The sequence below is a fragment of the Rattus norvegicus genome, chromosome 7 (assembly GCF_021556685.1).
Source record: "Rattus norvegicus strain SHRSP/BbbUtx chromosome 7, alternate assembly SHRSP_T2T, whole genome shotgun sequence".
Classification (NCBI taxonomy): domain Eukaryota; kingdom Metazoa; phylum Chordata; class Mammalia; order Rodentia; family Muridae; genus Rattus; species Rattus norvegicus.
This window is the reverse complement of record NC_141540.1, coordinates 130223776-130474881: the sequence shown is the minus strand read 5'-3', so window position 1 is coordinate 130474881 and position 251106 is coordinate 130223776. Positions and strand designations below refer to the sequence as shown.

Genomic DNA, 251106 nt, shown 5'->3' with positions numbered 1-251106 from the left:
ATGTCAAGAGTCAGAGGACTAGATAACCCTGATCTGACCAACAAGAAAAGAAAGAAAGAGACAGGAAGGGGGAAGGAGAGAAGGAAGGAGGGAGGGAGGAGGGAGGAGGGAGGGAGGGAGAGAGAGAGGGAGGGAGGAGGGAGAGAGGGAGAGACAGAATGAAAAAGAGAGGGAAGAAGAGAGAGGGATAAAATGAAAGAAAGGAAAGGGACAGAGAGAAAAAGGAGGGAGGGAGGGAGGAAGGAAGGAAGGAAGGAAGGAAGGAGAAATTTTTTTAAAAAACTGTACACTGTGCCCAGTAAAATCAAAACCAAGATACACATTGGTCACATTTCATTTTAATTTTTATTGCTACCTTTTTCATTCTTTGCAATCCCTTCACTGTGTTTTCCTATATGCACCTTGGGAAGTAATGCAAAAGTATTGGTAAGCATTCTCGGAATTCCCATAGACAGATTCTGTAAAGCACAGCCCTACGCCTATGGATACCCCATAAGCCTCCTCCCCTGACTTTAACTGGTTTTAGATGAGTGAAGTGGTAGGAGACCGGCTGGAAGTCTGAAAACGTAAAACAGTCTGAACTTTGACGCTCCTCTAACAGGCACACAAGGGGCTGGGGATTTAGCTCAATGGTAGAGCGCTTACCTAGGAAGCGCAAGGCCCTGGGTTCGGTCCCCAGCTCCGAAAAAAAGAACCAAAAAAAAAAAAAAAAAACAGGCACACAAAATTAACTCTGTGTGCATCCCTCAGCCCACCCCTCCACTCCCACCCATCGATTCCAAGCTGACCCGGTAGTTTCACTGCAGGGATTTTGGAAAGCCATTTTCCTCCCCTCCCCCTTCTCACAGCCCCTCTCTTCTCACTTCCTGCCACCCTCTCAAAAACTCCATTCTTACAGTCTCATCTAAAAATAAAATTAAAAAAAAAAAACAACACGGTTTTAAAGGAAGGAAGGAAGAACACTAGGGACTGGACCTGTGAGGAGTTTGGAGTTGTGAATGTGACTATAATCAAAATATATTGTATACATTTATCAAAGAATTAACAAAATACATTATTTAAAACACAGTAACACTCTGTGGTCAGGTTTCTAAAGACCTTATTGTTTAAACGGGAAGTTATTCCTAAGGAAAGTTGCAACCGTCAGGGTATCCTTCGTGCTCAGGAATGTGAGCACCCTTCTCCCTCTCTGACCTTGCCCAGGTTTGAGTGACTATGAGTTCACGACTCTGTGAAATGTCTTTTGTTTTAATGAAGTTGACTATGTGCTAGTACTACACACATGTTACAGTCCTGCAGTCTGTCCTGCACCGTTCTTTCCAGAACATCTATGTTATTCCTCTATCATGTTGGAATAAAACTGAGGCAACGGCCAACCAATAACCGGCCCAACTTCAGACCCATCCCACGGACAAGTAACAATCCCTGACACGATTAATGCTACTCTGTTATACTTGGCAGATAAGAGTCTAGCATGGCTGACCTCTGAAAGGCTCCACCCAACCACACACTCAGGAGGATGCAGATACTCACAGTCAAACAGTGGATGGAGCTTGGAGACTCTTATGGAAGAGTAGGGGGAAAGATTGTGGGCCCAGAAGGGGATAGGAACTCCACGGGAAGACCAACAGAGTCAACTAACCTGGACCCTTGAGGCTCTCAGAGACTGAGCCGCCAACCAAAGAAAATACATGGGCTGGACCTAGGCCTCCCCAAACATATGTAGCAGATGGGCAGCTTGGTCTTCATGTGGGTCCTGAACAACTGGAACAAGGGCTATTCCAAAGGCTGTTGCCTGTCTTGGGTATGTTCTTCTAGCTGGGCTGCCTTGTCTGGGCTCAGTGGGAGAGGATGTGCCTAGCCTCACAGAGACTTTATGTCCCAGAGTGATGGGATATGCTGGTGGGGGTGGGGTGTCACCAATTGCTCAGAGGTCAAGGGGGAAGGGGGAAGGATTACGGGAGGAGGTGACCAGGAAGGGGCTGCAGTTCATGAGATAGAACGCGAATAAAGAAAAACCCACATCTAGGCTCTGGGGTTGACTCTTGCAGACTGTCTCCATATCCAGATCTCTACCACGCCCTGCTAGAAAGCAAGCAGCCTCCCCTACCAGCGCTAAGTAGAATTACCTTGACTACTCCCTGAGCGGGTGCTTGTACCACATTCCCTTGCCTTTCTGATCCAGGGTCAGATCCAAGGAATTACCCAGAGGGTTGATGAAAGCCCAGAACCTTTTATGACGTGAATTACAGATGCTATCCTTAGAAATACCAATCTAGAACTTGCCTCTGAGTCCATTAGGCTGTACTTGTGTGCTCACTTTGTCTCCCAGTCCTCCCTAGATATTATAAAAAAAATAAATTAATTAAATTAAAACGTAAAAAAAAATAAACCACTAGAAGGCGCTAGCTCGGGTTTAATGGAGGCGGCTGGAAATAAAACAAAGCACACGGGCATTTCCAGAAGCAGAAATGTCCATTAATCAGAAGGACGGAAGCGCCACGGTCTCTCTGCGGAAGGGCGTTGTGGTCTTGGGGTCTCATGAGATGGAAACGAGGGAAACATAGGGATGGAAGAACCCACCTTCAGGTCGGTGCCCCTGCAGTCTGAAAGTGGTTGATCCCAGCTTGTTTGGTATGGGGATCTCGACAGAAGCTTCCACCGGCTTCGTCAGTAGAGTCAACCTTGCTGTCTGGAGTTTCTCAGTGAACCTGTGCTTCTCTGGTAGTTAGCCCTTCATTCCGGACCCTGAGGACAAATAAAAAGAAGGGGGATGATATATTCTCTTATTGGCTACTTCCTAAGGAAGGATCGTGATGGGGGAAGAGACTAGATTCGCTACCCAAAAATCTAAGGGAACATAGGTTGGATTGATTTCATACAGTAGGAGGAGGAGAGCACTAACTTGGTCAACTGCAGTGGATCATATCATTTCCAGTGTACGTTTATAAAGAAACTTCTAAACTAATCATTAGAGGGCTGAAAATGACGATGTCATCACAGAGTTAACTGAGAGACTGCCCAGGTAGGTGGAGAAGTAGAAACAGGAGACAGAGGATCCAGTATGAAGAGGTGAGTAGGAGCCCCCCCTATAGGGGACAGAGGGCCGTTGTACTGTGTCTCAAAGGGTTGTGGGTATTTGGCGGGGGTGAGTAGAGCCAGATGCCAGTAGAGTTAATAAGTTACAGTTAATATGGTAGTAAAGATAGTAAGTTGCCATTCTTGATTGTAAGAACAGCAGAAAGCGGTAAGAGGCTAGAAAAATCGGAGTGTCTTCTGAGATCGGTTACAGATATAGGACCTGGGAGAGGGCCCATCACTGTGTAAAGATACAGCCTGAAAAGAATGTTAGCTCTAGTGATGGGGGAGGTGGACAATGACAAGTCAGGAGTGCTAGACTTTAGTGGACAGACAGACCCAGTAGTTGATGAGTACAATTGGCCAATTTTAGAAGACGGTGGATTCTGTCTAAGAAGGACATTGAGTTCACTTGTGCCAAGATTAAAGGGAGAGGAAGGAGCACAGTCCATAGAAGGATCCTGGGGAGAAGGGGAAAATAAAGAGAGAAAGGATGCTCACTGTGAAAAGGGAGGGCGGGCCACCCAGTCAGGAGTGAGTAAGGGTGACAGTGTATGAAGCCAAGGACTGCAATACAAGTAAGTCTTTTTTTTTTCTTTTTTTTTTTATTATTGACTTGAGTACTTCTTATATACATTTCGAGTGTTATTCCCTTTCCCAGTTTCCGGGCAAACATCCCCCTCCCCCCTCCCCTTTCTTATCGGTGTTCCCCTCCCCACCCTCCCCCCATTGTCCCCCTCCCCCCAACAGTCTAGTTCACTGGGGGTTCAGTCTTAGCAGGACCCAGGGCTTCCCCTTCCACTGGTGCTCTTACTAGGATATTCATTGCTACCTATGAGGTCAGAGTCCAGGGTCAGTCCATGTATAGTCTTTAGGTAGTGGCTTAGTCCCTGGAAGCTCTGGTTGCTTGGCATTGTTGTACATATGGGGTCTCGAGCCCCTTCAAGCTCTTCCAGTTCTTTCTCTGATTCCTTCAACGGGGGTCCTATTCTCAGTTCAGTGGTTTGCTGCTGGTATTCGCCTCTGTATTTGCTGTATTCTGGCTGTGTCTCTCAGGAGCGATCTACATCCGGCTCCTGTCGGTCTGCACTTCTTTGCTTCATCCATCTTGTCTAATTGGATGGCTGTATATGCATGGGCCACATGTGGGGCAGACTCTGAATGGGTGTTCCTTCAGTCTCTGTTTTAATCTTTGCCTCTCTCTTCCCTGCCAAGGGTATTCTTGTTCCCCTTTTAAAGAAGGAGTGAACCATTCACATTTTGATCATCTGTCTTGAGTTTCATTTGTTCTAGGCATTTAGGGTAATTCAAGCATTTGGGCTAATAGCCACTTATCAGTGAGTGCATACCATGTATGTCTTTCTGTGTTTGGGTTAGCTCACTCAGGATGATATTTTCCAGTTCCAGCCATTTGCCTACGAATTTCATAAAGTCGTTGTTTTTGATAGCTGAGTAATATTCCATTGTGTAGATGTACCACATTTTCTGTATCCATTCCTCTGTTGAAGGGCATCTGGGTTCTTTCCAGCTTCTGGCTATTATAAATAAGGCTGCAATGAACATAGTGGAGCACGTGTCTTTTTTATATGTTGGGGCATCTTTTGGGTATATGCCCAAGAGAGGTATAGCTGGATCCTCAGGCAGTTCAATGTCCAATTTTCTGAGGATCCTCCAGACTGATTTCCAGAATGGTTGTACCAGTTTGCAATCCCACCAACAATGGAGGAGTGTTCCTCTTTCTCCACATCCTCGCCAGCATCTGTTGTCCCCTGAGTTTTTGATCTTAGCCATTCTCACTGGTGTGAGGTGAAATCTCAGGGTTGTTTTGATTTGCATTTCCCTTATGACTAAAGATGTTGAACATTTCTTTAGGTGTTTCTCCGCCATTCGGCATTCCTCAGCTGTGAATTCTTTGTTTAGCTCTGAACCCCATTTTTTAATAGGATTATTTGTCTCCCTGCGGTCTAACTTCTTGAGTTCTTTGTATATTTTGGATATAAGGCCTCTATCTGTTGTAGGATTGGTAAAGATCTTTTCCCAATCTGTTGGTTGCTGTTTTGTCCTAACCACAGTGTCCTTTGCCTTACAGAAGCTTTGCAGTTTTATGAGATCCCATTTGTCAATTCTTGATCTTAGAGCGTAAGCCATTGGTGTTTTGTTCAGGAAATTTTACAAGTAAGTCTTAAAATAAAATGTCCTCCCAGGTACAGTCATTTGGGGGTGACAGTGAGTAGTCCCTCATCTAGGAGAGTTGCACCAAAACAAGCTAGCAGAAACAACATGGGAGTGCAGAGCATTGAAGACCAGGGACAGGTGACTTAAGTGGACTGGACCAAGTACCAGAATTCTCTAGAAGGATAAGGTCTCTGTAATCCGCTGTCTGTTGCATGAGGAACAAGCACCTGGGGGCTTTGTGAGAGAACTGAGTTAAAGTCAGCCAGCCTCATGTTGACAATTTAAAAGACAAGTAGAATCCTATTGGATCCTTCTTTAAGGACTATCTAGCAAACTTCCAAGGGCACTACTTGGTTATTCTAAATAATTTCCCAAGCCTGTAAGTCTGATGTAGGACTGTTTTTCTCGGCTGTGGATGGACACCGTAGTTGCTAATGTAATCCAAGGTCTCAGCCTACATCATATAAACATATATATATGGAAGATTATCATTAGTGAGAGGTAGTCACTGAATTAACATTTGTTTGGAGATTGCATTCCCTTGAGCTCTTAAAGAAACACACTGATCATTTTCATCTTGGCTTATACTTTCCTGCTGGGTGTTTAAGACCATGTATGTCACCAAAATTATTTTCCGTCGTCACACTGGTAGGGCCAGTTGAGGAAGGTCCAGTGCTTGGGAGTCCTGTGGGCTTGTGAGGTCTCTCTGACTCCCTACAGCTTTCTTTTACTAGTTGTCCATCTGGGAGGCTATGTCAAAGTCTTGGCTTCCTCCGGAAGCTCTGAGGAAAATTTTCCCATGTGTAGACCCTCCTCTTTATAAACCAGATGCTGGTTAGAATTCTTTGAGTGGAGCTCCATCGCCTCACTGAAGAAGAGAACAGGTGACTCTCCACAGTTACAGAACATTTCTAGAGTGGCCGACAGACCCCACTGACCTTAGAGGGAAAAGGAGAAAAATACTCTCCCTTTCAGACCCTCTGACCGCATTAGAATAGACTCAAGAAATGGTTACTAAACACCCAGAAGATCAGTTACAACCGTCTGGTATTTATAGTTACCATGGAATATTTTAATAGCCAGATACTTCTAAGTTGACATACATTTTTTATAATTGCTGAACTTAAACCTTAAGCACTTTAATATAAATTATTTCTAAATCTCATCCTCTATGTCCCTTACATAACTTACTCAGACCGTCACAGCTTGCAAAACCTTCTGAGTTTTTTGGTTTTGGTTTTCCATTCTGTAAACATTCGTGCATCTTAATCTTTGTGTGTAAATACTTCTCTAATAAAGCAATTTCTATCCCTACGTCCTTACAGCCTTCTTTTTCTTTCTTACATGAGATATAACAGTACTAACAAATGAATCTGCTAGCTGTTGTAAGAGTTTTCTCCCTGGGGGAGGTGACACGGAGCAATATCTATCCCCTCTATGTAAGGTTCGAATGGCAAACCAAATCTTAACTTCATCGAAGTTCACCTGAGGGAACCAACAAGTTTACTGAGCTTACTTAGAGCAAATTGATGAGGGGTGATTGATGGGACCGTGGGTGTCCCAGAATCAACCACGCTGAAATCCTTCCTTGGTACATAGAGGACATTTTATAATCACATAGACATTATTTATCGTCTGCTGGGGTGGCCTGGATTATTGAAGCCTTCCTGTGATCTCAGGAGACCAGCACAGTTGAAGGCATATAGTTGACCGTTTAACTTAGAAGACGGGACGGAAACCCCGCATTGGATCTTGAAAAACTCATCTGTTTATTTGTTCATTTTTAAAAACGCTATAGTGGTCAAAATTATCCTTAAAATCATTAAAAAGTATGCGTATTTATATATCCATTCATTTACATGTAAAACACACTTAAAAACATAGACATTCAAGTTATTCTTATACAAAGGAAAGGCTATTGTCCGGTACCAAAAAAAAAAAAAAAAACCCATAGCTTACAATAGGAACAATCATCTCTTAACATTAATTTATATCCTCAAGATAAGGAGCAGGTGCCATGTGGCAGAGTCAGAATTGGGATAAACATCAAGGAGGTTACGTTTTGACCAGAACGGTATGACTTTGTATGTCTTGTCATTAGATACAGATTTAAATATCTTAAGCTTAAAAACTCACGTTAATTGTTCCAGATAAATATTTAGGACCATTCTCCATTATCATTATTACTTTTCTATTTTAGTTTCACTTGAATAAGATGAAATTGAGCCAGGTTATCAACTTTAGTTTACATGATGTATAAGTCAATTTGGTTCTAAGTGATATATATATATATACATATATATACATATACATATATATAAACCACAATTATATGTAGACAGTCTATATATACATAATCATATATAAGACATTTTCATAAACCAAGATTCTGAGCATTATTGTTTGCTGGGTTTATATTGCTATCATTTCCACTGTGAAAATGGAAACGACACAGAGATCTTTAGTAAACATTTTATTAGACTGGGCAGAGACAAAAGCTGACACATGTAGAACAAAAAAAGAGTGAAGATGGGAAAGTACATTTTCTTTCAGTTAGAGGAAAATGGACCTGGAGATCCGAGGCAGAAATAACACCCACTGAGAGCAGAACAGCTCTTCACTGGCGAAAGCTTGACTAGCCCTTGTCAATTTACCCTTTGAGTCCCTGTCGGGGTCTGTGAATCGCAAAGCATTCGCTCCCTGTGTTAGGATGCCAGTGGTGGAAGCGTGTGGCAGGAAGAAGTTTTAGGTCTTCCACAGAAGCCAGTGATACATCCTTAAGAGCTGCGTCAAAATTAAAATAAAACATTAAAATCACAAAATATATACCTTAAAGGCTTGAGGTTGCCTCTTTAGTTTAATATAAGAGGGGTACAGTGATTCCCCAGAGGACTCGGTGAGACCGTGAAGTTGTAAGGGCGCTAACACTTTGGCTTGTGCCTCGTGGTGATATTAACTAAGACGATGGCCAAGTCACATGGTTGTTTCCGTCTTGGTGAGGTTCCTGCTCACACACACCCTCTTATAAAGTGGCCCCACCCCCACATTCCAAATCCCTGTGGAATCCATCATTTCACGGGTGGAATATGGACCGCAATACCCTTTTCTTTTTAAAAGGACACTCCATTTGCATCCATTAGTATTGATTTAGGAGGAGATGGTGCTTATGACCTAGGGAAGTAGGCCCCAAAGAGCGAATTAAAGAAACAGAGGAAGGATTTCATGGGCTCAGCTCAAAGAAGCTGAGCGTGTTAAGTAGCCTGGAATCACAGCATGAGGTTTCTCTCAGTTACAGAAACGGGGAAAGAGCACTAAGCCGGGGTCTCCTTTTACCAGTCCAGAGTCGGGGGTCCACCCGACCCAGGACAGGGGTTTGGAGGATAGGCACGAAAGGGTCTGGAGTGGGAGGCCAAATCCCATTAAGAACCGCGGTGCTTAAACAGCGTCGGAGAATTCGATAACATAACTTAATATGCTCTGCTTGATAGGGAGGGACTTGTAAGCCAAATCAGGATCTGAGAGAAAGTTTGGGGAATGGGGTTTAGATGTTTGAGCAGTAAAACCTGAAATGCAGAGATGGGGGAGTAAAGCATGGAGCAGGGGTCAAAGTAGAAAAGACAGGAAGATAGGGGCTTTGTTGCCATCCTGAGTCAGTGAGACTTTGAAAGGCTAAGTGCTACCCAATATGTACTGGCTCCAGACCTCAGACAACAGGCATACAAATTCCTTGAGTTTGGTTTTCAGGCAAATCAAACATGCGCCGGAACGGAGATCCTGGACCGGGCAAGGTAAGGGTGACACTAGTTTCTGATTATAAAAGTCACCACCTACAACCAGAAAGTGACCGGAAAAGGAGTGCCCAGGAGCTGAAATGGGTGTCCTCAATTCCAGTGACCTAGTAGGCAAAGCTAAAGGACTCCTGGGTCAGGACAAGTATGTCAGTGTAATGCACCTTCAGTTGAACTGAACTCGGACCTTCCCATGGTGTGTGGATTGAACATGCTGTGATTGAAAGTAAAAGGCCTCTCCTCTGGGGACCACATAAAAGAAAGAGGTGGGGGGCAGAGCCAAAATGAGAATGCATGACATATCCAAACCACAGAGAGGTTTCAAGCCATTGCTGGCAGCCGAAAAGCCCTAGTAAGCTTGGGCAGAGGGTCTTGGGGTTTTATAGGACAGAAGGGGGGAGGATTTGGTAATGGAAGAGTCAGTCCGTCTGCAGGCTACTTCCTCTGTCTGAGAGTGTTGGACTCCAGCTGTTTGGTATGTGGATCTCCTTAACAGCACCCTTCATGGGTATCAGTCAAGTCAGCCTTTCTATCCAAACTTCTTGGTCCACTCAGGCTTTTTGGTAATTAACTCTTCAGAAGATGGCCCTCGGAATGATGTAATCTCCAAAGTGTTAAGACCTTTAATGACAGAGAAGATTGGGAACTACTAATCTGGCTCAGGACACAATAGAGCCTGCTGCTGAGCCTTTCAACCCGAGTTGGATACCCAGGACTTCCATAGCGTGAAACCAGGAGCTCGATTCCCTGGTAGCAGGCAGACAGGGAGATGAGCTATGGTGAGGTCTTAAAGGTGGCTCCCTTTCCAGGTGGCTACTAACCTAGTACAGAGACTTGCAGCCTGAAACAAAGAGCAGCCATTCTGTCTTTCTGCAAACTAACCAACCCTAAATTGGGAAAGGGAAACTCTCCAGAGAGTTTAGACCTCGTCCTCTGAAAATATTTCTCCTCTCCTACCTGTCCAGTGTAAGATTTTTTTCCCCTGCCTTTGAGTTCTTTTACTGGCAGAGAAAACAACTCTGATCAAGATCCTTAGACTATAACAGTGGAAGAAGAGAACTGACCCCCTCTAGTTTGTCCTCTGACCCCCATAACGTATGCAGTGTCATTTGCACATGCCCACACATGTACACAAATACAATAAATGAACAAGTGTAATTTTTAAGAAAGAAAAAAAATTGAACATCTTACAGAGGCTAGGGGTGGATCTGTCTATCTCCCTTGGGTTTTAGTATCTGCACCAGCTTACCTTGATCCTTGACACTGTGACCACTGTCTCTACCTTCAAAGGGCCCAGCGTTATGTGGCTATGATAAACACCAAGACCAAAAGAATTAGAAGGGCAAAGAATTTAATGTGGCTTGCACACCCCAGGTCACATCCATCATTGAGGAAAGTCTAGATAGGAGCTCAAGGGGGGAACCTGAAAGCAGAAACTAGAAGCAGAGGTCATGGAGAAAGGCAGATTACTGGCTTCTCAGCTTGGTGTATGTATGTATGTATGTATGTATGTTGTGGTTTGCCCTGGAATTATCTGTATTTTGATGCTAATTCCACTGCCCCAAGGACAGCTGCCTACTCTCGTACTCAGGAATCAGGTGACTTCACCAAAACCTTCTCCCCTTTGAATTTGTAAAATACAGGTGAGGGGCAGGTACAAGATAGAAGGAGGGCTGTCATTGGAGAAGGAAGAATGGGTAGGAGAGACATTTGAAGGAAGAGGAGGAGACACACACACACACACACACACACACACACACACAATCAGGACCATCTAAACAGGGATACATCTCACAGCAGGCTCAGCTCTCTCACATCAATCATAATCAAGAAAACTCTTTCAGAGAATTCGTATGGGCCAGTCTAGAAGAGGCATTTTCTCAATTGAATGTCTCTCTTCCCGGATGACCGCAGCTTGTCTCAAACTAACAAAAACACTAGCTGGCACAGAACCCAACAGTAAGAAGAGCTCCCTGGTTTTGTAGACTCAGGGTTCTGAGGACAGTTATTTATTAGTTTTGGGTGAACCGACAGACAGCCTGCACAGAAGAAATGGCCCGTAGCATCTCCTGACATCTAAAGAAAGAAATCCTGTATCTTGCACTAAGTCACTAGCGTACAGCAAGTCCCATGGTATTAGGAAAGATTAGGGTCAGTCAGACCACAGAGGACTAACTTGTCTGAAGAAAGCTCTGGAGGTTTCTGGATCGTAGGGTTGGGTGTGTGTGTGTGTGTGTGTGTGTGTGTGTGTGTGTGTGTGTGTGTGTGTGTGTGTGTGTGACAGTCACAGGTCTCATGCTCATGTAGCCTAAGCTAGCAATAATTTAGCTGAAGACGACTATGAACTTCTGGTCTTGCATCCACCTCTGGAACGTTGAGAACAATAAATGTGGGCACAGGCTTCCAAGCGAACCCAGGGGAAAGAAGTCTTTGCCTGTTGCTTCTGTGCCCGGCTCAGTGGTTCTAGAGCCAAGCCTCTCTATAGGCTGCCGCTTGGTGGTAAGCCTTGAGTTAATTCCTACTTCCAGAACCTGGATTGTTTTCTCCACGCTTGTGAACTTCGCGACTTGGGCTTCACTGCACACCGTTTATGTTTGTTTCATTCTTTTTAAAGCCCTTACACACAAAAAAAGAAAAGACAAGGAACTAAACATAAAAAAATGAAAAGAGGTCAGCCTAAATACTAAGTAATTTAAGCCGCAGCATCGATGTCACGCTAAGGAGTGAGAACAAAGTAAATTCCCCTCATATTAGGTTGGCCAACCGTGAATTTTCCACTTCTCTTCCAGGGTCGTACATCTGTCTGCAGTTTGTGGTTACTGGCTTGCCTTAGCTAATCTGTTGTGTGTGTGTGTCTGATCTGTCGGTCCTTGTGTCTGCTCTGAATCTGCACAGAAACCATTACATGAGAGAAGAGATAAGGAGTTCTTTACAGAAATGATTAAAAGAATTTTACAAGGGAAGAATTTACTTCATTGACGCCAATTTCTGGAAAATGTCACTCAAGACCACAAACAGATGCTATCAACCTGAATCTACATGCTGTTTGTAACACTTACGGGTTATTTATTGTATGAGGTTGCTTTTAACACACTGAATCATTTCAGCAAACGATTGTCATAACACACACATATGCATGCACATATGACAATGACAGCCCTTATTCTGGTCAAGGGCATGGAAGAACACATAACTCAAAGTTAAAGCCATATGTTCAGTTTGGGTTGTAAACACTGATTACATGGGAAATCTAAGGCATAGTAATGTTGACCATATGGTATGGTGGTGTAGCAGTGAATTAGTTATTCTGCTCTATGCTCCTGGGCGGGAGGGAATGCAGGGAAGGAGGTCATGCCTCCAGCCACCCACCAGAGCCCTCTGGATTCATGAATGAAACACACCACACACACACACACACACACACACACACACACACACACACACACACACACACACCAGCTTAATTTTTTTTTTATTAACTTGAGTATTTCTTATATACATTTCGAGTGTTATTCCCTTTCCCGGTTTCCGGGCAAACATCCCCCTCCCCCCTCCCCTTCCTTATGGGTGTTCCCCTCCCAACCCTCCCCCCATTGCCGCCCTCCCCCCATAGACTAGTTCACTGGGGGTTCAGTCTTAGCAGGACCCAGGGCTTCCCCTTCCACTGGTGCTCTTACTAGGATATTCATTGCTACCTATGGGGTCAGAGTCCAGGGTCAGTCCATGTATAGTCTTTAGGTAGTGGCTTAGTCCCTGGAAGCTCTGGTTGCTTGGCATTGTTGTACTTTTGGGGTCTCGAGCCCCTTCAAGCTCTTCCAGTTCTTTCTCTGATTCCTTCAATAGGGGACCTATTCTCAGTTCAGTGGTTTGCTGCTGGCATTCGCCTCTATATTTGCTGTATTCTGGCTGTGTCTCTCAGGAGCGATCTACATCCGGCTCCTGTCGGTCTGCACTTCTTTGCTTCATCCATCTTGTCTAATTGGGTGGCTGTATATGTATGGGCCACATGTGGGGCAGGCTCTGAATGGGTGTTCCTTCAGTCTCTGTTTTAATCTTTGCCTCTCCCTTCCCTGCCAAGGGTATTCTTTTTCCTCATTTAAAGAAGGAGTGAAGCATTCACATTTTGATCATCCGTCTTGAGTTTCGTTTGTTCTAGGGATCTAGGGTAATTCAAGCATTTGGGCTAATAGCCACTTATCAATGAGTGCATACCATGTATGTCTTTCTGTGATTGGGTTAGCTCACTCAGGATGATATTTTCCAGTTCCAACCATTTGCCTACGAATTTCATAAACTCGTTGTTTTTGATAGCTGAGTAATATTCCATTGTGTAGATGTACCACATTTTCTGTATCCATTCCTCTGTTGAAGGGCATCTGGGTTCTTTCCATTTTCTGGCTATTATAAATAAGGCTGCGATGAACATAGTGGAGCACGTGTCTCTTTTATATGTTGAGGCATCTTTTGGGTATATGCCCAAGAGAGGTATAGCTGGATCCTCAGGCAGTTCAATGTCCAATTTTCTGAGGAACCTCCAGACTGATTTCCAGAATGGTTTTACCAGTCTGCAATCCCACCAACAATGGAGGAGTGTTCCTCTTTCTCCACATCCTCGCCAGCATCTGCTGTCACCTGAGTTTTTGATCTTAGCCAATCGCACTGGTGTGAGGTGAAATCTCAGGGTTGTTTTGATTTGCATTTCCCTTATGACTAAAGATGTTGAACATTTCTTTAGGTGTTTCTCAGCCATTCGGCATTCCTCAGCTGTGAATTCTTTGTTTAGCTCTGAACCCCATTTTTTAATAGGGTTATTTGTTTCCCTGCGGTCTAACTTCTTGAGTTCTTTGTATATTTTGGAAATAAGGCCTCTATCTGTTGTAGGATTGGTAAAGATCTTTTCCCAATCTGTTGGTTGCCGTTTTGTCCTAACCACAGTGTCCTTTGCCTTACAGAAGCTTTGCAGTTTTATGAGATCCCATTTGTCGATTCTTGATCTTAGAGCATAAGCCATTGGTGTTTTGTTCAGGAAATTTTTTCCAGTGCCCATGTGTTCCAGATGCTTCCCTAGTTTTTCTTCTATTAGTTTGAGTGTGTCTGGTTTGATGTGGAGGTCCTTGATCCACTTGGACTTAAGCTTTGTACAGGGTGATAAGCATGGATCGATCTGCATTCTTCTACATGTTGCCCTCCAGTTGAACCAGCACCATTTGTTGAAAATGCTATCTTTTTTCCATTGGATGGTTTTGGCTCCTTTGTCAAAAATCAAGTGACCATAGGTGTGTGTGTGGGTTCATTTCTGGGTCTTCAATTCTATTCCATTGGTCTATCTGTCTGTCTCTGTACCAATACCATGCAGTTTTCATCACTATTGCTCTGTAATACTGCTTGAGTTCAGGGATAGTGATTCCCCCTGAAGTTCTTTTATTGTTGAGGATAGCTTTAGCTATCCTGGGTTTTTTGTTATTCCAGATGAATTTGCAAATTGTTCTGTCTAACTCTTTGAAGAATTGGATTGGTATTTTGATGGGGATTGCATTGAATCTGTAGATTGCTTTTGGTAAAATGGCCATTTTTACTATATTAATCCTGCCAATCCATGAGCATGGGAGATCTTTCCATCTTCTGAGGTCTTCTTCAATTTCTTTCCTCAGTGTCTTGAAGTTCTTATTGTACAGATCTTTTACTTGCTTGGTTAAAGTCACACCGAGGTACTTTATATTATTTGGGTCTATTATGAAGGGTGTCGTTTCCCTAATTTCTTTCTCGGCTTGTTTCTCTTTTGTATAGAGGAAGGCAACTGATTTATTTGAGTTAATTTTATACCCAGCCACTTTGCTGAAGTTGTTTATCAGGTTTAGTAGTTCTCTGGTGGAACTTTTGGGATCACTTAAATATACTATCATGTCGTCTGCAAATAGTGATATTTTGACCTCTTCTTTTCCGATCTGTATCCCTTTGATCTCCTTTTGTTGTCTGATTGCTCTGGCTAGAACTTCAAGAACTATATTGAATAAGTAGGGAGAGAGTGGGCAGCCTTGTCTAGTCCCTGATTTTAGTGGGATTGCTTCAAGTTTCTCTCCATTTAGTTTAATGTTAGCAACTGGTTTGCTGTATATGGCTTTTACTATGTTTAGGTATGGGCCTTGAATTCCTATTCTTTCCAGGACTTTTATCATGAAGGGGTGTTGAATTTTGTCAAATGCTTTCTCAGCATCTAATGAAATGATCATGTGGTTCTGTTCTTTCAGTTTGTTTATATGATGGATCACGTTGATGGTTTTCCGTATATTAAACCATCCCTGCATGCCTGGGATGAAGCCTACTTGATCATGGTGGATGATTGTTTTGATGTGCTCTTGAATTCGGTTTGCCAGAATTTTATTGAGTATTTTTGCGTCGATATTCATAAGGGAAATTGGTCTGAAGTTCTCTTTCTTTGTTGTGTCTTTGTGTGGTTTAGGTATAAGAGTAATTGTGGCTTCGTAGAAGGAATTCGGTAGGGCTCCATCTGTTTCAATTTTGTGGAATAGTTTGGATAATATTGGTATGAGTTCTTCTATGAAGGTTTGATAGAATTCTGCACTAAACCCGTCTGGACCTGGGCTCTTTTTGGTTGGGAGACCTTTAATGACTGCTTCTATTTCCTTAGGAGTTATGGGGTTGTTTAACTGGTTTATCTGTTCCTGATTTAACCTCGATACCTGGTATCTGTCTAGGAAATTGTCCATTTCCTGAAGATTTTCAAATTTTGTTGAATATAGGTTTTTATAGTAAGATCTGATGATTTTTTGAATTTCCTCCGAATCTGTAGTTATGTCTCCCTTTTCATTTCTGATTTTGTTAATTTTGACACACTCTCTGTGTCCTCTCGTTAGTCTGGCTAAGGGTTTATCTATCTTGTTGATTTTCTCAAAGAACCAACTTTTGGTTCTGTTGATTCTTTCTATGGTCCTTTTTGTTTCTACTTGGTTGATTTCAGCTCTGAGTTTGATTATTTCCTGCCTTCTACTCCTCCTGGGTGTAATTGCTTCTTTTTGTTCTAGAGCTTTTAGGTGTGCTGTCAGGCTGCTGACATATGCTCTTTCCTGTTTCTTTCTGCAGGCACTCAGCGCTATGAGTTTTCCTCTTAGCACAGCTTTCATTGTGTCCCATAAGTTTGAGTATGTTGTATCTTCATTTTCATTAAATTCTAAAAAGTTTTTAATTTCTTTCTTTATTTCTTCCTTGACCAGGTTATCATTGAGTAGAGCATTGTTCAATTTCCACGTATCTGTGGGCATTCTTCCCTTATTGTTATTGAAGACCAGTTTTAGGCCGTGGTGGTCCGATAGCACGCATGGGATTATTTCTATCTTTCTGTACCTGTTGAGGCCCGTTTTTTGACCAATTATATGGTCAATTTTGGAGAAAGTACCATGAGGAGCTGAGAAGAAGGTATATCCTTTTGCTTTAGGATAGAATGTTCTATAAATATCCGTTAAGTCCATTTGGCTCATGACTTCTCTTAGTCTGTCTACATCACTGTTTAATTTCTGTTTCCATGATCTGTCCATTGATGAGAGTGGGGTGTTGAAATCTCCCACTATTATTGTGTGAGGTGCAATGTGTGTTTTGAGCTTTAGTAAGGTTTCTTTTACGTATGTAGGTGCCCTTGTATTTGGGGCATAGATATTTAGGATTGAGAGTTCATCTTGGTTGATTTTTCCTTTGATGAATATGAAGTGTCCTTCCTTATCTTTTTTGATGACTTTTAGTTGGAAATTGATTTTATTTGATATTAGAATGGCTACTCCAGCTTGCTTCTTCTGACCATTTGCTTGGAAAGTTGTTTTCCAGCCTTTCACTCTGAGGTGGTGTCTGTCTTTGTCTCTGAGGTGTGTACCTGTAGGCAGCAGAATGCAGGGTCCTCGTTGCGTATCCAGTTTGTTAATCTATGTCTTTTTATTGGGGAGTTGAGGCCATTGATATTGAGAGATATTAAGGAATAGTGATTATTGCTTCCCGTTATATTCATATTTGATGTGAGGTTATGTTTGTGTGCTTTCATTCTCTTTGTTTTGTTGCCAAGACGATTAGTTTCTTGCTTCTTCTAGGGTATAGCTTGCCTCCTTATGTTGGGCTTTACCATTTATTATCCTTTGTAGTGCTGGATTTGTAGAAAGATATTGTGTAAATTTGGTTTTGTCATGGAATATCTTGGTTTCTCCATCAATGTTAATTGAGAGTTTTGCTGGATACAGTAACCTGGGCTGGCATTTGTGTTCTCTTAGGGTCTGTATAACATCAGTCCAGGATCTTCTGGCCTTCATAGTTTCTGGCGAGAAGTCTGGTGTGATTCTGATAGGTCTCCCTTTATATGTTACTTGACCTTTTTCCCTTACTGCTTTTAATATTCTTTCTTTATTTTGTGCGTTTGGTGTTTTGACAATTATGTGACGGGAGGTGTTTCTTTTCTGGTCCAATCTGTTTGGAGTTCTGTAGGCTTCTTGCATGTCTATGGGTATCTCTTTTTTTAGGTTAGGGAAGTTTTCTTCTATGATTTTGTTGAAGATATTTACTGGTCCTTTGAGCTGGTAGTCTTCACTCTCTTCTATACCTATTATCCTTAGGTTTGATCTTCTCATTGAGTCCTGGATTTCCTGTATGTTTTGGACCATTAGCTTTTTCCGCTTTACATTATCTTTGACAGTTGAGTCAATGATTTCTATGGAATCTTCTGCTCCTGAGATTCTCTCTTCCATCTCTTGTATTCTGTTGGTGAAGCTTGTATCTACAGCTCCTTGTCTCTTCTTTTAGTTTTCTATATCCAGGGTTGTTTCCATGTGTTCTTTCTTGATTGCTTCTATTTCCATTTTTAATTCCTTCAACTGTTTGATTGTGTTTTCCTGGAATTCTTTCAGGGATTTTTGCGATTCCTCTCTGTAGGCTTTTACTTGTTTATTAATGTTTTCCTGTGCTTCCCTAAGTGTGTTCATGTCTTTCTTGAAGTCCTCCAGCATCATGATCAAATATGATTTTGAAACTAGATCTTGCTTTTCTGGTGTGTTTGGATATTCCATGTTTGTTTTGGTGGGAGAATTGGGCTCCGATGATGGCATGTAGTCTTGGTTTCTGTTGCTTGGGTTCCTGCGCTTGCCTCTCGCCATCAGATTATCTCTAGTGTTACTTTGTTCTGCTATTTCTGACAGTGGCTAGACTGTCCTATAAGCCTGTGTGTCAGGAGTGCTGTAGACCTGTTTTCCTCTCTTTCAGTCAGTTATGGGGACAGAGTGTTCTGCTTTCGGGCGTGTAGTTTTTCCTCTCTACAGGTCTTCAGCTGTTCCTGTGGGCCTGTGTCTTGAGTTCACCAGGCAGCTTTCTTGCAGCAGAAAATTTGGTCTTACCTGTGGTCCCGAGGCTCAGGTTCGCTCGTGGGGTGCTGCCCAGGGGCTCTCTGCAGCGGCAGCAACCAGGAAGACCTGTGCCGCCCCTTCCGGGAGCTTCAGTGCACCAGGGTTCCAGATGGTCTTTGGCTTTTTCCTCTGGCGTCCGAGATGTGTGTGCAGGGAGCAGTCTCTTCTGGTTTCCCAGGCTTGTCTGCCTCTCTGAAGGTTTAGCTCTCCCTCCCACGGGATTTGGGTGCAGAGAACTGTTTATCCGGTCTGTTTCCTTCAGGGTCCGGCGGTGTCTCTGGCAGGTGTCCTGCTGCTCCTGGGCCCTCCCCCACGGGAGCCCAGAGGCCTTATACAGTTTCCTCTTGGGACAGGGATGTGGGCAGGGGTGAGCAGTGTTGGTGGTCTCTTCCGCTCTGCAGCCTCAGGAGTGCCCACCTGACCAGGCGGTTGGGTCTGGAATACCATTTCTATCCCTTTACCTTGAGGCGATGTCTATTCTTGATGACAAAGCATGTTTCTTAGATGCAGCAGAAAGTTGGATTTATTCCATTTGTGTTGTTTGATTGGAAAGTTGAGACCATTGGTATTGAATGTTATCAACGAGCAGTGTTTTTTGCTGGTAGGATGTGAATTTTCCTCTCTCTTTTTTTTTTTTTATTTTTTTTTTTATTTTTTATTAACTTGAGTATTTCTTATATACATTTCGAGTGTTATTCCCTTTCCCGGTTTCCGGGCAAACATCCCCCTCCCCCCTCCCCTTCCTTATGGGTGTTCCCCTCCCAACCCTCCCACCATTGCCGCCCTCCCCCCATAGACTAGTTCACTGGGGGTTCAGTCTTAGCAGGACCCAGGGCTTCCCCTTCCACTGGTGCTCTTACTAGGATATTCATTGCTACCTATGGGGTCAGAGTCCAGGGTCAGTCCATGTATAGTCTTTAGGTAGTGGTTTATTCCCTGGAAGCTCTGGTTGCTTGGCATTGTTGTACTTTTGGGGTCTCGAGCCCCTTCAAGCTCTTCCAGTTCTTTCTCTGATTCCTTCAATAGGGGACCTATTCTCAGTTCAGTGGTTTGCTGCTGGCATTCGCCTCTGTATTTGCTGTATTCTGGCTGTGTCTCTCAGGAGCGATCTACATCCGGCTCCTGTCGGTCTGCACTTCTTTGCTTCATCCATCTAGTCCAATTGGGTGGCTGTATATGTATGGGCCAAATGTGGGGCAGGCTCTGAATGGGTGTTCCTTCAGTCTCTGTTTTAATCTTTGCCTCTCCCTTCCCTGCCAAGGGTATTCTTTTTCCTCATTTAAAGAAGGAGTGAAGCATTCACATTTTGATCATCCGTCTTGAGTTTCGTTTGTTCTAGGGATCTAGGGTAATTCAAGCATTTGGGCTAATAGCCACTTATCAATGAGTGCATACCATGTATGTCTTTCTGTGATTGGGTTAGTTCACTCAGGATGATATTTTCCAGTTCCAACCATTTGCCTACGAATTTCATAAACTCGTTGTTTTTGATAGCTGAGTAGTATTCCATTGTGTAGATGTACCACATTTTCTGTATCCATTCCTCTGTTGAAGGGCATCTGGGTTCTTTCCATTTTCTGGCTATTATAAATAAGGCTGCGATGAACATAGTGGAGCACGTGTCTCTTTTATATGTTGAGGCATCTTTTGGGTATATGCCCAAGAGAGGTATAGCTGGATCCTCAGGCAGTTCAATGTCCAATTTTCTGAGGAACCACCAGACTGATTTCCAGAATGGTTTTACCAGTCTGCAATCCCACCAACAATGGAGGAGTGTTCCTCTTTCTCCACAACCTCGCCAGCATCTGCTGTCACCTGAGTTTCTTAGCCAATCGCACTGGTGTGAGGTGAAATCTCAGGGTTGTTTTGATTTGCATTTCCCTTATGACTAAAGATGTTGAACATTTCTTTAGGTGTTTCTCAGCCATTCGGTATTCCTCAGCTGTGAATTCTTTGTTTAGCTCTGAACCCCATTTTTTAATAGGGTTATTTGTTTCCCTGCGGTCTAACTTCTTGAGTTCTTTGTATATTTTGGATATAAGGCCTCTATCTGTTGTAGGGTTGGTAAAGATCTTTTCCCAATCTGTTGGTTGCCGTTTTGTCCTAACCACAGTGTCCTTTGCCTTACAGAAGCTTTGCAGTTTTATGAGATCCCATTTGTCAATTCTTGATCTTAGAGCATAAGCCATTGGTGTTTTGTTCAGGAAATTTTTTCCAGTGCCCATGTGTTCCAGATGCTTCCCTAGTTTTTCTTCTATTAATTTGAGTGTGTCTGGTTTGATGTGGAGGTCCTTGATCCACTTCGACTTAAGCTTTGTACAGGGTGATAAGCATGGATCGATCTGCATTCTTCTACATGTTGCCCTCCAGTTGAACCAGCACCATTTGCTGAAAATGCTATCTATTTTCCATTGGATGGTTTTGGCTCCTTTGTCAAAAATCAAGTGACCATAGGTGTGTGGGTTCATTTCTGGGTCTTCAATTCTATTCCATTGGTCTATCTGTCTGTCTCTGTACCAATACCATGCAGTTTTTATCACTATTGCTCTGTAATACTGCTTGAGTTCAGGGATAGTGATTCCCCCTGAAGTCCTTTTATTGTTGAGGATAGCTTTAGCTATCCTGGGTTTTTTGTTATTCCAGATGAATTTGCAAATTGTTCTGTCTAACTCTTTGAAGAATTGGATTGGTATTTTGATGGGGATTGCATTGAATCTGTAGATTGCTTTTGGTAAAATGGCCATTTTTACTATATTAATCCTGCCAATCCATGAGCATGGGAGATCTTTCCATCTTCTGAGGTCTTCTTCAATTTCTTTCTTCAGTGTCTTGAAGTTCTTATTGTACAGATCTTTTACTTGCTTGGTTAAAGTCACACCGAGGTACTTTATATTATTTGGGTCTATTATGAAGGGTGTCGTTTCCCTAATTTCTTTCTCGGCTTGTTTCTCTTTTGTATAGAGGAAGGCAACTGATTTATTTGAGTTAATTTTATACCCAGCCACTTTGCTGAAGTTGTTTATCAGGTTTAGTAGTTCTCTGGTGGAACTTTTGGGATCACTTAAATATACTATCATGTCGTCTGCAAATAGTGATATTTTGACCTCTTCTTTTCCGATCTGTATCCCTTTGATCTCCTTTTGTTGTCTGATTGCTCTGGCTAGAACTTCAAGAACTATATTGAATAAGTAGGGAGAGAGTGGGCAGCCTTGTCTAGTCCCTGATTTTAGTGGGATTGCTTCAAGTTTCTCTCCATTTAGTTTAATGTTAGCAACTGGTTTGCTGTATATGGCTTTTACTATGTTTAGGTATGGGCCTTGAATTCCTATTCTTTCCAGGACTTTTATCATGAAGGGGTGTTGAATTTTGTCAAATGCTTTCTCAGCATCTAATGAAATGATCATGTGGTTCTGTTCTTTCAGTTTGTTTATATGATGGATCACGTTGATGGTTTTCCGTATATTAAACCATCCCTGCATGCCTGGGATGAAGCCTACTTGATCATGGTGGATGATTGTTTTGATGTGCTCTTGAATTCGGTTTGCCAGAATTTTATTGAGTATTTTTGCGTCGATATTCATAAGGGAAATTGGTCTGAAGTTCTCTTTCTTTGTTGTGTCTTTGTGTGGTTTAGGTATAAGAGTAATTGTGGCTTCGTAGAAGGAATTCGGTAGGGCTCCATCTGTTTCAATTTTGTGGAATAGTTTGGATAATATTGGTATGAGTTCTTCTATGAAGGTTTGATAGAATTCTGCACTAAACCCGTCTGGACCTGGGCTCTTTTTGGTTGGGAGACCTTTAATGACTGCTTCTATTTCCTTAGGAGTTATGGGGTTGTTTAACTGGTTTATCTGTTCCTGATTTAACCTCGATACCTGGTATCTGTCTAGGAAATTGTCCATTTCCTGAAGATTTTCAAATTTTGTTGAATATAGGTTTTTATAGTAAGATCTGATGATTTTTTGAATTTCCTCCGAATCTGTAGTTATGTCTCCCTTTTCATTTCTGATTTTGTTAATTTTGACACACTCTCTGTGTCCTCTCGTTAGTCTGGCTAAGGGTTTATCTATCTTGTTGATTTTCTCAAAGAACCAACTTTTGGTTCTGTTGATTCTTTCTATGGTCCTTTTTGTTTCTACTTGGTTGATTTCAGCTCTGAGTTTGATTATTTCCTGCCTTCTACTCCTCCTGGGTGTAATTGCTTCTTTTTGTTCTAGAGCTTTTAGGTGTGCTGTCAGGCTGCTGACATATGCTCTTTCCTGTTTCTTTCTGCAGGCACTCAGCGCTATGAGTTTTCCTCTTAGCACAGCTTTCATTGTGTCCCATAAGTTTGAGTATGTTGTATCTTCATTTTCATTAAATTCTAAAAAGTTTTTAATTTCTTTCTTTATTTCTTCCTTGACCAGGTTATCATTGAGTAGAGCATTGTTCAATTTCCACGTATATGTGGGCATTCTTCCCTTATTGTTATTGAAGACCAGTTTTAGGCCGTGGTGGTCCGATAGCACGCATGGGATTATTTCTATCTTTCTGTACCTGTTCAGGCCCGTTTTTTGACCAATTATATGGTCAATTTTGGAGAAAGTACCATGAGGAGCTGAGAAGAAGGTATATCCTTTTGCTTTAGGATAGAATGTTCTATAAATATCCGTTAAGTCCATTTGGCTCATGACTTCTCTTAGTCTGTCGACATCACTGTTTAATTTCTGTTTCCATGATCTGTCCATTGATGAGAGTGGGGTGTTGAAATTTCCCCCTATTATTGTGTGAGGTGCAATGTGTGTTTTGAGCTTTAGTAAGGTTTCTTTTACGTATGCAGGTGCCCTTGTATTTGGGGCATAGATATTTAGGATTGAGAGTTCATCTTGGTTGATTTTTCCTTTGATGAATATGAAGTGTCCTTCCTTATCTTTTTTGATGACTTTTAGTTGGAAATTGATTTTATTTGATATTAGAATGGCTACTCCAGCTTGCTTCTTCTGACCATTTGCTTGGAAAGTTGTTTTCCAGCCTTTCACTCTGAGGTAGTGTCTGTCTTTGTCTCTGAGGTGTGTTTCCTGTAGGCAGCAGAATGCAGGGTCCTCGTTGCGTATCCAGTTTGTCAATCTATGCCTTTTTATTGGGGAGTTGAGGCCATTGATATTGAGAGATATTAAGGAATAGTGATTATTGCTTCCCGTTATATTCATATTTGGATGTGAGGTTATGTTTGTGTGCTTTCATTCTCTTTGTTTTGTTGCCAAGACGATTAGTTTCTTGCTTCTTCTAGGGTATAGCTTGCCTCCTTATGTTGGGCTTTACCATTTATTATCCTTTGTAGTGCTGGATTTGTAGAAAGATATTGTGTAAATTTGGTTTTGTCATGGAATATCTTGGTTTCTCCATCAATGTTAATTGAGAGTTTTGCTGGATACAGTAACCTGGGCTGGCATTTGTGTTCTCTTAGGGTCTGTATAACATCAGTCCAGGATCTTCTGGCCTTCATAGTTTCTGGCGAGAAGTCTGGTGTGATTCTGATAGGTCTCCCTTTATATGTTACTTGACCTTTTTCCCTTACTGCTTTTAATATTCTTTCTTTATTTTGTGCGTTTGGTGTTTTGACAATTATGTGACGGGAGGTGTTTCTTTTCTGGTCCAATCTGTTTGGAGTTCTGTAGGCTTCTTGCATGTCTATGGGTATCTCTTTTTTTAGGTTAGGGAAGTTTTCTTCTATGATTTTGTTGAAGATATTTACTGGTCCTTTGAGCTGGGAGTCTTCACTCTCTTCTATACCTATTATCCTTAGGTTTGATCTTCTCATTGAGTCCTGGATTTCCTGTATGTTTTGGACCATTAGCTTTTTCCGCTTTACATTATCTTTGACAGTTGAGTCAATGATTTCTATGGAATCTTCTGCTCCTGAGATTCTCTCTTCCATCTCTTGTATTCTGTTGGTGAAGCTTGTATCTACAGCTCCTTGTCTCTTCTTTTGGTTTTCTATATCCAGGGTTGTTTCCATGTGTTCTTTCTTGATTGCTTCTATTTCCATTTTTAATTCCTTCAACTGTTTGATTGTGTTTTCCTGGAATTCTTTCAGGGATTTTTGCGATTCCTCTCTGTAGGCTTTTACTTGTTTATTAATGTTTTCCTGTGCTTCCCTAAGTGTGTTCATGTCTTTCTTGAAGTCCTCCAGCATCATGATCAAATATGATTTTGAAACTAGATCTTGCTTTTCTGGTGTGTTTGGATATTCCATGTTTGTTTTGGTGGGAGAATTGGGCTCCGATGATGGCATGAAGTCTTGGTTTCTGTTGCTTGGGTTCCTGCGCTTGCCTCTCGCCATCAGATTATCTCTAGTGTTACTTTGTTCTGCTATTTCTGACAGTGGCTAGACTGTCCTATAAGCCTGTGTGTCAGGAGTGCTGTAGACCTGTTTTCCTCTCTTTCAGTCAGTTATGGGGACAGAGTGTTCTGCTTTCGGGCGTGTAGTTTTTCCTCTCTACAGGTCTTCAGCTGTTCCTGTGGGCCTGTGTCTTGAGTTCACCAGGCAGCTTTCTTGCAGCAGAAAATTTGGTCTTACCTGTGGTCCCGAGGCTCAGGTTCGCTCGTGGGGTGCTGCCCAGGGGCTCTCTGCAGCGGCAGCAACCAGGAAGACCTGTGCCGCCCCTTCCGGGAGCTTCAGTGCACCAGGGTTCCAGATGGTCTTTGGCTTTTTCCTCTGGCGTCCGAGATGTGTGTGCAGGGAGCAGTCTCTTCTGGTTTCCCAGGCTTGTCTGCCTCTCTGAAGGTTTAGCTCTCCCTCCCACGGGATTTGGGTGCAGAGAACTGTTTATCCGGTCTGTTTCCTTCAGGGTCCGGCGGTGTCTCTGGCAGGTGTCCTGCTGCTCCTGGGCCCTCCCCCACGGGAGCCCAGAGGCCTTATACAGTTTCCTCTTGGGACAGGGATGTGGGCAGGGGTGAGCAGTGTTGGTGGTCTCTTCCGCTCTGCAGCCTCAGGAGTGCCCACCTGACCAGGCGGTTGGGTCTGGAATACCATTTCTATCCCTTTACCTTGAGGCGATGTCTATTCTTGATGACAAAGCATGTTTCTTAGATGCAGCAGAAAGTTGGATTTATTCCATTTGTGTTGTTTGATTGGAAAGTTGAGACCATTGGTATTGAATGTTATCAACGAGCAGTGTTTTTTGCTGGTAGGATGTGAATTTTCCTCTCTCTTTTTTTTTTTTTTATTTTTTTTTTTTATTTTTTATTAACTTGAGTATTTCTTATATACATTTCGAGTGTTATTCCCTTTCCCGGTTTCCGGGCAAACATCCCCCTCCCCCCTCCCCTTCCTTATGGGTGTTCCCCTCCCAACCCTCCCACCATTGCCGCCCTCCCCCCATAGACTAGTTCACTGGGGGTTCAGTCTTAGCAGGACCCAGGGCTTCCCCTTCCACTGGTGCTCTTACTAGGATATTCATTGCTACCTATGGGGTCAGAGTCCAGGGTCAGTCCATGTATAGTCTTTAGGTAGTGGTTTATTCCCTGGAAGCTCTGGTTGCTTGGCATTGTTGTACTTTTGGGGTCTCGAGCCCCTTCAAGCTCTTCCAGTTCTTTCTCTGATTCCTTCAATAGGGGACCTATTCTCAGTTCAGTGGTTTGCTGCTGGCATTCGCCTCTGTATTTGCTGTATTCTGGCTGTGTCTCTCAGGAGCGATCTACATCCGGCTCCTGTCGGTCTGCACTTCTTTGCTTCATCCATCTAGTCCAATTGGGTGGCTGTATATGTATGGGCCAAATGTGGGGCAGGCTCTGAATGGGTGTTCCTTCAGTCTCTGTTTTAATCTTTGCCTCTCCCTTCCCTGCCAAGGGTATTCTTTTTCCTCATTTAAAGAAGGAGTGAAGCATTCACATTTTGATCATCCGTCTTGAGTTTCGTTTGTTCTAGGGATCTAGGGTAATTCAAGCATTTGGGCTAATAGCCACTTATCAATGAGTGCATACCATGTATGTCTTTCTGTGATTGGGTTAGTTCACTCAGGATGATATTTTCCAGTTCCAACCATTTGCCTACGAATTTCATAAACTCGTTGTTTTTGATAGCTGAGTAATATTCCATTGTGTAGATGTACCACATTTTCTGTATCCATTCCTCTGTTGAAGGGCATCTGGGTTCTTTCCATTTTCTGGCTATTATAAATAAGGCTGCGATGAACATAGTGGAGCACGTGTCTCTTTTATATGTTGAGGCATCTTTTGGGTATATGCCCAAGAGAGGTATAGCTGGATCCTCAGGCAGTTCAATGTCCAATTTTCTGAGGAACCACCAGACTGATTTCCAGAATGGTTTTACCAGTCTGCAATCCCACCAACAATGGAGGAGTGTTCCTCTTTCTCCACAACCTCGCCAGCATCTGCTGTCACCTGAGTTTCTTAGCCAATCGCACTGGTGTGAGGTGAAATCTCAGGGTTGTTTTGATTTGCATTTCCCTTATGACTAAAGATGTTGAACATTTCTTTAGGTGTTTCTCAGCCATTCGGTATTCCTCAGCTGTGAATTCTTTGTTTAGCTCTGAACCCCATTTTTTAATAGGGTTATTTGTTTCCCTGCGGTCTAACTTCTTGAGTTCTTTGTATATTTTGGATATAAGGCCTCTATCTGTTGTAGGGTTGGTAAAGATCTTTTCCCAATCTGTTGGTTGCCGTTTTGTCCTAACCACAGTGTCCTTTGCCTTACAGAAGCTTTGCAGTTTTATGAGATCCCATTTGTCAATTCTTGATCTTAGAGCATAAGCCATTGGTGTTTTGTTCAGGAAATTTTTTCCAGTGCCCATGTGTTCCAGATGCTTCCCTAGTTTTTCTTCTATTAATTTGAGTGTGTCTGGTTTGATGTGGAGGTCCTTGATCCACTTCGACTTAAGCTTTGTACAGGGTGATAAGCATGGATCGATCTGCATTCTTCTACATGTTGCCCTCCAGTTGAACCAGCACCATTTGCTGAAAATGCTATCTATTTTCCATTGGATGGTTTTGGCTCCTTTGTCAAAAATCAAGTGACCATAGGTGTGTGGGTTCATTTCTGGGTCTTCAATTCTATTCCATTGGTCTATCTGTCTGTCTCTGTACCAATACCATGCAGTTTTTATCACTATTGCTCTGTAATACTGCTTGAGTTCAGGGATAGTGATTCCCCCTGAAGTCCTTTTATTGTTGAGGATAGCTTTAGCTATCCTGGGTTTTTTGTTATTCCAGATGAATTTGCAAATTGTTCTGTCTAACTCTTTGAAGAATTGGATTGGTATTTTGATGGGGATTGCATTGAATCTGTAGATTGCTTTTGGTAAAATGGCCATTTTTACTATATTAATCCTGCCAATCCATGAGCATGGGAGATCTTTCCATCTTCTGAGGTCTTCTTCAATTTCTTTCTTCAGTGTCTTGAAGTTCTTATTGTACAGATCTTTTACTTGCTTGGTTAAAGTCACACCGAGGTACTTTATATTATTTGGGTCTATTATGAAGGGTGTCGTTTCCCTAATTTCTTTCTCGGCTTGTTTCTCTTTTGTATAGAGGAAGGCAACTGATTTATTTGAGTTAATTTTATACCCAGCCACTTTGCTGAAGTTGTTTATCAGCTTTAGTAGTTCTCTGGTGGAACTTTTGGGATCACTTAAATATACTATCATATCATCTGCAAATAGTGATATTTTGACCTCTTCTTTTCCGATCTGTATCCCTTTGATCTCCTTTTGTTGTCTGATTGCTCTGGCTAGAACTTCAAGAACTATATTGAATAAGTAGGGAGAGAGTGGGCAGCCTTGTCTAGTCCCTGATTTTAGTGGGATTGCTTCAAGTTTCTCTCCATTTAGTTTAATGTTAGCAACTGGTTTGCTGTATATGGCTTTTACTATGTTTAGGTATGGGCCTTGAATTCCTATTCTTTCCAGGACTTTGATCATGAAGGGGTGTTGAATTTTGTCAAATGCTTTCTCAGCATCTAATGAAATGATCATGTGGTTCTGTTCTTTCAGTTTGTTTATATAATGGATCACGTTGATGGTTTTCCGTATATTAAACCATCCCTGCATGCCTGGGATGAAGCCTACTTGATCATGGTGGATGATTGTTTTGATGTGCTCTTGAATTCGGTTTGCCAGAATTTTATTGAGTATTTTTGCGTCGATATTCATAAGGGAAATTGGTCTGAAGTTCTCTTTCTTTGTTGTGTCTTTCTGTGGTTTAGGTATAAGAGTAATTGTAGAATCGTAGAAGGAATTCGGTAGGGCTCCATCTGTTTCAATTTTGTGGAATAGTTTGGATAATATTGGTATGAGGTCTTCTATGAAGGTTTGATAGAATTCTGCACTAAACCCATCTGGACCTGGGCTCTTTTTGGTTGGGAGACCTTTAATGACTGCTTCTATTTCCTTAGGAGTTATGGGGTTGTTTAACTGGTTTATCTGTTCCTGATTTAACTTTGATACCTGGTATCTGTCTAGGAAATTGTCCATTTCCTGGAGATTTTCAAATTTTGTTGAATATAGGTTTTTATAGTAAGATCTGATGATTTTTTGAATTTCCTCTGAATCTGTAGTTATGTCTCCCTTTTCATTTCTGATTTTGTTAATTTGGACGCACTCTCTGTGTCCTCTCGTTAGTCTGGCTAAGGGTTTATCTATCTTGTTGATTTTCTCAAAGAACCAACTTTTGGTCCTGTTGATTCTTTCTATGGTCCTTTTTGTTTCTACTTGGTTGATTTCAGCTCTGAGTTTGATTATTTCCTGCCTTCTACTCCTCCTGGGTGTATTTGCTTCTTTTTGTTCTAGAGCTTTTAGGTGTGCTGTCAAGCTGCTGACATATGCTCTTTCCTGTTTCTTTCTGCAGGCACTCAGCGCTATGAGTTTTCCTCTTAGCACAGCTTTCATTGTGTCCCATAAGTTTGAGTATGTTGTATCTTCATTTTCATTAAATTCTAAAAAGTTTTTAATTTCTTTCTTTATTTCTTCCTTGACCAGGTTATCATTGAGTAGAGCATTGTTCAATTTCCACGTATATGTGGGCATTCTTCCCTTATTGTTATTGAAGACCAGTTTTAGGCCGTGGTGGTCCGATAGCACGCATGGGATTATTTCTATCTTTCTGTACCTGTTGAGGCCCGTTTTTTGACCAATTATATGGTCAATTTTGGAGAAAGTACCATGAGGAGCTGAGAAGAAGGTATATCCTTTTGCTTTAGGATAGAATGTTCTATAAATATCCGTTAAGTCCATTTGGCTCATGACTTCTCTTAGTCTGCCTACGTCTCTGTTTAATTTCTGTTTCCATGATCTGTCCATTGATGAGAGTGGGGTGTTGAAATCTCCTACTATTATTGTGTGAGGTGCTATATGTGTTTTGAGCTTTAGTAAGGTTTCTTTTATGTATGTAGGTGCTCTTGTATTTGGGGCATAGATATTTAGGATTGAGAGCTCATCTTGGCGGATTTTTCCTTTGATGAATATGAAGTGTCCTTCCTTATCTTTTTTAATGACTTTTAGTTGAAAATTGATTTTATTTGATATTAGAATGGCTACTCCAGCTTGCTTCTTCCGACCATTTGCTTGGAAAGTTGTTTTCCAGCCTTTCACTCTGAGGTAGTGTCTGTCTTTGTCTCTGAGGTGTGTTTCCTGTAGGCAGCAGAATGCAGGGTCCTCGTTGCGTATCCAGTTTGTTAATCTATGTCTTTTTATTGGGGAGTTGAGGCCATTGGTGTTGAGAGATATTAAGGAATAGTGATTATTGCTTCCTGTTATATTCATATTTGGATGTGAGGTTATGTTTGTGTGCTTTCATTCTCTTTGTTTTTTTGCCAAGACGATTAGTTTCTTGCTTCTTCTAGGGTATAGCTTGCCTCCTTATGTTGGGCTTTACCATTTATTATCCTTTGTAGTGCTGGATTTGTAGAAAGATATTGTGTAAATTTGGTTTTGTCATGGAATATCTTGGTTTCTCCATCAATGTTAATTGAGAGTTTTGCTGGATACAGTAACCTGGGCTGGCATTTGTGTTCTCTTAGGGTCTGTATAACATCAGTCCAGAATCTTCTGGCCTTCATAGTTTCTGGCGAGAAGTCTGGTGTGATTCTGATAGGTCTGCCTTTATATGTTACTTGACCTTTTTCCCTTACTGCTTTTAATATTCTTTCTTTATTTTGTGCGTTTGGTGTTTTGACAATTATGTGACGGGAGGTGTTTCTTTTCTGGTCCAATCTATTTGGAGTTCTGTAGGCTTCTTGTATGTCTATGGGTATCTCTTTTTTTAGGTTAGGGAAGTTTTCTTCTATGATTTTGTTGAAGATATTTACTGGTCCTTTGAGCTGGGAGTCTTCACTCTCTTCTATACCTATTATCCTTAGGTTTGATCTTCTCATTGAGTCCTGGATTTCCTGTATGTTTTGGACCAGTAGCTTTTTCCGCTTTACATTATCTTTGACAGTTGAGTCAATGATTTCTATGGAATCTTCTGCTCCTGAGATTCTCTCTTCCATCTCTTGTATTCTGTTGGTGAAGTTTGTATCTACAGCTCCTTGTCTCTTCTTTTGGTTTTCTATATCCAGGGTTGTTTCCATGTGTTCTTTCTTGATTGCTTCTATTTCCATTTTTAATTCCTTCAACTGTTTGATTGTGTTTTCCTGGAATTCTTTCAGGGATTTTTGCGATTCCTCTCTGTAGGCTTTTACTTGTTTATTAATGTTTTCCTGTGCTTCCCTAAGTGTGTTCATGTCTTTCTTGAAGTCCTCCAGCATCATGATCAAATATGATTTTGAAACTAGATCTTGCTTTTCTGGTGTGTTTGGATATTCCATGTTTGTTTTGGTGGGAGAATTGGGCTCCGATGATGGCATGTAGTCTTGGTTTCTGTTGCTTGGGTTCCTGTGCTTGCCTCTCGCCATCAGATTATCTCTAGTGTTACTTTGTTCTGCTATTTCTGACAGTGGCTAGACTGTCCTATAAGCCTGTGTGTCAGGAGTGCTGTAGACCTGTTTCCTCTCTTTCAGTCAGTTATGGGGACAGAGTGTTCTGCTTTGGGCGTGTAGTTTTTCCTCTCTACAGGTCTTCAGCTGTTCCTGTGGGCCTGTGTCTTGAGTTCACCAGGCAGCTTTCTTGCAGCAGAAAATTTGGTCTTACCTGTGGTCCCGAGGCTCAGGTTCGCTCGTGGGGTGCTGCCCAGGGGCTCTCTGCAGCGGCAGCAACCAGGAAGACCTGTGCCGCCCCTTCCAGGAGCTTCAGTGCACCAGGGTTCCAGATGGTCTTTGGCTTTTTCCTCTGGCGTCCGAGATGTGTGTGCAGGGAGCAGTCTCTTCTGGTTTTCCAGGCTTGTCTGCCTCTCTGAAGGTTTAGCTCTCCCTCCCACGGGATTTGGGTGCAGAGAACTGTTTATCCGGTCTGTTTCCTTCAGGGTCCGGCAGTGTCTCTACACCAGCTTAATTTTAATATGCCCTGACTAGCTCAACGGCTGCATACTTTTAAAACTCCTTGCAGCCAGCAAACACCCCCCTCCAGTACTCCTGGCTTAACAACTCCTAAATCCATATTTTATCTTTGCTTCCTTGACTCCTTCTGGGTGGCCCCCTATCTTTGCTGCCCAAGACACTTCTGGGCAGCCCTTCTTGGGGCCACTTTCCTTCTTGTACCTACATCTTGGCCCTTACTCCCAACTGTTCCTTCCCAGTGTGGTTCATTCTACCTCTTCTCCTAGCAGACCCTCTCTTCCTCCTTTCTTCCCACAGACCTCAGAAGCCTCACCTCTCTCATCCTGCCCAGCCATTGGTCATTGACTCTTTATTGATCAGTCAAAAACAAATTGAAGACAGGGACCTTCAGTATTTAGACATTTAGATTCCCAATTTTGGGGGCCGAATTAATACAAGGCATTAGGAGTTCCCAACATGGTGGTTTGAATAAGAATGGTTTCCATAAGCTCATATACCCCAATGCTTGGTCATTAGGGAGTAGAATTAATTATTTAAGAGGGATTAGGAGGTGTGGCAGTACCATGTCTGTCTGTGTGACACCATGCTCCCTACCCTGATAACAACAAACTAAACTTCTAAACTTTAAGCCAGCCCCCCAATTAACCGTTTTCCTTTATAAGAGTTGCGGTGGTCATGGTGTCTCTTCACGGCAAATGGGACGCTGACTAATACACACTGTTATCTTAAATGCAAGTTAAGCTTTAAAATCCTGAATACACAGTAGGTTATCAGGCTAAGTATATACACCAAATGATCTCAAGGGATATCATTCGCTTGACTGCAAGGTCCAGAAAACCTCATTCTCTTTGGTGTCAAGAGATAATTTCAGGGGAAAAAAATGTACTTTTATGTGCCACTCACTATCCATAAGAACGAAAGGCTACCGGGACATTGCTTCTTTTATTTTTTTATTCTGAATTTTTAATAATTTTAATCCATGAAATAAAATAATTTTAATCCATGAAATAAGTTGATAATAGAAGAGGAACACTTCCTCTAAGAAGAGCAAAACTATCTGGAACGTATGTAGAGCGAAGTAAAGGGACACGAGGCAGGGAGGGAAAAGGTGCGGTTCTGACAGACTGGGACAGGAGCCGCACCCTGTGCAAGAGCTGTTCATTTTGCCTATGAAGCTTCCTGTGGGGCAGCGGGCTGTGAAAGGTACCTTGATTCCTGGTTGAGATAGGTCGAATCCCTGGAAGACCCTAAAAGGGACGGCAGGTGCATTCCCAGTCTCCCAGGATATCAGGGCCTCACGTAGGTGCGCCCCACCATGAACCCCTGTAGAGAGGTTTGAGACAGATCAGTCACAGAGGACAATGCCCCAAACCCCTCCTCCACAGGTCATGTAGGCTCAAGACAGATCAGTCATAGAAACAGGACCACGCCCCCGAATATGTAGATGAGGTCTTCCCAAGCTCTCAGGCCAAACCGATAGGAAGTACCTGCTGTCAGACACTGACCTGTCCCAAAACTGTATTTAAGAGTCACGTTCAGGATTAAAAGTGTGCAGGAATTATTCCTTCATCTGAGAGCTTCTGCCATAAGAGCTGTAACACCACCGCTTGGGGAAGAGATCTGCTCTCCCAAAATGGCCACCTGAAGCTCCCCTGCACCCCTCTCTGGCTAGTTAGTCCCCTGCTAGTTCTGCCGGCCGACCGAGCAACTGAAGCGGCAGCAGTGGCCGAAAGGAGCAGAATCAGCAGCTGAGGCTGAGGCGGCAGAAGCCATCCCCCCTCCCTGAGTGAGTTCTCTCCCCCTCACCTGAACCCGCACACCGAGATCAAGATCGCTGTGAACAGCCCCCTGGCACCAGAGCCCCACAGCTTCCCAAGTAACTGTCACCTATGCTCACTTCTGCCGTGGCTATGTCTCATCTACTCAATTCTTCTAGTCAAGTATAAGCATTCTTCTCTAGGTAGAAGAACAGAAAGAGGGAGTATAAATAAAATAGTTCCTGCCTCTACATATCATTTACTAACAGAAATGAGTCCAACTCATTTCTAGGAAAAGGTTGCTTTTCAGTGCCATTTTTCTGTGTCTTCAAAAGTCTTCAGTGTCTCTGGTGAATCAGCGCATCCACTGAATACATTTACACTGAATACTTTATGTCCATACTCCAAAAGGAGACTCATACATTTATCAATATCTGGATCCACTAAAGAAATATAAAACAGCATCTATTCCAATGTCATAAAGAACTCAAACTCTTAATCTTTCATACTGAATTTGCATGCCAGGGTTGAGCCCACAGAGGCAGAGAGCTTGCCTAAAACATCCTCAAAGCTGGGAGTTTAGTGTGAGTACTGTGAGGGCTGGGAAGAAGTGTTTTTTTTTTTTTTACCTGAATGCCCAGGTGGATACAAAAGTTTACCCACATTAATAAAAAGGACACAATCCACATAGAATTGAAAGACTAATAATTTGTTTATACTCCAGACGAAACCAGGAGAGAGATTCTCAGCCTGTCTGTTTGTTTCTCCATTGCAGAGAAAAGACAAAACATAAGTTACACATCTGAAAATGTAACTCTCACCCTAACTAGGAGAGAAGGCTTTCACCTGGCACCAGGAAAAAGACTCTTCTGTTGGACCCTTTTCACTCTCATCCTGGTATTTCTTCAAATTATTCTAATTCTTCAGCCCTATTATGTTGTGAACTAATAATAACAGAGGGCCATATTCACAATGATCTAAATTATTTTAGGTCTATACATGGTCATCCAGATAAAGTTGTTTCCTATAAATTTTAAGAGCCTTTTATTTTTCCAATGTGTTGGGACCGGATATTTTCTTTTTCTTGGGGTCTAGGGAATGCGTAGTTCTTTCTCAAGCACAGATTATATTCCAGATGTGGATCTCTACTGTGGGAGACTTCAGGCATAGGAAAGAAAATGCCTAGGCAAGGCCACAAGAGCAGGGGGGTGTAAAAAAAAAAAAAAGAAGGCAGTCAAAGATACTGTTTCATTTCTGCTTGCAAGACTGTCTCTGGTATCTATCTAAACAATGCATAAGCACCAGTGTGGGGCGGTGGAGAGGGGAATAAGAGCTGTTCATTCTTGACAGGAACCCAGAGTCTTTTGTCTCTGTCTACTCTAACCCTCCTTTCCAGGATGTCCCTGTGACACTGTTGACTGCACCAGCCATAAAGAGTGGTACCCACCATAGGAATACTCAAAGTTGCAAAGCCATTTAGATTTGGAAACAGAATGTATAAAGTCAGGGAACACGCTGCTTTGTGAGCCATAAGGACCAAGAACATGAGGAATTCTGAAAGTGTTCAGGAACATCACTTCTCTTTATTTAATCATGTGTTGAAGAGCAGTTAGGTAAGTGAGGGTGGCTGAGGTCAAAGTCTAGTCACTATTACTGAGCACAGTACATGGTCTCTAGGAAAGGGAACATTAGATCCTGAGAATTGAGAGAAAATAGGAAGAACTATAAGACAGACGAATGAGCAGAGTGAACTGGGTCCTGAGAAATCCTTTAGTATTCAGTGTGTTGTTACTGTTGCTTTGGAGCCCCTGAGAAACAAATTAAAGTTGCCTTCCAGTAGCGGGATAATACAGAGATTGCTGCCACCTTGTTTGTTTTGTTGACTTACCAAAAGACAAATTCTGGTGAGACCTCTAAGTAGGAGTCAAATATAAAAAAAAAAAAAATAAGACCTTGTCTTTTGCTGGAGGTAACAGGCTTCCTACTGCGGTAAGTAAAGCTCATTAACAGAGTTCAAGAAGAGAACACTCAAATCACCACGCTCTTATCACTGGTTTAAAATTGATTTTACCATTCCTTTTTGCTCCATTGGTGATAAAAAAAAAATAAATAGACACCTATGTCTTGTGATATTAAAAAGCAGTAAATAAAAAGGTTAAATAAACAAAATATAGAAGATTTTAACATAAAAGGATGGATATATGTATATATATATATATATATATATATATATATATATATGAAGATTTAAATCTGTGGTTCTCAACCTGTGGCTCGTGATCCCTTTGCCGGGGGCATATCAGATGTCCTGAATATCAGTATTTACATTATGATTCATAACAGTAGCAAAATTATAGTTGTAAAGTAGCAACATTATGGTTAGGAGTAACAACACAAGGAATGAGGAACTGTATTAAAGGGTCATAGCATTGGTAAGGTTGAAAACCACTGGTTTAAATGGATGTATGGTATGCCCAGATTTAAATTCATGTATTTATTAATTAAATATAAATTATATAGTATATAATATACATTTACACATACAGGGGTTCTGAAGGCCATAATAAAGTTGAAAATGACTGGGTGTTTCCAGAATGCAAAGAAAAACATTTATAGATGTGGCAAGGATGTTAGTTATGTAGTTTAAGGTATGTGAAAGGTAAGACTTGTTGATGATACATGTAACAGTAAAACTTCACAATTTCAAGGCTAGCATATCTATGTTAAACCTCTACTTGAGTTAATGAAGTTCTTGTAAGTTATTAACCTACTCTTGGTAATGGTTTTAAGAACTGGCTATTAATGCTTTATAAAAATTAATTAAAATTATTGTAGCTAAAGACTCAAAGTTTGAACCTCCTTTGGTCATTTTAAATTTGTTGATGTCATGCTCCTAGCTTTTGAGGCTGTATTTTGCTGCCACTCAGACTTCTGAACCTTCTTGTACTGCTTGCGGACACTTACGGACAGCCTTCTCTGCCGTGCAGATCTCAAAGCAGATGAGAACACATGATGGTCCTGCTTATACCAACCAAATTCTCATTTCCTTCTGCCAACTTCAGGAAAGTCATATCTCCCATGGCGTGCTCTATAACTCCCAAAGACAAACCATAATTGAATAAGCTCATTTATTACTAAAAAAAAATCAAATATGTAGACAAGAAGGGAGCATTGATAAGACTTAACCGCTCAGGAGTAACATGCTTAAGCAATGTATGCAATGAAATTGAAAATCTTTTCCTCTTAACTTTATCCCGACAATTACAGTTCATTATAATTATAATGAATATAATTTAGTGTTATAATCTATAGTGATATGTTAACATAATAATTACATTATGTGATATATAATATTAGTATATTGATATTTATTGGTATAATTAACTATAGCAATTGCATTATTATAATCATAACAATTCTGTCAAAAAATTTGAATTCTAGCATTAATTGAACTGATTTTTTTATCTTTATTAACTTGAGTATTTCTTATTTACATTTCAATTGTTATTCCCCTTCCCTATTTCCCGGCCAACATCCCCTAACCCCTCTCCCTCCCCTTCGCTATGGGTGTTCCCCTCCCCATCCTCCCCGCATTACCACCCTCCCCCCAACAATCACATTCACTGGGGGTTCAGTCTTGGCAGGACCAAGGGCTTCCCCTTCCACTGGTGCTCTTACTAGGATATTCATTGCTACCTATGAGGTCAGAGTCCAGGGTCAGTCCATGTATAGTCTTTAGGTAGTGGCTTAGTCCCTGGAAGCTCTGGTTGCTTGGCATTGTTGTTCATATGGGGTCTCGAGCCCCTTCAAGCTCTTCCAGTCCTTTCTCTGATTTCTTCAACGGGGGTCCCGTTCTCAGTTCAGTGGTTTGCTGCTGGCATTCGCCTCTGTATTTGCTGTATTCTGGCTGTGTCTCTCAGGAGAGATCTACATCCGGTTCGTGTCGGCCTGCACTTCTTTGCTTCATTCATCTTGTCTAATTGGGTGGCTGTATATGTAGGGGCCACATGTGGGGCAGGCTCTGAATGGGCGTACCTTCTGCCTCTGTTCTAAACTTTGCCTCCCTATTCCCTCCCAAGGGTATTCTTGTTCCCCATTTAAAGGAGTGAAGCATTTGCATTTTGGTCATCCTTCTTGAGTTTCATGTGAATTGAACTGATTTTAGATGTATTTGAGAGTCACAGACATTCTGACAAGTCCAAATCTGTGTCCAGTTTGGCTGTAACAGTGGCACCACTCACAGCCCTGTAAATATATCCATCAAACGTACATGTTTGTCCACTAAGCTGTGGACCAGTAGCCAGAGCTAGCCACTCACTCTTTTCCTTAGACTGTCAGCGCTCCTGGGATTAACCCATGTTTACTCCCAACATGTGATTTCCTGTGGCAGTACTAACTGCTAGATGCCCCATCGCAGTGGAGGTTTGAGACAATAAATTATGAAACAGGCTGCCTTAAAAATAATTCTTCATTCTGTACGCATGCCACACATTCTTTACTTACTGAACTCAATGGACTCTCAGATTGTTTTGTGGGTAACGCCGCCATGATATTTTGTGGGTAACGCTGCCGTGATGTTTCGTGGGTAATGCGGCCATGAACACGGCAGCGCAGATATCTTAGGAGGTGAAGGTGCACCCTCCCTTGAGTATGTACCCAGAAACAGATCGCTGAGTCATACTGAAGTTCTACTTTGTCATCTCTTAGGAAATTCTGTACTCTTTCCTCTAAAGGCGTCACCAACCTACATCCCACCAACTGCGTACTAGAGTGCTCAGTGCATTTTTTATCATAGCTGTCGTGATGGGGATGAGTCGAAGCAGCAGATGAGAAGTATGATGTGAGACACAGGACTTGAAGAGGTGTGGAGCCTGAGAGGATAACGTAGCAGACATGCGGAACAGGCAGATCTGGAGCTCTAGCGCACAGCACAACACCATAGATACTCTTGTTAAATAAATGATTTGGAACTAGGCGAGATGAGAGATTATTAACTTTATTGCAGTAACCAACCATTTTGCTACCAGTGAGCATCCTATAATATCATGTCTTAGCCATTTCCTCTGTGTTATCACAATTTTTCCTAGTTTCACTGTTATTACTAACATTATATACAAACATGAGTGTATCTTTTTTGTCTTTTTCTTTTTTCACTGCTACTATGTCCACATTGGAAAAGGAAACAAATATCAACTAAGAAAGAGGGTCACAAAGGAAGTATTCAATGTATGTAAGGGAAAAAAGAGAAAAGAGAAAGTGGTCTGCAGGATATGAGGTCTAGAAATGAATATCAAGTGGGAGTTGGGAGGAGGGTTCCCACGGGACAGTAGGTGGGAATGCTGAGAATTGGAGCCCAGCTAGAAGGCTGACCCCACTTTGGCCAAACCAAGCTTCCCCCAGGAGAGCAGTAGAAACCCTAAGGCCTCTACTACTCTTTCCCTTCGGGGAAAAAAATGTAAGATGCAGTCCAGGCATCTGAAAGACTACCCTGAAAAGTTTTACAGCTTTCTCTCCATCATAGGACACAGGCATGTGAAATATAGAGGCAATTCTTCCCCCTCACTGCTCCTGCTGCAAGAATCAGGAGCATCTGAGAGATACACCGTTCAATTCAGGGCAGAAATTAACTCTCACACTCATTTAATCTCCACTCTTGCAAATGTGTCTCGTGATGGTTTTGCTCATGTGTACATTTTGCAGTTAGATCTTGGAATTGTTGCTTCTCTGCCCAGTCTACTTACAACATCCTTTTTTAAAAATCATTTTAATTTTTTTATTTTAATTTTTATTCATTTACATTCTACTCATTGCTCTCCTCGTTTTCCCACACTTCCTCATCCCATTCCTCCTCCTTGCCTCTGAGAGGGTGCTTCCTGCACCAGGTCTCCGCCTTCCCTGGGGCCTCAAGTGTCCTGAGGATTAAGCACATCTTCTCCCACCGAGGCCAGACCAGCAGTCCTCTGCTATGTATGTGCCAGAGGCCTCAGACCAGCCCATGTATGCTCTCAGTTGGTGGCTCCGTCTCTGGGAGCTCCCTGAGGTCTGGGTAAGTTGAGACTGCTGGTCTTCCTATGGGGTCACTCTTCCCTTCAGCTTCTTCAATCCTTCCTCTAATTTAACCATAGGGGTCCCAACTTCAGTCCAATGACTGGTGTAAGTATCTGCGTCTGTCTCAGTCAGCTGTTGGTAGGGCCTCTCAGAGGACAGCCATGCCAGGCTCCCATCTGTAAGCACATACCTTTTTAAGTTTTTGAGATTACAACGTATTTATGACATTTCCTCCTTCCCTCTCCTCCCTCCAAGGACTCCATATACTCCTTCTTTCAAATTTATAGTCTCTTTTCATTATGTTATTACATACAAACCAGCCAAACTAAACAAAAAAAGAGGCAATCCAAAGTTACGATTAGAGATGAAAAGAGAGACATTATGATAGATTCTGAAGAAATTCGGAGATTCATAAAAATGTACTTTTAAAATCTGTATTCCACCAAACTGCAAAACCTAAAAGAAATGGGTAGATTCATTGACAGAGACAACCCACCAAGGTTAATTAAGATAAAGTAAAAAATTTAAATAGACTTATAACACTCAGTGAGAAAGAAGTAGTCGTTTAAAATCTCCCAGTAAGATGTGGCCAGAGGCAGGTGCATTCCATGCAGAATTCTATCAGGCTTTCAGAGAAGATGTCATCAATCAATGTGGCTCAAACTTTACTGCAAAATAAAAAAGAGAGGAACCTTTATAATTTTTTTATGAAATCAGCATTGTTCATACTAAAGATAATGCACCACCAACAAAATAAAATTATAGACAACTATCTCTAATGAACATAGACATGAAAATTTTATACATAGCATTTGCAAACTATGCAAGTACACATCAAATAATTATCTGAATGTTCAAGTCAGCTCCATTCCAGAGATACAGGGATAATTCAACATACATAAATCAATGTGTGATCCACCACACACTAAAGGACAGAAATCACATGATTTTCCTCATTAGATACATGAAAAGTCTTTGATTAAAATCTAACATCCATTCATGAGAAAAAAATCTCAGAGAGATTAGGGATACAGAAGACATAGCTCAATACATTAAAAGCATATACAGGAAGCCTACTGCCAATATCATCAAAACATTTCCACTAAAATCAGAAACAAGAAAAGGCTGTCCATGCTCCTCATTACTGTTCAACACAGTGCTTAAAGTCTTAGCCAAGCAACAAGACAGATAAAGGAAATAAAGGAGGCACAAACAGGAAAGGAAGAAGTCGAGATTGGAGCATCTTTATTTGCAAACAGCCTGATTCTTTATATGAAACAGCCTGAAAAACTCAACCAGAAAGGTGCTACATCTGATAAATACAATGTATCAGCAATATAACAGGATACTAAGTTAACCCTCAAAACCAACAGCTTTCAGATATATAAGTAAGAACCTGTTTAGAAACAAAACTAAGAAAGAATACCATTCCACTCTCTTAAAAAATAAATATCGGAATATATCTAACTAAAGAAGCAAAATAATTGCAGAATGAAAACTTCAGAACACTAAAAAAAAGAAATTACCACAGCATGGAGAAATCTCTCATGCTCATACATGGGCAGGTTTACTGTTGTGAAAATAGCCATCTTACCAAAAGCTATCTACATGTTCAATACATTCTACATCAAAACCCCAATGCAATTATCCTCAGAAATTGAAAAAGATCAATACTAAATTTTATATGGGATTACAAAATATGTGGGATTGCCAAAATAATACTGAAAAACAACAAAATCACTGGAGGCCTCATCATTCTAGATTTCAAGTTATGTTACAGAGCTACAGTAGTGAAACAGTGTGGCACTGGAAAAAAATCAGGCTTGGTGAATTGAGGACTCACTTATAAACCCATAATTCATTATCTCCTACCCTTGGCACTGAACAAAATTCTTTGATGACACTGTTTATTAACCATGAGTAAATAATACAGTATAGAAGGAAATGTTCTGTAAGTTGTTTCTTTAAAGGAGTAAGGCTAGGCACATCTGTGGGGATGGGAGGAATTTTTTTATACCTGTATAATCTAGAGTCTCATGTACTTCTCTTCTTCAACCGGGATGCTAGAATGGGTCTTTCTTGAATTTTTTAACCTCAATGGAATTCACTAAGCCTTTCAGCCTGGCCCCGGGACAAGGGGAAGTGGGTCTCTATTCTGGTAAATTGTACCCATTGTTCAGGAAAGCTGGCTAAAACCCTGCTATTATCTCTCCTCAGTCATGCCTAGCTGCTGAGAAGACACTGTATTGAGTAACAGTACTTGTTCATTATTTTAGATGCTTTGTGTGGATTTAACTCTGTAAAATTTTTATTATATATACCCAGCTAACTACATTTTAGTCACATATACATTGAACATTAAATCTGCCAAAAATCACTTTAACATAATTACTTGCAGAGAAGTTGTTTAAAAGATGTTAACAAAGATCAATACTTAAATAATTACTTAAATGAAATAATTACTTAAGTGAACCTTAGCTTTGAAAAGTCAATTTTCTAAGTAGCCAAGTCTGAAACACAAGCAGCAGAAAACACAAAACAATTTACTTAACCAAACATAATAAGATAATCATAGAATGTCACTACTAGCAGATGTTCTGTAAGGACATCTTATTGCTGCAGACGAGAAGAAATTTGCTTCTGTTTTATGTTGTCTTTACTCTGGAACTTTCTGAAAAAATGGACTTGTTTTTATGAGGATCCCAAACTGTAGGGTTTTATAACTGAGGTGAGAGACTAATTTCTCTTGTATATACCCTTATCAGTTCTGGGCTAAATGTGTGTTAAAGATAGACTAAGTTCTCAAAATTGATACAGAGCAACTCAAGGGTATCGAATGGTTCAGTGTCCAAAAATCTTGACCTTTCACATTTTTTGCATTTTTACAATGAGACCTGGATGTGTGGGGTTCTTTTGCTCATTCTGTGTCTGACATGAATATACATCAGAGCCCAAGATGGGTTAACTGGGTTGCGTCTGAAAGTTGGATATGATCTGGGTGAGGTAAAGTCAGTTGTATACAGGGGATTAGGTTAACATGAGGGATTTATGTTCTTGTCCAAGTCTCAGATTGGGGACAGCACGGGATTGCTCAGAATAGGCTAGAGCAGTGGATGCGGGACCCTGTTGAGGAAAATATTTAATAATACCTGAACCTTTTATCCCGTGCTAGCGTCGGCACCCGTAGAGCCACGTGGCACTGCAAGGTACTTTTATCTCAGCAGCTCTATGCTGCCCCCAAGTACTTTCAGACCCAGGCAGCCCCCAAACCATTCCAGTGTGGCAAGGTACCACACTGGTCCCTAGAGTTAGTTCCGGCACCAGAGGGCCATATGGAACTAACCATAATTTATCTCTGGTTAGTATCTCTCCCAGCGGTTCTCTACTAGCCTCGAACTCTCTGGTTCCAGCTACCCAGTAAAATCTTGTGCCAGCTCTCATCTGCATATGGACGTCAACCTACAGGACCCAGGATAGATCTAGGGGTTGGAGATTGTCTGTGGCGGGGAGGATCAGGCAGACTCACCTGCATGGGGCTTACTACAAGATATGCAGGACCTGACAGAACATAGAGGCTGCATATAGCAGAAGAGAAATGAAGTCAATTGGTAGGAGAATGAATATGATAGATTTATTTTATTTTGTCTTATGAGTATGAGCGTTTAGTTGCATGTATGTCTTTGTAAAATGTAAGTGTTTGGTGCAGGTTAGCAGTCAGAAGAGGCTGTTGGATACCCTGCAACTAGAAGTAAAAACAGTGGGGACCTGAGCTCTCTGAAACCAGCAAGTGTTCTTAACCACTGAGCAGTCTCTCCAGTCCTATGAATAGTTTTAAACTCCTCAGGTAAATTCAACAGAGCCAGATCCTAATAAATTGAGGCTTAGTCTGCAGGTGGCAAACAGACAACAATCATGAATGCAACAGCATTTTAATATACTGGATTAACAGGGAGGCCTAAATTAGCCTAGGAGAGGTCTCAGCCAGCAGAAAATTCATGGGAAGAATGAGTGTCTTAGCTGAACAAGAAGAACAAGAAGTTCTAAGACAATTTTCAGATGTAACAGAGTCATGGTTTGAATATAAAGTGACCCCTTTAAAAAAAGGCCCTTTTTTAAAATATCTGTTCACTAACTGGTGGCAATGTTGAAAAGCGATTGGTTTGATGAAGCATCAGTTTTCACCAGTGGAATAATCCAGTCATGTGTTTATACTGAAGGTACTATTAGGAGACAGGGTCCATTTGATGGTGGGAAGTAGGTAGCTGGGTATGTGCCTTTGAAGGCTATGCATTTTTCCATGACTAAAATGTATCAGCTTCCTGGTTGCCATGAGGTGAGTAACTTTCCTCTACCATGCTCTTGCACTAAATTGTTTCCACCTTGCCACTGCCCTGTAAACAACAGAGCCAGCAGGCTGTGAACAGACATCTTTAAACTGTGAACTAAAATATGTAGCTCGTAAATTCACTCAAGCGTCTCGTCACAGTGGTGATAAGTAACATGAGTGGCACACTGAAGCGCGCAAAGCTCCTGAGATCTGTGAAATTATTGAAATTGCTGCTCGAGAATGTAATGTAAAAGCTGTCAGTGTAAGGAGCACAGGGGGCAAACTATGAAGGACTTGGACTGCCTTCTTCACCTTCTTCTCTCTTACTCTTTGCATTATTCTCTTGAAAGAGGGTCTCTCAATGAACCAGAATTTTGCTGTTTTGACTAAACAGCAAGCTTACGGGATCCACCCACTTCCATCCCCAAACAGTGAAGTTATTGGCGTACACAGCCATGCCCAGCATTTATTATTCATTTTAATGTGGCAATAGAAATTTTAACGTGGGTTCTTATGCTTCTTTTTTTGCAAAGTCTCTTTAACCATGGAGTCATCTCCCAAATCTAAGACTTGGAATTTCTAACAGGTGAATGAGTTGTCTGTAGACAGAGCTCTTGGTTATAATTCTAAACGCTTGCTAAAATTACAGATGTGACTTAATGAGAAGAGGATGCAAAAGGAAGAACATTGTTGATTTAGGAAGATGATTCGGAAGAGCTTGTCCACATATTGAATCTAAGCAACTGAGAATCTGAATAATTATGACAAGCAGATACATATCAAATACAAATCATTCGTTCAGATTAGTGCAGACTAAAGAGGTTGAATCATTGGGTCTTGCAAGGAAGGTTCTGAAATAGTTATGGGAATGGTACATAAGCTAAGATTAATCCTGAGGAGCCAAATCATAAAAATAAAATATGATAACCAGTTATATGTGACAATATAAACATACATTTCAATAAATGCATGTCCTAAGGATTTAAGGTAGAATGATGTGGCCTGACAGAAGGTACAAGTTATACTTGTGAATAGTGAGAATCTTGAATGAAGAAGAGATAACCATCCAAAGCAGTCAGCACAAGAATTAACAGCCCAAAGATTCCCTTGATCTGACCCAGAGATGAGTGTGATGTGAATAGATGTCCAATCCCTGATAACATGTGAACGGCCGTAGGAGGTTACAGCAAGTATTCGGAGAAAGCCGAGGCTCTTTGAGACTACTGACTATCGGCCTAGAATACAAATATCACAGTGGAAAGGTTTAGCAAAACAAAAAGAATGAAAGATTTCATCAGAGAAGAGGTACCCCAGAGTGTGGTTGACTGTAAATCTGGGGTTTATTGATAAGATCTCAGCAGAGCAATAACACACAGTAGATTCTGCTTTATATCTGCCAACTGGTAAACCCACAGCCCAAGGGCTGCTGCAGACTAGAAAAGGTGCCTGATGCATAACGATGAGAGTGAGGTGAGGCAAGTTTCTAGATCTGATGACAGCAACAGGATATTCCCAATGAGTTATCCTCTTATTCAACTGCATTATCCAGCATGCATAATGATGCTGAATTTCTTTGACAACGTTAACAGCTTTCTGAAAATGGAAGACTAATAGCTCTTAGTCAGGGCTGGGAACATGAGTCAGTTCACTGCCAAAGTGTCACTCCCATCTTCTGTGGGCCCGTCTTCAAAGCAAGCTCTTCAATATAAACTATGTTTTCCATTTCCTGTGCTAAATGGCATTTAATTTTGGGGGGAAATGGTATGTGTTTCTGCCATATATGGAGACTTCAAATGAGATAGCCAGCCTTCGATTAATCAGCTCTCCTAAGTAGTTTCTGACAAAAGTCAATTTATGCCACCCATTTGGGCTCAGTGAATCATTGCTGCACTCTTTTAAGTTTTACCTATATCAGGAAGGCAAGGATTGACAGGATTAACACTGTTCAGCATTACTTTACATAATAGCAATTGTTCACCTCAAATAAGTAAAGTTTTGTAATGTCAGACAATAAAGATACTAGGTTATAGAGAATATCAGAAGAAAGTTATCATCCAAGCTTCTCAAAGGAAACAGCACTAAACGGAACTTTGTCCCAGGGCTCAGTGGATAAACTGATGCCAGGGTCTCTAATTTGAATAATAAAAACAACTTAAGGAAGGAAGGGATTTAGCTCACAATTTACAGTACAGTCCATCATGGTAGGGAAGTCAAGGTAGTAGGTGGTTGAAGTGTAAGACTCTCAGAGAGAATCTTCCCTCAGGAGGGAGATCCTCGAGCCCAATGACCAGTCCAAGTCCACAGGCTGCAATCTGCAAGAGGATTTTTATTGATCAGGATACACAGGTATCTGTGGGCGTCCCAGTCAATTCGGAAGACTGGCGCGCCTAGCAGAACCAGGGACGGGTTTTTATAGGGCATTAGGGAGCAGAAGCAGGCTTACAGAAGCAGATGCATGGTTACAGGGATGTGACAGGATGTGGAGTAAATGAGGCATACGTGTATGTTACCTATTTTGGCTATAATCATAACAGTGAGTTAGCAAAAAGTACATGGTGGTCAGGGCTTCTGGGGGGGTCAGGGACTGTTTTTTTTCTTGTCAGGTGGCCCATGGAGCAATGTCCATAATTTAGTCTGGTTTCTGTATTTTGTTTTCTTTTATGGTCTGTTTCGTCTAAATGATGGGTCAGCTTGTCCCACAAAGCTTGGACACATCTGAACTTTCCCAGGCTCATTTTAGTTCTGAGTCTGTGTATCTAAAAACTTACTTTTTACTTTTATAGTTGAGGGCCTTGGGCCCCTCCTTTCTGGGAGGGGGTCTTTCAGAAGCACCTGGTCAGAAGAAAACAATTCACCTTGTGCAAAACTTCTTCCGTTTTTCAGTCCAGGATCCTCCTTCCCATGGAATGTGGCCACCCACAGTGGGTGGTGAGTATAATCATGATAATTCCCAGAAGAAATGCAAAGAGGCCCATCTCTCTGTTAAGTTAAGACTAGTGGCTACAGAAGCTCATACCAGTTTTAACTCATCCAGGACTCCTGCTATTTCAGCACACCAAGGAGAGTCAACCTAGACGTACATAAACTTCTTACAATACCCAACGCACAAAACATTCATGGTCCCAGAAATTTTTTAATTAATCATTTTTCTTGAAGACTTCAGCAAGCATTACAAAAGAAGTTGGAATGAGACAAATTGAGAAATGAAGAGAAAATAAAGAATCGGGATGTACAGAACATGATCCTGCCTGGATGGCACAAAAGTAGAAACTAAAAATGTGATGACCAACAGGGGATGTGTAATAGGAACAATGCTCAACTTCTTAGTGACATGTGGAGAAGGAAAGGAGGAAAGAATGGAGTATGTAACTCCAGATCACTGGGGTGTTAGCTGACAATTGAAAGGTCGGCCTAAGAAAGTACAACAGGAGGTACTAGCAAGAGGGAGTAGCAAGCTTTAGAACCTGAATACATCAGGTAATAGACTCATTCAGAATTAAGTTAGAGCATGGTTCTGCTAGAAGGAGAGAGTTAAAGGGAGCAGCTCTGTTATAGTTGATGTAGTAAAAAAAAGGCTGAACTAATTTCATGGTCTGCTCTTGCAGCTAACACATTTGGAAAAATATGATAAATATAAGGGCAAGAGTTTCTATAAACTTTACCTTTTACGAGAGATTTTGTAGGGAGCCCGTTGTGTGTTCTGCTCTACAGTCACAATCAGGGGTCATAGCTTAGTGATTAAAAAAAAAAACTTTCTGAATAGACAATCCTCAGATAAACCACGTGATTGAATATACACATACAAGCTAGAAAAACACCAATCCATATTAGATAGATAGATAGATAGATAGATAGATAGATAGATAGATAGATAGATAGATAGATAGATAGACAGATAGATAGATACATAGATACATAGATAGATACATAGATACATAGATAGATACATAGATAGATACATAGATAGATAGATGATACATAGACACATAGATAGATACATAGATACATAGATAGATACATAGATACATAAAGTATAATTGTATGATAAAAGTCATTCTATAAGTACATCTGTCACACCTGCCTGTACAATGCTGCACCTTCCAATAGAAAGGCCAATGTGTCTAATAGATGCAATACACACAAAAAGGGAGTGATTTTTCTTTCACACAAAACAGGTAGATGCCCAGTTTCATCACCTTATTGAAGTTCACATGAACACTAAAATTGTTTTGGATGTTATACGATAAAACTTTCTAAATTCCCTCAGAGCCTTATTTTAAATAGCAAACACTGGCATCCACAGTTCGTGCTTCCTACAAAACTGCAGAGCCCTGCCTGACTTCATGGATGCCTTCGCCTCTTGGTGCTAGACTAAGATTTTCCAACCCCTTCTCTCTATCCTCCACTTGGCCGTTTGCTATGTCAACAATCAGCCTACAGACTTTCGGTGTCTGTGTTCCGATCCCCAAACATCAGGGCTCCTATAGGCAGAAATGAGACAGCCTATTAAACTCAAGGCCCACTTCTTTGTTAGAAGTGGGCAGAACAAATGGCTTTAGAGAGGAGAGAAAAATAAAAAAGTGTAACACAAATGATAATTTCCCCCTTTGTTTCTACAATATAATTATCTGTAGAATAAAAAGACCCTTGAGAAGGGAAGAGGAGAGGAGGCAAAAGGATAGCAAGATACTTATATTCATAACATTCAAAAGGATAATATTCCTATTCCTAAGAATAACATAATAATGCCTAAAAGCTTGGGTGTGGCTCATTGGTATTTGCCAGCCCAGGCTTTGATCCTTTTTTTTTTTTTTTTTTTTTTTTTTTTTTTTTTTTTTTTTATTAACTTGAGTATTTCTTATATACATTTCGAGTGTTATTCCCTTTCCCGGTTTCCGGGCAAACATCCCCCTCCCCCCTCCCCTTCCTTATGGGTGTTCCCCTCCCAACCCTCCCCCCATTGCCGCCCTCCCCCCATAGACTAGTTCACTGTGGGTTCAGTCTTAGCAGGACCCAGGGCTTCCCCTTCCACTGGTGCTCTTACCAGGATATTCATTGCTACCTATGGGGTCAGAGTCCAGGGTCAGTCCATGTATAGTCTTTAGGTAGTGGCTTAGTCCCTGGAAGCTCTGGTTGCTTGGCATTGTTGTACTTTTGGGGTCTCGAGCCCCTTCAAGCTCTTCCAGTTCTTTCTCTGATTCCTTCAATAGGGGACCTATTCTCAGTTCAGTGGTTTGCTGCTGGCATTCGCCTCTATATTTGCTGTATTCTGGCTGTGTCTCTCAGGAGCGATCTACATCCGGCTCCTGTCGGTCTGCACTTCTTTGCTTCATCCATCTTGTCTAATTGGGTGGCTGTATATGTATGGGCCACATGTGGGGCAGGCTCTGAATGGGTGTTCCTTCAGTCTCTGTTTTAATCTTTGCCAGGCTTTGATCCTTAGCACCACAAGACTTGTTTTCTATTGATCTGGTCACCATATAAGTCCTTTTACAGTACTGAATGATGAACTTTGTGTTCACATCAAAAAAATTCTTTTTTGATATATTCAACCACGAAGTATAGTGAAATATAATAGATGGTATTTGTCCAGGACAAAGTTGATTATAACCATGGAACTCATTCATAGAGTGCCCTAGAAAAATTCCTCAGAGAGATTCCTGGTGACTCTGGGTTCCCGCCATTTACAGAGACCACTTCCTCCCGTTATTTACTTTGTGAGTCTTGGGAAACTGCATACACTACAGTCCTCAATTATTTGGGCTTAGAGTAATTGGCTGCAGATGGTGATCATCTACACTGGATCTCTCCTGACCCTCGGGAAACTGGCATGTGTGGAATGGGGGTCTGAATGAGGGTAGATCCCAATCATTTCCAACTCTGTATTAGTTACTTTCCTTAAGGGAGGAAGCTTATCTGGGTAAATAGTTTCAAGGGGTTGTTGTCCATCATTCTGGCCTCCTATGCCAGTAGAAGATGATGGAAGAGATTTCATATTGACTGGAAAGAAGACAGTAGCAAAGACATACACTCAAAGACCTGCTTTCACCAGCTATTCTCCACCTCCTGAAGAACCCCACCATCTTCAAACGAGCACCACCAACCAGGGCCCAAGCACACCAAACATGACCTCTAGGGAGCATTTCACAGTTGGCCCACAATAAACTCCAAGTGTTATTTTTGCTAGTTCATTGGGAGCAAATCATTGTTGACAGGGGTTAACAGCAAACCAACCATCAATCTTAGAGTGAAACTAAGAAAGGTTTCCTTAGCACCTAGACACTGACTGGCTGAGTCACTTAAAAGCAAAAGTTCTGTTGTTCTTTTAATTAAAAATAGTCCTCCATCTGCTTCTTGAACCTGTCTTATAAAGTTGGTTACCTTTGGCAGTAATCTTCACTGTCATAACAAATAAGCTGTCTTCTAAATTTCATTCACTAATTTCTAGCCTTGTCTCCCGCTGTAGACAATTGCTACAAAACCCAGTTAAATGAGTAAATACTTCTCTCTAAAAACTCAAGAAGCGCAGTTACTCTTGCTGGGACTCCTTAGCTTGTTATTTGCTTTTGGTTTGGCTGGCAAACACTCTGTGCAAACAACTTTTAGCATATTAAAAACATATATTCTTTATGGACTCTTGGCTCATTATAGAAAGATGTCGAGAGAGGGAGACATACAATTGCTAATAATCATAGGCCCTTATTTTACGCTTCAGACCTATACTCAACAAAAGGCTTCGGAAACCCCCTTTGGCAAGAGTTTACATTTCGTGTAAACTCCATTGTCATGTTTTTAGGATGCACACGTGAAGGGGAGACCTCATGCTCCAGAGGCAAGCATGATCCAAAAGGGAGAGACACAGCAAAACACCTGTGCATTCTGCTGTGCCTTGCTGACGGATAAACCTCAAATGGAGTATGATGCAATGGCTAAAGCTTTTTATTCTTTGTGGCTCAATTCACCATCATCTGCAGAACAATCCTTTTGATAAATAAGTGTCAATGTTTTGAAAACATAATTACTCAGAATTACCCAAGTAGAACCCACAGTTTTTGAGCATTCGCTATGTACCAAAACTATGCTGTGTGTGCTCTCAAGAACACACATTTTTTTCTTCCAGAAACTCAGAATCTAATGTAGAAGAGGAACGTAAGTAAGCCATGCAAGACAAACTTAATAAATTGCATAATAAGGTAAAAATGAAGGAGTTCCGGGAAAACACAATGGTGACCTGCCCCAACAGTTTAGAAAATGGCTTGCCAAAGAGAATCTACTAAAGCTAGCTCTAAGCAAAATGACTAAGAGGGCCATTATGGGTCCCAGTTTTATTTGTTTTAAGTACACACATTTGCAAACCTTTTGTTGCCAAGCAGCATCCACACACAATACTGGGATATTCATTAGATATTTAAATGCAAAGTGACATTAATTCTGAGAAAAAAATGAAAGGTCAAGTGGATATAGAGATGCACTAGCACAACGGAACAGATAAGTCTGGTCACCTGGCCTGGCTTGCAGAACTTTTGTTTTCCATGGCAGATGTCCAGGATCCATGGGCATCAAGCCACCACCATGAACACTGTCGCCTACTTCAACCACCAATCTGAAAAATATGATAATCGTATACTAATGAGGATAAACAAACAAAAAATTTAATCAACACAAAACTATTACCAGTCTTAAATTTTTAATTATGCTAGACTTTGTTATATAAAAGAAAAGTTTCACAGCAAATGTCTTTTCTTTCCCTGTTGTTGAAAATGGTTTTTTTTTTCATACAACATATTGTGATTATGGCCTCCTCTTCTCCTACTCCACATAGCTCCTCCCTTCCCATTTGGATCCACCCCCTTTCTTTCTATCCTTAAAGAACAGATAAGCATATAAGGAATAAAAATATCATAAAATAAACCAAAAACAGACAAATCAGGATATGACAAAACAAGAAAAAGAACCAAAGGAAAAAATCCTCAAGAAATATATATAGAATCAAACACCCACACAATGACCAACAAAAAAATCCCATAAAAAAAACAAACAAACATGGAAATCATACTGAATATGCAAAGAACCTGTAAGGTTAAGAATTAAAACAAACAGAATATGTGAACAACAACAATAAAAAATGCCCTGACTTAACATTAAGAAACAAAGAACCTCCAAAAAAATTCCTCTGAGTTGTTTCGTGTCATCTACTACTGGGCATGGAAGTCACCCATGGGAGAGCTTTGTTTCCTGAGTTGACTCCCTTGGAGAAAACAAATTTTTTTATTTGCAGGTAGTTATCAACAGGAGATGATTTCTGGTTTAGAGATGGGGAAGTGTGTCCACCTCCTTCAGCTCCAAGACCCCATCCGGTGTCCTGTGCGTGTTGTCACACTCTGTGTGTTCATATGTGTGCCAAACCTGTTGTGTCTGGAAGATTATTATACCCTGATGCCCTCTGCCTCCTCTTCCACATAAGTCATTGAACTCTGAGGGGTGGGGTTTGATGGAGACATCCCTTTTAGATCTCTTTCTCTGTATATTGTCTGGTTACGGGTCTCTGTATTTTTCCATGTGTTGTAGAAGAAAGTTGCTTTAATGGCTGAGCTAGGCACTGTTCTATGAGTATAGAAGAACATCATTGAGTTATTTTATTGCTATATTCCTATCACAGAATAATAGTATTTAGTTTTACCCTAGATCCCTGTCCTATTAAATCCCATGTTCTTACCACTCAGGAAATACTAGGTATGGACGGGTTTGCCCATCCCATAAAGTAGGCAGAATTCAAATCAGATATCGATTGGTTATTTTCAAGAACTTTGTGCTACGATTATAGCAGTGTATCTTGCGGGCACACCACTCGTAGTTCAAAGGGTGTGTAGCTGGCTTGGTATTTACCCTTATACGTGGGTAGCACGCAGAGTACCTTTCAGTACCGTGAATACTAGTCTGTAGAGATGAAGGCGTTTACTAGGCACCAGCTCAACTTCTCCATGTCCAGTGAGTTGTCTGGGTGCTGTCATCTGTAATAGAGTCCTGTCATCCATTTGAGAAGAGACCCCAGGGTTGGGGACTTAGCTCAGTGGTAGAGCGCTTGCCTAGCAAGCGCAAGGCCCTGGGTTCGGTCCCCCGCTCCGAAAAAAAAGAAAAAAAAAAAAGAAGAAACCCCAATAGCTATGGCAATAGCTTAGGTTATTTGGTGGGTTCCTATAGAACTCCCATGTCCAATAAAATGATTAGATGTAAATGATTCCTGCTATTAAAATTTTCATTGCTGATGAGAGATATCCAACTAGAGTCCCATCTCCCCTATTGATCTCATTTAGATAATCTTCCTATATATTATTATGTTATATAGAGAGATAATAGATAAATAATGCATATATTATTTATATATTGTTATATGTATTATATTTTATTCTATATATAATATATGATTCGTGTATATTATAGAAAGCTTCTACTATACTGTTTCCATCTGACTCCCCAAGTGGCCATTAGTTTAAGCTGTCCTACCTGTATTGTCTCCATCACTCCCTTTTTCTCCCCCTTCTTGTCGTCCCTCCGATTCCAATTCCTCCCCCATGGCCATCCATAACTATCTGTTTTATTTCACTTTTCTGGGGAGATCCATCCCTCACCCTAGTCTCTTCCTCTGTACCTAATGTCTGTGGTTATACAGACTGTCTTGTCAAAGACTTAACAGATAACATCCATAAATAAGCATATACACACCATAACAAATGTTACCTCGTTCAGGATGTTTTTCTATTTTTATCCACTTACTATCTATTTCACGATTTCATTGTTTTAACTGCCGAGTGGTACTCCACATTTTTATCTATTCATCTGTTGACAACATCTACACTGTCTCCAATTCTTGCTATTATGAATAGAGAAGAAATAAACATGGTTTATTGAGTGTCTCTGTAGTAGAATGAGGTTTTCTCTGTGAATATGCCCAGAGTGCTCTAGCTTGATCTTGAGGTAGATTGATTTCTATCTTTCTGAGGAACCACTAAACTGATTTCCTTAGTGGCTATACAGATTTGCACTCCCGCCAGCAATGGATGAATGCCCCCCTTACTCTACATCCTCACCTTCATAAGCTGTCATCTGTGACATTGATCATGGCCATTCTGTTGGGTGCAAAATGAAATCTCAAAATAATATCGATTTGCATTTCCCTGATGGCTAAAAGTGCTGAACACTTTTTTCAGTGCTTCTCAGCCATTCGAGTTTCCTCTTTTGAGAATGCAGTTTAGATCTGTACCCCATTTTTTAAATGGATTACTGTTTTCTTGACAATTTTTATTTCTTTATATAATTTACATATTAGACCTCTGTCCAATGTGTAGTTGGTAAAGCTCTTTCCGCATTCTGTAGATTACAAGTGTCCGAATGATGCTTTACAGTTCCATGACTTGTCATTTACTAATCATTGATCTTAGAGCCTGAGCTATTGATGTCCTGTTCCGAAAGTCTTTTCCTATCCCACTGAGCTCCAGCCTATGCCCTACATCCTCTTCTATCAAGTTCAGGATAATATTTTATGTTGAGGTCTTTGAGCGATTGGAGTTAAAATTTGTGAACACTGATAAGTTTGGATTTATTTACCTGTAGAATCCAGCCATTCAGTTGGACTGGCACCCTTTGTTGAAGCAGCTGTCTTTGCTCTAGTGTGTATTTCCAGCTTCTTTATCAAAAACCAGGTGTACATATATGTGTGGATTTGTAGCAGGTCCTCGATTCTATTCCATGGGCCAGCATGTCTGTTTCAGTGCCAATACTATGCTGTTTTATTGCTATAGATCTTTATACAATTTGATACTGAGATAGCAATACTTATTAATAGTTCCTTATCATCCAAATGTGGTTTTGCAATCACGTGTATTCCTGTTCTTATAAAAAGCTGAAAATCGTCCTTCCAAGTTCTGTGAAGAATTGAGTTGGAATTTTCATGAGGATTGCACTGAACCTGTAGATTGCTCTCGGTAAGGATGATCATTTTTTTTACTGCATCAATCCTACCAATGCACCAGCATGGACAATCTTTCCATCTTCTGATACCTTCTTCTATTTCTTTCTTCAACATCTTAAAGGTTTTATCATACATGTTTTTAACTTGCTTGGCTAGAATTACTCCCCAAGATATTTTATACTTTTGGACGTTATTGTGAAAGGCATTTGCACCCTAATTTATTTCTCAGTCTGTCTTTCGTATTTACAAAGGCTACCGATTTATATGTCTTAATTTGAATCCCAATACATTGTAGAAAGTGTTGATCAGCTATAAGATTTTTCCAGTAGAATTTTATGGTCATTAATGCATAATATCATATCATCTGCCAATAGTCTATTTTGACTCCTTCCCATCCTACTTGTATCCCCTCGATCTCCTTCAGTTGTCTCGCTGCTCTAGCCAAGAATGCAAGTCCTATACTGAATAGGAATGAAGAGTGGACAACCTTATCTTGTTCCTTATTTTAATGGAAATATTCCAATTGATGTTGGCTGTGGGTTTGCTATAAGCTGCCTTTATCATGTTGAACTATGTCCCTTGAATCCCTAAACTTTACAGGACTTTTATCACGAAGGAGCATTGGTTTTTGTCAAAGACCTTTCCTGCAGTTAATGGGAGGATGATGAGGCTTTTCTCTCAGTCTGTTTATGTGATGAACAGCATTAATCAATTTACATATGTTGAACCCATCCATGCATCACTGGGATGAAGCCTACTCGATCATGGTGGATGATCTTTTCATGTGTTCCTGGGAGACCATCTTTTCATGTGATCTTTCATGTATTCGTATAGTATAGTATAGTATAGTATAGTATAGTATAGTATAGTATAGTATAGTATAGTATAGTAGTCTGGGCTAACATCTGTGGTATCTTGGGGTTTGTAAAATATCTGTTCAGGTCTTTCTGGCTTTTAGAGTCTCCACTGACATGTCAGGTGTTATTCTAATAAGTCTGCCTTATTAGATTATACCCTTTTCCCCTTGCAGTTTATATAGCATTCTCTCTCTCTCTCTCTCTCTCTCTCTCTCTCTCTCTCTCTCTCTCTCTCTGTGTGTGTGTGTGTGTGTGTGTGTGTGTGTGTGTGTGTGTGTGTGTAGTGTATATGTACATTTAGTGTTTTGATTATTAAGGGATATACTTTTAACTTACAGAGCCCTGATGACTGTCATTAGTATCTCTCCCTTTTGGAGCTGTCTATTCAGTTCACTGATTGGAAGATTTAGGTTTTTGTGGTTTCCTTTGTGCACTCCTAGGTATCAGCCCCTGTTATAGTCAGGTTTTTATCGCTGTGATAAGAACCATGATTAAAAGTAACTTGTTGAGGAAAGGGATTTTTTTTTTTTTTGGCTTACACTTTCAGATGATAATCCATCACTGAACGAAGTCTAAACAGGACCTGAAGCAGACAGGAACCTGAAGGCAGGAACTGAAACAGAGGCCATGAAGGAGCACTGCTTACAGACTTGCTTCTGTTATTTGTCCAGTCTGCCTTCTCATACTACCCAGCATCACCTGCCCATGCACAGGTGTCAATATCTCCAGTGGACTAGGCTATCCCACACCAACCATCCATCAAGAAATTTTCCTTCAGACTTGCCTAAAGCTCACTCTGATGGACATTATTTTTTATCTTCAAGGTTCCCCTTCATATACCCTCAAGCTTGGGTCAAGTTGACAATAAAACAAACCAAGACAGCCCCTGTCTGAGATATACATGGAAAAGATTTTCTCACATCTTCTAGCTGACAATTTCTCTTGCTGGGCAAAAGCTTCGTAATATCAGTTAATCCAATTTGTCAATTCATCGGGTTATATCCTGTGCTACTAGAGATTTTTTCTAAAAGAAATTCTTGCCTGGACTTATCTTGAAGTATTTTCTTTGTATTTTCTTCTAGTACTTTCTACATGTTGGGTTTTATATTAAAGTATTTTTCCAGTTTCAATTACCTTGTGAAGGGTAGGTAATGCCAATGTAATTTTATTCTTTTGGCATAGATTCAATTTTCCCAATACCATTTGATGAAGAAACTTTTCTCAAAATGTATGGTTTTTCAAGCTTTTGTCAAAACTTAGGTTGCCAAATAAATATTTTAAAATTTGTTCAAAACCACTGAAGATAAGAAAAATGAAAATTAAAACTACCTTGGATTCCATATCATCTCAATGAGGTTAGCTATTGTCAAGGAAATAAATAAATAACAACAAATGCTGGAGAGGCTGGGAGGAAATAGGACTCCTTATTCGCTACTGGTTGGACTTTAAACTTATGTGTATTAAATGAGTAAATGTCGAGATTTCCCAAAACGGAAAAATGTAGTCGTTCTGTGAGATCTTCTTCGTGACAAAGGACAACAGAAGTATTAGAAAGGATTCTCCAGGATACACAATTTGAAGTTTTCCTTGTAGATCACCCAATCCTGCAGGCTATGCTTATGATTATGTATTATGCTGTGCATAAAAGAATGGAAAATATATGATAGAATCTACTAATTAGAGACATGGACACATCTTGTGTTGTAAAGTGGTATTTCTATTACCCCAAACTCTGCCAATATTTGTGTGGCTTTTTTGTAAGAAGAAATTGATATCAGCCAAGACATTCCACAGCAGGTCTCAGTTTCTTTCTGCAAACCACCTCAAAGATACTCTCAGCCACCAGCAACTTGAGTAAAATGAACTTTGGAATCCAGGTAAATTAAAAGTCAGTGAACGTCTAAGTACGTTTTGGCTTATAGATGCAGGCTCGTTTGGAATGAAGTTTAAGTCGAGGGGCTTAAACTTAAATTGACAATCCAGAAAGAGGCGGTCAATGGTGCTATCCTTCATCAAGTGTTCATGGTGAATTATGTTTTCAGTCCCTAGTGTGTGTAGGTAACTGAAACCTACACATATAAGCCCATAGAGCACAAACTATGGATTTCTGGAAGTTTCTATTCAAGTCAGTAGAAGACTGCGCACGTGCGCACACACACGCACACACGCACACACACACACACACACACACACACACACACACACACAATCTGGACAGTTGATAGAATACAAATTATTAAAGAGATTCATGATCATCTGCGCATCTGGATTTCTATTATATTTCAAGACAACAGACTCAGGAGATAGTAGCATCTCTTCAGTGTATAGTGCAGATCAAAAGCATCACAGAGGACTGGAGAGATGGCTCAGTGGTTAAGCACACTGACTGCTCTTCCAGAGGTCCTGAGTTCAATCCCAGCAACCTCATGGTGGCTCACAAAAGCATCACAGAGGTTGATTCTTATAACAGATCTTCCCCTTCCTCATCCTCCTGCTCTTCTTTTTATCTTATTTTGGCAGTGGCGTTCATTACCTTTCCTGTTTCTGTGTGAAAAAAAAAAAAAAAAAAAAAAAAAAAAAAAAAACCCTGACAATCACTTCTTTTTCTTTTACTGGATTTTTTAAATTTACATTTTAAATGTTATCCCATTTCCCTGTTTCCCCTCCAGAAACCCACTATCCCACCCCTCCCACTTCTATAAGGGTGATCCCCCACCCACCCACTCACTCCCTTCCACCTCCCAACCCTAGCATTCCCATACACTGGAGCATCGAGCCTTGACAGGACCAAGGGCCTGACAAGGCCATCCTCTGCTACGTATGCAGATGAAGTCATAGGTCCATCCCTGTGGATGGTGGCTTAGTCCCTGGGAGCTCTGGGGTGTCTGGTTGGGTGATATTGTTGTTCTTCTTTTGGGGTTGCAAACTCCTTCAGCTACTTTGGTTCTTTCTCTAACTACTCTATTGTGGACCCTGTTCTCAATGATTAGCTACACACATACACCTCTGTATTTGTTAGGCTTTTGCAGAGAGAGGTGACAACTATATCAGGCTCCTATCAGCTTGCACTTCTTGCACCTGCAATATTGTCTGGATTTAGTATCTGTATATGGGATGGATTCCCCCAGGTGGGACAGTCTCTGGATGGTCCTTCCTTCAGTCTCTGCTCCAAACTTTGTCTCTATATCTCTTCCTGTGACTGTTTTTGTACCCCCTTCTAAGAAAGTCTGAAGCATTCACATTTTGGTCTTCCTTATTCTTGAGCTTCATGTGGTCTGTGGATTATATTTTGGGTAATTCGAGCTTTGGGGCTAATATTCGCTTATCAGTGAGTGTGTACCATGTGTGCTCTTTTGTGATTGTGTTACCTCACTCAGAATATTTTCTAGCTCCATCCATTTGCCTATGAATTTCATGAAGTCACTGTTTTTAATAGCTGAGAAGTATTCCATTGTGTAGACGTACCATATTTTCTGTATCCATTCCTTTATTGAAGGACATCTGGGCTCTTTCCAGCTTCTAGCTATTATAAAGAAAGCTGCTATGAACATAGTGAGCATGTTTCCTTGTTGTATGTTGGAGCATCTTTTGGGTATATTCCCAGGAGTGGTAGAGCTGAGTCTTCAGGTAGTATGATGTCCAATTTTCTGTGGAAACTCCAAACTGATTTCCAAAGTGGTTGTACCAGCTTGCAATCCCACCAACAATAAAAGAGTGCTCCTCTTTCTCCACATCCTTACTAGATTCTGTTGTCACCTGAGTTTTAGATCTTAGCCATTCTGACTGGTGTGAGGTGGAATCTCAGTGTTGTTTTGATTTGAATTTCCCCGATGGCTAAGAATGTTGAACAATTCTTTAGGTACTTCTCAGACATTCGATAGTTCTCAGCTGGGAATTCTTTGGTTAGCTCTGTACCCCATTTTTAATAGGGTTATTTGATTCTCTGGAGTCGAACTTCTTCAGTTCTTTGTATGTTTTAGACATTAGACCTCTATCAGATGTAAGATTGGAGAAGTTCTTTTCCCAATCTGTTGGTTGCAGTTTTGTCCTATTGACAGCGTCCTTTGCCTTACAGAAGCTTTGCAGTTTTATGAGGCCCCATTCGTCAATTCTTGATCTTGGAGCATAAGCCATTAGTGTACTGTTGAGGAAATTTTTCCCTGTACCCATGTATTCAAGGCGCTGACTCACATTCTATTCTATTAGTTTCAATATATCTGTTATTATGTGGAGGTCCAAGATCCACATGGACTTGAGCTTTTTACAAGGAGATAAGAATGAATGAATTTGCATTCTTCTACGTACTCCAATGAACCAGCACCATTTGTTGAAAATGTTGCCCTATTTTTCACTAGATGGTTTTAGCTCCTTTGTCAGACATCAAGTGACCATAGGTATGTGGGTTCATTCCTGTCTTCAATGCTATTCCATTGATCTGCCTGCCTGTCTCTGTACTAATACCATACAGTTTTTATCACTATTGCTCTGTAATACAGCTGGAAGGGATGGTAATTCCCCCAGATGTTCTTCTATTGTTGAGGATAGTTTTGGCTATCCTTGGGTTTTTGTTATTCCAAGAGAATTTGGGAATTGTTATTTCTAACTCTGGGAAGAATTGACTTGAGAATTTGATGAGGATTGCATTGAATCTGTAGATTGCTTTCAACAAGATAGCCAGTTTTACTATATTAATCCTACCAATCCATGAGCATGAGAGATCTTGCCTTCTCTTGAAATCTTCAATTTCTTTCTTCAGAGACTTGAAGTCCTTCTCATACAGATCTTTCACTTGCTTGGATAGAGTCACCCCAAGGTAATTTACATTATTTGTGACTATTTTGAAGGGTTTCATTTTCCTAATTTTGTTCTCAGTCTGTTTATCCTTTGAGTAGAGGAAGGCTACTGATTTGCTTGAGTTAATTTTATATTCAGCCATTTTGCTGAAGGTGTTTATCAGGTTTAGGAGGTCTCTGATGGAATTTTTGGGGTCATTTAAGTATACTATCACATCATCTGCAAATAATGATATTTTGACTTCTTCCTTCCAAATTTGTATCTCTTTGATGTCTTTTTATTATCTAATTGCTCTAGCTATAACTTCAAGTACTATATTGAATAGTAGGGAGAGAGTGGGCGGCCTTATCTAGTCCCTGATTTTAGTGGGATTACTTCAAACTTCTCTCCGTTTAGCTTGATGTTGGCTACTCGTTTGCTGTATATGGCTTTTACTATGTTTAGGTATGGGCCTTGAATTCCTGATCTTTCCAAGACTTTTATCATGAAGATGTGTTGAATTTTGTCAAATGCTTTCTCAGCATCTAATGAAATGATCATGTGGGGTTTTTTTCGTTGAGTTTATTTATATAGTGGATTACATTGATGGATTTCCATATTTTGAACCATCCTTCCATCCCTGGGATGAAGCTTTCTTGATCATGATAGATGATCATTTTGATGTGTTCTTGGATTTGGTTTGCAAGAATTTTATTGAATATTTTGTGTCAATATTCATAAAGGAAATTGTTCTGAAGTTCTCTTTCTTTGTTGGGTCTTTGTGTGGCTTAGGTATAAGCATAATTGTCACTTCAAAAGAAGAATTAGGTAGTGTTCCTTCTGTTTCTATTTTGCAGAATAGTTTGAACAGTATTGGTATGAGGTCTTCTATGAAGGTCTAAAAGAATTCTGCACTGAATCCATCTGATCCTGGGATTTTTTTGTTCGGGAGACTTTTAGTAAGGTTTCTTTTATGTATGTAGGTGCCCATGTATTTGAAGCATAGATATTTAGGGTTGAGAGTTCATCTTGGTGGATTTTTCCTTTGATGAATATGAAGTGTCCTTCCTTATCTTTTTTGATGACTTTTAGTTGAAAATCAATTTTATTCGATATTAGAATGGCTACTCTAGCTTGCTTCTTCAGACCATTTGCTTGGAAACTTCTTTTCCAGTCTTTCACTCTGAGGTGGTGTCTGCCTTTGTCTCAGAGGTGTGTTTCCTGTAGGCAACAGAATGCAGGGTCCTCATTGCGTATCCAGTTTGTTAATCTATGTCTTTTTATTGTAGAGTTGAGACCATTGATGTTGAGAGATATTAAGGAATAGTGATTATTGCTTCCTGTTACATTCATATTTGGATGTGAGATTATGTTTGTGTGCTTTTCTTCTCTTTGTTTTGCTGCCAAGACAATTAGTTTCTTGCTTTTTCTAGTGTGTATCTTGCCTCCTTATGTTGGGCTATACCATTTATTATCCTTTGTAGGGCTGGATTTGTAGAAAGATATTGTGTAAATTTGGTTTTGTCATGGAATATCTTGGTTTCTCCATCTATGTTAATTGAGAGTTTTGCAGGATACAGTAACCTGGGTTGGCATTTGTGTTCTCTTAGGGTCTGTATGACATCTGTCCATGATCTTCTGGCTTTCATAGTCTCTAGTGAAAAGTCTGATGTGATTCCGATAGGTCTGCCTTTATATGTTACTTGACCTTTTTCTCTTACTGCTTTTAATATTCTTTATTTTGTGCATTTGGTGTTTTGACTATTATGTGAGGGAAGGAGTTTCTTTTCTGGTTCAATCTATTTGGAGTTCTGTAGGCTTCTTGTATGTTTATGGGCATCTCTTTCTTTAGGTTAGAGAAGTTTTCTTCTATGATTTTGTTGAAGATATTTACTGGTCCTTTGAGCTGGGAGTCTTCACTCTCTTCTATACCTATTACCCTTAGGTTTGATCTCATTGAGTCCTGGATTTCCTGTATGTTTTGGACCAGTAGCTTTTTCCGTTTTACATTTTCTTTGACAGTTGAGTCAATGATTTCTATGGAATCTTCTGCTCCTGAGATTCTCTCTTCTATCTCTTGTATTCTGTTTGTGATGCTTGTATCTGCGGCTCCTGTCTCTTCCTTTGGTTTTCTATATCCAGGGTTGTTTCCCTTTGTGCTTTCTTTATTGCTTCTATTTCCATTTTAATTTCTTTACCTGTTCGATTGTGTTTTCCTGGAATTCTTTCAAGGATTTTTGTGATTCCTCTCTATAGGCTTCTACTTCTTTATTTATGTTTTCCGCCATTTCTCTAAGGGAGTTCTTCATGTCTTTCTTGAATTCCTCCAGCATCATGATCAAATGTGATTTTAAATCTAGAGCTTGCTTTTCTGGTGTGTTTGAATATTCAGTGTTTGCTTTGGTGGGAGAATTGGGCTCCGATGATGCCATGTAGTCTTCGTTTCTGTTGCTTGGATTCCTGCGCTTGCCTCTCGCCATCAGATTATCTCTGGTGTTATTTTGTTCTGCTCTTTCTGACAGTGGCTAGACTGTCCTATAAGCCTGTGTGTCAGGAGTGCTGTAGACCTGTTTTCCTGTTTTCTTTCAGCCAGTCATGGGAACAGAGTGTTCTGCTTTCAGGCATGTAGTCTTTCCTGTCTACTGGTCTCCAGCTGTTCCTGTGGGCCTGTGTCCTAAGTCGACCAGGCAGGTCGCTTGAAGCAGAAAAGTTGGTTTTACCTGTAGTCCTGTGGCTCAAGTTGCTCGTCGGGGGCTGCTTTTGAGCTCTCTGTGAGGGCAGCAACCAGGAGGGCCTCCGACACCTTTTCCCAGGGCCCCCGTGCAACAGGGTCCTAGATGGCGTTAGGTATTTTCCTCTGGAGTCAGAAATGTGGGCAGAGTGTAGTCTCTTCTGGCTTCCCAGGCGTGTCTGCCCCTCTCAAGGCTTAGCTTTCCCTCCCATGGGATTTGGATGCAGAGAACTGTTGACCGGTTCCCTTCAGGTCCAGGCAGTGTCTGGACTGCGGGGGATCTGCCGTTCGAGTGCCCCATCTTCCGGTTCCCAGAGGCCATATACAGTTTCCTCTTGGGCCAGGGATGTGGGCAGGGGTGGGCAGTATTGGTGGTCTCTCCTACTCTGCAGTCTCAGGAGTGCCCACCTGTCCGGGCAGTGAGCTCTCTCTCCCAAGGGGTTTGGGAGCAATGAGCTGTGGGCAGGGATCAGTGAGGTTGGGGCTCCAGCTTGGTCGGGAGACTTTTAATGAATGTTTATATTTCTTTAGGGATTATGAGAATGTTTAGATAGTTTATCTGATGTTGATTTACCTTTAGTATCTGATATCTTTCAAGAAAATTGTCCATTTCATCCAGATTTTCCAGTTTTAGTGAAGATAGGCTTTTGAGGTAGGATTCTTTTAATTTCCTCAGATTCTGTTGTTATGTCTTCCTTTTCATTTTTGATTTTGTTAATTTGGATACTCTCTCTGTGCCCTCTGGTTACTCTGGCTAAGGGTTTACTATCTTGTTGAGTTTCTCAAAGAACCAGCTCCTGGTCTTGTTGATTCTTTGTATATTCTTTTTTTTTTTTCTACTTGGTGGATTTCAGCCCTGAGTTTGATTCTTTCCTGCCATCTACTCCTCTTAGGTGTATTTGCTTCTTTTTGTTCTAGAGCTTTCAGCTGTGCTGTCAACCTGCTAGTTTATGCTCTCTCCAGTTTCTTTTTGGAGGCACTAAAAACTACGAGTATTCCTCTTAGCACTGCTATCATTGTATCCCATAAGTTTGGGTATGTTGTGCCTTGATTTTCAATAATTCTAAAAAGTCTTTAATTTCTTTTTTTATTTCTTCTTTGACCAAGTTATCATTGAGTAGAGCATTGTTCAGCTTCCATGTATATGTGGGCTTTAGTCTTTTTTGTTGTTATTGAAGACAAGCCTTAGTCCATAGTGATCTCATAGGATGCATGGGATTATTTCTATTATCTTGTATCTGTTGAGACCTGTTTTGTGATCAATTATATGGTCAATTTTGGAAACAGTACCCTGAGGTGCTAAGAAGAAAGGAAGAAGTCAAAATATCACTATTTGCAGATGATACGATAGTATACTTAAGTGATTCCAAAAATTCCACCAGAGAACTCCTAAACCTGATAAACAATTTAGGGAAATTAGGGAAATGACACCTTTCACAATAGTCACAAATAATATAAAATACCTTGGTATGACTCTAACCAAGCAAGTGAAAGATCTGTATGGCAAGAACTTCAAGTCTCTGAAGAAAAAAATCAAAGAAGATCTCAGAAGATAGAAAGACCTTCCATGCTCATGGATTGGCAGGATTGATATTGTAAAAATGGCCATTTTGCCAAAATCAATCTACAGATTCAATGCAATCCCCCATCAAAATGCCAACTCAATTCTTCATAGAGTTAAACAGAGCAACTTGCAAATTCATTTGGAATAACAAGAAACCCAGGATATCAACTTCTGGGGAAGTCACCATCCCTGGCCTCAAACTGTATTACAGAACAATAGTGATAAAAACTGTATGGTATTGGTACAGAGACAGGCAGGTAGATCAAAACAATAGAATAGACACAGAAATGAACCCACATACCTATGGTCACTTGATCTTTAACAAAGGAAGTAAAACCATCCAGTAGAAAAAAGACAGCATTTTCAACATATGGTGCTGCTTGAACTGGAGGTCAGCATGTAGAAGAATGCAAATTGAACCATTCTTATCGTGCTGTATAAATCTCTCAAGTCCAAATGGATCACGGACCTCCATGTAATACCAGATACACTGAAACTAATAGAAGAAAAAGTGGGGAAGAGCCTCAAACACATGGGCACTGGGGACAATTTCCTGAACAGAATACCAATGGTTTATGCTCTAAGATCAAGAATTGACAAATGGGACCTCATAAATTTGTAAAGCTTCTGTAAGGCAAAGAATATTGTCAATAGGACAAAATTGCAACCAACAGATTGGGAAAAGATCTTCTCCAATCTTACATTTGATAGAGGGCTAATATCCAAAATATACAAAGAACTCAAGAAGTTACACTCCAGAGAATCAAATAACCCTATTTTAAAAATGGGGTACAGAGTGAAACAAAGAATTCTCAGCTGAGGACTATCGAATGTCTGAGAAGTACCTAAAGAATTGTTCAACATACTTAGCCATCAAGAAAATGCAAATCAAAACAACCCTGAGATTTCACCTCATGCCAGTCAGAATGGCTAAGATCAAAAACTCAGGTGACAACAGAATCTAGCAAGGATGTGTACAGAGAGAAACACTCTTCTATTGTTGGTGGGATTGCAAGCTGGTATAACACACTCTGGAAATCAGTCTGGAGTTTCCTCAGAAAATTGGACATCATACTACCTGAGGACACAGCTATACCACTCCTGGGCATATACCCAAGAGATGCTCCAACACAGAGCAAGGAAACATGCCCCACTATGTTCATAGCAGTCTTATTTATAATAGCCAGAAGCTGGAAAGAGCCCAGATGCCCTTCAACAGAGGAATGGATACAGAAAATGTGGTATATCTACACAATGGAGTACTACTCAGCTATTAAAAACAGTGACTTCATTTCATAGGCAAATGGATGGAACTAGAAAATATCGTCCTGAGTAAGGTAACCCAATCACAAAAAGTACACATGGTATGCCCTCTTTGATAAGTGGACGTTAGCCTAAAAGCTATAATCTACAGACCATATGAAGCTCAAGAATAATGAAGATGAAAATGTGGATGCTTCAGTCCTTCTTAGAAAGAGGAAACAAAAAATATTCCTAGGAGGAGATATAAAGACAATTTTGGAGCAGAGACTGAAGGAATGGCCATTCAGAGACTGCCCCACCTGGGGATCCAGCCAATATACATACATCCCACCAAGCCCAGACCACATTGCTGATACCAAGTGCATGCTGACAGGAACCTGATATAGCTGTCTCCTGAGAGGCTCTGCAAGAGCATGTCAAATACAGAGATGAATGCTAGCAACCAACCATTGAACTGAGAATGGGGTCCCAATTGGAGAAGTTACAGAAAGGATTGAAAGAGCTGAAGTGGTTTGCAACCCCATAAGAACAATACCAACCCACCAGAGCTCCCAGGGACTAAAGCACCACCCACAGAGTACACATGGACAGACCCATGGCTCCTGCTGCATATGTAGCAGAGAATGGCCTTGTTGGACACCAAAAGGAGGGGTAGCCCTTGGTTCTGCCAAGTCTGGATCCCCCAGTAAAAGAGAATGTCAGAGCAGAGAGGCAGGAAGGGATGGGTGGTTGGGTGGGGGAAAGGGGCTAACATTTGAAATGTAAATAAAAAAAATATCCCCCCCCCAAAAAATGGCTGTTTCAGCTTGTTTCTTGGAACCATTTGCTTGGAAAATTGTTTCCCAGCCATTTACTCTGAGGAATTGTCTGTCTTTGTCACTGAGGTGTGTTTCCTGTATGCAGCAAAATGTTAGGTCCTGTTTATGTATCCAGTCTGCTAGTCTATGTCTTTTTATTGGGGAATTGAGTCCATTGATGTCGATAGATGTTAGGTACCAATGATTGTTGTTTCCTCTTATTTTTGTTGTTAGAGATGGGATTATGTTTGTGTGGATATATTCTTTTGTGTTTGTTGAAAGAAGGTTAGTTTTATGCTTTTTCTAGCGTATAGTTTCCTTTCTTGTGTTGGAGTTTTCCATCTATTATCCTTTGTAGGACTGGATTTGTGAAAATATATTTTGTAAACCAAGTTTTGTTATGTAATATCTTGGTTTCTCCACCTATGTTCATTGAGACTTTTACTGGATATAGTAGCCTTGGCTGACATTTCGCTCTCTTAAAGTTTGTATGACATCTGCCCAGGACCTTCTTGCTTTCATAGTCTTTGGTGTAATTCTGATAGGTCTGCCTTTATATGTTACTTGACCTTTTTCCCTTACTTCTTTTAATATTCTTTCTTTGTTTTGTGCATGTGGTGTTTTGACTATTGTGTAACAGGAGGAATTTCTTTTCTGATCCAATGTATTTGGAGTTCTATAAGCTTTTTTATGCTTATGGGCATCTCTTTCTTCAGGTTAGGCAAGTTTTCTTTTATAATTTTGTTGAAGATATTTACAAGACAACAATTGGGAGTCTTCATTCTCTTCTATACCTATTATCCTTAAGTTTGTTCTTCTCATTTTGTCCTAGATTTCCTGGATGTTTTGGGTTAGGATCTTGTTGTGTTTTGCATTTTCTTTGATGGTTGTGTCAATGTTTTCTATGGTATCTTCTGCCCCTAAGATTCTCTCCTCTATCTCTTGTATTCTGTTGGTGATGTTTGCATCTATGACTCCTGACCTCTTTCCTAGGTTTTCTATTTCCAAGATTGTCTCCTTTTATGATTTCTTTATTGTTTCTATTTCCATTTTTAGATCCTGGGTGGTTTTGTTCAATTCCTTCACCTGTTTGGTTGTGTTTTCCTGTAATTCTTTAAGGAATTTTTGTGTTTCCTCTTTAAGTGTTTTTACCTGTTTGCCTGTGTTGTCCTGTATTTTTTCAAGGAGTTATTTATGTCCTTCTTAAAGTCCTCTAAAATCATCATTGAGATGTGATTTTTTAAATCAGAATCTTGCTGTTCCAGTGTGTTGGGGTGTCCGGGACTTGCTGTGGTGGAAGAACTGGGTTCTGAAGATGCCAAATGACCTTGATTTCTGTTGCTTAGTTTCTTGCACTTGCCTCTCAGCATCTGGTTATCTCTGGTGTAGCTGCTCTTGCTGTCTCTGACAGTGTTTGACCCTCCTGTAAATCTGTGTGTCAGCACTCCTGGGAAACAAGTTCTCTCCCAGCAGGATTTGGGTATGGAGAGCTGTGGCACAGGGAAATGGAAGGATCCTGTCCCAGAGGTCTCCTTGGCTCTGGCATCCCAAGGGCTCCTAGTGGGTCTCTCTGAGCAGAAGAGTCCTACCTGTGCTCTCAGGTGAGTCAGCACTCCTGGAATACCAGCCCTCTCCCAGCAGGATCCAGGCACAGAAAGCCGTGGCATAGAGTCAGCTCTCGGTGCAGATGGAAACCGGACAATCACTTCTTAATAGAGAAAGCCTTATATTGGCTCACAGCTCAGTAATAATGCATCAGGGTGTAGTATATATGAGGTTGTCACTGTAACTAGGAGGCAGAGACACCCAAACAACCTAATTTCTCTTGAGTCTCAGTAGCTGTTTCTACTTTACTCTCATTCCTTACAATAGCAAAGTCAAATTCATCTTACAGATAAATTTTCAAAGTACTCATTGTAAATTGTTTGTAAATATCAAAATCCCAGTGTAAAAGTATCCCTTGGGTAATAGTATAACTTAAATCAGTCCCAAAACATTTTTTTTGGTTCTTTTTTTCAGAGCTGGGGACCAAACCCAGGGCCTTGCGCTTCCTAGGCAAACGCTCTACCACTGAGCTAAATCCCCAACCCCCCAAAACATTCTTATATTCAAAATGTGGCCAACAATGCAACAGTGTTCAGACCTGGGGCTTCTGAGATGTAATCAATAGACTAACAAGCTCGTACATCACTGCAGAAGCAGCTTTAATACAAAATAAAGTTCAGTATGACAGGTTTACCCTGTCTCTCTATAAGATGTCCTTAAACATTTTAATGTAGGCAAGGGGCCTTTATTAGGTCTTCTCGCCTTTGGAATCATGGGTTAAGTTCATCTCCATTCTTTATAAATTGTCTGGTGTGAATTATTAGGCTCTAACACTATAAAATTGGGGATGCTATAAAATGCCCTAGTTATAAGCACTCTCTCACACACTTGTGTGCTGTTCTCTTTATTCTCTCTCTCTCTCTCTCCCTCTCTCTCGCTCTCACTCTCGCTCTTGCTCTCTCTCCCCATCTCCCCCCTCTCCCCTCTCCCTCATTTCTTCATTCTCTGAAAAACCACACTTCTGCTGGAGACATTGACTATCATGGCATCCTGGCATATCAGGAGAATTAATGTTCCCCTTCCTTTTCAACAGGAGGCATGTTCTGCAGTGATAGTGTCAATAATGTGTCCCCTTTGGGGGCTACGGGTTAAGTAACTGTATAGATCTACCGCAGATTTAGTTGGTCTATTTTATTTAATTTTTATTTTTTGGCAACTACCCAAACCTCTTTCTTTTAATTTGTATGAGACGTTTCATGGTCACCCATACCATTGTAACCATTTTAATAGGTGTTCAGCAATAGCTCACTGCTGTTCATTTTCATCCCCATGCATGACAGCTGATGATAACAAACATCTTTTCATGTTATGTACCACATACCAAAAAAAGCTAAAAAAAAAAATAGAGAGAGCTGAAGGTCCTCTGGATGCTGACCTAAATCACAATGACACGACCAAACACAAGAAGATGAGAATGCTGGGACCTAATATGATGCTTCTGTCTGAGAATGAAGATGAAAACTGAAGCTAATCAGCTTGTCAAGTTTACTTCCTCCTTTCTCTGTCAAAGCAAGATGAAGAGAGGCTATAAGGGATCTGGAAGTATGGTTTCTACATGGAAACAAAGCCCAGTGGTACCTAGAGCTACAACATACTTCCTCAGTTAGGAGAGACTGGAGGAACTGAAAAGCCAAGAGCATCTCTAATACTGAACACAACCTTAGCCTATGGTAAATGGTTTGGCTTACATTGAGAAAGAGACACATTAAAGTCACTTATCTTCAAATTTAGAGATAACGTTTTGTGTCTTTTTTACTTCTCAGGTATTCTTCAGTGTTCTGAAAGTCCTTGCATGGATTTTGACGGAAAGAATCTACTTAAAGCTCTTTGGGGGAAGAGATTTTAGGAATTACTCTGAAGTATGTCAGAATATATCAGTTTTAGTTAATTGAATCAAATGTGTTTAATTGGAATAATTCGGCACCCTGTGTGTCTTCTCTCTCCCCCAAGCCTCAAAAAAAATGAGTTAAAAGAATCTCTTGGCCCTAGAGGCTAACATAAAAAATTCATGCTTCTGTCTACTTTAACTATCATTCCTTAGAGTGGTTGATTTTTTTGTTTAGGATGATGTCAGTTCTCTCATTCGCATTTAAAAACAGGCACATGTGGCTATGAGGTGTAATGCTCATTGAAAGCGTGCGTGACTCACATTAAATTAACACTGTTGAGGAGTAAAAGTGACCGCCCCCACACATCGTTTTCAGATTCCTACAAACACACTGGTATGGAAGCAAGAGACTCCACTGTCATCTAGGAACAATCCTAGAACCCAGAGTAGACAATGGAAGCTTTACCCTAAGATACTGTCAAGTGCATGAGGTTTAAGGTGGGGGACACTTAGCTGTTTGGGTACGTACTGTATCTAGAGATAAACTTGTTCATTATTTGCTCATTGAGCTGCGTGGCTATACAAAGGACTAAGGTGGTGAGCTGCTCACAATGTGTGAAGTGAGCCTGATACACGTGTGGCTATTTTCAGTATAATAGCTTGCTACCCATCACCTAACTGCTACCTATCAGATGCTCTAATTGTCTCCTTGAGCTTGTTGTACATAATGTGCTCTCTGCTGAAATAGCTGTGTTTAATCAAGTACAGTATGCACATGTGTGCTTTCTTTTATAGACTTTGGGAGCCCAGTGAAAAACTGTTGAAAACATTACAATGAGAATAGGTATTTCTTACCATTACCATGCAAGCCTGTGTTTGAAAGAACATAAAAATGGTGTAGTTTCATGGTATAAATGAATCAGTGTAATATTTGTCTCCACTACAGGAAAAAATAAGAGCTCTTTTAGATAGAACATTTAAATTCTCATAAATTCTGAGAAAATAAAAATAGCATTGCTCGGTAAATTGCAATTATATAATGCCCTGGTGAGTTATCTCTCTTTTCTGTATATGGAAATGAATTATTTAAAGATAAACCAATAAGTTGTATTTATTGTCAGGCACTTGGACAACTAATCAAAATAAAGAAAAAGGTGACCCAAATAAACATAAACGATCATGGAAACTTTAAAACAGACATCAAAGGAATTCAGAATCTCATAAGGGAATGCTTTAAAAACCTGTACTCTGTGCTCATCTCAGCAGCACATAGAGAGAATGACCCTTGCACATGGATGACGTAAAAATTCATAACAGTCCAGAGTTTTGCTGGCAACCCTATTGCAATAGGCCCCAAGAAAAAGCCCTGAGACAAGGACTACTGAATATCAAGGATGAATTCCTTCAAGGACTGCAAAAAGAATATGAATAAATATTTAATAAAGACCATGGGGACATAAAAATAAATTAAATAATGAAAACTTTTCAAGATATTAAAGTATGATTTGACAAAGAAAAGAATCTCTAAGGAAAACAACCTAAAATAAAACTAGAAAGGCAGGAGGGAGAAGGAGAGAAGCCACAGCAGGTGACATTAAGATTCCACTTGTGTATTTACAGGTTGTTACGAATGTTCTTAAGGGATGGATGGTACTAGGCTTTGTATGTTTAGGTGGGCAATTATATCTTACCAATTGGGTCAAAGATTATTGTGTTGTGTGTTCTTTTATATGATGGTTTGAGTATAGGAAAGTGTGTGGCGGCAGGAGACACTGGGCTGCCATGGAATTGGAATGTGTTTCCACCAAGATATCTAGCAGATATCTTGGGGCACTACAGTGCTGATTCTAGTGGGGGATAAAAGACAACCTTACTTAAACGACAGCACTTTTATTTTTATATTTTTACAACAACAGATGGATGGCGAACCAATGTGATGGGCAAGAATCTACTAGTAATCCTAAGAGTTGAGAGAAAGTTTTTATTTTCTAAGTAAGAGGAGGCCAGTGCCATGTTAAGTCATGTGATATCTCAAGCATGGGAATTTAAAAAAAAAACAGGGAAGTAGCCTAGGCTGGAGGCTGGAGGTCTCAGGCTGTGTTATAAGTAATGGCAGATCAGAGAGTTAGAGATTAAAAGCTACTTTTAAAAGAAAGTTGTTTAGAAAGTCTTTCAGGATACTCATATTCCTTCTAACGTGGGTTCCACGGGAATTTTGGGTTGAAATTCTAGTCAGACAAGCTACTCCTTAATAACAGGTATGATTAAAAGGTGATTAAGTTTGTTTTTAGAAAGAAGAGAGTAAAGAGATTACCTGAATCACATGGGGATTTTGATCCATTGTTCGGAACTTAGATAGGGAAACATTGGTCACTAACTTCAAGTAGAGGGTTGTGATAAACGTCTGTGACACTGGACAGAGTGAATGCAGACATATATTATAGAAGTTATTAAGGTTAAAGAAAAAACTGTGGCTCCGGGTAGAGAGCTTAACAGATGGATATATTTTGAGCTAAAGTCCTGAGTTTTTAGTTGCTTATTGGTATTAGAATTGATAGAAGGTGTTTAAGTTTGTTTTAAGGAGAGTTCAGAGATTACTGGAATCACGTGGGGATTTTCATCCATGGTTCAGAACTTAGATAGGGAAACATTAGTCACTAACTCCAAGTAGAGAGTTGTGATAAATGTCTGTAACACCAGGCAGAGTGAATGCAGACATATATTAAAGAAGTTATTAAGGTTAAAGAAAAATCTGTGGCTCTAGGTAGAGAGCTTGACAGATGGATATATTTTGGGCTAAAGTCCTGGTTTGATATGTTGCTTATTGATATTAGAATTGATAGAAGATATTTGGTTTGTTTCATGAATTACCCTGCTAAAGGCCATATGGCTCACTGATGCCGGCTAGCAAGGGTTTGTGGTTATGTTTGATATTTACCACAACAGGAAGCTCGGATTCTCTTAATGTGGGCTCCACGGAAATTTTAGGTTCATTTCCTGATATCATAGAGTACAAAAGCCTATCAGGCTCATTGTTTAGCTTACTTCCTGTTTTAAAAAATTGTTTAATCTTCATAATGGGTGTGACTTTGAGTTTTATGGTTATATTATTACTCTAGAGAGAGAGCAAGATACAAGGTTTTCTAGTTACAGACTGAGGAACTCAGTATTTTGGGAGAAAGATTTTGTCTTTGTGTTTTTAAAGGGTGTGATTAGGCTCTGGAAACCTCACAGAGTCATACTGATCAGATTTGATAGAGGTAGACCACCTGAAAAAATTGATTCAGGAGAATCAAACAAAAAGATATCTCTATTCTAAACTTTTGTCTTGAGAGTTGTATTTTACAGAGTGTGCCTACTTGGATTCCTGGGCTCAAGGACTTTCAGCTGGGTCCAGTCAGGACACATCGGCTACAGCATTTGCTTCATTCTTCCTACCCCCTACCCCCAAGGACATCTCAACGCCCATGTACAGCTTGAAGAAGTTATGGAGGAGGAGTCTCCCCAAAGTCCCTGGACTTTTGGGGGGCTGAAAGCTGTTATTCTAAAGTTGTTTTTAAGAGGAATTTAAAATTGGTTGTACTTTAACAGGGAGGAATTAGCTAGATTGAGTTGTGCAGTCATAGTCTCATTTGGTAACTAAGCTAAAATCATATCTTTGCTTTGGTATAGAATTTATTTATTAAAAGAGTTTAAAAGTACAAGAGTTAGAGCCAGTCCTTCTAATGATGTCATTACAAACTTCTAAGTTGATTTCACATGTGAATGAAGGGCCAAATAGCAAATTCATGGCTCTGACTTTGTGAGAGTACTTTCAAGATAATATTAAGATATAAAGACAACAGTCCAGATTGTCTTATATAGATAGATGGTTTTCAAAAATGTCAGAAATCCACAAAATTTGAGATTTAAAGTTATTTATCTTTTGTTGAGATATATCTGCTCCTAACAGTTCCCCTTTGGTGGATTTAATGAAGAGTTTGAACATCTCTATCTCCAGGTGAGGCAATACTTTGTGGCTAGGCAGCCACTGGACAAAACTGCCTGCTTCATCTGCAGACTAATACTGTTCAGAAAAACACATTAGGCAGAATAGTTGACTGATAAGCTCTGACAAGACAGGGTGATCAGCCCTTCAAAAATCTGCATTTCTAGAGTCTGTCAGTTGATTTTGGGCCAGAAAGCTGAAGACTTGCTTGCACTCACATGTTGCTATCAGGGGGCTGTGCTAGTGGAGATTTGTCTCTACAACCTCTCAGTTCTGGAAGCCGTGTTAGACTTCCTATGTGTGTAGATATTTGGTCATCCTCAGATTTCTGACAGGGTTGAAGACTGATTATAGTCTTATAGCCTATCAGGATGTTTAACTCTGAAAATACGTATTTTATTGGATAGTTATCAGATAGTATACAAGCTAGCCAAGATATAATATAGATTTTAAGCCTTTCTTAAGCTGGAATGGATAACTAAATGTTCTGTTTAGCTGATAGTGATGAACTGGGTGTTGAGTATATCATATTTTTATAAATTGTAGAATGGTAATAATTGTACTCAATTTATATATAAGTGAAAAGGCCTTTTAAATGGACAGAAAGGAGGAAATGTTGTGGTTTGCCCTGGAGTTATCTGTATTTTGATGCTAATTCTGCTGCCTCAAGGACAGCTACCTAGTCACGTAATCAGGACTCAGGTGACTTCACCAGAACCTTCTCCCCATTGAATTTGTAAAGTACAGGTGAGGGACAGGTACAGGATAGAAGCTGGACTGTCATTGGAGGAGAAGGAAGGATAGGCGGGAGAGAAGTTTGAAGGAAGAGGAGGAGACTGGAACAGAAAGGAGGAGGAGACAGGAGGGAGAGGGGAGAAGCCATGGCAGGTGATGTTAAGATTCTGTTCTGTGGATTTACAGGTTATTATCAATGTTCTTAAGGGATGGATGGTACTGGGCTTTGTATGTTTAGGTGGGCAATTATATCTTACCAATTGGGCCAAAAAAAAAAAAAAAAACTAGAAGGGAACACTTTAGGATGGCAATGGAAGCCTCAGAGGTAAGCCTCACCAAGAGATTATAAGATGTGAAAGAGATCATTTCAGGTCTTGAAGACAATGTAGGAAAAAATGGATATATCTCAGTTAAAGAAAATGTTAAATCTTACAAAAAAAATCAGGCACAATAATCTGGGACACTATGAAAAAAGCAAACCTAAGAATAATAGTTAGAGAAAAAGGAGAAGAAACCAGGTCAAAGCCCCAGAAAATATTTATAACAAAATCAGAGAAGAAAAATTCCCCTATCTAAAGAAAACAGCTGCCTACCAAGGTACAAAAAGCGTAGAGAATAGAAAACAGAATCAGAAAAGAAATCTCCACAACAGACTATAATCAAGACATTAGAAGTACAGAACAAAGAAAGGATAGTGAGGGGAAAATGACCAAGTCACATAATGGCAGGCCCACTATAAATAAACCATAACTATAAATAAACTTGCAGAGGGGCCTGCAAGGATGATCTACAAACTCCAAGAGATCACAGATGTCAACCCTAGCTACTGTACCCAGCCAACTACCAACCACAATTGGTGGAGAAAGAAAAACATTCTGTGATAAAAATCAAATTTAAGCAATTTCTGCCTATCAGGCCAGCTGCGGAAGGCTCTAGAAGAAAACTTTAATGCGAAGAGGTTAACCACATGCGAGAGGACACAAGGAATAAATAATTCAAGAAAAATAAGTCAAAGGAGATGGGGGGATATACAATAACAGCAAAACAAGAATGGATAAACACTGCTCGCTGATAACTCTCAACATCAATGATTTTATTTCTCAGTGAATAGACACAAACTAACAGATTAGATTACAAAACAAAAACCATATTTCTGCTGCATCCAAGAAATACAAATCACATTCAAAAATAGACATCCCCTCAAGGTAAGCGGACTTAAAAAGATATTCCAAGTAAAGAGACCCAACGAGCAAGCAGGTATAGCCATATTAATATCAGGAAGAAAAAAAAAAACAGACTGAACCAAAACTAATGAGAAGAGATAGTGAAGGACACGAAATGTTCATCCAAGGAAAAAATTCACCAAGAGGACATTACTATTCCAAGCATTTATGTACTGAACAAAAGACCACCAAAGTTTGTAAAATAAACACTACTACAACTAAAATCATATATTGACCCTCACACGGTGATAGTGGGTTACTTCAACACCTAACCCTCACCAATAGATGGGTTAATCAGGTAAAAATTAAACAAAAAATGCTACAATAAAATAACATCATAAAGCAAATGGACCTAGCAGACATCTATAGGATATTCCACTCAAACACTAAAAAAACATGCTGTCTTTTCAGTAGCTCCTGGAGATTTTACCAAAGTTAACCAAATATTAGGAACCAAAGGACATCTCAACAGATACAAGAAAACAGAACTAATGCCATGAATCGGAGCTGATCACTGTAGAATTAAAGCTGGATGTTGGTAACAATAGAAGAAGCAGAAAGTACACAATCTCGTGGAAACTGGGCAACTCACTACTGCGTGAAAATTGGGTCAAACCAGAAACCAAGAAGAAAAGTGAAACATTTTTACAACTGAATGAGAAAGACAATGTAACTAACACCTGAAACTGTGAAACTCAAAGGAAAGCAGTGTCTTTCAGAGACAAGACCCCTGCAGAATACCAAACAAATGTGGATACTTGGATTAGTAACTTAATAGCACACCTGAAAACTCTAGAGCAAAGAGAAGGAATAATACTCAAAAAAGTGAGTGGGACAAAGTAACCAAAGTCAGAGCTGAAACCAATGAAATAGAAGCCACAACAACAACAAAAATTGTAAAGAATCAATGAAAGAAAGACTTGGTTCTTTGAGAAAATACAAGAGTATAAACTCTTAGACAAATTAGCCAAAAGATGGAAAGAGAAGGTCCAAGCTAATAAAATTAAATATGAAAAGATAAAAATACAATATACAACAAGGGAATTCAGAGAGTCATACAAGCAAACTTTAAAAAAAAAATCCGTATTCCATGAGGCCCACTCACCACCACGCATGTGCAGGTGGGCAGAGGAGCCCCACCCACTGCATGGCCTTCCTGCAGCAGAAGCCGCCAGGAAGTACAAGTATGTGGTGGAGAGATAGGAGCGAAAGAGGGTTTGAGCACTGTGAAGAGAAGCAGAAATGGAGATGCAAGGGGGGTGAGCGAAAATAACCTGATGGGAGACACAAGGAAGAGAAATAACCCGACGTGCATAGCCTGCCCTGCCACTTGAGGGCACGGTGAAGTCCCTGCCAATCCTGCCACTGAGAATCATATCTAAGTCTGTGGCCATGCATCAGCACGGGTGTCCATGTCCATGGCTTATATGACAACCAAATGCCATGATGGTGCCAGGGACCGTGCTGATGTCTAAGTTGTGCATTCCTGGCCCCGCCTCTCACTGGTTATGGCACTTGGGAGAGTGGCTCCTGCACACCTGCGTAGCACAGTAGAGAGCTGGCTCTAGTGGCAAAACCGCAGATGAGCTGACCCTGACATTGTGAGTATGGGAGAGCCTGCCCCACCTCGCATCTGCCTTGAAGTGGTGTGGGTGCAGGAGAGATGGCCTGCCCTCTGGCAGCCACACCTTGTCACCTGTGGTAGGAGAGATAGCTGGTCCCGAGGTTATGAGAGCTGGAGCGCTGTCCCTGCCTTTCACCAGCTGCGGACCTCTGGAGAGGAGATCCTACACCTCACCTGGGCAGCACAGACAGTAGAGCTGGCCCTGCTGACAAGGGTGCAGGTGAGTTAGCCCCGAGGGAGGGCAGGAGGGCAGGAGGGCAGGAGGGCAGGAGGGCAGGAGGGCAGGAGGGCAGGAGGGCAGGAGGGCAGGAGGGCAGGAGGGCAGGAGGGCAGGAGGGCAGGAGGGCAGGAGGGCAGGAGAGATGGCCCTACCCCTTTCTGCCTGCACATTGGGTGAGCTACTCAGGGCAGTGATAGAAAGCTGGTGGTGTGGGTACAAGAGAGCTGGCAGGCTGACCAACTCAGCTACTACCCAGGCACAGATCCAAGGCTTTTAGTTGACCCACCACAACATCTACACCACTGATGAACTGCTGGAGCATGTGAAGGGGCTGGTCGTGCCGATCCAAAGCTACAGGACCTCCATGACAACAACAGGATATCTGAGAGGAGTCCGAGTGAGAATCCAGTATTGATAGAGTAACAGAAGCCAGATGCCTCAAGCAAGACTAATGACTCATTGCAACGAACATTTGCAAATAAAAATATATAGGCAAAGGGTACACCGTGACATGCTACAGCTTCTGTGACAAGATGTGTTTTATTTTGGGGTTTTTTTGTGTGATGGTGGTTTGTTTTGGTTTTGGTTTGTTTGTTTTGGGGGCTAACGGGGAAGGTTGCAAGGGCAGAGGTCCCAGATATGAAGGGACGGGGGAGATGAGTGGGATTAGGGTGCATAATGTAAAACTCACAAAGAATCAATAAATAGATATTTTTAAGCATCATAGAGGGAAAATGGTATATTTTAGCTTATAGTCCCAGAGGGGAAGAAGTTATGAAATGTGTAGCAGGCAAGGAAGGTATGATGTCAAGACAGCGAACTGACTGTTCGCATTCAATCCACATCCAGCAAGAAGAGAAAAGGAATGGGAAGTAGGGCAGGGCTCTAATATTGAAATCCCACCTATAGTGATGTACTTCCTAGAAAGGCTCCAGTTCCTAAATATTCATAACCTTTCCACACAGTGCCACAGACTCAGTGCTACACTTGGGTCCCAAATACCTTTTGAGATATTTGGTTTCTTTCGGAGTCATTTGAATTTCTGCCTTTAGGGTTCTTTTGAACCCCCTGTGAAGCTACCGATTCTGATAAGGAAATGCACAGGTTGTAATTTTGTGTCAGTAACTAGCAGTGTAGCAGCCTCTTTAGATGAGGAAATAGTCTAAAAAGAAACACATGTGTCCTTTCCTTTTTCTATGGGACTATTGAAACAGTGGTTCCCAGAGAACCAAATTTCCTCAGGAATCCCAAAGTGGAGCAAGGGAAGGAATGGCCCTCAGGTGTTTGCCAGAGCAAAAACTGAAAATATATTTCTATTTAAGCTAAAATTTACATATTCTTTCTCATATGTGTGGGGGAGTGTAAAATTGTAACTATATAAAGGTAGAAAGAAACCAGGAATTATTTTCTCCCCAATTTCATCAAACTATAAAGTATCCCGTTTTCCTTATCAATTTATTTTAGGATGTGTACTGACTGGTTTTGTGTATCAACTTGAGTTATCACAGAGAAAGGAGCCTTCCTTGAGGAAACGCCTCCATAAGATCCAGCTGTAAGGCATTTTCTCAATTAGTGATCAAGGGTGGGTGGGCCCATTGTGGATGGTGTCATCCCTTTGCTGGTAGTGTAGGGTTCTATAAGAAAGCAAGCTGAGCAAGGCAGGTGAAGTAAGCCAGTAAGTAACATCCCTTCATGGCCTCTGCATCAGCTCCTGCCTCCTGACCTATTTAAGTTCCAGTCCTGACTTCCTTTGGTGATGAGCAGCAATGTGGAAGTGTAAGCTGAGTAAACCCTTTCCTGCACAACTTGCTTCCTGGTCATGATGTTTATGCAGGAATAGGAACCCTGACTAAAACAGGATGTGATGGATTTTTGAATCTAAGTGATTTCTATAATGACAGGGAATTGATATAAGGTAAGGTACAAGACTATCGGGGTTATCAGTTCAAATTGATTTGACCTTGGGAAATACTAAGTCAGTGCTCTCTTGACACTCCCTACAGAGAGTTCTAGCTGAGAAGGGTTTCCTAAATTTATGGTGATTTTTTTGTAATATAGTCTGAATTAATGTATTTGTGTGTATCATTTTATGTCTAAAGCAAGATGAGGTAAACATTTTTACCTCCATAATTCTTTAAAATGACTTAGTAGTGAATCTGCAACTACTTCATTTCCTCATTTTTTAAAAATATATGCCACATTTTAAATGCATCTAGATGGTGTATGCATGAGAGTGTGTGCATGCATGAGTGTGCGATAATTTTTCATTTATAAAATGTAGGTGCTGACTTTTTGTGCCATAGCTTCTCTTCAAACAATAAGTTATTCAAGTTCCTTATCTTAGCCATGCCTAGATGAAATGCAAGAACTTGAGTTAATTAGAATTTAGGACTGCATAATTAATCATTTTACAAACAGGCTGTTTCCACCCCTTAAAGGCTCACATAATACCTGCAAAAGACTAGCCACAGAGACGGGAAATCTGATCTGTTTCATCCCCTCATAATTTGCATAGAATGCATGCATTTGTATTCGATTCTCTATTTGCCACTGTTACCAAGTCAGTTCTTATAAATCCTTAAAGCCAAGCCTGGCCTATTTGCACAGCTAGAGCAGGGGTTTTGACTGAGAATTCTAACTACAGCGCCTCGTGCAGACTACAGATTTCCATTGTTAGGGTACCCCCTGTTCTTCACTCCTTTACAGCTTTGGGGTTGCCAATAAGATATATGGAAGAATTATGATTGACTTTTCTCACAGTACTCCTATTAGGTTATTTCATTTTTTTTTAATTCCCTGTTCCCATTGTGGATCAACAGAAACAGACATTTCTCTTGTATCTCATCTGTAAGTTCTTGACAGTTATTGATTTTTGCACCCAACTGATACAGTACTTTTTGACATACCAATCAGTCACTTCAACATCCTCTACTTGAGACAGACCCATGTTCTAATCCGAGAGACTCAGGCTGAGGACTCCTTTAAAACTTTCCTGGCATGTGAAAGGCAATCTTCTATACACACGTAGCCTTGCATTTCAACTTTGCATCACAATGAAATCTTTTCCGACAGCTTAAGCAAAAATCGGGAGTCCAGAAATAACATTAAGTTTGATTGACTGTGGAATCATTAGCGTTTCTCTATTCCGCTGACAATCAAAGGAACTTGAATCTTTAAAAAGGTAAGTTTTCACGTGTAAAGGAATGGGGAAAAAACACTCCTCGTCTTAGGGATCAACACATTTTTACACTTCTACATCCTGGACCACTCATGGCTTTTCATAGACAAGCCTCTTTAGTCAACTTTTTAAATTTTTTCTTTACTTTTTTTCTTTTTCCTAGACACTTTAATGGGAAATTTCCCTAAACCAGATTTGTTGCTACTTAATTACATTTATGTTAATTTCTTTAGCCACCTGATAAATCCATAATTACAAACAGACTGATATAACAGAAAAGAATGGAAATTACAAAGAGAAAATTAAAGCACATTTATAAGGAAGGGCCCACACCTCAGCAGGAAGAAAGAGTCTACCGCTTGGAGCTTTGATATGTAATATAAGGGTATCCCTGCCAATGTGTTTTACTGTTAGTTGATAAACAACATTTCCCTATTACTTTTTCAAACATCTTTAGTGTTAACTATTTGTTTCTGCTTCTGCTTCTGCTTCTTCTGCTTCTTCTACTTCTTCTTCTTCTGCTGCTGCTGCTGCTTCCTCTTCCTCTTCCTCTTCCTCTTCTTCTTCCTCTTTCTCTTCTCTTCATCTTCTTCTTCTTCCTCTTCCGCTTCTGATTCCATTTCTTCTGCTTCTTCTGCTTCTTCTGCTTCTTCTGCTTCTTCTGCTTCTTCTGCTTCTTCTGCTTCTTCTTCTTCTTGTTCTTCTTCTTCTTCTTCCTCTTCTTCCTCTGCTTCTGCTTCTGCTTCTTCTGCTTCTTCTGCTTCTTCTTCTGTTTCTTCTTCTGCTTCTTTTCTTCTTCTTTTGCTTCTTCTTCTCCTCCTCCTCTTCCTCCTCCTTTTCCCTCTCCTCCTTCTCCCTCTCCTCCTCTTCCTCCTCCTTCTTCTTCTGCTGCTGCTTCCTTTCCCCCACCTCCCCATCTGTGTGTGTTAACCTCTCACCCCCTCTTCTTTTATCTCACTCCCATTTTCCTCGATTGCCCTCCATAGCACCTATCTGTTTCTTACCATCTTCTTCTCTTGAATCCTCCCTTTTCCTCCATACATAATCCCTTTCTACACTCCTGGATTGTTTCGTTAAGGTTATAGACATAAATCAAAATTGAATGTAGACTGTGAATGCATGTCTTGTTGTGGCAATTTTATATAAAGAAATATAAAGGGTAGAAACAAGCTTCCTATAACATTGCTTTCCCAGCCCCAACTTAATTTCCAACAGATTTTCCATCAATAGCTTCATGAGTACGTATCACCCTTATCTTGGTTTACTTCCTGTTGTTGTAATGAAACATCATGACCAAAAGCAATCTGCAAAGGCAAAGGTTTGCTCTGCCCTCATGTCAATCATGAAAGGAAGTCACGGAAGGAACTCAATACAGTAACCTGGAGGCAGGAACTGACTCAGAGACCATCGAGGAATGCTGCTTAATGGCTTGTTTGCACATTCTGCTTTCTTTTGTATTACTATTGATTGTTTTATTTGTTTACATTTCAAAAGTTGTCCCCCTACCCAGTCCCCCCTCCGTGAGCTTCCCATCCTTTCCCCCTCCCCTTTGCCTCTAAGAGGGTGCACCCACACCCACCCACCCTCCCCTGCCTCACCTCTCTAGCATCCCCCTTCTCTGGGCATCATAGTCCAGGGTATGTGCCCAGGGGTGACGCTACCACAGCCGACAAAACCCTTCCACACTGATCATTAGTGAAGAAAAATGCCCCATGGGTTTGCCTATAGGCTGATCTGATTGGGATACATTCTAAGTTAAGGTCTTCTCCCAGGTGGCCCTGGCTTATGCTGACTTGACAAAAAAAATTAACCAGTATGACTTTGTAGGGGAATGTGTTTCTCAAGATCTGGGGAAGATTTTTGTTATTTCTTTAAGTTATATATTCATATTTTATTGAGAAACAAATTCATGCCTGCTGTATATGTACTCACTCGTAGTAACACAACAAAACAGATTTTAAAAAATGAATCTAAGCATTTAAGCATATGCAGTAATTAAAAACTACCAGTGACCTGATTCCATGGTATAGCATTTTCTCTCTTTTCCATTAATTCATTTTTTTATTCACTTTACACCCCAATCACTGCCTCTCTCCTCCCAGTTCCCCCCTTCACACAGTTCTTCTTCCTATGCCCCAGTCCCTTCTCCTCTGAAAGGATGGAGGCCCCTTGGGTATTCCCTCACCCTGGCAAATCAAGTCTCTGCGAGGCTAGGCACATCCTCTCCCACTGAGACCAGACCAGACAAAGCAGACCAGTTAGGGGAACAGGATCCACCAACAGGCAACAGTTTTTAGGGACAGCTACTGCTCCAGTTGTTGGGGGACCCACATAAAGACTGACCTCCTTATCTGCTACATATGTGTGGGGGCCTAGGTCCAGTCAATGTATGCTCTTTGATTGGTCTCTGAGAGTCCCCAAGGGTCCAGGTTAGTTGACTCTGTCAGTCTTTCTGTGGAGTTCCTATATTGGGGAAGTTTTTACATATAATTTTATAGAAAATGTTTTCTCTGCCCTATGGATGCTGGAAATGGAACCCAGGTCCTATAGAAGAGCATTAAGGGCTCTTTTTTTTTTTTTGTCATGTCTTGTTTATTTTGACTTAAAATATTTCACTGTGCAGAAAGCTGCAGAGACTAATATCATAACTGCTCCATCCACCGGCATTCTCTTGCTGTGTGGTCATTGGCCACTGCTGTTTTCCAAAGCTTTCAATGAGATGATATTCCAGACAGAATGAGCGCTCTCCTTCATCCTTCGCCCTTCCTCCCCCTCAGAGGGACCCACTCCCCTGATGTTGGTACATCCTCCTGTCTGTGCTTTCCTACCATGTTCGGAAAGGTGACTCTAAAGGATGTACGGCATAGCTTTGTGGAGTTGTCATAGTGTGTAGCCCCGGCCTAGATTTGTACTCCAAGCCATTACTCATCAGAGCCAAAGTTATCCAAGCTTTCTAAACCTGTTTCCTCAGTTATAAAATTATAATAATAAAACATCACTTCTGAATTTTCACAATTTAAGATAACATAAAAAATATTTGGTTCCGTCTGGTGCCTGCAAAGAAACATGAGCAATGCTGGGATGCGGATGGTGCGGAGTGCTTCCCAGCGGACAGGGGACCACCCTGCCTCACAACTCCATCGCACGAGCCATCTGCACAGGAACATACGGTTCCTTTTTTATTATTTAATTACTTCTTAATGCATCATGTTCTGAATGTTGCCATACTTTTATATAGATTTCCAAACTTCTGGATCTTAGCTATTAAAGAACAGAACAAAGGGCTGGAAAGGTGACTGGTAGTTAAGAGCACTGGCTGCTCTTCCAGAAGACCTGGTTCCACTTCCCAACACCTACATGGTTGCTAACAACCATTTGTAACTTCAAATCCAGGGGATCTGATGCCCTCATCTGGCCTCCAAAGAAGCTGGAATTTTAAAAATTGAAAATAGATTTTTTTTTCATATAATATATTCTGATTACGGTTCTCCTTTTGCTCCTCCAAGTTTCTCCCCACCTACACTCCCATCTGGATGCACTCCCTTTCGGTCTCTGGTTAGAAAACAAATAAGTATGTGTGTGTGTGTATGGATATATACCTATCCCTTCATTACTATAAAATACACACACAGAGGGGTGTGTGTGTGTGTGTGTGTGTGTGTGTGTGTGTGTGTGTGTTAGAGGACAACCTGCAGGACTTACATCTCTTCTTCTAGGGAGAGCTTTACACCCCAGTCTCTTAATCTGTATCTTATATCTGTGGTTGTATAGATTGTAGCTTGTTTGTCAATGACTTAAAAACTGACATCCACATATAAGTGAATGTTTACCTTATTTGCCTTTCTGGGTCTGAGTTACCTCACTTTGGATATTGTTTTTTTACAGTTCTATCCATTTATGTGCAAATTTCTTGATTTAATTCTTTAAATGACAAGTAATATTTCATTGTATAAATGTACCACATTTTCTTTATCCATTCATCCACTGAAAGACATCTAAGTTGTCTTCAATTTCCGGCCATTATGAGTAGAGAGCAGCAATGAACATGGCTGAGAAAGAGTCTCTGTAGTAGGATGAAGAGTTATTTGAGTACATGACCACAAGCCATATAGGCAGATCTTGAGGTAGATCAATTCCCATTCTTCTGATGAACTGACACCCTGATCTCCATAGTGGCTATATAAACATAGATATGTGTATGTACCTACCAGCAATGAATGAGTGCCCACCTCACTCCACATCTTCACCAGCCTGAGTTCTCTTCTGTTTCACTGATCTTAGCCATTCTGATTGGTTTAAAATGAAATCTCAAAGTACTTTTGATTTGCATTTTCCTGTTGACTGAAGGTGCTGAACATTTTTCTTTTTTTTTTAATTTATTTAATACTTAATAATAATTCTTTGGTTTCCGGGCAAAAATCCCCCTCCCCCCTCCCCTTCCTTATGGGTGTTCCCCTCCCAACCCTCCCCCCATTGCGGCCCTCCCCCCAACACTCTAGTTCACTGGGGGTTCAGTCTTAGCAGGACCCAGGGCTTCCCCTTCCACTGGTGCTCTTACTAGGATATTCATTGCTACCTATGAGGTCAGAGTCCAGGGTCAGTCCACGTATAGTCTTTAGGTAGTGGCTTAGTCCCTGGAAGCTCTGGTTGCTTGGCATTGTTGTACATATGGGGTCTCGAGCCCCTTCAAGCTCTTCCAGTTCTTTCTCTGATTCCTTCAACGGGGGTCCTATTCTCAGTTCAGTGGTTTGCTGCTGGCATTCGCCTCTGTATTTGCTGTATTCTGGCTGTGTCTCTCAGGAGCGATCTACATCCGGCTCCTGTCGGTCTGCACTTCTTTGCTTCATCCATCTTGTCTAATTGGGTGGCTGTATATGTATGGGCCACATGTGGGGCAGGCTCTGAATGGGTGTTCCTTCAGTCTCTGTTTTAATCTTTGCCTCTCTATTCCCTGCCAAGGGTATTCTTGTTCCCCTTTTAGAGAAGGAGTGAAGCATTCCCATTTTGATCATCCGTCTTGAGTTTCATTTGTTCTAGGCATCTAGGGTAATTCAAGCATTTGGGCTAATAGCCACTTATCAGTGAGTGCATACCATGTATGTCTTTCTGTGATTGGGTTAGCTCACTCAGGATGATATTTTCCAGTTCCAACCATTTGCCTACGAATTTCATAAAGCCGTTGTTTTTGATAGCTGAGTAATATTCCATTGTGTAGATGTACCACATTTTCTGTATCCATTCCTCTGTTGAAGGGCATCTGGGTTCTTTCCAGCTTCTGGCTATTATAAATAAGGCTGCGATGAACATAGTGGAGCACGTGTCTTTTTTATATGTTGGAGCATCTTTTGGGTGTATACCCAAGAGAGGTATAGCTGGATCCTCAGGCAGTTCAATGTCCAATTTTCTGAGGAACCTCCAGACTGATTTCAAGAATGGTTGTACCAGTCTGCCATCCCACCAACAATGGAGGACTGTTCCTCTTTCTCTGCATCCTCGCCAGCATCTGCTGTCACCTGAGTTTTTGATCTTAGCCATTCTCACTGGTGTGAGGTGAAATCTCAGGGTTGTTTTGATTTGAATTTCCCTTATGACTAAAGATGTTGAACATGTCTTTAGGTGTCTCTCCGCCATTCGGCATTCCTCAGCTGTGAATTCTTTGTTTAGCTCTGAACCCCATTTTTTAATAGGGTTATTTGTCTCCCTGCGGTCTAACTTCTTGAGTTCTTTGTATATTTTGGATATAAGGCCTCTATCTGTTGTAGGATTGGTAAAGATCTTTTCCCAATCTGTTGGTTGCCGTTTTGTCCTAACCATAGTGTCCTTTGCCTTACAGAAGCTTTGCAGTTTTATGAGATCCCATTTGTCGATTCTTGATCTTAGAGCATAAGCCATTGGTGTTTTGTTCAGGAAATTTTTTCCAGTGCCCATGTGTTCCAGATGCTTCCCTAGTTTTTCTTCTATTAGTTTGAATGTGTCTGGATTGATGTGGAGGTCCTTGATCCACTTGGACTTAAGCTTTGTACAGGGTGATAAGCATGGATCGATCTGCATTCTTCTACATGTTGACCTCCAGTTGAACCAGCACCATTTGCTGAAAATGCTATCTTTTTTCCATTGGATGGTTTTGGCTCCTTTGTCAAAAATCAAGTGACCATAGGTGTGTGGGTTCATTTCTGGGTCTTCAATTCTATTCCATTGGTCTATCTGTCTGTCTCTGTACCAATACCATGCAGTTTTTATCACTATTGCTCTGTAATACTGCTTGAGTTCAGGGATAGTGATTCCCCCTGAAGTCCTTTTATTGTTGAGGATAGCTTTAGCTATCCTGGGTTTTTTGTTATTCCAGATGAATTTGCAAATTGTTCTGTCTAACTCTTTGAAGAATTGGATTGGTATTTTGATGGGGATTGCATTGAATCTGTAGATCGCTTTTGGTAAAATGGCCATTTTTACTATATTAATCCTGCCAATCCATGAGCATGGGAGATCTTTCCATCTTCTGAGGTCTTCTTCAGTTTCTTTCTTCAGAGTCTTGAAGTTCTTATTGTACAGATCTTTTACTTGCTTGGTTAAAGTCACACCGAGGTACTTTATATTATTTGGGTCTATTATGAAGGGTGTCGTTTCCCTAATTTCTTTCTCGATTGTTTCTCTTTTGTGTAGAGGAAGGCTACTGATTTATTTGAGTTAATTTTATACCCAGCCACTTTGCTGAAGTTGTTTATCAGCTTTAGTAGTTCTCTGGTGGAACTTTTGGGATCACTTAAATAAACTATCTTATCACCTGCAAATAGTGATATTTTGACTTCTTCTTTTCCGATCTGTATCCCCTTGACCTCCTTTTGTTGTCTGATTGCTCTGGCTAGAACTTCAAGAACTATATTGAATAAGTAGGGAGAGAGTGGGCAGCCTTGTCTAGTCCCTGATTTTAGTGGGATTGCTTCAAGTTTCTCTCCATTTAGTTTAATGTTGGCAACTGGTTTGCTGTATATGGCTTTTACTATGTTTAGGTATGGGCCTTGAATTCCTATTCTTTCCAGGACTTTTATCATGAAGGGGTGTTGAATTTTGTGAAATGCTTTCTCAGCATCTAATGAAATGATCATGTGGTTTTGTTCTTTCAGTTTGTTTATATAATGGATCACGTTGATGGTTTCCCGTATATTAAACCATCCCTGCATGCCTGGGATGAAGCCTACTTGATCATGGTGGATGATTGTTTTGATGTGCTCTTGGATTCGGTTTGCCAGAATTTTATTGAGTATTTTTGCGTCAATATTCATAAGGGAAATTGGTCTGAAGTTCTCTTTCTTTGTTGGGTCTTTGTGTGGTTTAGGTATAAGAGTAATTGTGGCTTCATAGAAGGAATTCGGGAGTGATCCATCTGTTTCAATTTTGTGGAATAGTTTGGATAATATTGCTATGAGGTCTTCTATGAAGGTTTGATAGAATTCTGCACTAAACCCGTCTGGACCTGGGCTCTTTTTGGTTGGGAGACCTTTAATGACTGCTTCTATTTCCTTAGGAGTTATGGGGTTGTTTAACTGGTTTATCTGTTCCTGATTTAACTTCGGTACCTGGTATCTGTCTAGGAAATTGTCCATTTCCTGCAGATTTTCAAGTTTTGTTGAATATAGGCTTTTATAGTAAGATCTGATGATTTTTTGAATTTCCTCTGAATCTGTAGCTATGTCTCCCTTTTCATTTCTGATTTTGTTAATTTGGACACACTCTCTGAGTCCTCTCGTTAGTCTGGCTAAGGGTTTATCTATCTTGTTGATTTTCTCAAAGAACCAACTTTTGGTTCTGTTGATTCTTTCTATGGTCCTTTTTGTTTCTACTTGGTTGATTTCAGCTCTGAGTTTGATTATTTCCTGCCTTCTACTCCTCCTGGGTGTATTTGCTTCTTTTTGCTCTAGAGCTTTTAGGTGTGCTCAAGCTGCTGACATATGCTCTTTCCTGTTTCTTTCTGCAGGCACTCAGCGCTATGAGTTTTCCTCTTAGCACAGCTTTCATTGTGTCCCATAAGTTTGGGTATGTTGTACCTTCATTTTCATTAAATTCTAAAAAGTTTTTAATTTCTTTCTTTATTTCTTCCTTGACTAGGTTATCATTGAGTAGAGCATTGTTCAATTTCCACGTGTATGTGGGCATTCTTCCCTTATTGTTATTGAAGACCAGTTTTAGGCCGTGTGTGGTCTGATAGCACACATGGGATTATTTCTATCTTTCTGTACCTGTTGAGACCCGTTTTTTGACCAACTATATGGTCAATTTTGGAGAAAGTACCATGAGGAGCTGAGAGGAAGGTATATCCTTTTGCTTTAGGATAGAATGTTCTATAAATATCTGTTAAGTCCATTTGGCTCATGACTTCTCTTAGTCCGTCTACGTCTCTGTTTAATTTCTGTTTCCATGATCTGTCCATTGATGAGAGTGGGGTGTTGAAATCTCCCACTATTATTTTGTGAGGTACAATGTGTGTTATGAGCTTTAGTAAGGTTTCTTTTATGTATGTAGGTGCCCTTGTATTTGGGGCATAGATATTTAGGATTGAGAGTTCATCTTGGTGGATTTTTCCTTTGATGAATATGAAGTGTCCTTCCTTATCTTTTTTATGACTTTTACTTGAAAATTGATTTTACTTGATATTAGAATGGCTACTCCAGCTTGCTTCTTCTGACCATTTGCTTGGAAAGTTGTTTTCCAGCCTTTCACTCTGAGATAGTGTCTGTCTTCGTCTCTGAGGTGTGTTTCCTGTAGGCAGCAGAATGCAGGGTCCTCCTTGCGTATCCAGTTTGTTAATCTATGTCTTTTTATTGGGGAGTTGAGGCCATTGATGTTAAGAGATATTAAGGAATAGTGATTATTGCTTCCTGTTATATTCATATTTGGATGTGAGGTTATGTTTGTGTGCTTTTCTTCTCATTGTTTTGTTGCCAAGATGATTAGTTTCTTGCTTCTTCTAGGGTATAGCTTGCCTCCTTATGTTGGGCTTTACCCTTTATTATCCTTTGTAGTGCTGGATTTGTAAAAAGATATTGTGTAAATTTGTTTTTGTCATGGAATATCTTGGTTTCTCCATCTATGTTAATTGAGAGTTTTGCAGGATACAGTAACCTGGGCTGGCATTTGTGTTCTCTTAGGGTCTGTATGACATCTGTCCAGATCTTCTGGCCTTCATAGTTTCTGGCAAAAAGTCTGGTGTGATTCTGATAGGTCTGCCTTTATATGTTACTTGACCTTTTTCCCTTACTGCTTTTAATATTCTTTCTTTATTTTGTGCATTTGGTGTTTTGACTATTATGTGACGGGAGGTGTTTCTTTTCTGGTCCAATCTATTTGGAGTTCTGTAGGCTTCTTGTATGCCTATGGGTATCTCTTTTTTTAGGTTAGGGAAGTTTTCTTCTATGATTTTGTTGAAGATATTTACTGGTCCTTTGAGCTGGGAGTCTTCACTCTCTTCTATACCTATTATCCTTAGGTTTGATCTTCTCATTGAGTCCTGGATTTCCTGTATGTTTTGGACCAGTAGCTTTTTCTGCTTTACATTATCTTTGACAGTTGAGTCAATGATTTCTGTGGAATCTTCTGCTCCCGAGATTCTCTCTTCCATCTCTTGTATTCTGTTGGTGAAGCTTGTATCTACAGCTCCTTGTCTCTTCTTTTGATTTTCTATATCCAGGTGTTCTTTCTTGATTGCTTCTATTTCCATTTTTAATTCCTTCAACTGTTTGATTGTGTTTTCCTGGAATTCTTTCAGGCATTTTTGCGATTCCTCTCTGTAGACTTCTACTTGTTCTCTAAGGGAGTTCTTCACGTCTTTCTTGAAGTCCTCCAGCATCCTGATCAAATATGATTTTGAAACTAGATCTTGCTTTTCTGGTGTGTTTGGATATTCCATGTTTATTTTGGTGGGAGAATTGGGCTCCGATGATGCCTTGTAGTCTTGGTTTCTGTTGCTTGGGTTCCTGCGCTTGCCTCTCGCCATCAGATTATCTCTAGTGTTACTTTGTTCTGCTATTTCTGACCGTGGCTAGACTGTCCTATAAGCCTGTGTGTCAGGAGTGCTGTAGACCTGTTTTCCTGTTTTCTTTCAGCCAGTTATGGGGACAGAGTGTTCTGCTTTCGGGCGTGTAGTTTTTCCTCTCTACAGGTCCTCAGCTGTTCCTGTGGGCCTGTGTCTTGAGTTTACCAGGCAGGTCACCCGCATCAGAAAAGTTGGTCCTACCTGTGATCCGGAGGCTCAAGTTTGCTCTCGGGGTGCTGCTCACTAGCTCTCTGCGGCGGCAGCAACCAGGAAGATATGCGCCGCCCTTTCCGGGAGCTTCAGTGCACCAGGGTTCCAGATGGCGTTCGGTGTCTTCCTCTGGCGTCCGAGATGTGTGTGCAGAGTGCAGTCTCTTCTGGTTTCCCAGGCGTGTCCGCCTCTCTGAATGTTTAGCTCTCCCTCCCACGGGATTTGGGTGCAGAGAACTGTTTATCCGGTCTGTTTCCTTCAGGTTCCGGCGGTGTCTCAGATGCAGCAGACCTGCTGCTCCTGGGCCCTCCCCCACGGGAACCCAGAGGCCCTACACAGTTTCCTCTTGGGCCAGGGATGTGGGCAGGGGTGGGCAGTGTTGGTGGTCTCCTCCGCTCTGCAGCCTCGGGAGTGCCCACCTGACCAGGCGGTGAGGTCTCTCTCCCACGGGGTTTGTCACATTAAGGGCTCTTTACTGCATGGTCATCTTTCCCACCATGAATAAACCTGCCACATCACTTGAAAAATGATTAACCTTGGAATTAAAGGCATTTCCTCAACACTTGAGCACTCTACTTGTTACCAACATTGTTAGTGGCAGAGATCAGGCCTTGGCAGTCTTGATACCCTAGGCTTGGCCACTTGTCCTCCATTAGCCAGTGAATGCTGACAAAGAATGATTTGTCATTAGACAAAGACAGAAAAACAGAGATAGGCAGACAGACAGATGGACAAAGACTGACTTATACGCCACATCACAGAGAAGAACAAAGACATTAAATGGCCACTCCCCACCCAAGGAAGGCTTCCAGTTCCTGACACTGAGTTTAGGTTTAAATAGAAGGGGAAAAAAAACACAGTTACGCAGTCCTTGTCAAGGTAGCCCCACTCATCAACATTGTCTCAACCTGTTTCGCCTACAAGATGATCTAGCAAGTTATGAGAACTGTGTGGGGAGATAAGCCTCCTCGCTGTATAAGGAAGAACTTCAACTTTCTCTTTCTCCCAACGTGAGACTCCTGGAGAAGTTCCAATTTCTTGAGCTCTTTTGTTCTAGCTGTACTACAGCCCAAGGGGGTGGGACATTAGTGTCTCCTTAGAAGATCTTCTTTCCAGTGAGGACAGCTACAGACTTACTAAGCGACATGTTCGTGCTGCTTTGTGGAGCTAATACAAATAAATCTGTACAATTTCAAGTCAATGATGTGGAACCAGATGTTACCAATAGAAAAGTACGTGGTGCCTTTAAAATAGCACACAAATACACAGAGACCTAGCATGACCTTTTGCAATGATGATAACCCTAAATAAAACAGCCTATCATCTACTTCCCAGTTACCAACGCCAATAAAATAGAGAAAGTAAAGTTTTAATGCTGTTTGTAACATAATACACCCTGGTTTACAGCTTTCCATGTCCTTCAACTGCTGTTTCAGTAATTTCTTATTATTCCTGTTTAGTTTCAATTTACTTGGCTTATGAAATTAAAATGCCTAAAGTAAGTTAATGCCAGAATTAACCACTATGGAAATAATTCCGTTTTTAATCTTCTCGTGAAAATCACCTCAAATTACAGAAGCTAATCATTATTTTCAGTGACTCTAAGTGCAAGTAAATTGCTAACATAAGCCGACACCAAATCTACTATGCTTGACAAAAAATTTGCAATTCATATGATTTGGATATTTTCAATTTAATAATTGTATTTTATCAAAGAAAGATGTATAAATGAAACTCAATATTGAATGCCTAGAAGCTCATTTGGTGCCTTTTTCTAGAAAAAAAAATAGGAAAAATTCTCTCATGTATTCTATTCCTAGAGATACAAAGAAGCTAGAAGATTCCTTATCAACGTCAAAATAGATGCTAGGAACTAAAAGGAATAATATTCTGAAGAAGTTTTTAAATACAAGATTTTATTTATAGTAGTAAAATCAACTTTTCAAATACCTTAAATGCATTCTGTTAATATTTTACTATTAAGTGTGAATGCTATTGTTTTAGAGTTTCTATTGCTGTGGGGAGACATTATGACCACAGTCAGTCCTACAAAAGAAAACATTTATTTGTTGGCTGGCTTACAGTTCAGAGGTGTAGTCCACTGTCATCATGGCAGGAAGCATGGTGGCATGTAGGCAAACATGACACTGAAGAAGGAGCTGAGAATTCTACATCCAGATATGTAGGTAGCAAGAAGAGAAAATGACACTGGGCCTGGATTGAGCAAACATCAAAGCCCTCTACCCAAGTGACGCACTTCCTCCAACAAAGCCTCATCTACTAATGGTGCCACTCCTTATGTGCCTATGGAGGCCATTTTCATTCAAACCACCACACATATTTTTCTCTTTTTTCAAGGTCTGATTATTTATTTGTTACTCTTATTTTTGACTGCATTCAAACATAGAAGTAGAAGTTCTCAGTGAGGGCAGCCCACATCTCTCAGCAATATGTTCCCAGAGTTTTATTCTGATGTCCTTCATTCTCTTGGACAAATGTTTAGATCATTCTTCTGCAGCTGCTGCTGCTTCTTCTTCTTCTTCTTCTTCTTCTTCTTCTTCTTCTTCTTCTCCTCCTCCTCCTCCTCCTCCTCCTCCTCCTCCTCCTGCTGCTGCTGCTGCTGCTGCTGCTGCTTCTGCTACTTCTTCCTCCTCCTCCTCCTCTCTCTCTCTCTCTCTCTCTCTCTCTCTCTCTCTCTCTCTCTCTCTCTCTCTGTGTGTGTGTGTGTGTGTGTGTGTGTGTGTGTGTGTGTGTGTGTGTTTTCAGAGCACTACATTGGTATTCATGCTGCAGGCCATGTGGACCAGCCACTGATCCTGTATACTTTGGTCTTGGGCTTGTTGTCTACATTGTTTAAGGACACTCTGATAACATACTGGTAGGCATCCTCTTCTCTGGAGCTTTATAAAGCTTTAAGAGTCTGCTAGCACTTTTGGGTTCCAATCACCAAGGTATCTGTCAGTCCAGGAATACTCTTCTCTCCTTCTTTTACAATAACAAAGCTGAGGATAGTCAATCCAAACTGACATGCTTGCTCTTCCTCTCTTCAATTCTTGATCCACAACAAGAACACCCCTTACTCAACAGCAGGCACACTCTGCCATTAACCATGATGGGTTGTTTCATGAGAAAACCTTGTTTGTGATTCCCACCACTGATTCAGACCACATGACTCTTTACTTTTCATCCAGACTATAAACTGCTACTTCTATGAGTCTGTATTTCCATCGAAAGTAGGAACTTGATATTCATCATCCACTTCAGTGAATTTCTGACAGCTAGCGACTGGAAAAGGCATAGTCAACCTCATCTTGATATGGCCAACCACCTAGAGGGTGCCTCAAAAACGAGCAAATTTTATTTTTATTAATTGTAACTAGCCAAACTTGAATAATCTAAGTGTTCTTAGTTTCATTCTAGCAACACTAAAATTATTGAAGAATTTGGAGCAAAACTGTAGTGGCTATTCCTGGTTGTCAACTTGACCATATCTGGAATGAATTGGAAGGCTCACCTTTGATCCTGATCTTGAGGCTGGGAGATACAAATTACTGACCTGGATCTTAGTATGGAGATCTTGAGGCAAAATGGCTAATTAAGGGAGAAATGACCTTGGGTCAAGATTCCACCCAGCTAAATTTAGGTCCAGGGATGGGAGTACCTCTCAGCTCCTCCTGCACCATGCCTGCCTGGATGCTGCCATGCTCCCGCCTTGATGATAATGGATTGAACCTCTGAACCTGTAAGCCAGCCCCAATTAAATGTTGTCCTTTATAAAACTTGCATTGGTCATGGTATCTGTTCACAGCAATAAAACCCAAACTAAAACAAATACACATATAGAAACCGAAAAAGTTGAAGAACTTGTGCTCACTTATCTACAAGCAACATAAAGATTTCCCTAAATGCAAATACAGCGGGTTCTCGAATGTGTAAATAAAGACATTGTGCTGGCTTGTTTTATGTCAACTTGACACAAGCTAGTGTCCCTGGAGAGGAGGAAGCCTCAGTTGAGAAAATGCCTCCATAAGATCCTGCTGAGGGCAAGCCTATAGAGCATTATCTTAATTAGAGATTGATGAAGGAGAGGCCAGTCCATTTTGGGTAGGGTCATCTCTGGGCTTGTGGCCCTGGGTTCTATAAGAGAGCAGGCTGAGCAAGCCATGAGGAGCAAACCAGTGAGCAGCATTCTCCATGGCTGACCAACAGGGATTTAGAAGCATAAGTCAGATAAAACCCTCCCCCGCCCCCAAGTTGCTTTTGTTATGGTGTTTCATCACAGCAATAATAGCCCCAAATAAAACAGACATTATTTAATGGGTTCTTGGGTACATAATTAGCAGTTTGCTCTTTGATAATCTTCATTCTTTGACAATATTTATTCTCTTCACTTAGTTCAGGGCATTCTCTTTGATCATTGGCATTCCATTAAAGTGCACAAAGGTTCCCAAACTAAAGTTAATACACATGATCTGCATGAAGTCACCGTCCACGTTATGTGCAAATGACAGGTCACCAATGCTGGAATTCATCACCTATTCCCGTTGGGTAACCTGAACATCAGTGCCAGGTCTTCGTGAACAATGCTACTTTGAACACGTTTTGAAACATTTTATTCCTCTTTCAGAACACTCATTTGTTTAACAACATTCTGGTTTTAAGTTTTTCTGCATTTCTTGATTCTGGTTTCTTCACTTTTTTTTTTAGTTAACTAAGTTGTTTATTCACTTCATGTCCTGATTGCAGCTTCCCCTCTCTCCTCTCCTCCCAGTCCCTCCCTGTCACTTCCCCTTCCTCCTATACACCCCTCTTCCCCTTCTCCACAGAAAAGGGGAAGTCTCCCTGGACATCAACTAACCCCAGCATATCAAGCCTCAGCAAGACTAGGTATATCCTCTTCCACTGAGGCTAGACAAGGCAGCCTAGTTAGTGGAAAGAAATCCAGAGGCAGGTAATGTACTCAGAGACAGCCCCTTCTCCCACTTTAGCAGGAGTCCCATTTGACAACTGCTATACATGGGCAGAGGACCTAGGTCTGCCACATTCATGCTGTCTGGTTGGTGGCTCAGTCTTTGTGAGCGCCCTATCGGCCCAGGTTAGTTGATTCTGTAGGTTTTCTTGTGATGTCCTTGACCTCTATGACTCCCTCAATCCTTCCCCACCTCTTCCACAGGATTCCTCAAGCTCTATTCACTGTTTGGTGGTATGTAGGTCTCTGCACCAGCTTCCAACTGGGTTTCTTCACCTTTTTTTTTTATTTAAGCAAAACTCAGAAGTATCAATATTGGAAAGTCCAGAGTGCTAAACTGCCCTAAGATATGGTAAGACCAGATACAAATCAATAGTGAAACCTAGATGTTTTTAATGTTACCAGTTATAACACAAAGTTACTAGTATTTAAAAAGAAACATTTCACATGAAATCTAGAGATTTGGGGTTCCCTTTTAGTGGGATATCCAGCTCGTTGGCACCATTATTAAGCACCAGTAATAACAGGTTTTCATTTAGTAATGCCAAGAACACTTTAGGTCATGTACTCTCTACTACCTCCTACTACCTCACCCCTCACCCCTTCCTTAATCTTCCTACCCACCCCCAGAAATCTGGATTTCAAGCCTCAATGAAATAACAGCTTAAATGGACTACTCATTGCGTTCTCTAGAAATGACTTTGTGAAAGGAGCTTTACTTTATGAAGATGTCACCCGATGTACACACACACACACACACACACACACACACACACACACACACATACACAAATACACACACACACAGACATATACTTGCCTCTCCCTTTGCCTATCATTGTTTTTCACTTCAAAAGTTATATGTTGTTAGAGACATAGACGATTGGACCTGGGGATTTTCAAATGAAAAAAAAAAATGAGCTAGTCTCCATCATTCTGAGAACTTATAGAGTGAGGACCTTCTCCAATCAGAGGGTTCTCCATCCACTGTCACATTGAAAACTCCTGCGACCATTTCCCCTTAAGAAATCTGAAGATGCTTTTCCATAAGACATAAGTTCTCTCCCTCATTTCCTCATGCCTGGACTTGAATTCAAGACTGTCTCCTCCACCAATCTATCTCTTGTTTGTTTCGGTAGAAGTGGTGGCAACGTGATCGTGCCGTTAACTTGATGAACTCTAGAACAGTGTTTCTCAACCGTCCTAATGCTTCGACCCTTTAACACAGTCCTTCACGTTGTGGAGTCTCCCAACCATAAAGCTATTTTCATTGCTACTTCATAACTTTAATTTTCCTACTGTTATGAATTATAATACAAATATCTGATACCCAGAGTATCTGATATGCAATCCCTGTGAAAGGGTCATTCGACAACCCTAGAGGAGTCCCCACCCACAGCTTGAGAACCACTGCTCTAGAATCACCCAGAGAATGGGCGTCTGGACAAACCTGTGGCAGGTCATTTTTATCGCATTCCCTGAAGTTCCAAAGACCTGCCCACTGTGAGTGGCTCTATTCTCTGACTAGGATCCTGGAGCATATAAGTAAAGGAAAGAAGCTAAACACGCATTTATACTATACTTCCTGGTTGTAGATACATGTGACTGCGGGCTAGAGATGCACGTGACCTCAAACCTCCACCTGCCCAATTAGCTTCCCTGATTTGATCAACTGTACTCCTGAGCTGTGATCCAGAAAAAAAAAAATAATCTATTCTTCCTTCCTTAAATTGCATCTGTCAGGATATTTTATGACCATAACTAAAATAACTAAGATAGAAACTGGTACTAAAAAGTGTGGCTAGTGCTGGGACAATCCCGACCATGTGGTTCTCACCCATTAAAAGCATTTTGTGAGTTCAAGAATTTAAAAATTTGGAACTTTGCGTTTAAAAAAAAATTTTTTTTTGAATTGCACAAGAAGAATTTAGTGGGCCGCTCCGACAAGACTATGGAAGAAATGAATTCTGAGAGAAGAAAATGGAGGCTGTCTCACAGGTGGAAGAGGGGGACAAGCACTTTCTTAGGATCTGGGGTAAGGGACATTCACGTAACATTTTAGCTAAGAATCTGTCTTCATTCTGCCCATGTCCTGAGAACTTCAATGAAGTTGAATTTAAAGATAATAGACTCGTTTGCTTGGGCATGGATAAAAATTCCAGACAAGCCCAGTGCAGAGGACAAATTACACATATGCTCAGAGGTCATTGAGTAGAGCTGGGAAGGAGAAACCTTAATTGCGAGGAGGAATGCAGGATATTGGAAATGCCAGGGCTGTGGGATGTCCACCAGCAAGGACTGCAAGAGTAGAGTGGAGTCAGACTAAGACTAAGACGTTAACTGACAAGTGGCAAAGACGCAGGCGTGTGGCAGCCATGTCCACTGAAACAGCAAACGTTGGGAAGCCAGCACAGCTGTTAGACAAAGTTCCAGCAAAGCTGAGCCGAATGCTGCTATGGCTGTCACTCTTGTCTCTCACTTTTAAGTTTTGGTCTGTGCCTGTTGCCTTCTTGGGCACTTTCTGCACTGTGATTCATTTTATGTCTTTTCCAGAGAAAATAATGTCTGAGTCTTTTTTCTGGAAAGTTCTAAACTTACTATCCCTTTAGCCTTTAGGGAAATAACTTTATCTGGCCCTACTTGAAAGTCTTCCTTATGCGCTAGAGACTGGGAAGCTAGGAATTCCTAAATGAGGCCATGACTCCAGGAATCTTCTTGGGATATCCACCCCTAAATAAATCTAAACGGTATAATTGGTGCATGGTAAACAGAGACAATTGACAAACTCTTACTGGCCAGGAGAATTAGTAACATATTCAAGACTTCCCTTTGCAATATACTTAGAACACTCTGAAAATGTAATTTAAAGATAGTGGGGTTATATAAGGTATACGGGACAGAACTCAGTAAATAAGATAGATTGGCAAAAGTAATGTTTTCTTACCTTTTAGCATAGAGGGTGAAACGACATAGTAAAGAGAGTTAGGTATTCTGTTTGTCTGGAGCACTTCAAAATTTGCAAGCATTGCCAGGCCAAAAGCAGGCTATCACATAATAAATGTGTTTGCTTTGGTGTAGACATTCTTTAGATTCTCTGAATCGGAGCTACAGGGCTGATAATAAAAATAAAATCTGTTCCATGTGTACTCTCTAATTGTAACTGAACTCGTAACCCCAGACTGCAATGAAAAATCAAATACATGTCCAGAGACAAAGTGATATGATCTGTAGCTCTTGGATAATCATTGGCCTGTCTTTGATCTGTGGAGCCTATGTTAAGAGGTAACTTGATTGCTAGTCAGTCAGAGCTGCAAGATTCCCCTGACCACCACACCTGACTCACTCCTTCCTAGCCAACTCTTCACCTCCTCTCAAGCCATCCTGTCAATGGCCCAGGAAGGCCCCACCCCCACACCAGCAGGAGTAGGACTTCCTGAGCCTTTCAGAACCCAAATGTTTACACCAACAACCCAAGATGTTGAGCACAGAGATGTGTTAAAAGCTGTTTGCTCTGCTGTATTTTGGGTTTGTTTCTACCTGATTTATGCTTTTGGAATAGGAGTGTGTGCTGGTTAGGTTTTTTGTCAACTCGACACAAATTAGAATTATCTGGGAAGGGGAAACAGCAATTGAGAAAGTGCTTCTACTGTCCTATAGCCAACTCCGTGGAATATTTTCCTGATTAATGCTTAATGTCGTCTTGCTCAGTCCACTGTGAGCAGTTCACCCTGAAGGTCCTGGGTTGTATAATAAAAGCAAGATGAGCAAGCCATAAAGATGAGTCCAGTAAATAACATCCCTACATGGTCTCTGCATCCGCTGAAAGAAATCAGGACAGGAACTCAAGCAGGGTTAGAACCTGGGGACAGGATCTGACACAGAGAAGATGGAGGGATGCTGCTTACTGGCTTACTCATCATGGCTTGCTCAACCTGCTTTCTCATAGGACCCAGAACCAGCCCAGAGATCGCACCATACGCAATAGGCTGGGCCCTTCCCCATGAATCACTAATTAAGAAAATGCCCTACAGAGGGATCTTATGGAGGCATTTTCCCAACTGAGGTTCCTCCTTTCAGATGACTCTAACTTGTGTCAAGTTGATACAAAACTAGCCAGTAGAGTCATGGTGTTTAGCACAGCAAATGGAAAACAGAGACAGAATGTTTACCCTGTGCCGTTATTACTGGAAGTGCCTAGCTTGTTTTTTGTTTTTTTAATTTTACAGGAGCTGGAGGTTAAGATATTGGACTTAAAAAGTACTAGAGTTTTCTTAAGTCAATGGAGCATTAAAGTTTGACTGTATTTTACATTATGAGATAAATCTAATACTTTGGGGAAAAGGGTAGGAAGTAGTCTTTAAAGTGATTTGCTTGTATATCAAGTTGACAAGAAGTAGAGTTGTGATGGTTGGTTTTGACTGTCAACTTGCCAGTTCAGAATCTCCTAAAAAAGAGCCTCTGAACATGTTTTTGAGGAATTATCTTAATTACATTACCTGATGTAGAAAGGCCCTATCACCGTGGCAACGCCACTCTCTGGACTTGGGGTCCTGAACTAGATTCAAAAGAGAAAGCTAACAACACTTGCATGCACGGTCTTTTCTCTTGACTACGCACGTGATGTGACAAATCACTTTAAGCTCCTCCTGTCTTGGCTTTCCCACCATGATGGTCTGTAACCATGAGCTAACGTAACCTCTTTTTCCTATAGGTGGCCTTGTCAGCGTATTGTTTCACAGCACCAGAAAGGAAACAGATATAACCATGAAATTACTTTCTCTTGGAATTTAAGGGGGAAAAGTATATTTCCTGAAAAACTCATATTTGAATATTATAGCATAAAAATTATCATTTATCCTACGTTAGTTTGGGAGAAAAGTAAAGGACATAAAAAAATATAAGGTTTTGGTTTTGTGACTACAGATTCTACGACAAATACTTTTGTTCCTAAATAATATCTCACCACACCTATTATTCTATGAAAGCCATGTGTTCTTTCAGATACTCAAATACTGTAAACTATTAAACCTCTTTTGAAGTAAAAGGCTGATTGTTGGTGAAACCATTAATATAAAAAAAAGTTGGTTGTTCTAAATTGTTGATCTTATTATAAATATGTTGACAGGCAGGTGAATGACTGGAATTTAGATGATTCAGCAAATAAACTGACAGATTTATAGATAAATGATAATTTTTGCTCTCTAAAAATGTTGTGTTGAATTATAGTCAGTATCAGTGCTGTGTTATGCTTTTCAACATGTTTTAGTGAAAACATTATTAGTACTTAGAGTATTGTATAACCAAGAACACGTTAGCATTAAATGAGTCATTCAAATCATCAGTATATACATCTTTATACCTTTTAATCAGAACACCAATGACTTGATTTTTCTAATATATTTAAGACACTACCTGGCATAGAGAAATGTATGCACTTGCCATATAAATTGTTCTATTAAAAGCTATGAAACAATAGTAAAACCTGAGAACTAAAGAGATTTTTAATATAAAAGCACATGGTTGACTGAAGAACTATAAGTACTCCTCTCCAAAATAAAAGGCAAATAAAAATATTAAAATTCCTTAAACTAGCTCATAAGATGTTAGATATCATGACACTGAACAAAGTATGTCTCAATGATTCCCCTCCCTCTCCCTTACACCCCTGGGACTCCATGTTTCTTCTTGTAGTTTCCTTTCCTCAGTCTCTTTTCTTCTTTCGCGACCTACACATCCTTTTGCCTACGCCTCATCCCTCCTCGTTATCTATGATGACCTTCTCTTGGTCTCCTTCCTGGTTTTCAGGCTTCACCTACACGGCACAGGAACTAGCCGCAAGATAAGTAGTTTTAAATGTTTCTGAAGGTCCTCCAAGCAAAATCTCAACAAAACTCTATTATTCCCCTTTATGAGTTTTAATGTTAACATTTTACAATGTTCATCGGGATAAAAATGATAACAGTGAAACAACACGTCCCCAAGAGGAGTTCCAAAATACCTCCTGCTGGATCTGAAGTACAACCTGGCTCATTCTTACCACGAGAGGCACAGTACGAATTCACGTAGAGTGTTCTTCTGCGTGTACTGACATCTGTAATGCATGCTTATGCTCATCAGATTACCAAATATCAGAGCACTCATAAAGCCTGAAAAACTATGGATGGTATAAATAAAAAAAAAAAAAAGACACCACTGACCAGGCTGAGTACAGTCATATTTGTGTTTAAAAAGTCTTAGTAGTCAATAGCAGAAAGAAATCAAGAGTTTCCAGAATATTTTCCAATTTCTTCTACCGTGTGGACAAGTGTAGACGTGATAAAATCTGAATAATAGATAAATTATAAGATTTCCCTAACACTGGTTTCCATTCGGTAGAACTTCAATCAAAAGAATTGTTCACAGTTCATTAACAAAAAAAACATACCACCTGGGGCTCTGTTGGGAAATGATAACACCAACATCCAGCCATACACTCAAAGAAGCCAGGAACCAAAGTGGCATCAAATTTTCTCCCAGTTGGTTGCACAGGCATTAGAAGCCCTTTACCTATGTAAAAGGTAAAGCTGAGTTAAACCCTCATAATAAACCATAAATTGAGGGGAAATTGTAAAATAAGTGTTTGTTTCCTCAAAAACATTCAAAGTAACATTTCCTTATTTGTTTGTTTCTTTCTCTTTTTTTCTTTTTTTCGGAGCTGGGGACCGAACCCAGAGCCTTGCGCTTGCTAGGCAAGCGTTCTACCACTGAGCTAAATCCCCAACCCCGTAACATTTCCTTATGATGCAGCTATACCAGTCCTGAGTATGTGGCCAATGACTGTACATCAGTGTACCACAGAGATACCTGGTCATCTGTGCTGTCTGCAGCACTATCCACAATCGTTATGGGATCACCTGATATGCATCTAAAAGTGAGTGGATTAAAGAGTGCTGTTTAGAGCCTCCAGGGACTAAGCCACTACCCAAAGACTATACATGGATTGACCCTGGGCTCCAACCTCATAGGTAGCAATGAATAGCCTAGTAAGAGCACCAGTGGAAGGGGAAGCCCTTGGTCCTGCCAAGGTTGGACCCCCAGGGGAATGCCGGGGGGAGGGGGAATGAGTTGGGGGAGCACCCTTATGGGGAAGGGAGAAGGGGTAGGGGGCTTATGGACAGGAAACTGGGAAAGGGAATAACATTTGAAATGTAAATAAAGAAATATATCCAATAGAAAAAGAGAATCAATGAAAAATAAAAGTGCTGTTTAAATACACAGTGGCGTTCTGTTCAGCTGGAAAGAACAATGAAATCATGTCATTTGCCAAAAAGACATGTACAGAACTGTAGAGCATCGCGTCAAACAAAATAAGACAGACTCAGAAAAAAAAAATATCGGGTGGTTTCTGTCATACAAAAAAGCCTAGGTATTAAGATCGCGTGTAAATAAGACATGAGAGCAACAGGGTTGGTTCCTGGGAGGAGGAAGAAGCCCGAGAGGAGGGAAGGGGGCCAAGGGTATGAGTAAAGCCCATGATGTGCATAAACAAAAAAGTCTGAAGGAAATCCACTTTGCCTAATGATTATACAGTCATAAAATATTTTAAGGATATGAATACATTAATAAAAGAAACCCCCTATTTAGTACCTGCAACAACTCCCAGAGGTCAGATTGAGAGAGAGAGAGAGAGAGAGAGAGAGAGAGAGAGAGAGACCAAGTTCTTCCCAGGTCTCGGTAAACAGCCTCTTCTGCAATACATTCCCCCCTCTATCTTTCTGACAAAACCCTAATTGCGTCTCAGAAGACCCAGAGGTGTCAGCAGCAACCTCATCCCCATGTATTTCAATTCCAAAACTAACTGCCCGTTTCTCCCCTTTGTGAAACGTGTTTCCCCCGCAATGCTGTCTGTTTGCCATTGTTGAGTGGTCTGTTCCTTTCCTACCCTTTCAGATCCTACCTCTGTACCGAGGACTTAGAGACGACTTCTGCCAAAACCAGGGATAAAGCCTAGCACCTACCTCTACCTTCACTGTCTCCTTCACAGTCTTAAAGCTTTGAGTCAAATGAAAGTAAGATTGAGACACCCTGGAGCAGTGTTTCTCAACCTGGGCATATAACCATCAGAAAACATGTATTCTGATGGTGTGGGAACTGAAACCCTGCTCGGTAGCAAAATTACAGTTACAAAATAACAATGAAAATGAATTTGCAGGTGGGGGTTCCTAAAACCGTTAGAAATATGTGTTTTCTGGTTGTCACAGGTTGCGAACCGCTGTCCTGGAGGTACAGAGATTAGCAGAAGGAGGGAGGAGCCATAAGAGGAAAGGTAGGAGGTGCAGAGGGTGGGGGTGGGGGGATATCCACACAGACTTCTGTCATTGGTGGTATATCTGAGATGAGATTGGAGCCTGACACTGTCAAGTGGAAGTCTGACCCTCTTTTGCTGTTGTTCAACCTTGGTCTATTTCAAGTTAAGTATGAGGAGTTGGCTGTCAAGATACTCATGTTGAATTGTGATTGATGAAATGAGCTCACTCCGACTCAGTGGTGATCAGGAAATCGTGTGAATGGGACAAATTGTCTAGTGTACAAACCGTGCTACCCAAAGCTAGGTCTGGGAACGTGAGGACAATGTGGTCGGGTAGAGATCTGAGATACTCGCCAAGCTCAGGTCACGTGACCTTACTTAGAGCAGAAATATGGGGATGGTATGGAGAGCAGAGGTCTAGGCCACTCACCAGGCTGGAACGATGGCATTGGATGGTGATTTTGGGCACTCAAACCCGAGGTCAAGAGGTTAGTCATGACTGGACATGGAAAAGTAAGGAGGTTTACCGCTGGCTTTATAAATGGCTGGTAGGAACGACAAGAGTCCAAACAGCTTCCTTTAAAATACAAAATGGACTAACGTAAATGAAATGTTTAAAAGGGAGCGACCTCTAGAAATGAACAATTCTAAATGAAAGGCCAACGTGAATATCCAAACGCAGGCTGCATACCTGAAGAGGCAGGCAGACCCCAGCACTGAAGAACTCCTGAAAAAAAAATCCCTGCAGAGTTTCTCCCAACTTTGATATCATAAAATTTAAAATCCAACACCCCCCAAAATCATAAAGATATTACAGTAAGTACGCGATCTAATTTCATTAGACACTCATTAGTTACTCCCGCTGAGAAATCCTTTAATGATATTATGTTTGCACAATTCTGCTATGAAAGCAAAATAAGACTTTTAGCACAGGAGAGAGAAAAAAGTAAAAGCTGCCAAGTCCTCTAATAAGCTCGCTGTACTCAGAAACACGTCAAGGAAAACACATTGCTAACCTCAAAATATTATAAAGTAGCCTTTAATAAAAACTGACCCAAAAATTTAGCAAAATAGACGGGAAAGCCAATTATAATATAACTAATCCTTCCTGAGAGGAAAAGGGGGATCAAAAGGATTTATGAGTAACTTTGTTATATTTAAGAGAATTTTAATATAATCATTTAAAATATTTTCATCATTCCTACATTATACTGTCTATGTTATAATTAATAGAGGAAATAACATTTCCATTGTGAAACTAGCTTTTAATTGGTGCTGAATCTTTGTATCTTTTGAGATTATTACCCCTAATAAATAATTTGTGTTGCTATCCATAAAAATTTTTAATGTAGAAATGCTCTCAGAAACAACCAGAATAATTATTAAAAACAAAAATTTGGAAATCCCTTGGTAAGAACTATATACATCAAAGCTTTTTGTTATTAAATTGCAATTTCATTAATGCTTATAATTATGTAGAAAATAGAACTCAAACAATACATTTTAATAAAAGCCTGACATCCCTTTGTGCATTGTTTGACAAGCACTAGTACAAGGTCTATAGGATGCCGTAAACCAATTTCTTTCTAGAAAGAACTTGTGATTACATGGAAAGTAAGAACACAGATAACTATGGAAAGAAGAATTTCCAGAAATGAAGAAGAGAAAGAAATGGTACTCAGGTCTTCATTGATACTTCAGCCCCTGGGGAAACAAGGGGAGCAGGGCAGAAGCACCATGTCTAACAGAGAACTTTGAAAAGTACTCTTAATTAAAATTATCGAAGAATTTTAAGGTAAAACGTATCAGATGACACTTTATCCTTAAACTAATGGAGAGGGTAGAAGTGTGTAAAGAGGACCCATCCCACCTCAGATTCTGAGTAACGCCCTGCTATGGCACCAGGTGATCCACAAATCATGCGTTCAAGTGTCTCCCACAGCTGATTTACACAGTTAGCATCTAAAGCTGCATCTGAACACCTCTTTGCGTTTCTTTGAGCTATAAATGACACCATGAGCATGTATGCCTGGAATAACATTTCAACCCTGTAATAGATTTGCTTTCATGTAAGTTAATGATGAGATGGACGTTAGTCTCATATACTTTTTTTTTTCAAAATGTCTAGGAAATGAGCTTTGAACCTTGAACATACAATAAATAATTTTCCCCAGAATTAGAGAATAATCAGTAATGAAATAGTAAGATAGTGTTGTTTGGGGGTTTCTTTGGGTTGCTGTTGTTCTTGTTCTTGTTTTGGTCTCTTTTTTTAAGACTTATTTATTTAATGTATATGGATGCACTGTAGCTGTCTTTAGACACACCAGAAGAGGGTATCGGACTTTATTTCAGATGGTTGTGAGTCACCATGTGGTTGCTGGGAATTGAACTCAGGAACTCTGGAAGAGCAGTCAGTGCTCTTAACCACTGAGCCATCTCTCTGGCCCTGTTTTTGGTCTTTTTTAATTAATCATTTTATTTCTTTACATCCCAAATGTTGCCCTCTCCCAGTTCCCCTCCCAGAATTCTTCCCCCCTCCCCTCCCCGTCCTTTTAGCCTCTGAGAGGGTGCACCCCTTCATCTCCCTAGGAATCCCCCTTCCCTAGGGCATCAAGTCTCTATAGGATTAGTCACACCCTCTCCCACTGAGACCAGACAAGTCAGGCCTACGCTACGTATGTGCCAGGGGCCTTGGACCTATCCGTGTATGCTCTTTGGTTGGTGGCTTTGTCTCCGGGAGCTCCCAAGGGTCCAGGTTAGTTGTAACTGTTGGTCTTCCTATGTGGTTGTCCTGCCTTCAGCTCCTTCAATTCTTTTCCTAACTCTTCCTTGCATAGGGGTCCCAACCTCAATCTAATTATTTTTAATCAAATGAGCTTTCCTAGATAGCCATCAACCAATATTAAATATGTCATTTAAATATTAAATATTTTATATTATAATTTCTGAGCTTTGTGGAAGGGAGTATTTGCATACTTAATTTTAAGTTTACATTTATAAACTGAATAAAACCCTTCTGCAGAAAGCGTAGCAAGTATGTCAAACAATAGCATGCTCCACCTCAGTCAATAAAATCTAGACTTTGGTGAACATGAGAACTGGGGCTATTAGGAGAGTTGTTTCTATTTGAATGGGATTTTTCTGTGATTTTTATGCTGTCTGGTTTTTTACAGTTCTCCTTGTTTCTGTTTGCGTTGGTGTTGTTTATTTGTTTATTTGGCTGTGTTTTAATAATTATAGCCTCTATTTTGACTTAGGAAAGAAAACTGTCTATATCTAGAAGCTAAGACTACTATTGGCCCAGTGGCATAGTATTCTGGACTTTCACACACAAAAATGAGAAAAAGAAAATCAGCCTGATTATTTTTGAATGGGCAAAAATAAACCATTGGGAGTAGATATCCTATACCTAGTAATAATTACTACAGATTAAGGTAAACAATGTGTAGCATAAGTCCTTTGAGCCCTCAATAGTCAATGTCGTTAATAGTCTATATGGTTTTAGCTATCACAAAGGAAACAATGTGGCATCTACAATGGGAAACCTGTTGGTTTTAACCCTAAATAAGTTCCAATTCAAATGCACAATTTGAGGAACAGTATACTAACTTCATACCTAAAGAAATTGAAATGGCCATAACACAAAGTCCATGGAGCTTAATGTGTTCTAGATTGAAATAAACCCAGAGAGGAGTGAGCAAGTGTGGAGAATAAAGGAGACAGAGAAATGGAAAAGGAAGGATTGGGGAAGGAAAGAAAGAATGGGGAAAGAGGAGAGAGGGAGGAAGAAAAGAAGAAGAAGAAGAAGAAGAAGAAGAAGAAGAAGAAGAAGAAGAAGAAGAAGAAGAAGAAGAAGAAGAAGAAGGAGAAGGAGAAGGAGAAGGAGAAGGAGAAGGAGAAGGAGAAGGAGAAGGAGAAGGAGAAGGAGAAGGAGAAGGAGAAGGAAGAAGAAGAAGAAGAAGAAGAAGAGGAGGAGGAGGAGGAGGAGGAGGAAGAAGAAGAAGAAGAAGAAGAAGAAGAAGAAGAAGAAGAAGAAGAAGAAGAAGAAGAAGAAGAAGAAGAAGAAAGAGATTGATTCTCATACCTATGTCATGCATTTTAGAGACATAGATATGAGTATGAATGTTGTACTTAAAGGTACTGTAGCTTGTGGTTCTCTCTTGCTGTGATCACAATCTATGATTACACAACAGGTGCATATTGAGGGTTCTAAGATGTAGGTCATGTGTCTTACAGCCTATAGCTTGATTTAGTAGATAGATCATAGCAGATTTAACATTAGCATGGTATAGCTTATCAAAACACAATATGTTGTGGCTTGGGCCCTGGTTATTCCTCCCAGTCCCATGCTCCCAGAAATAAGACTCAGATTCAAGATGTATTTAGAAATACTTTAGCCATATAGCTAGGCCCTTCTCTGACTAGATATAATTTAAAATATCCCATATACTCTAGACTACATTCTGCCTTGTGGCTGGTTACCTGTGCTCAGGTTCATCTTGTCACCTTTCCGGGCAAATCCCAACCCCCTTCTCTCCCAGAATTCTTTCTCCTCCAGATGTCCCATCTTCTATTTCCTACCTAATCCATAGGCCATAGGCTTTTTGATTGACAGGTGATACATCCATACAATGCACAAGATGTTCTCACTACAATACATGTTACATTCATAAATCATTCAATGTAGGCAAAAAGCTATTATACTACACTACTATAATTTTGTACTCCATCAAGCAGAAAATTTTACTAAAACAACAGAGTGTTTTTAAAAATAATTTTTTTAACAGATTACCACCTTAAGAGAGGTTAAAATGAACAAAAAGAAGCAATGTTCTGCAAGGAAATAGGTGTTTATAGAAAAGCAATTTCATTTCCTGTATATCCAGGTATTGTCCTGGTTACTAAATTTCCAAGAAAAAAATATAAGAAGGTAATGAATCAAATATAAGTATCATGCATATGGCTGGACAAGCAGTAGAGCTTACCTAGTGGCCTTTGTCACTCATTGCTACCCTTATAGGGGCCATTTAAATTCTACCAATGAGACTGGTTCTTATGAATTATTAGAATCCAAAGCAGAATATGATTTTTTTTAGTTCTGTCTTGCAAGAAAGTTAAATTGGATGGTCAATGTCCACTTTCCATGGTCAGTTCATCCACTCAAAGAATGGACCATCTTGGGTAAAACAATAGATGAAAAGCATGGCACTATGCTGATTGTCTTAACTTTGGTAGATTTGTTCCAAAAATAAAAGGTTAATAGAAGGGCTGGAGAGATGGTTCAGTGGTTAAGAGCACTGACTGCTCTTCAGAGGTCCTGAGTTCAAATCCCAGCAAGCACAAGGTGGCTCACACCCATCTGTAATGAGATCTGATGCCCTCTTCTGGTGTGTCTGAATAGTACAGTGTACTTACATATAATAAATATGTCTTTAGAAAAGGTTAATAGAAGCACTACACGTTCCATTAGAAAGAAAGAACAGGGAAAGGAAGAGAAGGAGGAAGGAAGAAAGGAAGGAGGGGAAGGGATGGCAAAAGAAAGGGAAAGGGAAGAAGGAAGGAAGGATAAGGGAGGAAGGAAGAAGGGAGGGATGGAGGGAGGGAGGAAGTGGGGGAAGAAGAAATGTGTGGGAATAACTTTGTAACCAAGTTAATAATATGCCTTGAGATCATTCAAATTGATGCATTATATCCATTTTCCTATTGGTACCAGGCCTATTTAAATTTAACTTGCCTTTCAAAATCAACATAACCAACTTTACTATATGTGTAATTCCCATGTAATACTTTGCAAGCTAAGTTTTTATCTTTCCAATTTTTTATGTTTATGAGTGCTTTACCTGTATGTACATCTATACCACTTGTGGGCCAGATCCACATAGATACCAGAAAGGGCATCAAATCCCTGAAACTGGACTTAGAGTTATGAGCCACCATGTGGGTACTAGGAACCAAACCCGGGTCCTTTAGAAGATTAATAGGTACTCTTTAACCCCTGAGTCATCTCTCCAGCTACAACATTTCAGCTTTAACCTAAACCATGTATTCTTCTCTACCCTTACACAAAATAGTATATTGGAAAAAGAGAGTGTGTGAGTGAATATTGTGAGAATATGTTTCTCTGTGTGTGTGCCTGTGAGTGTCTGTCTATATGTTTGTGCTTGTCATGTGTGATATACATATATATATATGTATATATATATATGTATGTGTCATGTCTGTGTGTCTGTGCGTGTTATGATTTGACTGAAGCAGCCAAAGGTTGAAAGAAACTTTAAAGAAAACAAATATTCCAAAATTTTGGAAGCAACATGTGGCTATAGATTGATAAAACCTGAGGTTTGGGGGTCAAATAGGGTCAGTAAAAGAATTCATTCTCTTGCAAATGCTACTAAATATTACCATAGAAAGAAAATTTTCATTCCTTGCCCATACCATGTTCTCTGTGCTATTCAATCAATACAGAGCAAAGCCCTTTGTTACAAACGACAGACATCAGAAACACACAGCATACTATAGACAGGCCACAGACCATAAACCATACACAATTGTGAAATAAAGAGAAAAGTGGAGTGTAAATTTCACTTTTATTTCCTCGGAAGGAGGGATGAGATGAGAACTGTACTCAAGCTGTGCAAATGCATGGCTTGAGATGAGCCTAGAGCATTTCTTTCTCTGTTCTAACTATACCCAGGCCTAGGTCTGGAAGCTTCTAGCCTCTGTACAATCGAATCTTCCAAACTGACTGATTCAATCTGGCGTTTCTTGGCTTCTCACTAAATTGCTCTTCCCATAATAACTTTGGCAATATGTTCTAATCTTCTGGACCCTTCTCATTCTCTGGCTAGCTCTGTCTTCATCTGTGTCTGACTAATGTTCTCTCTACCACCTATCTTTATAAAAGTGTCCTGCTAAAAGTTCCTCAAACACCACCAACACCTGTATCGTACTTGTTCTCTCTGCACTTTATGTAAAGCTGTCCCAGGAAAACTGTCACACATGTACCACCACATCCTGTATCTAGCTTGTTCTCTATCCCTATGCTGCTTGTACTTAAGTAACCTCTATTTCCTATGTTGTTCTCATAAGAGTTTGGTATATCCTATGTCTGACTCATTATGTTAAAGCTTCCTCTGATTCATCATTTTGTCTGCCTCTCAATTAAACATCATTTTTAAGCATGAATGCTTTCTTCTACAAACTAACTTTACCTTGTTAGGGATTGAAGGCGTGTACTAGCCCTGCCAGGCTCCTCTGGGACACATCCAGAATTGGTGAGCTGTGCTCTGTCTCCTGAGCTCCATTCTCTGGGTTAAGGCTGGCCCAAGGAACATCCGAATGGCCAACCAGCACCAGGAACAATGACTAAAGGCTAGCATAAGAACACAATAAACAAAAGCCAGGGGAGTATGTTACCACCAGAGCCCAGCTATCCTACTACAGCAAGCCCTAGATATGCTAACACAAAAAGATGACCTTAAATCCAATCATATAAACATGATAGAAGCCTTTAAAGAGGAAAGGAATAAATCCCTTAAAGGAATACAGGGAAAAAACAAGCAAACAGGTGAAGGAAATAAAAATAAAATGTTCAAGACCTAAAAATGGAAATAGAAACAATAAAGAAAACACAAAATGAGGGAATCCTGGAAATGAAAAGGCTAAGAAAGAGATCAGGAACTGTGATGCAAACATCACCAACAGAATGCAAGAAATGGAAGAGAGAATCTTGGGCATAAAAGATATAATTTTTAAAAAACAATATATTGATCAAAGAAATGTTAAATCTCATTTACTGACACAAAACATCCAGGAAATCTGGGACCCTGTGAAAAGACCAAGTCTAAGAATAATAGAAGAGTCCCAGCTACAAAGCCCAGAACATATTTTCAACAAAATCATAAAAGAAAATTTTCCCAATCTATAGAAAGATAAGCCTATAAGCATAAAAGGACCTTACAGACCACCAAATAGATTGGACAAGAATGGAAATTCCTTCTGCCACATAATAAGCAAAACACTAAATTACAGAACAGGGAATATTACAAGCTGCAGGGGGGAAAGCCAAGTAATATATAAAGGTAGACCTATCAGAATTACACCTAACTTCTCAACAGAGACTCTAAAAGCAGAAGGGTCTGGACGTACAGACCCTAAGAGACCACAGATGTCAGCCTAGGCTACTATACCCAGCAAAACTTTCAATCACCATAGATAGAGAAAACAAGATATTCCATGACAAAGCTGTGGTGGTTTGAATTTGCTTGACCCATTAGAAGTGGCACTATTAGGGCTTGTGACCTTATTTGAATAGGTATGACCTTGTTGGAGGAAGTGTGTCACTGTCCTGGTTGGCTTTAAGGTCTCCTATGGTCAGGCTCCACCCAGTGAAGAAGAGAGCTTCCTCCTAGCTACCCTGCAGAAGAGAGTTTCCTCTTGGCTGCCTTCAGATTAAGATGTAGAAACCTTGGCTCTTTTGCACCAAGTCTGCCTGGAGACTACCATACTTCCCACTGTGATGATAAAGACTGAACCTCTAAAACTGTAAGCCAGTCCCAACTAAATGTTTTTGTTTATAAGAGTTACCTTGGGGGTTGGGGATTTAGCTCAGTGGTAGAGCGCTTGCCTAGGAAGCGCAAGGCCCTGGGTTCGGTCCCCAGCTCCAAAAAAAAAAAAAAGAACCCCCCCAAAAAAAAAAAGAGTTACCTTGGTCATGGTGTCTCTTCACAGCAAGTGAAGCCCTAAGATAGACGTTGGTCCTAAGAGTAGGGTATTGTTATGATAGGCCTGACCAGCTTTTGTTTGGAAGAATGTGGATTTGGGAACTTCGGAAAGCAGTATTCTAGAACCATGGAAGACAGTGGTGCTGAGGGTAATTTGAACGGTGGGGGCCTAGCTATAGATGTTTCAAAGGAGAATAATTTTACTGTGTGGCCTAGAGATTGTCCTTGTGATATTTTGGTGAAGAATATGGTTGCTTTTTGCCTTTGTCCAAAGAGTCTGCCCGAGACTAAGATGAGGAGGTTCAGATTGATTGTATTAACAAAGGGAGCCTCAAATCAACCAAGTTTAGACTCTGCCCTGTGGTTCCCTCTTACGAAAAGCATTTTAATCAAGTGTAGCAAGCTTAGAAAGGAAAATTGCAAAATGAATAGTTCAAGTATTAAAGTGCTACCAGGAAAAGCAATGGAGCAGAATCCTATGTTGACGGATAAAATGGAATTAAGGGAGTATCGACTCAGGGGCAAGATCCCACTCAGCTAGGCTTATTGTTTATGCATTTGCAATTGAACAGAAGATAGTTATATTGCATTGGGAGTTGTTATGACCTGGTTATTGTTTTCATTTGGACTCTTAATCTGGAATGAACTACAATTCAGAAATGGAGGGCATTCCTATGACCCAGATCTTGAGGCTAAAAGACACAGGCCTTTATTCCAGATCTTGAAGAAAAGTGGTCATGAAAAGCTTAGGTCCACGCAGGTGGTACATTACCTTTCATCCCAGGAGATAGAAGCAAACTGATCTCTGAGTTCAAGGCCAGCCTGGTACAGAGCAAGTTCCAAGTAGAGAAAAGCCGAAGTCCAGGCATAGTGGCTCACAATTTTAATCCCAGCACTCAGGAGACAGAGGCATTCAAGATCAGTCTACAGAGCAAGTTCAAGGACAGTCAAGTTTAGGCAGTGAAGGGATTGGAAAACAGAAAGCTAGTAATAAAATAATAAAACAAGAGGGGCATGTTCCTGCCCCGGCAAGAAGCAAAACTTGGCAACTTTGGCCATGTGGCTCTGACTTTAGAATCAAGAGTAGAAGGAATAATTGATGCTGGTTAGCTGGAGCTTAGAAATTAGCAATGATTAAGAAGAGACCAATATCACTGAGGTGAAATTTTCTGGGAAGTATTTTCTGAGAGCACCAAGAATCTATGTTCCTGAGAGAGCCAAGGTTGTACCTCATGCTGTAGCTGTACTTGGTAATGTGCAATAATCACCGAGGTGATATGATTCTGAAGGCATGAAGGGGTCATAAAGATCAGCTGAGGCTTGGTACCCTGAGAGGCCAGGAAGGTCATTGGTGAAGGTGCAGCCTCAGTTGCAGTTGACGGTCCAAGGCTGAAGGGATCATGCAAAGAAGGTGAGGCTTGGCACCATGAAGAGTGTCTATGAGAGGCTATTGGTGAAGCCTGGTTGCAGTGGATGACCCCAGCCTATTGGAGATGGCAGGACCATGGGATGAATCCCAAGAACAGCAACGTCAGTGAAGTGGAGTTAGCCAGAGCCTAAAGAGCAACAGAACGCAGAGCTGGAGACGTGACCCAAGTCCCTTGGAGGAGCTCAGAAAACCATGCGAGGATCCCAGACACTGGAACAAGAAGCTGTGAGGGTGAAGTTGTCTTGGAGACCTCAAGATGTGAAAATGCCAGAGTTGTGGGATACCTGCTGAGGGAAGCTGCTGACAGCTTTCCCTCCATGCTGGGCTGCCTTAGCTGGCCTCAGTGGGAGCAGATGTGCCTAGTCCTGCTGTGCTTGATGTGTCTGGATGGGTTGGTACCTTGCTTTTTCTGGGGAGAAATCAGGGTTGGGGGAAGGGTGTGTGAAGATGTGACTGGGAGGAGAGGAGGGATGGGAGCTGCAAACAGGATGTAATAATAAATAAATTAATTGGGGGAGGACAAAGATGTATAAAGTCAGAAAAAGACTCCAGGAGTACAACTTGTGGTCTATCATAATGATCTACCTTCGAAACGCAATGAACTATCTATGATAGTTCACACAATCATACTCTAGATGATGTGTATTCTAGAAATAGTTTTAACAAACATGCAGCGTACCATGCTTGTTCACTTGTAGTTTTCATTACGATACATTATGACCACCTTATATTTATTGTATATTTTTCTGACTGATTCCCTTATTGTTGAAAATTTAAGGCACTCCCAAATCTTACTCATATAAAAAAGTGTATTATGAATGTTAGGATCGGGAGGGGGAAGTCCGTACTAAGGGTGTGTCTGTATTCCAGCCAGACCACACTGTATCCTCATTCCATCTGGATCACATAGACCTAGAAGCTCTTCCCATGTGATCCCTTGCCAAGGTAGCCATGATGCTGGCTTAAAATTCCTAGTGGAGAACTCAAATTTGGGCTTGCTCTTGGTCTAATCTACCAAAAGAAAGACTTCCTTTTCATTCATTAATGCAACACTGAGCAGGCAGGTGAAAGAGAGGTAGAGAGGGAGGGACAGAAAGAGGGAGGGAGGGAAGAAGGAAGGAGAGAGGGAGGGAGGGAGGGAGGGAGGGAGGGAGGGAGGGAGGGAGGGAGGGAGGGGAGAAATGAAATTGAAAGGGAGTTGGGAGGAAGAGGAGAGGGCTGGAGCAGCAAAAGGACAAGCCAGCAGAACCTTTCTCTTTGTCAGGATGTGACATTTTTGATTCACAGGGTACAAACCAATTACTCCACTTTCTCGTAAATGACTAGACTTACTAATCTTCAGGGGCCAGTGTAAAACGCTGGAGCATTTGCTCAAATGCTGTACTTTCGTGAAACATCTGTTAGGCTCATTTGGAAGTCCATCTCCCCCACACATATTTAAACTAATTCAGGAGGTTCTAAAGGTAGTTTTACAAATGTTCTTACTCCGTTTTAAAGCAAAATATGCATAAACGGTGTGAACCTGCAAATATTTAAACCGTCGATGACCTAAAAGTATCGAAGGAGAAATCATAGGCACATGGGGTGGCAATGCTCCTTTGTAAAGGAGCCCTTTGCTGTTTGCCATTCCAGACAATTACAGCAATCTGAGCACTTCTCTGCAGCTGTCCTGCATGAAGATCATGGGGAACATCTCCCAGTTTAAAACAAAGAGTACTGAATGAATTTCCTTTCAGAAGGTGAGTCTGGGTTTTGCAATCAAATAATTTTGAAAATAGACACTGCATTCTATAAAGTCTCTATTTTTCTCTTTTGTTTTTATTTACATTTCAAATGTTATTCCTTTTCCCGGTTTCCTGGCCATAAGCCCCCTATCCTATCCCCCTCCCCTTCTTTATGAGGGTGTTCCCCTCTCCAACCACCCACCCCTTCCCGCCTCCCCACCCGGACATTCCCCTACACTGGGGGGGTGGGGTGGGGAGCTGTTATCCAGCCTTGGCAGGACGGAGGACTTCTCCTCCCATTGGCGCCCATCAAGGCCATCCTCTGCTGCATATGCAGCTGGAGCCATGGGTCTGTCCATGTATAGTCTATAAAGTCTCTATTAACTATTGTATAATTTCTTTCTCACTCTAGCTTTACCTATTAGGCTAGTAAAGAAATATGTGCAAAAAATGAAGTGTTTCCAATACCTGCTACTTTCAAACTTTGCACACAAGAGGAAAGAATAACTGGAGACTCTTACAACTCCAGCCGTGCTTAGGGGATGAGCATGTGGATGTTAGTAGCTGATATCATCACTAATTTGGTGGCAAATATTTTAAGCATTTAATAGTTTGCCATCCTCTGTAATTTTATATGCTTTCATATTTAGATCTTTCCTGACTTTAACACAGATAAGCCTTCTTCCCCGTTACATCCCTTATTGAGCATATTGGGGAGGTTTTAACGTGCTTTCATTTCTTCATTTGGATGAAAGATGCTTAGAAAAGATATCTCGTGGAGATAATTTATTGTAGTAATGTTCCTTTGTGTCTGGCTTTGGGTGAAATGTTTCAGCAGAGCCTTCGCTATGTTTGGGTTAATCAGAAGAGGCTGAGAAATTGTTTTGAGACTGTTTGAACCTTGAAGAAATGTCTCCTGGGAAAGTTTGTACTTGGTGCTCCGTGAGAGCTTGCAGCTACACAGTCTTTAATCCTAAGACACTCCTGGAAAACCTGGAGTTCTTACCTTTGGTTATGGATAGCCACGGTCACAAAGGACTGATATTTGTGTGCTCCTGGGTAGTAAGGGCAAAATAACTTTGGTAGTTTTAACCTTTCCCAACCCAAATTAATTTTGTGCAATGATTGAATAAAATAACTAGACTGAGCTAGTCAGGGTCAGTCTCTTTTCCAAGGAGGCTGAACTCCTCTGCTCCTTCGGAAAATGAAGCCTAGCATCTTGGTGAGCTTCTCTCTCTGCTGTGACACTTAGGATCAACAGAAGCCAATGATATATCACTTGTGGCTCCAAAAGCATTTTAAACGACAGATAAACAAATCCATGTCTCAAGTTAATTGCTTTCCTCCTTCTGGTCTGAAATGTTTAATTACTCTAAGCTTAAAGTAGCTAAGAGAAATAGCATATTCTGGGGCTGTGGTTCTTTGTAGAAAGTTTGTTGGTTAAACTGTGATATATGCTCCTGTTTACTGAACATTTTTCTCTCCTCGGAAGTGAAAATGTAAAATCTAACTTAAGAATCTATTTCTTGGGTGCAGGTATGGTGGGGCACATATACTCTCTTAGCACCTAGGTATCTAACACATACGGAATGTGAGTTCAGGTCTAGGTTGGCTACGTGACAAAATGCTGTCTCAAAGGCAAACAGCAAATAAATAAACTTTTACTTCCTTTTCTAGTTCATTATGTTATTTGCCATAAAAACAACTTCTACTGATGTGAGAATCCTAGTGTATGTTTTTAAGTGAATTTGGTGCTTACTGGCTTGAGCTGGCCAGAAGCCAGTTAGGCTAATCCTGAAGGCAGTGGCTGGTTTTCCCGAGGGAGTCCATGTACTCACTCTATTTGCTTCTCCCTCTGAATCTAGAAGGGTCACATGACCTAAGGTGAATCCCCTGTAAAGATGGATTTGTAGGAATAGTATAAGGGCCCAACTATATCCCTAAAAGCTTGTATGTTGAAGTTGTTGGCCCAAGGACCCAGAGTATAACTGAAGCATTTTTTTTTGAGCTGGGGACTGAACCCAGGGCCTTGCGCTTGCTAGGCAAGCGCTCTACCACTGAGCTAAATCCCCAACCCTAACTGAAGCATTTAGAGACAGGCCTATAAAAATAATTACATTTAATTGATATCAAAGAGTAGAATAGAAAACACAAAGAAAAACTGTGTAAGGACACAGAGAGAAAGCAAGGCAAAGAAATGGCTTCAGAACAAATAATACCTATCAGCACATTGACCTTGATGGCCTGCCCCAGAACTATGAGGAAAGCCACCATGTCAATAGTACTCCTCCTTCTGCTGCTTGCAGGTCTAGAACTCTCAGCTCCTTCAGCATCATGTCTGCCTGCACACTGCCATGCTTCCTGCCATGATGACAATGGACTAAACCTCTGAAACTGTAAGTTGGCCCTAATTAGATGTTTTCTTTTATAAGAGTTGCCTTGGTCATGGTGACTCCTCACAGCACTGAAACCTTAACTAAGAGAGAAGTCATGGGGTATGTTGGGCAAATCCCAACACTTAATCCAGTCTCTCCTCAAGACAGACCAAACCACACATGCTCATGACTGTCATGCTGGAGACACCCACCTGGCAGACTGCAGAATGAGGGGGAAAGGGAGTAACCCTGATGGAAGACGTCTCTGTCATTTATTTATCTCATGGGACACACTGGTTGCAAGAAAGTCACCACTCAGCTGCCTTTTCAAACTCCAGGCAGGATTAAATCACCAACTCTCAAACAACAACAACAACAAATAACAACAACAACAACAATGATAATAATAATAACAAAAAAAACTTTCTTTTTTCAGGAAGCACAACGTCAAGACTCAGCAAGATGTTTCTTTGCAGGAACTCAAACCCACATATATTCACTTCACAGAATCTCCTCCTTAGCACGGCCTAAAGAAAAACAAGGCTTATTAAGCTTATCTTGCACATATACAGACAAGCTGGTGGTGGATACAGGCTTCCAGGCAGTTGGTCACTCCAAGTCCAGCCACGGTCTGAGGTAGAGACAGAAACTTTTGTAAACTTGATCCTTCTTGATCCTGGGTGCTCTCTCTCTACTACTCCAGTGCATGACCCAATAGATGAGACTCACCTTATAGGTTCTACAGTCCCCAAAACAGGGACACCAGCTTGGTAGCAAGTGTTAAATCACATAGGCTTGTGGCAGACAATTCTCACTCAAATCATAACAGGGGCAAATTGCAGGACCAGGTTGTATCAATGAGCGTTATAGACTGTCCCGTTCATTCCTCCTTTGCTCACTGCAGGTCTTCATTCTGCAGTGTTCTCCTTCCCCCTTCTCTGTTAATGAATTAAATGACTTTTTCATGCTGGGGTTTTTTTCTCCAATGTGTCAGCACTAACCCTAGTCCCATCTAGACCTAGACCCACTTTCTCATCCAAAAATCACTCTGTATCCATATTTTCATTCATTATGAATCTGAATGGAGGAGAAGTTTTATGCAATTCAACTATCTTTTTAATTCAATGTGAGACATATTGTATCTAAAGTTATGCAAAGGCATGAACATAACCCTACATGGAGGTCAGATGGCCTTCAAACATGGGTCTCAATCACAGAGTCAAATAAAATTTGTAAGTGGCATTATGTGTTTTGCATAGAGAAGATACAGGTCATAGGCTTCTCATTGTATCCAGAAATGATTACCTACCAGAGGCTTCATGAAGAAGGAGCCGTCACTATCTTGTAAAAAGCACACAGTCCAGTATAGCTCACGTTACCCCTGATGGCCCTGAACACATAAGGCAAGGTGGATGAAAAGCCTGCCCTTCTATTTCCCACCTCAGCCCACACTCTTCTGCTTAGCCATCATGTTCCACTTTATCCTTAGATCTGACAGCACCAAACAAAGTTGTTTAAAAAATAAAAATAATATGAGAATGAAGGGAAGCTCAAAAATAAAAATAAATAAAAAATCACACATGCTATTATTTTCTTCCTCCCTGTCAAGTCTCCAAACTCTCTAAGTCCTTAGTTATACCCCTGCTTTCCACAGGAGGATACACTATTCTGAGCTTAACAGAGAGTAAATAATGCATGAAATTTAGAAATGATTTATTCCCAACTCAAACGTGTTTAAAGAATATCTACGGGCAAATAACATCCACAAAGAAAATATTAGAAAACAGTGCTTATTCAGAAGGAAAACAAAAGTCTATGGACAAATGTAGCATTCTTCTTCAAAGACATTAAGGGCATTTGTTTTTGGTCCACTTTGGCTGCTGTGACATATCCCAGTAAGCTGATGACTTTCTTAAAACAAACATATATTTTGGGTTGTTTCTTAAACAACTCCAAGTTTTGGAAGCTAGAATTTCAAAGCTAGAAGTTAGGGCTTCAGGGTGGTCAGATTCTAAACAGGACACTTCTACATCTGAAATTGCCCTCTTCATGTGTCTTCATATGTGGGCACTGGGAGACCCTTTTGTTACAGCATAGATCTCATAATGAAACCAGCAATTTTTACAGCCTAATTATTTCCCCAAGCTCAAGTTCCTGATGCCATTTCTTTGTAAGTCAACATTTCAATATGGTAATGTGAAGGAGGCAGAAAGTAAAGACAGCCAACTGCCAACATAAAGCAGAATGAAAGGTGATTCTACCTCACAGGCAGTTCAACATTAATTGGGCATTCTAAGAAATTCTATTTTTTCTCTTTTATTGAAAGTCCTATAAAACAAAATAGTATCATATCTCAAATAGGATTATTTGTGGTCCTATCAACAGACAGATTAGTTGAATAAATGCCCTCCTTTGTTCCCTTCAAACCCGAGGATTTCACATTTTATAATATGATTTAGAGGCATGTGGTGGGGCAAAATTGATTTCTGGAAAAGTGTCTATCTCCAAAGAGCCATTTTTTATTGCTTTGTACACCATTTTATTGATGCCCTAATCTTGAAAGCCTGTGGAGATGGCTCACTTGTAATGAAAAACCCTTAACTGCTCTACCTGTTTGCGTGGAAAGATCAACATTTCTGTCCTGTCTTAAGCTCATAACTCACTGTAATTTTAAATCTAACACTCTACCAATCAATTTACCATTAGAGCACCTGACAGTAGTAGTGTACATTTGCAGTATAACTTCATCATTTGAAAATGCTTTCCCTACATGTGATGTGGAGTTTTTAAATTTTCTCGTATTAGTGTACTTTCATTCACAATAATTATAAACCGTAGTAGAGAAAGATAAAAGAGCTAGATCTTCCCTTGGACGTCTCAGGTATATTCTCGCCATGTTGAAATATAATATTCCAGTATGGAAAATGAAATGGGGACAAAGTAAAGGGAAAAATATTAACATCAATCCATACATTGTGGGTGATTTCAACACCCGCTTTTTCCAATAAACAGGTCATCTGGACAAAAAATAGAGAAATATTAGAATCAATTGACATCACACATCAATAGATATCTACAGAATATTCAATCCAAACACCAAAGAATACACATTCTACTCAGGAACACATGGATGTTTTTCTAAAAGTGATCACATCATGGGCCAAAGAATAAATCTTCACAAATTCAAAAGAATTGAAACCACTCTGTGTATCCTATCTGACCAAAATTTAATAAAACTTAAAATGGACAGCAAAATGAAACAAAATCTTCTGATAATATGTAACTCATGAGTATTAAACAACCAATTACTGATGATGAATGACTTAAGAAAAAAAAGTCTTCTTGGAACTAAATTAAAATGAGAACACAACACAACAAAACCTCTGAAACACAATGAATGTATTTCTACAAGGGAAATTTATAGCTCTAAGTAGCTACATTAAATATTCAGAGCTAACCTATTCCCATCCCTTTGTGTCAGCCATGTATACCTAGAAACTCTTCCTATCTGAGATCCCCAGTGCCCATACCAGACTGAGACTCGGGCCATTTCCACTCTCCTTTCACTTCTCCATTACAAACTTACCTGTCTCACCCTAAGACCAATAGCAGTCCTGTAGCAGTCTGTTTACAGATGCCAGGCTTCTCACTCTAACTCCACTCCTTGGGGATTCTGGCAAACCTCTCAACCATCTCCTCTAGTTTATTCCCATTCCTTTGTTTATGCTTTGTTTTTCCTGGCTAGTCTTATGTCAACTTGACACAAGGATGAAAGGATGAAACATCAATTAAGAAAATACCTCTCTAAGATCTACTTATAAGGCATTTTCTTAGTGATGGAAAAGAAAAGGTTCAGCCCAATGTGGATGGTGCTATACTTGGGCTGGTGGCCCTGGGTTCTATAATAATGCAGGCTGAGAAAGCTGTGAGGAGTGTGTTGATAAGCAGCATCCCTCCATGGCCTCTGCATCAGTTCCTGCCTCCACATCCCTGCCCTGTTTGAGTTTCTGTCCTGAACTCCTTCAATAGTGACTAAATGTGGAAGTGTAACCAAATAAACCCTTTCCTCCCCAATTAGATTTTTGGCCAAGGTGTTTATTGTATTAATAGAAACCCTAACTAACACAGTCACCAATAACTAGAAATATTTCCTACCTATGACTACTATTCTACCTGTCCCCTCTACAATTTCACCTCTTTCACATCAGTCCTATAGCGGCCAACTTAAAGGTATCCCTCCTCCCTCCTCACCTCCATTCACTTTAGACACAACTTTTAATACAGACCAAGGACTCACCTAGTTTTTTTTATCCTTGTCTCTTCAGAAATATTCTTTGTCTTACTGCAACCTACTAGCAAAAGTTTCCTCCCACCATGCCACCAATTCCCTGGGTACCCCACCTCTTGGTGTGGTCAGAATTCTCTTAGATCTTTCCTAAAACCACTCTCAACCTTTCCTAATAACCCATCTCTAATCTTCTCTGCACCTACCAACCAGCAGAAGCATTTTCTATCAGACAACCTTTTTCTAAGGTCTAGAGATGGCAACAGAAACCAAGGACCAGAACACTCATCTAACAAAGACAATATCAGACATCAATATCAGACATCAACACCTCGATCCTCATGACGCCACATGCCCAGTTACTAGGACAAAAAGACAAAGGTCAATAGCCAAAACAATATACCTCCTCCAGAACTCAGTAACCTAACTAACATAGGCATAAGAAATTCAATATATCTGAAGCATAAGACACACTCTTCTAAATAGCAACTATGACTATGTACATGTACTTTAAAGAGGATATAAGTAAATCACATAAGTCTGTGGAAACACAAACAGTAGAATGAAATAACTAAAATAGTTTAAGACATGAAATCAAAAATAGAATCACTAAAGAAAACAGAAACAAAACTGGAAGAGAAAATTTAGGAAGTCAAACAGAAACTTCAGGTGGTTCTCACCAAGAGAGTACAAGACACGGAAGAAAGAATCTCAGGCTTCAAAGACAAGATGAAAGAAATGAATACCTCACTTAAAGAGAGTGTTAGATCTTTAAAAAAAATCCAGGCACAAAACATGTAGGAAATCTAGGGCACTATTAAAAGGCCAAATAGACAAATAGGAAGAATAGAGAAAGAAAAAGCTCAGGTAAAGGTAGAGAAAATATTTTCAATGTATTCATAGACAAAAACTGCCCCTAACCAAAAAAAAAAAAAAAAAGAGATCCCTATCAAAGTAGGAAAACAAATAAAGAGCATCAGAGAAGAAATTCCCCATGATACATAATAATCAAAACACTAAATGTACAGAACAAAGAAAGAATATTAAAACCTCAAGAAAAAAATGACCAAGTAAGCACATAAAGACAGACTCATTCGAATAACACCTAATTTCAAGAGATTAAAGATGCCAGACCAGACTACTATACCTAGCAAAACTATCAATCACACTTGACAGAGAAGAAAAACATCCCACAATAAAAACCAAATATATGCTGTATCTATCTACCAAGCTAGCAATACAGATGGCTTTAGGAAGAAATCACCAATATGAAGATGTTAACCACATGCAAAAGGACAGAAGGAATAAATAATCAGGGAAGCAAAAGAGAGAGGAAAATTCACATCCTACCAGCAAAAAACACTGCTCGTTGATAACATTCAATACCAATGGTCTCAACTTTCCAATCAAACAACACAAATGGAATAAATCCAACTTTCTGCTGCATCTAAGAAACATGCTTTGTCATCAAGAATAGACATCGCCTCAAGGTAAAGGGATAGAAATGGTATTCCAGACCCAACCGCCTGGTCAGGTGGGCACTCCTGAGGCTGCAGAGCGGAAGAGACCACCAACACTGCTCACCCCTGCCCACATCCCTGGCCCAAGAGGAAACTGTATAAGGCCTCTGGGCTCCCGTGGGGGAGGGCCCAGGAGCAGCAGGACACCTGCCAGAGACACCGCCGGACCCTGAAGGAAACAGACCAGATAAACAGTTCTCTGCACCCAAATCCCGTGGGAGGGAGAGCTAAACCTTCAGAGAGGCAGACAAGCCTGGGAAACCAGAAGAGACTGCTCCCTGCACACACATCTCGGACGCCAGAGGAAAAAGCCAAAGACCATCTGGAACCCTGGTGCACTGAAGCTCCCGGAAGGGGCGGCACAGGTCTTCCTGGTTGCTGCCGCTGCAGAGAGCCCCTGGGCAGCACCCCACGAGCGAACCTGAGCCTCGGGACCACAGGTAAGACCAAATTTTCTGCTGCAAGAAAGCTGCCTGGTGAACTCAAGACACAGGCCCACAGGAACAGCTGAAGACCTGTAGAGAGGAAAAACTACACGCCCGAAAGCAGAACACTCTGTCCCCATAACTGACTGAAAGAGAGGAAAACAGGTCTACAGTACTCCTGACACACAGGCTTATAGGACAGTCTAGCCACTGTCAGAAATAGCAGAACAAAGTAACACTAGAGATAATCTGATGGCGAGAGGCAAGCGCAGGAACCCAAGCAACAGAAACCAAGACTACAAGGCATCATCGGAGCCCAATTCTCCCACCAAAACAAACATGGAATATCCAAACACACCAGAAAAGCAAGATCTAGTTTCAAAATCATATTTGATCATGATGCTGGAGGACTTCAAGAAAGACATGAACACACTTAGGGAAGCACAGGAAAACATTAATAAACAAGTAAAAGCCTACAGAGAGGAATCGCAAAAATCCCTGAAAGAATTCCAGGAAAACACAATCAAACAGTTGAAGGAATTAAAAATGGAAATAGAAGCAATCAAGAAAGAACACATGGAAACAAACCTGGATATAGAAAACCAAAAGAAGAGACAAGGAGCTGTGGATACAAGCTTCACCAACAGAATACAAGAGAAGGAAGAGAGAATCTCAGGAGCAGAAGATTCCATAGAAATCATTGACTCAACTGTCAAAGATAATGTAAAGCAGAAAAAGCTACTGGTCCAAAACATACAGGAAATCCAGGACTCAATGAGAAGATCAAACCTAAGGATAATAGGTATAGAAGAGAGTGAAGACTACCAGCTCAAAGGACCAGTAAATATCTTCAACAAAATCATAGAAGAAAACTTCCCTAACCTAAAAAAAGAGATACCCATAGGGATACAAGAAGCCTACAGAACTCCAAACAGATTGGACCAGAAAAGAAACACCTCCCGTCACATAATAGTCAAAACACCAAACGCACAAAATAAAGAAAGAATATTAAAAGCAGTAAGGGAAAAAGGTCAAGTAACATATAAAGGGAGACCTATCAGAATCACACCAGACTTCTCGCCAGAAACTATGAAGGCCAGAAGATCCTGGACTGATGTTATACAGACCCTAAGAGAACACAAATGCCAGCCCAGGTTACTGTATCCAGCAAAACTCTCAATTAACATTGATGGAGAAACCAAGATATTCCATGACAAAACCAAATTTACACAATATCTTTCTACAAATCCAGCACTACAAAGGATAATAAATGGTAAAGCCCAACATAAGGAGGCAAGCTATACCCTAGAAGAAGCAAGAAACTAATCGTCTTGGCAACAAAACAAAGAGAATGAAAGCACACAAACATAACCTCACATCCAAATATGAATATAACGGGAAGCAATACTCACTATTCCTTAATATCTCTCAATATCAATGGCCTCAACTCCCCAATAAAAAGACATAGATTAACAAACTGGATACGCAACGAGGACCCTGCATTCTGCTGCCTACAGGAAACACACCTCAGAGACAAAGACAGACACTACCTCAGAGTGAAAGGCTGGAAAACAACTTTCCAAGCAAATGGTCAGAAGAAGCAAGCTGGAGTAGCCATTCTAATATCAAATAAAATCAATTTCCAACTAAAAGTCATCAAAAAAGATAAGGAAGGACACTTCATATTCATCAAAGGAAAAATCAACCAAGATGAACTCTCAATCCTAAATATCTATGCCCCAAATACAAGGGCACCTACATACGTAAAAGAAACCTTACTAAAGCTCAAAACATACATTGCACCTCACACAATAATAGTGGGAGATTTCAACACCCCACTCTCATCAATGGACAGATCATGGAAACAGAAATTAAACAGTGATGTCGACAGACTAAGAGAAGTCATGAGCCAAATGCACTTAACGGATATTTATAGAACATTCTATCCTAAAGCAAAAGGATATACCTTCTTCTCAGCTCCTCATGGTACTTTCTCCAAAATTGACCATATAATTGGTCAAAAAACGGGCCTCAACAGGTACAGAAAGATAGAAATAATCCCATGCGTGCTATCGGACCACCACGGCCTAAAACTGGTCTTCAATAACAATAAGGGAAGAATGCCCACATATACGTGGAAATTGAACAATGCTCTACTCAATGATAACCTGGTCAAGGAAGAAATAAAGAAAGAAATTAAAAACTTTTTAGAATTTAATGAAAATGAAGATACAACATACTCAAACTTATGGGACACAATGAAAGCTGTGCTAAGAGGAAAACTCATAGCGCTGAGTGCCTGCAGAAAGAAACAGGAAAGAGTATATGTCAGCAGCTTGACAGCATGCCTAAAAGCTCTAGAACAAAAAGAAGCAAATACACCCAGGAGGAGTAGAAGGCAGGAAATAATCAAACTCAGAGCTGAAATCAACCAAGTAGAAACAAAAAGGACCATAGAAAGAATCAACAGAACCAAAAGTTGGTTCTTTGAGAAAATCAACAAGATAGATAAACCCTTAGCCAGACTAACGAGAGGACACAGAGAGTGTGTCCAAATTAACAAAATCAGAAATGAAAAGGGAGACATAACTACAGATTCGGAGGAAATTCAAAAAATCATCAGATCTTACTATAAAAACCTATATTCAACAAAATTTGAAAATCTTCAGGAAATGGACAATTTCCTAGACAGATACCAGGTATCGAGGTTAAATCAGGAACAGATAAACCAGTTAAACAACCCCATAACTCCTAAGGAAATAGAAGCAGTCATTAAAGGTCTCCCAACCAAAAAGAGCCCAGGTCCAGACGGGTTTAGTGCAGAATTCTATCAAACCTTCATAGAAGACCTCATACCAATATTATCCAAACTATTCCACAAAATTGAAACAGATGGAGCCCTACCGAATTCCTTCTACGAAGCCACAATTACTCTTATACCTAAACCACACAAAGACACAACAAAGAAAGAGAACTTCAGACCAATTTCCCTTATGAATATCAATGCAAAAATACTCAATAAAATTCTGGCAAACCGAATTCAAGAGCACATCAAAACAATCATCCACCATGATCAAGTAGGCTTCATCCCAGGCATGCAGGGATGGTTTAATATACGGAAAACCATCAACGTGATCCATCATATAAACAAACTGAAAGAACAGAACCACATGATCATTTCATTAGATGCTGAGAAAGCATTTGACAAAATTCAACACCCCTTCATGATAAAAGTCCTGGAAAGAATAGGAATTCAAGGCCCATACCTAAACATAATAAAAGCCATGTACAGCAAACCAGTTGCTAACATTAAACTAAATGGAGAGAGACTTGAAGCAATCCCACTAAAATCAGGGACTAGACAAGGCTGCCCACTCTCTCCCTACTTATTCAATATAGTTCTTGAAGTTCTAGCCAGAGCAATCAGACAACAAAAGGAGATCAAAGGGATACAGATCGGAAAAAAAGAGGTCAAAATATCACTATTTGCAGATGACATGATAGTATATTTAAGTGATCCCAAAAGTTCCACCAGAGAACTACTAAAGCTGATAAACAACTTCAGCAAAGTGGCTGGGTATAAAATTAACTCAAATAAATCAGTTGCCTTCCTCTATACAAAAGAGAAACAAGCCGAGAAAGAAATTAGGGAAACGACACCCTTCATAATAGACCCAAATAATATAAAGTACCTCGGTGTGACTTTAACCAAGCAAGTAAAAGATCTGTACAATAAGAACTTCAAGACACTGAGGAAAGAAATTGAAGAAGACCTCAGAAGATGGAAAGATCTCCCATGCTCATGGATTGGCAGGATTAATATAGTAAAAATGGCCATTTTACCAAAAGCAAACTACAGATTCAATGCAATCCCCATCAAAATACCAATCCAATTCTTCAAAGAGTTAGACAGAACAATTTGCAAATTCATCTGGAATAACAAAAAACCCAGGATAGCTAAAGCTATCCTCAACAATAAAAGAACTTCAGGGGGAATCACTATCCCTGAACTCAAGCAGTATTACAGAGCAATAGTGATAAAAACTGCATGGTATTGGTACAGAGACAGACAGATAGACCAATGGAATAGAATTGAAGACCCAGAAATTAACCCACACACCTATGGTCACTTGATTTTTGACAAAGGAGCCAAAACCATCCAATGGAAAAAAGATAGCATTTTCAACAAATGGTGCTGGTTCAACTGGAGGGCAACATATAGAAGAATGCAGATCGATCCATGCTTATCACCCTGTACAAAGCTTAAGTCCAAGTGGATCAAGGACCTCCACATCAAACCAGACACACTCAAACTAATAGAAGAAAAACTAGGGAAGCATCTGGAACATATGGGCACTGGAAAAAATTTCCTGAACAAAACACCAATGGCTCATGCTCTAAGATCAAGAATCGACAAATGGGATCTCATAAAACTGCAAAGCTTCTGTAAGGCAAAGGACACTGTGGTTAGGACAAAACGGCAACCAACAGATTGGGAAAAGATCTTTACCAATCCTACAACAGATAGAGGCCTTATATCCAAAATATACAAAGAACTCAAGAAGTTAGACCGCAGGGAAACAAATAACCCTATTAAAAAATGGGGTTCAGAGCTAAACAAAGAATTCACAGCTGAGGAATGCCGAATGGCTGAGAAACACCGAAAGAAATGTTCAACATCTTTAGTCATAAGGGAAATGCAAATCAAAACAACCCTGAGATTTCACCTCACACCAGTGCGATCGGCTAAGATCAAAAACTCAGGTGACAGCAGATGCTGGCGAGGATGTGGAGAAAGAGGAACACTCCTCCATTGTTGGTGGGATTGCAGACTGGTAAAACCATTCTGGAAATCAGTCTGGAGGTTCCTCAGAAAATTGGACATTGAACTGCCTGAGGATCCAGCTATACCTCTCTTGGGCATATACCCAAAAGATGCCTCAACATATAAAAGAGACACGTGCTCCATTATGTTCATCGCAGCCTTATTTATAATAGCCAGAAAATGGAAAGAACCCAGATGCCCTTCAACAGAGGAATGGATACAGAAAATGTGGTACATCTACACAATGGAATATTACTCAGCTATCAAAAACAACGAGTTTATGAAATTCGTAGGCAAATGGTTGGAACTGGAAAATATCATCCTGAGTGAGCTAACCCAATCACAGAAAGACATACATGGTATGCACTCATTGATAAGTGGCTATTAGCCCAAATGCTTGAATTACCCTAGATCCCTAGAACAAACGAAACTCAAGACGGATGATCAAAATGTGAATGCTTCACTCCTTCTTTAAATGAGGAAAAAGAATACCCTTGGCAGGGAAGGGAGAGGCAAAGATTAAAACAGAGACTGAAGGAACACCCATTCAGAGCCTGCCCCACATGTGGCCCATACATATACAGCCACCCAATTAGACAAGATGGATGAAGCAAAGAAGTGCAGACCGACAGGAGCCGGATGTAGATCGCTCCTGAGAGACACAGCCAGAATACAGCAAATATAGAGGCGAATGCCAGCAGCAAACCACTGAACTGAGAATAGGTCCCCTATTGAAGGAATCAGAGAAAGAACTGGAAGAGCTTGAAGGGGCTCGAGACCCCAAAAGTACAACAATGCCAAGCAACCAGAGCTTCCAGGGACTAAGCCACTACCTAAAGACTATACATGGACTGACCCTGGACTCTGACCCCATAGGTAGCAATGAATATCCTAGTAAGAGCACCAGTGGAAGGGGAAGCCCTGGGTCCTGCTAAGACTGAACCCCCAGTGAACTAGTCTATGGGGGGAGGGCGGCAATGGGGGGAGGGTTGGGAGGGGAACACCCATAAGGAAGGGGAGGGGGGAGGGGGATGTTTGCCCGGAAACCGGGAAAGGGAATAACACTCGAAATGTATATAAGAAATACTCAAGTTAATAAAAAAAAAAAAAAAAAAGAAATGGTATTCCGAGAAAATAACTCAAGGAGTATGCACACTTAGCTCTAACTTAATATATGACAAAATAAGAATTCATACCAAAGCTAACCAGAAGAGATAGTGACGAACACTACAAACTCGTCAAAAGAGAAAAAGCAACAAGAGGATTTTGCAATTCTAAACATTTATGCACCAAATATAAGGACATCAAAGTTCACAATAAAAACACTAACTAATACAGCTAAAATCACGTATTTAGACTCATGCTGTGATCGTGGGTGTTTTCAATAACCAACTCTCACCAACAGACAGGTCATCCAGACAAAAACTAAACAGAGAAATGCTGCAGTTAAAATATTATAAATTATATTATAAAGGGACCTAACAGATACTTTAGAAAACATTTGACCGAAACACAAAAGGATGCACTTTGTTCTCAGTAACTCATGGAACTTTTCTCCAAAATTGGTGTCCACATACTTGGACACCAATCAAGTCTCGAGTTATATAAGAAAAGTTGAAATAACACCTGAGACCTATCTGATTACCTGATAATTAAATTATCTGATAATTAAAGCTGGTTATCAAAAACTACAGAAATTATAAAACTAATGGAAAATGAATAATTCACTTGAAACCATACTGTCCCTGAGATGCCAACTCCTGATAATGACACGGAGATTTCATTATCAATGCTTAAGGCTTTTGCTTGGGCTTGTTCCTATCTCCTACAACGCAAATTAACCCATTTACACCAATAATGAGGCTCATTATCCCTCCTCAGTCCCTGTATAACAGACCTCCTCTCCTCCTGGATGGCGAGAGCCTCCCTCTGACTCTTTCCCAGAGTTCCTCTCTCTGCCCACAAATCCCACCTATCCTCTCCTGCCTAGCCATTGGCCATTCATCTCTTTATTCAACCAATCACAGAATGCCTTAGGCACCTGAGGAAGGACAGAGAAACATCTTACAAAGAGAGTCTTCCTGCACACTACTGTATGAAAAAAAAAATGGGTGGAGACAGAAATCAAGAAGAAAGTTCAAAGCTTTTTAGAACTGAATGAAAAAGAAAGCACATCCCCAAACGTATAGACATGGTGAAGACAGTTCTAAGAGGCAATTCACAGCATTGAGTGCATATATGCAAAGACTACTTGGGGGAAAGTTCTCATATTAGCAATTTTGTGACACACTTGAAAGCTCTGAAGGGGTTACTATCCTTTAGCACACAGTTTGTCATGGTGTCACGACTCTTGCTTTTTCTTTTTCATAGCCTGCTTTCTTTCCCCTCAAGGGAATATATGTTCTTTCACTTGTCTTTGTTTTCTGCATGGCAGAAACAATTTAGCATTAATCAATAGTGACTGAGGATATCCTTGAGGTAATGTCATATGTCAAAATATTTTTTGTTGCCTCTCAAAAGCAAATCTTCTGAAGAATAATTCTGGAAGTTAAAATCATACATATTTTAGTTATACTGCTGCTTGAGGGAGTTTAATGAATATGCTGATGATGTAGAGTTAACCAGAAGAAATAAAGAATAATGCCCTCTTGAAAAACAAAGACAAGAGTTTGAGTGCATTTTTTTTAAATTTAGAGAATACTTTATTAGTTTTTGTAATCAAACCCACATAGATAAGACCTTACATATTTAATACAGTGTGTTACCCCTGTACAAATGGAAAAAACTTAAGTTCAACATTTCTAGACCAATATGGCTGTTAATTTTACAGTGCCAACTCAACACAGTAAACGGGGATACTTTTTTCCAAAGTTGACAGCACAGCTAAAGTTTCAAAAAATTCAAATTATATATCTGTATATATATATATATATATATTTATATTTATATAAAAAGACCAATAATAGCAGTGTGTTATGCATCAACAGCAGCAACAGCTTTTCCAGGTTCTGCAGTCATCTGAACAAAACTGTAGAGACATCCAGCACACTCCATTAAAAAAAAAAAAGTAAAAAAACAAAACCCGAGAAAACAGCACAGTTCTGTTACTCTTGTGGTACCTGGCACCATTTTTTTTTAATTAGCTTCTCAATCATCATCTGGAAAGAAAACATTCTGAGCAACATCATTAAAAACAGCTCTGATAAAGCACGGTCACTACTACGTATCATAAAGCAGGTACAAGCTATTTTACATCCACAGAGGTATGATACAGTACTGTCCTACATCTATAATACTAGAGGATACAATTTAAAAGGCATTATTTGAGACTTGATTCTACTTTTCCAGCAGAGGGCCCAAAGGATGGTGTGACGCTTTGTAAAGAAACATACTCTAGACAGGATTTCCTTTCACTAGTGTCACAGTTCTAAGGATTCATTCTCTCCATGAATGTCAGCTAAAACCGTTATTAAAAAAATGAAATATCCCTAGAACAAAACCGTATAACCACCGGATTCACATGAAGATGACCTAGTGGAGACAAGCTGAACCTCACCTTACCAACAAGCTATCAAATCTGTTATGTTTAAACAGTGAGACCTCCAAGGAAGGAGATGCCAAGTAGTGCTTCAAAGATTCGGACCACAATCAAACACAGCATCCTTTTCAACAGAAGCAGAAGCTCATCTGAATATGCTCAAGGATGCTGACATCAACATTTAATCATCTCCTCACTCATCCAGGAAGAAGGGGAGATCAGTTACTACTGTACTTTATTGTGTTCAACCAAATCACCATGTTACAAAAATAGCAAGCTGCCATAATAAAAAATAAGGCTCCTCTATCCAGCACCAGATAGCATCATTTTACTTTCAAGCCTAGAAATTGCACATTTGTATATAAACCAACTGAAGATGAGGATTGAGAGTTCATCTTGGTGGATTTTTCCTTTGATGAATATGAGGTGTCCTTCCTTATCTTTTTTGATGACTTTTAATTGAAAATTGATTTTATTTGATATTAGAATGGCTACTCCAGCTTGCTTCTTCTGACCCTTTGCTTGGAAAGTTGTTTTCCAGCCTTTCACTCTGAGGTAGTGTCTGTCTTTGTCTCTGAGATGTGTTTCCTGTAGGCAGCAGAATGCAGGGTCCTCATTGAGTATCCAGTTTGTTAATCTATGTCTTTTTTGGGGGAGTTGAGGCCATTGATGTTGAGAGATATTAAGGAATAGTGATTATTGCTTCCCGTTATATTCATATTTGGATGTGAGGTTATGTTTGTGTGCTTTTCTTCTCTTTGTTTTGTTGCCAAGACGATTAGTTTCTTGCTTCTTCTTGGGTATAGCTTGCCTCCTTATGTTGGGCTTTACCATTTATTATCCTTTGTAGTGCTGGATTGGTAGAAAGATATTGTGTAAATTTGGTTTTGTCATGGAATATCTTGGTTTCTCCATCTATGTTAATTGAGAGTTTTGTAGGATACAGTAACCTGGGCTGGCATTTGTGTTCTCTTAGGGTCTGTATGACATCAGTCCAGGATCTTCTGGCCTTCATAGTTTCTGGCGAGAAGTCTGGTGTGATTCTGATAGGTCTGCCTTTATATGTTACTTGACCTTTTTCCCTTACTGCTTTTAATATTCTTTCTTTATTTTGTGCGTTTGGTGTTTTGACTATTATGTGATGGGAGGTGTTTCTTTTCTGGTCCAATCTATTTGGAGTTCTGTAGGCTTCTTGTATGCCTATGGGTATCTCTTTTTTTAGGTTAGGGAAGTTTTCTTCTATGATTTTGTTGAAGATATTTACTGGTCCTTTGAGCTGGGAGTCTTCACTCTCTTCTATACCTATTATCCTTAGGTTTGAACTTCTCATTGAGTCCTGGATTTCCTGTATGTTTTGGACCAGTAGCTTTTTCTGCTTTACATTATCTTTGACAGTTGAGTCAATGATTTCTATGGAATCTTCTGCTCCCGAGATTCTCTCTTCCATCTCTTGTATTTTGTTGGTGAAGCTTGTATCTACAGCTCCTTGTCTTTTCTTTTGATTTTCTATGTCCAGGGTTGTTTCCATGTGTTCTTTCTTGATTGCTTTTATTTCCATTTTTAATTCCTTCAACTGTTTGATTGTGTTTTCCTGGAATTCTTTCAGGGATTTTTGTGTCTCCTCTCTATGGGTTTCTACTTGTTTATTTATGTTTTCCTGGAATTCTTTCAGGCATTTTTGCGATTCCTCTCTGTAGGCTTCTATTTGTTCTCTAAGGGAGTTCTCCACGTCTTTCTTGAAGTCCTCCAGCATCATGATCAAATACGATTTTGAAACTAGATCTTGCTTTTCTGGTGTGTTTGGATAGTCCATGTTTATTTTGGTGGGAGAATTGGGCTCCGATGATGCCATGTAGTCTTGTTTTCTTTTGCTTGGGTTCCTGCGCTTGCCTCTCGCCATCAGATTATCTCTAGTGTTACTTTGTTCTGCTATTTCTGACCGTGGCTAGACTGTCCTATAAGCCTGTGTGTCAGGAGTGCTGTAGACCTGTTTTCCTGTTTTCTTTCAGCCAGTTATGGGGACAGAGTGTTCTGCTTTCGGGCGTGTAGTTTTTCCTCTCTACAGGTCTTCAGCTGTTCCTGTGGGCCTGTGTCTTGAGTTCACCAGGCAAGTTTCTTGCAGGGGAAAAGTTGGTCCTACCTGTGGTTCCAAGGCTCAAGTTTGCTCGTGGGGTACTGCCTAAGTCCTCTCCGTGGCGGCAGCAACAGGGAAGATCTGCGCCGCTCTTTCCGGGAGCCTCCGTGCACCAGGGTTCCAGATGACGTTTGGTGTTTTCCTCTGGTGTCTGGATGTGCACAGAGTGCAGTCTCTTCTGGTTTCCCAGGCGTGTCTGCCTCTCTGAAGGTTTAGCTCTCCCTCCCATGGGATTTGGGTGCAGAGAACTGTTTATCCGGTCTGTTTCCTTCAGGTTCCGGCGGTGTCTCAGGCGCAGGGGTCCTGCCGCTCCTGGGCCCTCCCCTACAGGAACCCAGAGGCCTTATACAGTTGCCTCTTGGGCCAGGGATGTGGGCAGGGGTGGGCAGTGTTGGTGGTCTCCTCCGCTCTGCAGCCTCAGGAGTGCCCACCTGATCAGGCGGTGAGGTCTCTCTCCCACGGGGTTTGGGAGCAGAGAGAGTGCATTTTTTAAAAATGAAAAGAACTTCGACATACTTCAAGATTAGCATGTGCGTTCTCCGTTTATCTATTTATCTCTTCTTTTCTACCAAATAAATTCACTTCCTTGTATTTTCAAAACTCTCCCTGAACATGTACATTTGCTAATTTTATATACTGCTTTACAAGTAGGTGTTTTAGATACATCAAAATTCTTTGACAAGTGAAATGTACTACACATAAATACACATGCATTTATTGGAAAAGTAGAAAATAGCATTAGATTTTTCTGTAGGCATCAGTAGCAATTCTAATGAAATTCCATTTTGCTTAACAATTTGCAGTGGCCACAGGGTAAAGTGTAATCCCCACATCATTTGCTGGGCTCCCCATGAGCTGCGTGATTGTCCCTGGTTATTAGAACCTATTCTGAGCACTCACCATGTGCACTCTGTATGCACTCTGAAACCACGGCGCACACTCCAGCCTTTAGTTCCTTCTTGACTTTATTTTTCCTGCTTGGAACACCTACTACCTCTCTCCTCACTCAAACTAGATTGCTCATTGTTATGTCCGAAACAGCAGTCCTGTGCTTTTATGTAATTTTAATTTCCTGTCCTCTCTGCTTTCCCTCCTGCTGGACTGAACATTTATTTTGATGACAAGGACCATTTTTGCTTAATTCACATTCTGTCTCTAGAGCCTAGCGCAGGACTTTGCCTTAGTTGTGGAGACCAGCTCTGGTTATAGCCTTGTGAAGGACAAGACCCAACAGAGTCACACGGTCTTCAAGATAGTTAACTGCACCCCAGAAGAAAAAAAAGGGCAATAATAAAGGAACAAAATTATTCCCGGACAACAATGTAAAAATCAAAATGTCTGGCATCAAAAAACAAAATAGAGCATATACAGAAACCGAAACATGAAACTTAGAATGAGAATGAAACTTAACCAACTGAAAACAAAAAACTGAAGCTTTAATATACTACTGGTGGGTGCTCGCTTCAGCAGCACATATACTAAAATATACTACTGGTGGGAGTATAAAACAGTACAGTTTAGAAAACAATCTGGAAACCCACTAAACGACTGTGATGGTTGAATGAGAATTCCCCTAGTAGCTCAGCTATTTAGATGCTTACCTGGCCTCCAGTTGGCAGTGGCACTTGGACAGATATAGGGAGATGGAGCACTGCTGAAGGAAGCATATCCCTTGGGGCAGGTTTGAGAGTTTATAGCCTCTCTCTGCTTTGTACTTGTGGTTGAAGATGTGACCTCTCAGGTTCCAGATCCTGCCGCCGTGTCTGCCACAGCTTGTTGCAATGCTGGCCAAAAAACGGTCAGCAACAGCCTTCATGGACAAAGCAATGCTCTGAATCCCATTTCCTTTCTGAGCCCTTATTTTGAATCCCATAGATACATAGTATTCGAACATATCCATTTCTTTGTGAATTAGTCCATTTGTAATTATGGAAACTCTTACATAATTTTGGTGGATTGTCTGCGGGATGTTCTGCAGACACCTTATTCACTATTTAAGTAGAAATGCAAACCTTCTATTTACTTCTTTTGCCAGTAATCATCTCCTACAAGGGGAAAAATTCTACAAAAATATAGTCTTCCTTGGTTCCAAGAGTTTATCGTCTGGTATTGGGGTGATCCTTTCTCACCTCTCCAAGAGCCCCGCCCCCCGAGTCTTTCCCCCTCAGATCCTCTGCCTTATCGCCACAGAGCAAAATGATGAGCAGCTCCATTTGGCTCATGATACCCATAATATCTTGTGTAATTTTACATAATCTTGCTATTTTGAAAAGCTCTAAAATAGAATATAATGTTGGCTCATTTATAAAATATTCTCTTCATAAGGATAAAATTGTTACTAAACAGTGCCCTGGGAAGCATAAACGGAGGGGGTGATTGTTCATTACTGATGTAGGAAGAACTTTTCAAAAAACAGCAATAGTAATTGTGCATGGTGTTGCACACCTTCAATCCCAGTAACCAAGAGATTGTTCTTGCAGGAGGATTAACAAAAGTTCAAAGTTGTCGGTAGCTACATAGTGAGATCAAAGACAACCGTGACTACATGATACCCTGTCTCCAAACACATATGTGTGCACATGTGCACATGCATGCACACACACATACACACACATGTGTATACATACACACACAAATCTGCATACATACATACACACATGTGTATACATACACACACACAAATGTGCATACATACACACACACACACACACACACACACACACACACAAATCCAACAGTTTTTATGATGTGCTTTTTCCCTACTTCTTATAAAAGAGTTCTTACTTTTATAATTTTTATTTTACTTTTACTTCTAGTAGGTGATGTGGTGAACATATTGTATCTGTTTGGCAAAACAACAGCTATAACCTTTTTACTAGAGTTCATGACATTCCTGACTGTGGGTTTTTGACTGTATTTAAACTGCCAGATGCATCCATCCCTCCTGTCCAGAGAACATCAGATATAATCAGAAGGTGGTCAGTTTCATCCTGTCTTAGTCAGTGTTCTACTGCTGTGAAGAGACACCATGACTATGGCAACTCTCATAAAAGAGAGCCTTTGTTTAGAGCTGGCTTACAGTTTCAGAGGTTCAGTCCATTTTCATCATGGTAGGGAGCACGGTGGTGTGCAGGCAGACATGGTGCAGGAAAAGTAGCTGAGAGTTCTACATCCAAATCCACAGGCATCAGGGGGGGAAAGCCACTGGGTCTAGATTGGTCTATTGAAAACCTCAAAACCCACACCCACACATTCCCTCCAACAAGGCTGCACCCCATAATCCTTTCAAATAGTGTCAACCCCTAGTGACCAAGCATTCAGATATATATGAGCCTATGGGGGTCGTTTTTAATCAAACCATCACATCCTCATAAAATACTTTTGCACTATTGCATCCTGCCTGGTTAGTAGACACTGTCATACCCAGGGCCCACAGGTGAGTAAGACTACTGATAATAATTCTTCCCCAGCAGCCTGCATAGCATCTTCATAGTCAGTATGAAAGCTGACTAGCATGTGTGAAGTTTTCAACCCAATTCCCATTTCTCTATGTTTGTATCACCCAGGTGTGTGGTGTTTTCAGTAGTACTGTCTTAACATCTAGTGAAGGTGCCCCTGGAAGTCAGAACAGGGTATTGTAAACCTTGAAAGGACAGTTCAGGTGTGATGTGATCTAAACTCCATTTCTCATTATTGACTACCATAACCACTGAACCTTCTCTCCTGCCCTCTTTTGCCTTTCTAAAACAAGTTACTCCTTAGAATTCTTTCCCTTCCACTTGGGATATCATCTTATTTGTCAAACAGAAATTAAGACGTTAAAATGTTTATGTTCGGGGCTGAGGAGATGGCTCACTGTGTAAGAGCATTTAGTTGGCAAGCATGAAGACTTAAGTTCAAATCCCCGGCCTCCACGTTTAAAAAAATGTTTATGTTCTGCCACTCAGAAAAAGTACCTGCCACAATCATTGTTTCTCAGTGACTGTCAATAGCCCGTGTTGGAACAGGCTTGTTTTAACCAAGACGTAGAAGAATCAACACATGTTATGGATCAACAGGAAAGTCAAATGTGTTCATGGCTCCATCATTCTGAGGATGTTGATTTAATAGTGATCAAGAGATTTCCTCTCAATAGGCTTCAAGCTAACCAACCGCCAACAACAGATGAGGTGATCGGAAGGGACATGTGGTCCTTGGGAATCACATCTGGTTCCCCCGAAAGAGCAGCCATCGCTCTTAGCTGCTGAGTCATACCCACAGCCCCTTCATCCTGTTTTGTTGTTTAGTTGGTTGGTTGGTTGGTTGGTTGGTTGGTTGGTTGGTTGGTTGGTTGGTGGGTGGTTGGTGGTTGGTTGGTGGTTGGTTGGTTGGTTGGTTGGTTGGTTGGTTGGTGGGTGGTTGGTAGGTGGTTGGTTGGTGGGTGGTTGGTTGGTTAGTTGGTTGGTTGGTTGGTTGGTTGGTTGTTGGTTGTTTGGTTGGTTGTTGGTTGGTTAGTGGGTGGGTGGTTGGTGGTTGGTTAGTGGTTGGTTGGTTGGTGGGTAGTTGGTTGGTGGTTGGTTGGTTGGTTGGTGGGTGGGTGGTTAGTTGGTTGGTTGGTGTTTGATTGGTTGTTTGGTGGGTGGGTGGTTGGTTGGTTGGTGGTTGGTTGGTTGGTTGGTTGGTGGGTGGGTGGGTGGGTGGTTTGGTGGTTGTTTGGTGGTTGGTTGGTTGGTGGGTGGTTGGTTGGTGGTTGGTTGGTTGGCTGGTTGGTGGTTGGTTGGTGGTTGGTTGGTTGGTGGTTGGTTGGTTGGTTGGTGGGTGGTTGGTTGGTTGGTTGGTTAGTTGGTGGGTGGTTGGTTGGTTGGTTGAGTTTGTTTGTTCATTTGTTTGTTTGGGACAAAATGTAGCTATGAAGTCCAGGCTAATCTCAAACTAAAATTCCATTTAAGAGAAAGAAAAATATAGCAAATGTCCATGAATAGTATTCAATTTTATTATGGAAATTAACATGCAATCTAATATCTTTAAGTACTTTTAAAGGTCTATAAAGTGTGCAAAGATGCTAATATAGTAACAAATATTTGGCAACTATAAGCATTGTTCTGAAAAATGTACGTTCACAAAGCAATAATTTTTACTGATTTAATTTTACTGATTTAACAGTTTTAAATCAGTCAGAATAGACTTATTTTCTTCTGACTCAGAAATTAAGTGTTTGATCTGCTGGTAAGATTTTTACTTAGAAACATTTATTGTAAGTCTTATGAAAGCTCTTCTTTCACACTTGAACCAAAAATTTTACACTTATCTGACTATCCCTGAGGCCACTATGTAAGAGAGTAGATTTCCTGATGAACCTGAAACATTCACCTCAGCATCTGAACATATCAATTTATGAAGACTTAAGAAAGATTAAAACAATGGGATTATCAACTGTGAACTACTTAAGAAACCCAAAGTAATCACAATAGAAGACCTGAGCTATGGGAACACAAAACCTGGGTTGACATGCCAGTTCTTGTTATCCATCAGCTGTTCATCCTCCAGTACGTAGGGAGCAACTCCGTGCCTCAGTTCCCTACCTACAAAGTGGGGAAAGTAGCAGTTCTCTTGTGGTAGTTTGAATACAAATGTGCCCCCATAGGCTTATATATTTGAATGTCTGGTTTCCAATTAGTTGCCGGTGGTGTCACTGAGGGTGGGCTTTAAGATTTCAGAGGACCACACCATTTTCAGTTAGCTCTCACCCTGCCTTCAACTTGCCAATCAGGATGTAAGCTCTCAGCTACTGCTCCAGCACCGTGTCTTCATGTATACTTCTGTGTTCCTAGTCATGATGATTATGTACTGAAACCATAAGCAAGCCCTCAGTTAAATGTTTTTTTCCTTTATAAGTTGCCTTGGTTATGAAATCTTTCACAGCAATTGAAGAGTAGCTAAGATACCTCCTTACACTTGTGCTAAGAAATTCTGTTCTTAGATAAAGACAGGCAACATGATAATTGATATTCACTATTGGGATGCCTTCCTATTCCTACTGTTAGGAGAGATGGGTGGCTATGTAACATGGAAGGCATTAAATACAGCGGGTGAGAAAAATACATAATTTTTCATAGTAGCATTATCCTCTATTTAGAGTCTGCCATCTGGCAAATTCTGATATTGAGATCAGATAAAGGAAGCATGATGGTTCTCGAGCAAGCCTAGGAAGTACTGTTACGGAAAACACCCACACAGAAATAATTATTGCTAAAGCCCCACACCAGAAAGGATGCTTTATGTCCGATCTGTCTCTTCTGGGCACAGGACTGAAATAATTATTTGAGAACTATCTTTTTAAAACAATGCTTAAATTTATTTTTTTTATTATTTTAGAGAACCATACAAAGACGATAAAAATGCTAAGTGAGAGATAGCATGGTTAGGTTTCTCATTGTTGTGATAAAAAACCAAAAACAACTTGAAGTATCACTTCTAGTTCCGGTTTCATTGATGGAACTGAGGGCAAGAAATCAAGGCAGGAACCTGGAAGCAGGAACTGAAACAGAAGCCATGGAAGACGGTTACTTGCTGCCTTGTTCCTCATAGCTTTCTCAGTCTGCTTTCTCATATAATCCAGTACCACATACCCATGGATGACACCACCCAACACCAAGCATCAATCAAGAAAATATACAACTGACTTGCCCACAAGTCAGTCTTATGTATGCATTTTCTCAATTGAGTTTCCTTCTTCACAAATGGTTCTAACTTGTGTCAAGTTGGCAAAATATGAGCCAGGACATAATCAATGGGAGTTGTGCAATAAAATGATAATAATAAAGGTTGTGAACCCTGTGTAAAAATCATTCCAACAGGGCTGGAGAGATGGCTCAGTGGTTAAGAGTGCCGACTACTCTTCCAGAGGTCCTGAGTTCAAATCCCAGCAACTACATGGTGGCTCACAACCATATGTCATGGGATCAGATTCCCTCTTCTGGTGTGTCTAAAGACAGTGACAGAGTATTTATATACATAAGTAAATAAATCTTTTTTAAAAATCCTTCTAACAAACCTTGGGCCTACATAAAAATGTCCTACCACTAGTTTTCAAATCTCCTTAAGAGTCAGAAACTGTTGAACAGTTGTAACAAGAGATAGTGTATCCCATAGACTTTACCAAGTTCATTGCTGTCGTCACCCTGATTTTGAAGATGTGTCTTCTCTTCTCTTCCTTTTGTCCTCTAGTTTCATACCACCCTATAATAGAGCACTTGACAGAATAAGATCTTTTAGTATTGAATGCAGCCAGTATGTGGTGCTTCTAACTACAAGTAGCAATTTTAGCACTTTAGGAGGATGATTTCAAACCATCAGCGGTGGAAACCGCAATATCCTAAACTGGTTAGAAACTGTGGTATTCAGTGTCTTAGTTAGGGTTTCTATTGCTTCAAAGAAACACCATGACCAAACGCAATGGTGAAAGAAAGGGTTTATGTGGTGTACACTTTCATATCACTGTTCGTCCTTAAAGGAAGTCATGACAGGACCTCAAACAGAGAAAGGACCTGAGTAAAGAGCTGATGCAGAGGCCGAGGAGGGGTGCTACTTAATGGCTTGTTCATCATGGCTTGCTCGGCTTACTTTCTTATAGAACCCAGGACCACCAGCCCAGGGATGGTACCATCCACAATGGGCTGGGTTCTCCTTCAACCAGTAATTAAGAAAATGCCCTACAGCTTGACATAATAGAGGCATTTTCTCAATTGATGTTCCATCCCATCAGGTGACTCTAGCTTACATCAAGTCTACATAAAACTATGCAACATGACTGATCCCTTGTTGACTTGACAAACATCACTGAAGCCACAACCTTTCCTTCCTCATTCATCCTGAAGATCTCACATTAAAAACATAAATTTAAATGTCCCACAGTCTTTTTATTTCAGTTTCTAGTATGTTTTTTTTTCATTTTTTATTGGTTATTTTATTTATTTACATTTCATAATACATCCCTTCCCAGTTTTTCCTCCACAAACCCCAATCCCATACTCCCTCCCACTATCTGTATGAGGGTGCTCCCCCACCCGCCTACCCACTCCTTCTTCAGCACTCTAGCATTTCCCTACCCTAGGTCATCGACCTAGAGGACCACGGGGCTCCCCTCCCAGTGATACCTGATAAGAAAATCCTCTGCTACATATCCAGCTGGGGCAATGGGTCCCCCCGATGTGTACTCTTTGGTTGGTGGTTTAGTTTCTGGGAGCTTTGGGGGGGTCTGGTTGGTTGATATTGTGATTCTTCTTACAGGGTTGCAAACCCCTTCAGCTTCTCAGTCCTTGCCCTAACTTCTCCACTGGGGTCCCTGCACTCAGTCTGATGGTTGGCTGCAAGCATCTGCATCTGTATTGGTCAGGCTCTGGCAGAGTCTCTCAGGGGACAGCTATATCAGGCTCCTGTTGCAAGTACTTCTTGGACATCAGCAATAGTGTCTGGGTTTAGTGTCTGCAGATGGGATGGATCCCTAAGTGGGACAGTTTGCTCTACTCTTTGTCCCCGCATTTCCTTTTGACAGGAGGAATTCCAGATTAATATTTTTGAGATGGGTGGGTGGCCCTATCCCCCCAAGTATGGGCCATGCCTATCCACTGGATATGGTCTCTACAGGTTCTGTCTCCCCTATGTTGTTTCAACTAATGTCCTCTCTGTTGGGTCCTGGAAACCTCTTGGGTACCTGGCATCTGGGACTTTCTAGTGGCTACCCCCTTTTCCCCCTCCCCCACTTCTACACACCTCCTTTCAAATTCTTGACCCTCTGTACTTCTCCCTCATCTCCCATTCTCCCTCCCCCTCCTCTCTCCCTCCCAGATCCCTCCCTCCCTCTCCCTCCCTGAGATTATTTTCTTCCCCCTTCTGAGTAGGACTGCAGCATCCACACTTTCATGTGGTCTTCTTTCTTCTTGGGTTTCATATGCTCTGTGAGTTGTATCGTGGGTATTCCAAGCTTCTTCTTAGAAAATATCCACTTATCAGTGAGTGTATACAATGTGTGTTCTGTTGTGACTGGGTTACCTCACACAGGATGATATTTTCTAGTTCAATTCATTTGCATGCCAATTTAATGAAGTCATTGTTTTTAATAGCTGAGTAGTATTCATTGTGTAAATGTACCACATTTTCTGTGTTCATTCTTCTGTTGAGGGACGTCTGGGTTGTTTCCAGTTTCTGGCTATTATAAATAAGAGACCCCAAGAGGACAGGGACTCCACAGAAAGACCAACAGATTCAATTGGCCTGGACCCTTGGGGACTTCCAGAGGCTGAACCACCCACCAAAGAGGGAGCATGGACTGGACCTAGGCCCCACACACATATTAGCAGAAGTGGGCTTGGTCTGAAGCAAGGGCTGTCCCTAAGTCTCTTACCTGCCTATGGCTCCCATTCCCCTAACTGGGCTGCATTATCTGGACTCAGTGGGAGAAGATACAGGTACCACAGGTCACATAGGCTCAACACAGATCAATCACGGAAGCAGGACCACACCTCCAAATATGTAAATGAGGTCTTCCTAAGTTCTTAGGCCAAACCAATAGAAAGTACCTGCCGTCAGACACTGACCCATCCAAAAAGACTCTATTTAAGAGTCCTGTTCAAAATTAAAGGTGTGCAGGAATTATTCCATCGTCTGAGAGCTTCTTTCATAAGAGCTGTAACACCACCGATTGGGGAAGAAATCTGCTCTCACGAAATCACTGCCAGAAGCTCCCCAGTCTCCTCCTAGCTCAGCCTGGCCAGAGCAACCGAAGTGGCAGCGGCAGAAAGACCCGGCAGCTGCGGGCAGCAAAAGCTGTTCCCCCTCCCTGCCTGAGTTCTCTCACCATCACCTGAACCCACGCACCTAGATGGGCTGAATCGCTGTGGAGAGGCCCCCAACCCCTCCACCCCCGGCATCGGAACCCTACAGATCTGGGTGAGGGGATACCGAGAGGAGAGGGGGAGTTGATTGGGATGTAAAGTGAATAAATAAATTAATTTTTAAAAAGTTCAAAGTCTTTCATCTGTGGGCATCTGTAAAAATCAAAATTACATTAACTAAATACCTTCTCACTTCAAGAGGTAAGAACCATGGGGCATGGTCACAATCTGAACCAAGCAAAACCAAGCTCCAGCAATGTAAATAACTCAATGTCCCATTATCTGGGATTTGCACATGGTCTTCTGGGCTTCTCCAAGGAGCTTGGTCACTTCTCTACCTCTGACCTCTGCAGCTCACAGCTTGTCTTTTAGGCTCTGGTTGACTCCATTCCACTGCTGCTGCTGGTTTTGGTGGTCATCCCATGGCCCTGGAAACTCTAAAACTGATGGGGCCCATTCCTGCAACTGGGCTGCACTTTCACCAATAACCTTTCCTAGACTCTTTAGGGACTCCAGCACTGCCACACAGTGCCAAGCCTCAGCTGCTCTCCGTGACCCTTTCATGCCTTTAAAACAGTTACCACCTGAGTGACTCTTAATACTACCCAGTTTAGCTGACAGCATCATGAAGTACAACCTCAACCACTTCTGAAAGACAGTTTCCTTCTGTGTGCTGACCCTGACCCTGAGGAAACACTTGCCAGAGAATTCAATGTGATGACGCTGATCTCTTTTTAATCACTGCTAATTTCTTAGCTTCAGATAATCATTATTGTCCCAGAAATACAAAGGTTTCACTTCAGTTGTGTTGGGCTCTTGTTTATCACAGCTGACTCTTCCGTGTAAGCTAACCAGAACAACACAATCTTAATTCAAAACAGCAAATGGCACTGACAGAGTCTTTAAACCTCTCTCTAAAACTCCATGAGCCAGGCCTCCATCATCTACACTGCTCTCAACATTCTTATCTTCCTAGCTTCCATAGAACACCTCGCTGAGCTGTCAACACTCAATGGCTTTTGTAGCCCAAAGTTCTAAAGTCCTTCCACATTCTTCCTAAAAACCTGGTCAGGTCAGTCACAGCAATGCCCCACTCCTGATACCAACTTGTCTTAGGTAGAGTTGCTATTGCTGTGATTAGGCACCATGACTGGAAAGCAAGGTGAAGAGGAAAGGTTTGATTTGCTGAGATATTTCTTCTGCTTTTAATGAATCTTAGAGATTATATGTCTTAAAATATTCATCACCAAACAGTAGTTTCTCTGCATTTTGATAACACTAGTTTTTCCTCACTTCCCATGCTAAGACTTTTGTGAGACATATTTCGTAGAACTTCATGACTGATTCAACAAGTACTTATTGAGGCTCATTGTGTCCTGTAGATGGCATAGAAGCTGTGAACAAAACAGAGTTCTTCCATTATATTTGCCAGAGGTGTAAATACTAAGTACGTGAGAAATAGAAAAGACATGTGTATAAAATATGTTATTTTATGTTAAATTAAAATTATAATTTTTTAAACAAACATTTTTAGAAGCTGCAAAGTCTCTTGTCAGAACTATCATTTTCTAAAAAGCATGTACAACCAAGGTGTGGTGAACAAGATTAGCTACCACAACTCTAGGGTGAACTCTAAAAAGAGAAAAAGAGCCTTCTATCTAAAAAGGATAGGTTGACTTCACATAATCTATTTGTAAGGCTCTTTTATTAACGGATAGTTTAAGTTTCTCTATTTACAACTGCAATGACTTAAAAAGTGAGTTCTTCGAACTTTCTGTGAAGAATTTCATGGGAATTCTGATGATGATTGCACAAGACCTGTAGATTGTTTTTGGTAAGATGGCCATTTTGACAATGTTACTCCTACAAATCCATGGGCATGGAAAGTCCTTCCATCTTCTGGTGTCTTCCTCCATTTCTTTTTCCAGTACCTTAAAACTTTTATGGTACAAATCTTCCACTTGTTAGAATTTTTTTTTCCAAAATTTGTTTTTTGAGATTATTACTAATGCTATTGTTTCTCTAATTTCTTTCTCTGTGCATTTGTTATTTGTATATGAGAAAGCTACTTATTTTTGTGTGCTAATTTTGTGTCCTGATACTTTGCCGAAGATAGTTACCAGCTATAGAAGTTTTCTGATAGGGGATGGGGATTTAGCTCAGTGGTAGAGCGCTTGCCTAGGAAGCGCAAGGCCCTGGGTTCGGTCCCCAGCTCCGAAAAAAAGAACCAAAAAAAAAAAAAAAAAACCCGCGGATCCCGGCCCGCAGCAGCTCTCTGCTCCCAGACCCCATGGGAGAGAGACCTCACCGCCTGGTCAGGTGGGCACTCCTGAAGCTGCAGAGCAGAAGAAACCACCAACACTGCCCACCCCTGCCCACATCCCTGGCCCAAGAGGAAACTCTATAAGGCCTCTGGGTTCCCGTGGGGGAGGGCCTAGGAGGGGCAGGACCCCTGTGCCTGAGACACCGCCGGAACCTGAAGGAACAGACCGGATAAACAGTTCTCTGCACCCAAATCCCATGGGAGGGAGAGCTAAACCTTCAGAGAGGCAGACACACCTGGGAAACCAGAAGAGACTGCACTCTGCACACACATCTCAGGCGCCAGAGGAAAACACCAAACGCCATCTGGAACCCTGGTGCACTGAAGCTCCCGGAAACAGCAGCGCAGATCTTCCTGGTTGCTGCCGCCGCAGAGAGCTCGTGGGCAGCACCCCGAGAGCGAACTTGAGCCTCGGGACCACAGGTAAGACCAACTTTTCTGCTGCAAGTGACCTGCCTGGTGAACTCAAGACACAGGCCCACAGGAACAGCTGAAGACCTGTAGAGAGGAAAAACTACACGCCCAAAAGCAGAACACTCTGTCCCCATAAAAGGCTGAAAGAAAACAGGAAAACAGGTCTACAGCACTCCTGACACACAGGCTTATAGGACAGTCTAGCCACTGTCAGAAATAACAGAACAAGGTAACACTAAAGATAATCTGATGGCGAGAGGCAAGCGCAGGAACCCAAGCAACAGAAACCAAGACTACATGGCACCATCAGAGCCCAATTCTCCCATCAAAACAAACATGGAATATCCAAACACACCAGAAAAGCAAGATCTAGTTTCAAAATCATATTTGATCATGATGCTGGAGGACTTCAAGAAAGACGTGAAGAACTCCCTTAGAGAAACACAGGAAAACATTAATAAACAAGTAGAAGCCTACAGAGAGGAATCGCAAAAATGCCTGAAAGAATTCCAGGAAAACATAAATAAACAAGTAGAAGCCCATAGAGAGTAGACACAAAAATCCTTGAAAGAATTCCAGGAAAACACAATCAAACAGTTGAAGGAATTAAAAATGGAAATAGAAGCAATCAAGAAAGAACACATGGAAACAACCCTGGGTATAGAAAACCAAAAGAAGAGACAAGGAGCTGTAGATACAAGCTTCACCAACAGAATACAAGAGATGGAAGAGAGAATCTCAGGAGCAGAAGATTCCATAGAAATCATCGACTCAACTGTCAAAGATAATGTAAAGCAGAAAAAGCTACTGGTCCAAAAACATACAGGAAATCCAGGACTCAATGAGAAGATCAAACCTAAGGATAATAGGTATAGAAGAGAGTGAAGACTCCCAGCTCAAAGGACCAGTAAATATCTTCAACAAAATCATAGAAGAAAACTTCCCTAACCTAAAAAAAGAGATACCCATAGGCATACAAGAAGCCTACAGAACTCCAAATAGATTGGACCAGAAAAGAAACACCTCCCGTCACATAATAGTCAAAACACCAAACGCACAAAATAAAGAAAGAATATTAAAAGCAGTAAGGGAAAAAGGTCAAGTAACATATAAAGGCAGACCTATCAGAATCACACCAGACTTCTCGCCAGAAACTATGGAGGCCAGAAGATCCTGGACTGATGTCATACAAACCCTAAGAGAACACAAATTCCAGACCAGGTTACTGTATCCTGCAAAACTCTCAATTAACATAGATGGAGAAACCAAGATATTCCATGACAAAACCAAATTTACACAATATCTTTCTACAAATCCAGCACTACAAAGGATAATAAATGGTAAAGCCCAACATAAGGAGGCAAGCTATACCCTAGAAGAAGCAAGAAACTAATCGTCTTGGCAACAAAACAATGAGAAGAAAAGCACAAAAACATAACCTCACATCCAAATATGAATATAACAGGAAGCAATAATCACTATTCCTTAATATCTCTCAACACCAATGGCCTCAACTCCCCAATAAAAAGACATAGATTAACAAACTGGATACGCAACGAGGACCCTGCATTCTGCTGCCTACAGGAAACACACCTCAGAGACAAAGACAGACACTACCTCAGAGTGAAAGGCTGGAAAACAACTTTCCAAGCAAATGGTCGGAAGAAGCAAGCTGGAGTAGCCATTCTAATATCAAATAAAATCAATTTTCAACTAAAAGTCATTAAAAAAGATAAGGAAGGACACTTCATATTCATCAAAGGAAAAATCCGCCAAGATGAGCTCTCAATCCTAAATATCTATGCCCCAAATACAAGAGCACCTACATACGTAAAAGAAACCTTACTAAAGCTCAAAACACATATAGCACCTCACACAATAATAGTAGGAGATTTCAACACCCCACTCTCATCAATGGACAGATCATGGAAACAGAAATTAAACAGAGACGTAGGCAGACTAAGAGAAGTCATGAGCCAAATGGACTTAACAGATATTTATAGAACATTCTATCCTAAAGCAAAAGGATATACCTTCTTCTCAGCTCCTCATGGTACTTTCTCCAAAATTGACCATATAATTGGTCAAAAAACGGGCCTCAACAGGTACAGAAAGATAGAAATAATCCCATGCGTGCTATCGGACCACCATGGCCTAAAACTGGTCTTCAATAACAATAAGGGAAGAATGCCCACATATACGTGGAAATTGAACAATGCTCTACTCAATGATAACCTGGTCAAGGAAGAAATAAAGAAAGAAATTAAAAACTTTTTAGAATTTAATGAAAATGAAGGTACAACATACCCAAACTTATGGGACACAATGAAAGCTGTGCTAAGAGGAAAACTCATAGCGCTGAGTGCCTGCAGAAAGAAACAGGAAAGAGCATATGTCAGCAGCTTGACAGCACACCTAAAAGTTCTAGAACAAAAAGAAGCAAATACACCCAGGAGGAGTAGAAGGCAGGAAATAATCAAACTCAGAGCTGAAATCAACCAAGTAGAAACAAAAAGGACCATAGAAAGAATCAACAGAACCAAAAGTTGGTTCTTTGAGAAAATCAACAAGATAGATAAACCCTTAGCCAGACTAACGAGAGGACACAGAGAGTGTGTCCAAATTAACAAAATCAGAAATGAAAAGGGAGACATAACTACAGATTCAGAGGAAATTCAAAAAATCATCAGATCTTACTATAAAAGCCTATATTCAACAAAACTTGAAAATCTGCAGGAAATGGACAATTTCCTAGACAGATACCAGGTACCGAAGTTAAATCAGGAACAGATAAACCAGTTAAACAACCCCATAACTCCTAAGGAAATAGAAGCAGACATTAAAAGTCTCCCAACCAAAAAGAGCCCAGGTCCAGACAGGTTTAGTGCAGAATTCTATCAGACCTTCATAGAAGACCTCATACCAATATTATCCAAACTATTCCACAAAATTGAAACAGATGGATCACTACCGAATTCCTTCTATGAAGCCACAATTACTCTTATACCTAAAGCACACAAAGACACAACAAAGAAAGAGAACTTCAGACCAATTTCCCTTATGAATATCGACGCAAAAATACTCAATAAAATTCTGGCAAACCGAATCCAAGAGCACATCAAAACAATCATCCACCATGATCAACTAGGCTTCATCCCAGGCATGCAGGGATGGTTTAATATACGGAAAACCATCAACGTGATCCATTATATAAACAAACTGAAAGAACAAAACCACATGATCATTTCATTAGATGCTGAGAAAGCATTTCACAAAATTCAACACCCCTTCATGATAAAAGTCCTGGAAAGAATAGGAATTCAAGGCCCATACCTAAACATAGTAAAAGCCATGTACAGCAAACCAGTTGCTAACATTAAACTAAATGGAGAGAAACTTGAAGCAATCCCACTAAAATCAGGGACTAGACAAGGCTGCCCACTCTCTCCCTACTTATTCAATATAGTTCTTGAAGTTCTAGCCAGAGCAATCAGACAACAAAAGGAGGTTAAGGGGATACAGATCGGAAAAGAAGAAGTCAAAATATCACTATTGGCAGATGATATGATAGTATATTTAAGTGATCCCAAAAGTTCCACCAGAGAACTACTAAAGCTGATAAACACCTTCAGCAAAGTGGCTGGGTATAAAATTAACTCAAATAAATCAGTACCCTTCCTCTACACAAAAGAGAAACAAGCCGAGAAAGAAATTAGGGAAACGACACCCTTCATAATAGACCCAAATAATATAAAGTACCTCAGTGTGACTTTAACCAAGCAAGTAAAAGATTTGTACAATAAGAACTTCAAGACACTGAAGAAAGAAATTGAAGAAGACTTCAGAAGATGGAAAGATCTCCCATGCTCATTGATTGGCAGGATTAATATAGTAAAAATGGCCATTTTACCAAAAGCGATCTACAGAGTCAATGCAATCCCCATCAAAATACCAATCCAATTCTTCAAAGAGTTAGACAGAACAATTTGCAAATTCATCTGGAATAACAAAAAACCCAGGATAGCTAAAACTATCCTCAACAATAAAAGGACTTCAGGGGGAATCACTATCCCTGAACTCAAGCAGTATTACAGAGCAATAGTGATAAAAACTGCATGGTATTGGTACAGAGACAGACAGATAGACCAATGGAATAGAATTGAAGACCCAGAAATGAACCCACACACCTATGGTCACTTTGATTTTTGACAAAGGAGCCAAAACCATCCAAAGGAAAAAAGATAGCATTTTCAGCAAATGGTGCTGGTTCAACTGGAGGTCAACATGTAGAAGAATGCAGATCGATCCATGCTTATCACCCTGTACAAGGCTTAAGTCCAAGTGGATCAAGGACCTCCACATCAAACCAGATACACTCAAACTAATAGAAGAAAAACTAGGGAAGCATCTGGAACACATGGGCACTGGAAAAAATTTCTTGAACAAAGACCAATGGCTTATGCTCTAAGATCAAGAATCAACAAATGGGATCTCATAAAACTGCAAAGCTTCTATAAGGCAAAGGACACTGTGGTTAGGACAAAACGGCAACCAACAGATTGGGAAAAGATCTTTACCAATCCTACAACAGATAGAGGCCTTATATCCAAAATATACAAAGAACTCAAGAAGTTAGACTACAGGGAGACAAATAACCCTATTAAAAATGGGGTTCAGAGCTAAACATAGAATTCACAGCTGAGGAATGCCGAATGGCTGAGAAACACCTAAAGAAATGTTCAACATCTTTAGTCATAAGGGAAATGCAAATCAAAACAACCCTGAGATTTCACCTCACACCAGTGAGAATGGCTAAGATCAAAAACTCAGGTGACAGCAAATGCTGGTGAGGATGTGGAGAAAGAGGAACACTCCTCCATTGTTGGTGGGATTGCAGACTGGTACAACCATTCTGGAAATCAGTCTGGAGGTTCCTCAGAAAATTGGACATTGAACTGCCTGAGGACCCATCTATACCTCTCTTGGGCATATACCCAAAAGATGCCCCAACATATAAAAAAGACACGTGCTCCACTATGTTCATCGCAGCCTTATTTATAATAGCCAGAAGCTGGAAAGAACCCAGATGCCCTTCAACAGAGGAATGGATACAGAAAATGTGGTACATCTACACAATGGAATATTACTCAGCTATCAAAACAATGACTCTATGAAATTCGTAGGCAAATGGTTGGAACTGGAAAATATCATCCTGAGTGAGCTAACCCAATCACAGAAAGACATACATGGTATGCACTCATTGATAAGTGGCTATTAGCCCAAATGCTTGAATTACCCTAGATGCCTAGAACAAATGAAACTCAAGACGGATGATCAAAATGTGAATGCTTCACTCCTTCTTTAAAAGGGGAACAAGAATACCCTTGGCAGGGAAGAGAGAGGCAAAGATTAAAACAGAGACTGAAGGAATACCCATTCAGAGCCTGCCCCACATGTGGCCCATACATATACAGCCACCCAATTAGACAAGATGGATGAAGCAAAGAAGTGCAGACCGACAGGAGCCGGATGTAGATCGCTCCTGAGAGACACAGCCAGAATTCAGCAAATACAGAGGCGAATGCCAGCAGCAAACCACTGAACTGAGAATAGGACCCCCGTTGAAGGAATCAGAGAAAGAACTGGAAGAGCTTGAAGGGGCTCGAGACCCCATATGTACAACAATGCCAAGCAACCAGAGCTTCCAGGGACTAAGCCACTACCTAAAGACTATACATGGACTGACCCTGGACTCTGACCCCATAGGTAGCAATGAATATCCTAGTAAGAGCACCAGTGGAAGGGGAAGCCCTGGGTCCTGCTAAGACTGAACCCCCAGTGAACTAGACAATGGGGGGAGGGCGGCAATGGGGGGAGGGTTGGGAGGGGAACACCCATAAGGAAGGGGAGGGGGGAGGGGGATGTTTGCCCGGAAACCGGGAAAGGGAATAACACTTGAAATGTATATAAGAAATACTCAAGTTAATAAAAAAAAAAAAAAAGAATAAAGATAAAAAAAAAAAGGATTAGACAAGGCAGCCCAGTTAGGGAAAACAGATCCAATGGCAGACAATGTAGTCAAAGATAACCCCTGCTCCTGCTTTAGGAGCCCCGCATGGAGAGCCTACTGGGAGCATTGGGTGATTGAGATTATCATTCTGAGCTAAGGAGCTAGCTCACCAATTGAATGCTTGCCTAGCATGAATTGTGCCCAGGATTTTATTCCTAGCGCCTCCAAACTTTAAAAACCACAAGCAAATCCACGTCTACATGCTTCTTCTTGAATATCGTTAGTGCAAATATAAACTTTAAGATTGGAATGCATATCTGTAGGCCTGAGAAGGCTTTAAAGAAACTGTATTTTAATTTGTTTTATAACTCTTTATGAGTGCTAAACCTCATTCCGAGAACTACATTCTTGGGGGGGGGGGGGCTTGATTCTGTGCATGCTGATCATTTATATGTTTTTAAGGCAATTGTAAAAATCAGTATTAAAAACTTAAAAGTTCACTCAGCAAAAAAAAAAAAAAAAAAAAAGAGCACCAGTGGATGGGGAAGCCCTGGGTCCTGCTAAGACTGAACCCCCAGTGAACTAGACTGTTGGGGGGAGGGCGGCAATGGGGGGAGGGTGGGGAGGGGAACACCCAGAAGGAAGGGGAGGGGGGAGGGGGATGTTAGCCCGGAAACCGGGAAAGGGAATAACACTCGAAATGTATATAAGAAATACTCGAGGGCCCAGGAGCGGCAGGACCCCTGCCACAGACACCGCCGGACCCTGAAGGAAACAGACCGGATAAACAGTTCTCTGCACCCAAATCCCGTGGGAGGGAGAGCTAAACCTTCAGAGAGGCAGACAGGCCTGGGAAACCAGAAGAGACTGCTCCCTGCACACACATCTCGGACGCCAGAGGAAAAAGCCAAAGACCATCTGGAACCCTGGTGCACTGAAGCTCCCGGAAGGGGCGGCACAGGTCTTCCTGGTTGCTGCCGCTGCAGAGAGCCCCTGGGCAGCACCCCACGAGCGAACTTGAGCCTCGGGATCACAGGTAAGACCAAATTTTCTGCTGCAAGAAAGCTGCCTGGTGAGCTTGGGACACACGGAAACAGAATTTCTCTAGAACCGGGCACGTTCTGTGTTTACCGGAAGTCCCACACCCGCGGATCCCGGCCCGCAGCAGCTCTCTGCTCCCAGACCCGGTGAGAGAGAGACCCAACCGCCTGGTCAGGTGGGCACTCCTGAGGCTGCAGAGCGGAAGAGACCACCAACACTGCTCACCCCTGCCCACATCCCTGGCCCAAGAGGAAACTGTATAAGGCCTCTGGGCTCCCGTGGGGGAGGGCCCAGGAGCGGCAGGACCCCAGCCAGAGACACCGCCGGACCCTGAAGGAAACAGACCGGATAAACAGTTCTCTGCACCCAAATCCCGTGGGAGGGAGAGCTAAACCTTCAGGGAGGCAGACAGGCCTGGGAAACCAGAAGAGACTGCTCCCTGCACACACATCTCGGACGCCAGAGGAAAAAGCCAAAGACCATCTGGAACCCTGGTGCACTGAAGCTCCCGGAAGGGGCGGCACAGGTCTTCCTGGTTGCTGCCGCTGCAGAGAGCCCCTGGACAGCACCCCACGAGCAAACCTGAGCCTCGGGACCACAGGTAAGACCAAATTTTCTGCTGCAAGAAAGCTGCCTGGTGAACTCAAGACACAGGCCCACAGGAACAGCTGAAGACCTGTAGAGAGGAAAAACTATACGCCCGAAAGCAGAACACTCTGTCCCCATAACTGACTGAAAGAGAGGAAAACAGGTCTACAGCACTCCTGACACACAGGCTTATAGGACAGTCTAGCCACTGTCAGAAATAGCAGAACAAAGTAACACTAGAGATAATCTGATGGCGAGAGGCAAGCGCAGGAACCCAAGCAACAGAAACCAAGACTACATGCCATCATCGGAGCCCAATTCTCCCACCAAAACAAACATGGAATATCCAAACACACCAGAAAAGCAAGATCTAGTTTCAAAATCATATTTGATCATGATGCTGGAGGACTTCAGGAAAGACCTGAACACACTTAGGGAAGCACAGGAAAACATTAATAAACAAGTAAAAGCCTACAGAGAGGAATCGCAAAAATCCCTGAAAGAATTCCAGGAAAACACAATCAAACAGTTGAAGGAATTAAAAATGGAAATAGAAGCAATCAAGAAAGAACACATGGAAACAACCCTGGATATAGAAAACCAAAAGAAGAGACAAGGAGCTGTAGATACAAGCTTCACCAACAGAATACAAGAGATGGAAGAGAGAATCTCAGGAGCAGAAGATTCCATAGAAATCATTGACTCAACTGTCAAAGATAATGTAAAGCGGAAAAAGCTACTGGTCCAAAACATACAGGAAATCCAGGACTCAATGAGAAGATCAAACCTAAGGATAATAGGTATAGAAGAGAGTGAAGACTCCCAGCTCAAAGGACCAGTAAATATCTTCAACAAAATCATAGAAGAAAACTTCCCTAACCTAAAAAAAGAGATACCCATAGACATACAGGAAGCCTACAGAACTCCAAATAGATTGGACCAGAAAAGAAACACCTCCCGTCACATAATTGTCAAAACACCAAACGCACAAAATAAAGAAAGAATATTAAAAGCAGTAAGGGAAAAAGGTCAAGTAACATATAAAGGGAGACCTATCAGAATCACACCAGACTTCTCGCCAGAAACTATGAAGGCCAGAAGATCCTGGACTGATGTTATACAGACCCTAAGAGAACACAAATGCCAGCCCAGATTACTGTATCCAGCAAAACTCTCAATTAACATCGATGGAGAAACCAAGATATTCCATGACAAAACCAAATTTACACAATATCTTTCTACAAATCCAGCACTACAAAGGATAATAAATGGTAAAGCCCAACATAAGGAGGCAAGCTATACCCTAGAAGAAGCAAGAAACTAATCGTCTTGGCAACAAAACAAAGAGAATGAAAGCACACAAACATAACCTCACATCAAATATGAATATAACGGGAAGCAATAATCACTATTTCTTAATATCTCTCAATATCAATGGCCTCAACTCCCCAATAAAAAGACATAGATTAACAAACTGGATACGCAACGAGGACCCTGCATTCTGCTGCCTACAGGAAACACACCTCAGAGACAAAGACAGACACTATCTCAGAGTGAAAGGCTGGAAAACAACTTTCCAAGCAAATGGTCGGAAGAAGCAAGCTGGAGTAGCCATTCTAATATCAAATAAAATCAATTTCCAACTAAAAGTCATCAAAAAAGATAAGGAAGGACACTTCATATTCATCAAAGGAAAAATCAACCAAGATGAACTCTCAATCCTAAATATCTATGCCCCAAATACAAGGGCACCTACATATGTAAAAGAAACCTTACTAAAGCTCAAAACACACATTGCACCTCACACAATAATAGTGGGAGATTTCAACACCCCACTCTCATCAATGGACAGATCATGGAAACAGAAATTAAACAGTGATGTAGACAGACTAAGAGAAGTCATGAGCCAAATGGACTTAACGGATATTTATAGAACATTCTATCCTAAAGCAAAAGGATATACCTTCTTCTCAGCTCCTCATGGTACTTTCTCCAAAATTGACCATATAATTGGTCAAAAAACGGGCCTCAACAGGTACAGAAAGATAGAAATAATCCCATGCGTGCTATCGGACCACCACGGCCTAAAACTGGTCTTCAATAACAATAAGGGAAGAATGCCCACATATACGTGGAAATTGAACAATGCTCTACTCAATGATAACCTGGTCAAGGAAGAAATAAAGAAAGAAATTAAAAACTTTTTAGAATTTAATGAAAATGAAGATACAACATACTCAAACTTATGGGACACAATGAAAGCTGTGCTAAGAGGAAAACTCATAGCGCTGAGTGCCTGCAGAAAGAAACAGGAAAGAGCATATGTCAGCAGCTTGACAGCACACCTAAAAGCTCTAGAACAAAAAGAAGCAAATACACCCAGGAGGAGTAGAAGGCAGGAAATAATCAAACTCAGAGCTGAAATCAACCAAGTAGAAACAAAAAGGACCATAGAAAGAATCAACAGAACCAAAAGTTGGTTCTTTGAGAAAATCAACAAGATAGATAAACCCTTAGCCAGACTAACGAGAGGACACAGAGAGTGTGTCCAAATTAACAAAATCAGAAATGAAAAGGGAGACATAACTACAGATTCGGAGGAAATTCAAAAAATCATCAGATCTTACTATAAAAACCTATATTCAACAAAATTTGAAAATCTTCAGGAAATGGACAATTTCCTAGACAGATACCAGGTATCGAAGTTAAATCAGGAACAGATAAACCAGTTAAACAACCCCATAACTCCTAAGGAAATAGAAGCAGTCATTAAAGGTCTCCCAACCAAAAAGAGCCCAGGTCCAGACGGGTTTAGTGCAGAATTCTATCAAACCTTCATAGAAGACCTCATACCAATATTATCCAAACTATTCCACAAAATTGAAACAGATGGAGCCCTACCGAATTCCTTCTATGAAGCCACAATTACTCTTATACCTAAACCACACAAAGACACAACAAAGAAAGAGAACTTCAGACCAATTTCCCTTATGAATATCGACGCAAAAATACTCAATAAAATTCTGGCAAACCGAATTCAAGAGCACATCAAAACAATCATCCACCATGATCAAGTAGGCTTCATCCCAGGCATGCAGGGATGGTTTAATATACGGAAAACCATCAACGTGATCCATTATATAAACAAACTGAAAGAACAGAACCACATGATCATTTCATTAGATGCTGAGAAAGCATTTGACAAAATTCAACACCCCTTCATGATAAAAGTCCTGGAAAGAATAGGAATTCAAGGCCCATACCTAAACATAGTAAAAGCCATATACAGCAAACCAGTTGCTAACATTAAACTAAATGGAGAGAAACTTGAAGCAATCCCACTAAAATCAGGGACTAGACAAGGCTGCCCACTCTCTCCCTACTTATTCAATATAGTTCTTGAAGTTCTAGCCAGAGCAATCAGACAACAAAAGGAGATCAAAGGGATACAGATCGGAAAAGAAGAGGTCAAAATATCACTATTTGCAGATGACATGATAGTATATTTAAGTGATCCCAAAAGTTCCACCAGAGAACTACTAAAGCTGATAAACAACTTCAGCAAAGTGGCTGGGTATAAAATTAACTCAAATAAATCAGTTGCCTTCCTCTATACAAAAGAGAAACAAGCCGAGAAAGAAATTAGGGAAACGACACCCTTCATAATAGACCCAAATAATATAAAGTACCTCGGTGTGACTTTAACCAAGCAAGTAAAAGATCTGTACAATAAGAACTTCAAGACACTGAGGAAAGAAATTGAAGAAGATCTCAGAAGATGGAAAGATCTCCCATGCTCATGTATTGGCAGGATTAATATGGTAAAAATGGCCATTTTACCAAAAGCAATCTACAGATTCAATGCAATCCCCATCAAAATACCAATCCAATTCTTCAAAGAGTTAGACAGAACAATTTGCAAATTCATCTGGAATAACAAAAAACCCAGGATAGCTAAAGCTATCCTCAACAATAAAAGGACTTCAGGGGGAATCACTATCCCTGAACTCAAGCAGTATTACAGAGCAATAGTGATAAAAACTGCATGGTATTGGTACAGAGACAGACAGATAGACCAATGGAATAGAATTGAAGACCCAGAAATGAACCCACACACCTATGGTCACTTGATTTTTGACAAAGGAGCCAAAACCATCCAATGGAAAAAAGATAGCATTTTCAGCAAATGGTGCTGGTTCAACTGGAGGGCAACATGTAGAAGAATGCAGATCGATCCATCCTTATCACCCTGTACAAAGCTTAAGTCCAAGTGGATCAAGGACCTCCACATCAAACCAGACACACTCAAACTAATAGAAGAAAAACTAGGGAAGCATCTGGAACACATGGGCACTGGAAAAAATTTCCTGAACAAAACACCAATGGCTTATGCTCTAAGATCAAGAATCGACAAATGGGATCTCATAAAACTGCAAAGCTTCTGTAAGGCAAAGGACACTGTGGTTAGGACAAAACGGCAACCAACAGATTGGGAAAAGATCTTTACCAATCCTACAACAGATAGAGGCCTTATTTCCAAAATATACAAAGAACTCAAGAAGTTAGACCGCAGGGAAACAAATAACCCTATTAAAAAATGGGGTTCAGAGCTAAACAAAGAATTCACAGCTGAGGAATGCCGAATGGCTGAGAAACACCTAAAGAAATGTTCAACATCTTTAGTCATAAGGGAAATGCAAATCAAAACAACCCTGAGATTTCACCTCACACCAGTGCGATTGGCTAAGATCAAAAACTCAGGTGACAGCAGATGCTGGCGAGGATGTGGAGAAAGAGGAACACTCCTCCATTGTTGGTGGGATTGCAGACTGGTACAACCATTCTGGAAATCAGTCTGGAGGTTCCTCAGAAAATTGGACATTGAACTGCCTGAGGATCCAGCTATACCTCTCTTGGGCATATACCCAAAAGATGCCTCAACATATAAAAGAGACACGTGCTCCACTATGTTCATCGCAGCCTTATTTATAATAGCCAGAAAATGGAAAGAACCCAGATGCCCTTCAACAGAGGAATGGATACAGAAAATGTGGTACATCTACACAATGGAATATTACTCAGCTATCAAAAACAACGAGTTTATGAAATTCGTAGGCAAATGGTTGGAACTGGAAAATATCATCCTGAGTGAGCTAACCCAATCACAGAAAGACATACATGGTATGCACTCATTGATAAGTGGCTATTAGCCCAAATGCTTGAATTACCCTAGATCCCTAGAACAAACGAAACTCAAGACGGATGATCAAAATGTGAATGCTTCACTCCTTCTTTAAATGAGGAAAAAGAATACCCTTGGCAGGGAAGGGAGAGGCAAAGATTAAAACAGAGACTGAAGGAACACCCATTCAGAGCCTGCCCCACATGTGGCCCATACATATACAGCCACCCAATTAGACAAGATGGATGAAGCAAAGAAGTGTAGACCGACAGGAGCCGGATGTAGATCGCTCCTGAGAGACACAGCCAGAATACAGCAAATATAGAGGCGAATGCCAGCAGCAAACCACTGAACTGAGAATAGGTCCCCTATTGAAGGAATCAGAGAAAGAACTGGAAGAGCTTGAAGGGGCTCGAGACCCCAAAAGTACAACAATGCCAAGCAACCAGAGCTTCCAGGGACTAAGCCACTACCTAAAGACTATACATGGACTGACCCTGGACTCTGACCCCATAGGTAGCAATGAATATCCTAGTAAGAGCACCAGTGGAAGGGGAAGCCCTGGGTCCTGCTAAGACTGAACCCCCAGTGAACTAGTCTATGGGGGGAGGGCGGCAATGGGGGGAGGGTTGGGAGGGGAACACCCATAAGGAAGGGGAGGTGGGAGGGGGATGTTTGCCCGGAAACCGGGAAAGGGAATAACACCCGAAATGTATATAAGAAATACTCAAGTAAATAAAAAAAAAAAAAAAAAAAGAAATACTCAAGTTAATATAAAAAAAAAGTTTTCTGATAAAGTGATTATATAATCATAACATATGCCTACTTTCTTTTGTTTCTATTTCTTTTATATCCGGTTTTATTTTTTATGGTGGAATACAATGTGGGATATCATTTTGATATTTTTTTTACATTTGTTGAGACTAGTTTTGTGTCCTAATATGTGGTTGATTTTGGAGAATGCTCCATGGATTGCTGAAAGAAATGTGTATTCTTTAGTGCTTGGATAGAATGTTCTGTTGATACAATTAGGTCTGCTAGATTTATGATGTCATTTAACTCCAGAGTTTCTATTTTTATTTTTATTTTTTTTACAATGAACTGTCTATTGGTGAATGTGGGATGTTGAAGCCACCAATTGCCATTGTGTTGGGTGTTAATCTGTGGTTTTAGAGCTAAAATTTTTTTTATAAAATTGGGTGTTTCTGTGTTTTAGTGCAGAACATTTAGAATTTTAATATTGGGTCAGTGGGTTTTTCCCCTAATGAATATGAAGTATGTCCTTTCTTATCTCTTCTGGTTATTTTTATTTTAAAATCTGTTTTATCAGATATTAGAATATATACAGCTGCTTCTTCCTTTGTGGCATTTGGTGATAATGAATACCGTTTTCCATCCTTTTAATGTGAAATAATGTCTACCACTGACGCTAAAGTGTGTTTCAAGGAGACATTGATCTTCTTTCAAAGATCAATCACATTTACTAATTCAATCTATAACCCTCTGTTTTCATATTGGAGAGTTGAAACCATGGCTATTCAGAGTTATTATTGAAATATGTGTATTGGTATTTTGTTCACTTTGTGGTGCTTTCTCAAATCTCTGTTGCTCACCTATCTTGTCTTTTCCTTTCTTTGTCCTTGTTCTCTTGCGTGTGTTCATTCTTTCCTACAGATTGAATTATTTCTTCTAGGATCTTCGGTAGCACTGACTTCATAGTCATGAATTCCTCTAATATGTTTTATCATAGAAAGTTTTAGTTCTTTTTCAACTTTAGTAGAATTTTTTTACCTAAGTATAATAATTGGAGTTGATAGCTTTGGTCTTTCAAAACATAAAATATAACTTTCCAGGTCTTTCAAAATGTTGGTCAAATGATCAGGTGTTATTTTAATTAGCCTGCCCTTGGAAGTGACTTGCTCTTTTTTTTATGCATTGTTAAATACCTTTGTTCTGTGTTTTTAATATTTTAACAATAATATATTATGGGGAATTTGTTTTCTGGTTTGATCTTTGACCTCACCCCAGTCAAGATAGCTATAAAGAAAAAGACAGACAGACAGACAGACAGACAGACAGACAGACAGACAGCTGGCTGGTAAGACTGTAGATGTGTCTTCAACAATTGAGACTTATGTTCTACATCGGGGGATGTAGAGATGTAGAATGTGGGAGAGTAACCATGGGCAACAGAAATAGGCTGTATAATTTTACCAAAAACCTGGATTTTATAATTAATTTGGGTACTTTGCAAAATAACAGGTCTTCCTGTATTAAGCAATATTATATTTTAATCTCTTTGGCTCATTTCTTCCTGCTGTGCAGGAGTCATAATGTGTGGGAATTCTATTCTTCATTATGTAAATTACAGCATGAAAAATCACAGTATGCTAAAACTTCTACAATGCTTAATATTTGGTTCAGTTAAAATGCGGAATATAAATTCTTAATTCAATAAAATATTAAATACAGATTTTATTTTGATTTTTTAAATTGAATATTAAAAACATATCTTTCATTTTTTAGAAGTTTGAAGAGTTTTTGGGGAGACAGGTGTGGTGGTGCTTATCTTTAGTCCCAGCACTCAGGAAGGCAGAGGCAGGCAAATCCCTATGAGTTTGAGGCCAGCCTGGTCTGAAAAATAGTCCCTGGACAGCCAGGACTGTTATATAGAAAAACCCTGACTCAAAAACACAAAAAAAGAAAAAAATGAGTTTTTTTAAGTTTCATGGGGTCCCATTTATTAATCTTAGTGCCTGTGCTAACAGTTTTCTGTTCAGAACGTCTATCCCTGTGCCAATGAGTTCAAGATTATTCCCCACTCTTTTCTAACAGATTCAGTATATCTGACCTTGTGTTTCATTCTTTGATCCTTTGGAATCGAGTTTTGTGCAGGGTGATAAGAATAGACCTGTTGGCATTTTTCTACATGCAGCCATTTGTCAGCCAACCCCACTTTTTGAAGATGCTGTGGAAGTTTTTGTTGTTGTTGTTGTTGGTGGTGGTGGTGGTGGTGTTTGGTTGGTTGGTTGATTGGTTGGTTGGTTGGTTGGTTGATTGGTTGGTTGGTTGGTTGGTTGGTTGGTTGGTTGATTGGTTGGTTGGTTGGTTGATTGGTTGGTTGGTTATTTAGTGTGTATTTCTGCCTTCTTCATCAGAAAGCAGGTGTCCATACATGTGCTTGGGTCTTCAATTTAATTCCATTGGTCTACATATCTGCTTTTATGCCAATACCACGCTGATTTTATTATTATCGCTCTGTAGTACAATTTGAAAGTGTGGCTGATGATACCTCCAACAGTTTTTTTTTAATTATTGTTATTATTCATGGTGGTTTTGCTATCCTGGGTTCTTTGTGTTTTCAAATAAAGCTTCTGTATAACAAAGGACACCGCAATTTAGACAAAAGCTGGGCTACAGAATGGGGAAAGATTTTTACTGACTACACAACCAATAGAGGGATGGTATCTAAAATATATAAATAAATTAAAAATAAACAAATAAAATAAAAACAAACCTGGACATCAAGAAAACATCCCAATTAAAATGGGGTACATGGGGTTGGGGATTTAGCTCAGTGGTAGAGCGCTTACCTAGGAAGTGCAAGGCCCTGGGTTCGGTCCCCAGCTCCGAAAAAAAAGAACCAAAAAATAAAATAAAATAAAATAAAATGGGGTACAGATCAAAAGAGGGTATTCTTAAAAGAGGAAACAATAGTAGCTGGGACGTACTTAAAGTGCTTCAGTATCTTTAGTCGTCAGGCACATACAAATCAGAACTACTCTAAGATTCCATATTACATCAGTCAGACTGGCCAAGATCAATAAAACAAATGACAGCTCAAGCTGGTGAGAGTATGAAGCAAGGGGACACTCATCCGTTGCTGGTCAAAGTGCAAACTTGGACAGCCACTGTGGAAACCAGTATAGAAGTTCCTTGGGAAGCTGAAAATTGATCTACCTCAAGATCTAGCTATACCCCTCTTGGACATCTACTTGAAAGAATCTATGCCTCACTGAAAAAGACACTTGCTAAGCCATGCTTATGCTCTATTCATAACAGCCAGAAATTAGAAACAGACTATGTCTATTGGTAGACAAGTAAAGAAAACGTGGCACATTGGAATAACCCAATGGAATATTACACAGCTTTTTTTTTTAATGAATTCAATCAGGAAAACCACAGGTAAATTGATGGAGACAGAAGAAAATCATCCCGGGTGAGGTAATCCAGACCCAAAAAGACAAATATTGTATGTATTCACTTAGATGTGGATGCTAGTTGTTTAGTCATTGATAAACAGGCTACAATCTATCTGACTACAGGAGTTAGTTATAGATCACCCTAGGAAAGGCAAGTAGATAGCTATGGATGGATGAGGGAGGAACTGGAATGGGAGAGTCAGATAGAAAGCAAGGAGAAGAAGAGCTGAGAGAGGGGGATGTGGAAAGGAATAGTTAAAGCTGAGAGCTGTTTGAGGGGTGGTATGGAGACCTAACACAGTAGAAACTTCCTAAAACATATACATATGTAAAGTATGCATATCTAATATCACCAAATGCCAAGGGAGATGAAGCCCCAACTACTGGACACCACTCATCACCAAATGAAGACTTTAGTACCAGGAATGGGATATATGCAATCAAGTTGTTGACCAAAGGGGACCCTATGGAAACTCCCAAAAAACCTAGACTATTGCCAAAGCTATTGGTTAATTTCCACAAACTGATGGTAAAGCTGTAATCCTGAAGGCAACACCTTCACAACTCATTGAACATGAAGAAGCTGGTACCGCCCTAGAGCCTTCATGCCTGCCGACTGGTGTTCAGGGTACTGGAAGGCACTCTGCGTGCTACCAAAGGATTGAGAGTGAACACAAGACCACATTTCTAATCTAGAAGCTATCTGTAATTGATAACCACTCACAGATGAAAAATTAATGTTCTCTAACGGTCATGCCAAGGTTAAAAAATATTCTTAAGGCATAGCAATAAATGGCCAACCCAAAACAAAACTGTATTTTCTCTTTTTGGAGATCTTTATTTTATTATTTTTGTCTCATAATGCTTTTTTCTAGACTTTTTCTTTTCTTATACTACAGGTCTTTCCCTTATATATTATGGTTTTCAATTATGTATTTTTTTGTGATTCCCATGTTTGCTTGTGTGTGTGTGTGTGTGTGTGTGTGTGTGTGTTCTTCTTCTCATATTCAAATCCTCCCTTCCTCTCTCCCTCCTGCTTGTTTATTTGTATGGGGGGAGGAGGGATTGGTTTGGTTTGGTTTGGTTTTTAGATGCTTGTTTGTTTTCAAATGAGAAAGAGCAAAAAAAGTATGTGGAATTGGGTGGGTGGGGAGGTGAAGAGAATCTGGGCAGAGCTGAGAGTGGATAAAACATAATCAGAAGATATTATATGAAAAAATTTATATATTTTCAATTAAAAAGTATAAAAAGGTCTGATACTTTTATCGTGTTAATACACATTGCAGTTATTGGTAACTGCCTTTTTTCTTGATATTAACAAGATGATTGAAATCCTGTTAAATTTTTCTTTCCTGTTAATTGAAGTAATGACAATAGAAGACACAACAAAAAAAACTACAAGAAAACTCATTAAACCTGATGTCGTGTGGTCTCAAAAGTTGACAATAAAAAGAGAACCCATAGCTATTTCCCACCTATGTGTCAGTCATATGCTAATTATATCTCGTACATGTATTAATACTTTTGTATCCATTTTCTCTTCTGACTTCCTCTTGGCTCAAAAAGTTATCTATCTATCCCAGTGAATTATTTTCCCCAACCAAAGATGAGTACAAATATAGGTAGAAATCTCAGCTCAGCATCCACAGCTTTGGGATGAAGCAAGAGAAAATTAAGTTTGAGAGCTATGTCAGCAAAGCTCCTGTAGAATTGGATATTTTTCGTAAAATATTGTGTTTTCTGGTTATCATTATTCACCATATATAATATGCACTATTATATTGTATGTAGTTCACTTTTACGTCACTAACACTCAGAGTCACACTCCAAAACCAAGAACAACAGTGCTGCCAAAGCCATCAGTTACTTTAGCTAAGGCACCATGTCCTCCAACAGTTAAAGTCTAATGTGCTATCATGAAGACGTTTTCTCGTATTAGTAAGTGCACTTTGGAATACTTGAGCATGAAGTTTGAGAGTTGCTCATAAAGAAGGTCTTTCTAAATAAGAGGTACTATTAATAAACGTTAACTCTTCCCTGGAAATACTTACAAAAATGACAGGTAACTATATCTCTCCTACTTACTTCCTCCTAAAGTCTGCTTTATAAAGCAATGCGCACAAATATCCATAAAGAGAGCTGTCTGGTTGTAGAAGTCGCATTGCCTAAGGCGCTTTCATTGTCTACTTACCAATTTGAAATCCACAGCCAAAGGCAGGCTTTCCTGAAAACACGCTACTAGGTAAGACATCTTCATATTGGTAGAATGTCCTGTTTTTCATTTACATTTAAAAAAAAAAACCTAAAGGAAGAAGAAGATGGATAGGAAGACTCAAGAAAGAAGCATTAGAAAGCACAACCTCGGGAACTACCTTTGTGATTCCATTTTCCCATGTGACCCTTTCATCTGTTGAAGATCAAAGGGAGAGCTTCCTTCCTTCCTTCCTTCCTTCCTTCCTTCCTTCCTTTATTTGGTCAAATGCATGGGAGACCGTTTCTTTCAAATGCTACCTGTGCTTTGTTTGGGCTTCTTTTTCATCACATAAGTAAGCCCTGACATTTTTCTATCGGTAAAAGGAGTGAGCTCTGCAGAAAGCCCCCCTTTGAGGTTGACTGTCATGTTGTTTTCAGTGTTTTGAAACCTGGTAGGGCCCTGACACCAGGAGGTAAACCTCTTCTTTTCAAGCATACACAGGGACATACTTTGTGACGGCCTTTGGCTTTTCATTCGAGTAACAAAACTATTCACGCAGAGTGTTGTTTGCAGTTCACTACAGTCGACCCAGTAATGGTTTTGTCATTTTCTGTCTGTGGCCCACAGTTTCATTGTGTTTCATAATGGCGTTGAACATTAATCGATGCTTGGCCCACTTTTATTTTAAATGGCACAGCAGAAATGTTCCACGAACGCCTGACCTTGTTCTACCCAGGCTGGACCATGCTTGCATCTACATTGAACAGGGCCTAATGAATTTCAGTTGAGGGTACTAAAGCTCTGTCAAAAAGGGAGCTTTTAATAATGCTTCTGTTCAATTGAAGCCCACCCTCCTTCTCAGTTATTTATCTCCCTGCAAGTCTCTTCTTGCTCCTCGTGTTCATAATCACAGTCAAGGTGAACAGTAAAGCACACTCTGTTACAGTTTCTCCTTTTCAGAGATTTCTCAAGTAGCTATTTAGGAATATTAATTTCAGCAAATAAAAGCTGTTCCATCCAATGGTAGGAATTGTGTGAATGGATTGGACTAGAGAATTTTGTAAAACCAAAGAACTAGAAATGAAGACTAGCCTTCTTAGCATTCCTTCTGGGCTCTACCCCACAGGTACCTGGCAACAGCCAGGTATGCCTGGCTTACTATAAAAGGGGACTATTCGCCCCCTCCTCATTCTTACTCTGTTACTCTTTGTCCCTTCTCTCCCTGCCCCTTCTCTCTTTCTTCCCTCCCCCTCCCCCTCTCTTTCCAAATGTTCCTGGCAGGCCTTCCCTTTCTCCTCCTCTTCCTCTTCTCTCCTCTCCTCTCCTTTCTTCTTCTTCTTCTTCTTCTTCTTCTTCTTCTTCTTCTTCTTCTTCTTCTTCTTCTTCTTCCTCTCTCTCTCTCTCTCTCTCTCTCTCTCTCTCTCTCTCTCTCTCTTCCTTTCTCAACTCCCTTTCCCATGCCCTAAATAAACTTTATTCATGTGGCAGTTACCTCCGTGGGAAGGGATGCCTTGGCATGGGCCCACCAAGGCACCCCTCCCACCACATCATACCTCACTCTATCAAACATATCCTTGGGCCTTTTTCTTTTTTATAAAACACAATGAGCCTCATAAAAGACATGGATGGACCAGGCCAAAAATACCAGTAACCCTGGTCACCTCCTATTTAGCCTCTATATTTTTCCACATCAATTCCTTTTTCTTCTCTGAATATCTGACTTCATGGAGTCATGCTGTATGTAGCTCAAATGGTACTTACCAGCAAATTACAGTTTCTGAGATATTTCCACCACACAGGCTCATTCTGGACCCACTTGATACCCAGGACATTGACCCAGAACAAGAAGTTTTAGTGATCAAGGTTCTGTCTTGTTGACATCAGAAATTGTCAGAGAAGCGAGATGTGCAGAAAGGTCAAAAACCTAATTCTAAGATATAGGATCTGCTACCCCATATGTAAACATAAACCCACATTGTATTATGATAGCCCTGTCATAAAAGATTGGAATTTAGCCTCCGCTTTGGCATTAATATCTATTTTAGAAAGAGCAGAAAGGCAACGTGTTAAGATTAAGAAAGTGTGTTAGTTGTTTGGGGGAGTTGTTTTGTTTTAGGGGGTTTTGTTTGTTTGTTTGTTTGTTTGTTTGTTTGTTGTCAACTTGACACAAGCTAGAGTCACTCAAGAAAAGAAAACATCAATTGAGAAAATGCTCCCACAAGTTTGGCCTATGGGCAGGTCTATGGGAGTTTTGTCTTTATTATTAATGGTTAGTGATGGAGGGTTTATACCATTGTGAGTGATTCCGCCCCTAGTCAGGCATTATATAAGAAAGCAGACTGAGCAAGCCATGAGGAGCAATCCAATAAACAGTGTTCCCTGTGGTTTCTGCTTCAGTTCCTGCCTTGAGTTCCTGCCTTGATCTCCTTTGACAATGGGCCGTGATACGGAAGTACAAATGAAATAAATCCTGTCTTTCCCAAGCAGTTTTTGCTCATGGTGTCTTATCACAAGAATAGAAAGCAAACTTCGACAGGAGGTAAGGATGCTATGAGAAATCCAGACATGACTTTGACAGATTCCCAGGGCTCTGAGAAGAGCCGTCTCTCACTTTAACTCAAGATGCAGGAGAGTAGGTGCAGTTACTGTAGATAGGTAAACATCGATAGCTATCTTGCTTAATAAGTTTACACTTTATAATTTGTAAGGACATATTCAACCTGGAAAACACTGAAAAATTAATGTAGCTCTTCCCCAGAAGACCCTGGATGAGGCAGCAAAGGAAGTGTACACCACGCGGTAAGCACATCTGTAAAGCCCTCTTACCCTCTATGCACGCGGCCTTGCGTTCCATCACCAGAGCCCCTCCTCACAGCATTTCACTCTTCTTTTTTTTTCTTTTCTTTGGCAAATAAAATACATTTTTATATAACAATTCATTCACTCATTGAGTCTAAAGGGCTTTTTGTGTTGGTTTGGTTTTGGTTGGTTGGTTTGTTTGGTTGGTTGGTTGATTGATTGGTTGATTTGGGGTTTTGGTTGGTTGGTTTGTTTGATTGATTGGTTGGTTGATTGATTGATTGATTGATTGATTGATTGGGGTTTTGGTTGGTTGGTTGGTTTTTTCCTTTTTCCCTCCTCTTCCTTCCAAAGCCCACCTTGTCTTCTTCTCTACTCTTCCTTGGCTCTCGCTGCTCTGACAGGTCTACACGCTACAATCTTCTTTTAGCTGTTTTCTCCCCAAATTCCTGTTCAACAAACCCACAGACCTTTCCCAGTAACCTTCTAAAATGTGAATTCAATGCATATGTTACTTGCTTGGCCTATATTGAAAATCCTTTCATTCCTGTCTGGCTATGTGGAGAAGATGAATCTATGAACTTCTGTTTTCTCCTGTCTTGCTCATTCGCCAACTCCCACCCACAGGGATAAAAGTGGCTCTCTACATTTCTGGATTCAAATGACAAGAAAGACTACAGATTCAAGGCATGACCGATGCTTTCCTAACACTCCAGGTTACTGTACGTGAGATGCAGCTTCTAAGGCAGCACCAGTGGAGCCTTAACAAGCAGGACCTAGGCAGTCTCAAGGACACTGCCCATCCCGCTTCAGTGTTTGGGCTGTCTCAGTTCTAAACAGCAGTTTCTGTAAGCTTCCTGGTCACTCAAAAAAATGTCATATTTGGGGAGACAAAGCTTAGAGATGGATATGAGAGACTTAAACCAATGCCAGTCTCCACACACCTTTGGCTGCAGTTGATTTTGGAACAGCTTTTGCCCGTATAATACGGCATTTTACTATATTGAAGACTGGATTGTTCTTGATTTTGTGCCTACCACAAAGTCACCATCCCTCCAGTCACTGCGATCCTCTGAAAGCAAACAGTTTTCTGCTTGTATTGAATATTTCATTATTTCCTATCATTAAAAATTCTTTTTCTTTCCCCCCCCCCCGTCTCTTTCATGGCAACATCTTTCCTTCTCAAAAACATCACTCTTTCTTGTTCCCAAATTGCAGAGGAGGGGAGGGAGAAAAGTTGAATACTGGTGTGAATTTAAATGCACCTGTTGCCATAGGAACAGCAGCGGTGAGGGTGGAGAACCACTTGCAGCTGCAATATATGCAGAAGACCTATTACCAAGCCTGGAAACTAATTCCATAAGCAGGGACAAGGGTGTGCACATTCAGAGAAAATGACTTATTTTGTTGGGAGGAGGCAGGGAAAGCCAAAGAAGTCCAGGTCATGATCATGCCAGTTGCCTGACAAAGTGGCTGTTTTCAAAGGGGTCTTTGGAAACAATTTGCAACAATCTTGACTCCAAGAAGATAGCCACAGGATCACCTCCTAGGTCTCCTAGCCTGTTTCCCAGCAGGCCAGGTAAAGAGAGCAGGGTAAATATGGCGCCCCCCCTTCCCTTTAGCAACCCAGTGCCAAACCGCTGCCTCTTTAGCACCACAAAACTCTGAGTGATGTGCAATTCCAGTAGTTCTCAGCCACTTCAAAAGCAAAGAAAAAGACTCCATTAAACTCCTGGCACCATGGAAAGAAAGCTGTAGCTACATTTCTCATTCTTCTCATTAAACAAGATTGTCCTATTAATTAAATTGTTGCTTATCGTATGGGTTTTAAAAGATGGGAGACTATATTTAAGGGTATTGTTTTCCTCTCATCTTGATAAAAAAAAAATACGTGAACAGAGGAAGTTAGTCGCATCCATACCTCTGACTTTACAAACAAATAGTTTGGGGTACACCACCCTGGCCACCACAGACAGACAGACAGACAGATGTAGAATGCAGCAGAAAGGCAATGGAAACTAAAAACAGAACTTCCAAAAGCACCACAGAATGACAAGCCTGAAGAATGTAGGGTTCCCTAGAGAAACAGAGCTGATAAAATGAAAACACACATACACACTTTGTTAGAGTGCCTTACAGGCTGTGATCCAGCTAGCCCAACAACATCTGTCTCCTGAAGGAACATCTAAGCATCCAATAGCATTTGGTCCACGCGGCTGGATGTCTCAGCTGATCTTCAGCATACATCAGAATCCTGAAGAAGTAGGCTCTAATAATTCCAACGAAGGAATGAATTTGCCATCAAGCTTGAAGGCAAGTAAGCAAAATCAAAAGCTTCCTCCTCCTACATTTTTATAGGCTACCACCAGAAGATGTGGCCCAGATTTAGGGTGGGTCTTCTGACCTCAAATGATCTGAATTAAAAATGGGCCTTCCCAGGTCTGAGGATCTCATTAAGAAAATCCCTCACAGCTGTGCCCATCTGCTTGGCTTCTAGGTGTAGTCAGTTTGACAACTGAGAACAGCCATCACAGCATGTGACAGCTTGGGGACAAAACTGTGCCGGACCTGGTACAGCCTCCCAGACTCAAGTATTCTCAGGTATGAACTGAGACACTGGGGAATAAAACAGTCAGAAACCCAGACAAGGAGACAGAACACATAACCAGACACAGGGATGGCTGCACCTTACAAAAAAGCCTCCGGGCTCAGACACTGAAATCCCTAGAGGTGGTAGCTGACAGGTGGGTACTTCAGAGCAGGATGCTGTAGAACACTGAGTTCCATAGAGATGGACCTTTCTGGAGCACTACGCACCTGCACTCTCAACTGCACAAAACAAGGAGGAGGTAGGAAAAGCACATTTAACTGGTAAGGGGGAAATGCTGAGTGACGTTAAATCATCTATTTCATTTTATTTCCTTTTTTATTTCATACTTGTGTATTTGTATTGTTCCTTCTGTTTTAGCTTGCATATTTTTTGCCTGAATAATAATTTATGACCGTCCTTTCTTTTTCTTCACCTCTAAAGGGTAGACCCAGCCACACCCAACACAAAAGAACTGGGCAGTGTCTTTGGAGGAGTGTTTGGTCTCATAATGTTGTCATGGCTTTTTAACATTATAAGCTCTTGGCATGTATACGACAGTTTCTGGTTTTGTGTTTTTATGAGATTCCTGTGTGACTTTGTGTACTTCTTTGTCTATACGTGTTTCTTGTTCTTGTTCTTGTTCTTGTTCTTGTTCATGTTCTTCTTCTTCTTCTTCTTCTTCTTCTTCTTCTTCTTCTTCTTCTTCTTCTTCTTCTTCTTCTTTTTCTTCTTCTTCTGCTTCTGCTTCTGCTTCTGCTTCTTCTGCTTCTTCTGTTTCTTCTGCTTCTTCTGCTTCTTCTGCTTCTGCTTCTGCTTCTTTGGCCCTTTTTCTTGTTTGGTTGTTTGGTCCTATTACAATGTGTTCAGTTTTGTTTTATCTTATTATTATTCTTGAGATGCCTGTCTGTTTTCTAACAAGAGATAGATATGGTATGGGTCTGGGTAGGAGCGTGGTGGGAAGGAGCTGGGAGAAGTAGAGGGAGGACAGTCACAACCAGAATATATTGTGTGAAAAAAAATCTATTTGCAATAAAAGAAGAACAGAATAAAGCACGAAATGGGGCAATATATTAAATTCAAACAAACACCGACAAAGGTATCACCTTTTGTTGACAGAGCACCAAGCAGAAGAAATAGAGAGATGTGTGAGCATGCCCACACGTCCAAGAGCTCTGGAATATATTGAATATTCAATAGAACAAATATAAGACTCCATAACATATAAAAGGGAGGTTAAATATAAAAACTAAAGGCATAGAGCATCTATTCAATGAAATTGCATCAGAATTTTCCCAAATTGAATGAAAGAAAAATAATAATAAAAGAAAGGAAAGAGTCATTAAAAAAAGAGAGAGAGAGAGAGAATACTCACATGGGCATGATAAAAGAATAACTCCTCCTTAGTCAAAATGTCAAAGGTACAAACAGAAGGAACAATACTAAAAGCTGGTAGGAAAGAACACAAACCTACCTTCAGAAGGCAGACTATAAAAATAACACCAGATTTCTCCTCAGCAAGCCTAAGTCTAGGAAAGCATAGAATGATAAATTTACTACACTCAGATGGCCAGATGCAGCAAAGATTGCGCTTAAAATTAATGAAGAAATAAAGGACACTGAAAGACAAGAACAAACCAAGACCATTCCAAACAACCAAGACAGCAGCACAGGAAGTGTATGTTTATCTGTGGAGGAGGAGAAACCACAGCCATTGAGTAACTATATATTCCATCCAACAGCTATGGAATACATATTCTTCCAAGAAATCCACCGTACCTTCTCTAAAAAAGATCAGTTCCTAGGACACAAAGCAAGTTTTAATAAATACAAGATAATCAAAATCATTTTGTGCTAGAAGTTAACAGCGAGAGGAGCAACAGAAGTATAATACTTGGAGAGGGAATAGCACACACTTCAGTGAACGTATGTTGTAGATGGTGGTGGCACAGGCTTTTGATCCCAGCACACAGGAAGCAGAGGCAGACAGATCTTTGAGTTCAAGGCCAGGTTGATATATAGAGTTCTAGGACAGCAAGGAAGAAACCCTGTCCCCCCCCCCAAAAAAAGATGAAGTAGAAAGTAGGTCATTAAAGATATCAAAAAATGAAAAATGTAAGTAACTAGAATAAAGGTAAAATGATAGCACCCTTTATCAGAAGCTCTGGCTTGTGCCTAAGGCAGTTCTTGAAGAGTTTGTATCTATAAGTACTTATAGTAAAAGGAGAGAGAGTGAGAGAGAGAGAGAGAGAGAGAGAGAGAGAGAGAGAGAGAGAATTTTCAAACAAACTAATGCAAAACAAGAACAAAATCAGATAAAAAAAAAGAAGTTATAGCCAGAAGTAATAAAGAATGGGATAAAATAATAAACTAGAAACAAAATAGAGAATCAATCAAACCAAAAATCTTGTTTTTTGAAAAGATAAACAAATTTGACAAGCCTTTGCCAAGCTAGCAGAAAAATAAAGACGACTCAAAGTAGTAAGATTAGGGTTCCAATGAATTCAAAGATACCTTGAAAAATTATATTTTAAAAGAAATGTCGGGGCTGGGGACTTAGCTCAGTGGTAGAGCGCTTACCTAGGAAGCGCAAGACCCTGGGTTCGGTCCCCAGCTCCGAAAAAAAGAACCAAAAAAAAAAAAAAAAAAGAAATGTCAAATGCAGGAGAAATGGACAATTTCCTATGAACGTGCGACCCATCAAAATTAAATCAAATGTGTATAAACATATGTAAGATACGTAACAAATAATGATGAAGTAGTAGTAAAACATCTTCCAACAAAAAAATAAAAAGTGGCCAGGATCGTATGGATTCACCTTTAGATTCTGTCAAACCTTCAAGGAAGAGCTGACACTCTAAGTTCCTCATAGTGTTCCAGAGAATAGAAAAGACACAGCCCAACTCATTCCGCGTAAGTGGAATTAACCTAATGTCAAAACTAGATAAGGATGCCAAAAACGCCAAACAAAACTGCAGACCGCCTTCCTTGGTGAACGCAAATGGAAAAGATATGATTAAAATACTGGCAAACTGAACTCCCAAAAAGTATTATCATACACCATGACTAAGCTGATCTCAGTCCAGGGATGAAGGTAAGGTAGGTTCAATACACATCAATAAATATAATTTAGCATATGAATAGGCTGCAGGGCAGAAATGACACAAATATCACAGTAGACACAGACAGGACCTTCAGCAAAGTCCTAGATCCATTCATGGCCTAAGAGAAGCCAGTACTAAAAGGGAAACATCTCAACAGAACAAGGCTATATACAACGAACATAAGACCAAAGTTGTGCTAACTGGGGGAAGTAGAAAGTGTTTCCACTAAACTCAGGAATGTGACAAAGGTGTCCACTCCCTCTGCTTTTATTCAATATCTCAGCTAGAGCAGTAAGGCCAGAGAGAAATAAAAGAGAAACAAATGGGGGCTGGGGTGGTAGAGCGCTTACCTAGGAAGCGCAAGGCCCTGGGTTCGGTTCCCAGCTCCGAAAAAAAAGAACCAAAAGAAAAAAAAAAGAGAAACAAATGGAAAAAGAAGTCAAATTATCCATGTTTTCATGACAGAAAACCTATACTTAAACACCTTAAAGAGCAGTGGTGTTCAACCTTCCTAACCCTGTGACCCTTTAATACAGTTCCTCATGTTGTGGTGACCCCCAACCATAAAATTGTTTTCATTGCAACTTCATAGCTAGAAATTTGTTATGACTAAAAATATAAATATCTGTATTTTCTGATGGTCTTAGGTGACCCCTGTGAAAGGGTTACTCTACCCACAGGTTGAGAGCCATTGCCCTAGGGACTTTGCAAAAAAACTTTTGGAATGGAGAGATGATTCAGTGGTTAAGAGCACTGACTGGGTTTTTTGTTATTCCAGATGAATTTGCAAATTGTTCTGTCTAACTCTTTGAAGAATTGGATTGGTATTTTGATGGGGATTGCATTGAATCTGTAGATCGCTTTTGGTAAAATGGCCATTTTTACTATATTAATCCTGCCAATCCATGAGCATGGGAGATCTTTCCATCTTCTGAGGTCTTCTTCAATTTCTTTCTTCAGAGTCTTGAAGTTCTTATTGTACAGATCTTTTACTTGCTTGGTTAAAGTCACACCGAGGTACTTTATATTATTTGGGTCTATTATGAAGGGTGTCGTTTCCCTAATTTCTTTCTCGGCTTGTTTCTCTTTTGTGTAGAGGAAGGCTACTGATTTATTTGAGTTAATTTTATACCCAGCCACTTTGCTGAAGGTGTTTATCAGCTTTAGTAGTTCTCTGGTGGAACTTTTGGGATCACTTAAATATACTATCATATCATCTGCAAATAGTGATATTTTGACTTCTTCTTTTCCGATCTGTATCCCCTTGACCTCCTTTTGTTGTCTGATTGCTCTGGCTAGAACTTCAAGAACTATATTGAATAAGTAGGGAGAGAGTGGGCAGCCTTGTCTAGTCCCTGATTTTAGTGGGATTGCTTCAAGTTTCTCTCCATTTAGTTTAATGTTAGCAACTGGTTTGCTGTATATGGCTTTTACTATGTTTAGGTATGGGCCTTGAATTCCTATTCTTTCCAGGACTTTTATCATGAAGGGGTGTTGAATTTTGTGAAATGCTTTCTCAGCATCTAATGAAATGATCATGTGGTTTTGTTCTTTCAGTTTGTTTATATAATGGATCACGTTGATGGTTTTCCGTATATTAAACCATCCCTGCATGCCTGGGATGAAGCCTACTTGATCATGGTGGATGATTGTTTTGATGTGCTCTTGGATTCGGTTTGCCAGAATTTTATTGAGTATTTTTGCGTCGATATTCATAAGGGAAATTGGTCTGAAGTTCTCTTTCTTTGTTGTGTCTTTGTGTGCTTTAGGTATAAGAGTAATTGTGGCTTCATAGAAGGTATTTGGTAGTGATCCGTCTGTTTCAATTTTGTGGAATAGTTTGGATAATATTGGTATGAGGTCTTCTATGAAGGTCTGATAGAATTCTGCACTAAACCTGTCTGGACCTGGGCTCTTTTTGGTTGGGAGACCTTTAATGACTGCTTCTATTTCCTTAGGAGTTATGGGGTTGTTTAACTGGTTTATCTGTTCCTGATTTAACTTCGGTACCTGGTATCTGTCTAGGAAATTGTCCATTTCCTGCAGATTTTCAAGTTTTGTTGAATATAGGCTTTTATAGTAAGATCTGATGATTTTTTGAATTTCCTCTGAATCTGTAGCTATGTCTCCCTTTTCATTTCTGATTTTGTTAATTTGGACACACTCTCTGGGTCCTCTCGTTAGTCTGGCTAAGGGTTTATCTATCTTGTTGATTTTCTCAAAGAACCAACTTTTGGTTCTGTTGATTCTTTCTATGGTCCTTTTTGTTTCTACTTGGTTGATTTCAGCTCTGAGTTTGATTATTTCCTGCCTTCAACTCCTCCTGGGTGTATTTGCTTCTTTTTGTTCTAGAGCTTTTAGGTGTGCTGTCAAGCTGCTGACATATGCTCTTTTCTGTTTCTTTCTGCAGGCACTCAGCGCTATGAGTTTTCCTCTTAGCACAGCTTTCATTGTGTCCCATAAGTTTGGGTATGTTGTACCTTGATTTTCATTAAATTCTAAAAAGTCTTTAATTTCCTTCTTTATTTCTTCCTTGACTAGGTTATCATTGAGTAGAGCATTGTTCAATTTCCACGTATATGTGGGCATTCTTCCCTTATTGTTATTGAAGACCAGTTTTAGGCCATGGTGGTCCGATAGCACGCATGGGATTATTTCTATCTTTCTGTACCTGTTGAGGCCCGTTTTTTGACCAATTATATGGTCAATTTTGGAGAAAGTACCATGAGGAGCTGAGAAGAAGGTATATCCTTTTGCTTTAGGATAGCTAAAACTATACTCAACAATAAAAGGACTTCAGGGGGAATCACTATCCCTGAACTCAAGCAGTATTACAGAGCAATAGTGATAAAAACTGCATGGTATTGGTACAGAGACAGACAGATAGACCAATGAAATAGAATTGAAGACCCAGAAATTAACCCACACACCTATGGTCACTTGATTTTTGACAAAGGAGCCAAAACCATCCAATGGAAAAAAGATAGCATTTTCAGCAAATGGTGCTGGTTCAACTGGAGGGCAACATGTAGAAGAATGCAGATCGATCCATGCTTATCACCCTGTACAAAGCTTAAGTCCAAGTGGATCAAGGACCTCCACATCAAACCAGACACACTCAAACTAATAGAAGAAAAACTAGGGAAGCATCTGGAACACATGGGCACTGGAAAAAATTTCCTGAACAAAACACCAATGGCTTATGCTCTAAGATCAAGAATCGACAAATGGGATCTCATAAAACTGCAAAGCTTCTGTAAGGCAAAGGACACTGTGGTTAGGACAAAACGGCAACCAACAGCTTGGGAAAAGATCTTTACCAATCCTACAACAGATAGAGGCCTTATATCCAAAATATACAAAGAACTCAAGAAGTTAGACTACAGGGAGACAAATAACCCTATTAAAAATGGGGTTCAGAGCTAAACAGAATTCACAGCTGAGGAATGCCGAATGGATGAGAAACACCTAAAGAAATGTTCAACATCTTTAGTCATAAGGGAAATGCAAATCAAAACAACCCTGAGATTTCACCTCACACCAGTGAGAATGGCTAAGATCAAAAACTCAGGTGACAGCAAATGCTGGTGAGGATGCGGAGGAAGAGGAACACTCCTCCATTGTTGGTGGGATTGCAGACTGGTACAACCATTCTGGAAATCAGTCTGGAGGTTCCTCAGAAAATTGGACATTGAACTGCCTGAGGATCCAGCTATACCTCTCTTGGGCATATACCCAAAAGATGCCCCAACATATAAAAAAGACACGTGCTCCACTATGTTCATCGCAGCCTTATTTATAATAGCCAGAAGCTGGAAAGAACCCAGATGCCCTTCAACAGAGGAATGGATACAGAAAATGTGGTACATCTACACAATGGAATATTACTCAGCCATAAAAACAATGACTTTATGAAATTGGTTGGCAAATGGTTGGAACTGGAAAATATCATCCTGAGTGAGCTAACCCAATCACAGAAAGACATACATGGTATGCACTCATTGATAAGTGGCTATTAGCCCAAATGCTTGAATTACCCTAGATGCCTAGAACAAATGAAACTCAAGACAGAAATGTGAATGCTTCACTCCTTCTTTAAAAGGGGAACAAGAATACCCTTGGCAGGGAAGAGAGAGGCAAAGATTAAAACAGACACAGAAGGAATACCCATTCAGAGCCTGCCCCACATGTGGCCCATACATATACAGCCATCCAATTAGACAAGATGGATGAAGCAAAGAAGTGCAGGCCGACAGGAGCCGGATGTAGATCACTCCTGAGAGACACAGCCAGAATTCAGCAAATACAGAGGCGAATGCCAGCAGCAAACCACTGAACTGAGAATAGGACCCCCGTTGAAGGAATCAGAGAAAGAACTGGAAGAGCTTGAAGGGGCTCGAGACCCCATATGTACAACAATGCCAAGCAACCAGAGCTTCCAGGGACTAAGCCACTACCTAAAGACTATACATGGACTGACCCTGGACTCTGACCTCATAGGTAGCAATGAATATCCTAGTAAGAGCACCAGTGGAAGGGGAAGCCCTGGGTCCTGCTAAGACTGAACCCCCAGTGAACTAGAGTGTTGGGGGGAGGGCGGCAATGGGGGGAGGATGGGGAGGGGAACACCCATAAAGAAGGGGAGGGGGAGGGATTAGGGGGATGTTTGCCCGGAAACCGGGAAAGGGAATAACACTCGAAATGTATATAAGAAATACTCAAGTTAATAAAAAAAAAAAAAAGAGCACTGACTGCTCTTCCAGAGGTCTTGAGTACACCCAGCAACCACATGGTGGCTCACAACCATCTGTAATGGGATCTGATGCCCTCTTCTGGTGTGCCTGAAGGTAGCTACATTGTACCTATATATATATTAAATCAATAAATCTTGAAAACTCATAAATATGGCAAATATACAAAGTCAGCATATGGAAATCAATCACCTTTATATGTAGCCACAATGAACACGTCAAGAAACAAACAGAACATCTAAATGACTTTTTAAATGAATGCTAAGGAATGTACCTGTCCAAGAAAGTGAAAGATTTCTATAACAGTGAACTTAAAGCACTTGGCAGAGACATTGAAGAAGACACTGTGAGAGTTGAAAGCCTTTCGTCCTCACGGGTCGGTAGAATCATATTGTAGAAGCATCTAAATACTAAAAGTTATCTACAGGTTCAACATGACCGCCATCAAAATTCCAGTAGCGCTTTTCACAAAAGTAGTAAAACAATCCTAAGACTCATACAGGATCACCGAAGACTCCAGATCATCAAAGCAATTCTGAGTATTTGCAGAAAGGGGCCATACTGGAGCGTTTTACAGTGCTTTGTCTTAAATTATGTAGTCATGGTAATACAAACAACACAGTACTGGCACGGAGGCAGAAATGCTATTCATGGAATAACATAGAAGGCCCAGAAATTAACCCAGAGAGCTACAGATACCTCACTTTAACCAAAGTGCCAACTTTCCAACAAAATAAAGATTCTCCAACAAAGGATGCTGGGAAAACTAGATTTCTGCATGTAGAAGAATGAAACTAGATCTACCTCCCTCACCTGTACAAAACTCAACTAAACACCAATCTAAGATCTTGATCTAAGACATGAACTTGAAGCTACTAGAAGAAAATATGCAAAAGTACTCCTACATCTAAATAAAGGCCAAGACTTCCCTGCAAAGCACTCTAATCTCAAAGAAGATAATCCCCCCAAATTAATAAACAATGTTACAGGACATTAAAGCTTTCCCACACAGGCGAGGAAACAACCCACCGGAATGAAATTCTCATTTGTGCAGTAGTAAAACTCTTCGCCAGCTATGCATCAGACAAAGAGTTGATGTCTTAGAACCTATAAAGATTTAATCCCAAAAATAAAACAGAAAAAAAAATCTAGTCGACAAATAGACCAATGAATTAAACAGATAGTCCTCTAAAGAGAAATCGCAAATGGCCAATACATGTTTGGGAAAAGCGCTCACCGTCTTTAGGCACCTGGGGAATGCAGATCAAAACTGCTTTGAAATCCTGTTTACTGGCTGCCGCTGCAGAGAGCCCCTGGGCAGCACCCCACGAGCGAACCTGAGCCTCGGGACCACAGGTAAGACCAAATTTTCTGCTGCAAGAAAGCTGCCTGGTGAGCTTGGGACACACGGAAGCAGAATTTCTCTAGGAGGCACGGTCTGTGTTTACCGGAAGTCCCACACCCGCGGATCCCGGCCCGCAGCAGCTCTCTGCTCCCAGACCCGGTGAGAAAGAGACCCAACCGCCTGGTCAGGTGGGCACTCCTGAGGCTGCAGAGCGGAAGAGACCACCAACACTGCCCACCCCTGCCCACATCCCTGGCCCAAGAGGAAACTGTATAAGGCCTCTGGGCTCCCGTGGGGGAGGGCCCAGGAGCGGCAGGACTTCTGCGCCTGAGACACCGCCGGAACCTGAAAGAAACAGACCGGATAAACAGTTCTCTGCACCCAAATCCCGTGGGAGGGAGAGCTAAACCTTCAGAGAGGCAGACAAGCCTGGGAAACCAGAAGAGACTGCTCCCTGCACACACATCTCGGACGCCAGAGGAAAAAGCCAAAGACCATCTGGAACCCTGGTGCACTGAAGCTCCCGGAAGGGGCGGCACAGGTCTCCCTGGTTGCTGCCGCTGCAGAGAGCCCCTGGGCAGCACCCCACGAGCGAACCTGAGCCTCGGGACCACAGGTAAGACCAAATTTTCTGCTGCAAGAAAGCTGCCTGGTGAGCTTGGGACACGGAAGCAGAATTTCTCTAGGAGGCACGGTCTGTGTTTACCGGAAGTCCCACACCCGCGGATCCCGGCCCGCAGCAGCTCTCTGCTCCCAGACCCGGTGAGAGAGAGACCCAACCGCCTGGTCAGGTGGGCACTCCTGAGGCTGCAGAGCGGAAGAGACCACCAACACTGCTCACCCCTGCCCACATCCCTGGCCCAAGAGGAAACTGTATAAGGCCTCTGGGCTCCCGTGGGGGAGGGCCCAGGAGCAGCAGGACTTCTGCGCCTGAGACACCGCCGGAACCTGAAAGAAACAGACCGGATAAACAGTTCTCTGCACCCAAATCCCGTGGGAGGGAGAGCTAAACCTTCAGAGAGGCAGACAAGCCCGGGAAACCAGAAGAGACTGCTCCCTGCACACACATCTCGGACGCCAGAGGAAAAAGCCAAAGACCATCTGGAACCCTGGTGCACTGAAGCTCCCGGAAGGGGCGGCACAGGTCTTCCTGGTTGCTGCCGCTGCAGAGAGCCCCTGGGCAGCACCCCATGAGCGAACCTGAGCCTCGGGACCACAGGTAAGACCAAATTTTCTGCTGCAAGAAAGCTGCCTGGTGAACTCAAGACACAGGCCCACAAGAACAGCTGAAGACCTGTAGAGAGGAAAAACTACACGCCGGAAAGCAGAACACACTGTCCCCATAACTGACTGAAAGAGAGGAAAACAGGTCTACAGCACTCCTGACACACAGGCTTATAGGTCAGTCTAGCCACTGTCAGAAATAGCAGAACAAAGTAACACTAGAGATAATCTGATGGCGAGAGGCAAGCGCAGGAACCCAAGCAACAGAAACCAAGACTGCATGCCATCATCGGAGCCCAATTCTCCCGCCAAAACAAACATGGAATATCCAAACACACCAGAAAAGCAAGATCTAGTTTCAAAATCATATTTGATCATGATGCTGTAGGACTTCAAGAAAGACATGAACACACTTAGGGAAACACAGGAAATCATTAATAAATAAGTAGAGGCCTACAGAGAGGAATGGCAAAAATCCCTGAAAGAATTCCAGGAAAACACAATCAAACAGATGAAGGAATTAAAAATGGAAATAGAAGCAATCAAGAAAGAACACATGGAAACAACCCTGGATATAGAAAACCAAAAGAAGAGACAAGGAGCTGTAGATACAAGCTTCACCAACAGAATACAAGAGATGGAAGAGAGAATCTCAGGAGCAGAAGATTCCATAGAAATCATTGACTCAACTGTCAAAGATAATGTAAAGCAGAAAAAGCTACTGGTCCAAAACATACAGGAAATCCAGGACTCAATGAGAAGATCAAACCTAAGGATAATAGGTATAGAAGAGAGTGAAGACTCCCAGCTCAAAGGACCAGTAAATACCTTCAACAAAATCATAGAAGAAAACTTCCCTAACCTAAAAAAAGAGATACCCATAGGCATACAAGAAGCCTACAGAACTCCAAATAGATTGGACCAGAAAAGAAACACCTCCCGTCACATAATTGTCAAAACACCAAACGCACAAAATAAAGAAAGAATATTAAAAGCAGTAAGGGAAAAAGGTCAAGTAACATATAAAGGGAGACCTATCAGAATCACACCAGACTTCTCGCCAGAAACTATGAAGGCCAGAAGATCCTGGACTGATGTCATACAGACCCTAAGAGAACACAAATGCCAGCCCAGGTTACTGTATCCAGCAAAACTCTCAATTAACATTGATGGAGAAACCAAGATATTCCATGACAAAACCAAATTTACACAATATCTTTCTACAAATCCAGCACTACAAAGGATAATAAATGGTAAAGCCCAACATAAGGAGGCAAGCTATACCCTAGAAGAAGCAAGAAACTAATCGTCTTGGCAACAAAACAAAGAGAATGAAAGCACACAAACATAACCTCACATCCAAATATGAATATAAAGGGAAACAATAATCACTATTCCTTAATATCTCTCAATATCAATGGCCTCAACTCCCCAATAAAAAGACATAGATTAACAAACTGGATACGCAACGAGGACCCTGCATTCTGCTGCCTACAGGAAACACACCTCAGAGACAAAGACAGACACTACCTCAGAGTGAAAGGCTGGAAAACAACTTTCCAAGCAAATGGTCAGAAGAAGCAAGCTGGAGTAGCCATTCTAATATCAAATAAAATCAATTTCCAACTAAAAGTCATCAAAAAAGATAAGGAAGGACACTTCATATTCATCAAAGGAAAAATCCACCAAGATGAACTCTCAATCCTAAATATCTATGCCCCAAATACAAGGGCACCTACATACGTAAAAGAAACCTTACTAAAGCTCAAAACACACATTGCACCTCACACAATAATAGTGGGAGATTTCAACACCCCACTCTCATCAATGGACAGATCATGGAAACAGAAATTAAACAGTGATGTCGACAGACTAAGAGAAGTCATGAGCCAAATGGACTTAACGGATATTTATAGAACATTCTATCCTAAAGCAAAAGGATATACCTTCTTCTCAGCTCCTCATGGTACTTTCTCCAAAATTGACCATATAATTGGTCAAAAAACGGGCCTCAACAGGTACAGAAAGATAGAAATAATCCCATGCGTGCTATCGGACCACCACGGCCTAAAACTGGTCTTCAATAACAATAAGGGAAGAATGCCCACATATACGTGGAAATTGAACAATGCTCTACTCAATGATAACCTGGTCAAGGAAGAAATAAAGAAAGAAATTAAAAACTTTTTAGAATTTAATGAAAATGAAGATACAACATACTCAAACTTATGGGACACAATGAAAGCTGTGCTAAGAGGAAAACTCATAGCGCTGAGTGCCTGCAGAAAGAAACAGGAAAGAGCATATGTCAGCAGCTTGACAGCACACCTAAAAGCTCTAGAACAAAAAGAAGCAAATACACCCAGGAGGAGTAGAAGGCAGGAAATAATCAAACTCAGAGCTGAAATCAACCAAGTAGAAACAAAAAGGACCATAGAAAGAATCAACAGGACCAAAAGTTGGTTCTTTGAGAAAATCAACAAGATAGATAAACCCTTAGCCAGACTAACGAGAGGACACAGAGAGTGCGTCCAAATTAACAAAATCAGAAATGAAAAGGGAGACATAACTACAGATTCAGAGGAAATTCAAAAAATCATCAGATCTTACTATAAAAACCTATATTCAACAAAATTTGAAAATCTTCAGGAAATGGACTATTTCCTAGACAGATACCAGGTATCAAAGTTAAATCAGGAACAGATAAACCAGTTAAACAACCCCATAACTCCTAAGGAAATAGAAGCAGTCATTAAAGGTCTCCCAACCAAAAAGAGCCCAGGTCCAGATGGGTTTAGTGCAGAATTCTATCAAACCTTCATAGAAGCCCTCATACCAATATTATCCAAACTATTCCACAAAATTGAAACAGATGGAGCCCTACCGAATTCCTTCTACGAATCTACAATTACTCTTATACCTAAACCACACAAAGACACAACAAAGAAAGAGAACTTCAGACCAATTTCCCTTATGAATATCGACGCAAAAATACTCAATAAAATTCTGGCAAACCGAATTCAAGAGCACATCAAAACAATCATCCACCATGATCAAGTAGGCTTCATCCCAGGCATGCAGGGATGGTTTAATATACGGAAAACCATCAACGTGATCCATTATATAAACAAACTGAAAGAACAGAACCACATGATCATTTCATTAGATGCTGAGAAAGCATTTGACAAAATTCAACACCCCTTCATGATAAAAGTCCTGGAAAGAATAGGAATTCAAGGCCCATACCTAAACATAGTAAAAGCCATATACAGCAAACCAGTTGCTAACATTAAACTAAATGGAGAGAAACTTGAAGCAATCCCACTAAAATCAGGGACTAGACAAGGCTGCCCACTCTCTCCCTACTTATTCAATATAGTTCTTGAAGTTCTAGCCAGAGCAATCAGACAACAAAAGGAGATCAAAGGGATACAGATCGGAAAAGAAGAGGTCAAAATATCACTATTTGCAGATGATATGATAGTATATTTAAGTGATCCCAAAAGTTCCACCAGAGAACTACTAAAGCTGATAAACAACTTCAGCAAAGTGGCTGGGTATAAAATTAACTCAAATAAATCAGTTGCCTTCCTCTATACAAAAGAGAAACAAGCCGAGAAAGAAATTAGGGAAACGACACCCTTCATAATAGACCCAAATAATATAAAGTACCTCGGTGTGACTTTAACCAAGCAAGTAAAAGATCTGTACAATAAGAACTTCAAGACACTGAAGAAAGAAATTGAAGAAGACCTCAGAAGATGGAAAGATCTCCCATGCTCATGGATTGGCAGGATTAATATAGTAAAAATGGCCATTTTACCAAAAGCAATCTACAGATTCAATGCAATCCCCATCAAAATACCAATCCAATTCTTCAAAGAGTTAGACAGAACAATTTGCAAATTCATCTGGAATAACAAAAAACCCAGGATAGCTAAAGCTATCCTCAACAATAAAAGGACTTCAGGGGGAATCACTATCCCTGAACTCAAGCAGTATTACAGAGCAATAGTGATAAAAACTGCATGGTATTGGTACAGAGACAGACAGATAGACCAATGGAATAGAATTGAAGACCCAGAAATGAACCCACACACCTATGGTCACTTGATTTTTGACAAAGGAGCCAAAACCATCCAATGGAAAAAAGATAGCATTTTCAGCAAATGGTGCTGGTTCAACTGGAGGGCAACATGTAGAAGAATGCAGATCGATCCATGCTTATCACCCTGTACAAAGCTTAAGTCCAAGTGGATCAAGGACCTCCACATCAAACCAGACACACTCAAACTAATAGAAGAAAAACTAGGGAAGCATCTGGAACACATGGGCACTGGAAAAAATTTCCTGAACAAAACACCAATGGCTTATGCTCTAAGATCAAGAATTGACAAATGGGATCTCATAAAACTGCAAAGCTTCTGTAAGGCAAAGGACACTGTGGTTAGGACAAAACGGCAACCAACAGATTGGGAAAAGATCTTTACCAATCCTACAACAGATAGAGGCCTTATATCCAAAATATACAAAGAACTCAAGAAGTTAGACCGCAGGGAAACAAATAACCCTATTAAAAAATGGGGTTCAGAGCTAAACAAAGAATTCCCAGCTGAGGAATGCCGAATGGCTGAGAAACACCTAAAGAAATGTTCAACATCTTTAGTCATAAGGGAAATGCAAATCAAAACAACCCTGAGATTTCACCTCACACCAGTGCGATTGGCTAAGATCAAAAACTCAGGTGACAGCAGATGCTGGCGAGGTTGTGGAGAAAGAGGAACACTCCTCCATTGTTGGTGGGATTGCAGACTAGTAAAACCATTCTGGAAATCAGTCTGGAGGTTCCTCAGAAAATTGGACATTGAACTGCCTGAGGATCCAGCTATACCTCTCTTGGGCATATACCCAAAAGATGCCTCAACATATAAAAGAGACACGTGCTCCACTATGTTCATCGCAGCCTTATTTATAATAGCCAGAAAATGGAAAGAACCCAGATGCCCTTCAACAGAGGAATGGATACAGAAAATGTGGTACATCTACACAATGGAATACTACTCAGCTATCAAAAACAACGAGTTTATGAAATTCGTAGGCAAATGGTTGGAACTGGAAAATATCATCCTGAGTGAACTAACCCAGTCACAGAAAGACATACATGGTATGCACTCATTGATAAGTGGCTATTAGCCCAAATGCTTGAATTACCCTAGATCCCTAGAACAAAGGAAACTCAAGACGGATGATCAAAATGTGAATGCTTCACTCCTTCTTTAAATGAGGAAAAAGAATACCCTTGGCAGGGAAGGGAGAGGCAAAGATTAAAACAGAGACTGAAGGAATACCCATTCAGAGCCTGTCCCACATTTGGCCCATACATATACAGCCACCCAATTGGACTAGATGGATGAAGCAAAGAAGTGCAGACCGACAGGAGCCGGATGTAGATCGCTCCTGAGAGACACAGCCAGAATACAGCAAATACAGAGGCGAATGCCAGCAGCAAACCACTGAACTGAGAATAGGTCCCCTATTGAAGGAATCAGAGAAAGAACTGGAAGAGCTTGAAGGGGCTCGAGACCCCAAAAGTACAACAATGCCAAGCAACCAGAGCTTCCAGGGACTAAGCCACTACCTAAAGACTATACATGGACTGACCCTGGACTCTGACCCCATAGGTAGCAATGAATATCCTAGTAAGAGCACCAGTGGAAGGGGAAGCCCTGGGTCCTGCTAAGACTGAACCCCCAGTGAACTAGTCTATGGGGGGAGGGCGGCAATGGGGGGAGGGTTGGGAGGGGAACACCCATAAGGAAGGGGAGGGGGGAGGGGGATGTTTGCCCGGAAACCGGGAAAGGGAATAACACTCGAAATGTATATAAGAAATACTCAAGTTAATAAAAAAAAAAAAAAAGAAAGAAAAGCAATGTGGAGGAGAGAAGAAATAGTGCAGAAAAAAAAAAAAAAGAAATCCTGTTTACTCTGGGCAGCATGGCTACTGTAAACAAAATGAATGGTGACAAATACTTGATGGGGAATCAAAGGGAGAGAGAAAAGGTTACTCGACATCGGTGGTAATGTAGACTGTCACTGTGTATGCAGTCCCTCCATGCGTGCTTACATTCTGAGATTCTTCTTACTCCTAAAAACAGGAGACTTCTCGAACACCACATGACCCAGTTACACCCCTCCTGGGTACAGGCTGGGTGAAGGACCTTCTATCGGTAGATCACAGAAATATTTAGGCTTCCAAAGCACAGAATACCCCAATGCTTTTCTTAGATATAACCGAAGACCTAAACACTAGTGGTTTATACAATTTTTTAATTAATCAATGCAACTTGAACAATTCCTTGCCAGGTTTTTGTTTGTGTTATAGATTTATGTTTTGTTCGTTTCTGTTTTGTTTTGTCTTAGCAGCAAGGAGGATGTGGTCTGGTGTTTGCTTCTGTGTATGTTTTTGCTTCAAGACAAAGTCTCACGATTCAGACTTAAAGCTGTGGCTTAATTAAACTCATTGTTCTCCTGCCTCAGCCTCCCAAGAACTGTTTACTGGTGAGTACTACTTCACTCAATGTATTGCCATAAAAAAAATTCCCTAAGATGATAGAAAACCATAAGGCCTCTGATGATATCTGATAAAGTTAATGGAATCCAATGAAAGAATCCACTATGGAGGCCATATGTGTTTGTGCATGCCCATAGTCCCTAAGCTCAGGACCCTGAAGCAGAAAGATGAAAGGTTCAAGACCAACCTGGACTGCATACAAGACCTGTCATGAAACCAAGACAAAATAAAAGCCCAAACCAAAAAGAGTCTAGAACTGTTGTTTTAATCAGAACAAGTGACACAGTCTTTTTGAGGAGGTAGAGACTGTGTGCTGTGGCACTGGGGACCTGACTGGGAAAAGGGTATATGAGGGTTGGAGCTCAGTGGGTATTTCCTTTTTCTTTTTCTTTTCTTTCTTTTTTCCTGGAAGTAGTTCTGCCTCTACAATTCCAGATAGGAACTGTCTGTGCAGGCGGTCATTCTTGAGCATGGGCGAGTTCAGGGTGGGAGTTCTAGGCAAGCGTTTGTCAGACTGAAATATTTCCATCCTTTAGTCCGGACTCCCGTCATCCTTGTCAGAGGAGGGACAGCTACAATGTGTGCCATCTTCCAACTTTACTCTCACCAGCATCTCTCAAATATCTTATAAACCAGCACTTCGATTTTGAACCTATAAAAGAATATCATTTACTTTCATTCTTATTTTATTTTTTAATTGGTTTACGACGTACCAGATTTCTTACTTCGGTTGTTGTCTCTCACTTGAAATGGTGCCCGTGTTCTATGAGCGAGCCTCAATAAAATTAATTAGTCATAAACATGTCACGTCTCTTCAACAGATTTCTAGAACCAAAACATCTTGTCATGACCTGTCACCATTTCTCATTGTCTGCTGTGCTATTTTTAAAAGTCCCCTGTAATGCAGCCTTCACAAGGAAAAGAAGTAGAAAGTTCAGTCCTAATAAAAATCAGAATGAGGCCAAGGGGGATAAAATAAAAACCTCTCTCCCAGGGATCTGTCCCAGATGGTTTTCCAGCTACTCGCTGCTGTCGGTCTTTATATTGTCATGGTCACGTGCTACGCAAAACCCCACCCTCAGTCATTTAACCACACACGATACAGGAGGACACTGGTATCATGTACAGGATGCACTACAATGTAAAATCCACCCGTTTTGCCTGGATTTATGTCTGCTTGTTCTGTGTATTTCCCATGTAACCTCCATCTGTGAAATCGTTATCGATTAGAACGCATTTAAGTCGTTCCAGTCAGAACAAGGATTTAAAGGACGAGTATACACACCGTGTGCTCAACTAACAACAAATGAAATCCCGTCTGGCCTGAGGTAGAGTGCTCTGAAGTACACAGCATTCATTATACATGTGGTCATAAAAGACCTTCGAGTTTAGTAACACCCTATGCGTTCCTTACCCTTGCCAAAGCCACTAACTGATTTACATTACAGTGTAGAAGTTACAGCTATCTGAGAGCTTAAAATATCACCCAACCAAGCTCTGGTGTGTGTGTGGTTTGGGGCGCGTGGGCACACACTGTGTGCTCGTGCGTGTGGAAGCCAGAGGTTGATTTCAGGAGTCCTTCCTCGGTTTCTTCCCATCTTATTTTTAATGCAGGGTCTCTCACTGAACGGGAAGCTCACCAATTAGGCTAGGCTGGCCAGTGAGCTTCAGGCATCCACTGCCTCTCCCCAGAGCCGAGCTTGGGTAGATGGTGGCACCACGCCAGCTTTTTACATGGCTGCCGGACATCTGAACCCAGATCCTAAGGTTGAGCCGCAGACGCTCTACCAGCCTGACCTATCTCCTTAGCCTCCCAAAACTCATTTTGAGGGTAAAAGAAAAACAAAATCTAAAATTTAGTCTTTTTAAATACTTTTGCTATCACAGAAATATTTCAGAGGTGCAGTAGGTGAATAAAAAAAAGGATTCTTTCCACACGGAAAGAGGCCTGTGAAGTGACTTATTTTTGTCTGTCAGCAGCAGGGAGTATGATCCAAAAAGAATAAAACGCTGTGAGTGCCTCAGATAAGTCAATTATATCCTAACATCTCTGTGCATTCAACGACGATCATAACAAACGTTAAATAAGCACGAAGAGTTACATGTGAGGTATACCAAATTAAACAAGAATAAAAGCTATTATTCCACATGTGAGAGATAGGACAAACACTAGAAAGTACTTCTCATCCTATTTCAAGAAATATTTATCAGCTCTTCCACAAAATATTCCCCACCCAAGGACTCAACAGCAGTTTCCAATTTGCACACAAATTAAATGATGTGAAGGTATTCTCAGGGCTGGCCAAGGGGCTTAGTAGGCAAGAATGCTTGCTGCACAGACTAGACAACCTGAGTTTGATCCCAGAACCCACTGTGCTATATATAAAACATATAATAGTAATAGTAATAATTAATAATAATAATTAATAATAATAAATGCCAACATGCGAGAGACAGAGTTCAAGACCAGCCAGCTAAATAGTATAATTTTGTCTCAAGGAAGGAAGGAAGGGAGGGAGGAAAAGAGGGAGGGAGAGAGGGGGGGAGGAAAGGAGGGAGGGAGGGAGGGAAGGACGGAAGGAGAAAGGGAGGGAGAAAGGGGGGAAGGAAAAACTGCTCAGCAGTTAAGACCTCTTCCTTCTTTCCCAAAGGGCCATTACAGATGGTTGTGAGCCACCATGTGGTTACTGGGATTTGAACCCAGAGCCCTCTGGAAGAACAAGCAGTCAACGCTCTTAACCACTGAACCATCTCTCCAGTCTGGTATTTAAGGTTTCATAAGCCTATGTCAGGCTCAGATATTCTCTCTCTCTCTCTCTCTCTCTCTCTCTCTCTCTCTCTCTCTCTCTCTCTCTCTCTCTCTCTCTCTCCAGATCAGGTTATAGCTCTCAGCTGCTGCTCCAGGGCCTGACCGTGTCCCACTGTGCTCCCCACCATTGTGATATTATACTAAACCTCTGAAACTGTAAGCCAGCGCTAACTAAACACTTTTCCTTTACAGGAGTTACTTTGGCCATGGCGTCTAACACTGCCTAAGACAGAAGTTGTACCAGAGAGTGGCGTATAGTTGTGACAGGCCTGACCATGCTTCTTGTAGGAGGAATGTGGACTTTGGAACTTTGGATTAAGAAAGCAACTGAAAGCTCTTTGCCCCATCTACTTCGAGAATGAAGACCATTCTCAGCAATCAGACTGTTGACATTCCAGGAAAGTCGACATCACTCTGAAGAGGTGCACGGTCACTGTGAAGAACCCCAGGGGAACTCTGCAGAGGACTTCAATCACGTCAGTGTAGAGCTGAATTTTCTCAGAAAGAAAAAGAAAAAGCTCCGTGTAGATAAATGGTGGGGTAACAGGAAGGAACTGGACGCTGTCAGAACCATCCGCAGCCGGGTTCAGAACATGTTCAAGGGTGTTATGTTGGTCTTCTGTTACAGGATGAGGTCTGTGGATGCTTTGAAATCCAAAATTTCTTGGGTGAAAACTACATCCGCAGGGTTCAGATGGGGACAGGTATTCCTTGTTCAGTCTCACGAGCCCAGAAGGAAGAATTATTCCTTGAAGGAAATGATATTGAACTTGTTTCAAATTCAAGCTCTGATTGAGCAAGCCACCGTGGTTAAAAACAAGGATATCGAGAAGTTTTAGGATGGCATCTGTGTGTCTGAGAAGGGAATCGTGCAGCAGGCTGACGAGTGAGACCTCAGTTTCCTGGCTCCAGAAACAAGATCCTGATCACAAGGACAATGTGGGCTCTTTGGGGACAATAAAAGACTTATATATTGAAAAAATAAATAAAAGCAGTAGAATAAGTTAAGTGGAGCTTAATGGGCTATACTAGTAGGAACGTGGATGACTGGTGCTGAGAGAAATACAAGCTGACAGTCTAGCTCAAGAGGTTTCAGAGGAGAACAATATTAGTAAGTGGCCTTGATATTTTGTCAAAGAATATGGTTGCTTTCTGCCTTTGTCCAAAAAAATCTACCTGAAGCAAAATTAAATCGTTTCATATTAATAGCACTGGCAGATTTAAAGACAGCCTAGTACTAACCGTGGATTGGTTAGTGGTTACTCGTACGCATATCTATAATGAAAAGGAACGAGCTGAGCAAGGAAAATACAATGCGTACACTTCGAGAAGAGAAGGAGCACCGGGAAGTAACATGGAGCTAAGTCCAGGGCTCAAAGAGATAGAGAAAAACCTAGTGGAAAATGGAGTGATGACCTCATGGCAAGACCCGCCCAGCTAAGCTTCCAGCTTGTGGAAAGTAAGGAAAAAAAAATAAGCAGTAAGGGAAATGATTGACCACAGAAAGCTGATGCAGATGTAATTGAACAAGGAGGCCATGTTCCAGCCCCAGCAAGCAGCAGAGCTTGGCGGCTCAGACCACACAGCTCTGGCTTTAGAGTCAAGGATACGAGAAAGCTGCTGTGGGATTTCTGAGCTAAGGAAGCTGCTGAGGCCAAGCGTGCATCGGGGTTGTCTGTGCACGGAGACCCAGAGAGACCATTTCAGGAAGCTGTACGGTGAGGTCTGGATTGCCTTGGAAACACCAAGAGGTTGGCGATGCCAGAGTTATGGGATGCCTACCGAGGAAAGGTGACCAACCCAAGAGAGAGAAGTGTGTGGCAGTCAACAAAGCTGAGAGGAGTTGAAGATCTGAAGAGCAATTTGACATCAGATGTGGAGAAGCAGAGTTTGGAATGTGTGCTGCTGGTTTTAGGTCTTGCCTTGTCCCAGTATTTCCTCAGTACACTCATTGCCTTCCCTCTCGGAACAGTACTGTATATTCTCTGCATTGTACGTTGGGAGTACTGATCTGCCTTTTTTTTTTTTCAGGGGTAAAGTTAAGAGGTTTCTATGAGAGCTTTTTGGACTATGAACTTTTTTTTTCTCATCTTTATCAAATTGGGTATTTATTATTTACATTTCAATTGTTATTACCTTTCCGGGTTTCCAGGCCAATATCCCCCAACCCCTCCCCTTCTAAATAGGTGTTCCCCTCCCCATGCTCCCCCCATTGCCACCCTCCCCCCACCAGTCTAGTTCACTGGGGGTTCAGTCTTGGCAGGACCAAGGGCTTCCCCTTCCACTGGTGCTCTTACTAGGATATTCACTGCTACCTATGGGGTCAGAGTCCAGGGTCAGTCCATGTATAGTCTTTGGGTAGTGGCTTAGTCCCTGGAAGCTCTGGTTGCTTGGCATTGTTGTACATATGGGGTCTCGAGCCCCTTCAAGCTCTTCCAGTTCTTTCTCTGATTCCTTCAACGGGGGTCCTATTCTCAGTTCAGTGGTTTGCTGCTGGCATTCACCTACATATTTGCCATATTCTGGCTGTGTCTCTCAGGAGAGATCTACATCCAGTTCCTGTCAGCCTGCACTTCTTTGCTTCATCCATCTTATCTAGTTTGGTGGCTGTATATGTATAGGCCACATGTGGGGCAGGCTCTGAATGGACGTTCCTTCAGCCTCTGTTCTAAACTTTGCCTCCCTATTCCCTCCCAAGGGTATTCTTGTTCCCCTTTTAAAGAAGGAGTGAAGCATTTGCATTTTGGTCATCCCTCTTGAGTTTCATGTGTTCTATGCATCTAGGGTAATTCGAGCATTTGGGCTAGTATCGACTTATCAGTGAGTGCATACCATGTGTGTTTTTCTGTGATTGGGTTACCTCAGGATGATATTTTCCAGTTCCATCCATTTGCCTATGAATTTCATAAAGTCATTGTTTTGTTAGCAGAGTAATATTCCATTGTGTACCACATAGATGTACCACATTTTCTGAATCCATTCCTCTGTTGAAGGGCATCTGGGTTCTTTCCAGGTTCTGGCTATTATAAATAAGGCTGCTGTGAACATAGTGGGGCATGTGTCTTTGTTACATGTTGGAGCATCTTTTGGGTATATGCCCAAGAGAGGTATAGCTGGATCCTCAGGCAGTTCAATGTCCAATTTTCTGAGGAACCTCCAGACTGATTTCCAGAATGGTTGTACCAGTCTGCAATCCCACCAACAATGGAGGAGTGTTCCTCTTCCTCCACATCCTCACCAGCATCTGCTGTCACCTGAGTTTTTGATCTTAGCCATTCTCACTGGTGTGAGGTGAAATCTCAGGGTTGTTTTGATTTGCATTTCCCTTATGACTAAAGATGTTGAACATTTCTTTAGGTGTTTCTCAGCCATTCGGCATTCCTCAGCTGTGAATTCTTTGTTTAGCTCTGAACCCCATTTTTAATAGGGTTATTTGTCTCCCTGTAGTCTAACTTCTTGAGTTCTTTGTATATTTTGGATATAAGGCCTCTATCTGTTGTAGGATTGGTAAAGATCTTTTCCCAATCTGTTGGTTGCCATTTTGTCCTAACCACAATGTCCTTTGCCTTACAGAAGCTTTGCAGTTTTATGAGGTCCCATTTGTTGATTCTCGATCCTAGAGCATAAGCCATTGGTATTTAGTTCAGGAAATTTTCTCCAGTGTCCATGTGTTCAAGATTCTTCCCCACTTTTTCTTCTATTAGTTTCAGTGTATCTGGGTTGATTTGGAGGTCCTTGATCCACTTGGACTTAAGCTTTGTACAAGGTGATAAGAATAGATTGATCTGCATTCTTCTACATATTGACCTCCATTTGAACCAGCACCATTTGCTGAAAATGCTATCTTTTTTCCTTTGGATGGTTTTGGCTCCTTTGTCAAAAATCAAAGTGACCATAGGTGTATGGGTTCATTTCTGGGTCTTCAATCTATTCCACTGGTCTATCTGCCTGTCTCTGTACCAATACCATACAGTTTTTATCGCTATTGCTCTGTAATACTGCTTGAGTTCAGGGATAGTGATTCCCCTAGAAGTCCTTTTATTGTTGAGGATAGTTTTAGCTATCCTTAGTTTTTTGTTATTCCAGATGAATTTGCAAATTGTTCTAACTCTGTGAAGAATTGGATTGGAATTTTGATGGGGATTGCATTGAATCTGTAGACCGCTTTTGGTAAAATGCCATTTTTACTATATTAATCCTGCCAATCCATGAGCATGGGAGATCTTTCCATCTTCTGAGATCTTCTTCAATTTCTTTCTTCAGTGTCTTGAAGTTCTTATTGTACAGATCTTTTACTTGCTTGGTTAAAGTCACACCGAGGTACTTTATATTATTTGGGTCTATTATGAAGGGTGTCGTTTCCCTAATTTCTTTCTCGGCTTGTTTCTCTTTTGTGTAGAGGAAGGCTACTGATTTATTTGAGTTAATTTTATACCCAGCCACTTTGCTGAAGTTGTTTATCAGCTTTAGTAGTTCTCTGGTGGAACTTTTGGGATCACTTAAATATACTATCATATCATCTGCAAATAGTGATATTTTGACTTCTTCCTTTCCCATCTGTATCCCTTTGATCTCCTTTTGTTTTCTGATTGCTCTGGCTAGAACTTCGAGAACTATATTGAATAAGTAGGGAGAGAGTGGGCAGCCTTGTCTAGTCCCTGATTTTAGTGGGATTGCTTCAAGTTTCTCTCCGTTTAGTTCAATATTAGCTACTGGTTTTCTGTATATGGCTTTTACTATGTTTAGGTATGGGCCTTGAATTCCTATTCTTTCCAGGACTTTTATCATAAAGGGGTGTTGAATTTTCAAAACTGGTTAAAATGGAATGTGATGGCCTCCTGTCATAAGTCAAAAGAGGGCATTAGAGCCCTCTTTTGTAGCTGAAGTTACAGATGAATTCCCCCAATATAGGTATGGAACCCAAGGCTGGCCCACTGCATAGCTACTAAGTACTCTTCACTGCTGGGCCATCTCTCCATCTTTTCATTTTGCTCTATCTTGGCCTTTGGGGTGAGGAGTATAAATTATCTTGGTTCATAGCTCAGCACCACGTCAATCTTGGAGCTGCTCATATTTGATCTTGGAAACTGGATTCTTACCACTTTGTCATCCTGAAACTGAGGCTTTCATCTGGACTCCAGGTCTTCAGTAACTCAAATCTTTTGTTGAGGTTTGGTCTTTTGCCATGCTAAATACCGATTGCTCCCCAACAAGACCCACACATAGACCCAGACAGTCCTATGTGACCTTGCCCCCAAGTTATTCCTGGTTTTTGAATAAAGATGCTGACAGTCAATAGCTGGGCAGAAGAGACATAGGCAGGGTTTAGGTTGGAGGAGGACCATGAATTGAAAAAGAAAAGGTAAAGAGAGGAGAAAGCACCATGGGGTAAGAATCTTCAATTAATAGCCATGTGGGTTGACTAATTGGAGTTAAGAGCATCCCAGATCAAACAGGGCAAATTGGCTAGGAAATAGACATAATAACATAGAGGATAGATATCTTCCCGGGACTAGTGCTAACTAAGGCTTATTGTAAATATAAAGGATGTGTGTGTGTCTTTTATCTAGGCACTAAGTGGTCAAAGTCCACTTAGAAACCCAGGATTGAGATTAAAATATTTCTACCACATTCCTTAAGTGACATTGCAACGTTCTGATGGCTTATTCTTCTCGTGGTTAATCCTCAACTGCTAGCCTTTCCATGATTATTTAAAACCTGCTGCCAGTTTCCTTTTTGCTCATAAATCTGACCTGAATCTGCTGCGTGGAATCTTGCCCATTATTTGAGCTGTCTCTACTTTATTGGGTTCCCGACCTCAAGCTGAAAACCCTGTCCTAACTGTCCCTCTCTAACATTTTAAACTGATTTTCATATTTCTACATTCACTTCAGTACATCTATTGGGACCTAAAATAATTCATCATCTTAATCCTTGGCTCAAATACACCAAAACACACACACACACACACACACACACACACACACACACACACTTTATTGATTGACTGATTAACTGATCAACAGATTAATGAAAGATAAAATCCAGAGCTTCACATAATTTGGCCTAATGCTCTATGACTCAGCCAAATTCCCAGCCCCTATAATTCTCTTTGCCAATTTTCTATCATCTCAATTTGAAGCTCATAAATTTTAGTCATCACTCCCTGCCTAAGTGGAAATCCACTTCAGGGGTCATGCTTTGACTGGGTGCCATTGCTTTGGACTGGTAAATCTTGCTATTCCCCCAAACATTTTTTCCCAGGTTATTAATTAATTAGGCTCTGGATTGCTACGATCAAAATTCTCTATCTGGTTTCATAATTACCTATGAGATCAATCTCTAGTCACCTAAACCTTATTGTATTCTTTTTTTTTAATTTTTTTTTATTAACTTGAGTATTTCTTATATACATTTCAAGTGTTATTCCCTTTCCCGGTTTCCCGGCAAACATCCCCCTCCCCCCTCCCCTTCCTTATGGGTGTTCCCCTCCCAACCCTCCCCCCATTGCCGCCCTCCCCCCATAGACTAGTTCACTGGGGGTTCAGTCTTAGCAGGACCCAGGGCTTCCCCTTCCACTGGTGCTCTTACTAGGATATTCATTGCTACCTATGAGATCAGAGTCCAGGGTCAGTCCATGTATAGTCTTTAGGTAGTGGCTTAGTCCCTGGAAGCTCTGGTTGCTTGGCATTGTTGTACTTTTGGGGTCTCGAGCCCCTTCAAGCTTTTCCAGTTCTTTCTCTGATTCCTTCAATAGGGGACCTATTCTCAGTTCAGTGGTTTGCTGCTGGCATTCGCCTCTGTATTTGCTGTATTCTGGCTGTGTCTCTCAGGAGCAATCTACATCCGGCTCCTGTCGGTCTGCACTTCTTTGCTTCATCCATCTTGTCTAATTGGGTGGCTGTATATGTATGGGCCACATGTGGGGCAGGCTCTGAATGGGTGTTCCTTCAGTCTCTGTTTTAATCTTTGCCTCTCCCTTCCCTGCCAAGGGTATTCTTTTTCCTCATTTAAAGAAGGAGTGAAGCATTCACATTTTGATCATCCGTCTTGAGTTTCGTTTGTTCTAGGGATCTACGGTAATTCAAGCATTTGGGCTAATAGCCACTTATCAATGAGTGCATACCATGTATGTCTTTCTGTGACTGGGTTAGTTCACTCAGGATGATATTTTCCAGTTCCAACCATTTGCCTACGAATTTCATAAACTCGTTGTTTTTGATAGCTGAGTAGTATTCCATTGTGTAGATGTACCACATTTTCTGTATCCATTCCTCTGTTGAAGGGCATCTGGGTTCTTTCCATTTTCTGGCTATTATAAATAAGGCTGCGATGAACATAGTGGAGCACGTGTCTCTTTTATATGTTGAGGCATCTTTTGGGTATATGCCCAAGAGAGGTATAGCTGGATCCTCAGGCAGTTCAATGTCCAATTTTCTGAGGAACCTCCAGACTGATTTCCAGAATGGTTTTACTAGTCTGCAATCCCACCAACAATGGAGGAGTGTTCCTCTTTCTCCACAACCTCGCCAGCATCTGCTGTCACCTGAGTTTTTGATCTTAGCCAATCGCACTGGTGTGAGGTGAAATCTCAGGGTTGTTTTGATTTGCATTTCCCTTATGACTAAAGATGTTGAACATTTCTTTAGGTGTTTCTCAGCCATTCGGCATTCCTCAGCTGTGAATTCTTTGTTTAGCTCTGAACCCCATTTTTTAATAGGGTTATTTGTTTCCCTGCGGTCTAACTTCTTGAGTTCTTTGTATATTTTGGATATAAGGCCTCTATCTGTTGTAGGATTGGTAAAGATCTTTTCCCAATCTGTTGGTTGCCGTTTTGTCCTAACCACAGTGTCCTTTGCCTTACAGAAGCTTTGCAGTTTTATGAGATCCCATTTGTCGATTCTTGATCTTAGAGCATAAGCCATTGGTGTTTTGTTCAGGAAATTTTTTCCAGTGCCCATGTGTTCCAGATGCTTCCCTAGTTTTTCTTCTATTAGTTTGAGTGTGTCTGGTTTGATGTGGAGGTCCTTGATCCACTTGGACTTAAGCTTTGTACAGGGTGATAAGCATGGATCGATCTGCATTCTTCTACATGTTGCCCTCCAGTTGAACCAGCACCATTTGCTGAAAATGCTATCTTTTTTCCATTGGATGGTTTTGGCTCCTTTGTCAAAAATCAAGTGACCATAGGTGTGTGGGTTCATTTCTGGGTCTTCAATTCTATTCCATTGGTCTATCTGTCTGTCTCTGTACCAATACCATGCAGTTTTTATCACTATTGCTCTGTAATACTGCTTGAGTTCAGGGATAGTGATTCCCCCTGAAGTCCTTTTATTGTTGAGGATAGCTTTAGCTATCCTCCTTATTGTATTCTTTAATGCTTATAAACAGCCAAACCTGAACCTCTGGCCTCTGCCTGGAATGATTTAAATATATGAATGTACCTGCATTCAGGTAAGTTCCTCTTTGGTTTTCTGATAATGAACAGCCTGTCCATTCCATCTCTTAGCTGTCTACCAGCTGTCTTAAGCCTCTTCTACCACTGCACCACTGTGCACTGCTGCGCATATGCTACAATTCACATTCAAGTTTCAAAAGGTCAACTTTCTTTTCTTGGAAAGAACACACTGTGATTAAACCTGATGTAAGTGAGGGAAACAACCAAAACAAAAAAGGAAGACCGTTTTGTGGAAAGATCATCAGTCCCATGGTTATTGGTTAAGATTTCATTGGTACTGTGGGAAACAGAAAGAAAAACAAAGTAGACACAAGGAGGCAGACTGGGAACTCGAATGTGTAAGTACAGATCTGGATCCCAGAACTTTGTTTGTGTTAACACTGACTTTAACAGTTGGGCTGGGGGGGTCAAGATATTTAAGTGTTGGGAAGTTGTTAAGCTCATGGTGCCAAATTTAAAATTTATAAACTTTGTAAAATGTGAAAGTTTCATTATTACAGGTAGCACCCTGTGTCCCAGTGAGATAGTTATTGTTAAATGTCCGTGTGACAGAACCTAAAATCACCTGGAATATGGGCCTCTGAGCATGCCTGTGGGATATCATCTTGATTACATTAGCTGATGTAGGATCACCCATCTTGATTATGAATGGAACCTCCAAGTTCCCCTAGACAGGGGACCCTGGTCTGTATGAAATGGAGAAAGCATTCTTTCACACCTCCGCACCCCCTTTACTGAGGATACAATGTGGCAAGCTCTGCCAAATTTCTGCCAGTGTGACTCCCCGCCAAGATAAATAATGCCCTAGAACATTCTCACTTAAGCTTCTTTCTGGGAGCTTTGCCCCGGGCACTGGGTCCTCCCTGAGGCAGCCAATTGGGTGGAGTGTTGGCAGGGCAAGACTTTGTCTTGCAAGTGTAAAAATTGCTTTCTACATTTCACCTGTCTTGTCTCTAAGTTACTCTGAGGCCAGAAGCCTGTTAATAGACTTGAAGCCTATTGACACACTATTTTAAAACAGCAGGGGATTGAGTAAAGGATTAATCGCTAGGGCTCCTTTCCTCTCTTGCCCAGAAGCCTTGCCTCTAGATGGCCAGGTGGGAGGGAGGTTTGGGGCAATTAACTTTTACTGAAGCAGGAGAAGAGAGTCACATTTGCAAAAGGAAAAAACTTTTACACAAGCAAATATGCATTAACGCACATACATTCATACACACATACTCATGCACCTTCATAAACCTCTGTTGGGTCCAGCCACTTGTCTAACCAACTTACATACTTACAAACACATACTTATACTTGGTACGAGTGTGTATTTTTGATGGAAAGAGCAAAAGCCTTCACAAGCAGGTTTCATTGAGCAAAATGCAAAAGGAATTCACTCATTCTGGATGAAAAACAAGCTTTATTGCTCAAACAAAGGGAAAACTTCTACCCTTTTATTAAAAAAAAAAGCCCCATCTTTGTTACTAATAAGAAACTTGTTAGTAAAAAGAACCTGTCATAAGAACCTGATAAAAAGAAGCCTGCCTTCTCTTCTGCTCTCTCTGCAACTCTCTCTTAAGGTCTGGTATATCCTGCTGTGTTCTGTTATCTCTTCAGCTTCTATCTTGCTTCCACTCTGTATCTCTTTTGCCTCCTTAATTCTGCTCTCTCCTTCTGCCTACTTTATGTCATTAATCCTAATTCCTTGTACTTTTTCAGAACATACATGATCATATGTTACTCCAAGCAGCCTCCTTCAAAAGTTCACAAAAAGTTCAAACATAAGTTTAAATAAGAAGCTCCCACAGAGATACTTACATGTGCTTCCATTAAGACTAATTATCTAGGGGGTTGGGGGTTTAGCTCAGTGGTAGAGCACTTGCCTAGCAAGCGCAAGGCCCTGGGTTCGGTCCCCAGCTCTGAAGAAAAAAAAAAAAGAAGAGACTAATTATCTAATTAGAAATTTATTACCTGTTATTACATCCACCAGTTTGTTGAGAGTTTAAAACTATAATTCTTAGGTCTAAGTTAACATTGAAGTTTTGTATAGATAAACCCAGTCAATATTTCACATTGTCTTTGCACCTACAATAAACTGTTCATTTCCACTTTATGAACTTTAGTTAATGGTTTTGCAGCCTAAAGGAATGTGTTCCTAAGTGGTAAGTCTGTATCGGTGCCTGTTTTCTATCTTAGCTTAATTAACTCATAACACAAGAAGCCTGGCAGAGTCCTAATTGCAGTTTTCTTTCATATTACAGAAGGCTCTAATTACAGGCCTTATTGTAAAGGGTTCAATAATTACTAATATAAATTTAGAAATTCTTATAGAATCATCATTAGGAATTAAGAAATCATCTATTTGTCTATATAGCATCAGTACATCTTTGTTGATATGCAGAAAATCTGCCCAATAGGGTAGGCTAATGACCAGGGGTTGTTATATTAATTTAATAATGGCAGGAAAGACACATCAATAGCAATAATCAACCCTGAGACATCATCTCTCAGGCCTTGCCTCCAAGAGCTCACCCATTGCAGTTCATGGTAAACCATCTCAGGAAAATCACCTGTCAGCCTTTAGCCTCTCCTAGATGGCTCCTTACAGCTTCTTCTATCAGACACTTTGCCTCTGTAACATGTACAGTAACTCATACACTCGGTTACTAAAATGGCTGAGGAAAGAGAATTACAAGTATACGAGACCTACTTGGGAAACTTAAGAAAATGCTGTCTCCAATTACAAAAACAGAGAAGATTATAATTTAGTGGTAGAGAGATTCCAGAACAGGTGTAATACCCTATGTCCAGTCCCCAGCACTAGGAAAAAAATCAGTGGCAAAAAAATACTGTAATCTGTGTTCTTTATGGTAATAGATTGGTTTCATGAATTTTTGAGAGATATTCTATAAATAAGAAAACCTTAATAGGCAACATTTCTTTTCTGGTTCATTTTTTTCACGGTAATAGTACATCATAATTCAATGATGTTAAATAAAAAGATCAGTTAGTTCAACTCACAGTCCATCCCACTGACTTTCCCTTAACACGCTATCACCCTGTGTATGTGTACTGAGGGCCTGATGAAAACTTCCCACTTTCTCACATGGAGTAGTAAAAATACTTGAATGACTGAAAGTAAAATTAGTATTTTTACTTTATCACCAAAGATATTCCTAAGTAAGAGCTACTATCTCTCCACCAGTGCACAGCAGTGACTGAGAAGACAGCCACAGTGGTGGCTGCTGTAGCCTTAGCAGCTGCTCAGGACTAGCATGTACCCAACCCTTCCTTGATCCATGAATGTAAATGTCAATATGATGAGAAATAAAGTCTTAGCATTATGGAAAACACAAATTTACTCTTGCAAGTCCTCTGTGTTTTTGGGAACCCAGGCCCTGCAGAAACCTGCAGAACAGACTTTACAACTGCTGGTCTCTGTGAACATAAACTAAGACAGGTTCTTCAGAAATGGGAAAGCAAGCTTGGGTAAGTGAGAACTTTTCAGCAGGATCCGTGGGCCTTAGTGATGATGTTTAGATGTGAAATACAAGTAAAAGGTGTCTTGTATTGTACCCAATACCCTAGAACCTATAACTAGAACAATATCTAAAACATATCATGTTATGTATCATCTTTCAATTGTACAAGTATTTTTTTACTATTCCGTGTGACAAAGTGGGAAGTTTCCAGAAGGTCCTCGGCTACACACACAGTGTGATGGGGTGTGGAGGGAAAGTTGGTAGGATGGACTGTGAGTTGACCTCACTGCTCTTTTATTTAACATCATTTAATTGTGGTGCCTATTTCCATGAAAAAAAATCCAATATGGTAAAGGTAAAGACACAAACCACCTTCTAGAAAACAGAAACAAGAGGCTACACGATGCATCAATAAGAGCTGGGTGATAGTGGCACTCCCCTTTTCAACTCAGGCAGGCAGATCTCTAAGTTTGAGGCCAGCCTGGTCTACATAGTGAATTCCAGGACAGCAAGGGCAACACAGAGAAACTCTGTCTTGAAAAAAAATGGTGGATCCACAATGAACCTGCTTATACATGGCTTTAAAGACACTTTAAAAATATTTTTAAACCAGAAAATTTGTATGTACCTGTTAATCCATCACCCAGGAAAATGAGACAGTAGAGTGAGTTCAGTGTCAGTCTAAGGTCTTGCATAACACTCTCTCAAAACAGAGACAGATAGAAATTATAGTTTTCCTTAATGAAATGTTACAAGGAGCAATTGTTTGTTTAGAAGCAACAGTTGAGAGTGTGTAAGAGTCAGCTTCCCCCCCCCCCAGATCTCTTGTTGATTTCTAGGTTGAAAAAAGTGCTATTATAAATCTAGAAATAATCAAAATAGGTTTCCCTAAATTCCTACCTAGACTTAATAGCAAGTTCTTCCTACAGTGGAGCCTGAGACTTAAAAAACACAAAGCGAAGCCTTCTGTGAGCATGGGCTTCATGACAAAAATGACAAGTTTGGCTGACACACTGGTATGTCTCAGTGGAAAAGATAGCATCTTGACAAAGCCATCTGAAGTCATCTGTTATTCCTAAGACAGATTAAGATCTCTGGATACCAGCCTCCTGGAAGTGAGTTCCATAGGCCACTGGTTTCTCCACCCATGCTATTACAGTAGATCTTATCCTTTCTGTTCAGTCATATTTCCACATGCTTCAATAATTCCAGCCTAGAAAAAAGGTCCATGAGACCCCTGAGGAACTGAGTCACAGGAACCAAGCCCTCAACTATGTGGTCCTGATGCTATCTGTCTTCAAGTGCAGTGTCAAGATGGATTCAATTAGGTATCACCACCAGTGTCTACTGCAGAATTGACTGCTTGCTGACTAGTAGGTGGAAATCTTCATATTTTTCAGTATGTGATGTGTACTGAGAATATCCACTAAAATGAATGATAAAATCCATGAACTCAAAAGTTAAGTTTGAGGATGTGCTCAGTTGGTAGAATGCTTGCCTAGCAACGGATGGACCCTGGGTTCAGTCCTTGACCATCTAGAATTCAGCACTCAGGAAATGAAGACAAGAGGAGAAGAAGTATAAGGTCCTTTCAGCTGTATAGGTAGTTTAAGGCAAGCCTACATGAATCCTTGTCTCAAATTTAAAAAAAAAAAAAGCAAATGATCGGAAATATTTAAATATAACCAAAAACAGCACATGGAAATAACTGTAGAAGAATAGAGATGCTAAGTTTGGAGGATACTTTTTAGTTTCTGAAATACTTTAAAATTCAAGTTTTTATTATCTTGTCATACACACGCATATCACATATTACTTTTTGACTGGGTTAACTAGGAAAGAAATATGCTTGTTGAGTTCATGTTGGAATAACTAATGATACTTGTGAGATAACAGTCAGGTTATCTTCCAAATCCTTTTCTTGTGAATCAGTGCTGAGCCATGAACCCTTAAACATGAACACTGAGTTTATTTTCTAATAACTTTTACCTTGTTAGACTACTGTCACTCATCCTGTCTTAATAATTTCTGAATTAATCATTATTTGGTGTTTCTGTGCATGTAATAACCTAGGACTGCACTCTCTCCCTACCTATTCAATATAGTACTAGAAGTCCTAGTCAGAGCAACGACACAACAAAAGGAGATCAAAGAGATATGAACTGGGAGAGAGGAAGTCAAGACATTACAATTTGCTGATGATATGATAGCATATATAAGTGACCCCAAAAATTCCTCCAGAGAGCTCCTACAGCTGATAAATAACTTCAGCAACGTGACTGGATATAAAATTAACTCAAATCAGTAGCTTTCTTCTACTCAAAGGATAAAAGGGCTCAGGAAGGAATTAAGGAAACAACACCATTCACAATAGTGACAAAAAATATTAAACTCCTTGGTATGACTCAAATCAAGCAAGTGAAAGATCTGTATGACAAGAACTTCAAATCCCTGAAGAAAGGAAGAAGACCTCTGAAGATGGGAAGATCTCCCATGCTCATGAATTGGCAAGGTTAAGATAGTAAAAATGGCCATCTTACTGAAGGCAATCTACAGATTCAATGCAATCCTCAACAAAATTCTAACTCAATTCTTCATTGAGTTATAAAGAGCAATTTGCAAGTTCAATTGGAATAACAAAAAACCCAGGATATCGAAAACTATTCTCAACAATAAAAGAATTTCTGAAGGAATCATTATCCCTAACCTCAAGCTATACTATAGAGCAATAGTGATAAAAAAAAAAAAGCCTGCATGGTATTGGTACAGAGACAGGCAAGTAGAAAAATGGAACAGAATTGAAGGCCCAGAAATGAACCCACACACCTTTGGTCACCTGATCTTTAACAAAGAAGCTAAAATCATCCAGTGGAAAAAATACAGCATTTTCAACTGGTGCTTGTTCAACTGGCAGTCAACATGTAGAAGAATGCAAATTGATCCATTTTTATCTCCTTGTACAAAGCTCAAATCCAAGTGGATCAAGGACCTCCACATAAAACCAGATACGCTGAATCTAATAGAAGAGAAAGTGGGGAAGTGCCTCGAATACTTGGGCACATGGGAAAACTTCCTGAACAGAACACCAAAGGTTTATGCTCTAAGATCAACAATTGACAAATGGGACCTCATAAAATTGAAAAACTTCTGTAAGGCAAAGGACATTGTCATTAAGACAAAATGGCAACCAACAGATTGGGAAAAGATCTTTACTAACCCTACATCCAATAAAGGGCTAATATCTAAATTATACAAAGAGCTCAAGAAATTAGACTCCAGAAAACCAAACAACCCTATTAAAAATGGAGTACAAAGCTAAACAGAGAATTCTCAACTGAGGAATTTCACATGGCTGAGAAGCACTTATGGAAATGTTCAACATCCTTAGTCATCAGGGAAATGCAAATCTTTTTTTCCACTTGGCCCATAATATGGGACGATATCTTGGTATGTATAAGAGGAGCACACATTTTCTCTTTTGCTTAGCACTTTAATAAGGTACCCCATGGTACTAAAATAACAATTTTCCACATCCCCAGATTCATTATTTGTAAATTAACACCCACAACAAATGCTGGAAATGGTGTGAGGAGAAGAGAACCCTCACTGGGACTGCAAACTGGTACAGCCACTTTGGAAATCAGTGTGAAGAATTCTCAAAAGGCAAAAATTAAATCTAACCATAAGACCCAGCTATACCACTCCTTGGCATGTGCCCAAGGGACTCCACATCCTGCTCCATTTGTTCATCCATGTTTATTGTGGCTCTATTCATGATAGTTGAGGAGTAGAAAAAACCTAAATGCCTTGCAGCCAACAAATGGAGAGTGAAAATGTGGTGCATATAAACCATGGAATGTTTAGCTGTAAAGAGAAATGAAACCATGAGAATTTCAGGTAAATAGATGGAACTAGGAAATATTATACTAGGAGAAGTAGCTCTGATGCAGAGACACAAGTGTTTCTCTGATATTTATTCTGCTCATTTGTTGTGTTTGCTTATCTGTGACTCCTAGCTTGAAATCTTCAGATGTGAGTATATAAACTAGAGTGACTGCAGAAGCCAGGAGAGTAAAAAGAAACATGGGATGGAAAAAGAACTCTGTCCAAGTAAATAGCAGGACATGGGTGATATAAAGGAGCAAACTGAGGGACTTTAGCTTGGGAGAGGGAGGAAGAACATTACAGAACGAGATAGAGAAGTGGCATTACGGGAGGAATGGGGTGAAGGAGGGGTAAATAGCACTAAGGATGTTTAAAATAGACAGGAAAATACTATTGGATGTTGACCTAAAATGCCATACTACTTTGGGTGATAACCTAACAAAACCCCAGTATCAGGCATGAGAAACCTTCTTGAATTGTTGGTTAGGGTATTCCTGGAAACTCCCAAAACAATATTGGATATTACCGTTGTCCTTGGTTGCCCTGAAGAAGATGAGGGTAAACTCCTATTGATAAATATATCACACACTTCGGATGCAGGACTGGGAGCAAGTGATCTTGACCTGAACCATGAACCTCCTCCCAATAGTCTTCTTAGGACCAGAGGTGCTGTGAAAGCTTCCCCACTATGACACATATACACCACAAAGGGGCAATAGTGTTATTCATATATTGGCGGAAGCCAACAGCTCTCTAAATGGGCTTAAGACAATAATAGTCAAAATGTAAATAATGTGTGTTACTAGAAACCTAGCCAATTACCAAGGACTACTGAGGTACAGAGCATACAACTGCCTCTTCACTAGACCATCATAATTCCTAAATGCAGGTGAAACATATCCTTATACCCTCAAATAAGTACATGTCTAACCCCTCATCAAAGTTGTTACAGAAAACCACAACTAGTCATAGTGTGCCAAGCAAGCCTCGCTGGATTCATCTAGAAAACAACTCCTACGCTGATGTCTTGGAGAACATTTCAGAAGAAAAATGGAAAGATTCTGAGAGGAGGAAGACGGGAAAGCCTCCTGCAAAACTGTGACCCCTAGAAATGACGAGGAAGCCGCACCCATAAAACTAAAGGAATGGCTCTTAAGCAAAATCTGAACGATGACAGCACCTGTTGACTTGCTATGATGGTTTGAATGAGAATGGTTGTTAGAACCAATGTTGGGGTTTAAATCTCGGCTCGTGCCCAAACAGCCCACCAAGCCAACATGGTTCCACGTAGAGAGGTTTAATGAAAGAAAAAGAGGAGAGGAGAGGAAAGACTGGCCATGGGCACGTGGGAGAAGTAGGGGGATGGGGAGAGAAGGGACAGGGACAGAGGGGAAGAGAACAGAAACCAAAGAGCAAGGAGAGAGCAAGAAAAGTAAGAGGGATAGGAAGAGGCAAGCAGCCCCCTCTATAGTCAAGCAGAGCTGGCCGTTGCCAGGCAACTGTGGGGCGGAGCATATCTGGCTGTTCCCAGGTAGCTGTGGGGGTGGAGCTTAGACAGAATACCAACAATGGCCACCTCAGGTGCATATGTTTAAATGGTTGGTCCCAAGGATTAGGATTAGGAGTTACGGCCTTGCTGGAGATGGGCCACTAGAAGTGGGCTTTGAGGGTACAAAATCCCACACCCTTCTATTTAGCTCTTATTCTCTGCCTAGCGACTGTGGATCAGATGGATCAGGAGTAAACTCTCAGCTACAGCCCAGTGCCGTGTCTGTGGTTGCCATGCTCTTCTCCATGGACTTAACTCACCTTCTGAAACCGAAGCAATGTTTTCTTTCACAAGTGACCTTGGTCGTGGTGTCTCCTCACTGTAATATAAAAGTAACTATGAGTGGCAAGGGTAGCACAGTTAACCTTAGAGGCAGTGTTGAAGAAACAAAAGACCCTACTACCCACAGCAACAGAAGTACCTAGATACACCCAATGTACACATAGAGGTTCAGGACATGCAGCAGATCTGTGCCGGTGCCAGGGAAGTTCATGTCCCCAGGGAAGCAGGATAGCAGACAGCTGCATAGTTAAACTAATTTTCCAAATCAAGCATACAAAAAAAAAAATCAATGAAAAGAGGATTTGAATCCACACTCATGGTTGTAGGGAAATCTGGACTGGAAAAGTCTACATTAATCAATTCATCATCCCTCACTTTCTTTGTTTGAGTTTCTATCACTGTGACCAAACACCAGTTGGGGAGGAAAGGGTTTATTTGGTTCACACTTCTAGATCACAATCCAGGACAGGAACTCAAGTAGAACTAGAGCCTAAAGGCAGGAGCTGATGCAGAGGCCATGGAAGAGTACTGCTTACTGACTTGCTCCCCCTGGCTTGCTCAGCCTGCTTTCTTATAGAACTCAGGACCACCAGCACAGGGATGACACCACCTACAATGGGCTGAGTCCTCCCCCATTGATCACCAATTGGCAAAATGCCTTACAGTTGGATTTCTTGGAGGCATTTCCTCAACTGTGGCGGCTTCCTCTCTGATGACTGTAGCTGGTGTCAAGTTGACACCCAAAACCAGCCAGTACAAATCTGTATTCTCCAGAGTATCCAGGTGGAACAATACAAAGTTTTAATCAAAGAAGATAATGTTCTGTGTCTGCTGACCATAGTCTATATACCAGGGTTTGGAGATGAATAACAATCATTGCCGGCAGCCTATTATCGACAACATTAATAATAAATTTGAGGGCTCTTTAAAGAATCCTCAAGAATTATTGTGCAGAATCTCAAGTGCATAGAAGTCAGATGCCTGATAACAGGGTGTAGTGTTGTTTATACTTCATTACTCCTTCAGGACATGGACTAAAACCATTGGGTACTGAGTTTACGTAATGCTTGCATGAATTGCACTAATTGCCAGAGCAGACACACTAACGCTAGTGGAATGCTAACTGCTTTGTTTACTTGTTTGTTTGTTTTTATGTGCAGTTGTGAGGTACAAATTTGAACCTTTTCCAGGGCCTCTTGAATGAGACTCACAGAGGCAGTGGTCAATGTAAAAACAAGAGTTTAATCATTCAGACATGTCGGGGTCATCCCACTTCAAGGGGAGATGACCCTGAGCGGACTCTAACAGAGAGTTACATACCTTGTAAACAATTGGAGCAAAATTTGCATAATGGTAACTAGGCAGGGTACTATGCTCATTAGGTGGAGTGAAACAACCTCCAGATTGGACTCAGTGTACCGTTCAAGACTTTCCCAAGGGGCATGGGGACTTTGGGAAGCCACAGGTATCTTTGTGTGACAGTTTGGCTTGTAGCTGTTCCAGGAACTAAACTAGCTTTTTTTTTCCTGGAAGGGAGGGGTCCTTATGCTCGGAGGTTTGTGATGGGAATTTTCCCAGTGGCCCCAGATTGACCCCAACTCTGGTTCTTTCATTGTGGAGTGTTTTGCCTGCATGTATGTCTGAGTGAGAGTGTCAGATCCCCTGGAACTGGAGTTACAGACACTTGTGAGCTGCCATGTGGGTACTGGGAATTGAACCTGAATCCTCTGGAAGAGCAATCACTCACTGCTCTCAACCACTGAGCCCTAAGAGAAAGCAAGGGCATCGCATTGAAATATACAAGTTTCCAGAAAGAGATGATGAAGAAGAAAATAAGCTGGCTAAGAAGGTACATGACCATTTACCTCCTGCTGTGGTGTATAGTAATGCTATCGCCAAGCTAAATTAGCTGGAAGGATCAAGAAGGCAGAGTCCTTAGGGTGTAGCGGAAGTTGAAGATGGTGAAGTAAGAAATACGTTAATAAGGATGCACATGGAGGGTGTATATGCACTAATGATACAACTGTGAGAACTTTGGCAGCAGAAAACTAGCAGCAGTGCCTTACAGTGGAGTGGATAACAACCAGTAAGGACAAGTTACTACAAGCCATCGAGCACAGGAGGGAAAAAAAAGAGGGGGAACATGTCACTGACAGTGGAGAAGGAGGAGATGGAGCAGATGTTTGAGATGACAGTCAAAGAAAATGTTCCAAAACTGAAGGACTCTGAGGCAGAGCTCCAGCAGCGCCAGGAACAAATGAGGAAGAACTTGGAGGCACAAAGAATTAGAGGGAATTAAGGGGAAAGAATTAGAGTTTGAAGAAGAGAAAGCCAAGTGGGATGCTCAGCAAATAAATTTCTTGAAGAACCCAAGAAAAGAACAAGAAGAAAGGCAAGTTCTTTAAAACTCTAGTAAGGCCCAGTTGTGTATCACTTACCAATACACAGCTTGGACATGAGTGTTTGCTGGACCAATTTTATCCATAATGATAGATTTAGCATGACAAAAAAATTGTTGTTTGTGGTTGAAATTAAGATGCCTTGAATTATCTAGGGCACTGTGTACCTAGAAATTAACATCCCTAAGTACTTTTCTGCATTTTCCTTTTTTTTTAATTCAAAAGATGTCTTCAGCTTAATACATGAAAACATTTCACTCTTGTGCAATCATGTTCTGATAGTTCGTATACAGAATATTCTAAAGCAAAAGGACTCTAGAAGGCTTCTGACAAATCTCCATAATAAAGTGCAAATCACACTTCTCTATGATAACACGGAGGCGTCATTTGCTACAAGCCACATAATAATGTATTTAGTCTAACGCACATAATTTAGTGCTCTTTTAGCCAGAATCTCATGACTGCTTCATTTTTATAATAACATTTAACTTAGATATCTCCATATACTGCCCTGCTAAAATAGAATATGGCATCTTTCATATGGTAGCAACCAACGAGGAACATCACTTAAGTCCCTTTTTATGCTTTATGCTAAGTATCAGGAGTAGAACTCATTCGAAGATCATTTCTAGGCAAACTGTGAAGCTAAAGACCAACTTGTTACCACCTGTTACTAGAAATGGGAGTCATGGCCTCTTGAAGAGGAGAAACAAGTCATCGTTCTGCATTTAGCTGCAGCCATATGTTGCATATCTGCTCTTTTTTTTTTTTTTTGCTTGCATTGTAAAAAACAAATCATATAGTAAACAATGTTGTGACTTAACAGGAAAAGAAAAGAAAGTAGTTAAGGCACTTCCCAATGTGAAAAATAGAATATCTTAATAGTACTAAAATTTTAGTTGTAAGATTCATGTAATGCAGAATTTGTAGCTCTGACAAGATTCATCCACAGAGACACTAAAGTGACCCGCTGTTCCAGCCCCCTGCTTCCCGATGCTGTCCAGAGACTTGCTTCCAGAACAGCTTCAGGAATTGCTTCTAATAATTTGGAAATGGTCATAATTTTGAACAGAGAGGAAATAGGTGGGATGAATTACTATATTTAATCATAAAGTATAGCCACAATCTTATATTGGTAGAGACCTTCATAAATGATGCAAATTGAACTTATAATTTTTATATTGGTACAGAATTTATAGATTGATAAATATTTAAGGTTTTTATTGGTATAAATTTCTTATATTGATACTATTGTTTCTCTTAGTTAAGCATTGTGCCTATGCAATTCATTTAAGAACACAAGGCTTAGACCCAGTCCTTCTAATTATTGCTATTACAAACTGTTTAGGATGATTAAGTAAGGCAAGTTAAGTTCCAGATAGTAAACTCATGATTATATTAGATTCTGATTCAATTATACTAAGGTGCTTTTTACAATATTCAAACAGAAGTAGCTAAGAGTAGTCAAGGTTTAACAGTTCAGATACCCGTTATATAGATAGACGTCTTCTAAAACATCAGAAATCCACAAAATATGACATGTAATATTAATTCATTATTAAAGATCATTTGACTAAAGTCATATGTGCTCCTAACAGAACTCCCTTCATGTTCAAATAAGAAATTGAATATCAAAACCTCCATGTGGAGTTGCTCCAGTTATGGCAATGTAGCCACTGGACAAAAAATTACCTTAGTTCATCTACAGACCAAAAATACTATCCAGGAAAGGACACAAAATGTAGGATAGTCCACAGCTTAGCTCTGCCAAGACAGAGTAAGCTAGTCCTTCATAGTTCCTGCCTCATTCAAGGTCTGAAGATGGTTCTGGCCAGAAGGTTGAAGACAGATGCTTCAACATTTTGAGGGATAGGGGACTATTCAGGTAGTCAGCTGTCTCTACAATTTGTTTAAGTTTTGGAAGCTATGTTTTTGTGCTTCCTATATATTTGTGTAATATTTAATTTGTTCTAGGATTTCTGGTGGGGTTGAAGACTAATTACGGTCTCATAATCAAACTTAAGGTGTTTAGCATTGAGGAAGATGATCCAGGGTTGAAAGAACAGTTTTCAGATGATAATACAAGTTAAAGTAGAACATAATTTGGGTAGAGTATTGTAAACTCTTTAAGTCAGAATAGATGGTATCTATCTAAATTGTCAAATATGATAGACTAGATGTTAATTATATATCATACTTATAATTTACATAATTGTTATAGTTGTGCTCAATTTATGCTTAAGATAAAAGAACCTTGGGGTTGGGGATTTAGCTCAGTGGTAGAGCGCTTGCCTAGGAAGCGCAAGGCCCTGGCTTCGGTCCCCAGTTCCGAAAAAAGAAAAAGGAAAAAAAAAGATAAAAGAACCTTTTTGATTGGACACAAGTGGTAAGATATTGGGGATTTGATTTGTCTTTACATGGGAATTCACATGTTCACTGCAGGTGCCTGCCAACAGTTGGCTTTCTGGTGGGTCAATAAAGAGCCAGCAGCCAATAGCTGGGCACGGGGAGAGAGGTGGGACTTTTAGGATTAACGGGTAAGAAACACAGGGGAGAGGAAAAAGGGATTCCACCGTGAGAGGGGCATAGGACATGAGGAAGCAGGAGGGTGAGCTGGACAAAATGTGGGTGTAAAGAAAAGGCAACCCTGTGGGAGTGTTGCCCAGAAGGAAACAGGGCAGCAAAAACAATATATAGATTTAGAAAGTGTTAATTCAGGAATATCAGAGTGGAGTGTGTGCTAGCCACAGGAAGGTTCAGAAGTGCCCAACCATTGAACTAGTTAAGGCTATTAAATATAAAGGTTGCATTTGTGAATCCAGAGTTCTTGGGTGGGTGCAGGGGTGGGTATGGGTGCAGGGGTGGGTGAGGGTTCAGGGGTGGGTGCAGAGTTGAGCACACACCCGCCAGGAGCATAGAGTGGCTTTTAAATATTTACCGCAACATTACTGTTCATCACCAAAGGAAGTCAGAACAGGAATTTATGTAGGGCAGGAGCCTCAAGGCAGGAACTGATGGAGGCCATGGAGGAGTGCTGCTTGCTCCTCATAGCTTGCTCAGCCTCCTTTCTTATAGAACTCAGAGCCAGCAGCCCAGGGATAGCACCACCCACAATGTGATGGGACCTCCTTCATCAATCTTTTTAATTAAGATGATGCCTTACAAACAGAAACTTATGGAGGCTTTTTCTCACTTGAGGATCTCTTCTCTTCGATGACTCTAGCTTGTGTCAAGTTGACATAAGACTAATCAGTATAGGACATATCTACTGTTCGAGTGGTAAGAGTCTGCTGGCTGATATAATTACAAAGGAGTTCATATTATAAAGTCTATTTGCTAAATGAAGTATTTTAAAAATGATCTGAAAACACCAATCCCTGGGAGCTATACCTCTACCTTATTAACTTTCCTGAATTAAGGAGACTATTACAACATAATCATGCCATCTCTCTCCATGAGAATCTATTTGGCAGCCTCTCTAAGTATTCCCAGACTGCTGATCCAACAAAGCCTGGAACATCAATACTTAAAATTAAGCCTCTGAATTAAATTCTCAAGTGAAGTAGAAAGACATAAAAGGAACAGTCCCACCCTATCCATGTGGTATGACAGGAGCAGTAAGTGTAAAATTTGTTTTCCATCTCGAATTCAAGACAAAGATTTCCCTGCTTAATCTTGGTCCCTCTTCTTCATCCCGTTTTTTTTCTCTTCAGTAAATCTCATCAACTAAGTTTCTCCAAAGGTCTCAATTCCGTCCTCCACAGTGAATCCTTGATATCAATATAACCCCACTGTTATATAAAAACATATATTTATAAACCAAATATGAAGCATACATTTGTTTTTAAGATTGTATAGTACTCCGTATGTAAATTCGGGTTCATTTATGATTAGATATGACCCGTCTTACACCTATGCATCTATATGATTTTCCATGGGTTCGCTTTATATTTTGGAATTGAAATTACTAGTATTTCTTAGAATTTTGTTTCAATTTTAGATTTAGCTTTTATTTTCTGTATTTTGTACAATGAATATTATGTTAACTGTATAAGTAACTAGAGTATTTTATAAATCCATATAGCTTGAAGTCTGTATTTTTCTTATGTATCAGATACAGGAACCTGCTGGTGTAGATTATTTTCAGATACCCAAAAGTACACAAGTATCTGCACTAATGGTGATTTTTTTCTGCCATCTCTTTGTTTTTATCAATAATGAAATTGTATGCTAGTTTTTAGGTGAAGCAATTATTTTGTTATGTTAATCAAAAAATAAGAGTGACAATATAGGATGTCATGAGGGCTTTTAGACACAGTCTAAATTACACAGACAAGCCCTGAGTGTCCATGATCTGAAATGCTAGTGATTAAAAGGATTTAAGACTTCAGAGTATTGTTAGATTGTGACAGAGTCAGACAAATATTTCATATGTGTAATGAGGCAATTAGGGAATGGAACTCAAGTCTAAACATCAAACACACACACACACATACATACACACACACACACAAACACACACACAAATGCACACACACATACACACACACAAACACACACACACATGCACACACAAACACTCACACACACATACACACACACACACACACACACACTACACATAGCTCCAAGAATATTCCATGTAATATTTTCAGTAATTTTGTACACAAAACAAACTTTCCTAATGCAGGATTTTTTCTACTGAGGTCATCATGTTGGTACCCAGAAAGTTTCAAGTTTGGGAGCATTTTTAATCTGAGATTTCAGATTAAAGGTCTTTTACTTGTATCATGTCTAAAGTCATCACCAAGATGATTAGAGTAAAGGATATAAGGAAAGAGAGGAGAGTGGCACTAAGCTCAAAGTCATATGTAGCCACTTAAAATCTTACTTTTGGTTGGACATGGACAGCCCTTCCATGTTTCCCATTGACCAAAGCATTCCAAACAATCCACTACACTCTCCTTCCCCAGAACTCTTCAGATGTTGATTACAAAACACGTTTAGAACTCAACCCAACATTTGTATGCTGTTTTTTTTTTTTTTTCGTGTGTGTTAGACCAGCCTTTCTAACAAGAACATAAACAAAGCAAGGTCAGATAATATCATGCATGAGCCCCTGACACAATGCTGTGTGCCGAGTTAGCCAGTTCCATTGGCACAGGCATGAGAAGATGGTATCTTCCCAATGAAGTTTGTTCAGTTACACTCAACTCATGAGACATCCAACCGCCTAGTAACCTTGCACTTAAACCTGTGCTTACACCTGCACTGGTTCCTGAATCCGCTCTTTCAGTCATCTGTCGTGGCATGTCTGACAGTGATAGTGATGTGCATAATCTGTTGTTCTTTACAATAATTACATCTTATCCGATCACATGCATGTTGTTTAATTAAGCATGAGATGCTTCGTTTAGGAGGTATGTATGAAAATCAAAACTGAAAGATAAATTTAGAGCAGGCTTTCTTGACACGTGTTTTTTGAATAATAAGGGGTTATTAAAATACTCTGTTTAAAAAGCAGGGGGAGGGCTAGAAGATAGTGTGCTTGTGTGAGTTCCAGCTGTGACATAAGGATTCAATTACCAATATTACAAAAAAGGGATGGGGTGAATCCATGGTTCAGCAGGTAAAAAGTGCCTGGCTAGCCTTGTCACATGAATTTGATCCCCAGAAACCACATGGTAGAAGGAAAGAACCATGAGTCTCCATCATTGGAGACTCAACTGTCATGTGATGTTTTCCTGGAAGCTATCTCATGAGAAGACACATTCGAGGGTGTTTTGATGATAACAGAAAAGTGATGTTTTTCTGGAAGCTGTCTGGTGAAAGGGTATGTAAAGTTTTGCTAGAGCAGACACCTGAGAGAACTCGTAGTGTTTGGAAAGAGTATAAGTATAACCCAACAGAGAGTGAAAGACATTGGTTCACCTTGCTGGTCTTCGGTGGGCTTTGCTGACACTGGGCTTCACTGATGATGCTATTGCATTGGCTCACTTTGCTTTCTTCGGTGATCTTCGCTTGTTGTGACTTTGTAGAGAGAAGCACACCAAAGAACTTCTGGTGGTGCTCCAGCCGCTTCTTGCTGCTTTGGTAGACTTGTGCCAACCACTGGAGCCACTTGGTTTCTTCATAGCCACTGCTGCTAATTTGTGTTTGTTGTTTTGCTAGTAGACTGGACGGCAGGCAACATAGATTGGAATTGCCCCCCAAGGAACTACTTTTAAACAGGTCCACATCTCCTTGTCCTATTAGCCATTTTCCCCTCTTACCTTTGGGCAGTGGGCTATAAGGGAGGTTAAAGCGTTTAAGAACCTTTATTAAAGTAGGCTTTTAAAAGGTTAAACCTACAGAACAAACCCCTGAAAGGTGTCTTTTGACCACTACACATGTGCACACATATGAACACACACTCGAACACACTTAGTGTGGGGGTTGGGGGATGACTATGATGATGATTTCCATGGAAGAATGAGGATGAAAATATTTCAGCAATTCTTGGGGATTCACATTGAAGCATTGGGCTGAATTTTGACTAGTTTACCATTTCTCAACAAAATTATTTTGTTGTGTAACATTTTAATCCTACAAACATGCTTTAGGGAGTGCAGATTACAAAACTCATAATTCCATTCCCTCTTTCTTAAAAGTCATATCAAACGCTTTGTTGGTAAGTTACCACCATATGGTCTAGGGGTTAACTAAAACATCTAAAAATACTAAATCTTTTGTGTCTACGGTTATCTCTTTGACCTGTTGTGCAGGTCTTGCTAAACCTTCAGAATCTAAGGAGCCAACCATACAACCTACATAATCCTGAAGTTCTGAACTGACTGAGAATCATTTCGTTTTGGCTGGTAACCCTCCATTGGCTCATGTTTCTCAGATGCTGTTGCTTTTCTCTGGGTCAAGAGTAGTAATACTTAAAACCTTCTACCCAAGAATGCATCTATCCACACCCAAGGATGCTTTAGATTGTACAGTGACACTGCTTACACACAAGGAGGGGAGCGATAGAGAAGAATGTCTATTCTGATAAAGAACAAAATCCCCGGCCACACTTAAAATATTAAAACCTGATTCGCAGCTGCCTCAATCACCCCTGCAGAAAAACCAGAGAAAGACAGCGAAAGCATCGAGCTGGAATAGGGTTCCGGATGCCATAGCAACGGCATATTCCGTGGTGGCATTATGTACCACCTGGCATGCTCCTAACTAAAGTGTAATATTTTATCTCAGGATTCGCCAAAAATGGGACAAAGCCTAGACATCACATAGACAACAATCACATTAAAGCAACCTGGCAGTTGGAGCATAAAGCATCCATCATTTTTATTTTCCTAATAATGTCTTCTGTGCTACCAGGTGTTAGCACCACATCAAGATTTATGAGTAGAGCCAAACTTTGAAGCATTTGAAAAGTAAAAGAAAAAATGTGTATTGCAAACCTGCTAAGAAGACCTCGCCGAGGGGTTGGGGATTTAGCTCAGTGGTAGAGCGCTTGCCTAGCAAGCGCAAGGCCCTGGGTTCGGTCCCCAGCTCCGGAAAAAAAAGAAAAGGAAAAAAAAAAAAAAGAAGACCTCGCTGAAATGTATTTCAGTAAGAAACCCTAGGTAAACCTTCAGCTTACGGAATCCACAGAAGGCCTGACACAAAGGAACCGTAAAGGAAGACTGGCTATGACCTTGAACCAGACAATTTGTCAGTACTCTCCTACCTCCAAACACAGGGCTTTCATGACAGAGATAAAGGGCATTTCACGGCATTAGTACAGAACCATCCACAAAATAAAGGTCTTGATAATTTTCTACCCTCTTTATCAAAATTAGCCCTTTTATGATTTAGACAATTTAGAAAATTGTAGGCTTAAATTCACCCCCCTCCAAATATTGATATGTATTCAATAAGCATCCATTCACTGAGAATGTGTTGTGTATAGAATACTACAGATGCTGTGAGCCATATATACATTGTCAATCAGCAAACATCTGCGGCGCTCTCCTTTAAGAATACATGGAGTGGGGCTGGGGATTTAGCTCAGTGGTAGAGCGCTTACCTAGGAAGCGCAAGGCCCTGGGTTCGGTCCCCAGCTCCGAAAAAAAAAAAAAAAAAAAAAGAACCAAAAGAAGCGCAAGGCCCTGGGTTCGGTCCCCAGCTCTGAAAAAAAGAACCAAAAAAAAAAAAAAAAAAAGAATACATGGAGTTCACATGGCTTGCTTATTTTGAAATAAGCATGAACACACATCCCTTATAAGAGGGGAGTGTGTCACTGTCAGGCAGACATCATACGAGCCAAGGCACCGTTTGCCAAATTGTGTCTCTACTGCTTCTGTGATCAGAGAAGCACATGCGGAAATGGTCCACATCACTTTGTGTTCTTGAGTCGGTCCATCAAATCCCCAAGCCCTGCTAGCCAATGTTAGACATGAAATCCAAACGGAAAAATTCTGGTACGTGCCAGGGAGTTGGGCTGTTAATTACCCTAGCATAATTTTGCCTCTCTTGTCTGATAAAAAAAATGATCATCACTTTAAGCACAAAGTCCGTGCCACATTAAATGCTATTCTACCTTTGCTTCAGCACAATTTCACCGTCAAATGTCTTTAATTTCGCTTAATAAGGGAGAAAATGGTGTGTCAGAAAGGTAAGACAACTTGTCCGAGAGGAAAAGGACTGAACCTCAAGTCAAACCAGGCTCCAGATCAATGCTTTCCCTCCGCCCGTGCAGCCTACTCCTGAGAAATATTATAGTCACATTAAATTTTTAAAATATATAACACAAAACCATGATGAAGCAATTGCATACTTTCCACCAACAAAACTCGGTTTATAAAAATATTTCCATAAACGCAAGTATAAAAAATAATTTCTTGATCTGCAATATGTCATGAGAACTTTAATGAGCAGTTTGTGGACTCTGCAGACCAGAGTTGGTAGCATACTCATTGTCACAAAATTCATCCTGCCAATCCAGGAGCATGGAAGTTCTTTGCATGGTCCTGTGTCACTTTACAATATCTTCAAGTTGCCTCGTAGAGGTCTTTTTGCTCCTTTAGGTTGATTTGTATTTAGGTTGATTCACTGTTACTTTGTATATTTATTACAGCTACTATTAATGATTTGTGTTTTCCTAATTTCTTTCTCTGAGAGCTCACCGCTGGTATGTATATTGATTTCATATTCTGAGACTTTACTGTAATTAGCGATTAGATGTGAGAGTTTTCTAGGCAGGAAGACCACGGCTGTAAATATGACAATAGCTGACCTTGAGTTCTACTACAATGTTATAATGACAGAGAAAGCATGATACTGACATAAAAACAGACAGATCAGTATACGGAAGAACCCAGAAGTAAACTGGCAAGCTTGCATCGACCGACTTTTTTATAAAGATGGCAAAAACATACAGTGGGGTAGAGATTCAACAAATGGTGCTGGTAAAAATGGGAAACTAAGCATCTACCTACAGAAGAACCAAATTAGATCCCTATCTTTCACCCTGTACAAAATCAACTCAAAGAAGATCAAAGACCTTAATTTAAACCCCAAACATTGAAACGTCTAGAGGGAGTATTCCTCAAGACGGTGGGCTAGGAAAACACTCTGAAAAGAACCCAGGAGCCACCAGGCTTGTGAGATATTGGTTCCTCTCCCACAGGCCCAGCTCCAGATCCAGGGTTTTGAAGACACCTTTTCCTGGTCGAGTTAAATGGCTCACTCACCAGCTTTACCTACCCTAGCTCTGTTCATGCAGCTCCTGCACTGGCCCAATCTACGGAAGGACAGATTCTCAAACCAGACACACCGCGGATGAATAAAGCACACATTCCCAGGTCAAGTTATAAAAGCAAAAACTGCATTAATGATGAAGCCAGCTAGTCTTTCATCAAAGTTTTTCCTAATGAGAACTGCCAAGATGAACCCCAGGACACAAAATTTAAAAGAAAAATTGATGTTAAAAAAAAGATTGCCAAAGAATTCAAGTAATTTAAGTGGACATGAACAAACACTTTATTTAATTACAAGAGCATAACCAGAAATGCATTTTTGATGTTTAAAAAAGCATAAATATTGGGCTGGAGAGATGGCTCAGCAGTTAGGAGCACTGACTGCTCTTCCAGAGGTCCTGAGTTCAAATCCCAGCAACCACATGGTGGCTCGCAACCATCTGTAATGGGATCTGATGCCCTCTTCTGGTGTGTCTGAAGACAGCTACAGTGTACTCATACACATAAAATAAATAGATAATTCTTTTTAAGAAAGAAATGAAGGAAGAATAAGAAAGGAAGGAAGAAAGAAACAAAAAACAAATACACAGCCAACTTACATGACATTTGCAAATCAAATTCAATAAATAGATAGAAACATCCAAGAGACAATAAGATGAGATGAGAAACTTAATATCCCAGTTAGAACTTAGTTGAACAAATCAAGCAGGATATAGAATATGATGATTTGAATATAAAGAAAAGAAGATTTAGACCAAATGAGCAGAGAATGATCTTTAAAATGTTTAAAGCATAAGACATGAGCATTGAGGAAATGTGGAACACCAACCAAAAATATCAGATCTTTGTAATCTCAGAGGCTACACTCATATAAAGTCTCGCCAACGTGACTGTCTAAACAGGAGGTGAACAGGAGAATAAAGCAAGACACGCCAGAGTAAACAAAGAAAAAAACGAGGAGGTCTCATCCCTCTAGAGGAGGTCTCATCCCTACACGGGGAACAATAAGAAACTAAGGGCTGGGAGAAGTGGTGCGTTCCCCAGGGAAGTGCACGTCAATGGGGTAACCACCGTCAAGCGGTCATTGATGAAAACATTCATCCAAGATTGGTGCCTAGACCAATCAGCATCAGAGAGGCTTCCTACAGTAGCTGATGGGAGTTGATGCGGAGACCCAGAGTCAGACATTAGGCAGAGTCCGGGGAGCCCCGTTGAATAAAGGGGAAGGGAGGGATACCGGACTCAAAGGCGCTCACAGAGAGTGAAGCGGCAATCACAGAGCCTGCGTGGATCCACACTAAGTCTTCTGCACACATGGTTATGGTTAGCTTAGTGGTTTTGTGGGACTGTCTCTGGCTTTTTCATCTGTTCTTGGGACCCTTTTCCTCCTACTGGGTTGCCTCACCCAGCCCTGATGTGATGGTTTATGCCTAGTCTTATTGTGACTTATTATGTCATATTTGGTTGATATCCCTGAGAGGCCTGCTTTTTTCTGAAGGGAAATGGAGAAATGGATCTGGGGAGTGGGGAGTCTGGGAAGAGTGGAGAGAGGGGAAAATAGCAGTCCGGATGTATCATATAAGAGGAGAATAAAAATGTTTTAAAATAAAAAATAACATAACAAGTAATATAACATAGCAATATAACATATATTGTATAACATATATATGTAATAACATGTAACAATAACAAGTAACATTATACAGATTGAGCAGGCTATACTTAAGAATATATGTGTACAAACGGCATATACACACGTAACTACAATAATGAAAAATAGGCCAATAATGAAAGAAGGCAAGGAGGAATCTATGGGAGGGTTTGGGTGGAGGAGAACGAAGGGAGAAATGATGTAATTATAGGATAGTCTCAAAAGTAAAACAAGAGAAGATCAAATCTTTGAATTAAAGACACGAACGAGGGAAAAGGATCCCGGGACAATGGCAACAAAATGATAGATGAAAACACCCATAGAGGTACAAGAGGAACACAGAATCCCGACCTGACAAGACCAGAAAAAGGTCTCCCCAGGACATATTACAGCTAAAACGCTCAATATACAGAACAAAGAAAAACATTGAAAGCAAGCCGCTAAAGAAAAATAGTATGAGTCACAGTACAGGAGACAGACCCCAAGGTTTCCTGCCGACCTACACATGCACTGTGGGGCACGCATGCGCTGTGGGGCACGCATGCGCTGTGGGGCACGCATGCGCTGTGGGACACGCATGCGCTGTGGGGCACGCATGCGCTGTGGGGCACGCAAGCGCTGTGGTGCACGCTGGTTCTCACACCCCCACACAAAGATGTTCTCCAAAGTTCTATCTTCACCTCAATACAATATCGGTGCAAGCTGTCATTTTCACTTTGAATCTGTAACCTTCAACTCTGAATGCAACCTACGCACACCGAGTCACACTAGTTCTCAGAGGTTCTTAACCTCCACAGTGCAGGTTGTCCTTAGCCGTCGCCATAACTTCCCTCTGATCTTCAATGGTATTTTGAAGATATTTTTGTTTCATGACGCTTTGGGCATTTTTTTTTAACCTTACTGGTCTTTCATTTACATATACTATGTTTTTTGATTTTGGGTTTATGTGTGTGTGCCTGTCGTCTGTCTGCACATATATGTGTTTCTCATGCTTTTTTCTGTTTAGATTATTTTATTCTTTTTGTTTCTTTGTTTGTTTTATTTGCCTGTTTTCTAAAGAGAGTGGGGGAAAAGGTGTGGAGTTGGATGAGTAGAGAGGTGGGGAGGACCCAGGATTAGATGAGAGAAGGGAAAATAATCAGAAAAAAAAAAATTACAGAATCAAGGATTGTTCCTACTTAGCTTGAAATCCACTCCAGGGCACATGACAGTGTACTGCTGGCAGCTAGTGTCAGAAGGAAAATTCCCCCGTGTCCAGTGTCATCAGGCTAAGAAACACACTCTACAGAGAGAGACTCACAGGACCTGTAAGATCATCTTTCTATGAAAGTGACTCTCCTCTGCCCTCTGGTGGCCGAGATGTGCATCACATATACTGTTAACGCAGTGGCAGGCAAAGGCTATTTTGAGACAGTGTCAGTGAGAAAGCGTGGAGGAGAGCGATGTCCACAGGGTGCTGTCGTTTGAGGAGAGAGGCTGCGATGTACAGCTCTGCTTGTGTTTGTGAAACAATGGCAGGAAATCCTAGAAAGAAGCAAGGGTACAAGGGGAAGGCATGGTAACTGGGGGGGGAATATTTCCAGAGGGTATATTTTCTGTACTTTAGAACTTAGAATGAAGCTAGAGGGATGGCTCAATGGTTTAAGAGCATTTGTTGCTCTTGCAAGGGATCCAGGTTCAGGTCCCAGCAACCACATGGTGATGCACAACCATCTATAGCTCCAGATCTCACACACACACACACACACACACACACACACACACACACACAGTTTTTAAATTATGATTTACAAGTATATGAAAATGAATTAAATTTTTGTTACATTTGCCAGTGTCAGCCTGAAGTAACTTTTCCACATGCATACTCCATGCCAGAGCCACTGGGAACAAGGTCTGGGAAGAACAGAGCTCTGTGTGCAGGTGGCAGAATGTTTTAAGAATAAGATTGTATAGCACTTTATTCATTTGCACCATGTGTGCACACAAACACATACATACACAGACACACAGACACACACGCTCACACACAGAAAACTAATAAAAATACATTTTAAAAATAAAAATGGTGCTATCATACCATAGGCAGATAAAAATGATTTACCTTTTTTTCTGCTCTTGTGCCTCTGGTATTAGGAAGTATTAGACAAAGATTTCAGTATCACATTGTATGATAGAATAGGGTCCCCATGCCAGCTTCTAACTCAGGCTTAGTTACAGGGCTTCACAGGTCATCTTCCTCCACTCTGACTACAGCTCCATGCTACGTATAAAGATGGTCCTCGGGGAACACTTGAGGACTTGAAGGACGGCGTTTCTGTGACCTCTTCTGGTCAAAGGTATTTCTGTGCTTGCCCTGGAGATGAGGCTATGCATACCAGGCCTGGTGTGCCACCTTGTGGAAGCAAGAGTGTAGTGCATCTGAACATACGCTATCAACATTAGAGCCCACCAGAGTCACCCTCACGGCAGCCACATTCCTTCTCTCAAAAATAAAGCCAACCCCAGTCAAGAAGGAATGGCACATTCACACTCCAGTGAGATCCACGCTCACCCCTCAACCTGGCAAAAGTCAGAAGGCCTTTCACGATATGGCTAGGGAGTCCCAGGGCACTGATGTCATCAGACAACCCAAGCCAGTGTCTTCCGTCTGGCCCTTTCTGTCTGCCCAGGGTCTGATGTACTCTTTACTGAAAGAGGTTTACTCCTTTAAAAGTTACACTCGGTAAACCATCTGCCATTCTCCCCAAACTCTGAGATATTCCCCCAAGCAGAAATGTCTAATGTCTGCCATCCCAAGTCTTTGCAGGAATCTTGCTAGGCCACTGACCAGACTGTAAGGGAATCCTGCTATCTCCCACCTCTGAACATGGCCACCAGTTCCAGTCAGGAGACTTGGTGTGGATAACGAATATCCCTATCTAGGCTCTGGAACCTGCCTGGAAGGGAGACTACTCAGCTATGCTCACCACCCCAACTGCTGTGAAAGTGTTTGGTGCCGTCCTCTGGATTCATCACCCCCAATTAAGAATAATTATTAAGAATAATAGGCAGATAATCGATCTGGTTACAGATGAGCAACCCCAGTGCCATATAGACCTTTGTTCTTTTAACTACAGAAAGGACAGTTGTGGAGAGCTATCCTAAGAGAGAAAAAAGCAGGCTTTCTCTGCTGCCCTCATCCTCATGGCTGACCACCTACTGTTGGCATTAGCCAGACCGTTGATGCTTATCCTGATTGTACCAATGATAGGACACCCAATCCTCAACTGCATGGCCAACTATATCAAACAGAATACAAATAAGATAAGCTTCTAGTCCTTGGGACCAACTATGTTCCCATAAAACAGGAGGAGCCAATGGTTTGACTCATGCCCATAGAACCAGAGGGGAACGTGACAGAGATTGCTCCATCTTGTATTACTGCGGAGGCCATTTCAGGATTAACTAGAATTTGATCTCCTTCACGGGAAACCTCATGGAAAATTACCCAATTGTATTCTCAGAATCTGAGGTCAAGATGTCCCCGCTAACCTATTTTCCCCTCTGTTAAACTCGCTTATGTAGAGCCTCCCCTACAGCTGTTTATCTTGGCTTCTGTCAAACTATTTGCTTATGTAAACCCTCCACCACCACCCTGCCCTCTGTGGCTGAGTGAGATACCCAACACATTTTGCCTTTAAAAACCCCTTACTCTAAATGCTCGATGCTACATTTGGGTCCCAAAATACCTAAGCGTAGTTCCAGTGACTGGAACAAAGATGTTCAATTGGCTATAGACTGAGCGTTCTTCTCCAGCAGACACCCCATAACACAAGTGTCCTCTTCAGTCCTCTCCATTCTGTATTTTGAGGCAGGGTCTCTCAGTTGAACTTGGAGTTCACCTGCCCCTCTAGCTAGCTAGCCACTTGGCTCCCAGAGATCTCTACCCCTACCTGCTGCTGCTGGGATTACAGGTGAGCCATCACACGTGCCCAGCATTTGTGTGAGCTCTAGATGTCTGAGCTCTGGTACTCGTGTTTACCTGGCACCTGCTTCATCAGCTGTTTGAGTCAGGGTTCTCTAGAGGAACCGAACTTATAGAATGAGTCTATAGAAAGAGAAGACTATACTTTCAGGGGTCATTTCTATAGTTCGTTACTAGAAAGAGACATAAAGGGGATTTATTAGAGTGGCTTATAGGCTGTCGTCCTGCTAGTCAAACAATAGCTGTTTACCAAAGGAATCCAGTCCAAGAATCCAGTAGTTGTTCAGTCCACAGGGCTGGATTCCTCAGCTTCTTCAATATATGCTGGAATCTTGAAGAAGTAGACTTCAATTGTTAGGATAACATAACTTGGCCATTTGGGGCTGAGGTGTGCCGCTAACAGACAGTGCTAACGCAAGAGGTTTATTAGGAATAGGGGAGCAAAAGACTGTCTTGGAGTGGGGACAGGAGGAAGACAGACAGACACACAGACAGGCGGACAGACACACAGAAAGACCAGGAGACAGAGAGAACAAGAGAGAGAACAAGAGAGAGAGCTGTGATGTCCGGAGGGACATGTTGCATTGGAAAATACACAACCGTGGACAGTGGAAATGTGCCACGCCTGGCCGTGGCGGGGGATGCACTGGGTCAGCAAAGCGCCTGGTTTACAGCACCAGTGCCAGTGACATGGACTTGCAGGTGAGAGCGAAAGCAAGCAGAGAGAGCACGCTCCCTTATTCCATGCCCTTTATATGGCTGCCAGCAGAGGTGTGACCAGATTAAAGGAGAATCTTCCCACTTCAAAACATCTGGATGAGAAGTATTCCTACTTCAAGTGATTTCACGGAGAGGAAAACCCCTCACGGGTGTGGCCAGTCATTTGGGTTTTAGCTAATTCCAATTGTAGTCAAGTTGGACAACCAAGAATAAACCATCACACTGGCTGAGCTGTTTTGGTGGTGGTGGTTGTTGGTTCATTCTGGTTTGGAGGGTTTGGTTGTGTGTGTGTGTGTGTGTGTGTGTGTGTGTGTGAGAGAGAGAGAGAGAGAGAGAGAGAGAGAGAGAGAGAGAGAGAGAGTTTGCTATATAGCCCAGGCTGACCTCAGACTTTCAGCCATTCTCTTGCCTCAGACGCCTGACTGCTTTTATTATAGGTGTGAGAACCACAGTTATGTTTTAAGTTTTAAACCCATGAAACAAGACTGCCTCTAACCTGTAGGCCCCTTGCCCAAGAGCAGATAGTTCCTGAAATGCTGGAGTCTGTGGTTTACGGGAAATCACAAGCCACGTGTTTTCACTCCCCTAAACAAGTTTGACCCAAATATATCTGATTGTAGTTGATCGTAGATGGGAGGTATATAATCAGGAAATGCATCAGGATATGCCCCGAATTGGGTGGGGGAGAATGTGCGTCAGGAGATATGCTTGCCCCTGATTGGACTTGATAGGAAGTACAGTGGTCTTGTAGGGTTGTCTTTTGAGGCCTCAGCAAAATGTGACTCATCACCATTTTCTGGGAACCCGGGAATGGACCCGGACAAAGCCCATACTCCTGGCCATATTTAAATAAAGCTCACTTCAAATTTTGCTTAAAGATCGTGGTAGTGGTCTTATTCTCAACTGGTGGGATTAACACGAGTGTCCTCCACCATGGTTGTCTGAAAACACGACTCTTTGAAGAAAAAGGGAAAAGCACTGTCTCTGGGATTGTGGTGTATGCTTAAAAGAACTGATCTTTTTTTAACATCCAAGAGGCCTGCAGCTCCTGACACAGGCAGCATCCAGATGGAGCCATTGATCCTGAATTCACTGCACCCAGGTGTTCCAGAGAGCTGGTAGCCCTGCTGGTTGGTGGGAATTTCTCACCGACAGTGATTTGTTGACCTCCTGTACCAAAGAGAGGCAGAGAGACAGAGACAGAGACAGAGACAGAGACAGCTACAGAGACAGAGACAGAGACAGAGAGACAGAAAGAAAGAGAGAGAGAGAGAGAGAGAGAGAGAGAGAGAGAGAGAGAGGGAGAGGGAGAGGGAGAGGGAGAGGGAGAGAGAGAGAGAGAGAGAGAGAGAGAGAGAGAGAGAGAAGCAGACAGAAAGGGACAGAGACAGATAGACACAGAAACAGAGACAAGCAGCTATGTGGAATGCCTTACCAGAACAAGAGAGGCTGAATTATGCTAGGCAATGCACGCAGAGGAAATAAACCTGCCCCATCCCCAGGGCTGCACTTGGATGGCAAAGCTATTCTGGGCTTCCTTTCATTGTCCTATCAAAACAGGTGCGAGCATCCCTACGCGGACTTCAGAAAGTACTTGCTCTCCTTTCGCAAGCTCTGCCCGTAAGAATTCCTGTTAACTCAAAGCAAGCTTTCCACTTCCTGAGTTGGTTGGGATGACTTTCAGAATGGTCTGGGTCCTCTGCAGCCTCCGTTCTGTGGCCCACTGCTCTGGGGCTCATCTACGGCAGTACAGTTTTCAAGGCTACGTGTTAGGATCAGACTTTCCTTTCTTAAGCCTGCCCTTGCTGCAGACCCACATGTTGAAAACGGAGGAGGAGGTGGGGCTGAGGAGATGGATCAGTGGGTAAAGTGCTTGCTGTGCCCGTAAGGACCCCCAGCGCCGTGTTTTTTAAAAAGCTGAACATGTCTGTAACCCAGAACTCTAGTGAAGTGTGGAATAGCGAACGCCCTCGACCTCCGCTCTGGAGAGGAAGAGGCAGATGGGTCTGAGAGCTCGTGGTGGTCCGCTCTACACACTGGGTTTCAGTCAAACAGGGGAAGGAGGTGAGGAAGAGGAAGGAGGCCCCTTGCTCCCACCGTTAAGAGTCACATTTGACCAGAGGACCTGCCCCGTTGGTTCACTTGACTCCTGTTGGGTTATTGAACGCCCCACCGCAGCTGTTTTATACAGTGTGGGGATCAAGCCCAGGGCTTCCTCATGCATGCTGGAGGAACATGTCCCCAAATGAGTGAAATCCCTCTCTCTATGGCTATGTCTTATTTTTTTATCACGGAACCCATCATTTGTGCTGCAGAATATGTTTACATTTATCTTCTTTTTTTTTTTTTCCGGAACTGGGGACCGAACCCAGGGCCTCGCGCTTGCAAGCGCTCTACCGCCGAGCTAAATCCCCAACCCCTTATCTTACTTCTTAAAGAGAATAATAAGTTTGGGGGCTGGAAAGTTTGCTGAGTCTTACATCACTTGCTGCACTTAGAGACATTCTGGATGTAATTCCCAGCATCCACAAGACAGCTTACGATTGACTGTTACTCCAGTTCCAAGGGATATGATACCCTCTCTGGCCTCGTCAGGCACAATCAGCACACAGTACACGTAAACACGTGAAGGCAAGATATTCATAAATACATACATAAGATGATTTATGTGTGAATATACACACAAAAACTTTAAATACATTTAAATACAAAAATGTATATACACAGACATAAAAGTAACACTATTTTATTAAAGTATATGTGTATGTAACTATGTGTGTGTGTGTGTAGTGTGTAAATGTGAGTGTGTGAGAGTGTGTGTATGTGAGAGAGAAAGAGTGTGTGTGTGTGTGTGTGTGTGTGTGTGTGTGTGTGTGTGTACACACATGCTCAGAGTTAAAGAACTAATTTTAAGAACCGGTTCTGTCCCTTCATTGTGGATTCCAGGCATCACACTGAGTCCTGGGCTTCTGCCACAGCACATAAAACTTATTTTTCCAGTTGAACCATCTCACCCACCGTTTTTTGCTTCTTGCAGTGGTGAGTTTTAAGCTATCCAGGGTTATACAGAGAGACCCTGCCTCAAAACAAAAATCCGACAACCAAGGGTGATGGCATCATGGTGCATGCCTGTGTTCCCAGCACTGAAGAAGCAAAGGCAGAAAGACCAGGAATTTAAGGTCAGCCTAAGCTACACCTCAGGTTTCAAGCAAGTCTGGGCTACAAGAGACTTTTCTCTCGAGGTCAAGCAGAAAAACATCCACAAGGTTTACCGTTTACTGGGGTACTGAAGCATCAATAAAACAAAAGCATCCCGTTCCCCAGAAGAAAGAAATGCCAATGACCACCCAGCAGCGCTGCCCCCAGGATTACGTTCCCTTGCTGGCTGATGGAAGAGAGTTTCTCTTGGGTTCTGCTTCCCCACCGCAACCTCAACTCTGACCTGAGCGCATTCCCACTTAGATTCCCAGACTTCAGAAGAGCGGTGAGCGAAATGGCTGGAGGAGAATAGGCTTAATGCCAGAATGTTTGGACAGAAACCATGTTGGGCAAGCATCAAATGTATTGAGGGCTTTTTCCTAGGCCTCGGAGTTGACAGCTTTATTTATAGCCAGGCTATAATAAAACTGGGGCCATCTGGCCAGAGTTGTTATATGGCACAGATTCCCATTCTTCTCTTAGGAGGGCAAAACCAGCATAGTAGCACCCATCTGCAATCCCACTAGGGAGGATGAAGCAGAGAAGATCATAAGTTCAAGGTCATCCTCACCTACACAAGTCTGAGACTGGCTTGGGATATAAGAGACCGGGGGAAAGGGTCAGATCAGAGTATAAATCCCTGAATTATTTTGTACTTTTCCACTCTGTAAGGGCAGGTGACTGAACTACAGATCTTGGGCTTTACCGCCACCTAGTGGTGCACTGCTGTTATCTTGAGACAACGTAGTCCTCAAGGTAGCTACTGCCGGGGCCAAAAGAAACTTGGGGAAGAAAGGGTGGGTTTTGCTTGCATTTCCATACATATCAACCACCAATTAAGAGATGCCGTACAGCCTTGTCTACAGCCCAACCTAACGGAGGCATATGTCCCTCAAGTTAACATAAAACAACTGGTCATCACAGAGCCTAAAGGAGCAATCTCCTAAAGGTCCTCCTTTTGTGGTAGCTGCCACAGTGCCCCATTTCAGTCCCTACTTCAGAGAATCATCAGATCTCATTCACACAACACTTTTGTGTCTTTTCTTTTCATTGCTGAGAATATCGCAGCCGCCATGCTTGTCCCATTGAAAGAAAAAGAGGACTTGAGTCCATTTCACCGGGGAACCATTCACTGCGTTATAGACAAGTTCGCCACACTCTCGGGCCTCAGTTACCTCCTATTTTGGATAAGAATAGTAACAACTGCCTTGTAGAGTTGTTAGCATTAAATCATTTAGTGAGTCCCAGGGAGATGGTTCACTGGGTAAAGTGTTTGCCTTGCAAGCATGAATACAGATTGGCAGCTAGGTGTGACAGCACATACCTGAAACCCCAGCACTTGGGGACCACTTGGGGATCCTGGTGACTCACCGGCATCCAGTCCAGCTAAACTGCTGAGCTCCAGGTTCTGCAAGAAAGTCCGCCTCAAACAAAATGAGGTTGAGCACTGGAAAGGTGGTTTAACTGGGAGAAATGCTTGTCTTACACATCTCATGAGCTGAGCGCTCTCTCTCGCTCTCGCTCTCTCTCTCTCTCTCTCTCTCTCTCTCTCTCTCTCTCACACACACACACACACACACACACACAGTTTGAGAAGCCACTAAAGTCGATATCTGCCCCCCCCACTACCGCCAACCCTTTGCGTGGGCAAGCACACACACAATCATCCAATGCATGCACACACTCATGGGGCAAGGTAGATGAAGGGAGAGAGAGAATGGTGGAAAGAAAGGAAAATAGAAAGATAAAGAGGCAAAGATAGAGACAGGAGCAAGAGACAAATGAAGTCCTTAGGAAACATTTAACAAGCTTGCAATAGTATCCAAAAGGCACAAACATTAAACAGTACAAAACACTCTAAATTACTATTATTCGAGAGCACCGGTGCTTGGGTGGAAACCCAAGGTTCAACTGCTTCTTACTATCTCCCTTTTTTCTTTCTTAATTGTTTAATGAGGTCTCCACTGCAGCTCACTATATTGCTGGGGATGGCCTTGAACTCCAAACCCTCCAGCTTCCTTTGTGCACCATCACGACATGTTTTTCTGGTGCTCGGGGTGAACCCCAAGGATTCAAGCGTGTCAGGCAGGCAAACATCCAAGATAACCTCCAGTCTGTTTCCCTTTTTTGTTCTGAAAAGGATCCTTCTCTATAACCCTCAAAACTGACCTCAAAACTCTCCATCCTTCTAACACAGCTTCCTGAGAATTACAGATGTACAGCGCCAAGCCCAGCACTCGCTTTATGGTGTCACAGTAAAGCATTGTGATATAGTATTCAAAGATCGTGACATCATAAGGAAACATCAGATGTTACAATGGGGTTCTCCTGTGTCACCATTGTGACTTAAGATCTCCCAGTTCAGTTGATGGGATGATGGCATGCTGTGATGTCATAATTTAAGGTTGGGATGGCAATAATTCAGCTGTGCCACAATCACATGGTGATGACACAATGGAGTACTGTAACTTTATTTTTTTCTTTTTTTTTAATTGATTACTTTATTTATTTACATTTCATATGTTGTCCCTCCCTTCCCGTTGATGCCAGACAAGGCCATCCTCTGCTACATATGTATCTGGAGCCATGGGTCCCTCCATGTGTACTCTTCGGTTGGTGGTTTAATCCCTGGGCGCTCTGGGCGGTCTGGTTAGTTGATATTGTTGTTCTTCCTATGGGGCGGCATTCCCTTTAGCTCTCTCATTCCTTCTTTTTTCTAAAACCTATTTTTAATGATGGTTCTTAAATGCTTTAACCGTCCCCCTCGTAGCCCACCACCCACCAGAGGTAATGAAAAGGGAAAGGGTACTGGGGAAGTGGATCTGTTTAGGTAGGTTCTTTGGAGCAGCTCCTGTCCGTGTTGCTAGAAATCAGCAGTTCAGTTCACAGGTCAGCGGCAGCTCGCTCCACTGGCAAATACTTCATGGATACACCAGCAGTCCAGTTCAGTAGAGTCGGGATAGCAAACACGAGTCAGCATTGGTGGTGCCACCTAACAGAGACAGCCACGCCTCAGCCTCAGCACAAGTCAGCAGGAAGAACCAGAAGGAATGCCAGGAGAAGTCCTAGGCTGTGAAATCTCTCAGAGAAGTGAAGATCCGTGGAGACTTGAGACCCACAAGCACTGGGCAGCTAGCTGTACCAGCAAGCCAAGCTCTGTCTCCGTCACTGTCCGTCCAGTCCTGTTTATACCCTCCAAACCATGGGTCACCACGTGGCTCAGCACATGCCGACATCCCTCTGTCAGTCAGCCTGAGCCCACAGAAGCAGAAAGAAACTGCAGCACACCACCAGAAATCTTTTGGTGTGTTTCTCTCCATGGAGTCTCAACAAATGCAGCTGAACTTACACAATGTAAGACGGACCGATACACTTGTGTTGTTAGCAAAGAATCCTTCATCACGTGTCCCTTCATGTGCTTGCTTTATCGGAACATCCTTTCACCTGTGTCTGAGTCAACCAACGTCCCTTCAAAAGTCTGCCTTAGTCTTTTAGCTGTGCCCACTTCCGGAAAACACTCCTTCACGCATTTGCCCCAGCAAAACGCCATCCAACACAACTGACTGCCCCAAAGAACTCTTACATTTCCACTTCAGATTATTGTACTGGAGCAATAGAGGTCGTATCGACTCGATGGAAGGATGGAGCATTGCGGGGCTGTGATACATGTGGTGGGGCACAGTAGCACATTGTGAGGCACTATACTGTCATAGTGGACATTCTGGTGTCCATGAGGCATTCAGATATCACAAGAATTCTGCAGCATCACAATACCACATGCTGGCACAATAGAGCCTTGAATTATCTCACTTTCCCTTTGTGACATCACAAGGAGTCCTGTGGCATCACATGGGAGTGTTGTTATGACCCGATGACACAATGCGATTGCCTAAGGCAGTGCCGTGATAGCACGCAGATAATATGATTCCACCGTTCATGTCGTGACGTCCCGTTTAATTTTACGTGCGTTAGTGGTTTGCCTGCATGTATGTATCTATATCACATGTATACCTGGTGCACTCGGAGGCCAGAAAAGGGTGTTGGATCCCCCCCTGAAACTGGAGTTACAATTGTAGGGTGTCATGTGGGTGCTAGGAATAGAACCCAGGTCCTCCAGGAGAGCCCAGTGCTCTTAACCTCTGAGCCATCTCTTCATCTACCCTTGTTTTGTTTTACATTAGATACTATAAATACATTTTAATTTTTGTAGGTACGAAGACATCTCCTGTTATCCAAATCATTGGCAACTATTAGCCTGTTGACATCAGTGTGCTTTGACTAAGAATGTCCCCCATAGGCTTATATACATTTGAATGCTTGGTTATTCAGGAGTGGTGCTACTTGAGAGGAATTAGAAGATACGGCCTTGTTAGAGTAGGTGTGGCCTTGTTGAAGGAAGTGTGTCACTAGGGGTGGGATTTGGGATTTCAAAGGCCCAAGCCAGTCCCAGAGTCTCTCTCTCTCTTCCTGATATCTGCAGATCTCAGTGTAGAATTTTCAGCTACCTCCCCGCCACCATATCTGCCTTCATGCCAGCACGCTACCCTACCATGCTGAATTAAACCTCTGAAACTGTAAGCCAGCCCCAACTAAACGTTTTCCTTTGTAAGCATTGCCACAGTCATGGTATCTCTTCACAGCAATGGAACCCTGCCTTAGACAATCTCCATCTATAATAAGATTTTGTTCTTCATCACGGCTAAATACAGATGTCACCTCCTAAACGAGGCCTCAGAGAGTATATGTCTCACTCAGAAGACTTCATAGCGCTACAGACTTTATAGTTTATGTGCAGGTTTCCAGGTGCTGAGGCTAGAATACATTCAAAGGACATAAAGTGTATTGATGTTACTTTGAGCGTCAGATGTTAGCTATCAAAAGCCACTTTATAGAGTTGAGGATATAGCTCAGTGGTAGAGTACACCACTCTTTAGGTTCAAACCTCTCAGTCTCTGTCCCAGCGGGAAGCAGGAGAAGTCAAACTATCTCAAACATTCAGTGGTCCATCCCAGTCAGTCATTAAGGACAGTGAGGTATATCATCATATCTATACGCATATGGAAATGTCTGCTAGGGCAAGACTGCTGAGGCTGGTGGGTTTCGCAGATCAAAAGTGGTATGTGTGTAAATGTATCTTCACCTCGCCAGGAAGAAACTACAATTTCTTTTATTTGCTCATTCATTCATTCGTTCATTCGTTTACTCTTACGTAGGTGTTTTTTGTCTGCGTGTCTGTGTACCACCTGAATGCCTGACACCCACAACAGACAGAAAAAGGCGGTGAACGTCCTGGCACTAGAGTTACAGACGGTTGCAAGCCACCATGGAGGTGTTGGGAATGAAATCCTGGTTCACTGGACGAGCAGTCAGTGCTCGTAACCACTGACCCATATCTCTCGCCCAAAGGAAATACAGCTTCTTCACAGCCATCAAGAGGTCATAGTTGGTCCAAGTATGGTGGGACACACCTGTAATCTTAGCTGAGGTAGAAGACTGTCGTGAATTTAAGGCCATCCTGGGCCATAGAGTGAGAAAAAAAATTCTCAAAAACATTGCTTTAAATTCACAGTTGAAATGCGTCCTATAACAAAAGACAGGGGCTGGAGAGATGGCTCAGAGGTGAAGAGCACTGACTGCTCTTCCAGAGGTCCTGAGTTCAATTCCCAGCAGCCACATGGTGGCTCACAACCATCTGTAATGGGATCTGATGCCCTCTCCTGGTGTGTCTGAAGACAGTGACAGTGTACTCATACATAAAATAAATCTTTGGAGGGAAAAGAATTTTTAAAAAGGACCTATTTTTAAAAACAAACAAAAAACAGAATGCAAGACAACAACCAGGTAATCTAAAGTGGGCTTGAAGTCACAGAACCGTCACACAAGGCCTGGCCCCAGTGAAGGTATCAATTCATCAGCTTGAAGGTCCACATTGGAAGTCCTACCTATTTCCCTCCCTGTAGTGAGTTTGATCTAATGCCACTTATATGTGTTAATTTGGGTTAATCTCCGAATTTGCAGGAGATTCCAGTTGCTACTTCATAACTGTAATTTTGTTACTGTTATGAATAGCAATAAAAACATCTGTGCTTTCTGACGTAGGAGCTAGAGAACACAGCCCAAGAGGGCTGCACGACTGGCTCTGGGGCAGTCAGGTAGAATATAGGTTTTAGTAAGTAATAACTCAGTAATACTGAAGGGATGGAGGAAGGTGGTTAGCCACCTGGAGGTTAGGAAGCGGCCCAGCCATTGAGCAATTTTAGGCATATTATATAAAGGCTGCATGTGTGCGTGTGTGCGTGCGTGCGTGCGTCTTTCATTCCGGAATGCAGAACTTCGGGATGAGTATTGAGGAATGTGCTGCCACTGTCAGGATCAATTTGAGAGGTGATTAATTGGATACTGCTACACCTCCCTCTAATGTTACAAATGACAAGTAACTAGAGAGCAAATATGATATTTACCAATTGCCTAGACTCATTCTTGACATCACAGCTCCCTGGCGATTTTATTACAAAGGCTGCGTATGCCATCCGCCCTGCTCTGCTGCACTTGGTCCAATTCTCCAACCTTCTCCAGGACTTGCCAGCAATCTTACAACCTTAGCGGTTACTCTAGGAGGACTCAGTAGCTGCGGGTCTTAGGGAATACATCGCATAAGGCAACTTTCACAAGCATCTGCCAGGTAAACTCATACTGCACTGGGGCAAGGTCGGGGGTCCTCTCCTAACTTCTGCTCACATGAGATCATCTAGGCCAAAGCTTCTTAAATTCTTTCTGCTCGTGGCCCCTTTCACCCCAGAAGTTTTAGGCAAACGCAGATATGTAGGTATATGGTACAGGTACACAGCTCAAACATTTCCTCACGATAAACTATATAGTATTTTATTTTAATTTTATTTTAGAACAATTCTTTGATTTGTATATTAATTCCACCATTTACTTAAGACCAAAAGCAAAATCTGCATGTGCTTTATTTGATAGAATGTTAAATCTTGGCTGAACATTTGATGCTACATTTTTCATAGCGGATAGTGCTGAGAATGGTGCTATATACCACAAAACAGCAGGGGTGTGTTTAGAGTAATCTCAAAACTTGTTGAAAATTTTTCCCTCATCCCAAGCCAAAATTTATTTAGTCTTCTTTTTTTTTTAAACGAAACTCAAGTCAACGACTCAAAACACCATTTCTAAAACCAAATGTGTTAACACAACATAATCCAAAGATATACCAATTTGATAAATGCTAGTTGAAATGCTGGTAGGAGACTTTGCTTCCTGAAAGCAAACCATTATATTTTATATGTGCAGTAAAACACTGCAATGCATAACACAATAGCCTCGAACCTGGAGTATTTCAAGCAGTGTTCTTGACTCTGTATGGCAGTGTAGCACGAGCATGTTGTATTCAGAAGTAAAGCTGAGGTAAATCCGTAAGAGTCCACAAAGAGAAGGCTCCCAGAAACACCACGAATACTTATTTTTTAAATCATTTTTGATCATTGCTGTTAGGTCTCAAGCAAATGGCTAACTAAGGTGCCTATTTAATGTTATCAGTGCAGACCTGGGTTCTCCCAGAATCCCCAGTCTCTACCTGTTATAGGGTGGGGCTAGCATCCCCTGAACCTGCCCTAAATTTCTCCAGTACAAGTGCTGTGGGGAAGGAGGCTTTTTCCCAGTTGTCCCTTCCTATATATCCCAGACATTTGGTACCCAGTCCTTCTGTCTACCCTTTACTCTCCTGACCTCCTGGCTGTCCCCTCTCCCCTGCCTCCTCTCTTCACATGACCAGGCTCAGGGTCACATCTATCCTGGACTCTCCAGGATGTCCCTGCTCTGGCTATGTTCTCCCACACATCTACAATAAACTTTCTCCTCCATACCTAGGAGCAGCATGTGCTTCCTTTTAGTTCCTTTTAATCTCCATCCAATTACATGTTCAGAGACTACACAGTTACCGATTTTTTCCTACAACCTACACGTTCATAGGACTGCATAGACTACAGATTAAGAAAGTCAGAGCTCAGGGACTCTTATGCGGGAGTTGGAAGAATGATTGAGGACCCCAAGGGGGATAGGAGCTCCACAGGAAGACCAACAGAGTCAGCTAACCTGGACCCTAGTGGGTTCTCAGATATTGAACCGCTAACCAAAGAGCGTACAAGGGTTGGACACACAGGCTCGCACACACTCACGCACGCAGGCATGCACGAGCTCCTGTGTAGTTGGTGTGAAATTCAGTCTTTATGGAGGTCCCCCAACAACTGGAGTGGGGAGAGGGTCTCTCTCTAAAGCTGTTGCTTGGCTGTGGAATCCATTCCCTGGCTAGGCTGCCCTATCTGGCCTCAGTGGTAAAGGATGCGCCTAGCCCTGCAGAGACCTGATGTGCCAGGGTGGGAGAATACCCGGGAGGAGAGGGGCCTCCACCCTCTCAGAGCAAAGGAGGAGCTGTGGGGAGGGATTGTGTGAGGGGGAGTCAGGCAGGAGGGGCAGCGACAGGTAAGTAAAGTGAATAATGAGGGAAAAAAAGTCTAGAAATTTGCCTAGGTTTATCCTAGCAATGTATCACAAACTGCAGCAACCTACTGCTGGTCAGATGCCTCTTCAACCTGCGGCTCCCACTCCCACCCCAGGCCGGTAGCCCAGTGCACCCACTCTGTTATGCCCTGGTCAGTGGAACAGATGCGCAAACTGGGAGTCGACAGGCAGACAGGCACTGCGCTGGCCAGCCCGCGCACCACTGGGGTCCTTCAGGCCATTGCTGGACAGCCCAGCTCGGGGTCCTGGTGCGGTCGCGTAGCAGCGGCAGAGACGCGGCCGAGCCGCTACCGGACTACGGTCACCTGTAAGCGGTAAGCCGGCTGCCTTTGAGGTCCAGGGGCTGTGGTGGGAGAGCGCATCTGCGGTGTCCCGGGTCCCTCTGAGCCTTCGCGAAGCCGAACTGAGGACAAAGTACCTGGGAACACCCGCCCGAGAGATGGGACGGAGGGAAGGCAGAGGCCCAGCCGAGACCCGACCCAGATCGCGGGTCCTTTACGGGAGATGGTGGCTAGGCCCGATGAGCGCCTAAAAACGTTTGTCACACGAAAGAGAGCTTGACCGCATGAAGACAGTGACAGTCACTGAGGGATTCCACTGTGAGTCGATAGTCGGGATTTGGCTTTCGAACGGACCACTCCCTGTACAGGCTGTAGTGTAATTGCAGCCCAGCGGGCGAAGAATCTGGATTATTGTACATTCGAAGCAGTGTTCGCCGAGTCGTATTTGGGAATGGAGCGAGTGGAGCGGGCTAGAGATGATGTTACGCACCGGTGTTGACATCGGGTAGTAGTCATGTCTTAAACTTGTGGAGATATGAGAAGTATGAGTGTGCACTGAACTAACGCACTGTTTATGATTAACGCGTAACATTGCTATATGCCCTCGTCTCCTATTTAAAAAACCGATGAGCAGTTAAACATCTGAGTTTACAAGTAAGAGAACGCATATGTTGAACTTGTAAATCTAGTAGGAAGGTAGGAAGGTAGGAAGGGAGATGTGACCCAAACTCATCTGCCATGGGAAGTGACAGGAGATAGAGACAGAGAGCACATGGTGACCAAGTTGTTGGGATGCTTGTGCTTGGTTTCTCTCATCAGCCGTTCAGGAAAAAGAAGAAAGTAGATTTAGTTGAAAAGAGCTCTCATCTCTTAACAGTGGACTCTTGTTGACTCTTCCAGACGGTGACAAGACTCCAAGGCTGACACTTGTCCACGGACACGAGCTAATGGCAGGGGACAGAAGCAAGCAGGGTGAGCTGGACCAAGAGAAGTACGATGCTCATGAAAACGTGAAGATCATCTGCCTGGGGGACAGTGCAGTGGGCAAGTCCAAGTACGTCAGGAAACTGGGGAAGAAAAAACAATCCCAGAGTGGCTCTGGGGGGATCAGAAAAGTGCTCCAGAGATGAAGAGAGTGTGTGTGGTTTCTGTGAGCTGGTGAGGAGGAGCCTTGACTGGAGCCTAGGTGTGCATGGGAAAGCCTCGGAATCATGTCCGTAACGGTGTTCATGGGGGAAATGGGAGAGCGTCAAAGAGATAGAAATCAGGGAGCCTTCTGAGTCCTTACAGAAGCTGTTGATGGATCACCCCGGAAATGACTGGTGTAGTACAGGGGTAGCACGTGAGATATTACGACCTGTGTGAAGTCGAGGGGTTGCTAGAGCAGGACAGTGGGGATTGGCGAGAGGAACAGGACAGGTAGGGTATAGGCAGTAACACTTCCTTGGAGGGACTCCCTGAGGTTGAACGATAATCGACTGTGATGTTGTGAACGACCGGATTATTCTGCACAGTGCCTGCCTGTGCGGGTATTGAACTCTCCACCTGGAGATCTGCACTCCTCTCGGCCTATCTCCATCAGACACCCTGCCTCTCACCTGCGCAGTGTGAGGTGCTGAGGACGCATGCTCATTTCTGCCTTCAAAGGATGAGGGTAGAGTTGCTCCTACGTAAATCTCTGCTTTAGTCTCCCAACCCTCAAGTCCGCAGATACCTCACATTCTACGCCAGACTCAGCAATGAGTGGTTCCCAGGGGCCTTGCTAGTTTGGAGCCAGCTTCCTGAACTGGCATCCGTTTCTCTTCCCTACACTGAAGCTGGGCTGAGTATTTTACAGTTGCTCTAACCTCAACAATATCCCATGCATTGAAAGTAAGGATTTGGAAGATTACCCAGAAAATGGCAGCCTTTTGTCCACACTTGAATTTAGAACTGACACAGAGAACAGGAGTGTCAGGCGAGGGGAGACCAGTCCCTGGGTTAATAATTGATAGACCTTTAGGGAAATGTGGACTGGCGAGAAGCCCAGGGAAGGCCTAAGTAAGTACTAACCTAACTCAATGCAGTTTGTAAAAAGTCTAAGCAGCTAACAGACCACGAAAAGACTGACAGTCCTGGCCTCTGTACATTGTGAAGGCAAGTAGTTCCCACCCCTTTCATATCTTAAGCAGAATGCTAGAGAGAGACCAGGATGGAATCTGTGTCTAGAGGAAGGTTGGCGGGTGAGAAGGCCTTGATCAGTTTCAGTGGGAGTTCTCTGCCAGTTTTCAGTATGTCTATACCCAGAAGCCCCTCTCCCAGGTAATTCTAAACCATGTCATGTTGACATTTGAAATTATCCACCATAGGAGTGTTAAAATCTTGGTTTTGTTCTTATTTAAAATGTATGTATGCTGTTTCGTGTGTGTGTGTGTGTGTGTGTGTGTGTGTGTGTGTGTGCACGTGAGTGCGTGTGTGTGTGTGATTTTAATGTCTTTCAGGGGGGTACAAAGTTTGTTGTGTTGTTTTTTGTGTAGATTTATTATATAGACTGATTCGTAGTCAGTGGCTATAATACCAAGAAAAGGTTTCAGAGTTGCCCCATGGCTGCAAAATATGTACTAAATTAAACTTATTAGCTGCCCGCATTCATGTGTTCAAATACTGACTGAGGGCCAGTGCATTGCCTTGGACATGGCGAGGTAGCAGCAGACTAAAGATTGGCAAACTGCTATGCCACGCCCTCTGTCCGATTGATAGCGACCGATTGATAGCGACACTCCAGTAATTTAATGTTTTTGTTGGAGCTCTGTGCAGGGCAGAGAGGGATGGAGGAGTGCAAGCCTCTTACCTATCACAGAGTCACCCATCCTGCTCAGATGACATTTGAGCAAAGCCCTAAGGAATGGCAGAGCCTTGAGAAAATGACCACTGGATGACAAATACAGGCTTCTAGGCCTCAGTTTCCCCGTGCACAAGCAGGGGTAATTGTGCATGTAGCAGTATGTGGGATGGAAGTAAGGGACTGGAGCGCCCCGTGCAGGTCGACCGCTGGGATGACACCGCTGGTTTGGCTCTCTGAGCTTGGTAATGGTGATTCCCATGTGCAGGCTTGAAGAGAAACTGTGACAGAGGGTTCACAAGTGACAGGAAGCCTTAGGTGGCTTCCACATTGTCAGCCCGGGGGGTGACAAAGTAGAGAGAAGAAGCTAGAGATGGTACGTGACCTGTGACCTCACACATTTCCCTTACAGACTCATGGAGAGGTTTCTCATGGATGGATTGTATCCTTAAAGACTTGAAATGTCCTCTGTTCCTGTGGCTTTTCCCACTCTCGTGCATCCTAACCTCCAGGCCGGCAGTCCAGGGAAGACCAGTGGGTTTCCCTCATGCTGGCTCCTCACTGGGTGACCCAAACCACATTATGCAGTCCAGGCTGCTGCTTACTTACATGTGATCTGTACCAGGAAGAATAGCAGACAGCACTTAGTCTGGAACAAATTTACTAGTTCTGACCTTGAGTAAATCATTTAACCTCTTTCCTCAGAGCCTCAAACGTCTTCAGTAGGAATACGCCTTATAAGTTGTGGGTATCAGCTTTTCCTCATCCTATGAGCTGTTGTACAAATTTGGAGTAAGGGGCTGCAACTTAGAGCTTCTTTTAAAAGTTCCCCAAGTGGACCCTGAGGGCTACATTTGAGAACTGCAGGGCCAATTACTCTCTCCCCAGACACTGGTGCCATCCACTGTGTACCAAGCCCACAGCGTGGCTCACTAAACTGTCCAGCCTATTTCAGCCTCACAAGACGCTGTTCCCCACGTATTTTGTTGGTGTTTCACACACAAACCTGAACTTCTGTTTGTGAATGCTTTGTCAGCTTCCAGACCTGTCAGTGGTTTTTACCCTGGAATAATCATGATGTCCTAGCCTATTAGAACTCTGTCCATGAAAGTCTTAAAGTGTCCTCAGTTACCTTTTAGAGCATTGTGACACCACTTCTCTGTAAAACCCTGCTCCATGTGACCTCACACTCAGGTATCCAGGACGTTCTCCCAGCCCCTTCCTTAGACCTTGTGCCCCTGATGCTGCCTCTGTCTGTCTGTAGAAGTTATTCAACTTGAAATCTAACTTCTTTAGAAAGAGGACAAAGTCAGGATATCCACAAGTTTGAGGCTACATTGGAAAACCTGCCTCAACAAAAAAAGGACCAGGCATGATGGCACACACCTTTAATCCCAGCACTTAGGGTGCAAAGACAGGCAGATCCCTGAGTTTGAGGCCAGCCTGGTCTACATAGTGAGTGCCAGGCCAGCCAGTACTACATAGTGAGATCTGTCTCAAAAAATTAAGAAAAACTAAGTAAGAAGGGGACCCATTCAGCCCCGTCCCCATTCTCTTACCTCTGCTGAGTCACCTTGGCTCCTTAACCTGCATCCAGCCAGCCACAGCAACTGTCCACATATGCTCTGACCCTGTATAAACACACGGCCACAGTAGACGGCAAGACCATCCTTGTGGGTGAGCAGCATGGGCCCTCAGGCCACGCTGAGTGGGGGCGGGGGTGGGAGGTGGTAGGAAAGGAGGTTCGTGGGAGAGAGTGGAGGAGGAAAAACTGGAAGTCAAGGAGCAGAAAAGGAGGTACTCAAGGACATACGGTGTCACAGCACCCAGGCCAGGACTAGTGTGCAGGGCAGGAGTTAGACAAGCAGACACTGGAAGACTGTTCTTCCAGAGGGAAAGGGGTACAGAGGCCTTTGACGGGGTAAACCTTCTCATCTCAGGGATTAGCATTTGGCTAGCATACATAGATCCATCTGTGGCCTAACCACTTCTCAAATGTCAGACATGACCTTTCCCTGGGGTCACCAGGCCATATATCCTGACTGTCCACCATCTATGGGGACAAGGGACACCTACACTCTTCCTTCCGGGATTTCCTATCTGCACTGTCCTTCCTTCTTTTGATGTCTTCCTCTCACAATACACTCATGTTTCTGCAGAGACCTGCATGGAAATGCTTGGGACATGTCGGGGTGTCTCCCTGTCCCTCAGCCCCATTGGGCAGACAGTTGTGTTCTCGTTGCAGACTTCTGGGATACAGCAGGCCAGGAGCGGTTCCAGAGCATGCATGCCTCCTACTACCACAAGGCTCACGCCTGCATCATGGTATGAAACCAGCTGGGCAGTTAAAAAAAAAAAAAGCCACTGGGTTATTCCAGCCTAAGGGGTAAGGAGACAAAGGAGACAAGGGATCAATGGTCCTTGGCCCCACCACCAAATATAGATGTGTAGGAGAAGGTTGTTCAAGGCCACCCAGATGCTTTAACCCCCCCCCATAGCTTCTAAAACAGAATATGCCAGAGGAGCTGCCTCAGATGGGGGCAAAGGAAAGAAAAGCAGAGGCACTGGGCTGGCTTCACCACTCAGTGTTCAAAGAAAGCATGGCTGAGACAAGGCTACCGCCGGCTACTGAGGGAAACATCACGGGTACCTCACCCACAGCTTCTGAAAAGCCTTTCCCCTCTCAGAGCAGCCCTCACCTGCCTCTCAGGCTCTCCCTGTGCTGTCTAGGATGGTTACCATGGGTGACAGACTGCACAAAAGTTCCCCAAAGTCACCTGTGCGTAGGCTCTAGTAAGACTGAGAAAACCTGCCTCTGGGAGGGCGACCCTGCCTCTGAGCTCCCAGGCTTGCTTTCCAGGCCACCTCCCTTACATGCCGAGAAGGAATATGTCCTCCTTAATCCACAGATAAAACATCTTCATGAATGGCAAGCATCTGTGACACACGAGTCCGTAGGCTGATTGGAGGTTTGATACTAGGGAGTAAACAGGACTGACTTTACCCATAGGTGTATGCATTCTACCCCTGAGCTGAGCCCCAGTCCCATAGTCTAGGTCTCTGAATTAGGAACCCTAGGGACTGTCACCAAGTGAGGACACTTTGTCAGTAGAGCCGATGTGGACTAGCTCACGGAATGGCAGCTAGACCTCAAGACTGAGGTCCCCAGGTAGATGTTGTATTGTGACCGCTCTGTAAGTCACTCTGGTCCTAATCACAAGGGAAGGAAGCTGGCGCTACAGCTCTGATAAGAACACAAGTTGACACCACTGCTGTGGTGTCTCCCTACAAAATGTAAGTTTGCCCTGGCACTTTATAGCAGTTGACACCACCTAACTCTTCTAGCCCTACCTCCTACAGTATGCACACCATTGCTCTCATGAGTGGGTGCCTTCTCATCCATAAGGAGTGGCACGAAAGGGATACACAAGAGACTGGTCTGTTCACCCTCCCCCACTGCTCTTCCCTCAGCTCTCTGCAGTTCATACCCATTCAACAGAAACGCTGCTCATGGTCCAGTCTCTGCTTAGATGCCGCCGTCTCTATGCAGCCTCCTCCGATGTATCGTTTCACTTTCCAGTGTGCACACTGGTAGCTCATAGTCAGATAGTTGTGTGTGCACATAGAGGCCACCTGAAGGGGCTTGCCAGCTGTCAGATGAGGACAGTGAAGGGGTCATGGAAGGGACTCATGACCTGTTCCTCCACAGTCCTTTAAGCACAAAAGCCCTTGAGAACTTAAAAAGTCTTTTTTTTTCTTTTTTTTTTTTTTTTTCCGGAGCTGGGCACCAAACCCAGGGCCTTGTGCTTGCTAGGCAAGCGCTCTACCACTGAGCTAAATCCCCAACCCCGAGAACTTAAAAAGTCTTAATTCTAATAACCAAGGGTACTAAATAAGAGTGTGAAATAAGGCAAATGAAGTAATGTAACTGTGTCTAAACTGTCTTCTATCCTCTGTAGGTATTTGATGTCCAGAGGAAAATCACCTATAAGAACCTGGGCACCTGGTATGCAGAACTTCGGGAGTTCAGGCCGGAGATCCCATGCATCCTGGTGGCCAATAAAATTGATGGTGGGCCATCCCTGCACCTGGGTGACAGTAGTTCCCGGGACCAAGCTCCACACATTTCCTTCTTTCAAAGAATGGGCAGCCTTTGTTTCTCCTTCCCAAGATACTCCTTTTCTCATAGGGATGCCAGCAGCAAGACCCTGTCCTCCCAAGACACAGACCCCTAGTACCCATTTCCAGGGCAGTCCCTGACAGAGCCCAGAGCCTCCACTGACCCTGCCTCCAAACTCTCCCCTTTGCCCGGGTAGACAAGCCAGTGCCCTGCTTCTCTCTGCAGCAGACATACAGATGACTCAAAAGAATTTCAGTTTTGCCAAGAAGTTCTCCCTACCCCTGTACTTTGTCTCGGCTGCTGATGGAACCAATGTTGTGAAGGTAATGGTAGGCCTTAGGCAGTCTGCTGATGTGGCTTAGGAGTGCTGGAGTCCTGGGGAGGCAAGAAGGGAAAGGAGGAGGCAAGAACAGGGTGTGGCTGGGTGCAGCAGAGGAGAGAAGTTGGGAGGACCACATTTGGTGAGATAGTCTATGGGACCAGCGTGAGAGAGGGGCCAGTGACTGGTGAGACTGGTTTATAAAGGCAAGGTTCAGGGTCCTACCCACGACTACACTTCTGCCATTTCTGTCCCACCTTCAGCTCTTCAATGATGCTATTCGGTTAGCTGTGGCTTACAAAAAAAGTTCCCAGGACTTCATGGATGAGGTTTTACAGGAGCTTGAGGTAAGTCAGGCTGATTGAGGTATGATAGGAAAGGATGATTCCTCAGAGTGTGCAGTACAACCTAACACATGGGGTTCTGCCTGCCTTTGCAACGCCTAACTGCCTCAGAACTATGAATGGACAAGTGTAGGGTCAGGCTTCACCTATAACTCCTTCACAGAACTTCAAGTTGGAGCAGAAAGAAGAGGATACACCAGACCAAGAGCAGGGTGACATGAGCAAGAGCCCATCTCCTTCTTAACCAGAGGACATCCACACATGGCAGAATTGGGGTATTGGGGACCATTTGGAACACCCTACATTGCTGGAGAACCTCTCTAGACTACCCCTGCTCAACTTCCTGCAAACCCACTGCTCTGTGGTACATGATGAGGTCAACAAAAACTAGACAGATGTGATACCCACCAGCTTCCTGCATCAGGACGAGGGATCCGTGTCTTTCACATCCCCCACCCCCACCCCAGCAGCCTGACAGTGCAGAAACAGTGCACATGCTCATGTCTTCTTAGTAGACATTTAGGTGTTTGTTGGTCTTTCTTCCCAAACTGACCTCAGGGACTGTCACTTCCTTTTTGCCGAGAGAATGATGCAAAAGGACTGTGTCCCTACAGAATCCATCCATGATACCCCTGTCCCTGTCTCCCAACCAACTTTCTCAACAATATTTTGACAGACAACTGTTAATTCCAGATTTGTTTTTAGCACCGACTGTTTCAGGAGCTCTTCTAGGTCAGTTGAGAGCACAGGAGCAGAACTATTGCGGTGGAGTGAAGACAAGTCTAGCCATATCTGCTTACACACACTTTACTGTTCCCCACCACATGAACAAAAACCCCCTTTAAACCTCCATCTCAGGGTAGAAAGCTTCCTCCACCTCTGGGGCGAGCCACACACTGCGTCGTGGTCAGGGTAGCAGTGAGGAGCAGAAGAGAGCCGCCTGCGCTCTGCAGCTTGCTGGATTGCCTTGTCCCGAGCATTTGCATTATCATTTTGTTTATATTGTTTCCTTTTTTACAATAAAGAGTACGTTTCATAAACACTGAGTGTCTTAATTACCTCTCTGTTGCCATAACAAAACTCCATGGCCAAGACAACCTAGAAGAAAGCATTTAATGGGGCCCACAGTGTCAGAGGGTGAGTCAAGGACCATCATCCTGGGGAGCACTGCAGCAGCAGGCAGGAAGATGGCGCTGGTGCAGTAGCTGAGGGTTCACAGGCACAAGGCAGAGAGTACCAATGGGAATGGTAGATGGCAAGGTCCTTGAAGCCTCAAAGCCCATCCCCAGGGACGCACCTCCAGCAAAGCCACACCTCCTAATCCTTCTCAACCACTCCACCAGCACGAGCACTCAAACAGGAACTAACGGGAGCCATTCTCCTTCAAACCATCACACCGAGTATCTGTGCTTTGTGGTCTGAAGTAAACAAAGACATTAGCCGCATAGATGAAGGAAGACTGCCTTGATAGGCTACTACGCTGTAGTCCAAATTAGCTCTTGGTTAACAATAGAGACCATTTCAGTAGAATTTATTGTTTGTGGGGTTTTTTATAATTAAATGTAGATTTGAGATCTCAGGAACAAGTGTGTTTCACCTTTAAGTAGGTAATACTTAAATGTTCAACTTTGACTTCTGATCAGGGACTCTCAGGAATGCATTACTCAGATGAGTTAAGATTTTTAGAAGAAAAAAACTTGTTACTGAGCATAGTGAAACACACCTTTAATCCCAGCAGTCTCGAGGCGGAGGTGGGTGGATCTCTGAATTCAAATTCAGTCTGGTCTACAGAGTGAATTCCAGGCTATTCATAGCTACAAAGTGAGACTCCTCCTAAAAAGACAAACAACAGTTACTGTAAATGATTAATAATCAGTTAATAATCGGGGAGTGTGAGTGTGTGTGTGTGCGTGCCTGTACGCATGAGTGTGTTGCAATTTTGAGCACTGAACCCAGGACCTCATGAGCTAGCTAAGTAAGTGTCCTACCTCTGAACTATATTCCAGCCAGTAGGTATTTCTTCTTATGTAAATAGCTTTATTGAGATAGATTTCACATACTCAAAAATGTACTATTATTGGTTTTCCCATACTGTTGCTGGGAGTTGAACTCAGGACCTCTGAAAGAGCAGTCGGGGCTCTTAACCGCTGAGCCATCTCTCCAACCCCCCATACTGTTTCGTACTAGATTTCCTTGAAGCAGAGCCTAAGAAGACAATTTTTAGATGGGCTACTAGGGCTGCTTTCTGAGCTGAGCAAGGGGAACAGAGTGAGGTGAGAATCCAAGTTCTTATCTCAGCTGAAGGCCAACCTTACCACAACCTCCAACCCCTGGGACAGGAGGAAGGACAAACTGTGGCAGATTTGGTCCTGCCTGAAGGCCAGAGAACTGTCACCAAGTGCACACATGAGATGCGGGAGATAGCTTGTGTCCTCCAGGGCCAAGCAGCCCCTACTTTAGCTCAGACACTTCTCTGGGGAAGGGGAAACTGCATTAGTCCATCAATACTGGTATTGGGGTCAGAGTGCTCATAGATAACTACT

At 41.4% G+C, this 251106-nt stretch overlaps 1 protein-coding gene, 1 long non-coding RNA gene and 2 pseudogenes across 14 annotated transcripts; 3 read left to right on the top strand and 1 right to left on the bottom strand.

Moving 5' to 3' along the window:
* Positions 1-38602: 38602 nt before the first annotated feature.
* LOC120093828 (uncharacterized) lies at positions 38603-182315 on the bottom strand. 2 transcript variants are annotated; one of them, XR_015624941.1, is made up of 3 exons: positions 182131-182315; positions 51500-51600; positions 38603-40338 (listed from the first exon to the last, which is right to left on the bottom strand). It is a non-coding gene; the product is annotated as an uncharacterized LOC120093828 (long non-coding RNA). The 2 variants fall into 2 exon arrangements; XR_015624940.1 differs by lacking the exon at positions 182131-182315 and adding an exon at positions 105279-105425 and having other exon boundaries at positions 38604-40338.
* Positions 182316-205113: 22798 nt separating this feature from the next.
* Septin7-ps3 (septin 7, pseudogene 3) lies at positions 205114-240996 on the top strand (annotated as a pseudogene).
* LOC148004929 (small nucleolar RNA U3) lies at positions 228361-228434 on the top strand (annotated as a pseudogene).
* On the top strand, positions 240920-249603 carry Rabl2 (RAB, member of RAS oncogene family like 2). 12 transcript variants are annotated; one of them, XM_087558316.1, is made up of 9 exons: positions 240920-240992; positions 241860-242013; positions 244193-244222; positions 245378-245457; positions 246026-246105; positions 247740-247851; positions 248129-248223; positions 248483-248566; positions 248727-249603. In XM_087558316.1, the coding sequence occupies exons 2-9, from the start codon at positions 241907-241909 to the stop codon at positions 248805-248807; spliced, it is 669 nt and encodes a 222-aa protein (XP_087414442.1). In that variant the 5' UTR covers positions 240920-240992; positions 241860-241906; the 3' UTR covers positions 248808-249603.
* Positions 249604-251106: the final 1503 nt, after the last annotated feature.

Excerpts from the sequence above, each read along its gene's own strand:
- Rabl2 (XM_087558313.1), top strand. The coding sequence starts at position 241,244 with ATGAAGACAGTGACAGTCACTGAGGGATTCCACT. Across the intron at positions 246,106-247,739 it reads AGGCTCACGCCTGCATCATG|GTATTTGATGTCCAGAGGAA; the intron begins GTATGAAACCAG and ends TATCCTCTGTAG. Across the intron at positions 248,224-248,482 it reads ATGGAACCAATGTTGTGAAG|CTCTTCAATGATGCTATTCG; the intron begins GTAATGGTAGGC and ends TCCCACCTTCAG.